Source organism: Neomonachus schauinslandi, chromosome 11 (genome assembly GCF_002201575.2).
Source record: "Neomonachus schauinslandi chromosome 11, ASM220157v2, whole genome shotgun sequence".
NCBI classification, from domain to species: Eukaryota; Metazoa; Chordata; class Mammalia; order Carnivora; family Phocidae; genus Neomonachus; species Neomonachus schauinslandi.
The window spans coordinates 6,790,458-7,019,705 of record NC_058413.1 but is presented as its reverse complement, the minus strand read 5'-3'; the positions used below and the strand labels follow the sequence as shown (position 1 = coordinate 7,019,705).

Below are 229,248 nucleotides of genomic sequence, written 5' to 3'. Positions count from 1 at the left end.
AGAGCGTGAGTTCCAAAGATGGGGGAGCTTGGCCTGAAGAATTCCTCCAGGAGAGCAGCTGTGGGACTGGCTGTCCTCAGTCCTTGCATCCAGGTGGCCTGCTTGTGGGTCCTCAAGAACCCTGATGCGCCTGCTTCCAAGAACCTGGAGTTGGGTGCTGGGGAGGAGGAAGGGGCCTATTGTGGGGGAGGTCATGGCGCTGCTGTGAGTGGGGGCCGCTGCATGTGGGTTTGGGGATCCTTTCCCTGCTTGCCACTCTGGTTCTTGATCCCCCTGGAACAACCTAGGCCTCCTTTCCTACTTAACTCTGCTCTCTGCTTTGTACCCCAGCCCTCCCCCATCCGCCCTGCCCTTTATGCCAAACTGGTTCCTCCTCATTTTTTACATGGTGATTATGAAACTCTTGCTTCCAGCCTTGAGGGTAACTGCTATAAATGCCTTTCTAAATGTCACCGTTTCCTAGCAACTGTGATGGGCTGATAAAGAATTTCCATAAGGGTGTAAATGTTTGCCATTGGCTGAGAGCAGGCAGCTGAAGGCTGAGCCCCTACCTCCTAGCCTCCACCCAATCCAGGGGCGCCTGTGATGGTCAGTGAAAGAGATTTCTACCTGTCTTTATGTGCACTTACTCTCAGGTCAAGTGGGATGGGTTGCAGGTGTGGATGGCTGTGTTGGTGATTTTGGCTAATCAGTTTGCATTCTGGTGCATAAAATTGAGCGTTCACTCTTGAACTCCCACAGGCAGTGGATGATACGGTGAAATCCATTAGGTAGCAAATGGTGATCTGGTGCAAAGTAAAAGTGATGGGGCATAAAGATAGTAAAAAGCGCGTTTGGAAGTCCTCTGAAAAAGGACAATAGCCGGAGAGTGAGTATGGGTGGAGGCTCCTCTGCGGGCCCAGGTTGGACACTGCGGGAGTGGCCGGTGTCACAAAGGGGATTGGACCCTAACGGCCCCCTATTCCGCCCTGTCAGCCGCCCTTGGTTTGTGTCATTGACCATGGACATTAAGGGACTTGTAGGACCTTTTATGCCGAACCTTGCCTCCCTGTGTCGCTAAGTCTCTGGCGGAAATGTTAACCTCTGGTCTCGTGCGGTGCTTTTTATTGTGCGGTGCTGATACTAAATGAAATGCAAAAACAGGCTTACGGATTCTTGTATGTTTTAAGTGTTCATATGTATGTATACAGAACTATACTGATGCAGTCTGGAAGTGTCAAGAGGAAGGTAGCCAAACAACCCAAAATAAAAAGATGTGAAGGTGTATGTCCCCGGGAGTGTGGCCTTTACCTTGCTCTGGTGGGTGTCCCCTCCACTACCTTCTGGCCGCTGGGTAGGACAGTGCCTGCTCTGCTGGGGGCCTCTACCCTCCAGGCCGCCCAGCTCTGTACCTCCTTCCCTCTCTTTTAACTAACTCTTAACTGAGTTCTCATGTATAAAAAGGGGTTTATTGTGGGGTTCACAAATAAAATTGGAAAAAAACAAAATCCTCAGTAATCATCTGTTACTGGCATATTTGCTTCTAGAGGTTTCTTCCTATGCATAGGATATGCATTTTTTTTTTTAACAAAAATGGGATTATACTATAAATTGTTTTGCAACTCCTTTCACTTAATATATAGTGAACCTCTTTTCCTGTCATTTGAAGCATCTTTTGTGGTGGTGAGGTACTCCATTGTGTGGCTATATCAGTTTAAACAATCTCGTTTAGATGACATAAATTATTTTCCAGTTGTTTTTTTTTTCTCTTAGGTAGTAAAGCTGTGATAACCTTCCCTGTAACTCACACTTTCTCTGAAGTCATCTGATATGACTTCTTTGGGATATGTGAATATATGAAATGCCTATGTCAAACTTAGGACTTAAGGTTCATTCATGGTGCTGAATAGCCCTCCTGGGAGGGGTTTTTTAAATTTGTTTTCTCACATTGATGTAAACCTGGCTGTTTTCCCTTTTCCATAGAACGGGTATTGCCATGTTAAAAACCTTAGATCCTTGGGGGGTCCAGGCTACTTTACTGGGGTGTTGCTTTGCTGCTGCTGAGACTGAACATCTGTGTGGATTGGCCATCTGCAGTGGTGTGTGTGCGCGTGTGTGTGTGCGTGCGTGCGCAAGTACACACAAGTTTCGGCTTCCTGATTGTTCGTTTTCCTATTGGTTATTTTGTAAAAGCACTTACATGTTAAGGCTATTAATAACCTATGTTTGATGCAGATATTTTTCCTGGTTTATAGTTTGCCTTTCATTTTGCTTATTGTGTTTCAGACACACAAGTGATACCGGTTTTCTGAGGTCATCACTCTTTACAGTTTCTATACTTGGCGTTGTGCTTAGATCTCTCCCACCCCAGAAGTATATAAATATTCTATATTGTGACACTTATGGTTCATTTTTTACATTTACACATGGGCTGCAGCTGGAGTTCATTGTGTCGCCTGGGGGCCGGGGGCAGGGGCTGATGCGCTCTCAGAGCCGCCGGAGCTTGCTCTCCTCCCAATGCCGGCCTCCCTGGGGCTCCATGATGGAGTGAGTGGCAGAGTCCTGTGGGCCATGAGGGTTGTTGTCACAATGGAGAGGACCGTGGGGACAGGCTGCTATGGTCTCCTCGTGGGGTCCTGGTTGTTGCTCCCCCCTGGCTCCCCATTTCGCCATCCTAATTGTTTGGGACCTATGGCAAACCCCCCCGGTGGGGGGTCAAAAGCAGGTACACAAAGATGGATCTGGGTTCTATTGACTTGGCTACTCAGCAGCTTTACGAACCAGAACAAGTTACTTAAGCCCACCCACCAAGCCTGCTTCCCTCATCTGCGCCATGACGGTAAAGGCGTGGGCGTGTTGGGCACACGTGGGTGGCAGTGCAGCCTTCCTCTCCTTTATTGCCCAGCCTCAGGGCCGACCCCTTGGTCCCGGTTCCCTGTCCCTGCCCTCTAGGCACCGGCCCGCCTTGCTCTGAGCCTCTTAGGGAACACAGTCAGTGTGCATAATCTGGTCTGTTCTGGTTTTGCATTTAATTTTGTTTCCATCCACATCTCCCTGTATCAGCGGAATCCACAAACATATTGGAAGTGGCTTTTTCTCGGGGTGGTTGGTTCTCCCACAAGAATGCCACAGATGGGCTTCTAGAGGTCTGCGAATGCTCAAACTGCTTGCTGAAGAAGTCCATGATCTCAAAAAAGATCAAATGAACAACTGCATTATTTTATCCCACAGTGCTTATGCTGTAGGATGTGTAGTCAAGTCTCTTACGTTGTAAGCAGTGTTTTGACTATTTTAGATGGCGCCTGCTGTGAGCATCTCTATGAATTTGGTGTCCCGTTTGTTCCCCAGAGTGGCGTTGCCTGGTCCGTGAGTGTGTGTGGTTTTACAGCTCTTGTCACAGACTCAGATACTCAGATACTCAGATACTCTCCGGAAAGCTTACATTTCCTCTTGTGAGTATATCCCTTTCCCCACATAGTTGCTAACGTCAGGCTTTTTAAATGGTGGTAAAATACACGTAACATAAAATTTATCTTCTTAATCATTTTTAAGTGCAACGGTTGAGTAGAGTTCAATTTATTGTTGTGCAACCAATCTCTAGAACTTTTTCATCTTGCAAAACTGAAATTTTATACCCAGTAAACTCCCCATTCACTTATCCCTTTAGCCCCTGGCACCCGTCATTCTGTTTTTCTCTCTCTGAGTTTGACTACTCTAGGTACCTCGTGTTAAGTAGAATCATAAAGTATTTGTCTTTTTGTGACTGGCTTATTTTACTTGGCATAATGTCCTCAAGGCTCATCTGTGTTACAGCGTGTGTCAAAATTTTCCTCCTCCTTAAAAGAGTTGAAACAAAGGCGCCTGGCTGGCTCAGTCCGTAGGGCATGCAACTCTTGATCTCGGGGTCGTGAGTTTGAGCCCCAGGTTGGGCGTAGAGATGACTTTAAATAAATAAGCGAGCGGAAGCATATTCCATGGTATGTAACATCTTATTTATCATCTGTCAGTTAACACTTGGGTTCCTCCACCTTTTTGGTTATTGTGAATAATGCTGCTTTGAACATGGGTGTACAAATACCTTTTGAAACCCTGCTTTCATTTCTTTGGGCGATACACGCGGAAGTGGGAATCCTGGATCATACGGTATTTCTATTTTTTATTTTTGAGGAGCCGCACAGTTTTCTGTAGCAGCCGCGCCACTGTACATCCCCAGCAGTTTGCAAGAATTCCGATTTTCCACATTGTCAACAACACTTGTTCCCTGTTGTTGTTTGAAATAGCGGCCATCCTACTGGGTGTGAAGTGGTGTCTGCTTGTGGTTTTGATCTACATTTCCGTAATAATTAGTGATGTGGCGCATCTTTCTATAGGATTGTTGGCCATTTGTATGTCTTGTTTGGAGAAATAATCTTTTCAAGTCCTTTGCCCATTTTTAAAACTGGGTTATTTTTTTATTGTTATTGATTGGTAGTTCTTCAAATATATTTTAGATATTAACCCTTTATCAGATCTGTGATTTACAAATATTTTCTCTCATTGTGTATATTGCCTTCTCAGTCTGTTGATGGTGTCCTTTGATGCCCAGAAGTTTTTAATTCTCATGTAGTCCAGTTTATCTTTTTTTTACTTTTGTTACCTGTGCTTTCCAAGAAATCATTGCCAAGTCCAATGTTATGAACTATTTATTGCTACTTTTAAAAGTACTTCGGTAGTCTTAATCCGTATTTTTGAACTTAATGGTTAGTCTGTTTTACCATTTGATTTACCACCTGCCTTTTCCTCTTTGACCACTTACCATATGAAATTCCATATTGATTTTCATAATGATCGTGAGTTCTTTGTTCACTTCAGAAGGTAAGCTTTTGCCAGTTATGTTTGTCAAACTTACTCTGTTTTGTCCCTTTTATTGTTGGCGCAAAAAGTATCTATCACACAAGGACTGTTAAAACATTCATCTACCAAGTCTAGTGATAACTAATAAGTCTGTTGGTTTTGCTTCTGATTAGTTTTTCTTTAGTATCTAAATATGTATGTACTCTCATGGTTTAATAAGTACTCGTCACCATTTAAGGAGTTATGAATCCAACTTAGGAGTGGATCTAAATTAATTCTACTTATAAAGTTGAAATGTCAAACTTTTATTGAGCAAACACTATCTTTGTTTTGTTCCAGGTCAATATTAGTGCCTTACGATCATCTGCCTAAATCTGTTTCTGGAGTTTTTATCCTCTAGTTTTTGTTGTTTCTAATCAAATACAGCAAATTTTAATGACTGTCACTGTTTATTATGGTTAGTAAATGGAGACTCTGCTACTCTTAAGGCAAGAATATTCTCTCCCTGTTGGAACTCAAGTACACAAAACTGGGTTAATCTTTGGTTCATGATATAACATGGCTCTTTTATTTGCTACATTGATGTTTTTAATAATGTGGTAAGCATTTCTGAATCTTCTGTTCAGAATGAAAACTAGGACTTTAGACAGTAGCTTCCTCTACCTATGAGGTCGTGCCCGCCCCTGCCATCTCCTGCCATCTCCCTGCCTCCCTCTAGGCCAGCGTATCATCATCCTGAATACTGGGTTTATCTTTACTTGCTTTCTTTTCATATAACTCTAAAAAAAAAAAAAAACTACCTCAGTGTGTTTCTTGAGGAAGCTCCAGGTATTCACAGCCCCTCGGGGACAGCACAGCACAGTAGCTCTCCCTCCTGTGCTGTCTGGGTCTGGGACTGCCCATTTAGCACAAAACAAGAATGGACCTAACAGACTTACAGTCTCCTTCTGGTGCTCTTTCCCCTAAGCAGGTCCTAAACTATTCTAGGACACCAGTTGTGACCTGTGCAGAAAGCAGCATTTAACTATATCTTATTTGTTGGTTGGTGTGGTCTGTTGAAATCTCGCCTGGCATCCATCTGTAGGCATTTCTGATCCTAAGTGGAAAAGGATTGCACTCCGGCAGGGCACAGTCCGCTCTCTCTCCTGCCCTTCTGCTCAGCACTGCCTCTCAGAGGCCACCAAATGCCAGGAACACAGTTGGGAACCTGGCTCTGTCTCTTACTCGCCTAATAGGGTCACAGAGAGCTTAACATTGGGAATCCCAAGGCCCAGGATCTGCCCCGGCAGCCTTATTCTTACCCCCTTAGCCTCTGGGGTAATCGGTACACTGTCCCCCTGACTCCTCTGTTATGTAACAGTCATGTGACCAGCAGTCTGTGTGTCAAAGCAAGGCCCTGCCCCTGCCCCATGCTGACCCCAACGGCAAGGCTCTGCTAGTTTTCTTCCGATTTATTTCAAGGCATAAAAAATGTTCAAAGTAATACCTGCGTGTGTTAAAAATTCAAACCCTGTAAAGGGGATAGAGTGACCTCTTTCTCTAACCCCCAGCCTCCCTTCCCACAGGGGCAACCATTGTGGCCAGTTGCTGGTTCTTTCTGGAGAATCCTGTGTACGTATTTCCCTATGGAGGTCCTGCTACACCACACACCCTGTCTTGTCCTTTGGATTGTTCAGTTAACAACAGGACATCAAGGAGCTCACTGCATATCTCTTTTTTGGTCTACCTTGGGCTTTTTCCACATCTGTGTGATAGTCCATGTTAGAATTAACCCATTTCCCTTTGGGGGAACAATTAGATTGTTTCTAGCAAGTTTTACTGTGTATAAGGCTATACTGAATATGGGTCTACATGGTTCTTTGTGTACATGGGCAACCATGCCTCTGGGGAAAGCCTTCTATACAGGAGGATTCTGGGTCACGGTCCATGTGTCTTTCCAAACATGATGGGCGTTGCCCACCTATGTACACGGTGCTTAACACGGTCCTTAAGTTGTTCTGGTTGATGTTTCCCTACACCTTTACCAACACTGTGTTCTTAAATTTGGTTGTCAGTGTGAGAAGTGAAAATAGTATTTCACTATAGTTTTGACTTCTATTTCTGTCGGGCTGTGTGCTTACGGATTTTCAAGAGCTTTATATATTGAAGAAATGAACCCTTTGTCATTTGTGCTGCAAGTACTTTCCTGATTGTCCTTGATCTTGATTTTACGTTTCGTGCTAAAGATTTGCTGTTCAGGGTTTTAGATACACTTAAAGTTATTTATCAGTGTTTTCTTTTATGGCTTCTGGGTTTTAGGACTCAGGTTGCCAAGTACCCTCCTTAAAGACGGGCACACCTCCGCCTTCCCCAGCCCGCCAACAGCTGCGGTTCCCTGCAGCCCTGCCCTGGCCATTTTGGGGTTTATCTTTGCTGATTGGAAGGCAGATCCAGCATCTCCATGTGTCAGTTTGCACTTTTTGATTCTGTGAAGGTGAATCTTGTTGGCTGACGTGTGTGTCTGCTTTGTGCTTCACTTACATTTTCACTTCCCGAGAGCTCTTTACTTGAGGACATTGACCCTTGTATATTACAGAACATTTTTCAAGTTTATAGTGTGCCTTTCTTTTCTCTTTTTCCTTTCTTGAGTGTAGTTGACACACGACGTGACATCGGTTTCAGGTTGTAGTTTGTCTTTTAAATGTACATGTTGGATCTTGCTGATGGTTTTAAGTTTTGTCATCAAATCTGTTGTTATCATCATGGTTTCATACTTTGATGTTAATGCTGTATTTCCCACTGGTTTCTTTGTGCTTTCATTTTTGACATTTGACGTAACTCTTTAATCCATCTAGAAGTTGTTTGGGTGTTTGTACAGTATGAGGTGAGAATCTAAAGATTTCAAGATGGGCTAACCGATTTCCCAGTACCACTTCCTGAATAATGCTTTCTCTACTGATGCGAAATGGCATTTGTTAGTTATGGACTAAATACTTTAATATAATTGAGTCTATTTCTGAACTTTCTGGTCTTCCACCAGTTTCTTTCCTCTGCCAGCCCAATGTTTTCGTATGTTAGCCTTATCCTATCTGATTGTAATATGTGCTGATACCATCCCCTGGCATTCCTTTTGAAGGTATTCTGATTTTTACTGGAATTGCATTACATTCATCAATATATTATGATATCGAGACATCCCATTTAGGAACTGGCCTCCCTGTTCATTCAGGATAGGATGATTTTCATGTCCCTCAGGAATTTGAGACTTGTACAAGTTATGTACATTTATGAAGTTTGCTTCTAGAAATGTTATATTCTGTGTTGTGGTTAGATATATTCTTCTATTAAAATTTCTGATTAAGGTAGCATATGGTAAGACTTGTATATATATGTTATTTTGAAAATAAATATGCTGATTATTAGGGCCGATTGGGAGGCAATAAGACATCTTGGCTAAAAGGGCAGGCTTTTGAGTCAGATGACCATGCTCTCCTGCTGGACCTGCCTCTTACTTATTTTCTGTGTGACCATCTCCCTGCCTGAGTTTCTCCATTTGTAAGAAGGGATAATCCTAGTATCCACTAAGAAGCGGGATGAGGGTTAATGAAATGATGGAGGCATTGTGCTGGGGGCCCTGCTGACATGGAGTGAGCACTGTTCTGTTGGGGTATTAAAGTAAGAGTCATCTAATGGTTCTGTCCTCCATGTGATTTATTCCATTTTTCATGCTTCTTTCCTCCTGTCTTACTGGCATTGGCTGTCATCACTAATGAGCCATGAGCATTGTGGTCTTGTTCCCACCCAACCCTCTGGTGGGATCTGTCAGCAGATGGAGAAGGGTCAGGCTGGGAGGTGCTGGTGAGCCTCCAGCAGCACACGTCAGGCTGCCCATTGATCTTCCGGTGGTCCTCAGTTGGGGTGATCTGCTGGGGAGAGACCTCTTAGATTTTAATATTTGCGTATTTTAACAAATATTTGAAAATTGCTCGTTTTCTATTTATGGTGCTAATGTTTCCTTTTAAAAGGAATTTATTTTTCCTTTTTTTAATTGAAATATCCTACACATACCATAAAATTCAGCTTTCAAAGTGTATAATTCAGTGGTTTTTAGTATATTCAGTGTGTTGGCAATCATCACTATTATCCATTTCCAGAACTTGTTCATCTTCCCAGACAGAAGCATGGTATCCATAAAACAGTAAGTAACTTCTATCCCACCCTCCCACTGGTGCCTGGTAACCTTTATTCTACCATCTGTCTCTATGAATTTGCCTAGTCTAGGTTCCTCATGTAAGTGGACTCATATGACATTTGTCCTTTTGTGTCCATCTTATTCTGGCTAGCGTAATGTTTTCAACGTTCATTCATGTAACAGGACGTCATTCCTTTGTGAGCCTGCATAATATCCCATCGTCTGGCTAGACCACATTTTGTTTATCCGGTCATCAGTTGGACACTTGGGATGTGTCCGATTTTTGGGCTATTATGAATAATGCTGCTATGAACTTTTTATTGAACATGTTTTAAATTGTCTTTGATATGTACCTAGGAGTGGGACCACTTGCTGGGTCTGATGATAACTCTCTAACTTTTTGAAGAACTGCCGAACTGTTCCCAGTGTAGAAGCACTATTTTTCATTCCCGCCAGTAACTTAGGAGGGTTCCAGTTTCTCCACATCTTCAACACTTGTTCTCATCTGGCTTTTTGTGTTTTTTTATAGAAGCTCTCAGCCCAATGTGGGGCTTGAACTCATGACCCGGAGTCACGTGCTGTTCCAACTGAGCTAGCCAGGTGCCTGTCTGGCGTTTTGATTATAGCCATCCTAATGGGGGTGAAGTAGTATCTCATGTCATTTTGAGTTGCATTTGTTGTGAAGCACCTTTTCCTGTGCTTGTTGGCCGAGTGTAGATCTTCTTTGGAGGAGTGTCTGTACTGAGCCTCTGTTCCCTTTTTAACTGGGTGTTTCTCGTCTCATTGAATTTTAAGAGTTCTTTGTATACTCTGGATACTAGACCCCAAGCGGATAGATGATTTGCAGATACGTGTTCCCCTCCTGGGTTGTGTTTTCACTTTCTTGGTAGTGTTCTTTGACATAAATTTATATTTTAAAAGTAACTTGATTTAGGGGCGCCTGGATGGCTCAGATGGTTAAGCGTCTGCCTTCGGCTCAGGTCATGATCCCGGGGTCCTGGGATCGAGCCCCACATCGGGCTCCTGGCTCAGTGGGGAGCCTGCTTCTCCCTCTCCCTCTGCCTCTCTCCCTGCTCATGCTCTTTCTCTGTATCTCTGTGTCTCAAGTGAATGAATAAAGTCTTTAAAAAATAATAATAATAACTTGATTTAAGGAAAAAAAAAAATAGGATTGGCCGTACTCAGATGTGGCAGAAAATGTCCAGGTGTATGAATGATTAAGGTGGTGGGGGCAGAGAACAGAGTGTGACCCGATCCTGCTCTGGTGCGTGCCTTCACGTGCGGTGTCCCCAAGCATCTCCTGGTGCGTGAGCTGGGATCATCTGTCAGTAGATTGCTTAGAAGTTGCTGTTTTGTCATTTAAGTTCCATAGTAGATAACTGGATTTATTCAGCTGTCTTTCCTGCATCTTTTTAAATGAGCATCCAGTTTTTCTCCTTTCATTTTCTCATGATTAATTGCATCATGGATTATTAAGCGCTCCTGTGATTTCTGAGACACACCATTCCCAGACCTGGAGCTTTAGTGTGTCAGCGTGGAAATGAATCGGAAGGTCCACTTCACCTTCAGGGCGCGGTCAGGCGGGTGTTGGTGTCAAGATGTCCGGAAAGGCAGAGACGCCGTCTGAGCCCGTCTGAGCCCCATATCAGGCGCTCTGCTCAGCAGGGAGTCTGCCTCTCCCTCTCTCCGATCCTCCTCCGCTTGTGCTCTCTCTCTGTCTCAAATAAATAAAATCTTTAAAAAATATATCTATTTTATTGGCCTTTTCAAAGAAGCAGCTTTAGATAGAATAAGCAGTTCTACTGCCTTCATGTTGTAATTTGTTAATTCTGCTGCTTTCCTCACATGTTGTTTTGTTTCTCTTTCTGGAGTCCCGCATGGTCATGCTGAACTGGGCAGGCAGCAGGCAACGCGAAGTAACGGAGGCTGTCAGTCCTGCGCCAGCCCCGCGGGGCCACCAAACCCAGGGAGGGCCTTTGAGCTCTCCCTTGAAGGGTACATGAAGCTGTAAAGAAGAGCATTCCCAGCTGAGAGAAGGGCATGAGCAAAGCCTCTGAGCTGTGAGGGGAACTGGCGGGAGCTGGGGGGGAGGGGGTGGGCACGGTGAGGGTTCAGGATGTGCCCCGCAGGGCACTGAAGACTTCCCATCTGTATTTGGGGAAAGAGTTTGCTGTCCTTATTTCCCATATGCTTTGTGGTTTCGGTTCTGGTGTATAATTTGAACATAGTTATTTAAGAGTATGCTTTAAAACTTCCAAGATTTGGAAAGGTTTTTGTTTTTGTTTTAACTATTATAATCTATTTCTGTCTTAATGAATGGCTACCCAAGGAAGTGCCCTGTACAGTTTCTGCCTTTTTGAATCTGTGGCTCACTTTCTTCATTGCTTAAGGTATGACTATTTTTATATATGTTCTGTGGCATTTGAGAAGGTATTCCTTGTCCCGTTCCCTATTTTTGGATTGGTCCCTCTCGATGGTTTTTGGTCCAGTCCAGATCCACTATATCCCTCTGTAATGAGAAGTGTGAAGGTGTTTTCCCCACCACTTCTGGTTCCCCGTCCATTCCCCCCATCCCGCGCCCCCAGACTGCTTACCAGTTTTGTTATGTGTGTTTTGCTGCAGTGTGTGGGGTACATGGAGACTCCGGATGGCACGATCCGCCCCTACAGGGGTGGAGTGCTTGATGCTGGCGGGGGCCCAGGAACCTACTCCCCTACCCCGCCCCCAGCCGGACTGTCTTCTGGTTTGCATTTGAATGAAGTGCCTGTGTGTTGGGGAATTTTCAACAGGTGAATTTTGAAACGATTTTTACATCTAATTTCTGTTTCCTGCTCACATACGTGTTCATCTTACACAGTTGGGACTGGTAGTTATTTTGCTTTTTTCACTCCAGGTTCCGGGGTGGGCACGGTTACCCGTGCTGAAATAACCCACCTGTTGTGATTGAGGCCCCCAGGACATTCCAGGGTGTGAGCCTGCCCCGGGGCCGCTGGGGGCTTCTGTGTGGGCTGGTTCCAGCATTTTGTGATTATAAATTACACGGTCACAGACACCTTTGGGCAAATCCCTTTTATACCTCAAGGCTGCTTTCGGTTTGCACTCCCCACTGGCCAGAGGGAAGGAGCGGCGTTGCTCGCTTCTCTGCTCCCTGCCCTGTGTCCTCCGGGTGGTTCGAGGGGCCTGTGATATACCCCTGTTTTTGCGCCCCCCCCCCCCCCCCCCGGCCCTGCGAACACAGTTTGTTCTGGTTTTGACTGAATGCGTAGTGCTTCCTGGAAGCGATTTTAATTTTCACGGGGACATGTCTCCCGGTGTAGATCACCCTCTGGGTTTCCTTAAGTACACACCTCAAGGGTTTTGTCACTAATGTGTTGAATTAATTCTTTCCTCATCTTACAGAGTGTTTTTTGACTACCCACCCCCCCATTTCTGAGGCCTTTTAAGGCCAGAGCTTTGTTGCTTCGTCAGGTTGGGACTTAGATGGCTGATTCCTCTCCTGCTGCAGTAAGTAAGTGCCTGTCCTTTGTGGTGTGTTTGGGGGGCTGAAGCCTGAAGGGAGCCTACGAGGGGAAGCTAGGAGGCCATGGAGTGGGGGGGCATGAGGGAGATGGGGGGAGGAGGGATGGAAGCCTGGAAGCCCCAGACCTTGAGGGTGTGTGTGTGTGTGTGTGAAATGGGACTGGCTCTGCTTGAGTTCCTCAGGACTAGTAGAGAGGACCCTGTTCTCAGCCTGACCTGATGCACCTGTGTGACCCTGAACTGGTTTCAGTCCTCTCTGAGCCTCCGCTTCTCATCTGGACCCTGCTGAGGAGCGGCTACTGAGCTCCTTGGGGCCGACAGGAGGGTCCAGGGGCCCTCCCCTAGTGAGAGGCCAGGCCAGGACTCCTGGACCAGGACCGCAGAGCTTGTGGGGGTGCTCCCACCGGACCCGCCGTGGGCCCACGGGAGGCAGACCCTGGCCTGGGAGCTGCAGGTGCTGTGGGCAGCAGACTGGGAGGGTGGCCCAGGGCAGGTAAACTGGCCACGGGTCCAGGGCGGGCTTCCTGTTCCTCCTGTCGCTTGGACCCGTCCTCTCGGGAACTCAGACCCCCGTGGGAGGCAGGTGGGGGCGCTGTGCTTCTGACTTCATTTTCGGGCAGTGGCAGTTTCCAGGTAGGACCCCACAGCTGGCAGCAGTGGTGAGACGGAGGATGGGAGGCGAGGCAGCTTGGCCGGTCTGTGTGGCCGCACGCAGCAGGGGCACAGCCTGCTTGGAGGACCATTGGCATTTGAGCTGGGCCAGGGTGCTTCAAGTGTCCCCTAGTTCTTAGATTTCCTGTTCCAATGAAAAACTGGAGATTTTTGTCTTTAATTATAAAAGGAATCTGCATAGACTTAAAAATTCAAGCCATGGAAAAGGTATAAAGTAAAATAAAATCCCTCTCCCATCACCCATCTCAGCCCTACTACACAGAGGTGGCCTCTCAAGTTTCTCAGGATCTTTCTGGAAATTTCTGTATCCGTACAAGGACTTGTCACTGCTGACAGTGTCCTAGAGTAAGCAGGACCATAACTTGTGGTTCCGTTTTCCCTCTGACTTCATGAGCTCCTGCGGTCGGGATGTGCACGCAGCACCACAGGAAGCCGTGGCCACGAAGCCAAGGGGACGCTCGTCCCCCTGGCTCTGCCTTTGAAAGGGCTACCAGGGGAGGGAGGGTAAGCCTGGGAAGGGGGGGGCGCGGAGCCGCCGCAGGTGTTTCTTTTACTGGATGCGGCTTGTGGCCGCATTCAGGTTTTGCTTTTCACCTTTGAGTCTGTGAGAAAACAAGGAGGAAAAAGCAAAAGGCGCTGGTGGTGGCACGCCTAGCATTCCGGGCCAGGGTTCGAGTCCCTGTGGCGTCCCTGCTTCCTTCCTTCCTTCCTTCCGGCTCCCAGCTCCAGGCCCCTCCTCCCCCGCCGTGGTCCGGAGAGAGACGTGTGGGGCTCAGGTGCCGCGGGCCTCCCCAGGAGCACACCCCTCCACGGTCTCCTCCCTCACCCCTCTGGAGGACCTGGGGCTGGGCGGTCAAGGGCTCTCGAGGCTGCAGCCCCTCCCCCCTGCCCTGAGCCATATGCAGAAGATGAATTAGTACCTTTGAGAAGAGCTTGGGGGCTCTGAACCCCAAGGCTGAGGGGCCCACCTGCAATGCCCACATTCCTCAGGGTGTGCTCCCCACCTGGCCGCTTCCGTCTGAGGCTCCCAGGACCAACTCCCCACTGCCCTCCACCTCCGAGGACCAGGAGGATGGCTCTTCCGGGAGGGCTGAGTGGATGAGGTCAGAGGGGCAGAGCTCTGGGCTGGCAGGTTGGGGTGCAGAGTGGCCCTGGGGGAACAGAAGGGAGGGGCCCACAAACTGACCCAGGGGCAGGAAATGGGGCAGGAGGGGCCAGAGTGGGCCCTGAGGGGTCTGAGACTGTCTAGGCACCTGGGACCTGGAGGATGGATCCCAGGAGACCCCCCCCAGGTCAGGACCCAGCTGCGGCAGTGTGCCGTGATCCTAAGCGAGTTCCCTGCAAGCCCCTAGCAGCTGCCACCTCTGTCTCTGGGATTCCTTTGGCCTCTCTCCCAGCTTTGGCCAGCCTCCCCATCCCTCCCCCACATCCCCGGAAAGAGGTCAGAGGATCACAATCCAGTTCACTGGCCATGATACTGATGCTGTCTGCACCTTGGAACAGGGCTGCCTTGGCTCCAGCCTGAGCCCACAGTTCCCAGGGAACCCCTGCCTATCACTGCAATAACCTCTTCCTTCAACAACCCCTGTCTCATCAGGAACACTGGAAGCAGAAGGGAAGGTGTGCAAAGTTGGCCTGGCAGGCGGGGCCTTCTCGTAGCCAGGCGGGGGGCTCCCCTACCTCTCAGAACCCAGTTAGAATCCCAGGTCCTGGGCTCAGCCCAAACTCAGGTCACATGATAGGACAAGTCCTCTCCGGAGAGCTGGGCTCCTATGAGCTGGAGGGGACACCAGACCTGGACAAGCCTGAGGGAAATGCCATGTGCAGGGCAGAGGGAGGGGATCAGGATACACAGAAGGGCAGGAAGCTGGTCAGCTTTGGTTGAGAGAATATCTTTTTTGTTGTTGTTAGAGCACAAGCAGGGGGAGTGGCAGAGGGAGAGGGAGAGGCAGGCTCCCCGCTGAGCAAGGACTCAATCCCAGCACCCTGGGATCATGACCTGAGCCGAAGGCAGGCACTTAACCGACTGAGCCACACAGGTGTCCCAACAGAACATCTTAAGGGACCTTGGGGGTCAGGGGGCGCCTGGCCAGCTCAGTTGGTGGAGTGTGCGACTCTTGATTTCAGGGTTGTGAGTTCGAGCCCCACAGTGAATTTATTTAAAAAAAATTTTTTTTAAGATTTTATTTTTAAGTAATCTCTACACCCAACATGGGGCTGAAACTCACAAACCCTGAGATCAAGAGTCAAACTCTCTACCAACTGAGCCAGGCAGGTGCCCCCCAAAAAAAATCTCAAAAAAATAAGGGACCCAGGGGCGCTCGGGTGGCTCAGTTGTTAGGCGTCTGCCTTCCGCTCAGGTCATGATCCCAAGGTCCTGGGATCGAGCCCCACATCAGGCTCCCTCTCCCACTCCCCCTGCTTGTGTTCCCTCTCTCACTGTGTCTCTCTCTGTCAAATAAATAAAATAAAAATCTTAAAAAAAAAAAAGACTTAAAAAAATAAAGGACGTTGGCTTGGGCCCTCCTAAAGGAGAGTGATGGCCGGTTTGCCATCATCTGCAGTCCCTCAGCCCCTTGGCAAGTTTTGGTGACAGAAAATTGCCCTCTGGATCTGGTGTTCCTGGTGTAGGCAGTGAGAGGAAACAGCAGGAGGCCTGTGGGTGGCCTGTGTGTGTCCTGAGCAGCCAGGCCTGGGCACTAAGGTCACGATGTCCATCAAGGTGTCTGTCTATGTGAAATGCAGCAGCCACATGGGCCAGAAGCAGCTTCAGGACCTATTGTCCTTGGACATGATCAACCCCACTGCTAGGGACTGACAGGTGTATTATGCTCATGCATAAGCAAAGGCAGGAAGCCCAGGAGTGAATGACAGAGAGGAGCCAACATGTGGCAAAGAGCATGGACCTGAGTCTATGCTCTGAGTCTGATCTAGCCTGTTTGAGACTCAGTTTCCCCATCTCTAAAATGGAGTCAAGGGTACCTGCCTTGCAGGGTTGTGGGGAAAATTAGGGACGTTTATGAACTGCCACATGGAAGGTACTCAAAAGTGGCTATGGACACAAAGGACTCGGGGCTCGGGAGAGGCAGGACTGTGAAAACAGGTTGGAGTCAGCTGGGAACAGCTTTGCTTACAAGGCTGAGCAGAGGCAATGGGGAGCTGCAGAAGGATTTTAAGCAGGAGAGACACGTGGTCAGATCCAGGTTTTAGGAGGGTCACCACCTGGGCCAAGGGACGATGGACTGAAGGTCAGAGAGGAAGAAGCCATTGCAGGATGAGGAGGCCTGGACGGGGCAGGGACAGTGGGGACAGAGGAGGGGAGAGTGCCAAGGTGGGGCTTGTGTCCGACTGGTACAGACCACGCGGATGGCTGGGGACAGGTTCAAGCCTCGGTTGTTCCCTTCTTCCATTCTCCGCTGGTTCTTCTCCATCCTCCTGACCCTGCGGATCCCAGACTCCCAGCCCGCCCCCAGCCTCTCCTGCCTCCGTTCCCTGTGTCAGATTTCAGAGTGGGGGCTGAATTTGACCCCAAGGCATTTTGCTTGGCCTTGTGGACTTTTTTTAATGTTTAAAAAAAATTTTATTGTGGGGGCGCCCGGGTGGCTCAGTCGGTTAGGTGTCCAACTCTTGGTTTCTGCCCAGGTCATGATCTCAGGGTCTCCCTCTGCCCCGCCCCCCTGCTCTCTCTCTCAAATAAATCTTGAAAAAAATTATTTTTTTTCACACACACACACACACACACACACACACATACACAATGTAAAACTTGCCATTTAACCATTTTAAGTGTCTAATTCCATGGCATTAATTACATTCACAATGTTGTGCAACCATCACCGCTGTTTCCAGATCCCTTTTATCACCCCACAGCAGAAACCATATCCATTAAGCAGCTGCTCCCATTTCCCCCTCCCCACAGCCCCTGGTAACCTCTAATCTACTTCCTGTTTCTATGACTCTGCCAATTCTAGATATTTCATGTAAGTAGAATCTAAAATAATTGTCCCATGAAACTAAAATAACACTGGGCGCCTGGGTGGCTCAGTCGTTAAGCGTCTGCCTTCCGCTCAGGTCATGATCCCGGAGTCCCGGGATCAAGTCCCACATCGGGCTCCCTGCTCGGCGGGAAGCCTGCTTCTCCCTCTCCCACTCCCCCTGCTTGTGTTCCTGCTCTCGCTATCTCTCTCTGTCAAATAAAAAAAAACAAAAACAAAACAAAAAGAAACTAAAATAACACTGTTAACTATTGGAATTTAAATTTTTTGAAAAAGAAAAACACCCTTATATTTTAATGAAAAAAAAAGTAACATCTTCCTTTCATTAGTAAACATAAACAATAAATAAACTAATTGTCGTTTTGCGTCTGGCTTCCTTCACTCGGCATGTTTCCAAGGTTCATCCATGTTGTAGCATGTGTCAGCCCTTCATTCCCTTTTATGCCCAAATACCGACATTGAAGGCACAGGGTGGGGAGCTGAAGCGCCAGCACCTTCTTGCCTCCAAGGTCCCCCTCAGTACTTGGGTGGCTCATCCCCTTCTGCCTTAGAAGAGGAAGACAAGAAAAAAGGACACCCTCCTTAGAGCTTCACCCAGCCAGAAGGCCACACATCACCTTGCTCCCCATCCTCCCTGTATCAGGCACCAGCCCAAAGGCTGCTATGTTGGGCTGGAGAAAGGGGGTCTGAAGTGGAAGAGATGGGGGGTGGGTCGGGGGCAGGCCATGGCTGATCCTCTGCCCTGAGCCCTTCTACCTGGGGGCGGGGGTAGGACTATCCTTCAGGCCCATCTCTGGGTCAGCTCTGTGGGGCTCAACACTGCCCAGCCGGGCACAAGGCAGAGGCTCAGCCACACTTACAGGAGTGAGATCACAAAGACAAAGTGGCCGAGGAGGGAGAGATTTGAGGCTCACCCCCTCCCAGCACCATACCCACTTCCAGAGCCTTAATTTGCCTCCTGCTTGAGTTGTGTTAGGATATATACTCCCACCAGGCAGAATGGCCACTGGCCTCACCCACAGCCTATGAAACAAGAAGAAACTGGAGGTGATGTTGTGCATCTGGAAGCACCTTACAGAGTAGGGCAGGTTGGGTGAATGGGGGGTCTGCAAAGGGTATGGATGATAATCCAGTTCTCCCTAAGCTTTATCTCCCCACAGCTGAGGACCTGTTTCCTCAAAGAGTCTGCAGACAGTCGGCACCAAATGGCCATGCCACCTCAGACTCCAGGTCAAGAGCGTCCCCTTTCCAGAAGTTTAGAGCCAGAACAAGTTATGTCATCCTGGTACCCCAATGTCCAGCACAGGACCTGGCACTGAGTAGGTGCTCAATAAGTATCTCTGGAATGAATGAAGAAATGAATGTACAAATGAAGAAACCAAGTCTACAGCTGCTGGGGGCTTTAGGTGACCCTCTGAGGATGCTCTCTCTCTCCGTTCTTTAGGCCAGGAAGACTCAGATAAATTTCTGGAACAAAGGAACAGAGTTCTAAGTGATTTTTGTGCACCTTCATTTTATCCTAATAGCCCTTGGAGGTCAGATGTTGTATTATCTCTATTTTGTTGAAACGGAGGTTGGGAGAGGCTGAGCAACACCAGCAGTGTATGGCAAGGCCAAAATCAAACATAGATCCACTGACTCCTAATCCTGTGTTCTCGTTATGCCGCATGTTCTTGAATTAGGAATCACAAGGAGGGCACTTGGGTGGCTCAGTTGGTTAAGTGTCTGCCTTCGGCTTGGGTCATGATCCCAGGGTCCTGGGATCGAACCCTGCATCTGGCTCCCTGCTCAGCGGGGAATCTACTTTTCCCTCTCCCTCTGCTCCTTCCCCTGCTTGTGCTCTCTCTCTCAATAAATAAAATCAAGAAAGAAAGGAGAGAGAGAAAGAAAGATAGAAAGAGAGAGAAAGAAAGAAACCACAAGGAGGGATGAGACAGGCAGGCAATGCCAAGAACACAGGCCTGCTGGGGAATCCAAGCACTTGGGTCTTCTCTGTCCTTCATTTTTTTCTCATCTGGGAAAGCCCTGTAAAGCATCCAATAGTGTTTGCATGGGCACAAGACAGAGGGCTCTACTTCTGGCCACTACTGAGGACCTGAGGCAGATGCCAGCCCTGGGGCATTTCCCCACAGGTCCCGTTTCCACCAGGCAAACCATAGGTTAAGGCGGGTAGAGATGCCAGCCACTCAAGATAAAACATTGTGCATGCTCTGGGGGCTTTGGGGTGCTTCTGGGGGTAGCAGGAGCTCCACAAACTAGCACTCGGCCACAGACTCCACCAGGGTAGGGTGACTAGGCAGCCCCTGGGTCTGTGTCTGAAGCAAAGAACCACCTTCCTCTCAGTCACTGGCTTCCAAGGATGGGCAGAAACTCAACAGGTGAAAGAACATTCCAGATAGGGAGCAGGGCAGAAGCAAAGGCCAGGAGTCTAGACTAGTGGGTTATAAGGTTGGAGAAGGGCAGAAGCAAAGGCCAGGAGTCTAGACTAGTGGGTTATAAGGCTGGACAAGGGCTGGCCTCTGATGTGTCTGCTTCTGTCTGTGAGGCTCAAGTGAGTTGTTTAAAGAATTATGAAAAAACGTTTGGATCACAAGTCTAACTCAACATGGTATATGTTTTATTTATTAACAATAATTTGTTTTCACTTATTCTGTGCCAGACACTGTTCTAAATGCTTTATAAATATATTGACTTACTCAATTCTCATATGAATAGGTTCTATTATTCCTATTCCTGGAGGTAAAGATTATGTGACTTACCCATGGTAACAGATATTGTAAACCGTGGAGCTGGGATCTGAATTCAGTCTGGTTCCAAAGTCTGAACCATTATACCGGGCCAAGATCAAAAGTTTTCAATTATTTAAGTCTATCTTTCCCATACAGGCTTTTCCTGGTTTTGGCTTTATGCAGACACACCCAACACCATGCTAAGTGAGAGTCCTACACATTTCCTGAAATCCTGCAAGACAGTAATTATTATTACCCAGCTTCACATAAGAGCCAAGCCCCAAGGGTAAATTCTGAGTTGGGATTCAGACCTAGATTTTTTTCCTACGATCTAGAAGATCTAAGACATTACTATTTTGCCTTAAGAGTCCTCTTACAGGGCCCCTGGGTGGCTCAGTTGGTTAGGCGACTGCCTTCGGCTCAGGTCATGATCCCGGAGTCCCAGGATCGAGTCCCGCATCAGGCTCCCTGCTCAGCGGGGAGTCTGCTTCTCCCTCTGACCCTCCCCCTTCTCATGTGCTCTCATTCTCTCTCTCAAATAAATAAATAAAATCTTTAAAAAAAAAAAAAAAAGAGTCCTCTTACAATCTAGAACATAACTATCCTGCCTTAGGATCCTCTTTGAGTATTTCTTTCCAACACAACACCCCAAGGGCTGGATGAGGCCTGTAACCACAACAGAAGAGGCGCTGCCAAGGCAGGGTGGCCTGGAGGTCCGAGGCTTTGGGACCCACAGTTTCTGAGCAGTCCCATTCAGTCTACCCCCTACCCCCGGTCTAAGTGAAAAGAAGGTGCGCAACTGAACATGCAGCTCCTTATAATTGAGGCCACTTGGGTCCTCGCAGCCTCCTCCTCCCTGGTTGGGACCTCTACATCCTGGACAAACCTGAAGCCCCATGGTGCTACGGTCCCTCTCTCGCACCTTTTTAAAAAGATTTTAGAGTCGCAGGCTCCTCTGGCTGAGCCAGCCAGGGGCCCCTGTCTTGCGCACTCTTTACCACCTCCTCTGTACCCTAACCCTGTCTGTGCTAAAACAGATGTCCACCTCGAATGAAAAAACCAAAGTTCTAGCGGGGGCCTTGTTGCTCCGAGTTCCCAACAAATAGCTGGGCTTCCGTCTGAGTGTCAGGCTAAGCGGCTCGCATCTTCTGCTGCATCCCACAGGGTGCAGGGAGCCCGCTTTCCAGCTCCACGAAAGTGGTCTCACCTCAGACGCCGCCATCTTGCCTACCGCCCCCGACAGCCCGGGCTCACCCAGGACGGTGCCCGCGCCTGCGCGGACCGCGGAGGGGCGTGGCGAAGAGCGGGGGGGCGAGGCCTCCGCGGAGGGCGGGAGGAGGCGCGGGGCAGTGACGCAATGCGCCCCTAGTGGCGGGTGTATTTGCGCCTCCGCTCTGTAGCTTCCGTTTCCACGGTTACGGCGGCGCGAGGCTGTGTGTCCCAGGTAAGATCCGGGTAGAGCGGAAACATGATAACTGAGAGACGGAGGGCAGCAGGGCTCAGGGGAACGGGAAAGCAGGGCCTGGGCCCGGGCTCGTGGGAGGTCTAACCCTCCCCCCGCCCTCCGCGTGTACCCACAGTGGGCTCTGGTTAGCTCTGCCCCACCATTCCCCTAGGATGCTGTCCCGCCCACAGGTGTTCTCCGGCCCCAAGAACTGCCCTGGACACCCCCCCGCCCCTCCCTGCGTCTCCCAGCTGCTGACTTCACTCTTCTCTGCCCTTAAGTCACTGACTTGCAGCTGTTTGTGCGTGCCCGGGAGCTGCACACACTTGAAGTGACCGGCCTGGAGACAGTTGCTCAGATCAAGGCAAAAGTAATAGTGTATCCCAGAGCTTCCCCAACCCATGTGTCCTTCGCCTGGCTTACTGTGACTTCCTTAGAGAACACTCTTGACTCTCCCTTTCTTCCCTAGGCCCATGTCGCCTCCTTGGAGGGCCACACCACCGAAGATAAAGTAGTGCTTCTGGCAGCTTCTCCCCTGCAGGATGAAGCCACCCTGGGTCAGTGTGGGGTAGAAGCCCTGGCGACCCTGGAAGTGGTTGGCCGCATGCTAGGAGGTGAGTGGGGCTACGGAGGCCAAACTGGTGCCATGGGGCTATTTATGATCCTTAGACTTACTTTGTTTGCCTTTCACAGTGTCTAACGTTTTTTGCTTTAATTTACAATATCTAAAAGTCAGTTGATTTTGTGTGAAAATACAATATCTGGCTTTGCTTCAAAAATTGGGAAGATCGGGCCTGTGTTCCCACATACCAACAGTCCGCCCCAGCTGAGTAGTGTCTGCTCCCTTTAGAAGGCTTTATAGTTTGCTACAGTTTCCACTCCTCCCTCCTCAAAACCAGTGTCAGTTACCATTTGTCATCAGGCTTGTGCTGTTGTTTCTCTTGTAGTAAAGAAAAGTGAACTCTCTTTTTGTACCTATGTCTCTATCAAAAATGGGAAAACGAAAGATGGATCCAGAGCGTTGCATGTTTCAAGAATAGTGGGAATGAGCATCTTTCTTTGTGAAAGTTAAGAATAGCCCTAAGTGTTTTATATGTAACCAGACTTTGTCTGTATCAAAAGAATACAGCTTAAGATGCCATTATGAAACAAACCATAGTGAGAATTTTGACTGGTATACAGAAAATATGCGTGATGAAAAACTTAATGAACTAAAAAAAGGACTAAACTTTCTTCCGCATTTATCATCAAATGCAAATAAAATAACCGATGCTGCTGTGAAATGCAGTTATGTCATAAGTGGAAAAACTGCCCGGGCATCAAAACCTTTCACAGATGGTGAGTTTATAAAAGACTGTCTATTGAGTGTGCAGAAATCATGTGTCCAGAGCAGAAACCAGCATTTGCAAACATAAGTCTAACTGGAAACACTGTTGCTCAGCGAGTAAAAGATATGGCTAAGAACCTACAGTACAAGTTGCGAGAAAAAGTAAAGTCATTTGTGACATTTTCTATTGCAGTGGATTAGAGCACATACATAAATATTCAAGCCAGTTAATTATATTTATCCGGGGTGTTGATGAGAATTTTTACATCACTGAAGAACTTTTGGACATGGTTCCCATGACAGACCCAGCATCTGAAAATGACTTATTTGGGTATGTTGAGAAAAGTCTTGAAAAGTTTAACGTTGGGGCACCTGGGTGGCTCAGTCGTTAGGTGTCTGCCTTCGGCTCAGGTCCTGGGATCGAACCCTGCATCGGGCTCCCTGCTTGGCGGGAAGCCTGCTTCTTCCTCTCCCATTCCCCCTGTTTGTGTTCCCTCTCTTGCTGTCTCTCTCTCTGTCAAATAAAAAAAAAAAGAAAAGTTTAATGTTGACTGGTCCAAACTAGTGCTGCTCCTGCGATGGTCTGTGATAACACTAGGCTTGTTGCAAAACTTAGATCCAAAGTCAAAATGCTTTTCAAGGGTGCAGAACTTAAATCTATTCACTGCATTATTCATCAGGAATTGTTTTGTACTAAAAAGTTAAAACTAGAACATGTCATGGATGTAGTGATTAACACAGTGAACAGTGAATTTTATGTCTAACAGGCCGTTCAGTGCTTTTCTGGAGGAACTGGATGCACAATATGGTAATCTTTACCATAAAAGGTAAGGTGGCTTAGTCGTGGCATGGTACTGAAGAGACTTTTTGAATTAACAAAAGAAATAGATTTGTTCATGTCTTCCAAGGGCAAACCCCTTCCCCAGCTCACCAGTGAAGTTTGGATCAGACACCTGGCCTTTTTGGTTGACATTACAAACCATCTAAACACTTTGAATATTTCTCTGCAAAGACATTCACAAGTGGTGACACAAATGTATGATTCAGTTTGCTCTTTCCTAGCAAAATTGAGTCTTTGGGAAACTCATTTGTCTGTAAATAATCTGGCACCCTTTCCTACACTGAAATCAGTGTCAAGAAATGAAAGTGATGGGGCGCCTGGGTGGCTCAGTTGGTTAAGTGACTGCCTTCAGCTCAGGTCATGATCCTGGAGTCCCAGGATCGAGTCCCGCATCGGGCTCCCTGCTCGGCAGGGAGCCTGCTTCTCCCTCTGACCCTCCCCCCTCTCATGTGCTCTCTGTCTCTCTCATTCTCTCTGTCTCAAATAAATAAATAAAATCTTTAAAAAAAAAAAAAAAAAAAGAAATGAAAGTGATGGCTTAATCTACAATCCCCAAAATTGTGGAGTTGAAGATTGAATTTCAGAAAAGGTTCTTTGATTTCAAACATTATGAAAACGAGCTCATATTGTTTAGCTCACCTTTCTCAGTTAACGTTGACAGTGTTAATGAAGAATTACAAATGGAAGTTACTGAACTGCAGTGTAATATGGTATTAAAAACTAAATACGATGCCATTAGAATACCAGGATTCTACAAATACCTCAGCAAGAGTTACCCCAGATATAGTAACCATTGTGCAAAGATGCTGTCCATGTTTGGAAGCACTTATGTCTGTGAACAGCTGTTTTCTGTTATGAAATTGAGTAAAACTAAATTTCGTTCCCAATTAAAGGATACAAGATTACATTCAGTTCTACACATTGCAACTCGAAATATGAGACCAGACATTGACATGTTGGTGCAGAAAAAAAGGTGTCAGGTTTCTGGTTCCAAGTCAAAGGAATAACAGATTATGAACAAAAATTTTAATAATTAAAGATTTCTATTTTTCAATGTGTATTTTTAAATTTTTCTTTCAAATATCCAGTATCATAAATTTTATAATGTGGGCGCCTGGGTGGCTCAGTTGGTTAAGCAGCTGCCTTCGGCTCAGGTCATGATCCCGGGGTCCTGGGATCGAGCCCCACGTCGGGTTCCCTGCTCAGCGGGAAGCCTGCTTCTCCCTCTCCCACTCCCCCTGCTTATGTTCCCTCTCTCACTGTCTCTCTCTCTCTCTCAAATAAATAAAATCTTAAAAAAAAAAAAAATTTATATGTTACGTGCATGCACTGTGGTTCAATTAAAAAAAAAAGTTTCAGGGGTTTTTTTCTCCCTTGGCATTTGATTTTTCATATACTAGCCTATTGTACTTGCTTCTGTGAGTAAACTTGGCTACCCAACTTTATAGTTTGAGACTTCTGCCTAATGGAGCTGGTTACCATAATTAGTTTTTGTTTTCCTACGTGCCTCAAAGAACTGTCACTTGCTGTCTTGAGCAAAATGCCTGAGCTGTAGAATTTCTGTGGATAATATCTGAGCGAGGTTGTGCTAGTTATCAATTTATTGCTTCTCAGCTCCAAATTCATTCTTCCTTGTCTGCTCTCTAAAAATGGATCTGGGCCCTTTAAATATCTTGCCTTTGACAGTAGGCTCCGTGTGAAGCTTCGTCAGTGGAGGGCACTGGAGACACATCGCAGAAGGAAGGAGTTTTCCTTCCTGGGTTGGTCACGTGGCCTGCCCCTGCAGTGCCCAGCAGGCAGCAGCACCCCGAGCCAGCAGCTCTCCCTGGCTTACCCCGACAGGCCGTCTTATAATGAAATCTTTCTGCTGAGACACTTCCCCATGAACAGTTTTCCCCAGTACCTGAAAGGGGAGATTTCCAGCAAATTCTGCCAGTGTATCACTGCAACAGTTTCTCTGTATTTACTCTGTAAATCTGAACCATGCCCTATCCAACATGGGCTGGTTTTCAGCCCTTCTGTTGGGAGCCTCTTCCTTGGGCATCTACCTCAGCTCCTGAGCTAGTGGCTGCTTCTTATACGTGGTACTTCTTTAGAATTCTTGCTAGACAGTTAATAATTTTTATATTAAATCACTGTTTAAATTCTTGCGTGGTTTCTTCTGATTGGACCCTGACTGATACAGGCCCTATTTCTTATTTCCCCAGGCCCTATTTCTTTCTTCCCCCAAAATAAGCATATTTGGATTCTGAGCAACAAAGAGGACAAATATCCAGATACACAGGCCTTTGCCTTTCCCTGGGTTAGCAAGTCACTTAATGGAAAAGAGAGGTATCTGGGACCCATAGCGCTTAATTAGTCATATAGACTGATATTATGTGTATAATAATGGGTTGTAACTCATCGCTGTTGTACTTCAACTATAACCTAACTTGATAACAGAAAAAAATGACTGGGCCAATTCAACAAATATTTGTCAACAACACATCGGGTGCGAGGTCCTGCTCTGAGAGCAGGCCGTTTCTGTCATTTGTTCATTCCGTGACCTTGAGCTGGTCACCTTGTCCCTCTGAGCTTCACCTTCTTCACTCATGAAATGAGGCTATTACCACATGTATTAGTTATCTGTTGTGGCATTAAAGTCACCTCAAAGTGTAGTGGCTTAAAATAACAAATATTTATTATTTCACTGGTTTCTCTAGGTCAGGAATCTGAGAGAGGCTTACTGGGTGGTTTTAGCTCAGTGTCTCTTACGAGGTTGCAGTCAAATTGCCAGGTGTACCTGCAGGCATCTGAAGGCTTTTGTGGGTCTAGCGGATCCCCATCTCTCATGACTTCTCCAGGAACGCCAGCTACCATGTTGTCAGAAGGCCCCTGGAGAGGCCCATGTGGTTCCAGCCCGTGTCTGCTGAGGCTGAAGTCAACCTGATGTTCATGATGGCCCATTCATAGGGCAGCCAGTTAATAACAGAATCTGACACTGTCCATGTTTCCCTCCCCTGACATTTCCTTTGCTTTTCTCTCATCACACTGGCATCTCTCTTAGCCTCCTTTATGGTTCTTGTTCACCTCCCAAATTCTAAACGTTGAAGCTCCTCAGGGTTCTGCACTTCTCCGTTTATATTTCTTCCGTTGGCGCACAATCCCTTGGTCTTCTGGCTTTAAATTAGTATTAATATGCTGCTAACTCCCAAATTTTTACCTCCAGCCAGACCCCTCTTTCCTAACTCCAAAATGGAGGTGCTGGTCTTTCCTCAAAATCTACTCCTACCGCAGTTGGGGGCAACTCTGTCATTCTGCTGCTCGGGCTGGAAACCTTGGAGCTTTCCTTGGCTTTTTCTTCCCCATAGCCAATAGCCGTTGAAAATTGCCCACTGGGTTTAGAGACTGGAATCCCTGGTGACACTGGGGAGAGACCTTTGATGACATGATTGGGGGCACATCAAATATGACAATCCCCAAAACCATTAGACCATTTATCCAAGAGGCACTGAGTGTGCCACAGCTGTTGGTGAGAGTGTGTTGCTGGGATTGGACAGGTGGGCAGGGTACTCCCTAACCAGCAGCTAGCCTCCCACACCCCACAAAGAGCCCTGAAGGCCTCTGCGCAGTTAAAATCAATAGCCTAAGATGGAAGAACATAGCTCCTGGAATCCCCACCTCAGAGCTCACTGATTTCTGTTTTATATACATTGGTATCACGGGGAGTCTGATTTCTAGGATCAAAGCCACTAAAACAAGAAGTTACCATGGTGTAGCAGGACTGCTGCAGGTGGGCAGTTGGCTGCCTGACCCAAAAGAGGGAAACAGGAAAATTATTTAAAAACAGAGTTTAAGGGGCACCTAGGTGACTCAGTCGATTAAGCGTCCAACTCTTGATTCCGGCTCAGGTCATGATCTCAGGGTCATGAGATCAAGCCCCGTGTCTGGCACCCCGCTGGGTATGGAGCCTGCTTAAGATTCTCTCTTTCCCCCTCCCTCTGCTACACACCCCTGCTCACATGCATGCACGATCGCTCTCAAAACAAAAACAAAACCAGAGTTCAAAAGGCACAGGTGCAGTCAGCCTTAGTATAGGACAGGCCACCTGGTACATTTCACCAGTTAGTAATGAGGTCCAATGCAAAGAGGCCACAAACACCCTAGGGAAGATCTGGCCTGTCTCTTGCCTTTGTCACAGCTTCACTGTGTGACCTCCAGTGACTCACTGGACTTGTCCTCATTCTTTTAGTCTGCAAATTGGAAATACTAACCTCTGCCCTGCCTTTTAATTGGGAAAAAATATGAAAAATAGATTTTCATATAGATTTATTGCAGCATAAATACAGAGGTTATTATAAGATACTGAACAAGATATAGTCTGAGAAAATGGAAATAGCCTAATGTTTATTGATCACCTTTTTAAAAAAGATTTATTTATTTTAGAGAGCATGCAAGCAGAGGGAGAGGGAGAGAGAGAAAAATCTCAAGCAGACAACCCGCTGAGCAGGGAGCCGGATGTGGGGCTCGATCCCAGGACCCTGAGATCATAACTGGAGCTGAAACCTAGAGTCTGCTGCTTAACCGACTGAGCCACCCAGGCACCCCTATTGATCACTTTCTGTGTGCCAGGTGCTGGATGCTGTACTTATGTGCTTTCATCCCCCCACCCCCCAAAAGAAACCCCTTAGTATAGTTATTATTAGATGCAGTTTTAGTGATGATAAAACACAAAGTACGGAGAAATTAACTAGCTTTCCACTGTTAGGAAATGGCAATACTAGGTTTTCTCAAAAGACCCAAAGTAGCCTTCATCTTCAGACCCAGCTGGATCCAGCAAAAAATGATAAAATCAATAGAACTTTATATTCTTTTTTTTTTTTTAAGATTTTATTTATTTATTTATTTGAGAGAGAGAGAATGAGAAAGGGCACATGAGAGGGAGGAGGGTCAGAGGGAGAAACAGACTCACTGCTGAGCAGGGAGCCCGGTGCGGGACTCGATCCTGGGACTCCAGGATCATGACCTGAGCCGAAGGCAGTCGCCTAACCAACTGAGCCACCCAGGCGCCCAGAACTTTATATTCTTATATTAGTTTGCCAGGGCTGTCATAACAAAACACCAGAGACTCAGTGACTTAAATAACAGAAATTTATTTTCTCACAGTTCTAGAGACTGGAAGTCCAAGATCAAGGTTTTGGCTGGTATATACTCGTCTGAGGCCTCTCTCCTTGGCTTGCAGGTGGCTGCCCTCTGGCTGCCTCTATATATGACCATTCCTGGCATCTCTTCCCCTTTCTGTAAGGACACTACTCATGTTAGATTAGGGCCTCATCCTAATGACTTCATTTTAACTTAATCACCCCTTTAAAGACCTTATCTCCAAATACAGTGACATTCTTAGGTATTGAGGATTGAGACTTCAACATATGGCGGGGCAATTCACCCTATAAACAGTGCCCAACTAACAGAAAGCATCCTAGATATTGTATTCCCTTAAACCATGAATTTTTTTTTTTTGTAAGATTTTATTTATTTATTTGACAGAGAGAGCACAAGCAGGGGGAGAGGGAGAAGCAGGCTCCCTGCTGAGCAAGGAGCCTGATGGGGCTTGATCCCAGCATGCTGGGATCATGACCTGAGCCAAAGGCAGACACTTAACCGACTGAGCCACCCAGGTGCCTCTTAAACCCTGAATTCCTTACAGATTTATGTCATAGTTCTTGTTCTTTTGAACAGACAGTACCTTCCTTTCCTTTTCAAATGTATGTCTAATTCTCCCTTCAATTTCATTTTACCTTATTTATTCTGATTCTTTGTTTTCAAAACACGCTTTTGAATTACCTTTCTAATTGTGTATTATCAGCCTTTTCTTTTTTTTTTTTTAGATTTATTTATTTATTTATTTGACAGAGAGAGACATAGTGAGAGAGGGAACACAAGCAGGGGGAGTGGGAGAGGGGGAAGCAGGCTTCCCGCTGAGCAGGGAGCCCGATGCGGGGCTTGATCCCAGGACCCTGGGATCACGACCTGAGCCAAAGGCAGACGCCCAACGACTGAGCCACCCAGGCGCCCCAAAGCCTTTTCAAGTTTGTATAGTTTTGAAACCAAATGTGTCTCTCCCCTGTGGATGCCCAAGTGATTTCTGGAATGGTGGGGAGGGATCTTGAGGGTACCCATTTACTTTATTTTATTTATTTATTTTTTAAAGATTTTATTTATTTGACAGAGAGAGACACAGCAAGAGAGGGAACATAAGCAGGGGGAGTGGGAGAGGGAGAAGCAGGCCTCCCGCGGAGCAGGGAGCCCGATGCGCAGCTCGATCCCAGGACCCTGGGACCATGACCTGAGCCGAAGGCAGATGCTTAACAACTGAGCCACCCAGGCGCCCCAAAAATAAAATCTTAAAAAATAATAATAATAAATAAAACCTGTACAGTTGGGGTGCCCTGCTGGCTCAGTCATTAGAGCATGTGACTCTTGATCTTGGAGTTGTAACTTTGAGCCTCATGCATGGCATAGAGTTTACTTAAAAAATAAAAAAAATTAAAAATTAAAAAAACCCTGAACAGTTGATGTGTTAAGTTAAAAGGTCTGAACAAGGGCGCCTGGGTGGCTCAGTTGGTTAAGCGACTGCCTTCGGCTCAGGTCATGATCCTGGAGTCCTGGGATAGAGTCCCTCATCGGGCTCCCTGCTCGGCGGGGAGTCTGCTTCTCCCTCTGCCCCTCCCCCCTCTCATGTGCTCTCTCTCATTCTCTCTCTCTGAAATAAATAAATAAAATCTTTAAAAAAAAAAAAAAGGTCTGAACAATACCGGGCGCCTGGCTGGCTCAGTCTGTAGAGCATGGGACTCTTGATCTTGGTCGTGAGTTCAAGTCCCCACGTTGGGTGTAGAGTTTACTTAAAAAAAAAAAAGTCCAAACGATACCAAGTATAGGCAAGGATGTGGAGAAATAGGAACTCTCATGCACTGGTTGTGTGACTGTAAAATGACACAATGGAAAACAAGTTTGCAGTTTCTTGTAAACATATACTTACCAAATGACTTTGCATTTGTACTTCTAGGTATTCACCCAAGAGAAATGAGAACATATCCATACAAAGACTTGTAGAAGAATAGGCCCAAACTGGAAACACCCTAAATCTCCATCACAGAGGAATGGATAAACAAATTGTTGTATGGGGCACCTGGGTGGCTCAGTCCATTAAGCGTCTGCCCTCAGCTCAGGTCATGATCCCAGGGTCCTGGGATCAAGCCCCACATCAGGTTTCCTGCTCAGTGGGGAGTCTGCTTCTGCATCTCCTTCTCCCCCTGCCCCTCCCCCTCCTCAAGCTCTCTCTCTCTCAAAAAAAAAAGATTCAAGAAGAATATATTCCACTCTAATCACCTTCTTTTAGGAGGTGAAGCCTGCTTCTCCCTCTGCCTGCCGCTCCCCCTGTTTGTGCTCGCTCTGTCAAATAAATAAATAAAATCTTTAAAAAAATGAAAGAAAAAATGTATTTTGGAAAATAGAGGAATAAGGAATAAATGTTATTACTTTACCTTGAAACCAGTTTAACTTCAAAAGAAAAAAGAATGTGAATCCAAAGAAGCAGGAAAATAGGACCCATTACAAAGAGAAAAACCAATCAGAACTGACCCAGAAATGATATAGATGACCGAATTAGTAGACAAGGGCATTCAACAGTCATCATAGCTGTGTTCCATATGTTTACAAGTCACAAGAAAGATTGAACATGTTAAGTAGAGACATGTGAGGAAAAATAAGACCCAAACCAAACTTCGAAAGTTGAAAACTTCAGTGCCTGAAACGAAACCTATATTAGATTAATTGCATATGAGGCATTGCAAAAGAAAGATTAATATACTTGAAGGCATAGCTATAAAAACTATTCCGAATAAAACTTAAGAGACAAAAAGATAGAAAAAGACCATGAACAGACTATCAGTGAGCTGTAAGCTGTGGGACAACTTCAAGAAGCCAAATATACAACCTAAATGGGGGAGGAGACAGGAAAAAATATTTGAAGAAATAGTGGCCAAAATTTTTCCAAATTTGATGAAAACGAAATCCTCAGATTGAAGAAGCTCAGTGAACCCTAAGCACAAGAAACATTAAGAAAGGGGACATAAATTGACATGCTTAAAAGTGGTGATGATGAGAAAATCTTAGCAGCCAAAGAGAAAAAACACATATTTCATAAAGAGGAATAAAGATCAGGATGACAGCAGATTTCTCGCTGAAGCAATGCAAGACAAAAGACAGTGAAGAAACATCTGTATAGTACTGGTAGGAAAAAAAACAGTCAACCTAGAACGTTATATACAGCAAAAATGTATTTCAAAAACAAAGGCCGAATACCTTTTCAGACATACAAATCCTGAAAGAATTTGTCACCAGCAGACCTACGCTACAGTGAATGTGAAAGGAAGTCCTTCAGATAGAAAGGGAATGATACAAACTGGAAATGTGGATAGACAACAAGGAATAAAGAATACCAGAAATGACAACCACATGGATAAATACAAAAAACTTTTTTTTCTTATTATTTAAATCTCTTTACAAGATAATTGGCTGTTTAAGGCAAAACATTGTGTATTGTGGGGTTTATGACAAATTTATAAGTAAAATATATGAAAACAAGAGAAGGTAGAGCAGGGCAAAATGGAAGCATACTATTGAAAGGTTCTTATATTACACATGTGTGATAGAATGTCTGTGAGGAGTTAAAGATGTACACTATAGGGGCGTCTGGGTGGCTCAGTCGTTAAGCATCTGCCTTCAGCTCAGGTCGTGATCCCAGGGTCCTGGGATCGAGCCCCGCATCGGGCTCCCTGCTCGGCAGGAGGCCTGCTTCTCCCTCTCCCACTCCCCCTACTTGTGTTCCTGCTCTCGCTGTCTCTCTCTCTGTCAAATAAATAAATAAAATCTTTAAAAAATAAATAAATAAATAAATAAAACCTTAAAAAAAAAAATAAATAAATAAAGATGTACACTATAAACCCTAAAACAACCACCAAAATGACACGACAAAGGCTTTAGCTAACAAGCCAAGAAAGGAGACAAAATGGAATCATAAAAACCATCTAAAAGAATATGATAAAGAGGACAAAGGAAACAAAGAACAGAGGGGACAAATAGAAAACAAGCAGGAACATGCTATCAACCAGGTTGATAATCACATGAAAAGAAATGGTGTAAACACTCCAATTGAGTCAGAGCTTGTCAGGCGGATAAAAAAGTCAGTACCCAACCATATGCTGCCTATAAGAAACATACTTTTTTTTTTTTTTCCTCGACAGAGACAGCAAGAGAGGGAACGCAAGCAGGGGGAGTGGGAGAGGGAGAAGCAGGCTTCCCGCGGAGCAGAGAGCCCGATGCGGGGCTCGATCCCAGGACCCCGGGATCATGACCTGCGCTGAAGGCAGACGCTTAACGACTGAGCCACCCAGGCGCCCAAGAAACATACTTTCAAGAAGCAAATAGGTTGGGGCGCCTGGGTGGCTCAGTTGGTTAAGCGACTGCCTTCAGCTCAGGTCATGATCCTGGGGTCCCTGGATCGAGTCCCGCATCGGGCTCCCTGCTCGGCGGGGAGTCTGCTTCTCCCTCTGACCCTCCCCCCTCTCATGTGCTCTCTCATTCTCTCTGTCAAATAAATAAATAAAATCTTTAAAAAAAAAAAAAAGCAAATAGGTCAACGGTAAACGAGTGGGAAAAGATAGACTGTGCTAACAATAATAATAAAGAAAAAAAAGATGCAGCAGTGGCTCTATCAAGACCAGACAAGTTAGATTTCAAAGCAAAGAATATTGCCAGGGATAAAGGGGTCAATTCAGTGGCACCTGGGTGGCTCAGTCGTTAAGCGTCTGCCTTCGGCTCAGGTCATGATCTCAGGGTCCTGGGATCGAGCCCTGCGTCGGGCTCCCTACTCAGCGGGGAGTCTGCTTCTCCCTCTCCCACTCCCCTGCTTGTGTTCCCTCTCTCGCTGTGTCTCTCTCTGTCAAATAAATAAATAAAATCATAGAAGAAAAACCCAAGAATTTCCTGTTTATCATGCACAATATAAACCACTTTATCAAAGTGGTGTGAGAAGGCCAGTCTGGGAGGGAAGGCGCGCCAGAGGGTAGCAGAGCCTCAAGGCAGAGAGCCATGGAGAGCACCGGCTCCAGCCATGCCAGAGCAGAGACCACCTCTGGGTTCTTTCGTTACTTGATACAGTAAATACCTATTTTTACTTAGGTTCTTTTGAGGTGGGGTGGGAGTTTCAGGTGAAACTGAAGGAGGTCGGCTAGAGCTAGACATGGGCCTACCGCACTAGTGCTGACGTGCCTTAGCTGGGCGACTTTGGGCAAGCAATAAAGGGATCGGGGTAAGATTCTTGAGGGGGAATGAAAGACCAGCCATAGACCTGACCTGACGCTGAGGGGCAGGAAATCTGAATTCTAGACCTGCTACTTTGACTTTCTCTGAGGGGCTTGGAGCGCCATCTCCCTTGCCAAGCACTCTGCTGCCTGCCTGGCAGGAGAGGGGCTGAGGGGGTGAAGGGCCTGCCTCACTCCAGGGAGCAGGTGTCACCCTCCCCACAATGCTGGCCTGCACCAGAGGCACCAGCTCCCTCGGGAATGTGTGCTTCTCAAAGGGACTCCCAGGGAGTCCCAGAACTGGGACCCATGACGCCAGACGAACACATCCATTTGCCAGCTGATGAGATGAGACAGACCGAGGAGGCAGATCTACCTCCCCAAGCTTCCACTGAGTTCTAGTGGCTGCCTGCAGGGTTCCCGGCACCATCTCTGGGCAGTACCCCGCTGTGGTCAGGGTTTGTGGTACGGGGACTTCCCAAGTCCTCAAGCATATCCTCAGCTCCAGCATTCTGGAAAGACCCTCTGGGTACAGACTTCCCCTCTTTGCAGCGAAGAGATGCTCCTCCAAGGCCCCCTGTGTGGGGCACAGGGGGCTCACGGTTCACAGCCTGGACCCTTCCTGTTTGTTGGGGCTGGAACTTGGGCCCCAGGTCTGGCCGTGGACCGCCCCCCCCGCCCCCCCCACCAGCTGGCTCTCCACAGGCTCAAGCCAGGACACCAGCCATGCAGCCTCTGCCTGGCTTAGCCCCACACTCCTCTCCTGGGCCTTCAGTCCCACCCTGGTCAGGGTTCTGCATGCAGAAATGTCACCCCACCTCCAGACCGAATCCTCTGCCTGGAATGCCCTGTCCTACTCAGCCGCCACCTCATCCTTCCGGCCCTAAATAAAGCCCCACCCCTGTGCTCATGACTGTGTCCCTGACGCAAGTTCCCAGAGCACTGGGCGGCTCAGCTGCTGCATTTTGCGCGGCCCAAGCTGCATCACAGCTATTTATGGATGTGTTCGACTCTCCCAAAGGAGGCATCTTAACCCAACCCCCGAAAGCAAGTTATAGATATATGCTTAGAAAGGTAGAGAAGCCACCTGGAAAAACAATGCTGCTGCCTTGGAGGTGTGCATGTGTGTGTATTTTCACTTCTTGCTTCATACATTTCATTGTTTATAGAATGTATAAAATATTATAGGGCTGGGGCGCCTGGGTGGCTCAGACGTTAAGCGTCTGCCTTCGGCTCAGGTCATGATCTCAGGGTCCTGAGATCGAGCCCCACATCGGGCTCTCTGCTTGGTCGGAAGCCTGCTTCTCCCTCTCCCACTCCCCCTGCTTGTGTTCCTTCTCTCGCTGTGTCTCTCTCTGTCAAATAAATAAATAAAATCTTAAAAAAAAAATATAGGGCTGTAAATATTACAACCTTTTGTTTTAATTTTTTATAATGAAATCTTTAATAACTTTCTATGTAAATTCTCATATGTTTCTTAAGTTTATTCTTAGGTATTTTATAGTTTGTGTTGCCATGGGAGCAATGAAAAAGAGTAAGGTAGGTCTCATGTACCAAAATAGATCTCCAATCCTATTTTTGAATTAGAAAAAGCAAGCTGCAAAACAATAGCTCCAGTATAATACCTTTTACGGGGAAAAAAAATCCCATAGCTACTAAAATGATAATACATTTCTATATATGTATATACTACATATACACATATATTAAATAGAACATGTGCATATATACACATATTGTCTATGTATATATGTGTGTGGTATGTATACATGCACATTGTTTAACATGTATTATGTATATAGACATAAATTAGAGTATATATGTTCTGCAACTGATATATACATTGATATATATATATCAATATATATATATGGCAGAATAACAGTAGTCAACTTTAGGGCAGGCCTAGGATGGGAGGTGATGCTCCAAGGGACTTTAACAGTACTGTTCAAATTTTACAAGAAAATATCCGTGTACTTAATATTTCTAAATAGATAACAACCATAATAAATCATAGGGTGGAGCCAGGAAGCCTGAGGTAGGAAAGGCGGTGTTTCAGGTGACACATTTTTCCTGCAACAAAGTTTAATTGGCTCTGACCACTGAGTCCAATTGGACATCTTGATGGGACAGTCTCCCAAGTGTCAGAGATTACTTAATGCCTTAAGGAGGGTAGAGCAAGGAGGAAGAGCGAGTTCAAAGAGAATTGGAGACACCTAAGTATTGAGGCATTAAAAAAAGTGTCGCAGTGAGACTGCTGAGCTACATACCCAACTGGTTAATGACCTACAGGGTAATAAAACCACCACCTCGGGCGCCTGGGTGGCTCAGTCGTTAAGCGTCTGCCTTCGGCTCAGGTCATGATCCCAGGGTCCTGGGATCGAGTCCCACGTCGGGCTCCCTGCCCGGCAGGAGGCCTGTTTCTCCCTCTCCCACTCCCCCTGCTTGTGTTCCTGCTCTCTCTGTCTCTGTCAAATAAATAAAATCTTTAAAAAAAAATAAATAAGGGCGCCTGGGTGGCTCAGTTGGTTAAGCGACTGCCTTCGGCTCAGGTCATGATCCTGGAGTCCCGGGATCAAGTCCCGCATCGGGCTTCCTGCTCAGCAGGGAGTCTGCTTTGCCCTCTGACCCTATCCCCTCTCATGTGTTCTCTCTCATTCTCTCTCTCTCAAGTAAATAAATAAAATCTTAAAAAAAATAAATAAATAGGGCGCCTGGGTGGCTCAGATGGTTAAGCGTCTGCCTTCGGCTCAGGTCATGATCCCAGGGTCCTGGGATCGAGTCCCACATCGGGCTCCCGGCTCGGCAGGGTGCCTGCTTCTCCCTCTGACCCTCTCCCCTCTCATGCTGTTTCTCTCTCGCTCGCTCTCTAAAAAATAAAGAAAATCTTAAAAATAAATAAATAAATAAATAAATAATAAAATAAAATAAAATAAAACCACCACCTCCAGAGCCAGCTTTTCTACCTGGCAGAAATTATTTACATCTTATCAATCTACTCGTCATTGAATTGGGACTGGCAGTCATCCTTTTGCCTTATTTCCAATTTTTGAATAAATATTTCTTAACAGAGGAGTGTGTTACTTAACTCCTTCTCTGAATTTTCTCTGCTGATCCCGACCTTTTCCAGTTACCACTCTGAGCTGGGTGGAAAGTGGACTGACCATACTTGGTGGCAGCACTCTGAGCTCTGAGGACACAGTTCCGGGGCCTGGTGCCATCAGCACCCTTGTCTTGAGGCCTGAGCTGGGCCCCAGGAAGCAGGAACGAGTCGGCTCTCTTCCTCAGGTCAGGGAGTCCTGGGGCAGGAGCCTTACACTGTATGTCTGCAGGGAGGCTGCAGGGCTGTGCTGAGATCTAAGGACAAAGGAGTTCGCCGTGATCCGGGAGGGGGGTGACAGGTGAGCCTGGAGCAGGAGGCAGGCAGCCAAGTCCTAAGGGGCCTGCTGTAACCGCAGAGAAGGCTGAGTTTATTCAGGAAGGCCAAGGGTGGGACAGGACCAAAGCCTGGTTTTCAAAAGCTTCCTAAAGGCAGATGATATGGGACTCAGCGGAAGAGGTAGGGGATACCCCAAGGAAAGAACCGGGAGAGCCCCAGGGCCGGGCAGGCGGCCTTGTGGGTGCTGCAGCTGAGCAGCAGGGGAAGGAGAGAAGACAGCCTCGGAAGGCTGAGGCCCTGGTGAGGGAGGAGGGGAGGCAGGGTGGGAAGGGAACATCCGGCTGAGGAAGCAGACACAGAGACACTGCCTCACTGTCTCCTTCCCTGGGGACTCCTCCCTGGGGACCCTTCCCTGGGGGTCCTTTCCAGCACCTGTCAGCCCTGCACCCCAGTCCGGATCCTGTTTCTGCGCCTTTTTTGGATCCGGGGCCACGATACCAGGCCAGGCACTATTAAAGGACCAAGCTAAGCCAATCAGCAGGAAAAGCTGTTCTCCAAGGCAGAGGCCCACACAGACCGCGAGTTCCCTCTCGCGCGGCTCCCCTCTCCCAGCCCTCCCAACGCCACCCGGGCCTCTGGACCACCCATCCCCAAGTGACACACGTAGATGAGGGGACCTCACTGACGAGGGGCAGCTCCCCTGCCCTCAGCCTGTCCGGGCCCAGGCCAGTGACTCCCAGAAGCCCTGAGCGTTTGTTTACTAGAACAGTCACGTGAGGCGCCACGCCCACTGAGTCACGCAGGGAGATCTGGTGGGGCGCCTGGCGGGGCGCCGGGATCAGAGCGGGGTCAACCTGGGGACGGTCTCTCCGGGGCCCAGCCGCCCTAAGTCGGGGTGGGGGGCAGGGCTCCCAGGCCGGCTTCTCCCCTTCCCAGGGTGTCTGCCCTGGCCTTACGGATTGGGACACGCAGGGAGTTCCAGGCAGGGAACGGGGAGTATAGGGCAGAAAGCAGCTCTGGAAGGAGCTACCGGGGGTCATCAGACCAAGCCTCTCATAGCTGGGCTTCTGGACGGATGGGGGCTGGGTCGTCAGGAGTGATAGAGGGAGAAGAGTGTCCCAGGTTGGGAGAGAGGATGGGGGCAGCCAGTGTCCTGGGAGGAGCACTGGAGGAAAGACCCACGATTCTGTGCCCAAGAGGGGAGATGGGGGAACGTGGGTCTTCGGAAGGTAGTCTATACTTTCTTGTCCCCCCATCCACTGCAAAACAGCTTTCAGGCCCTTGCTCTGCCTTAGCTGGAGCTGGCATCTCTCGCATGGTCCCGCGCCCCACTCTGCCCCCTTCCCATACTCACACCGGGCCAGCGGCCTTCCCTGCGCCCAGCTCCATACCGCCTACCATCAAGCTCTTTCTCAGCCCAGCCAGTGCCCTCTCCCGCCCCTTTCTCATTTCTGCGCACGTTCCCTGCCGGTTCCGACCCGGGCGCTCTCACTCCTGCCTGCCTTTGCACCTGCTGCTCCCTGCACCCAGACTCCGACTTCCGGAGCCCCACCCCAACTCCGTACCCCAAGCAGTCCCTTTGGGAAAGCCTTCTCTGGGAGCGTCTACCAGCTCCACTCTCGGCCCCACTTCCTTTCCCGCCTCCCGGAGACCCGAAACCAAAGCGTGTGCGAACACCCCTGGCACAGGGCCTGGCACTTGCGTTGAAAGGGCTTTAGGGGGGCACCTGGGTGGCTCAGTTGGTTAAGCGACTGCCTTCGGCTCAGGTCACGATCCCGGTACTCCGGGATCGAGTCCCACGTCGGGCTCCCTGCTCAGCGGGAAGCCTGCTTCTCCCTCTCCCACTCCCCCTGCTTGTGTTCCCGCTCTCGCTGTGTCTCTCTCTGTCAAATAAATAAATAAAATCTTTAAAAAAAAAAAAAAAAAAAAAAAAGGGCTTTAGGGCTGGGAACCGCACGAGGCCGGGAGCTGAGTGGGGCAGGTCACTCGGCCACTGTGGGAATCGGGTGTCAAGGGACGCTCGGTGTGTGTGGGGGGGCGGGTAGGGGACAGCGTCGGAGGGAAGGAGGGGTGTGGTGCCCGAGGACTCCGCTCCGGCCCACGCTGGGGCTAGGGTGAGGTCCGGAACTGCGAACCTGGCCGGTGCCCGCTCCTGCTCTCCCCCCTCCGCTTCCTTCTTCCCCTCCTCCCCCAGCTGCAGGGGCGCGGGCTGCCGCGGGCGGAGCTCCCTGGGCGGTGAAGCGCGAGCTCCAATTACGCAGGGACTCTCGGGGCCGCGTCAGCTCCGGCCGCCCCCAGCCCGAGCCGAGCCAGGGGGAGATGCGGGCCGGGTCTTGCGGGCCCGGGGGCGGTGGGCAGCCGCGAGGGCCGGAGTGCGGAGACAGCGGCCTGCGGTGGAAGGCTCACCTAGGCCCTCACCACTCCCTGAGAGGGGACCCCATGCAAATGGCCATTCAGCAGCTCCTTGGTTCTTCCCCACTAATAGGGAGCTCACTACCCATTACTACCCTGGAAGTTCTTAACACTCCCTTATTTATTCACTAAACAAATGTTTACCGAGCATCTACTATGTGGCAGAGACTGGGCACTGCTTTAGATAATGACGGATTTGCCATGACGAAACCAAGTCCCAAGCCTCTTGGTTAATGTTCTAGGATTTTGTTGTTGTTGTTGTTGTTGTTGTTTGAGCGTATGCATCACTTTTCTCTGGAAGCCTTCCTACCTCTGCCTGCTGAGTTAAGCCCTAAATCAGAGAGGGTGGAGCCTCTTCTGGTTTGAACTTGACCGAAGTATTTGGAGGTGACTAATACACCAACGCCTAGTGAAAGCTGACTTCAGGACTTTGAAAACCTCCCCAGCTACCACCTCTATTCTCTGGAGGCAAGTAGGAAGCGGGGGCTGGCTCCCCCGAGGCTGGGTGGTCCAGGTGAAATCTGGCTCCTGCCCCTGGCACAGCCCCTAGAGCAGGCGTCAGGGACAGAACACATGTGGTACAAGAAGCCAGGGCTTCAGAAGCTGCCTCTCTCTAAGATTAAGCCCCAGGGTCAAAAGGTCTGGGGTCCCCACCCACAAAGAAGGACATGGGCATATGCTTCAACACAGGTGGTGATTGGAATCTGTGGGGAGGAACAGCTGCATATTCCAGCCTTAAGCCAAGGGCAGATGGCCTGTTACTGCCAGACTTCCTGCAGGGGTTGGGGGAAGGAAACTTCCTCTCCTGGCCTGGGGAGCAGCCCACCCACAGAGGGAAATATCTGTGGCCCTAACCTCCTATGTTCACCCTTGTCCTTCCTTCCAGCTAGAATTCTCCCCTCTCTTCTCAAAGCTGGTTCATTCTCATCCTCCAAATCTTTGCTCAGATGTCACCTTCCTTGTCCACCCTGTCTAAAAGTGGCCCCCTCCTCTGGTTCCCTTTACCCCTCCACCTTACTCTCTTCAGAACACTTATACTGCTGCTATTCACTGGGGTCATCTCCTGACTCCCCCCACTAGAAGGAACATAAGTTCCAAGAAAGCTTGGCCTTGCCTTTTCTTTTGCCTTATTTTCATTAGCTATGACTTGCATAGAGGGCTTTTGTTGAATAAATGAAGTTCTCTCCCAGGATTAAAGAATTGAAAGCTAGAAGTCAAGACAACTAGGTCCTGCTCTGCTACTAATTAAAAAAAAAAAAAAATCTCCTGGGGCGCCTGGGTGGCTCAGTTGGTTAAGTGTCTGCCTTCGGCTCAGGTCATGATCCCGGGGTCCTGGGATCCAGCCCTGCGCATCGGGTTCCTTGCTCAGCGGGGAGCCTGCTTCTCCCTCTGCCCCTCCCCCTGACTTGTGCCCTCTCTCTCTCTCAAATAAATAAAAATAAAATAATAAATTTAAAAAAAAAAAAGGAAAAAGTGTCCCAGTTCCTCAGGGAAAGTAAACTTTTTGTTGGCACTTAATATATAAGAACTTTCTCACATAGGTCTTCATATAGGGATGTATAGTTGTGGATAGCCACTTTCCCAACCGAAGGTGTTGTTCACAGAGCCTTGCAGCATCCACAGGGAGCAGGGTAGTAGGACCTCAGCACGAGCTGCTCTGTAGGGCTCAGGAAGGAGTTCAGGGCTCTGACTAGACCCAGGGCTGCGGCCTGGAAGTAAAGACTTGCCTTCAGAGCAGTGTGGCTTCCAGCTTTTTGGTTTACATGACTCACAATTTTATTATTTACCTATTTCATTTTTTTACTAACAATTTTATTTTTATTTATTTTAAAGATTTTATTTATTTATTTGAGAGAGAGCGAGAGAGCACAAGAGGGGGGAGGGTCAGAGGGAGAAACAGACTCCCCGCTGAGCAGGGAGCCTGATGCGGGACTTGATCCCGAGACTCCGGGATCATGACCTGAGCTGAAGGCAGTCGCTTAACCAACTGAGCCACCCAGGCGCCCCAACAATTTTATTTTTAATTGGATATTTTCAATACCATCTATAGAATATTCTTGTAAAAAAAAAGAAAAAGGAACCCAAATTGGATTCCAGCCTTTAGATCTAATCACCTGTTTACAAGAAATGCAGAGGGAACAGAAGAATATGTTATACCACAGGGATATGATCAGCAAAATCCACTGTGTGGAAAATTCCAAGGGCATACCCAGATTCTTCAGCAGATAACTTATAGGGGGAAAAAGGTGGAGAGTGAAACCTACAGCGTTCAAGAGAGTCTTAAGAGACAGATAATCAGGGGTGCCTGGGTGGCTCAGTCGTTGAGCGTCTGCCTTTGGCTCAGGTCATGATCTCAGGGTCCTGGGATCGAGCCCTGCATCGAGCCCCGCATCAGGCTCCCTGCTCAGCCTGCTTCTCCCTCTCCCACTCCCCCTGCTTGTGTTCCCTCTCTCGCTGTGTCTCTCTCTGTCAAATAAATAAATAAAATCTTAAAAAAAAAAGACATAATCAAAGCAAACGTGGACTGTATAAATCTCGACTAAACAATCCAACTGCAAAAAATTTGACACAAACTGTATATTTGAAGATTAAAGAAGTATTGTTAATTTTTTTAGTGTGAAAATGCTAATGTGGTTATGTTAAATTTATTTAATTTATTTTTTTTTACAGATGGATTTATATGATGTCTGTGATTTGCTTTAGAATAACTCGGCATGGAGGTATTGGGGGATTGGGGAACAAAACTGGTCAGTGGCTAGTAATTGTTGAAGAGTAACAAGGGTAATGTGGGGATTCATTAAACTATTCTTATTACTTGTTTTTATGTTTGAAATTTTCCACAATTGGAGAGCCTGGCTAGCTCAGTTGGTAGAGCATACGACTCTTAATCTTGGGGTCGCAAGTTCAAGCCCCATGTTGAGCATAGAGTTTACTTAAAAAATTAAAAAATAAAATCTTGAAATTTTCCAGAATATGTTGACATAAGGTTAGTCAACTTTCCCCAATTAGCCAACATTTCCCAAGTAAGAACATTACAATAAAATAGCTACCATCCACTATCACCATCATTTCATTAGAAAAAGGATTTTATAACACCGAAAAAGCAGGGAGGGCTTAATCTCTGAACAAAAGGCCAGTCTTAAGACAGATTGTATTTTACTTTCTGGAAAAATCATAGCAGACACTACCAAAGACTGGTACTGGTCTTTGGGCCCCAGCTTCAAACAGTCCTTCCCAAACCTCATGTTTTTTGGAAGTTGGGATCAAAGCTAGTGGACAGGCCATTTGAGGCTGTACCTACTTTGCTTTGTGACTCAGGAAGGCTGTCACTTGTCTCCTTTAGGCCAATTTCTCTCTCAGAAACTCAGTGTTTAACCTCGAAAGGCCCTCAAAGATCTGGTGTAACCTTTTATTTTTATAGATAGGAAGTGACTTTCTGGAGGTAACACAGTGGGACTCAACAGCAGAACCTAGAGTAGAACCCAGACTTGTGATTCCTAGTCCAGGGTTTGCTCGCTCCACCCAATGTTCTACCTACTCTTAATCGGCCCGTTTTATACTTTTTATACCTTCGTTTCAGTTGGTACCTGGAAAGATAGCTGCATGGACTTGCTGCCAGACCACCAGGCTTTAAATCTTGACCTTGCCGCTTGCTGGCTGTGTGACCTTGGGGCCTCAGTTTCCTTATCTGTAAAATGGGTAGGTGCTATAATAATGATACCCACCTTCTAAGGTTGTTGTGAAGGTTGACCTAATGCATGTGCGGTGCCTGCCACATAGAAAGTGCTGGGTGTGGGGCAGTTGCCTGTGTTTTTACCTCCTACGAGGATGATGAGTTCCACAGATTTATTGTGGGAAGCAGGCAGGCCTTTAACTTAGGATCATGGAATGTCAGAGCTGGAAAAGGCCTCTCGAGATCATCTACAGAAGAATCCTTTTACACAAAGAGAAAATGAGTCCCTGGGGGGGCTATGTGAACTGCTGATGGTTCCAGAAGGCAGTTGGCGACAGAAGTAGACTCCTGAGGGGCCCCTGTCTGTGGGGCCCCCGAATCTACCTCATAGGGTCATTCCGTACTCAGCTGATGTCAATACCGGTCGATTAAAGACACAGGCAACTGTATCGAGCTTTACAGTTTACAGTGAGCATTTGCAAACTTGGTCCAGTGGGAGCCTTACTCCAGCCCTAGAAGTAGTGAGTCCTGGAATGAATACCCCTTTTTGTGAGGAGAAACCAAGGCCCCCAGAGGGGGATTAGTAACCAAGGCCACAAGTAGAGGTTCAGAAATTCCCTTACTCTGGAAGATGAGGGAGTTCCTGTTCAAAGGAAGGTCAGGCGAGCCTGGGCGGCTCAGTCGTTGAGCATCTGCCTTTGGCTCCGGTCATGATCCCAGGGTCCTGGGATCGAGCCCCGCATCGAGCCCCGCATCGTGCTCCCTGCTCAGCCTGCTTCTCCCTCTCCCACTCCCCCTGCTTGTGTTCCCTCTCTCACCGTGTCTCTCTCTGCCAAATAAATAAAGAAGGTTAAGTCAGTGTAAAATGGCTGACATCCCCTCTGCCCTTGGAAAAGTACTTCAGCTACAAAGAAGTCAACTACTAACTCCAAGGAGGGTAGAAAGGAAATCGGTTGCTATGGCAACATCGTTGGCAGCCTATTTTCCTCTTCCTCAGGTTCAAAATAACAGCTTCCAGCAGGTTCCGGGTGTAGGAGGGGTGGGGGTGGGGTCTAACTCCAGCCCAGCAACTGCCCTTGGCCAATCTCCTGCCAGATTCGGTGGCAAGAGGAGGGTGGCAGCCAATGAAGAGGCCTGGAGCTTGTGTCATCCTCCTGGAGCCAGGTTGGAATAACCAGAAGCAGGCGCACAAGACCGTTTCCATGGTGACCTCCCTTAGCAAACTGACTGTTTATGAGCACTGGAAAATTCCATCGGGCTAAGGCCTGATTTTGTTACCTTCTCTGCCTCCTTCCTGTTCCAAGGCAGGGATGAAGTCACTGCGGATGTTTAACTCTTTCCTGAGATGTGCCTGGCTCCAGCCAGACCTGAGGGCCTGGGAGGTGGACTGCGTGCCCTGCACTGTGCTTAGTGCTGCAGGGAAGGGAAGTTGCTGGTCGCTAGTGACAGCCACCATTCGTAGGGCACATCATTTGAGCCAGGCACTCTACTAAGCTGCTGACAACCTCACAACCGTGACAACGGGGTACTACACAGATCATTCCTGTTTCACTGAGGGAAAACTTGATTCCGAGAGGTTAAGTAACTTGCCAATGTCACAGAGCGCAGGTAGTGCATGGAGGAACAAGACTCGGACCAAGTGTGTGGGACTCTTGGGGCCACTATCTTCATGACTCCTCTGTATAGTGCTTGCAGTGGGGCAGGACCCGATGGGGTGCAGGACGGGAGGGAGATATCCATGGTCTTCAGGGGAGCTTAAACAAGGAGGGTGACATTTAGGTTGTGTGAAAGAACAGGGAGGAAACACCAGCTGGTTCTAGGACACTCCAGTTGCCAGGCTGGAGCTGAGGGCTGGTGGTTGACACCAGACAGGCCCCAGGGAAGGCTTTGGGCCCTGGGCCCAGGCCTCTCAGCCTCTAGAAAGTGGCCATGCTGGCATTCTGGCTGGGGGCGGGGAGGGAGTCCAGCCTACACACATTCAGGCCTGACTCCTGCTGGGGCAGTGCTGGCTTGGGCTGGGGGCGGATCTGGGGACCCAGCCGCTGGAAAATGGAGTCCCCTGGACCAGCCCAGGCCAGAGGCCACACAGGATCAGCTGCGTGGATGCTGCAAAACCTGCATGCGGAGCTGCTTTTGGCTGAGACAGGGCTATAGGTAGCCTGGGACTCTGTTTTCAAGGACATAAAGTGACAATGATAAACAGTACACCGTAGCTTACCATAACAACAGATGAGTCACTGGGGGAAGGGTGTGATCACAGGAGTGCTGAGGTCACTGGACCACGATGGCTGCAGGACAGACTGACCATTCAGCAGGGAAGGCGTCCTGTGGGAGGAAAGGGGCTCCGCCTGGCTCCTAAAGCAGGGGTGGGGTGGGGGGCTCCGAGTGGCAGGGAGAACGGGCATGTCCTTGGGGGAGAGGTAGCAGATGTCCATGAACTAGGGAGCTGGCAGTAAATAGGGCTGGGAGAGGGGACACAGAAGGGACACGACTGATTGAGCTTTATGGCCCAGGTTCAGGGTGGGGCAGTAGGTGATAAAGATCTGGGAGAATGAGGAAGGGTGACCCTTGGTAACCTCTCTGTACCCTCTGTCTACACCTTGGGCCTCAGCTGGTCTTTGCTTGAGCAGAACAGTCATGGAAATTTCCACCTAGGTTCTATTCCCAAAGCTGTTAGCTCCACCTTCTTCCCAGGTCCTGCTGTGTCCACAGTTCTTCTGCTTGCGTAGGCTGTGGCTACAGAGGCCTGGGGCAGCCCTAGAGACTTGGTGACAGTCAGAGAAGACCCATGTGCCGTGAACTTGTCTGAGCTTCAGGCACAGGGCATCACGCTGCTACGGATCACCAGGCTGTCCCCACACTGATGGGCCCGGAGGCCCCAGGATTCCTGTTCCTGGGAAGGCAAAGGAGGGGAGTGACAGCGTCCACCATTACTGCAGTATTCTTGAGCCAGGGCAGCTCCACGTGGGTGTCTCTCCCCCAGAACACATGGTAGCAGGGCTGGCATAAGCCCTGAGTATTGGGGGTACCCCACTTCTGCTCCCGAGAAATTATCTGGATGCTCTATTTTCTTGGGGGGGTAGAATTTTATATATTTATTTCTAGAAGCTCCTAAGTGGAAGAGTGACTTCTGTGGAGAGGGTGGGGCTGGGAAGACACTGGAAGTTCTCTCTTCTCCCTCTCCTCCCCGCACTTTCCCCACACTGGGCTCCCAGCTCCGCCCCAGCTCCCCGCTCCAGTGAGGTTCTTCCTGAATAGCAACAGCTGGGTGCAGGGGCCAGACAGAATGGAGCCAAATGATGTATCCGTGGTGTCCGCACCCTTCTCCACAGCTGGGGAGGGACTCTCCCTCAGGGAGGTTGGCCCAGACCTGCCTCTCCCATGTTTGTGTGTGAGTGAGCCTGAGGCTCCTCGGGCCCCACTCTCAGGCTCTAGAAGTGGCCCCTCATCCTCCCTGCCAGCCCGGCTGTGAACCCCAGAGTACCCCTGACCTTCAGAGGAACAAGGGGAACATGTTAACACCCATCAGTATCCAGGAAAACACAGGCCGTGTTGTGACAGAGTCACTATGGGGTGGTGATATGAGATGATTTGGATATGCGGGTCAGAGAGGCCCTTCCTGAGGAGTGGTGTCTAGGCAGGGTGATGAGAATGAGTGTTATCTGAAGAGTCGGGGAGGTACCTTCCAAACGGATGTGTCATCAAGAGTTAAAGAACATGAGTCTGGAAAGGGCCAGGGGAGCTGAGGGCGCAGAGAGGAGGACACCAGTGTGGGGAGCCCAGAGAGCCTGCGGCAGACTTCCCTGTCTTCTTTGTCTTGTCCCATGGCCACCACCCACCCCCATCCAGGCCTCCATGGCCTCGGACTTGGGCTCTGACAATGGTCTCCTGGGCCCTCCCGAGTCTGCCATCTCTCCCAGCTCAGCCACCTTGTAAACAGCAGCCCCACAATACTTCCCACGGCCGGGGCCTCTCCCAGTTCAGAGAGGCCCAAAGAGCAGAGTCCAAACTCCTCCTCCAGGTAACTGAAGCCGTGCCAGCGCTTACCCCAGTCTCCTCTTCGTGCCTCCCCTGCTTTCTAGTGAGTTCCCACCACCTAATGAGCTTTAGGGTCTACTCCACCTCCATCACTGGATGGCTCTCCTGTTGCATTAGCCCTGGAGAAGGACCTGTAAGGCCCGGGGCTTCTGTTTTTACCTGCCTGTGTTGAAAAATACACCTTGGGAGAAGGCTATTTCTTTTTTTTTTTTTTTTTTAAGATTTTATTTATTTATTTGAGAGAGAGAATGAGAGAGAGAGAGAGCATGAGAGGGGGGAGGGTCAGAGGGAGAAGCAGACTCCCTGCCAAGCAGGGAGCCCGATGCGGGACTCGATCCTGTGACTCCAGGATCATGACCTGAGCCAAAGGCAGTCGCTTAACCAACTGAGCCACCCAGGCGCCCGAGAAGGCTATTTCTGAAGGTCCACTGGGCAGGCCCTGGAGGCGGAGTAAGCAGAGGCCCCCTGCACAGGTGAGGCTTGACTGGGGCCTCCCGTGGCGGGTCACACAGGGGAATGACAATGAGGCCCGAGCCTTCAGCCGCTGCTCCCCTCGCTCTGGAGGCTGAGTGTTCAGCTGGAGCTCCGGGGAGAGAGACACTGAAGGTGGCCTTCGGGTTTCTTCATGGCTCAGTCTGTCTGGAAGTTCTCCGGAGAGGGAAGTGGGACCCGGTTTCTTACTGCTCCCCACAATTGCACTGCATCCCAATGGGCAGTCTCATCTCTGTCAAAAGCAGATGCCTTTTGTCCCTATCACAGCACGTCAAGTTGTCTAATCACTTCCTGCTTCCTTCCTAACACCCTTCCCTTCGGGACTCAAGCAGCACAACAAACTACTGAAAACCTCACAGGATGACGGAGCTTATTTTTCACAAGTGACTCTGGTCAGGACATTCCAGGTCGGGGACGCCTTTGTCTTTCACAGCCCCTCCCGTGCTCAGTGATGAGTCAGTCAGTCACACTGCCCTTGCTGAGCCCGGGCCACACATGCTCCTTCCCTATTCTGCTTGGGGTTTTAACTCCCAAAGAGGTGCTTTTGCAATGTAATCATTTAGTTGTTACTCAACAGACACACACAGAACTTCTATTGTGTGCCAGGCCCTAGTGGTGGTGAGAGAAACATCCTAGGCCTCAGTTTGCTCATCGGTCTCAGGGATAACAGCAACACCTCCCTCACAGGGAACCGGGGTGAGAACTGAAAGGAGATCATGCACCGAAAGTGCGCAGCACAGTGCTCAAGAAAAGTCACAGAACATCAAGCCGTGTGCTGTATTTACCATCCTGCAGACACATCGGGGACAACAGAAGGGCCCAGGAAAGCACAGCAGACTGTTCTTGGCTGGGGAGAGGAGGTCCATAGAAAGTCTCCACTCAAGACTAACTGGGACCAAAAAAAAAAAAAGACTAACTGGGCCAAAAGGAGTGGCCAGAGGGAGGAGGACAGTGTGGGGAAAGAAGGTCTAGAAAAGCTGGGGTGAAGCCTGTGAGGGGCCTCGCAGAGCTCTTAAGCTGGGGAGATGAAGCTGAAGCAGCTCCCCTAGAAAGCCATGTTCTGCCCTTTCTTTTCATACTGTCCTCCAACAGCTCGTGGTGCTACAGCTGGGCCTCCATTGCCAGGCCTTCCAGAAAGATCCACAAACAGACTGCAGGGTCCAGCGCCAAGGACATTATGTGGTGAATAAACTAAAGAAGGGAACTAGCAGCAGGGAGCTCATGGGCTGGGGGTCGGGGAACGGTTCTTCCAGGATACCTTCTCCTTTGTTCCCCCCAGAAAGAGCATTCTATCTCACACAGAATCTTCTACATCGTCGAGGAGGGTACAGTGGGAAGATGGATGCTTCTCTCAGGAAGACAGCAGGAGAATGTTTCCCTTACTTTTCTGCCTCGGCATGTTCAGTGCCTGAGAGGGAGAAGCCCTAGGCTTCCTCTTCTGACAGCCTTCTGGGGAAGGCCAATGATACGGCTGCCTGTAGTTTTGCTTACTTGTTTTTGCTGGAATTGCCCTCAGCTCTCTGCAAGGTTATAATAGCGTGTCTGGTGGGTGTCAGGGGTTGATGTCAGACCTTCTCCACCATACGTTTTTAGCTGTTCAAAATCCCCTAGAAAACAATGATCTCTCTTCCCTGTGATGGAGCTCTGAGCTGTGTCACCTCTGTGGGATTTTCCGGCTGCTGGAGCTGGCCGCTCCAAGACAGGGAGCCAAACGTTTGCACCATTATTGTTCCAGGGATCAGCTCTGGGGAGGTGAGCAGGCAACAGGAGGGGGCTGGGAACTGCAAATTCCTAGAGTCCTTAGAAAAGAAAAAGCTGTTTTTTTTGGACTCCCTTGCCTTTTCTTTTTGATCTGCATTTCCAGAACAGTCTTGGGTAATGCAGTATTAGATAAAAATCACAGAATTAGATAAAATCAAACAAAAGAGGTGTAGCTGGAGTCTCACCCAGACTGAACTCTGGACTCCAGACCCAGAAATGAAGGCCACCGATGGCTCCTCTTGAGTAAACCTGACTGGCCTTGCTTAAAAGGGGAGGAAGTGGAGTGGATTCTGGCATTCTCTGGAGGTTTCCAGCCTGACGTTTGTCTGGAGCAATAGGCCCAGAGGCCTAACCTTAAATTGTTACTGCTTTAGTCCTTTTTATTGCCCCACCTCCTTGAAGCCACAGCCAGGAGGCCTCGAATTTTTCCTGGTCCCGTCCCATCTTTGTTTACTGCCTTTTATGGAATTAGCGTCATCACTCCTTTCATCTAATCTCCTCGTTTTACACAGAAGGAAACTGCCAATGAGAAGTGATTTGGGTTAGTGCCCGAGGTCACACGGGTGTTTGTCAGTGGAGTGACTGCCACAAACAGACCAAAGGCCACCTATTTTTAGCCAAGGCTTTTATGGGGGGAAGGGGCATGAAACCACTCGCTAAAATGGAGTTGCTCTCTTATATTTGAGTCATTAGGTCCAGATGAAGGCTAGGCTTCAGATGGAGGTGATGCAGGATATGGCAGCATCAGTGGAGAGAGCCGTGGCCATCAGACATTCTGATTAAAAGGAACAGGGATGCAGCCAGAGAAGAGGTGCCTTGAAAAAACACAGTTTTATGTTAAAGGGATCCTCAAGGAGTTGAGAAAAGGGCACATAATCAAATGTATTATTAATATCTTCACCAAGGAACATGGTGATTTGGGGCCAACTTGTTTAAGTAAACGTTTCCAGAAAAGAAGGGACTCACTATATAAAAAGGAGGAAGGAATGAGGATATTTTGGAGACAGCAAAGCTCTCTTTGGGGCGCCTGGGTGGCTCAGTCGTTAAGCGTCTGCCTTCGGCTCAGGTCATGATCCCAGGGTCCTGGGATCGAGCCCCGCATCGGGCTCCCTGCTCGGCGGGAAGCCTGTTTCTCCCTCTTCCACTCCCCCTGCTTGTGTTCCCTCTCTCGCTGTGTCTCTCTCTGTCAAATAAATAAATAAAATCTTTAAAAAAAAAAAAAAAAAAAAAAAAAAAAAAAGCTCTCTTTGTCAAACAAAAGCTAGGAGAGGCGAAGTCAGTAAATGTTTGGGCCTACACAGTAAAAACAGGGGTTAGCATCCATAATCTCCTCCAAAATACCATTCACTTACTAACCGGTAAAAAAAACTTTCTCTCTGGCCTTGCTTGGCAAGTCCTCTCTTTCTGCACAACAGATTCCTGAGTGCTGACCTTCACTCAAATCTCTATTTCTTTCCCCAAACCCATGGAGAATTAACCAAATAACACACAGCCATTTTAATAGTATGAGGAAACTGCTATAATCTGTAAAGAGAACGGAAACGACTAGGTTTGCAACACTGAGTTGCATAAAGCACTTCGAAGCTCTTCATCTCAGGAGCTCTAGAGTGGGAGAGAGAGCACGGATGGCACAGGACGTCCTGAGTCCTTCCCCAGCCCCGGAGAAAACCGCAGTAGAGGCTGAGGCTGACAGACGCCCCGGAGAGGGCATGGCGGGGCGCGGCGGAGGGGAGGAGGAGGGGAGGGGGAAGGGAAGCAGCTCGAGGTCAACTTCTGGGATTCAAGAATAGGTTCTGGTACTAATTAGCTGTGTCTGATTTTAGGCAGATCATAAACTCCCCAGGCTCCCAGCTCCCCGTTTGTAAAATGAGGTGACCCAACTCAGTTTTCCTCCTTCCAGCGCTAAAATCCCACTAAAAAATTTCCAATCCAGAGCAAACATCAAGCCTGTGTCTGAAGGGAACCATCTGCATCTCAGTAATATTCCGCCCTTAAAGGCAAAGTGGGGGAAGAACATGAAACTCCAACAGCTTTGGCAGAGTCATGCGGGCGAGCGAAGGTGGGGAGGTCAGTACCTGCTCCCGGACGCCAAAGGGGTTTTGAAAACAGAGAATGTCAAGTTTCTACAATTCCCATGTCACTAGTCAGATGCCACACTATCGTGTCATTGAACACCGTCTTTCCCTCTCCGAATTCACTGCCTAGAGACCTGCCACTTTGTAGATTCCACAATAAAGCCCCTGGAGTGAGAGAGGACGGGTGTCAGCACCCAGTCGTGGGTTCCAGGCTTTAAACCACGGTGTCCCGCAGCTCCTCACTGTCTCTGCTTTAGTTTCTTTTCCAAAAAGTGAGGCAGCTGCTAGGTCAGTCTCGGAGACCCTCTTCCACCTCGCGCATCCTAGACTAGTAAGACCTGGTGGCATGCAAACACCCCAAATGTGTTACAATAAAGAAACAGCATTTGATAATTACAAGGGTATCCTGTGCAAACTTTCAATTCACGGATGACTTTGATACAACATGGAGGAATGACAAAGCACAGGAAAGGGGAAGAAAAGGCAGACCTGGGCTGTAAATGGGAGAGAAGGCGGGGGTGAGGGCAGCACCCCGAGCGTGGTGAAAGGGCGGAGGGGCGGCCGCATAGCCCCGGGGCCCAAACCCAGCTGCCCCTTCCTCCGCCACGCCATTCTCTGGCACAGGCCCAGGGTCTGGGGGCGGGGCGCGCATGCGCACTGGCGCGCTGCGCCAACCGCCTCCGCTCCCGGAGGCGGCTAGGACCGGCTGGATCCGGTTAGAGCCAGCGGTGCCCGGCCGCGAGCCGGCGCCTCACAAAGGGAGGCGGCGGCTCACGGCCCGCGTATCCCTACGCCGGGCGGGTGTGGGATACGCTCTTGTGCCGCACCCTTCCCCCAGCCTTTGTCCCCGTCCTGCACCTTCGGGCTTTTCGGGCCTCCGGACAAGCCGCTCCCCGCAGTCTTCTCGGCCCCAGCAGCCCGAGGGTTCTGGACGCGGAGCGGAGCTTGGCCGGGTGGAGCCGGCATGGACGCGTCCCCTCCCCCATCCCACCTCGCCCGGTTCTCCGCGCAGTCGCCTTAGGCGCGTGGAAACCCCTGTTCGGGAAGCCCCCGGCGCCATTGTTCCCAAATTCTCCTGCTTCGCCCGGGAGTCAGATTCCCCCTTTGCCGCCCCGGGAACGAGGTTTTTGTCAGAATTCTTGTCACGCAGTGCTTAGTCAGCTTTCCCTTTAGTTGGGAAACTCCAGGGGGTGCTTTGGAGGCAAAACTGCTCAAACTACAGAAAGGAAAGGCTTTGGATTTGGAGAAGAGCTTTTGTTTCCCTTGCAACTCTAGTTTAAAAAACTTTGGGAGTGGAGCCAAGCCAGCCTGTAAGCACGAACTTAGAAAAGCAAACCCATAAGCAGAGTTTTCACGAATATTTGAAAAAAACGTCCCCAGACTGGCTGCCCAAGGTCGTTGTGTCTTTAGAGGCAAAACCTTTGGCGTTTGGGGATCGAAGAGGACACTTAAACTTGGTTTTCACAGCAGATTTGGATTTTGAGAGCTTTAACGGGAAGCTTGGAAGGTTAGAAACGGCTCACGTTTGGACAGAACAAAAAGTAGGCATGATATTAAAAAAGCAACCAAAAACGTGGGGGTCTAGCTAGTATTTCGTAATTGCAAAGACGGGAACGTTAAGCATGTCAAGTAACTAACACAAGTCCCCCCGGATGCGTCGTCAGATCTTAGCAAGCCCCCCCAGTTGGCTCGCCAGCTCTGATGCAGGAGACCGCTGTACATTGTGGCTACTTGAGACATTTTCTAGAAGTGGATTTCCACATTTAGTAGATTCTTAAGCAGATAACCCGGAACGTTCGTGCTTCTCCAATCACAGGATAACCGGAACATGTCCAGTATAACCTAAGCACCAACTCGCACGACCTGAGGCGGTTTGGGGGGACAAACTGACACTTTGCCTAAGATGGCTGCGGTCTGTTTACCAGGCTGATGCTCGGTTATGTAATAGAAATGAAGGCCGTCAGCAAACCCATTTTAACCTTCCTTCAAAAAGCACTAAATAGTACCTACTGTACTCCCGAGAAGACATGAAAGGTATTTAAAAAGCTACTAAAAAATTCCCAAGTAATGGCTCTGAGTTCAGGGGAGTAGTTTGCTCTACTTAAATGTGATTTTGTTTTTGCCTAAATCTTCAGCTCAAATCTACTTGCTAGTAAGTTTTGGATATTTCTGGGTACACAGTCGATAATTAAGTTGCCTGCACTGTCACGAAAAATCTAGAAAGTCTTGGCAAGCTTGGTTCTATTTTTAACCCGTCCGAGGAACTATTTTTGCTTCCCTCACAAAGGCGGCGGAGGGTTATTGAGGCCGCGGTGTGCTTTGGCTTTCGGCTATAAATACGCCTCTCCGGGGGCTCTTCGGCAGGCTTTCAGGCAGCGAGCACAGAGACGGCTGGGGAGGCAGGAGGCACTGCTTGAGGAGACGCAGATAAGTTTTTCTCTTAAAAAAAAGCTAGGAATGAATACAATTCTTTAGGAAGTGTAAATAGTGCTAAAACTTAACGAATTGCATAGCATTAAATTCTTACAGTAACCTTAAAAAGAACTTAAAGGGAAAATAATGAAGACCTTAAAGAGTAGGTTAAGAAAGAAAAAGCTCTTTCTAGAACCAGACGGAGGCTAGGAGGTGAAACTTCTTAATGGAGTGGAGAGAACCTAATTTTTAAAGAAATTGCTTAAAAGGACGGCAAAGTCCGGGATTCAAAAAATCCGTAAATCGAAGGGCAGCCATTTAGGTTGACGTTAAAATGTAAATGACCTAAATAGAGCTTAAGTGTCGTTTTTTTTTTTAAAAAAGGCAAGTTGTAGGTGACTTTTGTCTTTTAAAAAGATAAACTTTAAGGTGATTTAAGAGCCCTTCAAATTAATGGCGCAGTGATGATTGCATCATTTACAACCTAGATCTTAAAGTAGGACTTCCTAAAAGCTGACAAATACTAGGAGTGGTAGGATGAAAATTTGGAGAGATTAGAAAGTTGAAGTGGAGAACTCAGAAGAAAGAAGTACAGGAAGGTGAAGACTTAAAGACAGAAGTACAGGAAGGTGAAGAAAAGATTTAGAGAAGATAGGAAAATTGGAAGAAAAATTACACGCCTTTTAGAAGACAAAAATACTATAAACCCTTGAAGGCAGGAAGCAGAAGAAAAAATAGAGAAACTAGAAAAACAAGGCAACTAAGGTCTCATATACAAGTTGAGGAGAAAGCCAGAAGTTGGAAACGAGGTGGAAAATACGGGCAGGGCAAGTATTTCAGGTAGAAAATGGAAAACAAGCTAGGACAACTATTGAATACAAGCGCACAAGATAGACATCAAAAAAGAAGATAGAAAAGTCTAAGCCAAAAAATTGGATAAAGTACAAGAAAAGAAAAGCTAAGGAGGAAACTAATTTTTAAATTCTTAGTGGAATTTCTCCTAAAAGCCCATGAATTTAAATTCTGGTGGTACAGAAGCTAGATTTGAGAAGATGAGGGTGTTAAAACTACTGTAGACCGGGACCAACTTAGAAGAATTAACCCGGAGCTAGAAGGGAAAGTTAAAAATCAGTTGTACAGCTTTTGCTACTAAAAGGACTGAAGTTATTTAAGAACCCAGGTAGAATATTTCTGGAGAGTTAAAAATGAGAGTTTAAATACAGTAGCTTTTAGTGTCTTGGAGAATTTAAAGAACTTTTCATAACAAGTAATTCAAGATCAAGAATTAACTACCAACCTAATATTTTCACATTGGACTTTGAGCTAAGATTTTTTAAATCCTGACGACTAGCGTTAATTGGCAGCTGACCCAGGTACTACGCAGAAGTGGATTCAGTGAATCTAGGAAGACAGGAGCAGCAGACAGGATTCCAGGAGCCAGTGTCGGTGAAGCTAGGACTGAGGAGCGAGCTGCAGCAGTTCGTGGTGAAGATAGGAAGGAGAGCGAAGTCCGGGAGCCAGTGCGGTTTGGTGAAGGAAGGAAGCTAGGAAGAAAGAAGGAGCCCTAACGATTTGGAGGTGAAGCTAGGAGAGAGGATTCCAGGAAGGAGGAGCCAGTGCGATGTGGTGATGAAGCTAGCGAGCGGCTTGGCTTGGCGACCACGCGGAGGCGGCGAGCAGGCGGTGTGGAGGATAGATAGAGGATCCTAGAGCAGCATCCCAGTGTGCGAGGCCGCAGGGAGAGCGAGTGGTGTGGGAAAAACCCGCGAGGTCGGCGAGGTCGGCTAACGTGCTTTTTGTAACTGGAGTATGGTAACGTTTTACTTGCTTTTCTAATGGTAACGGGGGCGTTGAGTACTTAAGCGCTAAGGGATTTGTGGGGTGTAGGCCGATTTCCGGGTGTTGTAGGTTTCTCTTTTTCAGGCTTGTTTTCTCATCTTGTCTGAAGCTTTTGAGGGCAGACTTCCAAGGCCCGGAGGAATGGTAGATGGCAAGTTTTTTTGTTTTTAACCAATTTGAGGGAAACCAAATGAATTTGTTAGAACAGCCTTGAGCCAAGTTTTATAAGTTTTTATTTTTAGTTCGGGATAATGAAGCCTTTCAGTTTTGTGAATAGATGACCTATTTTTCTTCCCTTACCCCCTATTAAAGTTTATACTGAATGTGGAGTTGGGTGTGTAACGGGGGGGGGGGCGGTTTGGGATGGGGGGCAAAATATGTTTTAAGTTTTTTTCCCCTTAGGTCTGTCTAGAGTCCCAAAGGCAAATGACTCAAGGTAACAGGAAAAAAAGAAAATCCAGTATCAGGATAATCAGAGCACCACAGGTTTACAGTTTCTAGAAATAGAGCACGAGCAGCTCTCACTTTTCAGTTCTGTGGCGGAGCTGTCCATTGGAGAAATGGCTGGTAGTTCTCTTTTTTTCCACCCCTTTATCAAATTCTTAATACATAATCCTTTAAATTCATTATATTTACTTACTATTTTGGGGTGGCCTTAACCAGGGAAGAGGGTGGGGGAGAAAATTTTCTTTCTAAGATTTTCCACAGATGCTATAGTACTATTGACAAACTGGGTTAGAGAAGGATTGTACTGCTACGCTGTTGGCACGAACACCTTCAGGGATTGGAGCTGCTTTTTTCCTTGGAAGAGTATTCCCAGTTGAAGCTGAAATGGTACAGCACAGTGCAGCTTTGGTTCATGTTCAATCTTCTCAGGAGCACTTCAGAAGAGCTTGACTAGGCCAAATGTTGAAGTTACGTTTACGTTTTCAAGTAATGTGACCTTTAACTTTTATTAAAGGGGAGGGGCAAATTTTGGCAGTTGGCCTTAGCGTGTTAATGGTTGGGATTGGGAGGGCTGGGGTTAGGTAATTGTTTAGTTTATGATTTCAGATAACTCATGCCAGAGAACTTAAATACTTAGGATGGAAAAACTAAAGAAATCTCAACTTCCAAGTTGGCAAGTAACTCCTAATCCTCTAGTTTTTGTTTTCCCCCAATTTTTGAATTGGGCAGCTGGGGAAGTTCATGAAGATCCACTGGATTCAGTGTGTAGGGCCTGGGGAAGGAAAGTATAGGACTGGGGGTTGGTCTAGCCCGTTGGCTGACTTAGATAATAATACCTTGGGAATTTTTTTTTTTAAATGGCTAAAGTTGTTTGGATATGGTAGTGTGTGGTTCTCTTTTGGAATTTTTTTCAGGTGGTTTAATGTAACTTAATACTACTTTAGGAGCTTCAGAGCAAAGGAAGTGGCTTAATGATCCTGAAGGGATTTCTTCTGATGGTAGCTTTTATATTATCAAGTAAGATTCTATTTTCAGTTGTGTATAAGCAAGTTTTTTTTTAGTGTAGGAGAAGTATTTTGCCTTTGTATGACTGCAAACAAGATGTTAAGGTATGCTTCAAAATTACTGTAAACTGTGTATTTTAATCATTTCTGATAAAGAGGGTGGGGTTTTGTGGATGAGGGAGGGGAAACCTTTTTTTTTCTGTAGCCTTTTTTCAGATAACAACTTCTGAGTCATAACCAGCCTGGCAATATGATGGCCTAGATGGAGAGGGAACAGCTCCTTGGTGAATGATAAGTAAAGGCAGAAAAGATTATATTTCATACCTCCATGGGGGAAAAAGCATAACCCTGAGATCGTTACTACTGATGAACGTGTTGTCTGCATATGCAAAAAAAAAAAAAAAAAAATTAAGCAAATGAAACTACCAATTTAAAGTTAATGGAAAAAAAAGAAAAATAAAGATAATGGAATCTACCATTTTAAAAGTTATGGCCTATCAAGCTATACCCACCAAAAAAAGAATTGATGAGAAATAATATAATGAATTGAGCAATACAACGAAGATCAAATGTCCATCTCAAAATACTGCTTTTACAAAAGCAGAATAAAAAATGAAATGAAAATGATAATACCAACATTAATCCTGGAGTAAAAGAAGCTGAAATAATTCAGAGTGGGATCAAGTGGATTAAGAGGAGGCTGTGCTGTTTGCCAATCTTTCGTTTGCCTCAGACAGGTTTCTCTTCGTTATCAGAAGAGTTGCTTCATTTCATCTGGGAGCAGAAAACAGCAGGCAGCTGTTAACAGATAAGTTGAACTTGAATATGCAGTATTGCATGTTAGGGCTAAGTGCTGATTTTTAATAAAAGCTGTGGAGGTCTTAAGTATTGAACGTGGCTGTTTTTCCTGATCCCTTTCTTAAGGGATTCTAGGATTGTGAGGGATTTTCCTATCTAGCCTTTAAAATTACACAGGACTTGTACCTGTGGCTTGCATGATGGGATAGCATACCTCACTCAGGCCAAGTAATCTTTAAAAGCCTTGAAAGGTAGTACCTTAATCATAAGACAGTATTTATAAAACTAAGAATTGGTTGAGCATTGACTCTCTTAAATCCTCCAAAAGGATAGCCTATTGTGCTGTTAACAAAAATCTGATGTTAATCTTGATAAAACTTAAATGTGTTGTGATGTATACGTTGTGCAGAAAACATTAAATCATGCAAAATAAAACATTTTAATATAGAGAATGTATGCATTTAGAAAGTGGTCTCCTCATTTAAATAAAGTATTGTTTGTTTGTAGTTAGTGTTGGGCAATCTTGGGGGGATTCTTCTCTAATCTTTCAGAAACTTTGTCTGCGAACACTCTTTAACGGACAAGATCAGGAATTGAGCGGAAGAACGAATTTAACTTTTAAGGCAGGAAAAATACTTTATCCTTCGTAAAGTGATGAGCATTTAATAATTCCAGGCACATGGCAATAGAGGCCCTCTAAATAAGGAATAAATACCTCTTAGACAGGTGGGAGATTATGATCAGAATAACAGGTAACTGCACCTACACTATTCCCAGAAAGTTAGGGGTCTATAAATTGACAGTGGTAGAGTAATAAAATACTGTCCACATTTCCAGAGTTTGCATGTTAACTTTAAATGTTAATAGTCCTCTCCTCTGGTGTTAGCCAGTGTTTACACAACTGGCCTTTCCTATAGGTACTTGGTGGGGGGCATGTGGGTTTTTAAAGAATTTTCCTTTGCAGAGGCTTCATTTCACATCTTTCATGAAGCTGTTCAGGATTTTGACTTGCATATAAGTGCGTGGCTCTGTCTTCTGTTCTAGTGAGTGTGTGAGACCTTGCAGTGTATCAGCATAAACACTAAAGTAAAGTTTTCCCCCTGATTTTGGAGGGAAGGGAGGAGGGGGTGGGGCTTACTTGTTTTAGCTTTTTTTTTACAGACCACACAGAGAATGCAGTTGTCTTGACCTCAGGTCTGTCTGTTCTGTTGGCAAGTAATGCAGTACTGTTCTGATCTGCTGCTATTAGAATGCATTGTGAAACGACTGGAGTATGATTAAAAGTTGTGTTCCCCCAATGCTTGGAGTAGTGATTGTTGAAGGAAAATCCAGCTGAGTGATAAAGGCTGAGTGTTGAGGAAATTTCTGCAGCTTTAAGCATTCGTGTTTGTGATTGAAGCCAAGTACCTTTTGCTGTGCTTCTTTAGGTAAAATGCTTTTTGTTCACTTCTCGTAGGGGGGTGGGGGGGGCACTGAAGCCTTTAGTCTTTTCCAGATGCAACCTTAAAATCAGTGACAAGAAATAAATTCCAAACAAGCAACAGTCTTCAAGAAATTGGCAAGTGGAAATGTTTACCAGTTCAGTGGTCTTAGTGCATTGTCTTTGTGTGGGTTTCTCTCTCCCCTCCCTTGGTCTTAATTCTCATATGCAGGAACATTCAAAACAGCAGACGTATGCGAAGGGCCAGAGAAGCCAGACCAGTAAGGAAAAAAATAGCTTATTTACTTTATAAACATTCCATTTTAAATGTGGGGATTGGGAACCACTAGTTCTTTCAGATGGTATTCTTCAGACTATAGAAGGAGCTTCCAGTTGAATTCACCAGTGGACAAAATGAGGACAACAGGTGAACAAGCTTTTTTATATATTTACATACCAAGTCAGATCCATTATGAATAATCTAGTGTTAAATAGACTTTTCAGCTTTATGCTGGAATAAATAGCATGTGAGCAAGCTGTTTGTTGGCCTGGGGGTGGAGGGGTGAGGTGGGCGCTAAGCCTTTTTTTAAGATTTTTCAGGTACCTCTCCCTAAAGGCACCGAAGGCTTAAAGTAGGACAACCACGGAGCCTTCCTGTGGCAAGAGAGACAACAAAGCGCTATTATACTAAGGTCAATAAAATGGTGTCGGCCTCATAACCCCATCTTCTGCTAGAAATGAGGACTTGGCCTCAACACCCTTGGCACTGAGGCTCTCTTCGGGGAATGGAGCATCTAAAGGAGTGTTTTTGAGTACCTTCATATATCCCTGGGCTTGTCCTGTCCTGACATTTAATTACGCTGCTTTTATAGCAGCTCTTCTTTAAAAAGCCCAAACCTCAAGTGATGGTTGAAGGGGAGGGAAATGGGGAAAGCGGGCAACCACTTTTCCCTAGCTTTTCCAGAAACCTGTTAAAAAGCAAGGTCTCCCCACAAGTGACTTCTCTGCCACATCGCCACTGCCTGCCTTTGGCCTAGCGCAGACCCTTCACCCCTCACCTCGATGCTGCCAGTAGCTTGGATCCTTGAGGGCATGATCCGTAATCGGTTTCAAGGTAACTGGTGCTGAGGTCTTCTGGTGGGTTGCAGTACTAGAAAAGGCCATTAATTTGCCTGCAAATGGTTAATGTTATTAAAACCACAACTAAAAGCTCTGCGATGTTTAAATATGTAACACCCTTATCCCATGATTAAAACACTTAAGCCAGTGAATGGAGAAATAACGTTTGAGGCTGTAATGTTGGGTGGGAAAATACACCTTACAAACTGAAGAAGATAGGAAATTTTAGTCTCGAGGACTGTTGGGGTGGGATTGCAAAAATTCTCTGCTAAGACTTTTTCAGGTGAACATAACAGACTTGGCCAAGCTAGCATCTTAGCTGAAGCAGATTCTCCAGTGTTCTTCAGTAGGGTTGTAAAGGTTTTTCTTTTCCTGAGAAAACAAAACTTTTGTTTTCTCAGGTTTTGCTTTTTGGCCTTTTGCTAGCTTAAAAAAAAAAAAAGCAAAAGATGCTGGTGGTTGGCACTCCTGGTTTCCAGGACAGGGTTCAAATCCCTGCGGCGTCTTTGCTTGACTGTAAACTGTCTTCAGCCTCTTTCCATTTTCTTCTCTTTAGGAGCTAGGCTTTGGGGTCTGGGGGAGGTGGAAAAGAAATTTGTTGAATTTGTCATCAACCTAAATCCATATTTATGTGGGAACCTAATCTCTAATTTTCAGGTAGTCCCCATGCATCTAATGTTTAGAGAAGCCTTACTGTAGAAAACTTAAAATTTCATATTAATAAAAATAAAATTGAAAAGCTCTTCATTGGTGTGATTCTTTTGTGTATAAACCAAACTTTTGTCCATGAGCAGTTAATGGAAGATGGGGTGTTTTGTTGGGGGGTTTCTCCACCTTGATGCTGGTTACCATGGTAACAGCAAGATCTTCAGTTAGTGGGAGGGACTTGGAAAGTGGTGCAGGATCAGCAACCTAAAGGACCCAGTAACTTGCCCTAACCTGGGTATACCAGGTTTCCCTAACCAGGGTATAAACAGCTGGGGGACAGAGGAGGAGAAGACCATTGCTTCTGTGAAAAAGCTCTTGCAGGCCTAGGGGCACTTTGTGCTAATAAAGCAAGCTCTGTGTGGTGGTCTCTGTGAAGTCTTAGGTTAGTCCTGATTATCACCTCTTTAATCCATTCCCAGTCCCCAAAACAAGCTGGTCCTGTGGTACCCTGTTCTGTGGAATGGTCTGGATAGCACGTGATCTTCCCTCATTTGCAACTAAAATGTTGAAATCTGCATTTGTACGCACACAGCGCACACATTGGCCCCAGATGAAATACTCTCCGGTCCTACCCTGGCTGCTAAGTCCCTGAGGTGCCCCTGCTTCTACTCCCAACTGACCCTATTGCCTGAAGGGGTGGGAGAGGCTCATTCCACCCAGGTAGATCTAGGAGGGGCCCAGGTTCTAAAGAAGATGCACCCAGCAGAGGCCTCTCATCCTGGGTCACCCGATGGCCACACTTCGCCCAGTGCAGGGGCCTCAGTGAACAGAACTCCATTACTGTACTCAAAACTCCGAGGAATGTGTTACTGGAGAAGCAGGCTTTCGGTCACTTTGCCAAGGCAGCAGGGCTGGGATTTGATCCCTGGTCAGTCTCCCAACACTTCAACTCTGTTGCTGTTTCTTCAGCGCATGAACATCTGACATGAAACCATAGTTCAGATAGGTCAGCAGCAGGCAGCCCCCAACCTACGCGGCATTGTGCAGGCAGAGTGACTTTCTTCCTTGTGATCTAATACAGGCAGGGCATAGGGAGAGGCTGAGCCATGGTCCCCTGAGCCTGATTAAGTGCCTATTCTGAATTGCTGTCTTAATGTCTTTTGGACAAAGGTCTGGTGTTTTTCCAGAGTTGAAAGTCTCCCTGGAAGCACAAGACTTCATTGGAGAGCAAAGTAGTAAAGAGAGGAAGGCCTCGCATGTATTTGCTAGGGCTTTCAGCGTTCCTGGTGCTGAGCAGGTTTTATTTTTATTTATTTATTTAAAATATTTATTTGAGAGAGAGCAAGAGAGGGGACACAAGCAGGGGGAGCGGGAGCGGGAGAGGGAGAAGCAGGCTTCCCGCCGAGCAGGGAGCCCGAAGTGGGACACGATCCCAGGACCCTGGGATCATGACCTAAGCCCAAGGCAGACGCCCAAGGACTGAGCCACCCAGGTGCCCCGAGCAGGTTTTAAATTAGCCAGGATTGGAAATGCAAAGACCAGACACAGTCAGCGGCAGGAAGGTAGAAAAGCAGCCTGGAAGCCACTTCTTACCCTCTGAGCACAAAAGGGGAATACAGAGGAGGCCAACATGAAGTTCCCCCAAAGATTATGTCCAAGTTGAGGGGCTAGGGAATGCAGAGGAGGCCAACATAAAATTCCCCCCAAAGATTATGTCCAAGTTGAGGGGCTGGGTCATGATAACAGACAAACCACAGGCAATATTTATATACCCCTCCAACTGTACAAAGGGCTCTCATACCAGTGGTTTTGGATTTCATCCTGATAATCCTAGTAGTGGCTAAAACACACCTGAATTCAAGTGGTAGCCCCCAGTTCTCAGCCTCACAAGCTTCCCCTCAGGCCTCCCAGGCCCTGTGCTAGTTGGTAGGACCCAGGCAGCAGATTTCGGACTTCAGTATAGCGGTGACAGGACAGCGAGAGCACTTGATGGGGTAGGCCCGAGGTGGGGGGCGGGGACAGGGTGTGCCGACCAAGGTGTGGGAGTGTCTCTCTGGGTTGTCGATTCAGAAGCCCAGAAAGTCTAGGAGATGTGGGTCAAATCCTGACTCCTGGCTCTGGCAGGTTGGCAAACTTGGGGTGTCACCTGCCCTCCCCAGGCCTTTGTTTTCCCACCAGTTAAATGGGGTTAATGCCATCTGCTTGCCTGCTGTGATAAGGAAGACACAGTAATGGAACTGGAAATGAGTGGGCTTTTGCTGCCATCTAGTGAATGAATGCAGCATTGCAGGCACTGTCCTTGGAATAGTTTGTGACACCCTTGAATATTTGTTCAACAAACATTTTTATTGCTGAGTAGTATTCCATTGTATGGGTATTTGAGTTATTACCACTTTTTTGAAAGTAGGAATAAAGCTATAAGCATTTGTGTACAAGTCTGTGTGGACATATGCTTTCCTTTTTCTTGGTATGTTGTATGATAGGTGTATGCAGTTGTTTTTTTTTTTTAAGATTTTATTTATTTGAGAGAGAGAGGGAGAGAGAGAAGGAGTGCGGGGAGGGGCAGAGGGAGAGGGAGAAGCAGACTCCCTGCTCAGCAGGGAGCCCCACACAGGGCTCGATCCCAGGACCCTGAGATCATGACCTGAGCTGAAGGCAGACGCTTAACTGACTGAGCCACCCAGGCGCCCCTCAATTGTACTTTTATTTTATTTTATTTATTTATTTTTAAAGATTTTATTTATTTATTTGAGAGAGAGAGAATGAGAGACGGAGAGCATGAGAAGGAGGAAGGTCAGAGGGAGAAGCAGACTCCCCGCCGAGCAGGGAGCCCAACGCGGGACCCGATCCCGGGACTCCAGGATCATGACCCGAGCCGAAGGCAGTCGCTCAACCAACTGAGCCACCCAGGCGCCCTCAATTGTACTTTTAAATTGCATTTTTCTATGGGGTGCCTGGGTGGCACAGTCGGTTAAGTGACCGACTCTTGATTTCGGCTCAGCTCATGATCTCAGGGTTGTGCGATGGAGCCCCAGGTTGTGCTCCATGCTGGGTGTGGAGTCTGCTTAAGATTCTCTCTCTCCCTCTCCCTCTGCCTGTCCCCCTGCCTTGTGCTCACGGGCACTAGCTCTCTCTCTCTCTAAATTGCATTTTTCTTTTTTCCTTTTTTTAAAGATTTTATTCATTTGAGAGAGATTGAGTACAAGCCAGGGAGAGAGGCAGAGGGAGAGGGAAAAGCAGACCCCTGCTGCAAAGAGAGCCCAACTTGGGACTCGATCCCAGAACCCTGGGATCATGACCTGAGCCAAAGGCAGATGCCCAACCGACTGAGTGCCCCTAAATTGCATTTTTAAAAAAGATTTTATTTATTTATTTGACAGAGAGAGAGATAGCGAGAGCAGGAACACAAGCAGGGGGAGTGGGAGAGGGAGAAGCAGGCTTCCCGCCGAGCAGGGAGCCCGATGCGGGGCTCGATCCCAGGACCCTGGGATCATGACCTGAGCCGAAGGCAGACGCTTAATGACTGAGCCACCCAGGCGCCCTAAATTGCATTTTTCTAATGACATCTTTTCATGTGCTTACTTGCCATTTATATATCTTTTTTGGTTAAGTGTTTATTCCGGGTTTTTTTGCCAATGTAGTTATTGGGATGTTTATCTTTTTTATTGTTGAGTTGTAAGAGCTTTTACATATACTAGATATGAGTCCTTTGTCCATGTATGTTTTGAATATATTTCTCCCACTATGTGCTTTGCCTTTTCATTTTTTCTAACAGTCTTCAAAGAGTAGAAGTCTTAAATCTTACTTAAACCATTTATATACACAATAACATGAAGGAATTTCTTTTTTTTTTTTTAGATTTTATTTATTTATTTGAGAGAGAGAGAATGAGAGACAGAGAGCATGAGAGGGGGGAGGGTCAGAGGGAGAAGCAGACTCCCTGCCGAGCAGGGAGCCCGATGCAGGACTCGATCCCGGGACTCCAGGATCATGACCTGAGCCGAAGGCAGACGCTCAACCAACTGAGCCACCCAGGCACCCCGAAAAGCCAGTTTTTAAAAAGTACATACAGTCTGGGGGCACCTGGATAGCTCAGTCGGTTGGGTGTCCGACTCTTGATTTTGTCTTGGGTCTTGAGGTGGTGGGATCGAGCCCGGCGTCAGGGTCCGCACACTCGGGATGAAGTCTGCTTGGGATTCTCTCTCTCTCCCTCTGCTCCTCCCCACACTTGTGCTCTCTAAACAAACAAACAAACAAATAAATAAAATCTAAAAAATAAAAAGTACATGCAGTCTGGCTCCATTTATTTAAAATTCTCAAAAAAATGAAAACTAACCTGAAATAACAGCAGATTAGAAGTTGCCAAGGGGCACAAGGAAACCTTTTTTTAAAGATTTTATTTATTTATTTGACAGAGAGAGACACAGCGAGAGCAGGAACACAAGTAGGGGGAGTGGGAGAGGGAGAAGCAGACTCCTCACTGGGACTCGATCCCAGGACCCTGGGATCATGATCTGAGCCGAAGGCAGACGCTTAACGACTGAGCCACCCAGGCGCCCCACAAGGAAAGCTTTTGGGTGACGTTGGCTTGATTTCGGTGTTGGTTTCATAGATGTGCACTGATGTCAAAACTCATCGAATTAGACACTTCAGATACTTTGTTGTACACCAGTAAAGCTGTCAAAGAAAGGATATGCACATACAAGGAAAAACACCTTTTGAACACCTTGCTGTGTTCTGCCCAAACACTAAGAAGATGGTGAAGATGCACAGGAAAATAATGGACCCTCTTCAGCAGCTCCAAGTCTTGACGCAGAGTGATTTAACGAAACGATGATCGTACACCTCCATACAGCAGTGTGGAACTCCAGCTCCAGTCCCAATTCCTGCACCCACTGGCTGCGTGCACCTGGGAAAGTTATTTACCCCCTTTAAGCCTTGTTTTATTCTCCTGTCAAATGGCTATAATAATATCTTAGCCAGGATGCTGTCACAACGATCAGGCTAGGTATATCACATATCCAGCGCACACCGGGCGGGGGAGGGGCACAGATGCAGTGCCCTCATCCCCAAGGGTTCAGGGAGGGCTGGAGAGAGGCAGGGGCATGTGGGCGGAGCCGCAGAGAATGAATAGGAGTTTGTAGGATGGACAAGAGAAGAGTGACCTTCATCTGGAGAGAAGAGCGTGGGCAGCTCAAAGGTAGGAAAATGCAGGGCACTGGAACCCAGGGTGGCTGGGGGCGGGGGGGAGGCTGGAAGCAGGGGAGAAGCTGGAGTGGCTGGCGGTTAAGGCCCTGGAACCCCAGAGAAGTTCGGGTTTTGCCCTGGAGAGCAGATGATGGAACACGACTCTGGCCGCGATGTCAGTGAGGAAAGACTGGAGGTCTGGGGACCAGGGCGTTGAGGGAGTGAGACACTTAGGCTGGGACTGAGGGAGACAGTGGCTTTGAGGAAGGCCCCTGGTTTCTGGCTTCAGGCGTGTAGGGCACAGAGGTGCCGGCCGTGAGAGGGACAGAGCCGGGCAGGCGGGGAGGTTCTGGGGCAGGTGAAGACAAGGAGGCGAGTGCGGCTGGACGGTTGCGTCTGAGAGGCCCAGGGGGTGTCCGAGTGATGAGAGGGGAGGGGCGGGAGCTCAGAAATAGGCCTTGGGGGGAAGGGCCAGCTACCAGGGACCAACCCGACGGTGACGTCAGAGGGGGTGGGACACTTGAGGACCACGGGCCGGAGGGCCCGGCAGAGCTTTTTGGCTTCTCTGTGCAGTTCAGTAGGCTCTGCGTCCTCTTCCTCCTGCCTCTTGAAGGCAGCTTCGTGCATTTATTTATTTATTCACTCATTCAGCCAATACTGACCGAGCGCGAGCGAGGCACCGTCCTGGGCCTGGAGATCCTGAGATGAACCAGCCGTCAAGGTCTGTGCCCCCGTGGAGCCGGCACCCTGAGGGACGACCAGATGACAGAGACTGTTCCATGGTCACCGGCCCCCGGGCTCGGAATGGAGCCTTGGGAGGTGGGCACAGGCAGGACCGTCGGACCTCACTCTCTCCCACCGCCGGAAGCTTTGACAGGTGCTGTGTCCCCCTTGGAGAGTCTCAAACCCACATTTCAGCTCCGGGCTGGACACCTCCTCGTGGGTGCCCTCCTCCCCGCGCCAGGTGCCCCCCGCCTGCTCCATTTCTCCCCCTGGCATCTCATCACGGCTCCTGCGGGCCCATCCCGCCTCCTCTCTCTCACTCGCCTCCCCCGTCAGTCTCCTGCCCTGCTCACCGTGGGCGCTGCCACCAGGCTGCCCTCCCTGTCATCTTCCCTAGGCTATGGCTGCCAGGGTGTCTTCCAGACCCACCGGACTACCGAGACCCTCCTCTGCTCCCTGCTCGTCCACTGTCACTGACCCCGGCAGGGTTCCCATCCAGATTCTTCTGTGCCCTCCTCACCTGCCTCCATCCAGCCTCTGACACCCACATCCCTGCTTGACCCACAGCTCCTTCCTTCCCCCTAAAAGAACCGCTTTCTCCCCACACACAGCCCCTCACTGTCCCATCTCTGGCCTTCCCTCATGCCTTCCCCCCTTTCTGGAATATTCTCTGCCCTGCTCATCTCCGTGTATAAATCCCACTCCTTCCAGGTCTAGCTCAGAGCTCCCGCAGTGATGAAGCCTTACCGGACTGCCCTCTGCCCTCGCTAAAGCTGCCCTCGTCTCTCATCCTCCTGCGTGTTCCCTGAGCCTCCCGGAGGCCTGTGTTCCGGTTTCCCATCCAAGCCCTGCCTTAGCACTGGTCACCCCACCAGACAGTCACATCCCGCACTAGCCGGCTCCTTCGCTCGTAACAGTAACACACAGATTACCATTAGTCAGTAGCTGAGATCTGCAGCCAGGTACCCCGGCATACACCCATACACACTCTCTGGGGCCCAGGCCGGTGACAGAGCAGACATGGGCCCATGCCATCTGCCCTGACTTGCACTTAGGAATGCTGGGTGCCCAGGAGTCAGGACAAGGGCCTCGTGGGCTGGAAGGAGGGTAGGCTTCCTGGAGGAGAAAGCATCTGAGTTAGGTCTTCGTGAAATGTTGGGGCTCACACACGCAGGGACAGATCACCCCAAGGGAGGGGCACAGCATAAGCCCAGAAGGCGATCGTCTGTGGGGTCACACCCTCAACTCCAGATGGTCCTCTGTCCTGAGCTGCTCAACGCCCCCACTGAGGTGTAGATCCCTCCAGCTCCCCGCCCTGCCTCCTTTCCCCAGCCTCCCCTACCTTCACCTTCTCTTGATTCCTTTGTCTCTCTTTCCACGGCTTTGAAACTCGCACTGTTTCTAATCTTTTGATATCCCCTTGCATGTGGAAGCAGGGCACTGAAAAACACAGCTACCTGAGGGCTCTGTACCCTCGGCCCGAGCACAAGAACCTCAGCACGTCCCTGTCTGCTACTGCTGAAGACCCAGGGCCACCTTGTTTTCCCATGTCCCGATGTGAGTGCTAATCATTGTCCTTTCTGCCTGACCCACTCTGGTCCCTTTCTCTGCTCACCATGGCTTTCTTGAATCCTGTTCCTTCCTTCTGGGCTCAAGGCCCTTCCCGGTAAGGCACATCTGAAAATTCTTCCAGCGAGAGTTTCTGAGGGGTCGATACTCGGAGCCTATGTGAGAAACACCTGTTTTGCCTCTGTTTTCATTCCTGTCTCTCCAACCCCCACGCAGCGTCTGCACTGCCAACGCTCCCCGCACTGGACCTCCACAATCCTTCCTGACTGTGCTCTAGAAGATTCTGTTATTCCTTCTAGTCTTTTCCCGGGCTGCAGCCTGATGGATGTTTCTTTTCTTTTTTTTTAAATTTTTATTTATTTGACAGAGAGACAGCGAGAGAAGGAACACAAGCAGGGGGAGAGGGAGAGGGAGAAGCAGGCTTCCCGCGGAGCAGGGAGCCCGATGCGGGGCTCGATCCCAGGACCCTGGGACCATGACCTGAGCCGAAGGCAGACGCTTAACGACTGAGCCACCCAGGCGCCCCTATCAAACCCATTTTTAAAAAAAAGATTTTATTTACTTATTTGACACAGAGAGAGAGAGCACAAGTAGGCAGAGTGGCAGGCAGAGGGAGAGGGAGAAGCAGGCTTCCCGCCGAGCAGGGAGCCCGATGCGGGGCTCGATCCCAGGACCCTGGGATCATGACCTGAGCCGAAGGCAGACGCTTAACGACTGAGCCACCCAGGTGCCCCTGAATTTATTTTTAAAAAAGATTTTATTTATTTATTTGAGAAAGCATGAAGAGGGGAAGGGACAGAGGGAGAAGCAGACTCTCCCCTGAGCAGGGAGCCCATGCGGGACTCTATCCCAGGACCCCGTGATCATGACCTGAGCCGAAGGCAGATGCTTAACTGACTGAGCCACCCAGGTGTCCTCTTACATGTGAATTTAAAAACCAGCTTGTCAATTTATACAAAGAAGCTGGCTGGAATTCTTTTTTTTTTTTTTTTGGCTGGAATTCTGATAAGGATTGTGTTGATCTGTAAATCCATTTGGGGGAGTATTGACATCTTAATATTAGGTTTTCGATCCATCAGTGTGGGACGTTCCCATTGACTTAGATATTCTTCAGTGTCACTCAACAATGTTTTGGTAGTTTTCAGAGTATAAATTTTGTGCTTCTTTTGTCAAATCTATCCTCAAATATTATTTATTTATTTGACAGAGAGAACAGGAGAGCATAAGCAGGGGGTGCAGCAGAGGGAGAGGGAGAAGCAGGCCCTCCACTGAGCAGGGAGCTGGACGTGGGGCTCGATCCCCGGACCCTGGGATCATGACCTGAGCCGAAGGCAGACGCTTAACCGACTGAGCCACCCAGGTGCCCCTCAAATATTTTATTCTTTTGATGCTATTGTAAATGGAATTGTTTTCTTGATTTCCTTTTCAGATTGTTTATTGTTAGTTTATGGAAATACGATTTTAAAAATATTTATCTTGTATCTTGCAAGCTTGGTAGATGCCTTTATTAATTCTAATAGCTTTTGTGTGAATTCCTTAGGTTTTCTATATATAAGATCACGTCTTCTGCAAATAGAGTTTTACTTCGTCCTTTCCAATATAGATGCTTTTTATTTCTTCTTGCTAATTTCCCTGATCTGAACCTCCAGGACAATGTTGAATGAAGGTAGTGAAGTGGGCATCCTTGTCTTGTTCCTGACCTTACAAAGAAAGTATTCAATCTTTCACCATTAAGTGTAATATTAGCTGTGGGTTTTTCATAGATGCCCTCATCAGGGGAAGTTGCATTCTATTCCTGTGTGTTGAGAGTTTTTATTATAAAAGTGTATTGGATTTTGTCAAATGCTTTTTTTGCATTTATTGAGACAATCATGTGTTTGTTATTTTATTAATATAATGTATTACATTAATACAATGTATTAATATTATATATTACATTAATTATCAGATATTAAACCAACTTTGCATTCTTAGGATAAATCCTACTTGGTTATGGTATATAATTCTTTTTATATGTTGCTAGATTTGGCTTACTGATTTGGGGATTTTTGCATCCATATTCATAAGAGGTTTTAGTTTATAGTTTTCTTGTGAAAGTTTATATTTTTTTAAAGATTTTATTTATTTATTTAAGATTTTATTTATTTATTTGAGAGAGAGAGAATGAAGGATAGAGAGCACGAGAGGGAAGAGGGTCAGAGGGAGAAGCAGACTCCCCGCTGAGCAGGGAGCCCGATGCGGGACTCGATCCCGGGACTCCAGGATCATGACCTGAGCCGAAGGCAGTCACTTAACCAACTGAGCCACCCAGGTGCCCCAAGATTTTATTTATTTATTTGACAGAGAGACACGGCGATAGAGGGAACACAAGCAGGGGAGTGGGAGAGGGAAAAGCAGGCTTCCCGCGGAGCAGGGAGCCCGATGTGGGGCTCGATCCCAGGACCCCGGGATCACGACCTGAGCCGAAGGCAGATGCTTAACGACTGAGCCACCCAGGCGCCCCTCTTAGTCTCTGTTTCATTTATTTCTACTCTCATCTTTATCATTTCCTTCATTCCACATACTTCAGGTTTAGTTTTCTCTTCTTTTTTCCAGTATTTTATTTTATTTTATTTTATTTTTTTTTTTAAAGATTTTATTTATTTATTTGCGAGAGAGAGAATGAGAGACAGAGAGCATGATAGGGAGGAGGGTCAGAGGGAGAAGCAGACTCCCTGCCGAGCAGGGAGCCCGATGCGGGACTCGATCCTGGGACTCCAGGATCATGACCTGAGCCGAAGGCAGTCGCTTAACCAACTGAGCCACCCAGGCGCCCTTTTCCAGTATTTTAAAGTGAAAGTTTAGGTTATTGATTTGAGCTCCTTCTTTTTTTTTTTTTAAAGATTTATTTATTTATTTGAGAGAGCGAGAATGAGAGAGAGCACATGAGAGGGGGGAGGGTCAGAGGGAGAAGCAGGCTCCTCGCTGAGCAGGGAGCCCGATGCGGGACTCGATCCCGGGACTCCAGGATCATGACCTGAGCTGAAGGCAGTCGCTTAACCAACTGAGCCACCCAGGCGCACCTTCTTCTTTTTAATATAGGCATTTACAGCAACAAATTTCCCTCTAGGCACTGCTTTGGCTGCATCCCATAAGCTTTGGTATGCTGTGTCTTCATTTTCATTCATCTCAAAATATTTTCTTATTTCCTTTTTGATTTTTTCCTTGACTTTGAAATATGGTTATTTAAGAGTGTGTTGTTTTTAATGTCCACAAATTCGTTTCCCAAGTTTCTCACTATAATTGATTTCTAATTTCATTCAACTGTGTTCAGAGAACACACTTTCTATTATTTCTATACTTTTAAATTTATTGAGGCTTATTTTTTGGCTTGGCATGTGGTTCATCCTGAACACCATTCCATGTGTATTTGAGAAGAATTATATTCTGCTCTTTGGTCTCTTTCCCTTTCAAGGACTCTTGTAATTATACTGGGCCCACCTGGATAATCTAGGATAATCTATTTTAAGCTTAGCTGATTAGTAAACTTAATTCTATCTCTAACCTTAGTTCCCCCTTTTTCATGTAATATTCACAGGTTTTGTGGATTAGGATATGGACATTTGGGGGTGGGGTGAGGTCATTATTCTGTTTACCACAACAGGGAAGAACCATGAGAAGCTTCTTTTTTGGGTATCATGTTTGCCAAAAGAAAAACACCTCCCTCCCCACATAACCATTTTGGGGGAAGGCTATAATGTGGAGGCAAAGTAACTTTTTTAAAAAAAGATTTTATTTATTTATTTGACAGAGAGAGCACAAGCAGGCGGAGCAGCAGAGGGAGAGGGAGAAGCAGGCTCCCTGCTGAGCAAGGGAACAGATGCGGGCCTCGATCCCAGGACCCCAGGATCATGACCTGAGCCGAAGGCAGACACTCAACTGACTAAACCACCCAGGCGCCCCGAGGCAAAGTAACTTTTGCCTTAAAGTTATTCTCATAGTTTTGCAGACATTGAAGTGTCTTCTTTAATTCTCAATATTTGAATTATTTTAATTGTAGATTTTACTTATTTATTTGAGAGAGAGAGAGAGTGAGCACGAGCATGGGGGAGCAGCAGGAGAGGGAGAAGCAGATTCCCCACTGAGCAGGGAGCCCAATGTGGGGCTTGATTCAGGGCTCGATCCCAGGACACCAGGATCATGACCTGAGCTGAAGGCAGATGCTTAACCAACTGAGCCACCCAGGTGCCCCAATTCTCAATATTTTAGACTTAGGACAAAGCTCAATTCAAATACTTTCTAAAATGAAATGTGGTTAACTATCACATAAGACCCACCATTGTTTAACAGAAGCTTTTCTGTTTCATGACTTAAATATCATAAAATAAGTAGAAAGATCACAAATGACAGGTTCTCCATATGGTAAGCTGTCAAGAAATAAAGCATGAGGGCGCCTGGATGGCTCAGTCAGTTGAGCGTCTGACTCTTGGTCTCAGCTCAGGTCTTGATCTCAGGGTTGTGAGTTTGAACCCTGCATTGGGCTCCATGCTGGGCATGGGACCTACTTTAAAAAAAAAAAAAAAAAAAAACGAAAGAAATAAAGCTTGGACCATTAGCAAGTAGCTCTTGAAACCTCCCAGTGGGTTGAACAACAAATACTTTCTCCTGAAGTCTTTGGGTCCCTCTTAGCTAAGCTTAAATTTTCTATTTTATTGAAGGGAAAGATACCACCTGCAGGTAAAAGACAGAGGAAGGACTTTCCAAAGCACGTACATAATTCATACATTCATTATGTATATACGTGTGTGTGAAGTATATGTGTATGCATACATATATATATAATTTCCTATTTATAAAAGTAATTCACACTGATAAAAACTTCAAACATTACATCACAGAAATACTATGTTGAGGGGCGCCTGGGTGGCTCAGTCGGTTAAGCATCTAACTTCAGCTCAGGTCATGATCTCAGGGCCCTGGGATCAAGCCCCACGACTGGCTCTCTGCTCAGTGGGGAGTCTGCTTCTCCCTCTCCCTCTGCTGTTCCCCCTGCTTGTGCTCTCTCTCTCTGTCAAATAAATAAAAAAAATCTTTTAAAAATACTATGTTGAGTTGCATGAAATTTCCAGTACTTCACTGTTTTTTGACCTACAAACACAGCAATTTCATACTGTTCAACCTAATAATATAGCAAGGAGAATTCCCTGTAATCTGCATGCCCTAAAGGGAACCAGTGGCATTTGGTGTGTGTATTTCTCCAGGCTGGTGAGTATGTCTGTGCATGTTCGTGGTCAGTGGAGTTATTACCACAATGATGTAGCACGGATTTTGCAACCCGCTTTCTTTTTTTTTTTTTTTTAAAGATTTTATTTATTTATTTGAGAGAGAGAATGAGAGAGAGAGAGAGCACATGAGAGGGGGGAGGGTCAGAGGGAGAAGCAGGATCCCTGCCGAGCAGGGAGCCCGATGCGGGACTCCAACCAGGGACTCCAGGATCATGACCTGAGCCGAAGGCAGTCGCTTAACCAACTGAGCCACCCCAGGCGCCCTGCAACCCGCTTTCTAAACACTTTGTAGAGCAAAGCAAATCCTCGGACTGCTTGTGCTGCTTCCCCTCTCTGGGGCCTCCATTTCCTTATTTGTGAACATGGAACTAATGGTTCTGTGCCAGTTATTTATTGCCTCTCAGCTCCGAATTCATTATATTTGCTCTGTGAAAAATGCATCTGCGCCCTTTAAATATTTTCCTTTGCCAAGTGGAACAATGCTAAACTTTGCCAGTAGAGGGCGCTGACAGCCATTTCTTGAGGCAGAAGTTTTGCTTCCCGGGTGTGATGCGCTTCTCTCATCTGGCTTCTGCCGCAGGCCCAGCTTCTCCAGCTCAGCTCGTGCCCCAGGTACAGGCTCCTTCACAGGTAGCCAGCAGCACCCACCATCAGCTGCTTCCCCTTAGCACCCCACGCCCACCCTGGGAGCAGTGGAGTGCCTCTTCCCCAGGCCCCTAAAGCATGGCTTTCCAGCAAGTTCCATGGGGCCTGCGCGGGACTTCAGCAACCTCTCTACCATCCAAGGAGCTACAGCTGTTCCGTCTCCAGCCAGGTCTGGAGCTCACACCAGGGGCTGGATGGGGGCCCTTCTCGCTGGGGGAGGAAGTGATCTATCTCAGCCCTGGGGATGAGGGCTGCTCCTTATATCTACTTTGCCGATATTCTTTAGAGTCATCTTTACTTCTGGGGTGCTCCGGTGGCTAAGTCAGTTAAGTGTCTGCCTGTGGCTTAGGTCATGATCTCAGGGTCCTGGGATCGAGCCCCGCATAGGGCTCCCTGCTCAGCGGGGAGCCTGCTTCTCCCTCTGCCTGCCGCTCCCCTGCTTGTGCTCTCTCTCTGTCAAATAAATAAATACAAATCTTAAAAAAAAAAAAAAAGTCCTCTTTACTTCTTACTAGCTAATGCCTTGTTACTCCAGTCCCCTGTTACGGTTAATAATTCTTTATGTTAGACTTTTCCCGTTCAAATTACTTTGTGGTTTCTCTCAGACTGAAACAGATCCCACATATCCTTATGAGGATGGGAAGGAGGGGGAGCGCTTAGCTCAGTGCCTGACAGGCAGGGAGGACTCAGAAAACAGCAGTGACGTCATTGTCATCATCCCTGTCCTTGTCACCATCCTGTCTCCACGCCAATACCTATAGAACAGCCTCTTCCTTATTAGCCGTTGCCGTGGTTTTGTGGTATGCATGGAGTTTTGAATCCCTCCACTCCTGCGGGCCATGTGGATTACAACTCATTTCGGAGATCACAGGCAGCCCTTGAGCCACATCTACTGAACACCAGCTACACGCTCTGCACTGAAGCAGTTACCTATAGTAACTCACAAATCCTCACAACGTGCCTATTGTATTAGTTTCCACAAATTCAGTGGCTTAAAATTACACTCCTTTGTTATCGTACACTTCCGGATGTCAGAAATCTAAGATGAAGGTGTTGGCAAAGCCATGTCCCTTCTTTTTTTTTTTTTTTTTTTAAGATTTTGTTTATTTATTTGACAGAGAGAGACACAGCGAGAGAGGGAACACAAGCAGGGGGAGCGGGAGAGGGAGGAGCAGGCTTCCCGCGGAGCAGGGAGCCTGATGCGGGGCTCGATCCCAGGACCCCGGGACCACGACCTGAGCTGAAGGCAGACGCTCAACCATGTGGGCCACCCAGGCGCCCAAGATCCTTGACTTGATCACAACAGTGAAGTCCCTTTTACCATGTAAGGTAACATATTCCACAGGGTCCCAGGATTAAGAGGTGGACATGTGTACAGACTTTATTCAGCCTACCTCACCCATGGAATAAATACTATTATTCTACCTGTTTTGCAGATGAAAAAAAACGAGGTACGAGGAGAGTAAGTAACTTGCCCACGGTCACACAACTCATAAGGAGCAGAGCTGGGATACAGGCAGTCTGGCTCCAAAAGCCACATTCTCTCAACTACACAACTTTGTATAAATCATTGCATACTAGAATGAGGGTTTGTGTAGCATACATTTCTAAAAGCAGAATTACTGGGGTGAAGTTTACCAGGTATTGCCAAGTTGTCCTTCACTACAGCTGTGTCGGTTAATTCCCACCAGCAGCACCTAAAATCCAGAAGTTCTCTTCACCCCAACTCCAGATGCTTTGAGGGCAGAATATTACTTGAATATATAAAACCAAAGGATTTCTACAGCTCCTTATCAACTTGTTAACTGAGAAATGTTTCTCTTTCATGAAAGGAGAGGAACAATACTCTCCTATTCATAAAAAAAAAAGAGAGAGAAAAAAAAAGTACAGTGAGAATAAAGAACCCTCAGTTTCCTGTGAAAAAAATAAAAATATTTGGTTACCTTAATGTATTGCAGGACTGAAAACACTGTCCTAACCTTGACTGTGACCCCAGCTTTATCTCCTTCTACTCTGCCTTGTCAGAGGCACCATGTTTGAGGGTTTGGTTTTCCTGCCTTGGTGGGTTGCTTCGTCTCCAGTGACATCTTCTGAAGATCCCTGGTTAATAAATTACTTCCATCACTTTCCAATTTCCCCCTCTTTATTTTGTATCCACACCACAAGGCTAGTCTACAACTTCCTTTTCGACGTCTTCCATTTCCCTTGGCAGGGTGCTACTTACTTGGGGCCAAGTACTTCTGTTAACCACAGGGGCTAATGCTTCGTTACTCTGAGAGTCGTCCGTTTACAGGCGAGGAACACGTGTGAAGTGACTTCCCAAGATCCCACAGACGTGGGATTCAACCCGAGGCATCTGCCTCCAGGTTCTGCCTGCTTGACATCTCACTGTACCTCCTCGGGAGCAGCTGGGCCCCTGGTGCCCCACAGAACGCATGCGTGCCGGCCACACCACGTCTCCAGGTCATGGCGGGGCTTGGAGGGCTGCTTGGATTTGTCCCGGCTGGGGAAGCAGGCAGCCAGCAGCACAGGGCCCAGGCTGCCTCTTCCTATGTGTGAGCATTCAGAGCTTTGGGTTCCTCATCTGTAAGATGGGAAGAACACCAGTCCTCCCTCTTAGAGCAGCGATGGGGAAATGGTATTACCCCCATTTTGCAGTTGATGACACGGAGGCTCACGATGTGAGGGCAAGGTGGGCACAAGGAGAGAACTGGGGAAAGGGACGCTGTCCCCTTCCTAAGACGGTAGCCTCTCTGTGTTGAGTCCCACTGTAGAAGCAGGGTTAGTTAACAGAGAATCTGTAGGGAAAGCTCCCTTTCCTTGTTCTTCATTTGTAGCTCTGCTTTCCAGTGTGGCCTGTGCTGGACTTGGCCCCTACCTCCCTGCTGTCCCTCTGTGCGCTGGGGACTCCCAGATCTCCCTCCCCCTCAGCCCAGTGGCCTTTCCTTTCTGCACCTGTTTCCTCTCCAGGCAAGGCCCCCATGCACTGCACAGACCAAACACTTGGTAGGTGCTAAGAGAACATGCCACCAACTAAATGCCACCACATGAAACCTATGTTCTTAAACCGTCCCCTTCCACCGTGACTCCAAAGTGTCATCGCCATCATTTCAAACTCACAAACACACAGCTCAGGCTCTGGCTTACCTCCCTGGTATGATAAAATTCTAGGCTCTGTATTCTGGCATTCAAGACCAATACTTGCTCCCCACACCCCCACCGTGACTGTAAGCTTCCCGCCCCACAATATTGCAAATTCCATATTCGCGGTGTTGTCACTGTCTTCGTATAGAAGCTACACAGGAAAATCTCTAGCGGTTACTTCTATTCTGCTCTGAGCAGTCAACACCCTGTGCAACCCTCCGTGTGACCGTCCCTCACAGGTACTTGGACAAGGAGATGGAGACAATGAGTCTGTGCTGAGGGGCTGTTCTCTGTCAGGTGAAGTGCAGGGTACTGTTCGTTCCAATTTACAGATGAGGGAAGCAAGGCTTCCAGAGGATAAGGTAAGTTCCCACAGCCAGGGAGAGGGTGTGAGCAGGAATCTGAACCCAGCTCTGCTGACGTTGGCATCCCCGCTCTCGAATCTGCTCCCAACTAACATTTCATAATCAGTTCTAAGATCTCACCCACACTCCATACGTGTGGCTGCACGACTGTCCCCAACCCTGGGTCCCCTGAGACCCTACCTGAAGGGGGGTCATTGCCAGCCCAGTCTCTCCTGGACACTGGGCTCTGTCCAGCTAAGGGACTGGGTTCCCTCTAGTGTGACTGGCAGTTGAGCTGCTGACACCACTTTGCCACAGAAAACCCCTACCTGCACGGGAAATGGGGAGCCTGGAAAAGATGCCGGCCTTGTAGACCACACAGCCAGGTCTGTGGGCCCAGGTGAGCAGGGGCCTGTCCTGGCCCTCTGGCCTCTTCTGGACGTTCTGTGCTCTTCCTCCTTCCTCCTCCACTCTTCTCTTTTCCTGGAGTTACTGCTTCTTCCCTCCCTGCCACAGGGTTCCTGGACGCCCCTGGACCTTTGCTTACCCTCTGCCCCTCCCCCACCTTGCTTCTCAGGCCCTCTGTCTCCTTGAGCTTCTTCCCTGGTCACTCAGTCATTCCACCAACACTGACGCCTCACTGGATCCTGGAGCCGCCCACTGGCTGCTGGGAGAGAACATATGGCTTGGGGACAATCGTCCTCCCTAAGCCTCTGTCTACCCCACTTCTTACTTCACCCCTTCACGTCTGTCTATGACTTCCTCTTCCGTCTCCCTGGCTCTCTTCCTCCAAGCCTCGGTTTCTCCATCCCCTGTCCCTTCTCAAGTTCTCATCCCCGTAATAACGCTGGGAGGTGGACTCTACCATCACCCACATTTTAGATATAAGGACACAGAGGCTCAGAGAGTTTGCGTGACCTACCAGGGCCACACCCCCGGTAACTCGTGGCGCCCGGCCAGCAAGTGCTGGGCCCTGCTGCCTCGAGGCGATCTCCGCGCCGCCGGCCCCGCCCACCGATCCCGCCCCATGCCCCGCCCCTCCCCTACCCCGCCCACCGAACCAGGCCCCGCCCTCGCCCCGCCCCGCCCGGCTCGGAGGCCCGAGGACCCGGAGCCGAGGCGCCCTAGCCTGCGGCGGCGGCGGCGGAAACGATGTGGTTCTTTGCCCGGGACCCGGTCCGGGACTTCCCGTTCGAGCTCAGCCCGGACTCCCCCGAGGGCGGCCCGCCCGGGCCCTGGGTCCTGCACCGCGGCCGCAAGAAGGTGAGCGCGGCCCGGCTCCGCAGGCCGCGGCCAACCTCGGCCTCGCCTAGTCAGCGCCGCCGGCCCCGCCGCGTCGCGCCCGGCCTGACGTGGCTGCGGAGCCTCCGGGGCAACGGGCCGGGGGAGGGGGCCGGGCAGGGTCCACGTGGCGGGCGGAAGGACCGAGGGACGACAGGCGGACGGAACAGGGATCACGTGGGCCCGGCTCAGTGTCCGAGGGCTGACCTGGGGAGAGACCGGCGGTGGCCCTTTCCTCCCCGCACTTACCAGCTCTGCGGGCCATCTCGGAGCTGGAGTGGTCGCCTGGGCCCCGGCACAGACCCCTCAGGTCCCTCTGCCCTCCCCCCAGGCCACAGGCAGCCCGGTGTCCATCTTCGTGTATGATGTGAAGCCCGGTGCCGACGAGCAGACCCAGGTGGCCAAAGCTGCCTTCAAGCGCCTCAAAACTCTCCGGCACCCCAACATTCTGGCCTACATCGACGGGCTGGAGGTACCTGCTGCCCGGGCTGCCCCATCTCTGCCCCTCGCTTTCTCCCAGTCTCCCAGTCGTGTCTTCTGTCTTCCTGCCCCTCAGCTCCCACCCCTTCTGCCTCAGCACCCCCAGATTGGATTCTCCCTCCTCCACCTGTCTCCCTGTGCCTCTCATCGCCCCTTCCTCTCCCGCCATGTCCCCTTCTTCAGACAGACAAATGCCTCCATGTAGTGACAGAGGCAGTGACCCCACTGAAAATGTACCTCAAGGAGCGAGCCGAGGCCGGTGGCCTGAAGGAGCTGGAGCTCTCCTGGGGGCTACACCAGATTGTGGTGAGGTGGGGGGCACTGGTGATGAGCGCAGGGTGGGGGACTTGAGTTGCTGGAGTGTGACGGCTCCTTCTGCCCCCAGAAAGCCCTCAGCTTCCTGGTCAATGACTGCAGCCTCATCCACAACAACGTCTGCATGGCCGCCGTGTTCGTGGACCGCGCTGGCGAGTGGAAGCTGGGCGGCCTGGACTACATGTATTCGTCTCAGGGCAATGGCGGGGGCCCCCCCCGGAAGGGGGTCCCCGAACTTGAGCAGTACGACCCCCCGGAGTTGGCTGATGGCAGTGGCAGAGCCGTCAGGGAGAAATGGTGGGTGACTGGGGGCGGCATGCCCCACCCTGCCCTATTCTGGAAGCTCCTGCGGCCTCGGGACCCCTCAGCTAGCTGGCACTCCCCCTGTCCCCTGCTGCCCAGCTGGGGAGGGAACCAGGGCCCTCCGGGAGGTAGGGCAGGATAAACACAGGCTTCGAGTGTGTTTTGGTGGTTCTGAGTTTGAAAGATGTGTGACCTGGGGTGGATGTTCTTGCTTCCCTGAGCCTCACTTTCTTTATCTGTCCAATGGGACTAATGAACCCTGCGTCTCAGGGCTGATGGGAGGATCAGCTGAGGGACACAGCTCAGCGTCTGCCGTGTAGTTAGTGTCTGGTGACCAAGGCAGGTTGGAGGCCTATGCTAGCAGGTGGCAAGACCTGGAGCAGCTCTGGTCACTGCTCTGCCTCAGGTCAGCTGACATGTGGCGCTTGGGCTGCCTCATCTGGGAAGTCTTCAATGGGCCCCTACCTCGGGCGGCTGCCCTGCGCAACCCTGGGAAGGTGAGTGTCTGACCCAACCCCAGCTCCTCTCTGCCAGCCAGCCAGCCCTGCCCTGACACTCACCCTTTTCCCATAGATCCCCAAATCGCTGGTGCCCCATTACTGCGAGCTAGTCGGAGCCAGCCCCAAGGTGCGTCCCAATCCAGCCCGCTTCCTACAGAACTGCCGGGCGCCCGGTGGCTTCATGAACAACCGCTTTGTGGAGACCAACCTCTTTTTGGAAGAGATTCAGGTGAGTCTGCCGGCCCACCCTGGGCTCTGGTTCTGTGTTCTTCACCCTGGCCCTCCCTCCCCACTTTGTGGCCTCGCTCATAATTAGACCCTGGGAGACAAGCACGGACTATGGAGCCAGGCTCTCTGGGCCTGAACCCTGGCTCCAGCTCTTACTGTGTGACTTGTCTGACACTCGTTACTAATACTAGTACCTACTTCAGAGGAGCCCGGTGAGGAGTGAGTGAGTTTGAAGTGCACAGCATAGCATCTAGCACGTAGTAGGTACTTAGTGACTGCTCCTGGCACTTCACTGATTGCACCGTACATACTGGCCCTGACCCTGATGTCCGCCGTGCGCAGTGTCGCGATGTGCTGTGGGCCGCAGGGTGGGGACGGAGAGTCAGACCCAGGTCCTTGCCCTCGAGGATCGAGCAGGGAGTAAATGGACCAGGTACCCACCCTCGGGGACTCTCGCTGGCAGAGAGGGACAGAAAATACATAAAAGAAAATTTGTAGTCCCCGGGGCAGCGATAAGCACCAGGAAGGAAAATAGTGGGTCAAGGGTGCTCAGGGAAGGGCTCTCTCAGAGCTGACATTTGAGCTGAAGAGTGGGAAGGTGGGAGCCATGGGGATGGTAATTGGGGAAGAATGTTCCAGGAAGGGGGAAGAGCAAATGGAAAGATGTGAGGAAGGGATCCTTGGCTCAGTCTCCCTCAACTTCGGTTTCCGTATCTGTATGATGGGGATAATAATAGTCTCTGCTGGCCCATAGGTTGTTGTAGGGAATGAAGGAGGAAGGCTCAGCCCTGGATACCTGCTCTGACCTGGCCGTGTGTGGGGCACACAGAAAGGTGACTGAGAGTCTGGAGTTGGGGAGGAGTGACAGACACTGGCACGGACCTTGATGGAGCAGGGTCTGTGGACTCTGCATCTCGAGGCAGAAGTGCTGGAAACTCTGCGCCCCGTGCCTCCTGGGCATTGTGGGGGTCAGCAGGAGCTTTGTGACATGGAGGTCTCCTCACGTGGCTGACTCTGCCAGGCTGCCTTGCTTAAAATGTGTTCCATAAGAGATGGCTGTCTCCCAAGGAGAACGTGGGAGGGCAGCGCCTCGGGGCCCCTCTTCCCGTCATTGGGCAGACCAGTGGAGAGAGCCCAGCTAGGCAACCTGCGGTGTGGTTGGGTCTTCCTCTGGGCCTCGGCGCCCCATGAGCCCTGCCGTCAGAGCACGAAGCCCGCCTCCCACGCTCGACTGAGCTGCTCAGGTGCCAACCAGGTCCTCCTCATCCCCAGCCAGAGGTCAGCTCTTCTGGGCCAGGCAGCAGCTTGGGGAACGAGGGTACCGTAGTGAGCACAGGAACTTTGGAAGCATACAGGACTAGGTCATAATCCCTGCCCAGTGACTCCTGGCTGGTGACCTTGAGCCTCAGCCTCCTTGCCTGTACATGAGGGGCTGAGCACCTCTCTGCGGCACCGTGGAGGTACCAGACCACTGAGCCACACTTTCGCCTGACTGCTTTTTAGCTGTGTGACTTTGGACCGATTCCTTGCCCTCTCTGTGCCTCAGCTTCCTTGGTGGACTAAATGTGGATTACGTTGGCACCTGTCTCATAAAGTTGTGGGGGGATTATTTAACCTGCATAAAGGTTTTAGTATAGAACTCTGGCTGGCCTGCAGTCTGTCCTCAGGAAGTGTGAGCTGTGAGGGTGATGGCCTCCGAGGGAGGTTGGGGGGATCATTGAGCTGACAGCCTGGCCTGTCTGGGGTCAGCCGACCTGATCCCTGCCTTGCCCACAGCTTGCCACGAATGCCAACCCAGCCAGGGCCCCGGGGGGTGGACCGAGCCCCCTCCGCTCTCTGAGCCTTAGTTGCTCGTCTGTGTGCCGGGGTTAATGGTCCACACACCTTGGGTGATTGTGGGGAGTAGAGGCAAGGCTGACAAAGAGCCTGGTGCCCCAAGCGGCCGCTTTCCCAGCCTCAGGTCGGTGCCGTCCCGGGAATGACGATCACTGACTGACGCGGCGCCCACCGAGGGTCGGGCCCCGAGCCGGCAGCCTTCCTGGGCACAACAGCTCTGTGAAGTGGTATAGTTATTATCCCGTTTCACAAACGGAGGAACTTGCCCAAGGCCACATGGCTACTAAAAGGGGGAGTCGGGATTTGAACCCAGGCCCGTCGGGCTCCAGAGCCCATAAGCTTCAGTTCTCTTTCAGGAGGTGGGGCGGGGGGTGAGCCCCTATCCTTGCCCGTAGCTGAGGAATGGCGTGACTAGGCTGATCTCCTACCTGTGTCCTGTCCTTGTTCCGCCAGATCAAAGAGCCGGCTGAGAAGCAAAAGTTCTTCCAAGAGCTGAGCAAGAGCCTAGACTCTTTCCCGGAGGATTTCTGCCGGCACAAGGTGCTGCCCCAGCTGCTGACCGCCTTTGAGTTTGGCAGTGCGGGAGCTGTCGTCCTCACCCCCCTCTTCAAGGTGGGTGAGGGATGTGGGACCCGGACACCAGCTGGGTGGGTCTGACTGGCAAAGGAGAAGGCTCTGGGGGAGGGACAGCCTGGTTAGGCAGACCCACGCGCGCACGCGCACGCACGCTTGAGCTTGCTGCTGATATCCCGCTGGTTCAGCTCTCCAGGCCACCTGATCAGCTGTCAGGGAGGCTGTGGGGACTTCTTGTCTTTGGGGAGAGGAAACCCTGTGCCTCTAAAATTCTTTTTCCAACGACCCCTTACTTCAGAGCCTATAGACCTTCTTCCATTTCCCCAAAATAGCAACCTTGGTCTGACTTGTGCACCCCGGTTTCCAAGGCCCAGGAGATCACCTGCTCACCACCCCACTTTTCATCCCCCATCCTGACGACTTGGCACTCTATTCTTTTGACTTCTAGGGGCTGGATCCTCTCCACCTTCCTCAGACCCCAGCCCACCCTTACTTGGGCACCTGCCGTTCCCCACTCTGTCCACCCTGGGAGAACACTTTTCCCTGAAGGGGGAAGACAGCAAGCAAATCCTGTATGGCTGGGAATCTCCAGAAATTACAGAATTATAGTTAGAATTCTGTGTGCATGTCTGTCCGTGTAATGTATTGGTGCCTGATTAGACGGAGGGGTGTAGACCTTTCATCAGCGTCCTAAGAGGCTGCCTTGACCCAGAAAGGTTAAGGGCAGGGCTGCCTGAGATGGAGTACGGGCAGAGGGGCTGCTGGAGAAGTGCCTGACTCCCTCCACCATCACCCCATCCCCACCCTGGGAAATCAGCAGGGAGCCCAAGGAAAGTAAATGAGCCCAGTAAAGTCACCCCACTTCTGTGGAGGTAGCTGAACCCCCTGTTCCTGCTCTTTCCTGAAGGTGGGCAAGTTTCTCAATGCTGAGGAATATCAGCAGAAGATCATCCCTGTTGTGGTCAAGATGTTCTCATCCACTGACCGGGCCATGCGCATCCGCCTCCTGCAGCAGGTAGGGGCTGTGGTTAGACCCTGTGCCCTCTACCCCACCCAGACCCTGCCTTGGCTGCTGGGGAGACCCCTGCCTCACCTCCAGCCCCAGGCAGGTGGCCGGAGCCCCTGCCCTGGCACCCCGGAATTTTTCCCCAAACACACACAGGTGAGGGACTGGTAAGGTTAGGCTCTTAGGAAATCGAGACCATCACAGGGCTCATTGGTAGCTTTGGGAAGGCACCGCCTGCCCAGACTGCAGCAGGCCTTCCCCCTGCAACCCAATCTCTTGGCTTGGTCACTTGAGTCATTTAATGAGTGGGGATAGTGTCTCTCCTGCCAATGCCAGGGCAGTTGGGAGCATCAGACATGATCTATAGGGTTGAGGGTGGGGGCCTCTTATGAGCCAGGAAGTCCTAGAGACTCCCAGGTATCATTCCCTCTCCAACTGCCAAACATGCGAGCCCTCTCCATGCCACTTTCTGGGTGGGGGTGATAACCCCTTTTACAGAAGAGGCAGTGGAGGCTCTAAGAAGGGGTGTGGTGCAGGACCAGAGGCCAGACCCTCCAGCTCCCAGTCCTTGGTTCTTTCCAGCACCTTCCTGGCCTCTCCCCATCACTCCGCAACGTCCTAAGACTAGAGAAAGGCCAGATGCGAGGTGGAGGGCTCAGGAGACTCACTTGGTTGTCCAGTGCCTGTGTAGGGGGAATAACCAAGCCACGAAATGGGCTGGTGGCCGTGGTCAGGCAAGGAGGGGCTGACTATGTTCTCACACCTACTGGGCCACAGATGGAACAGTTTATCCAGTACCTGGATGAGCCAACAGTCAACATGCAGATCTTTCCCCATGTTGTACACGGCTTCCTGGACACCAACCCTGCCATCCGAGAGCAGACAGTCAAGGTAGGTGTGCTCTGGTTTTCCAAGGCTTGGTGGGGGGCTCACACGAGGACACAGAGGCCTTGGTTTGGGTCTGTGTGTCTGAGCAGGTTAAGGGAGGGGCAGGCACCATCCTGCATGTAGGTCCAGGCTCCGGGTGCAGCTCAGCAGCTGGTGGGGGAGCAGGATGGGCATGGCCTGTATCCTCCACGCAGCAGACACTGGCTGAGGATCTCTCAGTGCCCAGCCCTGTGGCCCATGCTGGGATGCAGGGTGTCTCATGGAGCTGCTTTCTGAGGTGACGGAGAGTGGGCTTGCCAGACAGGAAACAGAATTAGAAAAGATATGTTAGGGGGCACCTGTGTGGCTCAGTAGGTTGACTGTCTGACTCCTTATCTCGGCTCAGGCCATGATCTCAGAGTCCTGAGATTAAGCCCCACGTGGGGCTCTGCGCTCAGCGTGGAGTCTGCTTCTCCCTCTCCCTCTGCTCCTCCCCCTGCTCACATGCACGTGTGACCGCTCTCTTTCTAAAATAAATAAAATCTTAAAAAAAAGATATGTTAGAAAGTCACAAAGTCACAGAGTGGGGGGTGCCTGGGTGGCTCGGTCCTTAAGCGTCTGCCTTCCCCTCAGGTCATGATCTCAGGGTCCTGGGATCGAGCCCCGCATCGGGCTCCCTGCTCCGCGGGAGGCCTGCTTCTCCCTCTCCCGCTCCCCCTGCTTGTGTTCCCTCTCTGGCTGTCTCTCTCCTTCTGTCAAATAAATAAAATCTTTTTTAAAAAAAGAAAGCTCTTCCCTTAAAAAAAAAAAAAAGTCACAGAGTGTGAAGAGAAGGGTTTGCCGTTTTAAAAACAGCAATCAGGGAAGACTTTGCTAAAGGAGGTGTCACTTAAGGAAAGGAGGCAAGGGATTGGGCTACGGGGAGATGGGGAGGAAATTGTTCCCTGCAGAAGGAATATTTGCAGTGATCTTGAGGCCAGCACGTACCTGGAGTGGAGAAGTAGCTGCAAGAAGTTTAGCGTGGCTGAAGGGACATGGTGCAGAGAGGTGGAGTCTGAGAGGTCATGGGGGCCCAGATCTGAATGGTAGGGGCAGGTAGATAGATGGGGCCAGGTTCCAAAGGTGGGGCAGAGGGTATGTGCCGATGGGTGGTTGTGGAGCCAAGTATGGGTCTGAGGTTTCTGGCCTGGGCAACTGGAAAATTAAGTTGCCATTTACTGAGAAGACTGGGAGAGGCAGTTTTGCAGGAAGAGGTCGGTCTGCTCTTGGCCACGTCTGTTAGGCAGGTGCAGGTGTCTGTTTGGCCACTGGTTATATGTGTGTGTAGTTTAAGGAGGAAGCCTGGGCCGGAGGTGCTCACCTGGGCATTGTCCACTAATAAGGGCATTCAAAGCCACAAACGGGGTGAAGTGTACAAGAGAAGGGGCCCGGGGAGCAGCTCTGGGGGTCCAAACGGTAAGATCTCGGCCCCAGGAGACTGAGGAGGAGCAGCCTCCGAGGTCAGAGGAGAACCAGGAGAGGGCGGGGTCCTGGAGGACCAGAGATGGAAGTCTCGAAGAGAAAGGAGAACTTGGGGGTGTCACAGCTGCTGAGGGATCAAATTTGGTTTGGATGGAGAATTGGCCAATGGATTTAGCAACACGGAGGTCCCTGGTGACCTCCACTCGAGCCAGTTGGTAGAGTGTGGTGGGAGGTGTTTCTGTGGAAGTCTGAGTCGGGTGCACGCAAGAGAGGGCAGAAGGAGAAAGATGGGAGACAGGAGTGTGAAGAAACTTCAGAGGTTTTGGGGTCAAGGGGACAGAGAAGTGTCCCCTTCCTCAGCGTTCTGGGTATGGGTCAGGATCAGGTTGGGAGGTCGCTCTGGGAGAGCCTGGCGGGTCCCGTCAGAGCCCAGTGTTACTTGGCCTCCACACCCTCCCAGGAGGCCACTCCTCCATGTGGCCCTTTGCTGGCCGTGGCCCCCAGTTTCCACCCTCCCCCACCCCGCAGTCCATGCTGCTCCTGGCCCCGAAGCTGAACGAGGCCAACCTCAACGTGGAGCTGATGAAGCACTTCGCGCGGCTGCAGGCCAAGGATGAGCAGGGCCCCATTCGCTGCAACACTACGGTCTGCCTGGGCAAGATCGGCTCCTACCTCAGTGCCAGTGTGAGTGCCCGGCCCAATGCTGGGCCCTCTGTCCTGCCTCCGGACTGCAGCGTCCTCCAGGGCCAGCCTCCTTGTGCAGTCAGCCTCCCAGCCCCAACGTCTGACGGGCCGATGGTGGTGGATCTGGGAACCGAACCCAGGCCTGCTTGGCCCCGGGGCCCGTGTGCGTTCCCTCGGCCAGGGTTTGTAAATGCAGATGCCTGCAGTGCCCAGATGGTTAGCAGGAATGAATGAATGAATGAATGAATGAATGAATGAATGAATGAATGAATGAAAGGTGTCAGCAGCACGGGTGGGGAGAGAGGCACAGACCCCAGCCCCCGCTGTCCTGAGGCGGCAGGAACCCACTGCTCTGGGAGGAGAAGCCAAGCTCGAGTTTTAAGCAAAAAGTCTCCCCATTTGTTAGTGATTAGCTCACATTTTTCCGACGTGGGGTTGGGGGGCCCATGGACGGCTCCGCTCTGGGAAGCAGGTCTGGCGTTCTGGGTCCCAGGACTGACCTTGCTTGCACTCAGGAGCCCTCTCCCCCGCCCCTCCCCAGACCAGGCACAGGGTCCTCACCTCCGCCTTCAGCCGGGCCACTAAAGACCCATTTGCACCGTCCCGGGTGGCGGGTGTCCTGGGCTTCGCTGCCACCCACAACCTCTACTCGATGAACGACTGTGCCCACAAGATCCTGCCTGTGCTCTGTGGCCTCACCGTGGACCCCGAGAAGTCTGTGCGAGACCAGGTGAGGCACAGCCGGGCCCGGGCTCTGGAGCTGGGGCTCGGGGCGGTGGCTGGGCCCTGGCTGGCCTGGCGGGCTCACGGGGACCCTGGCCCAGCTCTGCCCCTTTACTACCCCACAGGCCTTCAAGGCCATTCGAAGCTTCCTGTCCAAACTGGAGTCTGTGTCAGAGGACCCCACCCAGCTGGCTGAAGTGGGTGAGTGGCTCACACTCATGGTCCCTCTCCCTCCCACCACATCTTTGACTGTCACCTGTCACGGCACCCCTCCCCCCTCCCTGGAGGATCTGAAAGCTAGAAGAACCGCAGGGAGCAGACCTGACACCATTGCTCCCCATCGCCCCCAGCTCGCCGGCGGGGGAGCAAGGGCCTGGAGAAGGGGGGCCACTACCAGTTGCTCTGTGGTAGTTCCTGCCTTCCTGTCGCCTTCCCCATGAGAGCCTGGGGTGACTCTGTCCCTGTTGCTGTCTTCTGTCACTGCCCAGAGAAGGATGTCCACGCAGCCTCCAGCCCTGGGATGGGAGGAGGTGCAGCCAGCTGGGCAGGCTGGGCTGTGACAGGAGTCTCCTCGCTCACCTCCAAGCTGATCCGTGCACACCCAGCAGCCGCGCCGGCTGAGACCAACGTCCCCCAGAGACCCACGCCCGAGGGTGAGTGTCCCAGAGTGGCCGCGTCGGTGACCGAGAGGGCTTGGGGGTGGTGGCACCCAGGAGCTGTTCCTGTCTGGCTTCCCCTGGGGTGGCTGTAGGGGATGTGGCGGGGGGCAGGGCAGGGTCTAGTCCCCTCACGGGCTTCTCCCTACACCTTCCCCCCTCCCCCAGCGACCTCTCCCTGTTTGGAGACCTTCCTGGGTCCCACTGTACGGGGGCTCAGTAAGCCTCTGCTCCTCAGGACTCCCTGCCCCGGCCCCCACCCCTGTCCCTGCCACACCCGCAAGCCCAGGCCACTGGGAGACGCAGGAGGAGGGCACAGACACAGCGGAGGACAGCAGTGCGGCCGACAGATGGGACGATGAAGACTGGGGCAGCCTGGAGGTGAGTGGGGCTCAGGGGGTCTCCGTAGGCAACTCCAGCTCAAAGGTCATAGGCTGCCTTCAAGGAGCTCAGGTAGCCCTGGCTGGAGTCACATCTGTCCTCATCTGCACAGCACCCCTGGTGAGCAGGTGTCATGGAGTGGCCCTTGTGGGGAAGAGCTGCCCGCTGACACCCACTAAACTCCTGGGGCTCCTGGGGAGCAGGGCTGGAAGTGGAAGTCCAGGTGGGCCCTTTTGGGGACAGCCCATTGGTCTTCCTCATTCTCCTCTGCTCCCCATCCTTCCCCCACTAGCTCCAGTGGTCAGCAAGGAGAGGCCATTTCCAGGCCTACCGGGGGGGGTGGGGGAGCTGAGGATGGAGTGGGGCCACCCTGAAGGGAATGGGGGCAGACCTCGGGCCCAGTATCCCCATCTGCTGACAGCAGTCTCTGGCCTGGGGCTGTGGGGAGGGGTGTGGACGAGCTAGATCTTATTCCCCAGCCTCAGAGGAGTGATGGCAGGTCCACTCCAGAGATGGGAAACAAGGCTTGAGGAGCAAAGGAGATGGAATGCAAAAGGAGAAAGGGTGGAGCCTGTGGCTGGGAAGGGGTGGGCAGGCTTGCTTGCCCTTTGGGTGGGGGCTGGAGTGTCTGTGGCCGCCCTCTCCTTCCCACCCTGCAGCAGGAGGCCGAATCTGTGTTGGCGCAGCAGGAAGACTGGAGTCCTGGGGGCCAGGCTAGCCGTGCTGGGCAGGTAAGCAGGGTGGGACACGGGTGTTTCTATGGGGGGTGGGGCCAGTTCCCCACCCTTACTCCATCTGGCACTGCCTCCCCACCTTCTGCAGACCAGCAACCTGGCCACCAAATCCCCGGAGTCAGACGGGAGCAGCTGGGAAGCTGAGGGCTCATGGGAGCAGGGCTGGCAGGAGCCAAGTCCCCCAGAGCCGCCCCCTGAGGGCACACGGCTGGCCAGCGAGTATAACTGGGGTGGCCCGGAGCCTGGTGACAAAGGTGATCCCTTTGCTGCCCTGTCTGCACGACGGGAGGCTGGCGCCCAGGTACGTGGCACCCGTCCGGGCAAGGGTACAGACTGGGCTGGACTTCAGCTGGAAGTCCGTCCCCACTCCAGCCACACTTCCCTTTCAGCTGAGACGGGATTCATGGGGCGATGACAACTGGGAGGGTCTGGAGACGGAGAGCCGTAAGTGCTTCCCCTCGGAGGGCCAACCGGCTAGGGCTGTTGACCCTGGGGCAGGTGCGGGCCGGGCAGCCGAGCCCCCTGTGCTTCTGAAGCCCTCAGCCCACCTCCTCCTCCTCCTGCTCCCAGGGCAAGGGAAGGCCGAGCTGGCCCGGAAGAAGCGCGAGGAGCGTCGGCGGGAGATGGAGGCCAAACGCGCCGAGAAGAAGGCGGCCAAGGGCCCCATGAAGCTGGGAACCCGCAAGCTGGACTGAACTGCCGGACTGGGCGCTCGTAGCCGCGGAGAGCGGGCCCCGCGGATGTATTTATTGTACAAACCATGCCAGCCCGGCCAGTCCGGCCAGGCACATCTCACGTGTACATAATCAGAGCCACAATAAATTCTATTTCACACCCCTGTGCTGGGCTCAGTGCAGCCCCTCCCGGGAGGCTTGGGTCTGGCGCTGCCCTGTGGAGTCCACGCCCGCCACAGACATGAACATCAACTTGCTTCGAAAGCCGAGAGTAAAGAGGCACGATCTGATTTATCAGTTTCCAGGAAATGCCCCCTGGGAGGAAGGCCACCAGTGCCCGAGACCCGATCTCCGCCTGTGAACTGGGCAGCGCTGCTACGGCCGCCCTCGAAACTCGAAACTCTCTGAGGGCCCTGGAGAGTCCCCGGGTCCGAGCCCTGAGTCGGGGCAGGTGATGGGGGCTGAGCTCGCCCGGGGGGTCAGGCGGAAAGCCCTGGCGGATGGCTGAGGTCCGGGCCCCCGCGTCAGCGGCGGCGCTGGGGCACGCAGGCCCCGTGCGGGCGGCTGCGAGCGAAGCCAGCTTTGCAGACGCAGCGGAAGGAGCCGCTCGTGTTCACGCAGCGCTCGCTCTTGCACAGCAGCCCGCGCTGGTTCAGCTCTCGGCACTCGTCGATGTCTGGAGGTGGGGGCCACAGGTGCGGGCTTCGCCAGGGCGCCACAGCACGCAGCCCCCGTAGCGTGTGCACCCCCCCCCGCCCCCGCGGCCCGTGCGGTCCCCCCCCACCCCGCCCCCGGCTCACCCACGCAGCGTGCCCGAGACGCGTCGAGCTGGAAGCCGCCCGGACACTCGCACACGGCGCCGCCGGGCCGGGGCACGCAGCGGCCGCTCACGCAGCGGCACTCGTCCGAATCCTCCTCTGAGCTGTCCTCCTCTGCGCGGGCGGGGAGAATGCGGACCTCAGCCGCCACCTCCACCCCCTGCGGCCGGCCGGCGGATGGCCAGGGACCCCCGCTGCCGTGTCCTCCCGCTACACTCACCTCGAGGGGGCTTCCCCAACAGCAGGGGGCTCGCGTCCCAGAAGGAATTGCTTTCACTCTGCGACGTCGGGCACTGGGACCCTGGGAGGGACGGGGGCGGTGAGCGACGTGGATGCACCCAGGCTCCCGCCCCAACCGCCCGTGGGCCCCCGGCGGCTTGGCTCACCGGCGCTGCGCGGTGGGCAGGGGCGGCACTGGGCTCCCCAACCGCGGCCCTGGCGACAGCAGCAGTCGTCGAAGGTGAGGGTTGGCCCGGTCAGGGGGCCCGCGCACATGCCATCTTCTCCACGCTGGGCCCAGCACACGTCCCGCCGCTCCGGGGCACGCTCTGCGGAGCGAGACCAGGCCATCAGCGAGCGGCCCGAAGGGGGCAGGGGACAATCGGCCCCCGGTTCCCACCCACCCTCGCGGGGGGGAGGGGCCGCGACCCCGGGGCTCCACACAGCGGACCGCGCCCTGGAATCGGCCCAGCACAACTCTCGCCCTCACCGGCTGGGCTCTCCGGGAGCTGGCAATCGCGGCCGGAGGGCCCGGGCACCCAGGGCGGGCGGCACTCGCAGCGGTAGGAGCCCGGCAGGTTGACGCAGCGACCAGGGCGGCAGGCTGCCGGGTCCTGGCACTCGTCTACGTCTACGGGTAGCGAGGGCATGTGTGGGGGTGGCGGTCACAGCTCGGCCCGGTCCCCTCTTCCCCCCCCCCCCCCGTTTCCCCAGCCAGCAGGCCCGGGCCTCACCCATCTCCTCCGGGCTCAGACACTGGCGCTGGGCCGGGCTGTACTCGGCCGGGGGCGTGCAGGCGCAGCGGTAGCCGCCGCGCGTGTTCTCGCACACTCCGTTCCGGCAGTTGGACTCGTCCAGGCACTCGTCCACGTCTGCGGGGAGGAAAAGCACGAGTGGAGGGAACCGGCCCGAAGGCGGGTGGTTGTGCGTGTCTCCCGGCCGCTGTCCCACGGCCACTGGGACCTTCTGCGCTCACCCACGCACTCCAGTAGGTTCCCGTCGTAGTAGAAGCCTTGCTTGCAGTAGCACTCGTAGCCCGGCTGCGTATTCACGCACTTGCCCTCCTTGCAGATCTCCGCCCCGAACAAGATGCACTCGTCGATGTCTGCGGAGTGACAAGCCGTGGGCGCCCGGTGGCCTTTACCTGCAGGACGCTCAGGCGCGCAGCCAGGGAAGTGTGGGCGGGGCTTACCGCGGGAGCAGAGCAAACTCAGTGGGAGAAGGCTTTTCCGGGCGCTGACGTAAGCGTGATAGGGGCGGGGCAGACGCTGAAGGTGTGGGCGGGGCTTACCCCAGGGCTCGCTACCGACCTAGCGAGCACGGGCGGGATCGGGGCGGTCCAAACCTCGGTGGGCGGAGCGGGGCGTGCCCGGTGGGCGGAGCCGTGTTGGGGCTTACCACGGTGGGCTGGGATGCCGTAGTTGACAATGTTGTTGTCTTGGGTGTAGCCCTTTCCGTCTGGGCAGAGACTGTGGAACTCAGCTGCGGGGAGAGAGCGGCCGTGGGGAAGAAAGGAGGCAGGACTGAGCGCGTGCGCACTAGCCGTTGGGCTCAGGTCGGGAGCTCTCCGCCTCATTTCCCACCGACCCGGGAGGGGCCCTTTCCCCCAGTACGTTTCCAAAATGAAGAAACTGAGGGGCGCCTGGGTGGCTCAGTCCTTAAGCATCTGCCTTCAGCTCAGGTCATGATCCCAAGATCCTGGGATTGAGCCCCACATCGGGCTCCCTGCTCCACGGGGAAGCCTGCTTCTCCCTCTCCCACTCCCCCTGCTTGTGATCCCTCTCTCGCTGTGTCTCTCTCTGTCAAATAAATAAATAAAATCTTAAAAAAAAAGAAAAACAAAATTAAAAAGCAAAATGAAGAAACAGACTCCTGACCTGAGCTGTAGACTGGGCAGGGATAGATCTCGCAGTGGTCTCCCCAGCCAGCCCCCAGGGAGCAGCAGCACTCTTGCTGGGTGACGTTGGTGGCCAGTACACTGTCGCAGAACACCGTGTCGTCGAAGTTAAGGTAGCACTCCTTCTTGTGGTGGGGCTGCTCCACCTCTGAGGGGAGTGGAGGGCAGCTCAGGGTCCTGCACGCTCCCCACCAACCTGGCTCCCCTCAGCCTGCGGGTCAGAGCCAAGCCCCACCCTCAACGTGGCCTTCAGGGCCCTCCTGCAAGGTCCAGCCCCACCGGACTCTCAGGCAAAACGGATCTCTCTCCCAGTTCCCCAGATTCCAGAGGGTGGGACCCGCATCCATCTCTGAACCCCCGCTGCAGCTCAGGGAAGTCCTCGTCCGAGGAGGAGCTAGAGGGCACTCACCCTCACAGCCGTGCTGGTCCTGGGTGGGCGTGAAGCCCTCATCGCAGACGCAAGCGTAGGAGCCCTGCAGGTTCTCACAGGCCCCGTGGGGAAGGCACAGGCCAGGGTCCTGGCTGCATTCGTCTATGTCTGTGGCCACCGAGGGAAGCAGAAGAGTTGCTCCAAGGAAACCAGCCCCTCCTTCCCTGCGGGTGTGCCTCCAGGGACTCACACAAGTTCAGAACCCAAACATCCATTTTGATCTCAAAGTACACGCAACAGGAAGTCCACTCGGGTCTGTCCGTGCACGTGGGTAGAGGTGTGCACATTCACTCTCTTCCTAAGCCCCGCCACAGCTATCACTGGCGACACAGGGAGTCCCGACTCTCGGCCCCGCATCTGAGGACTTTCGGTTTGGCCTCCTGACATCTTTCAGTTTCATCCTTTACTCTAAACACCGGCACCCCCAACTCTATGTTCAGGGCCCTCTCCCCTAAAAACACAACTAACTCCTCCCAGATCTCTGTGCTTTGTACACCCTGTTCTTTGGGCCTGGAATACCACGCGTGCTTCTCTCTGCACGGGGACCTTATTTATGTGTTAGGGGACCATCTTTATGCTCCAAGTTCCAATTCAGTTGTCGCCTCTCCATTGCCAATTAGTCACTCATCCAGACCTCTTTTGGCACCGTGAACGGTAAGAATCAATTCACGTCAGCCTCCCCTAGTGGGGGCCCTGGGTCGTTGCTCCGTACCTGGCACATAGTATAGAAGCTGGTAAATAGGAGGTTCTCAGTAAACTCCTGCTGGCTACCGCGCGTAAGCGTGAGCTGGCACATACTTGCATTATTACTGTTGCTATTTTAGGTGAAGGAGTTGAAGGGGGAGTGAATGTGTGGATGGACGGATGGATGCAAAGACAGATCTACAGCGTGTCTACATTACTGCCATTCCCTGCCAGCCCTCCTCAGGAACTCTCAGCCAATGCCCCCATACCTTGGCACTTCCTGCCGCCTACCAGCCGATGCCCCTGGGGACAGAGACATTGGTAGGAGCCATTGGTGTTGATGCAGTCACCCCCAATGCAGGCTGCGGGGAAGTCACACTCATCAATGTCTGCAGGGGAGCAAAGAGTGGGGACTCTCAGGGGCTGAACTGGCTTCCCCCAGAGTCCTGGCTCAGGCCCAGTACCGCAGGCCCAATCTGGGATCTGGAAGGGGGCTGGACAGGGGGTAGCCCCCTGTAGATCTGAAAGTCCTCCAGATCCTGGATGCTGAATGGGATGCTGGCACCCGCCAGCCTGAGCACCCTGGGCCACAGCCACTCCCTCTGGCCTGGTGTGGAGCCGGGGCGGTGGAAGTCCTGGGGTAGGGAGAACAGGTGAACTCCCAGCTCTCTGCCCCGCTTACCCTCGCATCGGCTCCGGTCTCTTGACAGATGGTGGCCAGAGAGGCACTGACACTGGAAGGAGCCCGGCGTGTTGGTGCAAATGCCATTGTCACACACATCGCCAGCCTCACACTCATCCACATCTGAGGGGCACGAGGGGCGTCAGAGGGCCGGCGTGGGATGGCCTCAGGCCTCGGCCACCCTTTCCCACTCGCGCCTACGGCTTGGGGCACCAGAGCCGAGACCAGTGGAGCTTAAGGGAAGCACAGGCCCCCCACCCTCCTCCGCGGGGCACACCGTGCCCTGGGGAGCAGGCCAGGCGCTGCCAGGGACCCTGGGCCACATCTGATTCCAAAGAGCTCAAGCCCCCCCAGCCTCATCCCTCCTCACCAAACGAGGGCACCCTCCCCATCCCCCCTTCGTATCCTGCCCTGGTCTCCCTTGTCCCAGCTGCCCTCATCCCTCCCCCACCTGCCATGGCTCCCTTTCTTCCCACGTAAATAAGCTCCTCTCTGTCTTTGTCCCGCTCGCAGAATAATGTCTTCTGCTTGTGCAGTAAAGGAACTCGGCCTTCCCCTGAGAGCGTGCTTCTCCGCAGTCCTTTCTGGCAGAAGCTGGTTCTTGGCCACGCGTCAGACCCTTCCAGGCCACGCTGTGCCTCTGAGGTGCGCCAGCCCACATGCCAGCCTCCACCTTCTCCCCTGCTGTCAGCACTCACCTCCCTAGTCTCCCTTCCTCTGCCTTGCTCCCCGCACTAGGACTTTTCAGCATCCATTTGGTCAGCCAGGCGCAGCCTCTGACCTTACACCCTTGATCAGTTTCTGTGACCTTCACTTCAGTGGCAGCCACTCACTGTCAGGACGAGGGGCTGGGATCTGCCCCACTTTGGGCATCTCAGATGCTGCTTCCTTCCCACTACCTCTGCTCTCAAGTCCCCTATCCCATCTTCTCTTCAGGGGCTCCCGAACACCTCTCCCTCCTCCGCACTGGTCTGGGAGGCCATGCCTGCCTCTGGGCCTCCAGATCCTGGATGCTGAATGGGATGCTGGCACCCGCCAGCCTGAGCACCCTGGGCCACAGCCACTCCCTCTGGCCTCAGGCCCCATGCGATCCTCAGCGTGGCTGGCGCCACCCTGCCCCTCCTCCCCCGGCTGGACTTCTGGAAAGCCCCTGGGCAGCTCCCATGCCCTTGGGCAGTCCCAACCCTCTACTGGTCATTGCAAGTCCCCTACTGGACTCAGGCCCTTCACTGCTCATTGAGAAAATTAAGGGTAATCTTTAACCTCCTGAAAATCATTACATCCGTTAGGGCGAGAGATGTCCCTTCTGTCCATGGCTCCTTCCCCAGCTGCCCTTGTCATCCCCTCGCCCACTTTCCTGGCACCTCTTCAGCCTACAACCCTAAACCCCATTCTGGTAGCCCCATGTCTCACTCTTCCTCACCTGCTGCCCGCATCTCCTGGCCCCTCATGCCACAGAAGCCATCCTACCAAGGTCACCAGGGACTTTCTCATCTCACCACTCAGTTCTTTCTTTTGAAGAACCTCTCGGTTACATTTGGCTCATCCTCTTCTGCCCTGGAAGCCTCTCCCTGGTTTCTCAGCTGGGACTCCCTGGGCCTTCTTCCATCCCTCCTCCCCCATCTCCCTCTCCTATTCCCCTACGTTCCGCTGATGTGGCATTGCCCACAAGGCTCTGCTGAGGCTCCCCTCACTGGACCCCCCCTCCTTGGCTGAGCAGGCGCACCCCAAGGCTCCACAGCCCCCCGCAGTCTACAGTTCCGGGGGGGGGTGGTGTCTGGCCCAAGACTTCCAATCTGTATGGCCCACCCTCTGCTGGCATCTTCAGCCCAGAGGCCCAGGCCCATAGGGACACCCACTCAACTTGTCCAGCATGAAACTTGGTGTCTTCCTTCTCCAATCTGCACCCCCCCCCCCCGGAGACCCTATCTCAGGGAAGAGCACCACCCACAGAGTCACCCAAGCCAGAAACCTGGAGGGTCCCTCGCTCCCCGCTCTCTCACCTGGACATCCAGTTAATAAGCCCAGGTAATGTGCTTTAACATTTCTCTAATATCACATCATCCCATGGCCGTCCTGAGGTCACGACTCCCATCATGGCCACCATCTGTGCCCTGAGTCTCCAGCAGACCTCCGGCTACTCTCCACACTCAGCAGCGGGAAACTTTCCAAAGCAAATGGTGAATCTTGTCACCTTTCCCCTTAAAATGCTTCAGGTGCCTCATAACACCGTCAGGATGAAGCTCGACCTCCTGGGCAGGGCTCAGGGGGCCTCTCAGGAGGTGGGCCCTGCCCCTCACCAGCCAGCCTCAGCCCCCACCCTCTGCTTACATCTTACAATTTTCAGCACAGCCTGAGCTGTTTTCACCTCTGAGTCCGCTGATGCTTTCTTTGCTTGGCTAATTCCTGCTGGTCCTTTAAGACAATTCAGGCCTCCCCTCCTCCCAGCCCTGCACCCACATTCCAGCCAGGCCCACAGCCCTGCGCTCTCCAGTCTGTGTGTAAAGTTCCTCAGTTTCTCTGAATCCCAGCCCCAGCCCGCCTCTTGGTGCATAAGCAGAACAGTAGGACTACCAGCGCCCCTGCCCGTTCTTCTAGGTCTTTGTTTCCCCTTTAAATTTAAGTAACGTGCTTTGCAAAAGCAGTTTCAAGCCTTGCCTCCCTAAGACCCTTCCTACATAGAAGTCCTGGTGGCCCTTTCCTCGGCCAGGTTCGCTGAGAAAATGAGTGAATGGGTCAGTGACCTAGAGGGTGAAGTAGCTATCTCCTGCCCACCGTGGGACAGACGGCGTGACTCGGTCCCCAGCTCCCACGCGTGAGTGGGTGCGGGAGCGTTGGGGGGAGGGCTGGGGCTCACCCTGGCAGCTGCGGCCATCCGGCGCAGGCGCGTAGCCCTGGGCGCACGTGCAGCGGAAGGAGCCTGGGAGGTTCTCGCACCAGCCCGGCGAGCAGGGGCTGCCCTCGGCACACTCGTTCACGTCTGCGGCGGCGAAGACTCGCCTCGGTAGCCGCCCCACTGGACCCGGCACTGTGCCGAGGTGGGGGTCTTCTCCGCCCAGGATGGGGGAGGCCCCACCTGCCAGGCGCCTCTCACCGCCATCAGCCCCGCCCCTGCCCTAACCGGACCCCGAAACTGCCGGGTCGCGGGGAGAACTCCCGCACGGGCCCCGCCCATTTGCCGTCGAACACCCCCCCCCACCACCACCACCACCAATCCGGGACTCAGGGCCCGCTCTCACCGCGGCAGGCCCCGCCTCCCTGGCTGCGGTAGCCGGGCTGACAGGCAATGCACTTGAAGCTCCCGGGTTTGTTCTCGCATTTGCCATCTGGGCAGGAGCTAGGGTCCCGGCACTCGTCGATGTCTGCGCGGGTGGGGGGAGAGGGAGGGAGATCCATTTGGGGACAAGGTGGCGGGCCAGGCGCTCAGTGCCCTCCGCAGGGCCTCCTTCCCTTGCAGATCGACAAGGCGAACCCGGCCCCCTGGGCTCCCGCAGCCCAACCTCTGAAAGGCCCAGAGTCCGGGGCCCCTGCCCCCAGCCCAGGTCGAGAACGGCTGAGGACCCCCTGTCGGCCTGGATGGGGTCTCCCCCACCTTCGCACACGGGCGGTCGTGAGGCTTTGAGCCGGTAGCCGGGGTAGCAGTTGCACTTGTAGTGGCCCGGGAAGTTGAGGCAGAAGCCGCCGTCGCCGCACAGGTGGGGCTTGGCGCACTCGTTCAGGTCTGAGCGGGAGGAAGGGAGCGCGAGGGGGGCGCCGGGGGCGGCGGAGGCGGTTACGCGGCGATCCCGAGGGAAGACCCCCAGCCCAGCCCCCCGCGCCGGGCAGGCCGCGCTCACCCACGCACGAGCGCCCCCCCGCGCCGACGTGCAGGCGGTAGCCGCGGTGGCAGTGGCAGTTGTACGAGCCGCCCGTGTTCATGCAGACGCCCCTGCCCGCGCCGCATGGCTCCGCCTCGCACTCGTTCACGTCTGAGAAGGGCGCGCGGGGGCGGGAGGGGGGGAGACGTCAAGGGGCGTTGGGACCCAAGGCCGCCCCCGGGCCACCCACCCGGCCGCCCGCGCTCACCCACGCAGTAGCGGTGCTGCGGGTGCGACCGGTAGCCCGGATTGCAATGGCAGGAGTAGTCCGAGGGGCCCGGGACGCACTCTCCGTGGCCACAGATGTTCTGGTTCAGACGACACTCGTCTGTCTCTGGGGGGTGGGGAGGTGGTCGAGCAGGGGCCTCAGCAGGGAGCACTCACTTTCTGCCACGTTCCCCGGGCGGGCCTCGATGCCCCATTTTTAATGACCCAGATACCTGAGCCTGGTCACACCATGGGGTCCCTGTACACTCATACTCCGATCCTAGGATGTCCTACACCTCAATCCCAGATAACCCCAACGTCGCGACCCCAGATAGCGACCTCAGGTCCCATCCCTATGCTCAACTCAATCCCTGATAATTCTATTCCTACTCACTATGCTCTGTCTCCAGTCACCCCAAACTCCATCACCTCCCCTCAGGGCCCCTCAGTCATCCCAATACCCCCTACCCAATGGGCTCTGAGACACCCCCCTCCAATCACCTCAGTATTTAAAACCCTGCAGCCTTAGTCACTCCCCTCCCCTATCCTCTAGCCCAGTGACCCCAACATCCTCGCCTCAGGGACCCGGGTCCCCCATTCCAGAAGGCTGATTTCCTCCCCCTCCCAAGGCAGGCAGGAGCTCATTTATTTCCTGGGCATCTGCCTGCCCCCTGGTTGTGTATAAGTGGTCAGATCCAGAAACCCCCTTTACTCTCTTTGTCACCAGTCCTGAACTCCCACCTCCCACCGCTCCCTCCTTCAGGCCCCCCCCCTTCCCCCACCTGCAGCCCAGGATTGATCCGGAGCTCTGCCCCACCCTAAACACACAGGGCAGGCTGCTCTTTTCGCCGAGAGTACCTCTCCCTAGACCTCCTTAACTAACAACCCCTCCTCTGAGAAGCCTCCCCAGGTGCCTCTTCCCCCACACTCCCACAGCCCCCAGGGCTGTCCCCGTTGTTCTAGCCTGGACAGGCCTCCAGGATAGCCACCTTCCCCCTGGGCCCTCAGCCCCAGGGCACATCTAGCCTCCTAGATTTCAATCAGGCTGGTGGCTCCCTTGTAGTCCACACAGACACGGACTAGAATCTGGCTCCGATGTGTGACGGCGGTGGGGGGGGCAAGCTACTGAACGATGAAGCTAAGTGTACCCACTTTCACAGTATGAAAAGGTTAAATGATACTTAGTACATAAAACCCTTCAGTCAGTGCCTGGCACAAGGCAGTTGCTCAGCCGTAGCTAGCAATTATCATGATGGCCCAAACCCTGCAGACACTTCCCACAGCCTTTGGGATCAAACCCAAGCCTCCTAACAAGGCTCTGTGCGTCGGCCCTCCCTGGGTTCAAAAACACTGGTCTGTGTGTGGTTTTCCCTCCTCCACCAGTGTTTCATGTGCCCTTTGCCTGAGCTTCACTTGGAATGTCCCTTTTCCCAACCTGCACTCCCCTTCCTCCTGCACTTCTTGTTCATTTCTAACACTCTCTAAAGCCCGGCCCAGAAAGCCTTCTCTCGTTGCCCCCCTACATATTATCACAACCCCCCAGACTTCTTTCCTTCTCTGATTTATTTTTGCATGGCATTTATGAGACATACTAGGTTTTTAGTCACTGATCTATCTGTTGTCTGTTTACTCTGCAAGAACAGAGAAGTTCTGGCTTTTGTTTACCACTTATCCCCAGCACCTAAACGGTGCCTGGCACATAGTAGGTGCTTAATAAATATTTGTTGAATGAATGAATGAATGAATAAGTGCCTTCAGACTGGGTGGGGCACCACAATACCCAGATCACTTGAGGGCAGAATGGGGTCTCTGCTGCACATGATGGCTTCCCCAGAGCCCAGCCCAGGACCTGGCACCCAGTAAGCCCCAAATAAGTGCTAGTGCTCAGGAATGATTGCAGGGGGGTGGGTAAGGGAGGAGTAAAATTAAGCCAGGGACGTGGCTTCTCTGGGTCATGGCCTAGGCGGGCAGGTCTTACCTGTGACCTGAGTAGGAGCGATCTCCACCGCACTGCGGGATGGGGGCAGATCCGGCAGGAACCAGCGCACAGTGGGTGGCGAGGGCCGGGAGATCAACTCTGTAGGCAGATACCCGACAGGGGGTGTGGGGGATGGGAGAGCCACCCCTCTCCAGGCAGGCCCAGCTTCACTATCCCCTGATGGTGTGGCTGTCCACCACCCCACCCCCAGTGACAGCCCTTGAGGACTGGTCCCTGCAGTGCCCAGCTCACCCGGGTAGGGCCTGGCGGGAGACGTGGTGGCGATCGGGTGGCTCTGCTGAGCTGACTGCTCCTCGATCACTGGCTGTGAGTGACAGCAGCATGAGCCCACTGTCGCCTTCGCTTCCCTGCTCCTCCCACCTGGGCTCTCATACTCACTGAGTCCGTGCTCACCCCTAAAAGGGAAGAAGATGGGGCATTAGTGCAGGGCTGGGAGAAGGGAGTTAAGACTGGGATGGGCAGTTGGTATTTGTGGTCAGGGTCTCTGAGAGTTCAACAATCATGTCTTGGGTCAAGGGTCAAGAGTTAGATCCTGGGGTCAGGGGAACAGGTATAGGGCACAATGGTTGGTCAAGGTCCTTGGGTTATAGAGCAAGGCTTAGGAGGTTATAGCTAGGGTCAAAATCCTTGGATCAGGAGTCAGAAGGTCAGATCTAAGGACAGCATTTGGGCTGGATCAATGACCTAGTCTGGAAATCAAAGGGGTTCCAGGGTCAGAGGAAAAGATCTGGAGGGCAACAGATGGTCAGATCCTGTTGATCAGGGGACAAATCCTGGGGTTACAACCTTGGTTAGGGATGAGAGGGCCAGCTCTGGGGGTCCGTGGTTAGGTCAAGGATTGGGAGTTAGGGGTTAGACTCTGAGGTCATATCTGTGGATCAGGAGTCAAGGGGCCAGGTGTAGGCGTTCCGCATTTGTCAGGGAATGGAAAGGGTCAGGCCAGACCTCGCTCTTCCTCGGTGTCCTCAGGTGGCGGCGCCCGGCTGGGGCTCTCCGGGGGCTGCTGGGGCTTGGGTGGCCCGTCCGGGTGCAGGAAAAGGGAAAAGTCACTTTCGCCCTGAATGGTGAGTGTCTGGTGGGAAGTGAGGATGTGGTACCCCTTCCCAGCTGGACAGATCTCCTTGAAGGCAGCTGCGGCCAGAGCAAGGGGCAGAGAAGTGAGTGTTTCCGGGACAGGCACATAGACGGCCCCTCAGCCCCACGCACCCCAGGCTCACCAGTGCCATCGGCGGGACAGCGCTGGCACCTGGCGCCCCAGGCCTTGCCCACACTGCAGCAGCAGAGCTGGCGGCTGAGGCGCGTGGTCAGTGGGTGCTGGCACTGGTGTTCAGGGCTCACCAGGCGGAAACACAGGCTCTTCTCCTCTGGCTTGTCCGCTGCGGGGGGCCGGGGCCGGGCATGGACATCTGGGCTTGAACACTGCCCATGTCCGTCTTCCCAGCTGCTCCAGGCCTCGCCTCTCTGGCTCAGACAACTCTTGATCCTCATGTGGCCTCTGACCTCACACAACCCTGAGTTCATGTGATTCCTGAACCTGTGTTTCTCTGGCCTCATGTGACCCCTGAAATCTCTGTGACCACTGGCCCCGCTGACCCCTGATTCTGGATGTTCTAGACTTTGTTCCTCCTACCCATCAAGCCCATGATCTCATACGACCCTCACTCTATATAGTCCCTGACCCCGTGTGACCTCCAACCAGATCCCATGTGACTCCTGACCCCCCTGATCCCTGATCCTATCCGCTCTGGGCCTTACTCCTCCTGCAGTCAACCCTTGACCCCACTCTGACTTCTGTGACCTCTGATCCTTGCTCCTTGGAGCCTTACCTCTCCTGACCATGCCTTGTGACCTCCCAGGGACCTGAGCCCCCCATTCTCACCAATGCACTGCGTTCGGGAGGGGCCCAAGCTATGGCCAGGTGGGCAGACGCAGCGATAGGAGCCCGGGTTGTTGAGGCAATCCCCATGGCGACACACGCCCGGCATCGCGCACTCGTTGATGTCTGCAGTAAGCGGGAGTGTGATCCCTGTAGTGTGCGGCCACAGGGTGACAGCCAGCTGCTCCAAGAACCTCAGGGTCCTGCCCCAGCCCCGCCTCCTCCCTCACCCACCTTGGGGCCTCCCCCAGTGGCAACGGGCTTGTCCCTCCAGCCCACAGAATCTCCTGGCTGGCCATACCCTGGCAGTGGGTGCTGTTGAGTCTCTTGTAGCCCTGGGGGCAGTCAGCGCCCACCTCCCCACGGACAGGTCCTGGTTTCTGCACCCCTGTGTCTGCAGAGAGAGGAGAGCGTGGCAGGGGAGGACACTGGGGGGTCCTGCAGAGAGGGAAAGGAGGGCGCTGCGGAGGAGCAGAGCGGGAGGCTGAGGGGAATTTGGTGGGCAGGGAGAGGCTCAGGCTGCACCGATTGCGCCCTCCCCCTGCAGGGGAGGAAGAGGTGGGCGTGGGTCCACCGTGCGGTGGCGGGCCTCCCTGAGCCCCGGCACTCACACTGCAGCTGGGGGCACTTATGGCACTTGCTCTGGCCCCAGGCGGTGCCGATGCTCCCGCAGCAGTCCTCCTGCTTGGTGAGGCCCGGGAGGGGATTGCTGCCGCACTAGGCAAAGTTGGGACAGGGGTCACAGGGCGCCCAGCCCCACCCGGCCTCCCTCCTCGGGGCCTTCACCTCCCCCTGTCAGCCCAGGGACCCCCGTTTGGGGCAATCCGCGTTGAGTGGGAACAGGGCAGCCCTGAGACCCAAGGGCCGGTCCAGCTGGACTGTGGATTCACTCACGGGCTGCTTGGGCAGTGTATCCTGGAAGCAGCGGCCCAGGGGCTTCTGGGTGGGTGGCCGGGGGTGCTGGGGCTTGGGGTGCGGCAGCAGGTGCTGCGAGGGGGCGGGGCCCTCGGCATTCGGCCCCTCGATGCGGTGCACTTGGACAGAGGCCTCGGGCGGATGGTGGACGCGCACGTTCACCACGGGGGGCGGGGCCTGCACTGGGGGGCGGGGCACGGTGGCTTCAGGGCTGCCCGGGACCAGAGGTTGTCGTGCGGGGTGGGCGGGGCTCCTCGAGGTCCCGCCACCCTAGTGTCCGCCCACTTCGGCCTCCCCGAGTCCCGCCCGGTGGTCCGGTACCTTCCGCTGAGATCTGTCCCGGCCCGAGGGGCACCAGGAAGGCTGCATGCTGGGCAGGGGGCCCCTCCCCAGGCCCGGGCGGATCCGCGATCACCTGGACCGCGTAGATGGCGTGCTTGCTGGCCACAGACTCGCTCTCTGGAGCCAGGGGCGGCAGCGCGCCTGTGGACAGGGCCCCGGCCCGGCCCAGCCCAGGGCCTGAGCCGCCGGCGCCCCCACCAGCTCCTCCAGCGGGCACCTGGCAGAAGCGACCGGTGAAGTCCGGGGGACACAGGCACTGGTTTCGGGAGGAGCACTGGCCACCGTTCATGCAGGGCAGAGGGCACACCACTGAGGAGGGGAGGTGGATCAGGGACCAGGCCCAGTCCCTCACCCACATCCTGTCTCTTTCCCCTCCTCCTTACTTCCTTGCTACCCACGGACTCTGTCCTCCCTGGGAAGCTGGGTTTTGGAACCCCCAGAAACTGCTCTCTAGGTCCCCCAACATCCTTCTACCCATGTTGGCTTCTGGGGTCTTAAGTCCTGGTTAAATCCTAGCTAGGAGGCCATGTGCCAGCTGTGTGGTCCTGAGCACCTTCTCGCCCTCCCTGTGCCTCAGTGTTCTCATCTGTAGGGATGTTTGTTGTGTCTATTAAATGAGGTAATGCCTGTTCAGATAGTTAGCACAGTGCCTGGCCCAGGAGGGTGTTTAATAAGTAGTATCAGATGATGATGATGATGATGATGATGATGATGGTGGTGGTGGTGGTGGTGGTGGCCGAACAGCCGTTTTCTCCTCTGGCTTTCCCCTCCAAACTTTCCTGGGAATGTGATCTTTATCTGGCACTTCCTCTCTTCTAAATTCTCCCCCATTCAAACCTCAGCCCTCTCTGAGCTCCCCCGCCCCCCTTTGTCTTGCCATCCCAGGGCCCACACCTCACACTATCAGCGATGCCCACATCTCTAGCTTCTACCTCTCTGGGACCTCTCTTGGGCACATCGACCCTGGGGAGATCCGCATCCTGCTTCCCCCACTCCCACTCCCACCTTGGACTACCACTGGGAAATCCCTGACTGCCTAGGTCATTCTACTGAGCCTCAGAGACTCCATCTCTCCTGCTCCCACTCTACCCAGTTCCGGCCTCTGTACAGCCTCATGAATCCATCTCCCCTCCTCCCCATGCCCTCTGCCCCTCCTGTGCCTTGAGCCTTGCCACCCATTCTCCTTGCTGGCTTCCTGCCTCTCTCCTGCCTGTCCACAGCCCAGTACCCCCAGAGAAATCCGCCTCAGGCAAATCCCTGGCATGTCACACCCCTGCTCACTGCTTGCTTCCTTGCCCAAACATTTAAGGCTCTCCATGGCCCAGAATGAACCTTCTATAAGCCGATCCCCCTCTGCTCTTTCCACACGCATGCCACACCCTAGGACTCCTCTCCCTCCTCCTACAAATGTATCACATCTCCTGCCTCCATGGTTTTATTCATGCCATTTCCTTCCCTTCAGGGCCCTGTCCCCCCACCTCTACATATTCAAATATTATCCTTCCAGCCTCAGCTTCTCCTCCAGGAAGGGAGCCTTTCCTCACCACCGCCCCCCCCCACCTCTGTTCCCTCTCCCGAGTTATCACCCTCTGCCCAGCTCTGCCTGGCACTTGACTTGGTTATATTTATGTCTGTCTCCCACACTGTAACAGGGTGCTGTGGAGGGGCTGGGTCTGCCTCAGCTCTGGGTCCCAGAGGAGGTTCAGGGGGGATAAATGAAGGAGTGACTGAGAGGCTGGGACCTATGTCTTTCTGTAACACGCAGTCACATCCCACATCCAGCCTTGGGGCCCTGAGCTCACACACCAGACCCAGCCCCTCTCCTGCCTGCCCCATGGCTGCCCTCACTTCCCAGAATGGAAAGGTGGGGGTGATGCTCTTCTGGACACCTGCAGGGCCTCAGAGGGACAACCCACACCCATGGCCATCAGAGCCTGGCTAAGAGCGTCCCAGCCGAGTTCATCCTGCCAGGACTCTCAGGGCAGGAGGGGTGTGTCCTGGGCTGGGGGAGGCAGGATCCTCTCCTTCCTGCCTCCCAGTGAGTCACCCATAGTGGTGAGGGTGACCTCTCAATGACACCCGCCCACTGTGGCCTGGGCACCAAGCCTGGGGGATGTGGGCAGCACGGATGGAGACAGCAGCCTGGGCAGGATGGCCGGGGGTCTGGGAGGCTGGGCCCACATACACTCACATGCACGGTCATCTTGTCTCTCTCTCTTTCTCTCTCGCTCTCTCTCTCTCACACACACGCACACACACAAACACACATTCATTCTGGCACCAACACAAGCTCACAGAAACACTCCCATAGTGACTGGAGACATGCACCCAAGACAACACAAAGAAACATGTAATTAATCACAGAGTGTCACTCTAAAGCCTATGCATGCACACAAGCGCGCGCGCGCACACACACACACACACACACACACACACACACACCTCAGGAGAACTGTGAACCATATTAGTGGGGTTCCTTGGGTCTGTGAGTCGGTATGTGAGTATAGCAATGTGTAAGAGGGGCCGTTTTGCTGGTGCCATCCTGGGCCCAGCCTAATTACCCTCTCCAGGAGGGTAATTACTGCTGGGACACCTCCCCCAGCCTGGCCCACAGGGCCCTGGTGGGAGGTGAGCCGAGCCCCAGGCCTGGCCCTTTGAAGAGAGATGCTGGGGAAGGCGTAGACTCCAAGTGGAGCTGGGGAGTCATGAGGGCTTGTTGGGGAGGGGAGACTCTGAGGCAGAGCTCTTGAGAGCTTATGGGGAAGGCACAGATGGGACAGCAGGCAAAAGAGGGACTGAGGACCCAAACCAGCCCCCACCTCCAGGCCTGCACTCCACTCTTTAGGCCTCAGCACCTCTTCCCTCCGAGACCTTGCCAATATCTAACCTCTTGACCCCCAGCCCTGGCCTTGGTTCCTCCCAGAGCATGCAGGTGTCTACCCCTGGCAGGCCCTGCTGTAGACATTTTGAAAGGACTTTTCCTGTTTCTTCCAGCAAATCCGTTTCTTAGGGGAATATTTACCCCTTCTCTGCGACCTCCTGGCCCCAGCTCACATCCCTCAAAAGCCCCTGTGCGCTGACCCTGACTCCCTCTCAGAACCCAGCGCCTTCCCAGAGGCCTGTGTCATCCGGGAGCCCAGCATGACCCCACACCTCAGGCCTTAACGCTAACCCCAAGCGGTGAAGTCCTGGTCCATGCAGCCCCTCGGACTCTGGCCCCAGGACTCCAGCCTCCCAAGCGCCTCGTTGTCCCTGGGGCTCCAGGCCCCCAGAGCTCCGCTTTCTGCACCCCCGGCCCCCCAGTGTCATATACCCTGCTCCGCCCCGGCTCCCGCATTTGTGGGGGCGCCGGCCTTCCCGCTCCCCCGGCCCGTGCCCCCTGGCCCTCACCCACGCGGAAGCCGGAGCCCGTGAGCGTGTCGGTGCTGTGGCCATTCTCTCCGATGAGCGTCATGTTGGAGCCCTGCTGACAACTGTCCCGACACTGGCCCTTGAGACAGGTCCGCTTGCAGATCACCGGCGCAAAGACCACCTTGAAGCGCTCGCGGGCCAGCGCCCCGCCCCCGCCGGCGCCCCGCTCGCCCGCCGGCCCCCCCTCGGCCCCGCCGCCCGGGCCCAGCAGCAGCAGCAGCGCCAGCAGCCCCGCCGCCCCCGCCCCGCGCATCTCAGGGGCCAGGCCGCCAGCAGCCCCGCGGGGCCCGGGCATCCGGGGCCGCAGGACCCGGGGGGGCGCGCCCGGGCCGGGGCTATGGTCGCGGCGCCCGGGGGGTGGGGTAGCAAGCCGGGAGCCCCGGGAGAGGGGAGAGAGGGCAGCGAGGGAGAGGAACAGAGGAAGCGCGCAGGGAGGGGACGGCAGGCGCGGGCGGGGGCCCCGGTGCGAGGCAAAGAGATGGAGGCTGGACCGCGAGGAGCCCAGAAACTTCCACAGCCCCGGGAAGGAGCCCCGCCACGAGCCTGGGCCGGGGAGGGGGGGGGCTGCGAAGGCCCCAAACTAGGCGGCCGCGCGGAGGCCGAGCGAGTTGAGGCGGAGAGGAGGAGCGAGGGGAGAGGAAGGCCGGGCGGCCGGCCCGCTCCGCGCCTCCCCCGGCCGGGCTGGGCTCCCGCGGCCGCCGGGAAGCAGGGAGCGCGCGGGGCGGACGCAGGGAGAAGTGAGCAGTTGTTTTCCCTGGCTGCGGCGCGGCGGCGGCGGCGAGGGGGGCTGGGACGCTGGCCCCGGGCCAGGGAGACAGTTTTTTTTCTGTTTCAAGCGTCGCCGCGGCCGCCCGGAGTAGCGAGGGCGTGCGGGCGGGCGGAGGCCGGGGGGCGGTCTCCGCCCCAGATGCCCGCCCCGCCGGAACCCGCCGCCGCCGCCGCGCTGGGCGCTTTCCAGAGGGCCCTCACCTGGGACGCCGGCCGGCCCGCCGGATTCCTCCGGGCGGGGCGGCGAGGCCGCGTGGGAGCGGGAAACCGAGGCTGGGGGAGGAACCGGGCCCTGGCCGGGTCACGCGGCCGCCAGGCGGCCAGGTGGGGCTGGAACCCCTGCCTCTCAGCCCTTTCCCAGCCTCCCTTGCGCAGGCGGGGGGCTCACCACCCCAGAGTCACTTCTCATTAGTGCCGGTCCACTCCCCTCTGAGGAGAGGCTCAGGGAGAGGGCACCCTTTGGCCAGGGGCTCCGTGAGGGGTCCAGAAGAGAGCAGAAAGAACAAAGCTGGAGACCCAGCTTCCCTGCCAACCGCCACCCCCTCCACCCCACCCCCACCCCCCCGACTCTAAATGGCTTCCTGGTGCCCACCCTGCCCCCACCCCCTTCGCCTTGTCTGGCCGGGCTGGCGGGGCTGGCTCTGGGCCTCAGACACTCTGGAATCGCCAAGGTCTGAGCTCAGGGCCTGGCCCCCTTCCCAGGCTAACAGCCGGGAGGAGGGGGGTGCTGCTTGAGGGCCCAGGGGGCTGGGGAGGGGCACAGCAGGGCCCCAGGGCAGGGGTTGGCAGGGGCTGGGGAGGGGCCTTGAGCTTGGTAAGGCTGGAGAGGGGCCAGGCCTGTCCACTGGTCTGGAAGGGAGGCCTTGGAGGGCTGCAGTGTCCTGGGGCCCCAGCCCTAGCAACAGGGCATGGCCAGGAGACCCCAGGACTCAGTGTCTGACTCAGAGAACTCCGCAGGGGGTGGGTGTGACCAGGGTATCCAGAGCAGAACACTGCCAAGTCAGGGTGGCACCAGACCCTCTCCTGCTGGGCACTAGGGGTGGCAGTCTGACCGAGGGGAGGGGGTTCGGGGCGTTGCCTTTAGGAACACCTGTCCAGGGAACTCATGGTTTTTACTTTGAGGATGGATTTATTCGGGTAGCTTTGGAGGGGCTGAGGGAGACCCGTAAGTGGAGGCCCTGCCTGAATTGTTCATACAGCCTGGTGTTGCAGGGATGGGGTGAGTCCACGTCCTCAGGGGATCCCTACTGCTGGAATCCCCAAGTGGGTGTGAGGGGCAGCCCCGCCCTCCCTCCGGGTGCAGGTCGCAGGTCGTACACTGAGGTAGGGAATAATACTGAGTGCTTACCGCCCACCAGGTGCAGGGCTGAGCGTTTTAGAGTCATTTTTTCCTCACACTCATTTGACCCTGACCCTCCTCTGACCCCAGAGCAGGCTGTGGCTCGCCTGGGAACACAGCACAAACGGACCAGGGATCGAGTCTTAATCTCTCCAAGCCTGTTTTCTCACCTGTGAAATGGGGATCTAGTCATTCAACAGCCTGAGCACCTACAACCTACCAAGCTCTTGCTAAGAGACGGGACCAGTCCCTGCCTTGCTGGAACCTCTGTACAGGCAGAGCCCGGACATGTGACACAAATCAATTCACACATGACGGTGGCTACAATAGAGGCGGGTGCTGTGCCAGAGAAGAACAAGAACTGGGAGCAAGAGCCTGCAGGCACCTTCAGGTCCAGGAAAGCCCTCTGGCAAAGGGACTTGCAAGCGGGAGGCTGGGAGAGGAACAGGAGTTCCTGCAGGGGGGAAGCCTGCAGGGGGCCTGAGGGACTGGGGCCCAGGGGTCAAGAGACAGTTTACAGAGGGGATGCAGGCTGAGGGAGGGGAGGGGAGAGAGATTCAGTTCTAGGAACTAAAAGAAGGCAAGCAAAGCAACAGGGCGCGAAGGGGGAGAGAGAGTATGGAGGTGGGAGGCCACCGTGAGGAATTTGGGTTTTCTTTTCATTGCAGTGGGACTGTATCAGGGCAAGAGGGGGTGCTGTGGCCAGCGTCCCGGAAGAGATGATGTATTTGGGAGGTGGAATCTAGACGTTGGGTGAGTGGCAGTGACCGGAGAGGCGGGTGGCATGAATGGCTCCAGGGGTCTGGCTCAAGCCTGTGGGTGGGTGAGGAAGGTAGCAGAGGAGAGGGAGACACGGGGAAGAGTCTGGAGTTCTGTTTGGGGCTTGCTGAGTTTGAGATGCTTGTATCCTCCAAATAGAGACATCTCAACCCGGAGGGCTAGAGCTCAGACAGCATGTCTGGCCTGCAGACAAAGACTTGGGGTCCCCAGCGTACAGAGGCATCCGTGGCCGTGGGAAAGGATGGGCTTAGCCTGGGAGAGAAGGGGGCCCTGGGTGAACCAGGGAGGTCCCCACTCCCAGATCAGGGAGAGAAGGCAGAGTCAGAAGCGGCTCAGAAGGAGCAGCTGGAGAGAGCACAGAGGAAAACCAGGGACATGATGGGGAAGAGTGAGAGGAGTGTTTTGGGAGGAGAGCAGGACGACAGTGATTCCCGCGGCTGAAAGCAGGATGGGGTGGTGATTTGGGGCAGTGAATGCAAGCACCCAACCCGGGGCCCTGCACATACTAAGTGCTCAGTAAATGTTATCTGTTGTCATTACCAAACTCCTTAAGCCCAGCGGGGAGCCAGCAGGGAACGGAGGGCACCCTCACGTGGGTGATTGAGGGGGCTAGACGGGAGGGGCTATTTACAGTGGGCCAGGAGACCACCAGGGCCAACAGACCTGGCCACTGAAGGGACTGGGAGGGGGGATCCATTGACCCACTAAGCTCAGCCCGGACCACAGTAGCTGGAGCCGTGGCCTGCAGCAGAGACCCTCGGCACCAGTCCACCTGCGGCCTGCAGGGTAGGGGCTGGGGAAATAAATCTTACCCTAGTCTCCTCTTGTCCAGCCAGGCCTCCCAGGGGCTGAACCCCAAAGGAAGCCTGTGGACAGGGGCCCCTGGGGGGCTTTAGCCCACGAGGTCAGCCATGGAGCAGGGAGGACAAGGAGGCAGAGTGGACTAGCGGGGCAGACTGTGACAGTCCAACTCCCAGGGTATCCTTGGCCTGCCCACTGTCTATCCTCATCTCCTGTGTCACCACACCCAGCCATCCCACCCCCTAGAATCTACCAGTATGCTTCCATGCCTCCTAGATGGAGTTCTTCTGCAAGTCCAAGGAGACCATGCCCTTTTCCATCATTCTAGATCATTTCCACCGCCTAAGAGGTCTCCTCACAGCCACTGTGCCTGCTCTGGTCCCTCCTCTCCTTGGTGCTAGAGTCACCTTTTAAAACCTGATTCCAGGGCGCCTGGGTGGGTCAGTTGGTTAAGCGACTGCCTTCGGCTCAGGTCATGATCCTGGAGTTCCGGAATCGAGTCCCACATCGGGCTCCCTGCTCAGCAGGGAGTCTGCCTCTCTCTCTCTAACCCTCCCCCCTCTCATGCTCTCTATCTCATTCTCTCTCTCAAATAAATAAATAAAATCTTAAAAAAAAAAAAAAACCTGATTCCAGGGGTGCCTGGGTGGCTTAGTCGATGGGCGTCTGCCTTTGGCTCGGGTCATGATCCCAGGGTCCTGGGATCGAGCCCCGCATCGGGCTCCCTGCTCGGCGGGAAGCCTGCTTCTCCCTCTCCCACTCCCCCTGCTTGTGTTCCTGCTCTCGCTAACTCTCTCTCTCTCTCTGTCAAATAAAAAAATAAAATCTTAAAAAAAACCCAAAAAACCTGATTCCAGGGCGCCTGGGTGGCTCAGATGGTGAAGCGGCTGCCTTTGGCTCAGGTCATGATCCCGGGGTCCTGGGATTGAGTCCCGCATCGGGCTCCCTACTTAACGGGGAGTCTGCTTCTCCCTCTGCCTTTCATGAATAAATAAATAAATAAAATCTTAAAAAAAAAACCACACCAAAAACTCCTGATTCCAACCATGCTACTCCCCTGCTTAAAAAACCTCCAGTGGGGGGCGCCTGGGTGGCTCAGTCGGTTAAACGTCTGTCTTCGGCTCAGGACATGATCTCAAAGTCCTGGGATGGAGTCGTTCCCCGCTCCCCCTGCTCCCCCCGCCCCCCCCACTCAGCGGGGAGTCTGCTTCTCCCTCTGCCTCTCACCCTGCTTGTGCTCCAACTCTCTCTCAAATAAATAAATAAAAATCTTAAAAAAACCACAAACCTTCCAGTGGCTTCTCTTTTCTCCCCTCTTGCCTCTGAGGGGTTGGGAGGTGGGGTGTGGGGGGGGTGTGATCCTTCTTGTCTAGGGTTCCTGCCTCTATGTCTTTCTCTAAAACAGCCACCCCTGGCCCTTTGGGTCCCATCACCTGTTTGTTTCCTACTGGTATTCATCACAGCCTGAAACATTCCTCTTAATAGGTATGTTTACTTACTTATTGTCTGTCTCTCCACCCTCCCAGGAAGGCACACCTTTGTTTCCAGATCCCAACACAGGGCCTGGCACACAGAGGGTGCTGAAGTTTGTTGATTGCCTAACGGAGTGAGACCACGGGAGTGCCCACCATTTATCGTGCACCGTGCACTTTGCACTGTTACGGTATATCATCCTTCCAGGGACCCTGCAAAGCAGGGGGACTGAGGCTTTGAAAGATGAAACAATTAGACTCAGGTCATCAGGTGACCTGATCCAGAACCGACACAGTGCTCCTGGAAGGGAGGAAAGGGAAGGGTCCCACAAATGTCCTAAAGATAAACGGGTGGGGCCCTGCGGGCAACGAGGAGCTCCACTGGAGTAGGACAAAGAGGAAGCAGGGGAGCCAGACCCCCAAAATGTTCCGATTGCTTAAATGTTAGGGAAGGCTAATTTGTGCGGAGGGGGTTCTTGAGGCCCAGAGAAGGCAAGGGACTTGGCCGAGGTTACACCACGGTCAACGGCAGAGCCAGGACTCAAACCCAGGGCTCCTGATGCCTCCTTAGGGAAACTGGCTGGACAGGGCAGCAGCAGACTGCAGAAGGAAGTTCTAGTTCAGGAGGTGGCATAGAACAGCAGTCTTAGATTTTCCTGGCTGCATCCTGTACTTACTGTGGGAACTGGGAAAATTCTTCAACTTCTCTGTGTCTCGATTTCCTCCTTGTTAAACAGGGAATCAAATGAGCTGCATTTTAGGAACCCCTTAGTAGATGCTGGCCACAGAATAAGGACGCAGTACGTGTTAGCTCCTATCCTGTGATCTGGGTCTGGGAACCATGATGCGCTGGCTGGTGGGAGCTAGGCTGCCTGGGGGGAGGTGGGCCACAACCACTGAAAGAGGGGCTCTGTGCCACCTTCACAGTTCTGAATGTTTTTGCGAAGCTTCTGAGCTCTGAAGAAAGACCTGGCTCTGTGGGGTAGGGGGGTGGGGCAACTAATCAGTTCTGAAGATGAGGGTGGGAAGTTTCAGAGGCCTGGAGGGGACAGTTCTGCCCTGAAGCACCTCTCTCCGAAGACACTCTACTGCGAGTGGCTCTCCCTGAGTCCCTCCGCCGTGCCACTGAGAGATGAAGGGCACTGAGAGATGGGACTGGAAAATGAAATGAGCCTTTCTTCATGCTGGATCAATCAGACAGCATCTTCGGCCCTGCTACCCTTCTCCACCTTTCAGACTCTGAGAATCAGGCTCTAGAGGTGGCTGCCTGGATGGAGTCCCAGCCCTGCCACATCCCAGCTGAGTGATCGTGGAGAAATCTCTGATCCTGCCCAAGCCTCGGCTTCCTCATCTGTAAATTGGGGATGATGAGAAGACCTAATTCCCAGCGTTGTCCTGAGCATTAAGTGAGATAATTCATGCAAAGCCCTTAGCACAGGGCCCGCCCCAAAGAAAACAGATGCGAAAAGTTGAATAGTATTATTTTTGTCACTGTATCATCTAGATTTCATAGAAATGTCAAGCCAACTCACATTGCAGTGAAAAACAAGAAGAAAAGCTGACCCCTTTCGGGTGCCTGTTAGTGTTAAAATACAATAACATAAGTTACGGTTTTCAGGGTCACAGCTGTTCAGCATAGGCCACTTGGTACCATGTGAACCTGACCTCCAAAGCAGGCGGTCAAGAGGTGGCTATAATTGAGTTGTGTGAGTGTATATGCCACCAGGGTGTTTGCTACCCCTGAGGAATGGGCCCAACTGCCACCCCACCACCAGTGCGACAGGTAGGGACAGATGGTGGACTGGCTCACATAAAGGTATGATAGATTCTTTGGTGAGGGAATAATCTGAAAGAGCCCAAGCCCACTGTTTCCCAGACAACTGGTCTGCCCACCATGACTGCTGTGAATTGGCTTTACCACCAGTTTTTCTAGGATTTTCTATGTACCCCTGTCAAGGACTGGGAGGGGGCTGAGATTGTCCCCTACTTGCAAACTAACAAGTGAGCCCACCATTGTTTTGTGCATGCTGGCAGAAGACACGAGATTCTTGGGTCAGAGACAAAGGACTTCATTACTCATGGCATAGTAAACAGTGTGCTCATCAGCCTATTGACATCAGTCCCCTTGTCCCTAAGTCCCATGGAGGTGGCACCAATGGGCCAGACAGATGTCTGCACACAACACATCACAGTATGGAGAGGACTCTAAACTTAGAGAACCCAAATCTTTTCTAGTAGCCAGCGAGCACGTCTGCCCTTTGCTCTGGAGGAGACATTGTCTCCACCTCCCATGGCTGCTCACTATACCAACATCCCTGAGAAGAGTCCAGGCCAAGGGAGGCGGTGCCTCTCTTGCAAAATGTGCAAAAACTTAAGAGCCTCCTGGAGAATTGTTTTGCAAGAATAACTAGCTCTCATTTCGGAACTGTCTTTGATTTTGGCAGATTTTCCCATGACTGCACCACTCTATTGGCAAACCTGATCAACAGAGTCTGGGACCAAATCTGTTCAATTTGTCACACACAGCATTACCTAAGGCTGCTCTTAATAGGACTTCAAGCCCAGAATGATGCCAATTTATAGTACTTACCTCAAGTAGGCCCCTCAGGAGGTCCTAGCTGACCAAATTCATAAAGCATCAGATCTCCCTGAAAAAAGCAAGGTTGCTTGCTCCTTAGCTCTTTGTATCAACCCAGTTGATATGGGCAGTTGGGCCCATTCCTTCACTTGGCCGGAAGTGTTAATCCTGGTAGAGCAGCATATATTAACAATTGTGCAGACTCTGCCCTGGCCTGCAAGGAAGAAGTCCAGGGAAATTCTATCATCCATAGCAACATTATTAGTGAATGAAAGCTCTCCTAAAAACCTTCCAGGCCAAAGTGGTGCCATTGATTACTTCAACTAAAGTTGGGGATACATTTCAAGTCATCCTGTTTTCAAGAAAGAGGCAAGTTACTGTTTGACTTCTGCACAAGTTGGATAGTCTCAAGGGTGCACATGGTGCTTCTGGGAAGAAACCCGGCGCCCCCCCCCCCCCCAGGGGAACAGACCTCTATCAGTTGGGGAGCACAGGTTGATAATGCCTCCAATGTGGCCTCTCCACACGCTAGTAGCCTTCGAGTTCCCAGTCCAAGCCAAATAATTGAGTCTAGTTCTTGTGTTTGGAGGGACTGACCAAGGGCACACCCTGTCCTGTTTGTCCATGCCACCAGCCAGATGGCATTCATCTGTCCCAGGGAATTGTGAGTGGTGATGGCTACAGGACTGGGGATGAGGAAGACGCCTGGGGGTGCTGGTGTTGGCGGGTGTTTTGTGTGGGAAATACTGGAGCTGACGCCGCCCTCTGCTGCTTCCAGGCTTTCAGTAAAGTTAAGCAGAGTGGCAATCAAATCAAGGTCAGAGCTGTCTCGTCGAGGACAGCAGGCCCAGCAGTCAGCTAAATTTAAGGCACTTGTGACAGTTTGGGTGAGTTGGACCAGGATGTTTACGTTAGTAAGGGAGGTTCCAGGTGGCTTGGAAAGGCAAAGATCATTAATGTCTCTCCTTCCTCCATGTCTCCTGTATCTGAGGTCCTCCTTTCCCAGCTGCCAGGTGGTTGTTTTTCTTCCATTATTACAAAATCAATCTGTTCTCTTCCAGTAACTAGAACATCACCTTTTCCCAGTCATTCCCTTCTTATACCTTTCATCTGGAAGGGTCTGGTGCAAGAAGGACAAGGACATTTTTATAAAACCTACAGGGACTCATTATGCCCCCCAGTCTACGTGTGGGTCACTGATGGGGACTCAGAGAGGTGTACACACTGAGCCCTCTGGTTATTCTCACGATCCTGGACCATGTCAGTCCAACAAGAGCACCTAGGTGGTTGAGCCACAATTGTAGGCCCCCCCTTTTTTAAATTTATTTATTTGAAAGAGAGAGAGAGAGCATGAGAGGGGGGAGGGTCAGAGGGAGAAGCAGGCTTCCCGCCCAGCAGGGAGCACGATGTGGGGCTCGATCCCAGGACCCTGGGATCATGACCTGAGCCGAAGGCATACGCTTAACGACTGAGCCACCCAGGTGCCCCGGGAATTTTTTTTTTTAAAGATTTTATTTATTTATTGGACAGAGAGAGACACAGTGAGAGCAGGAACACAAGCAGGGGGAGTGGGAGAGGGAGAAGCAGGCTTCCCGCGGAGCAGGGAGCCCGATGCGGGACTCGATCCCAAGACCCTGGGACCATGACCTGACCTGAAGGCAGATGCTTAACGACTGAGCCACCCAGGTGCCCCAGGAATTTTTTTTTTTAAAGATTTTATTTATGGGGCGCCTGGGTGGCTCAGTCGTTGGGCGTCTGCCTTCGGCTCGGGTCATGATCCCAGGGTCCTGGGATCAAGCCCCGCATCCGGCTCCCTGCTCAGCAGGAAGTCTGCTTCTCCCTCTCCCACTCCCCCTGCTCGTGTTCCCTCTCTCGCTGTGTCTCTCTCTGTCAAATAAATAAATAAATCTTAAAAAAATTAAAGATTTTATTTATTTATTTGAGAGAGAGCACATGAGAGGGGGGAGGGTCAGAGGGAGAAGCAGACTCCCCGCTGAGCAGGGAGCCCGATGCAGGACTCAATCCAGGGACTCCAGGATCATGACCTGAGCCGAAGGCAGTCGCTTAACCAACTGAACCACCCAGGTGCCCCACCCCAGGGAATTTTTAAAATTGGTCTATCTAAACTCCACCCCTCTCATCCTGATCATGACAAAGGACCTGGCCAAGGGGAGATGGCTCTCTCCTGGCGACAGCCACATTCAGTGATTGAACTGCTGAACTGAGGTGTGTGGACCAGGATGCAGGGTCAGAAATCTTTTTGAGTTTTTTTTTTTTTTTAAGTAAACTCTACCCTCAACGTGGGACTTGAACTCACGACCAGGAGATCAAGACTCGCGAGCTTTTTGAGTTTATATTTGAGGAGGCTACTTCAATACTCAACAGTACCACATGCCTGTGGATGATAGAGAGCTTGAAAGAGCCACCAAAAACCTAGACTCTCAGCCCATTGTTGAGTAGCTTTTGGGATGAAAGTTGCACTGTTGCTAGATCATCCAGAAAGTAAAAAACACAGATGAGTCTCAAGAACCACAATAATGTGGCCCAAGTTGGCTGATTGGACTGGAGCAGCACCACTGTAACCTAAAAAAGTGTGAGGCCACCGATAGCCCCAAGAAGGAGTAAGAGGTTCTGTGTATTCAACCCCTCAGGAGTGAACAGGGGCAACACTGCGTACACTGTGGCCTCTCTAGTCCCAGGACAAACAGATGAACGTCGGCAGGAATCACACGTCTGGCCTCTGCACCAGAAGCACAGAGTCTGGGGCACCTGGGTGGCTCAGCCGTTACGCGTCTGCCTTCAGCTCAGGTCATGATCCCGGGGTCCTGGGATCGAGCCCCGCATCGGGATCCCTGCTAAGTGGGGAGCCTGCTTCTCCCTGTCCCACTCCCCCTGCTTGTGTTCCCTCTCTCGCTGTGTCTCTGTCAAATAAATAAAATCTTAAAAAAAAAAAAGCACAGAGTCCTGGGCGCCTGGGTGGCTCAGTTGGTTAAGCGACTGCCTTCGGCTCAGGTCATGATCCTGGAGTCCCGGGATCGAGTCCCGCATCGGGCTCCCTGCTCGGCAGGGAGTCTGCTTCTCCCTCTGACCCTCCCCCCTCTCATGTGCTCTCTCTCTCTCTCTCAAATAAATAAATAAAATCTTTAAAAAAAAAAAAAAAAAGCACAGAGTCCTTTACTTTGTTCCCCCTCTATGATGGTGGACATGTTGCCATGTCTTGTATGAGGAAGGATCCAGGCAGAAATGGAGACAATCTGGGCAATGCAAGATTAATCAACAGCTTGATTCCTGTCAGTTTCATTAGAGAATAAAACCCATTAGCGTGGGCATCTACCTAAGTGACCTAGTTTGGTCAGCTGTGATTTGTTTTCAGTTAGCTGAAAACGTTACCATCCAAAACCCTCTATTGGGTGGCAGGTTACTATCACTGACATTATCTACCTCGCATTTGGGGACTCCTTAACCTAGCAACTCCAGCCACATTGCTTTCCAGTTGGAGCTGCGAGGTTCATACCCTTTGGCTAAGCTGGGCTTGAGTAGGTCAGTCTAGATAAAGGTTTGTCAATTTTGTTGATCTTTTCAATGAACTAATTTGTAAGGTAGTTGATTTTCTCTGATCTTTATTATAGCTTTCCTTTTGCTTGCTTTGGGTTTAGTTTGTTCTTTTTCTATTTTCTTAAGGTGGAAATTAATTTATTGATTTTAGGTCTTTTTTTTCTTATTAAATGTAAGATTTTACAACTATAAATTTCCCTCTAAGCACTGTTTTGGTTGCATCTCATAAGTTTTGGTATGTTGTGTTTTTGTTTTCATAAATCTTAAAGAAGCTTCTAATTTCCCATGTGATTTCTTCTATGGTCCATTAGTTATTTAAGAGTGTGTTGTTTAATTTCCATGTATTTGTGAATTCCCAAATTTCCTTCTATTATTGCTAATTTCCTTGCATTGTGGTCTGAGAACATACTCTGTACGATTTCAACCCTTTTAAGTTTACTGAGACTTGTTTTATGGTTTAACATATGGTCTATTCTGGAGAATGTTCCATGTATACTTGAGAAGAATATGCATTCTGCTATTGTTGGGTGGAGTGTTCTATAGATGTCTGTCAGGACTTGGGCTGGAGTTGTGCAGCTGTGACTTTTCTTTTAAAGGAGACTACCTTGACGGGCGCCTGGGTGGCTCAGTCAGTTAAGCGTACAACTCTAGATCTCAGCTCAGGTCTGGATCTCAGGGTCATGAGTTCAAGCCCTGCATTGGGGCTTGAACTGGGTGTGGAGCCTACTTAAAAAAAAAAAAAAAGCACAATAAAGGAGTCTACCTTGGTAGAGGCTATTTCTATCTCACTGTGATAATAACATCTTGTTTTTGCCTAGTTTTAATGTAAGGGCTAGGAGCGTTTTCTACGACAGTGGAGCTGATCACAAGAATTTAACTAGATCTTGGGCGCCTGGGTGGCTCAGTTGGTTAAGCGACTGCCTTTGGCTCAGGTCATGATCCTGGAGTCCCGGGATCGAGTCCCGCATCGGGCTCCCTGCTCGGCAGGGAGTCTGCTTCTCCCTCTGACCCTCCTCCCTCTCATGCTCTCTGTATCTCATTCTCTCTGTCTCAAATAAATAAATAAAATCTTTAAAAAAAAAAAAAGAATTTAACTAGATCTCTTTGTGTCACCTTTAGCAGCGTTGTAAACCCAAACTAAGACAATAAGGACCCTAAGAGTAATCGATGACTCATCGTGGTTTTCTATGGGAGTTGGTCTGTCTCAAGAGAGTCTCCCTGAGTGGGATAAAGCTCCCTTATAGCAGCCAGGACTCACTGGAAGGAAAAAAACAAAAAAACAAAACTGAGACCTTTTACTGTCATCTTGGAGTGGGTATAAGATTGGCGTGACAGACAGTAGGAAGGACTGAGCTGTAAGATGGCTCAGCTGTTGTTATTCTCCCTTAACAAGCAGCACATGTCTTTCCCCTCACCTCCCAAGTGAGCCAGCAAAATTCTAATGATTCATCTGGTTTTTGTCCGTAGTGGTAGTAAATTTCCCTCATGTTTAGTGTGTGTGTGTGTGTGTGTGTGTGTGCTATCTGAAAGGGGATAGAAACTTCTGTACGCCCCGGATGAGTCTTAGTACTGATTGTTACAATGGGGCAGACCTGAGGCTGGCCCCTCCCCTCCCCTGTCCCACCCAGAGGAGAGTTAGCAACAACCTGGACGATGTTTGGCAGCTGACTTTGAATCTACGTCCGGGTTCTCTGCCGGCAACTCCCTCCCCAATTCGTTCTCATGAACAGGAAATAAAGTTGAAGCCCATTTATTGCTTGGTTGATTATACAATCTGGTCCAAGTGTGTGCTGCTGATTCCCTTGGCCTTCCCTCCAAACCTGTTAGTAAATGCATGAGGGCCTTATACTTCCTCATACCAAAAACCGTGTTTCTGTCAGTATCTCATCCTCAGTGCCCAAACAATCAAGAACTGTGAAAGAGTTTCTCCCTATTTTCAAATAAACACCCTATTTCAAATCACTCATTTCAGCCTATTTTCAAATAAACAAGTTATGGTGACACAATTTCATGGATACCGGTAGAAGACGTGAGACTTCTGAGGCAGAGATTAAGGACTTTATTATTCACAGCACCCAAGTGTTATGAACATGAGCATATTTGTCACTTCCCCTTACCCTCAAGTCTCGCCAAAGCAAGGCAGGTGGACTCATATGGATACCTACACACAGGCTGAGTTGTGTCATAGTGAGAGGAACTCTGAGCTTGGACTGTCCAAGGCTGTTCACTATACAAACATCCTGCAACAAGACAGTCCAGAACCAAGGTAGTGTCCCTGCTTGCTGCAACTGCATTCATGTGAGAGACTAGGAGTCAACGGCCTCCTACCACCTCTTTCCTCACATCTCACTAAATCCCCACGGCAACCCCGCCAAGTAGGTATAACTGACCTGGTTTCACAGAGAAGGACTCGAAGTCCAGAGAAGTGAAGTGAATTACCCCTGGTGACATAGCCAGTAAGCAGCAGATCCGGGATCAAACCCAGGCCAACCTGATTTCAGGCCTGTGCCTTGTCCAAGGGAGGGGCTCGGAGGGGAGAAAGGTGATGGGAATTCCCTTGAGTAGTGGGAGGGGATTTTAGGGAGGGTGGGAAGGGTGGAGGGGGGCCAGGAGCCAGATTTGTAGGACCTTGGAGACCATAGTAAGGACTTTGGATTTTTGTCTAAGTGTGATGGGGAGATGCCAGAGACTTTTGAGCAAAAGAGAGATATGACCTGATTTATGTTTTAAAGATTTATTATTTATTTGAGAGAGAGAGAGAGCACAGCAGGGAGGGGCAGAGGGAGAGGGAGCTGAGCGCAGAGCCCCATGTGAGGCTCAATCCCACCACTCCAAGATCACGACCTGAGCCAAAACCAAGAGTCCGATGCTCAAACAACTGCGCCACCCAGGCACCCTCTGATTGATTGACTGATTGATTTAAAAAATATTTTATTTATTTTGTCAGAGAGAGAGAACACAAGCAGGGGGAGCAGCAGGCAGAGGGAGAAGCAGGCTACCCACCAAGCAAGGAGCCTGATGTGGGACTTGATCCCAGGACCCTAGGATCATGACATGAGCCGAAGGCAGACACTTAACCAACAGCCACCCAGGTGTCTCCTGATTTATGTTTTAAAAGAATTATTGTTTCCTGTTCTGTAAAATGGGGATAACAATAGTACCTTCCCGATAAGGCTGTCATGAGGAGTAAATGACAGGGATTAAACAGGAGGGCGAGTGCCAGGGTCTTAGTTGGTGCCAGGAAGAATAAGCTGTTGGCTGAGTGGATACTGGCCATGATGATGACACAGAAGGGTGCACTGAGGAATTTAGGTTGGGGCTGGGAGCTGAAGACAGTATGGACCTAGAGGTGTACATGCTGGCTAGAGTCCAAGAGTTCCTCTACTTAGCTTGGCAGAACTAACCTGGGGTCAGGCCCTGAGTCAGGAACACTGCTGCCCAAGAGCCTGCCGGTAGATGGAGAGAGTGAAGAGGGGCACAGGACTCTCCAAGTAAGCAGGCAGCAGTAAGGGTCAGAAAACGGCTGTTCCAGGGAGTCTATGAAGAAGGAAGATGGGGCCAGGAGGAGGGCATTCAATCTTCAGGTAAGAATACAGAAGCACGTGCTGTCTAGTTAAAGAAGGAGGTTGCCAATGAGATTAGGAGGGTCTAAATCCTAGCTCCTTCTCCCCTGCCCTGGTGTACCGCCTTAAGGCACTTCAGGCTGCACATCTGGGCACCACTGTCTGCCCCATCTGGCTTCTCCAAATCTAATAAGGGAAAGAAAAAGAACACAGAAGAGGGGGAAGAATCAAGGCCAGTGTTCAGGGAGCACTAGTAATTTTAACAGAGACCCACATAAAAAAAGCATAACGGTCATAAGCATATCTATGAGGTCCTTCAGCCCCACCATCCAGCAGGAACCCCTCCGCAACTGCTGGACCTTCAAAAAAAAAAAAAAAAAAAAAGTGAGGGGCGTACTTCGCATCAGTCCCAGTCCTTGGGGTTAAGGGGATCGGCAGACTGGGCCTCCGAACATGCAGAAGGGGATGAGGGTGTCTTGAAATAGGCTGAAAGGTATAGAAAGGGAGAACGACCCCCGCCTGGCCTGCCTTGCCGGCGGAAGTGAGAAGCACTGAGGACCGAATAGGCTGTACGAGCGCTCAAGGGACCACTTGTTATCAAGGGTGTTGATTACGCCACTGCCCCGCCTGCCCCGGGTCCGACCTGTGCGGAAAGGGAAATCCAAGGGGAGACGGAGGCCAGCTGAGATTTCTCATGCCAAGCGGTCTTCTCCATCTGCGGCGGGCGGGAAGGGCGACCCCGCGTAGCCACTTTGTCCTGCGACCCGAGCGGCGTTACCCCGGAGACTCCCCTCCTGCGGCCGGCCAGCCCAAAGATCGTCTACCGGGTTCGGGCTGAGGGGCTCGCCCACAGGCCAGGGTCTCCTGCAGCAGACACGCCCCACTATGGGCAACTTGACGTCTGAGAGGCGCCATTTCCGCCCTCATCCTAGGCCTAAATAGAGGGGGCGGAGCCGAGCGGAAAGCGCTCTGCTTGTACGTCACGTCCGGTGAGCCTAGTGGCGACAACGGCAACATGGCTCTGAACGGTGCTGGTGAGGCTTTGGGCTGTTGGGGGCCTGTGGTTGCGGGGTGCAAGAGGTATCCCACTTGGGCAAGACCCCTCTGTCTCTTGTGCCTCTCTTTCCCCAGAAGCCGACGATTTCTCCTGGGAGCCCCCAACGGAAGCGGAAACGAAGGTTCTGCAAGCGCGAAGGGAGAGACAGGATCGCATCTCCCGGCTCATGGGCGACTACCTGCTGCGTGGTTACCGCATGCTGGGCGAGACGTGCGCGGACTGTGGGGTGAGGAGAGACTCGGGACGTGGGATCCGGAATGGGGCCGCGGACCAGGCCGCACGGCCCTTTCCCAACTCTCCCCTCTGGACCCCATCGCCCTGCGTCTCATCCGTGCCCCCGTGCACTCTGCTTCTAGACGATCCTCCTCCAAGACAAACAGCGGAAAATCTACTGCGTGGCTTGTCAGGAGCTCGACTCAGACGTGGATAAAGATAATCCGGGTGAGAGGCCGAGTGTGCTTGGTGGAGAAGCTGCGTGGTGAGAGAGGCCCGGGAACAGTAGGTTTGGGAGGTGACAGTGGTCTCTGGGTGAGGTGGAGGTAAGATACTTTCCCTTTTCGCCTCTAGAGAGGACCATTCACTCAGTAGGAGCACTAAATACTTGTGTGCCAGACACTATAAAGAGTCTGAGCTCAATCGGGCATAGTCCTGATGGGAGAGATGAAGCAAGGGCATAAATAACTCTGGCACAAAGAAGAAAATGGATGAGTTACCTTATAGAGGGGCAGGAAAAACATCTCAAGCATAGAAAGAGCAGAACAGTAAAGAATAAGGAGGTGGCCCAGGGCTGATGGGGGACAGGCTTCCTGACCATTCCACCCACTTTCTCCTCTTTTAGCTCTGAATGCCCAGGCTGCCCTCTCCCAAGCTCGGGAACACCAGCTTGCCTCTGCCTCGGAGCTCCCCTTGGGCTCTCGGCCAGCCCCTCAGCCCCCAGTACCCCGTCCAGAGCACTGTGAGGGAGCTGCAGCAGGGCTCAAGGCAGCCCAGGGGCCACCCCCTCCTGCTGTGCCTCCAAATGCAGATGTCCTGGCCTGCACACAGGAGGCCCTCCTGCAGAAGCTGACCTGGGCCTCAGCTGAGCTGGGCTCTAGCGCCTCCTTGGAGACTAGCATCCAGCTGTGTAGCCTAATCCGGGCTTGTGCCGAGGCTCTGCGCAGCCTTCGGCAGCTGCAACACTGAGAGGCCCCTCCTGAGAAAAACCCTGTCCAGAAAAACAGCTGTCCTCTTGTGTGGTTTGTTCTTTTCTTGGTTTTGAGTGTGCATGCCAGCTCCAGCTCCACTCGCCTTTTTCCTGCCTTTGCCTCTTACCCTACCAGTCTGCTCTCCTTGATGCCCTGAGAGATTAGTTGGGCTTGTTTGTGCTTGGTTTCCCCCACTCCGAATGAGGAAGGAGGGAGAGGACTATGAGACGCTTTTTTTCTGAGGAGGAGGTCATAGCCTCCCTCAAAAGCAGGAACAAGAGGGGTGGACCTCTGCAGCATCCCTGCAGCCTCCTCAGCCATCCAGTGCTCAGTTCCCACCCTTGAGTGTGATTTTTGGGTTCTAGTCCCCTTTGGTTCCTTTCTCCTTCCCCTGAGCATTCTGTTAACCATCATCCTGACCCACCTCATGCCCAGCCCAGGTACTCAGACACTGAGACACTGACAGGGCGTCAGGTTGCCCGTTAGGGACCAAGTATGGACTTATCCAAGTCTCCTGATCCCCCACCCCCGGGTTTAGATCCTTTCCTTCGGGAGTTAAAATTGAGCAGATTAATTAAACACATTGTTGTGGGGGGGGAGCAAAAAAGAACCTTAAAGGAACCGCGTTCGCCGCTTTTGGTCTCTTCGCCCGCCCCCTTTCCTGGCTCCCTTCCTGTGGATGCCCCATTCCTTTTCTCTGCTTTTCACGATGTGGCCCCACCACCGTAGCCCTTTTAAGAGAGGCCCCGCCCATGCGAAGGGGGTGGGGCAGGGGCGGAGTCGGAGGAGTCGGGGAAGGAACAAAGCGCGGCCTGCGGGCGGCAGCTGGGCTCGGCCGGCGGGGCCGCGCGGTGCGGGGCCTGCGGGCTGCGGCCCGGGCGGAGCGTTGAAGGGAAGGAGGCAGCATCGCCGTCCGCGCCGGCCGGGCCATGAATGGGCTGCCCTCGGCCGAGGCGCCGGGCGGCGCTGGCTGCGCCCTAGCCGGGCTCCCTCCGTTACCGCGCGGCCTCAGCGGTCTCCTCAACGCAAGCGGGGGTTCGTGGCGGGAGCTGGAGCGCGTTTACAGCCAGCGCAGCCGCATCCACGACGAGCTGAGCCGCGCGGCCCGCATCCCAGATGGGCCCCGCTACGCTGCGGGCGCCACCAACGCGGGACCCGCCGCCGGTCCCCTCGGCCCGCGTCGCCCTGTCAATCTCGACTCAGCACTAGCAGCCCTGCGCAAGGAGATGGTGAGTGGCTGGGCCCGGGGCCAGCTGGGCGGGGGGCTGCCGCCGAGCGTGAGGGTCCCGGGGCGGAGCACAGCCACAGGCACAGAACCGGGAACTCATGGCTTATGTCTCAGAAGAACTGCAGAAGCCGGTTGGGTCAGAGGGGATAGAGTAACTGATTATAATTACCGTTTATGGCAATAGTTACCATGTATTTTCAATGCTCTTTTCGTGTTATTTCATTCCATCCTCCTAGGTAAATGTTACCCCATTTTACAGGTGAGGGTCAGTGACTTGCCTAAAGAGTCACAGCTTGCAGGTGGCATCTGCTGTCCACAAAACTTTGTGCTTAGAAAGGTGCAGGAAGATTGGCTAGGGCTGAGGGTGGCCTGGACCCCAACCCCAGCCCACCCTCAGTCTTTTGCAGGTGGGGCTGCGGCAGCTGGACATGTCCCTGCTGTGCCAGCTGTGGGGCCTCTACGAGTCAATCCAAGACTATAAGCACCTGTGCCAAGACTTGAGCCTGTGCCAGGACCTGTCATCCTCCCTGCACTCAGACAGCTCTTATCCACCTGATGCTGGCCTGTCTGATGACGATGAGCCTCCTGATGCCAGCCTGCCCCCGGACCCACCACCCCTCACTGTGCCCCAGACACACAATGCCCGGGACCAGTGGCTGCAGGACGCCTTTCACATCAGCCTCTGAAGAGCTGGGGTGGGGGGAACATGCACCCATGCAAAAGGCTCAGAAACTCACCCCTTACTAGGTACTCAGACTTATAGTGCCTGCTTCCCCCTGTCCCACCTCACTTCACAAGAAGGCAAGCCTTGGGCCCCTCAGAGGCAAAGTTGCCAACCCCCTCTCTCGTGACTGGTTAGCTAGCACTGGGGCAGGCATCTGGGCTACAGCCTTTGCCCCTGGCACTGGACCTCCTCTGCTCCCACATGTGTGCACCCCAGCTTGGCCAACCTTCAGTCTGGTGGTGGGGCCCAAAGCATCTGGCACTCCCCTCGACGTCTCTGGGATTGGGATGAGTGCCTGGTTCCCATCTCCTTTTCACCTTTTGCTGCTATTGGCAGCTGCTGGCTCAGGGGCATCCCACCTCTGCTCTCTGGGTTCCACTGCTCTAGACCAGGGCATCCCCATTCTTGCACCCGCCCACGGCCGGGAGGGCCAAGGCTCCGTGCTGGATATTTAAGTTTAGGGGCCAGACTCTTGGGCACATAGGTAAATAAATACTCTCTCTGCGTTCTTGTGTTTTGAATGCCTGGCTCTGGGGCGGGGAGATAGTGGTGTTTCTGGAAAGTGCGGTCCCGCGCTCCGCCGGCAGGTGGCGCCCAAGACCCCGGAGTGGAAGAAAGGCTTTCCGGCGAGGGAGTGCGAATCCTCCCTCCACCGACCGGGCTGGGGAACATGCGGAGCTGGACGAGCTAGTCCCGCGGTCTGCGACGGCGGGCGAGTAACTTCCCCTCTGGCCGGAGATCTGGGAGCCCAACCCTCCCCGCCCCCCCATCCCCAACTCGCTTTGGTCCTCCGGGAAGGAAGGAGAAGGAGCCGCCTATCTTGAGAAAAACTTTCCACCCCAAGTGGGGGCGGAGTTGGGGCGGCACAGGAAATGGGTGGGCCTGAGCCAGCGGGCCTAGAGGCCCCTCGGCGGGAGAGGGGAAGGCGCCTCCAGGAAGGGCCCGGGAGCTAGTGAGTGCTCTTTGGGTGGGAGGAAACAGCTGCAGAGGCAGAAGGGGGTGAAGTTCCGTTGGCCCACACCTCCCTAGAGGCCACATAAGCCCTGGGCGAGAGGGCGGGGGGGAAAGGGGCAGGACCCTGCGCTCCAGGGCATGAGATCCAGCTTCGGTGAGGAATGATTGGGTGCCAGGCACTCCCATTTTGCACTTACTCTCATACAGGCCGCCTGGCTCCCCCACAGCACTTGGAGCCTTTAGGCCTGTATGTAAGGGGATTTCTCTTACAGAGGAAACCGAGGACCACACCACTGGGCCTGGGAGCCAAACCCGCGTGTCAGGCTCGCCGGAAGAAGCCTGCACATTTGGGGATGCTTGGTGTTCAGACCTCCAGGCACACACATAAAACCCCCACAACTCCCTGAGACAAAGAGGAGAGGACCTCGAAGTTACACACTTAGGCGTACAGGCTGCTCACCCCCACGCCCTGTGCACAGTCACTTGCCTCTGGAGACAACAGCGGGCACTCTTGGCAGATCAGATACCCTGTTCAAACCGAGAATCTATTAAGCACCAGGTTGCAGTCCATTCACAAATCTTGTTGAGTGCTGGCAGGGAGGGAAAGAAGCTGATGTGCTGCCCCGGGGCAGTTCTCTAACTCTGGGCCTGATACCTGCAGGTGCTCATTACCATGCCAGGCCCGCGGGTAGGCGATAAGGGCTCTAATCTAGGTGTGAACAAGGCGGCTAACGCCTGGGGCAGGCTTCTTAGGGGAGGGAGAGTAAACACGTGTGTGATGAGCGTGGGCGCGCACGCGCGCACACACACGCACGCTTTCCAGCCTGCCATAACGGATTCCGTTCAATGAGACCTCAGGAAATCAGCCAGTCTCCGTACTGAATGCTTCCCAAGATTTCATACTCTTAGTGACTGTGTAAGAGTCAGAACTATAATTATCCCTATTTAACAGAGGTAGAAACTGAGGCTCAGAGTGTTAGTACTTTGCCCAAGGTCACACACTTGTTGGAAATCAAGCTGCTTGTGGGATGTTGGGACTATCTTCCCACTTGACAGCTAAGGAGTCAGGTGCCGTGCTGCCCACAGGTAGGGCCACCCAAGTGACCCCTGACTGCTCCTTCCTACTTAGGTTGAGACCTGGGTGACAGCAGGAGTCTGCCACCCCAGTGTTGGCAGTTGGCTCTGGCCCAGATTCGCAGTGTGGCCCTGAGCAAGTCTGTTCTTTCTGGGGCTCTGTTTCCCCCATCTGTGAAATGGGGCCATCAGTACGTACTTCCCACGGCTGCGGGCAGGAAGGGTGGCGGCCCGGGCAGTGCTCGCCGGGGCCGCACCAAGTTGCTGGTAGTTCTCTCCCCGGCCCGCGCGTCCACACCGCCTCCGCGCGCTACGAGCAGGCGCTGCGGTCCAGGCCTTCCCCTTGGTACGTTCCCCCCCGGCACCCCCCCCAACCGCGGTGGCGGTGCGAGGCCCCGGAAGCCGGGCCGCCCCGCCCCCCGCTCCCGCCCCGGCCCCGGCCTCCGCCCCCCGCCGGAGCCCCGCCCGCCTTCCGACGGGGGTGCGGCTCCAGGAAACGGCGCGCTCGCGGCTCAGCGCTCCCGCGACCCGACGCGCCCCGGACGACCCGGCGGACTCAGCGGGACCACCCGGCGGGCCCCAGCGGGGGCAGCGGGGTGATCGGCCCCGGGTCCGAGCCTCGGACATCTCCGACGGACGGGGCGGGCAGCGCGGAGAGCAGCCCGGGAGGCCATGGGGACCCAGGCCCGGCCAGCGGTCGCGGGCCAGCGGGAGTCCCAAGTCTGAAAAGCCGGCGGCGGGGGTTGGCGGGGGCCATGACCTCGGTGTGGAAGCGCCTGCAGCGCGTGGGCAAGCGGGCCGCCAAGTTCCAGTTTGTGGCCTGTTACCACGAGCTGGTGGTGGAGTGCACCAAGAAATGGTGAGTGGCAGGGAGGCCCGGGGGCCTCCGCAGACTCGCCGGGACCCCATGAGGCCGCTGGAGCTCGAGAGAGCCCTGCCCCCAGCCCGGTGGCCCCTTGCCCCCACCTTGGGCCCTGGTGTCCCAGACACAGAGACTGAAAAATGCCTTTGCAGCTTGTGGGACCCCTGGAGTTGGGGATGTGGGTCGCTTTTGGGGAGTGGAGGTCAGAACTTGCAGGCCTGAGCATCTGTCCGTGCCCACACCTTCCTCATGGGGCTCAGCCCTGGGGGAAGGGAGGCCTCCTGTTTTTGTGACCAGAGGGATGGTTCAGGGTAACATCAGAAAAGGGAGCAAATTCTGAGGACTGCGGGTGGCCTGGTTGTGGCAGAAACCCCCATGGACTGCTCAGAACAAGGATGTTGCCCCCTCCTCCCCTGCCCACTTGTTGGGCCAGAGGAACCCACACACACACTTCAGCCACAGTGGGTGCTGGGAGGCTGGATGTCTCCACAATGTCCTTAAAAGGGGAAACTGAGCACCGGGAGGAATGAGGAGGGAGGCAGGGACTGGGTTTAAAGGGGCCTGAGGGCCTAGAAGGCTGTGAATCTGGGAGGAGAGGGCTTGGGGAGGGCGAGGTGGCCTGGTCGGGGGAGATACGTGAGAGAGAGTGCAGGACCTGGCCCCGACTGCCTCAGGGCCCCGGGGGCATCTTGTTCACATGCTCCTACCCGCAGCTGCTGGGACCCCTGCGTCACACCCTAAATATACGTGTTCGCTGGTGTCAGCTTCCCTTGGCTGGATTAGGGCACAGCTGTGGGGGCCTCACCCTCCAGGCGGGGCTAAATTTAGGCTCCCAAGAGGAAGAGCTGCGAGGGCAGGAAGGGATCATGGGGTCCAAAGGGAGGGGAGTGAGCAGGAGGCTAGGGTCCCCTGGGCAGCAGCCATATCCCCGGTTTTGACTGCGCCAGCCAGAGGGCCGTTCACTGCATCTGGTGAGGCCCAGGGAAGACCAGGGGCTGGCTAAGGTAACACAGCACAGGGCTAGGACTTGAACTCTGGCCTCTGGCTTCGGCCTTCTGCCCCAGCATCCTGGGTGAGGCCAGGGGGACGCTGGGCACGGTCCCAGAGAGCAGGCCTGGGGTGCGGGCAGTGTCAGTGCTTCTGAGTCACGGGGGTGGGCAGGGCCTCCTGGGCTTCTTAGCCGGGAGCCCAGGCTAGGAAGCTGCCCCTGCCCAGGTCTTGGCTCCCCAGGAGGGAGTGCCCAGCCTGAGTCAGGCTGCCTAGCCAGGCCCCGCCCTCTCTAGGCACCCCTTGTCTGCTTCCCCTTTCTGGGAAGGCCCCATGGCTACCCTGGCTCAGCCATCGCAGGCAGTCTGGGGTTGGGAAGGGGAGCTTGGCTGCAGGCCGGACGGCTCTGGGCTGACCTTTGTGACCTTGCCTGGCTCCCAACCTCTCTGGGCCTCAGCATCCTCAGGGGTTTCCTGGAGAGCCATTTATCCTGGCTCAGCCTGCAGGGGGGCAGTGAGGTGGGTGGACCTAAGTGTCCTGGCATGGGGCTAGGTACAGGCAAGAAAGCCTCTTGTACTGTCCTCGGCCTCATGGTCCCCTCAACCATCCCTACCCTCCTGGGCAGCAGTTGGACCCTCTAATCCAAGAGGGCCTTCTCCCTCTCAGGCCCAGCCACGTGTCAGTTCTGTGGGGCTGGGCCCTGCCCAGGCAACTCTTCGCTCTTGTGTTATCTGTCTCTTCACAAGTCTGCCTCTCCTCTGAGTCTGCCCTGGTGTATGCAGTTCAGCCTGGAGGTCACCCTCTGGAAGTCTTCCTTGATGCCCCTTGTGGGAGTCAGGGGCCCTGCAAAGCTAGAGTCCAGGGCTCGGGGTTTGAGAGGTGGGGAGCATGGCTGATTCTCAGGGCCCCTGGGCCCTGGGTGGGTGTCTAATGACAAGCTGACCCTCTGCCTCTCTGACCACCTCCCGCCCTCTGCCCCTTACTCTGACCCCGAGCCTCCCCCCAACCTCTTTGCACTTGCCATTCCTTCTTCCTTGAGCCCTCCTTCTCCAGACCCTTGCACAGCCTCTACTCAGACACCCCAACCTCAAGGAGACCCCAGTGGCTCTCTCCCATCTCCCTGAAGTCAGCTTGTTAATTTATTTTCCTTCTTGACTGGCACTCTTCCCCAACCTCTGTTGTCCTCAGCCCCTGAAGGGTCTCGCTTCTCCTTTGCTCTGCTCTGCCTTCTAAACTGGTCTGGGTTTACAGTACGCACTCCCCAAATATTTGTGAGTGAACAGCTTTGTTTTACTTCGAGTCTGTCTCTCTCGGTGTCTCTGAGTCTGTGTCTCTTGCAGGGTCCTTGCTGGGTTTATGTGTATCTTTCTGTCTCTGTGTGTGCCTGTCTGTCTGTCTGTACGCCTCTGTCTCTCTCACTGTCTGTCTTCATAATCCCTGCCCCACATGGGGCCTTTGCCCTTCTGCCCGGGGCCCCACCCTGCCTGAGCAGCCTCACCCTGCTCTGGGTGGCTCCAGATAAGGAGCTGTCCAGGCCCTCTCCTGAGGGAGGGGGATGTGGGCAGAAGGAAGACCCTGGAGGAGATGGAGAGGCTGGGTGGGTGGGCCTGACTGAGTAGACCCCCCTCTCCCCACCCCCAGGCAACCGGATAAGCTGGTGGTGGTATGGACCCGGCGGAACCGACGCATCTGCTCCAAGGTGGGGGAGGTTGTCAACTGGGGGGGTCCAGGTTGGGGGTGAGGCCAGCAGAGGGTGCAGGGAAAGTGGGTGAGTGAGGACTGATGGGGGAGTGGAGTCAGGTTCAGGTTTGGATCCGAATCCACAGAAGGGAGAGAAAGATGAGGTTGAGTGTAGAGCCAAGGGCAGGGGGCGAGGGGAGAGTTGTGAGTCAGGGGAGGCCTCAGACCGCTCACTGCAGGCCCACAGCTGGCAGCCAGGCATCCAGAACCCTTACCGGGGCACCGTGGTGTGGATGGTGCCGGAGAACGTGGACATCTCTGTGACCCTCTACAGGGTGAGTCCCTAGCCCTTCTGCATAGGTGGGAATGGGGGGGGGGGCAATGACAGCCCAGGCAGCCATGGGGGATCCCCAGTGGGTTGCCCATCCAAATAGGAAAGAACAGAGGGGTGAGACCAAGAACCAAGACGGGGGTGGGGGTAGCCCAGGTGGTCTCCTTGGAGGGGGCAGCATGCATACATAGCTTCCACGTGCAGTAGGAGAGACTCCCTGCAGGGCCCTCACCCCAGAGCCCCAGTACTCACCAGTGTCCTTTTCCCAGGACCCTCACGTGGACCAGTACGAGGCCAAAGAATGGACATTTGTTATTGAGAATGTGAGTGGCCCGGCAGGCTGGGGCTGGGCTCCTGGGGACTCTGGGGCAGCACTGATGCCCCTGCCCCCGGCCCCTCTCCCTGGCCCACAGGAGTCCAAGGGGCAGCGGAAGGTGCTGGCCACCGCCGAGGTGGACCTGGCCCACCACGCGGGGCCCGTGCCGGCCCCAGTTGCCCTGCGGCTGCGGCTGAAGCCCAAGTCGGTGAAGGTGGTGCAAGCCGAGCTGAGCCTCACGCTCTCCGGGGTTCTGCTGCGGGAGGGCCGCGCCACGTGAGTGCCCACCCTCCTTCCTTGGCCTTGGTCTGCAACCTCTGACCCCAGCCCTCACCCCTGACCTCTGACCTCCCCAGGGACGATGACATGCAGAGTCTCGCGAGCCTCATGAGCGTGAAGCCGAGTGATGTGGGCAACCTGGACGACTTTGCTGAGAGTGACGAGGAGGAGGCTAATGGCCCGGGGACCCCGGAGGCACGGGCTCGTGTCCCCCAGCCAGGTGGGCTCACAGCCTGCCAGGGATGAGATCACCAAGACCTAGGGAGGGTGGGGGATAAGCTGGGAGGGAGCCCCTCGCCCTGCAGGGAGGAGGGGGGAGTGGGTAGGCCTGCGTGCGCATGCCCAGTTTGGGGGCTCGCTCCGGCCCAGGTCGTTCCAACCTGCCCAGCAGCTCTGACTGTCCAAACTTGGCTCCTGGTCCCATGGTGGCCTGGGTCCTTAGCGGAGTCCCTCAGGCCCTCTCCTCAGCCTCAAGTGGGTGCCTGCCCAGGTCGGTACCTGCCCTGAGCTGGCTGGGCCAAAAGCACAGCGGGGAGATGCAGTCCAGTCTCACCAGTCCTCACCACCCACCCTGGTGCTCAGCCACTAGCTTCCTCATCCCTCCCTTTGGCTTGTTAAGGCTTTGTTTCTGTCTGTCCTTGTGGTTCTCTCTCTCTTTCTCTGTGTCGGAGGGCCTGTCTCTTCTCGCAGGCCGGGGCGGTGCCCTGAGGCTGGGGCGTTTCCCAGGTAGGCCTAAGACTCTGGTTGGGGGGAAGGGGTCAGACCTGCAGGGCCCTCCCCTGGGCTGACCTGCCCCCCATCCCCACCCCAGACCCATCTCGGGAGCTGAAGACACTTCGTGAGGAGGAGGAGGAGGGCCGGGTACAACCCCGGCAGGCAGGTGAGGCCCAGGCTGGGTTTGGGGCTGGGGAGCGAACGGACCTCCAGTTTCAGGGCCCAGGCCTCAGCGCCCCACCCTTCCTTCCTCCCCAGCTGCCAGCCCTTCTAGTGCGGAGGATACCAGCCCAGCCCCTGTGAGTGCCCCTGCGCCCCCAGCCAGGGCCTCCCGGGGCCAGGGGTCAGAACCAGCTACTGTAGCAGGGGGCCAGGTGGGGCTCAAGTCCCCCAGGCCCCCGGGAACCCCACCAGAGAAGAGGTGAGCTTTGGAATGAGCCCCACCTCCATCCCCTGCCCCACTGTTACAAAGCTGCATTCCCCTGCCAACCTGCCTTTCCAGTGCCCTAGCAATCTGAAGGGTGGGGATGGGGCTGACAGTGGGGAGCCACATGGGTTCCCCAATGCTTTCTCCTGCTCTCTCCTCAGGTCCTCAAGGCAGCCAGGCCAGGATGTGGCCCCCACCCCAGCGCCTCGGCTCCGGAAAGGCTCTGATACCCCTTGGCCCCCAGGCGCCCAAGGGGAAGATGAGGCTCCCAAAGCCTCAGGGGCTCCCCTAGCAGGAGTGGGTTCTTCTGGGGAGACCGAGGCCCAGGAAAGCCCTCAGGAAGGGACAGAGGCTCAGGGAGCCAGGCTGGGCCGAGGCACTGAGGATGGAGACTCCAGTGACTCTTTGGTAGGGCAGAAACCCAAGGTGGAGGAGGGGAGCCCTGGGGACAGGCCAGGGGCTAGAGGGGTGGACACTGAGCATGAGTCAGGAGTCAGAGAGGTGAACACTAAGAGGTCAGACATCAGAGCGGGGAAGGCTGAAGAGAGTTCAGAAGTGAGTCAAGTGGATGCTGAGCAGAGGTCAAAGGTGGGACATGTGGACACTAAGGGACAAGAGGCTATAGGGGTGATGGCTGAGGCAAGATTCAAGGAGACTCCCGAGGCTCCTCCAAGGGGCTCTCAGGGGAGGACAGGGGTCAGGACCAGGGATGAGGCTCCCGCGATCCTGAGCACACCCCCAGCAGAGCCTGCAGGGCACACCAGGCATCTTGGTGACCTTAAGGGGGCCAGGGCTGCCGCAGGCCAGGAGAGAGAGGGTGCAGCGCTGAGAGACAGAGCCCCTGGTGTTGGGGGGACAGGCCCGGAGCTGGGTCCCTCTGTTGGAACAGCAAGCGTCAGGCCCCAGGTGAGCAGGCACCAGGGGGCCCCACCAGCAGCTGACCAGGGGGTAACGTCTAGGGATCTGGGGTTCTGGGAGGCAGAGGCTGGGGATTTGAGGGTCCTGGGAACAGAGTCAGAGGTACTGGGGATTCAGGAGACAGAAATGGGGGGATCAGGGTTCCCAGAGATAAAGACAGGGACAACAGAAGCTGAGGTATTAGCGGCCCAGGAGACAGAGACCATGGGATCAGGGGTCCTGGACTCAGAGGCTGCTGGAATGGCAGAGTCTGAGGAACTGGGGACCCAGAAAACAGAGGCTGGGGATTCAGGATTTCTGGGGACAAAGACTAGGATGACAGAGACTGAGATATTGGGGACCCAGGAGATAGCTGGTGGTTCAGGGGTACTGAGGATAGAGCCTGAGACAGCAGAATCTGAAATATGGGGGGCCCAGGAGACAGAGATGGGAGGTACCAGGATGCCAGAGATAGAGGCTGGGAGGGCAGAGGCTGAGATATTGGGGACCCAAGAGACAAAAGTGGGGGGTTCAGGGATAAAATCTGAGATAGCAGGGACCCAGGAAACAGAGGTAGGCAGTTCAGGGGTCCCAGGATTCAAGACTGAGACAGCAGCAGCTGAGATACTGGGGACCCAGGAGCTAGCAGCTGGGGGTTCAGGGGTCCCAAGGATAGAGAATGACATAGCAGGAGCCCAGGAGACAGAGGTGGCGGTTTTAGGGCCAGAGGTTGGAATGGCAGAAGCTGAAGGCCTGGGGACTAAACAGACAGAAACTACAGTGTTAGAGGCTGAGAAGGTGAAGGCTAAGACTTTGGGGGTCCAGGAGGCAGAGACTGGGCTCGGGGGGACCCTCAAATACGAGGTTTTACAGGACTCCGTCACTAAGCATGGAGTTTTAGGGCCCCAGGGAGTAGAGGCAGAGGCAGAGACTACAGTTTTGAGGGTCCAGGAGGAGGAAGCTGGGGTTTTGGGGGTTTCAGAGGCCAAGACTGGGGCTTGGGGGGCCCCAGAAGCAGAGATGGAGGGTTTAGGGCCTCCAGAGAACAAATCCAGTGTTTTGGAGGCCCAGGAAGCAGAAGCTGGGGTCTCAGGGACTGAGAAGGGAAAAGAAGCTGAGGGAAACCTCCCAGAGGCCAGCCTGACTGAGGCGCAGGTAGCCAGCGGGGCAGGGGCCGGGGTGCTCAAGCCCTCGGGGGCCTCTTCCCCAGAGGAGCCTGAAGAGGACGGGAGGCTGCCAGGCAGCCAGGTAGGGATGGGGGCCGCCGAGGGCCCAGTCTGCTGCTTCCCACTAACCTGGGGCTGAGCTAACGGCGGCTCTGCATGGACCCACCTGGTCGACTGGGGTGTGGTGGGACAGGGGCTCAGCTTCAAGGAGCCCCACTCACCCTCTCCTCTCTCAGGATGCTCTGGCTCCCCCATCTTGTCTTCCCTGGGCTGCATGGAGCCGGACACCCCTAAGCTGATTTTCTGGGCTGACCTTGAGGTGTGGCTGCTGGTGACCTCTGATCTTGCCTGGGGGCCACTGACCTTTTAGGTGACCTTGGTAGATAACCACAGGGCAGGAAGCCCTTTTGCCTGGTCCCAAGGCTCTGGCCAATGGTGTCTGGTGACCCCTGCAAACCCAGAGCTGGGGCTATCTTCTGCCCTAGGGGCAGAGGGTACTGTCCTATGTTCACATTCCCTGAGCGCATCCTCGTGTCCCTAGGCACCGCCTGCCCCCGTCAGCTCCAGTCAATCCCTGCTGGAGTGGTGCCAGGAAGTCACCGCTGGCTACCGTGGCGTCCGAGTCACCAACTTCACTACATCGTGGCGCAACGGCTTGGCCTTCTGTGCCATCCTGCACCGATTCTACCCAGACAAGATGTGAGCTGTCAGGGGTGGGGGGGATGAATGAGGGAGCCTCCCAGGAGGGCAGTGTGAGGCCAGCCTTGACCAATCCCCTCTCTCGCTCGGCAGTGACTATGCCTCCCTGGATCCACTCAACATCAAACAGAACAACAAGCAGGTGAGATGGGGAGGGAGCAATGCCTGGAGGGAAAGGTTCTAGAGCCAGGCGGTAGGACCAAGGTTTCGGGCCGGTCTGTCTTTAGGCGAGGAATCTATGGGCTGCAGGGCCCCAGCCCTGGACTTCGGAAGTTCTGCCATTTTTTACTCTCTTGGGCTTTAAATTGTTCGTTTCCCGTAGTTTAGCTTAGTTTTGTTTTAAAGCATATTTCCACCAGATGGTTTTTCCGAAACCTCTTTGGTGTGCAGTTGCTGGGTGACGCGGGGGCGGGCCCTGCTGCTAGATCTCCCCCAATAGAAGGGGGAAGGCGTTGCGAGGCCAACCCCAGCGTGCGGCTCGCCGGGACTCCTCGGGCGGCCCAGGGAGGGGCCGCAGCGTCGCTGGGTAACGCCCGCCGCCGCCGCCGCTGATCCCCAGGCCACCGTTCCTAGGCCTTCGATGGCTTCGCGGCCCTGGGCGTGTCGCGGCTGCTGGAGCCGGCGGACATGGTGCTGCTGTCGGTGCCCGACAAGCTCATCGTCATGACGTACCTGTGCCAGATCCGCGCTTTCTGCACGGGGCAGGAGTTGCAGCTGGTGCAGCTGGAGGGCGGCGGCGGCGCTGGCACGTACTGTGTGGCCAGCGCCCGGCCGAGCGCGCCCGACGGCCTGGACGCCGGGGGCCTGGCGCAGCGGCTGCGCGAGCACCGGGCCGAGGCGCCGGAGGAGCCCAAGGGGCCCAAGGAGCCCGAGAACCGCGCGGACGGGGCGGCTCCCGAGGCGGCCTCCAAGGACCACGGTGCCGAGGCCGCCCCGGAGGCGCGCGCGGCGGAGGCCCCTGCCGACGGCCCCGGAGCCCGGGCGTCCGTGCCCCCGGCCGAAGGGCTGGTGAACGGGGCTGGGGCGCCGGGCGCGGGGGGCGGCGTGAGGCTGCGGCGGCCGTCGGTCAACGGGGAGGCCGGGCCGGTGCCCCCGCCCCGCGCGCACGGCTCCTTCTCCCACGTGCGCGACGCCGACCTGCTAAAGAAGAGGCGCTCGCGGCTGCGGAACAGCAACTCCTTCTCGGTGGACGACGCGGACTCGGGAGCGGCCGGAGCGGCCAGAGCTTCCGGAGCCGCGACTGCAGTGAGTGCCCTCCTCTGGCGCGGGGATCCGGGGGAGCGGGGCAGAGAAGCACGGGCCCGGGAGTGGGGGGGGGGGCAAGGGCAGAGCTGGCCCAGGGCGGCCGCTTCAGGACAGCGGGACTCAGCTGGACCCGGCGAGGCGCTTTCTCAGCGGAGGGACCGCGGTGCCGCGGAAGAGCCCGCTGGCGAGGTAGTGAGCTCCTGCTCTGGGGACTCGTGGAAGCCGAGGCCCCCCAGGCTCGGAGCGGCGGGGCGGCCGGGGCAGGGTCTCCACCTCTGTTGCCAGCCTTGGGATATATGCTAATGGTTTTTAATGCTTGACACCCAAGTAGTAGAATCATGGGCTGGAGTAGGAAGTTCCTAGAAGGCTCCATGTTTTCAGCACTCAGCGCACTGCTCTTTATGGACTGTAAAGTGGGTTGGGGCGTTTCTTTCCCTTCAGGGGTGGTGGACCCAGGAGCCACCATTGCCCTGTAAGCGGGGACAGAGCTTCTGTGCTCGATGGGACCATCCAGGGCCTCCCAACCCCAAGTATCTCTGACTTGAATCTTTAACTCCAGGTCCTGGAGACCCATTTTTCTCTGATAACGGGAGGATGGAGACCGTAGACCCTGCCGGGTGCTGATGTCCCCCACCCCAGCCCCTGCAGGTCTCAGGTTAGGGGCTCTCAGGGTGTCACATGGTCACTGCACTGAAGGGGAGATGGTCCCGAAGAAGGCAGAGATCTGCTCAAGGACTCAGAGCCGCTGAAGTGGCTTTCCTAGCTGGGGTTCCTTCTGCCCACTGCACCCGTCCTGCCTGTGACAGCAGGGACAGCTCTGTCAGGCCACCCAAGCCTTCAGCTGCCTGGGGATGACCCCTGAGTTCTAAAGAAAGGAGGGCACAAACTGGGACAGTCTTTCTGGAAGAAGCAGCCATGTGAGCGGGGCTGCTAAGGTGGGCAAGCTTTCCCAGATGAAAACTGAGAGGGGGTGGTTCTCAAGTGGGGGGACCTGCTGCAGAAAAAGTGTGTTAGCAGGAAAGCTCAGGTTTCATTTAGGGATCTGCCTGCCACTCATCTCCCAGAAGGCCCACAGGTGGTGATGAGGCTGGCTTGCAGAGCAGGAGCCTTGAATACAGAGTCAGAGGCATGGCATTGTGTATGAGAGACAGGGAGAGCACCGGAGGCACCCATAGGAGACGTTTGGCAGGGGTCAGACACAGCCACCATGGCCGGTCTGTTGGCCTCTGGCCACAGCCTCCTTGATGTGTGTCAGTGGCTCTTTAAATCTTAAAGGGGAGGCTCCATCCTATACCTTTCTCTGCCCGAGTCCCAGCATCTGGTCCTTCCAAGCCAGGCCCCTCTCCAGCCCTTGTCCCACAGGAGATATTTGACCCATAGGCCTGGAAGGGAGTCCTCCTTTTTTCCCCCCTAAAGATTTATTTATTTATTTATTAGAGAGAGAGTGAGAGAAGTGGGGTGGGGGGGTGCAAAGGGAGAGAGAGAGAATCTCATGCAGACTCTGTGCTGAGCGCCAAGCCCGATGCAGGGCTCGATCCCACGACCCTGAGATCATGACCTGAGCGGAAACCAAGAGTCAGACGCTCGACCAACTGAGCCACCCAGGCGCCCCAGGACTCCTCCTTATTGGCCATTCCCATCCTCCATGCCCCGTGCATGAGGTGGGAGGAGGTCAGGTCGGTCCCTGCCCTTGGGAGCTCCCAAAGTCCTGGATGGGATGAAGTGAGGCACCTTGAAGCTGGGGTGGGGCTGAAGCAGAAGAATGAGGAGAGCAGGGTGCTTCTGCCCAGTAAGACTTCCTGGCGGAGGGGCCATACATGAGGGTGTAGAAAGGGGAATTGGGGTCAGACTTGAGGAAGTATTGGAATTCCCATCAGGGCTGGTATGAGTAAGCTCAGTTGTTGCTGAGGTTGGGGTTTCTCCTTCACTCTCCTACCTCTGCCTGCTCTGTGGGTGGTGTGCCCACTTCTCTGTGCCTGGCCTGCCCCCATGACCCCTCATCAGCTCCTGACTCTGCACAATGCCCCTTCCAGGGAGGAACGATTACCCCATTTTGCAGGTGGGAACATTGAGGCTCAGGGAGATGAAGAAAGAGGCAGAGGAAGTTGAGGTTCACCTGTGAATCCAGAATTCTTTTTTTTTTTTTTTTTTAAAGATTTTATTTATTTATTTGACAGCGAGAGAGGGAATACAAGCAGGGGGAATGGGAGAGGGAGAAGCAGGCTTCCTGCGGAGCAGGGAGCCCGATGCGGGGCTCGATCCCAGGACCCCGGGATCATGACCTGAGCTGAAGGCAGACGCTTAACAACTGAGCCACCAGGCGCCCCGTGAATCCAGAATTCTTAAATGGCACTTTCTATTAGGCCCTGCAGTATTGACTGGCTGTGTGACCCCAGGGAAGCCATTTAACCTCTCTGTGCTCTTTCCCTGAGGATGAGAAACAAATGCATGAAAGTTCCTCACAGAGTGGCCTTGAGACACCACTTCAGGGTGCTGTCAAAAAAGGGGAACTGTTTTCTCCCCCAGATGCCTTTCTGGAGCTCTGCAACCCCCAGGTTACACAGGGCTGGACTTTCTCCCACATACAAAGACACAACCAGAGGCCCAGAGGGTATGACTGGCCCAGAGGCAAAGAGCAAATTGGTGGCCAAGCTTGGGAACAAATCTTCGGATTGGATAGCCCTGGGTCCTAAGCCCGGCTCTGTATGAGCCTCATCTCTGACTTCCAGTTTCCTCATCTGTGAAATGGGGTGGTAATCACCCTTGACTCACAAGGTTGTTGGGGGAACTAAAGGAGTCAATACATGCGCAGCACCCAACGCATAAATATTTAGTCAGTGACCTTTCGTAGGTGGGCCCTGAGTGCCTCCTCTGGGCCCCACTCTGTCTGCAGGGGCTACCTCTGGGCAGGGGAGACATGGGTAACCAGCAGCCATGAGGGGGTGGGCGCTGTGATGGGGAAGGCCTGGGAAGCCATGGCGGGAGCGCTGTCCAGCCTGGGGATCAGTGAGGCTTCAGGAGGTGTGACGGTCAGGAAGGGGGACAGAAAGCCGTGTGGGAGCCCGAAGGGGCCTCGAGGAGGTGGAGCTGAGCTGGGTCCTGAAGGTTGCTGATGGTAGGCAGCCTCAGATAGAGGCCAGCCCAGGCTGAGGAAGCTATTTGGGGAAGCGAAAAGTTCGTGCCTATGGCTGGGGGGTGGTGTCCGGGGCGGTTTGGGGTAGCAGGAGTTGAGGTTGGAGCTGCCACCAGGCCTTGACAACAAGGCTGGGGCCTGACAGGGGCCGGGGGAGAGTGACACCAGCAGGTGAAGGTTTTAGGAAGACCCCTCAGTTGTGACTTGAGGGTAGAGTCCGCAGGCAGGGTGTGGGTAGTGGCCGGTGAGGAGGCTGCCATCGACCCGGGCCACAGAGGATGGCACCTGAGTGGGTTATGTCCAGCGATGCCTCTCAGAGACATGCAGGGTGGAGTGGACAGTGGGGTGGTTCAACCCGTTCTCCCCACCCTGTGACCCAGAAGGGTTGGCCAGAGCAGGAGCCCCATCAAAGGGGCTGGGCTGTCTGTGGACCTGAGCCCCCAGAGCTGCCTCTCCCAGCAGGTGGCCAGGGGAGGGGCACATTAAGGAGCAGCCCTGCCTTTCCAGGCTAAAATGGGTAGGTCCAGCCAACCTGACCTTTTCTGAGTGTTCTGTGGAGAGCACAGCAGGCTCCAGGCATGGGCACTGATAAGGTGGGAGGGTGCCCCCTTTTGGCCACGATATGGAGGTGCCAGCTCATGATGGCCTAGGTCTGGAGATGAGATGCATCAGGTCAGCTCAGTGTCACGGTGTCACTGTGTGGCCCCTGGCCATGATGGAGATGCAAGCACTAGGTGATGGGAGTCAGAGGTGGCCTGAGGGAGCTCCATGGAGGAGGGGGCGAAGGGGGAAAGGAGAGGCCCCAGCCAGGCCCTTCTCAGCCTTTCAGTCCTGACTCTCACAAAAGCCCCTGAAGCCAGGGTCATCAGCCCAGCCCAGGGAACGAGGACTGTGAGGCTCCAAGCGTGGGAGTGGACTGGCCCAGAACCACAGGGCCAGGGAGGGTGAAGGCCGTGACCTTTGCTTGAGGAGGCACTTTCCCTAGAGGGGGTGGGGGTGGAATTCTGTGTAGCCGGACTGGAGAAGCAGCTGGGTGGCAGGGCCTGAGGTTGAGGGCCCGTCCTGCCCTATGTGTGCAAGAGGCTCTGGCTGGCCCCGGGGCGGGGCTGTTGGGAAACCCCTACAAGACCTCACTGGCCTCTTTCTCCACAGGAAGGCCTGAGCCCTGACCCCGGCCCTGCCCCTGGTCCACCCACAACCACAGCCCCACAGCAGCCCCCTGGTGAGTAGTTTTGCAGGACTAGCGACCCAGCTCAGCTCAGGCTGCTCACAGATCCTGAGCTGGGGAACCCCTGGGGGGCTGGTGTCAGTTGGAGGTGGTTTAGCTTGGTCTCTGTCTGCAGGTGGGAGTCCCCCATCAGAGGAGCCACCCCCAAGTCCAGGGGAAGAGGCTGGGCTGGTAAGGAGGTCTGCGGTGGGTGGAGCTGGTGGGTGGCACTTCCTAGGCAGAGCCTGGGCTGAGCCCACCCTGTCCTTTGCCCCCCTTCTTTGCAGCAAAGATTCCAGGACACAAGTCAGTATGTGTGTGCAGAGCTGCAGGCCCTGGAACAGGAGCAGAGACAGATAGATGGGCGGGCAGCCGAGGTGGAGACACAGCTGAGGAGCCTTATGGAGTCAGGTGGGGCAGGCATCTGGAGTCCACTCCCCAACACATGCGACCAGATCTGCCTAGCCCTGCAGCCCTTCCTGATCTGGGGAGGAGGTGGGAGGAGGCAAGGCTGGGGTCACTGTCCCCATTTGCAGCTGGGCAAGGGAAGCAGCTTGCTGCAGGCACACGGCTCTGGCTTCTGGGATGCCACAAGGAAGCAAGCCCCTTCCCCACTCCCCAGCCACCCTACTCCTGCCACCTGGTTTGGGGGCAGGCCTGGTGACTGTCCTGGCCTGGTTCAAGGTGCCGACAAGCTGCAGGAGGAGGTGCTGATCCAGGAATGGTTCACATTGGTCAACAAGAAGAATGCTCTCATCCGAAGGCAGGACCAGCTGCAGCTCCTGTGAGTGCAGGCCGCCCCCGCCCAGTGCCGGCAGGCCCCGCCCAGTGCCGGCCGGCCCCGCCCAGTGCAGGCGCCAACCCCAGCCAATCCAGGGCCCGCAGGACAGGGAATCTTGGCTGCTTCGATTACCGATTACCGTTACACCGCTTTCTTCTTTCTGCAAAGATCTTTTTGAAAAATTGTTCAGTCATCTTATTTTTTCCCCTCAAAAGTCCTGTATAAGTTGTACACCTTTTAAATTGGTACTATTTTTATGAATCAGAAAACCAAGTCCCAGAGAAAAACGTGGTACAGGCAGGTCAGGGCTGAGTGCCCCAGTTTGACCCTGTTTATTTACAATAAGGAAAACCGAGGCCCAGGGAGATCTGAGCTGGTTTCCCAAATGGGGTCAAACGCGACTCTGGGCCGTGATTGTTTTTCTCGTCCTGCACGATGAAGGCAGTTTTGCTTCCCTTTTGCATTTTGGATCATTTTTCAGAATAATTCTAGTCTAATACTTGCTGTTTATGAATAATGTTCATCCAAATAATCCTGCAAGGTTGTTTCTTAACTGGAAAAAAAAAAAAGCAGTGGAGATGGGAGGAGACAATATAAACATCCAGCACTTGGAGAACAGTTGGAAGGAAGATGATTTGGCGCAGGGACAGGGGTATAGCGCTGCCCTCAGCCCAGCCCTCCCTGCCAACGGGTAATGAGGTGGGATGGGGGGGTGCAGAGAGCGGTCAGAGCCCTGGGACCCCTCCCCCTCCCGTTCCCCTGTCCCTGACCCACCTCCACCCCCTCCCCCACCCCAGCATCGAGGAGCAGGACCTGGAGCGGAGGTTCGAGCTGCTGAGCCGGGAGCTACGGGCCATGCTAGCTATCGAAGGTGGGAGATGGGACCTGGGAGATGGGGCGGGAGGGGCTGAGAGCCAGGACAGAGCAGGGGCCGGCGCCTCCTGACCCTCAGCCTCCTCCGCCCTCAGACTGGCTGAAAACGGCAGCGCAGCAGCACCGAGAGCAGCTTCTGCTCGAGGAGCTGGTGTCGCTGGTGAACCAGCGCGACGAGCTGGTCCGGGATCTGGACCACAAGGAGCGGATGTGAGTGGAGTAGGGTCCATGCTGGGGCGGGGCGCGGGGGGGAGGCAGGCCAGGCCAGGGGCCCCGACTCTGACTTGAAGCCGTGTCCTCGCAGCGCCCTGGAGGAGGACGAGCGCCTGGAACGCGGCCTGGAGCAGCGGCGCCGCAAGCTGAGCCGGCAGCTGAGCCGGCGCGAGCGCTGTTCGCTGAGCTGAGGCCCCGCCCGCTCGCCGCGCAGGCTTTGTCGCCGCCGCGCGGGGTCGCCGCCCGGGGCTGGCGCTCCGGAGGACCCGGGCCGCACGGCCGCAGCGCGCCGCTTGTGGGGGCCGCCGCCGTCCCCGCAGCGGGCGGAGGAGGGCGGCCCCTGGGGCCCGACCGACGGGAGCGGCTGGACGGCCGTGCCGTCCGGACCGTATTTATTTGTCCTTGTGAGTGCGTGTGCGTGTGTTCGCGGGGCCGGGGGAGGGGGGGGTCCCAGGAGCGCCCCGCAGAACAACCCCTCCCCGACGGCAGGGCCCGGGCCGGCCGCCTGGGAGAGCAGGGATGGCCGCTGAACCGCTGCGCCCCCGCCCTCCCCCCTTTCCTGATCTTCTCGAGCAATAAAGTTGGACAAGGCTACAGCAGCGCCGGCCGTTCTCAGGACTGGGGTTTTCAATAGACGGAAGGGGGTGGGGCTGAGGCCGATAAGGTTGTCTGCGAGCCCAAGTGGGGCCCAGACGGGCTTTGAGGTTCCCAGAGACAGCGGGGGCCCTGCTCGGCCTTCACCTTCAAAGGATGGTGGGGTTTAAGGATGATGGGGTTTAGGTCGTTGATCGCTTTAGAGGTCCCATGTTGAAAGAAGAGACGAAAACAGGCGGGGTTATTGCTCCCCCTCTTTTAAAATACACTATAGCCTGAGGTCCTTACAGTCACCCCCTCCCCTCCCCTCTCTGGAGGCTTCCTCGTCGTCGTCAGTCTTGTCCACCTGAAAGGAGCTCAACTCCCTCACCTGGCCCCTGTCAGCAAGTCGGGGCCTGTTCTGGGGCTGCAGCCGAGGGTGGCAGGGTGCTTAGAGCCAGTTCATCCTGGCCCAGGATGCCACCTTGGCCTTCAGCGGTCAACGGGCCACTGGACCCAAAGAATGTCACCAGGGCACGGACCTGTGGCAGCTCTGAGAAGGTCTCCACAGCCAGCAGCGTGGCCAGGAGCCCGAGGAGCAAGTAACCTGGTGAGGAGAGATTGCTAGGGCAGCTCTTGGGGGGCCAGGGATGCTCCCTGCCCCCCTCCCAGGCAGGTGACCCGCCATCCCTGGCACCGGGTGCCACTCAATCCTCTTAACACTGCCATCAGGGTTCTTCCAACCACAACCCGCACACCACACTCTAGGGCCCTGGCCCTGCACCTGTGTGCTCAGCCTCCCCAGCCGTCGATGGGAGTCCTGGTCCCCGCCCCCCCTTCCCCGGTCTCCTCTCCCTCCCACTCCGTGGCAGCTGGACTCACCGAGAAGCGCCAGCTGGCCAAGCTGGTAGAGCACGGGGTGCAGGCCACGGCCGCCGCCCGGCAGCAGGTGCCCCAGGCCCAGGGTGCTGAGCGAGTTGAAGCAGAAGTAGACGGCCTCCAGCAGGCTGCAGTCACCCCGCAGACCCCGCAGCACCAGTGCGGGCAGCTGCACGAGGGTCGCAGCCGCTAGCAGGCCCCATCCAGCTGCCACTGGCTGGGGACCCAGGCACCTGGGCGGCTGAGCAGGGGCAGCAGGCGGCGGCGCCATGCGGCCAGGAGCGCGAGGGAGGCCGGCAGCCGCAGGGCTGCGTAGAGCACGCAGAAAGCCTTTCCAGATGCCGATAGTGGGGCCATGTAGCCGTAACCTGGAAAGGAGAGAGGCGCTGGGCAGTGAACACTTGATTGGGATGCCAGGTGGGGCCCCCCTTCCCCCAACAAAGCCTCTGGCAGAAGGCTGCCCTCTGGTGGCCGAGATGGTGGGAACTGTTTGGGGCCCAGGCTCCGGCTGGCTGGCTTTGCTCCTCATTCGCTGGGCAGGCGAACCTCTCTGGTCACTCTTCTCAGTTGGTTACGTGTCCCGACTCTTGATTTCAGCTCAGGTCATGATCTCAGGGTCATGAGATCGAGCCCCACATGGGGCTCTGTGCGGAGCCTGGAGCCTGCTTAAAATTCTCTCTCCCTCTCCCTCTGGGCACCGCCCCCCCCCCCACTTCCCCCAGTCTCAAATAAACAAACAAACAAACCTCTCTGGCCACTCTTTTCTGGAAAATGTAAGGATTAGAAGAGGCAGTCACCTTAGGCCTCTTGTAGCTGGGATAGTTCTGAGAACTACTGTCCTGCCCCAGGGGAAGGTTGGTTTTCTCAGATTCTTCAGCTCTGCCCTTGACCAATACAATACTTCCGAATCCTCTAGGAAGAAAGATACCGGCTCTTTGACTTCCCGAAGGTGTACTGAGACATCCCGTGTGCTAGGCCCTGCACTGGCATCTGGGTCTGCCCAGCCCCTGCCATGTGGTGGCGGAGACAGGCAGGAAAATTTAGGGAGAGGTGGGAGAGCAGGGTGTGCTGGGGGAACAGGACTGGCTAGTCCAGAGGTTGTATACTCAAATGCCTGGAGAAGCCAGATGGGAGACAAGAGGGAGTGGTGGGGACTGGGCTGGCCTGGAGAAGACATGCTCTGCCCAGAAGAACAGGCCTATTCCAGACAATACAGAATCCCTTGCCAGATTCTAGCCCAAAGCAAATAGGTTTCCTGATTGTTCAACAGAAGTGGGCAATATAGACTTTAATTCAAAAAACATTTAGACACTTTGCAGGATGAAAAGCCTCCAGAGCTGTGGGTCCCATTCCTTTATTTCTCTGGGCCTTTGCACATGTTCTTCCCCCTGCCAGGAATTCCTTCATCCCTCATCTCCATGCCCTCTCGCCATGGTTAGCATCTCATCAGGACTTCCTCCCCTGGACACTGTCTCCTGAGTTGGTGGTCTTAATCTGTACTCCTGGGTTCACTCCATTTTCCTCCATCCAAGAATTCACCCCACAACACCTGTCCCCCGACCTTGCCTCAGGCCCTGGGGTCTGGGCATCTCTCCTGGGTCTTAGGGGGTGTCAGGGGGTGTGGCTGAGGAGGACACACCCCACCTGGCAGCTGAAGTTGAGGCACCAGTTGGGGTGTTGGTGTAGGAAGCCCCAGCTGTGATGTCAGGCCTCATCAGGCCTGGGCTCTGTCTGGCATGTGGGGACTGGGAGAAGGGCTACACCCCAGGGCCCCTAGGAGTCCCCTCCTGCCTGGCCGCCTGGCGGCCTTACCCGTGGTGGTGAGGATGCTGGCAGTGAAGAGCAGGGCCGAGGGCAGATCCCAGTTCCTGGCCTCTGAGCCATTGCCCAGGCTGGAGACCCCGTGTACCTGGGCTGCCAGAGCGGTGCCCAGCTGCTCCTCCAGGGCCCCGGGGGGCAGGCAAGCCCCTACTCCGCCTGGAAAGTGGCCAGCTCGGCCCTGAGCTTGGCCTGGAGCTCGAGTGCTGGAGGCCCCTCCAGGGCCTGAAGCACAGTAGCCCGAATCCCCAGGGCCAGCAGGTGGGCCACAACCAGTAGTGGGAACGGGGCGCAGGGCCTCAGAGCCCCCATGGCGAGCCGCCTGGGGTTGGAGGTGCTGTGGGAGCCGAGTGCTGACTGCTCTGGGGAGGGGCTGGGCAGGGTGTGGCTGGGAGGAGGTGTTGCGTGGGCAGCTGGGACGCATCGAGGCAGAGTGTGAATGAGCTTGGAGGGGCCTGGGGTCCCTCCTCCCAGCTTCTGGGGCCAATTCCCTGCAGCTGGGGGGATGCGGGTGGGTGCCGCCGGGTGAGGCCTGAGGAAATAGCGACTGGCTCAAAATCACGCTGCGGTGGCTTATTCAAGGAGGCGCTCGGTCACGCACACTCCATTCACCCGCTCAGCAAGTGCTTTGATCCTGAGGACACTAGAGAAGAGGACACAGGTCCCTTCCCTCCTGGTGTCACCATAAGATACCCGTTAGTGGGCGCCTGGGTGGCTCAGTTGGTTAGGCGACTGCCTTCGGCTCAGGTCATGATCCTGGAGTCCCGGGATCAAGTCCCGCATCAGGCTCCTTGCTCGGCAGGGAGTCTGCTTCTCCCTCTGACCCTCCCCCCTCTCATGTACTCGCTCTCTCTCATTCTCTCTCTCTCAAATAAATAAATAAAATCTTAAAAAAAAAAAAAAGATACCCATTAGCAAGGAAACATGCCAAGTTCACATGGTCACATGTGTCCTGAAGTTTTGCGGGGGGGGGGGGGTTCTCCAGGAGGCTCCTGGAGGAGTGAAGGGTGACATTGCAGCTGGGGAACAGGAGAGGCCAGGCAAGGGGTGAGAGAGCTCGGGGTGTGAGAGGAACGGGGGGCTGGCCGTGGGGGGACAATGGGGGTAAAGACACAGGGCCCTGAGGACAAGAGTAGTCCAAGGAGACTTTTGGGGGGCTACTGCAGGCCTCCTGGAAGGAGGAGGGGAGAGGAGTGACAGGATTTGGGATGGGTCAGTTAGGGGCAGGGAGGGTGGTGAGTGGAGAGGAGCCAAGGATGCCCAGCGGACCCTGGGCAGATGGTGTTCTCACACCTCCGTTCTGAGTCCTCCCCGAGAACTCTCTGTGCTGGGCCCTCCTAACACTGGGGACCAGGTGGGCCTGGCTGCTGGGGAGTGCGCGGGGGTGGGGGAGCCTAGGCTACTGCTCCCCGCAACCGCGGAGGGGCCCTGCCCTGGGGCATGGTGTGGGGGTGGCTGCCCACAGAACCTCGTGGCAGTTAAGAGGTGGGCAGGGCCCTGTGCCAGGGCGGGTCACTCCTCCTGGCGCCAGACCACGGACTAGAGACAAACCCAGGACAAACCCCCAAGATGCTGCCCAGAGGACTCTAGCCTCCCGAGCTCAGCGAGCTGCCTGTGATGGGGGCCGCATGGCCAGGGAAGGTGTCCCAGAGGAGGTGATGTTGCAGCTGGGCCCTGAGGATAAGTGGGGACTGCCCAGCAGCAGGAAGAATCAGGGCAAAAAGTCCCTTGAAATGGCAGGAAAGGCCTGGCAAGGGTGGGGAAAGGGTGGGTGCAGAGGACGTCGAGGGCCTGGACCGCCTGACTGATGCCAATGGACTGGACCCCAGCCGAGGCCCAGGCCGCCTGCCCATTGTACTGGGGGCTTGAAGTCACCAGGTTTGCGTGATGGGTTGGATCCCCCGGTTACCTCCAAAAAGGTGACAAGCTATGCTTGGGGAGACAGCTTGGGGAGTTTATTTGGCTTCATTGGATCCCGAGGCTGAAGCCCCAACCCTGGCCGGGGCAGCAGGAAGGCACCAGAGAGTTCTGGCCCCAGATGACCCCCAGGGTGGGGGTGGGGGGGTCCAGGCACTAAGCCCTGGGGCAGGGGCCACAGTAGCAGGGCTTGGTCCAAAGTGCTGGTGACAGCTGAGGCTGGCCCCTCTCCCCTGCACTTCCCCTCCTTCCTGCACCACCCCTGGGGGCAATTCCCTGAGACAGGCTCTGGTCCTCCCAACCAGCTGGGTACAGTGTTGGGCCCCAATGGGGCAGGTAAGTCGGGGGACCCACAGGTTGCAGGTGTGTGGGGGCTGTAGGCCCCCCATCCAGTGTGAAGGCTTCCTGTGCAGTGTAGTGTTCCTGACCCCCAAAGGGGGTGGGGTCCCTGGGGGAAACCGGGCAGCTCCAGGCTTGCCCGGCTCCTGTTCCAGTGTATACTGTGGGTCCTCTGGGGCAGCTGGAGCACGGGGGAGCGGCCCGGCCCACTCAGGGCCCTGCCTCTGGCGCCCACGGGGCCTGGGCACCTATGTCTTTGGTCTGTGCCCTGCAGTCCTGAGGGCCCCCCCGGAAGGGGTTGGTGGGTGGAGAGTCCCAGAAGGGGTCCGAGTCTGGGAACAAGGTCCAGGGTGCCCGGCGGGGCGCCGGCTGTGGCGAGGACAAAGGCGAAGGCCGTGGCCCAGCTGATACGAAGCTCCACGGGTCGATGCGGCTGCGAAGGGGTGAGGGCCGGGGTCGGCTGATGAGGCCTAGGGGCGGTGAGCGTGGGGTGCCTGGGGTGCCAGGAGCGGAGCGTGATATCCCGGGTGGGGGTGAGACAGTGCTTCCTAGGAAGTGGGGGGAGGGGGCACGGGGGTCAGGCAGCCACCAAATCCTGGGTGTCCGCAGGAGGCACTGCCCGGCTCTGTGCCTTGGTTTTCCCACCTGCACGGGGAGCTGCTCGACTCAGAACGTCCATGGCCCTTTCTGCTCTGTGGAGCATCTGTTTACACAGTGCTAAGAGCAAGCCTGGGCCTGGATCCCAGCTCTGCCATTTACTGGTGGGAGCCTTGAGCCCCTTGATCTCTCTGTGCCTTAAGCTTCCTCATCTAGAACCTGGGTGTAACAGGAGTACCTTGCTCACAGGGTCGCCAGGGTGGTTAAATGAGACAAATCTCTCTCTATGGCAGTAGGAACAGTACCTGGCGCAAGTTAGCAACCAGTAGGCGTTAGCTAGCTATCGTTACCTCACCTCACGATGATTATTCCTATTATTTCACAACCCGCCTGGCCGGGCCCCACCCCATCCCCCACCACTGGGTGGCTGAACTTAGAACTCAGGTCCTTACAGGCGTTCCCCCGCCTACTGCCCTGCAGGCCCCCTGCAGCCCCTCCTCCCCTCCGTCCCCCCCCCCCCCCCCGCAGCAGGCCGGCTTCGGGCCACTCACCACGCCTCTCCTCCTTGCGCCGGGGGCTCTTGGCGGACAGCTGGCCCACGGGGACCCCCAGCTCCAGCAGCAGGGGCGCAGGGGTGGGCGGGCCGGGGGCGTCCGGGCTCAGCGGGGAGGCGCGGCCGTCGGGCGTCTTGGGGGAGAAGCGGATGAGCTGGGAGGGGGGCGGCTCGGCGGGGGACGTGGCGGGCAGCGCGCGGGGCGTTGGCGGCGGGGTCCCCCCGCGCTCGCGGCCCGGGCCCCCCGGCGGCGGCTGCAGGTCGCGGCCCAGGCCCAGGGAGGCGAGCAGGGCGGTGCCGCGCAGCAGCGCGCGCTGGATCAGCTTGGGCGTCCCGGAGCCGCCGCCGCGCTCCGCCGGGCCTGGGCGCCGAGGCTCCTCGGGCTCCGGGCTCGGCCGCGGGGGGTTACCTGGCAGCGGGGGGCGGGCACACGTTAGGCCGTCTTCGGGCGGGGGCCACGGGGACCCCTCAGTGGCCCTGGAACAAGGACGGAGGTCTGCTCCCCACCAACGGCTTCCCTGACTCCATTACTCCCCCGCCCAGTCCCTCCCTAGGCACCGGGCCTCCCCCCATCTCTCACACACACACACACACACTCTCTCTCTCTCTCTCTGGCCTTTCAGAAGGCGCGGGTATGCGGGGGGTCAGCAGAGGCTGAGGAGTCAACAGGAGCAAAGCCTGGGAGCCGGGAGATGGGGGCGGGGGTGAGCCCGCCAGGAGGCAAGCTGAGGCCAGATCCCAGCTGACTTCAGCGGCCTTAATGGCCAGCCAGGGGCATCTGCAGGGCTCCAAGGACAGGGCTGGGACTTGTGCCCTGTGCCCACCTCCTTCTTGGCGGGCCAGCCCCGGTCCTTCTGCCCCAACTCCATCAGTAGCTTGTACAGGGCACACAGGTCAATTCCAATGTATACAACAGCCCCGAGAGGCACGGGTCACTGTCCCTATTCTAGAAATGAGGGAACAGAAACTCAGAGCGGTCAGCTGTTTGTGCCAGGCCTGAGCTCGGTGATTTAGGGGCATTATGTTATCCGATCCTCATGCCCCAGGGGTTCCAGGCTCAGAGACGTTAAGGTTGTGTCTAAGGCTGCACAGCCAGTGAGGGCTGGAGATGGCCTCACTCCAGGTGGAGGCAGTGAAGCCTTTGCTCTCTGCCACTTCCCAACCAGATCCTGCTCTGGACTTCAGGACATCAGTGTCCTGCCTATGGGCCTAAGCTTGGCCTGACTCCATTCTAGACCACCAGTGGTGAGTCTGGGGAACCGGACATTGAGAAGGTGGTGGTGGTAGGGTCCTATGGTCCTGTGATGGCCTCCTCAAAGCCCAATTTTGTCAAGTCCTCTTTGGCTCGAGAACTTGCCATGGCTCTCCATTACCACTAACATAAAGTCCAAGCTCCTGGCTGGGCTTTCAAAGCCTTCCCTCACTCCACCCACCTTGGGCCAGGCCTGGAGTGGGACATGGGGCTGGGTGTCCAGAGGAAGAAATTCGATGCTGGGGAAATTGAGCTTTTACTACCAGGACTCAGTTCAGGGTCCCTTTTCTCAGCTACAACCCTTACCCAGTCTCTCTGACCTATCCCCCCCTACCCAGGCCCCTGCCTTCTAAAATGCAAATAGGCTAAATTCCCCCTCATTTCCAGGCCCTTCCTGAACTGGCTCCTGCCTGCTTTTCCAGCTTCACGCACTCATTCACTCAACCGACATCTGCTGGAACTGGGCTGGGCCTCACAGACCCAGGGGACGAAGGCCTGGCCCCCACCTGCTGCCTGGGGCCTGCAACTCCCTGGCTCTCAACTCCCCTCCGAGTTCCAGCCAGGCTTCCTCTCCCTTGGGTGTGGGAAGCCCAGTGCCTACACACACACTATTCCCTCCGCCCAGCACACCTTTCCCACCTTGGCTTTCTGTGATCCCTTATTCACCATTTAAGACCTATGTGAAGGGGGCGCCTGGGTGGCTCAGACATTAAGCGTCTGCCTTCAGCTCAGGTCATGATTTCAGGGTCCTGGGATTGAGCCCAGTATCGGGCTTCCTGCTCAGCGGGAAGCCTGCTTCTCCCTCTCCCACTCCCCCTGCTTGTGTTCCCTCTCTCGCTGTGTCTCTCTGTCAAATAAATAAATTAAAATCTTAAAAAAAAAAAAAAAAGACCTATGTGAAGGGGCACCTCTTCTGTGAAGCTGTGATACTGTTAATTACAATAAAAAATATCCATCAAGTCTTCATCTCATTCTTGACACAGAACTCTTCAAACTCTCAGATCTTCCTAAGTGATTGATTGACGTAAGTAAAAGGGGCATCTTCTGCTCTTCCTAACCAGCCCCTTTTAATCACTTTTAAGTTCAGATTAATGAGGTCACTTTTGGAAAGCCCATAAGGATCAGGGTCCGGTTGCTGGGGGCATGAACCATGTGACTAGAAAGCTGGAGATTGAGGTCTATCACCAACAGCCAATGGTTGAATCAACTGATCCCATCCACATAATGAAGGTTCCATCAAAACCCTAGCCAAAGGGTTCAGAGAGCAGCCAGGTGGGTCAGCATGTGGAGGTGCTAGGAGAGTGGTGCCCCAGAGGATACTGAAGCCCCACGCCCCCTCCCGCATCCTTGCCCTCTGCATCTCTTTCCTCTGGCTGTTCTTGATTTGCATCCTTTATAAGTAACTGGTAATCTAGTAAGTAAGCTGTTTTCCTGAGTTCTGAGCCACTCTAGCAAATGATCAAAACTGAGGAGGTCACGGGATCCTCCGATTTAGAGCTGGGTGGTCAGAAGCACAGGGGACAACCGGGTCTTGTGACTGGAGTCTGAGGTGGGGGGGGCGGTCTTATGGGGACTGAGCCCTTAACCTGAGGGGTCTGATGCTAACCCCAGCCAGCCTGTGTCAGAACTGAACGTGAACCGTACATTTGGTGTCCAGAGTGGAGTCGGTAGCGCTTTCCTCTTTTAGAAGGTTCCAGAAGCCTCCTCACTGGATCAGTCATGGCTCACGTCAGGCCTGATTTGGCCCCTCCCTGCCATCCGCTGCACTAGTTCGTTCATGAGCTGCCCCATCCACCAAACTAGGCCCGCCCCCAGGGCAGGGCAGGGCTGATGTCTAACAGGTCCATGCCTGGCTCATAAAATGCATCGATACACGCTGGATGGAAGAGTCCATTCTTAAAATCCTTGCAACAGCCACACAAGGTGAGCGTTACTATACCACTTTGCAGGTGAAGAAACAGACCGTTTATAATGAGAACAGGGCACAAACGTGTTTCAAACCGGCAGGAGAAATGAGATAGAGTTAAGGGGAGATGGAAGTCAGTACACAAAATGAAAGTGTAAAGACGTTCCTGCAGTCAATGGCCTGAGAAACAGAGGTTTCCAAGAGATAAGTGCCTTGCTCAAGGTAACTCAGTAAGGAGTTCCCTGAACTTGCCTCTAAGCTTCCTAGCACGAGGGGCTGGCATCCCTGTGCTTTAGGATAAAGCAGTACAGCCATCCTGGACCCACAGACGAAGGTGAAATTGCTTCCGTGGGGCCTCACAGCAAGGACGTGCCATGTGGTCGTTAGTAGCTGCAGGGCAACATGCTTCATGTTGAACCTGAACCAGAACCTCTGGGGCATGAGGATCAGAAGGGCTCTTCCTTCAGAGTAGGCTGACTGCATCCACCAGCAGGCAACTCACTGCAACCGGTTCCCCAGTAGTATGGCGTATGCCTGGGGCAATCTCACAGGGTCTTCTTTGATTCTCAGCCAGCCTTTTGACTCTGTGGGTGGCTGAGAGGTCAAGGTCATGTACTCTCCTGGGCCCAAAATGGCCACTGGAGTGTGGGCTTCTGCTCGGGGAACCAGGTGCTCGGCCAGCAACTGGGCTGGGGTAGGTGAGATCCTTCCAGATAAGGGGCAAGCTTGAGAAGGATTGCGTACAGGCCCCTGTGTCCCACTCCTGCTTGCTGGGGAAGGTCAGGGCCAGAGGGTTCTGCGGAACATGGTAGGGGCTGCCTCAACTTACACACCTGGGTTGACGGGACTTTAAGTTCTCTATTGGCCCTTCTAGCTTGGTACATTCTAGAGCAGGTGAATCCAAGATTCCCCCTTGGCCTTCCAATTCTCAATTCAGTCCCTGCAGCCCAGCCAGCTTGGGGCAGTGTGATTTCTGGAGTGGCGAATGGTGTGGCAGATGAGGGTCAGCGGTCCCGCCTCTGGAGTCAGACCTGGGTTCAAATCTCTTGTTCTGCTGTGTGCCCTACATCAAACCACATAACCCCTCTGCGCCTCTACAAGATGGTGCTAATAATAATACCCACTTCACAGCATTGCTTGGCACATAGGAGGGACCCAGTAAATATTACCCATTGTTACTGCTATGAAAATATAACTCGATAATGATAGAGGTGATACGCTGGGTGGGGTGACAGGGGCGCTGATGGGACCCAGAGGCAAGGAAGGATGCAGCTTTCTACCCCTTGCCAATCCTGAGCTGAGCTCTTATCCCTCTGACACAGGAGCCCTGCTCTCTGCTCAACCCCTTAGCTTCCCAAGCAGTGTCTATGTGCCCAACCCTTGCTTCAAGTGAAAGCTTCTAAGCCTCTCTGAGTTCAAATCCTCAGGTGAAGGCTCTAGGTAGGTTACTTTCCCTCTCAGAGCCTCAATTTTCTCATCTCTGAAGTGGCAATAATAATAGCATGTCCCTCACTGGGTTGTTGTTCAGATGGCATGCCTGGAGCCTAGTAACTACAGCTATCCTCCTGGAGGACAGAAAAGCTCAGAACTGCTCCGGATGCAGTGAAAGCAGGTCCTGGATCCCCCTCTGCTCAGCTTTCTTATCCTCTTCTCCACCTAGAGGATCCCCAGAAGGGACTCTGAGAAGCACAGTGTGGCAGCCACCTGCCTGGCTCCACTATGCGTGGGCAGTTTCCCTCCCCTCTCTGGACTCAGCTTCCCTTGGGTCCCAGATGGGGAGTATCATTCCCTGTCTTCCTTCCCTCCCTACAGCCTGCCGAGGCAAAACAGCTGCCACAGGGCCAGGACAGAGCCCTCTTGCAGGCCACGCCTGGACAAGAGGACTGCACTCTGGGCCTCCTGAAGCCTGGGCTCAGCTGTGGACCTACAGGTCAGATGTGGGTTCTAGGAACGGCCTACCCCACAGTTAACTTCTTGTAGCTCTCCCCATTGTACCCACAGGAGTGCAGCAAGAGTCTGCAGGGGGTAGACAAGGCCACTCACCATTGAGCATTGGGGGTGTGGAAGGAGATCCCAAGGAGGATGAGTCATCTGAATCCAGGTACCACGTGGCTTCGTCCAAGCGGGACCTTCTCCTGGGGAGGGGAGGGGAGTTGGGCTTCATGAATCTCGGGACCACTGGGAGGCAGATGATGGCGGGGTGGGGGCACTCAGGCACTCACCTCCCATTCTGGGCTTCCCCAGGCTTGGGGGAACTGGGACCCCAGGCCCAGCATGCTCGCCGCTCTCCATTGCTTGAGTCCTCCAGACGTCGGGGTGACTGGCGGCCCCATGTCTGGCCTGGTTCTGCAGGCTCCACTGTAGGAGGAAAACCGGGGACTCTGAGCTGAGGTCAAGAGCCCCATCATGAGAGTCAGACACCAGGGACAACTTCTTAGGGGATGGGGGATCGGGCTGGAACCCATACTGTTCCGAGGGTGGGCTTTGGGGCACAGAGAATCTTAACAGAACGGAGATGGGGAAGGTGGGTTTGGGTCCTGGGGCTAGCAGTGGGGCGGGGCATCTCACCCAGTCTTTCAGCTGCCATTGTGCTCAGTAGCACCCAGTGGCAAGCTTGCCTGTGTCTGAATTCTGGCCCTGCCCCTCGTCAGCTGTGTGACATTTGGCAAGTTACTTTTTTCACTTTTCTCATCTATAAAACTTAGATAAAACGAATGCTGCCAAGAGAACTCAGAGGTACCACAGACATGGGAGGGAGCCCGGGTGCTGGGAGTTAGAGGAGGAGACAGTGGGTGGCATCCACCCCCTAAGGTAAAGTTTGACAGAAGTTGGATAACGGGTGTGTGTGTGGGGGGGGTTGCATGAGGAGGTTTCTTACACTGGATCGCCCGGAACCGGGGGAAGGTGGGCGAATCCCCAGCTCCGACCTCGAAGACGTTTCTCCTCCGGTCCAGGCCAGGTGAGGCCTGCACAGTGATGCGGTGTTTGAAGTCTGGGGTGGGGGGAAAGCAGGGTGTAGGTTTGTGGTGAAGAAGAGCCACGTCTAACCCTCAGGGCCGTGAGCCGGCTCCCAGGCCACGAAGGCAGTGCAGGGACCGGGCCTGGCACGGTGGCTGCGTGACTGGGGCTGGCATCACTGCCTTCCTGGGCCCCATCAGGCTCTCGGTAAGGAAAGAGGACGGCCTGGACGCCACCTTCTGAAGAAGCTGTGCGGAGACGGGGATTCCCGGTAGGACCCGCTGGGTCCCCAAGGTCTTACCAGAACTTTCATGAGCCCCGCCCCTCCCCGGGCGCCATGCAAATATTTCCGCCAGAACCCGCCCACACACGAAAACAGCGCTCCGGGCCCCACCCCTTCCAGCCTTCAGCTCACAGGCCCACCCACCAACATCCCCGACCAATCCCAGTGTGGCCGGCACAGGCCTGACCCCACCCCTCCGCTCACGCAGCCAACGGCTGGGCGGTGCGCTGGGCCCCGCCCCTTACCGAGGGGCATGCTGATGCGCTCGCCGCCGTCCCGCGCGCGGAGCTTGCTGCGCTTGAACGTGCCGCGGCGGCGGCGGACGTGCGGCCGCTCGCGGTCCACCTGCTGCAGTAGCAGCGTTAGCTCGCGCTCGAACACCTCCAGCTCCCACTGAGCCAGAAGGTGCTCGCGCCGCCGCAGCTGCTCCGCCTGTGACCGCTGCTCACGCGCCGCGCGGGTCAGCTCCTCCTCGCGGCTCAGAAGTTCCTGTGCCCGGGACAGTGAAGGCAGTGGGATCAGTCCGGTACGGACCCTAGCGTCGGCCCCCGCTCTCTGCCCCAAGGAGATGGGGAGGCACTTCCCGGTGGCTCTTTCCAATCCCGTGACCCCCACCTTTTCCTTGGCCCGCAGCTCGTCGAAGAGGCCTTGGATCTCGCGCTTCCAGCCTTCCTGCATGGAATGGAAGGAGTCCCGCGGCATTTCCCGCAGGACTTGCGCCTCTAGCGCCTCCAGCTGCTGCAGGATGGAGGCAAAGTCGGGCCTGCGGTGGGGGTCCTGCGCCCAGCAGTCTGGGGACACGGAGTGGAGGGGGAACAGAATGAGAAGGGGTCTGTGGGTGGATGTGTCTTGTGCCAAGGAGCCCTGTCCCTCACCCTCCAGCCCCTTTCCCTTACCTGCCATGAGCTGTGCGAAGGGCTCAGGGCAGGTGGATGGGATGGGCAGCGTGAGCTTGTTCACAGCTACTCCATAGGCTACAGCAAGGCAGTCGATACCACGGTAGGGCACCTCCCCAGTCAGCAACTCCCACAGCAGCACCCCAAAACTGTAGGCAAGACAAAGGGTCTGTGTCCCCTCCTCTACTTACTCGTTGTCATCATTTTACCCCAGAGCAACTAGGAACCAAATGATTTGGGTCCTTCCCTCTGGGCTCTGCCTCTCTGCCCAGCCCTAGATTTGGGTAGCCACCGCTGCCCTCTTCAGCCCACAGATGGCCTTGTCCAGTCTCCACCCAGGCCTCACCTCCAGACATCGCTGCCCTTAGAGAAGGTGGAGGCCTTGATAACCTCAGGAGCCATCCAGGCGTAGGTGCCTGCAGCACTCATTTGTGTGGTTTTGTGCCACTCGCGGGCCAGGCCGAAGTCAGTGATCTTCAAGGTCTTGTGGTCCATGTCATCGCCTTCAATGGGCTGCAGCAGCAGAACTGGGGAGGAGGGGGGCAGGATTGTGGGTGCTCCACGCTCAGGTCGTGGGGACAAAGGAGGCTCTAGGAGCAAACCGTCATCTGACAGACATGCTGGCTAGGTCCTGGGAGTACAGAGGTGGCCTTGCTCTGGAGAGTTGGGGTAGATTCAGACAAAAATAGCAATGCTGGGAAATGTTTATGGAGGGGCTCCTTGAGGCCGGGCATTTATGCTCAGCTCTAGCACTCCCAAAACAATCTCTGAGGTACACATCATCATCCCAATTTTACAGAAAAGGAAACTGGGCAGAGAAATGACTTGCCGAGATCATATGCAAATAAAGAACAGTTTCAACCTGGTCTGTGTGGTTCTAAAGCCAGTGTTCTAACTTTCCCCTAATGCCGCATTGAATAGAAACCCCATGTCTTGTCCTGTTGCTGAGGCAGGAGTGTGAGAATTAGGACCTCCCTTGGGATGCAGAGCAGGAGGGAACCCCTTGGTGAGAAAGGAAACCCAGCAGGCCCTGGTGCCCATACCCCCTCTTGGCTATACAGCCACTCCTAGGGGAGAGACTCCGACCAAAGATGTCTACTGCTGCAGCTGGATGTGAAGAACAAAGGGGTCCAAGAAGTGAAGGTTCTTGGCCAGAAAGGAGGAGCTTGGGACAAATGTGGGAGTGGATGGTCAGATCTGGCAGGGGCTTGTGGTGTTGACCCCGGTGGGGCCACCATACTCTGTACAGAGAGGAGAAGCAGCAACTTAACAAATCTCATCAGGACAAACATGGCTCAAATGAAAGAAGGTTTTGAGCAACAGAAAGATGATAATGTCATAGAATCATCAAGGGTTTGAAAGGGCCTCTCCCTTTCCTAGTAATTGTAGAGAAGCGACATCCAAGCCAACTACCTTTCTGAACATATGTCATTTCAGGGCACACACACCTGTCAGCTCTCCTGTCCAGGGTGACGGCACCATTCTGGGGGCAGCTTAGGGTCCTGGGGGTGGGGCAGAGGGGATGGGCGCCTAACCCCGCCTGGCGAAAGGGAGGAGTTCTCAGAGGAGGTGGCAGAACCAGGGTATTCACTTTTCCAGGCATAAAGCCATAACCCCCCTGATCCCACTGCTGGCCAAGCTCTCTGGGCCTTGTGGGGGCCTCTGGCACTGCTGTCCACCCTCTCCCTTCTTATTTTGATTCTGGGGCCTCTGCCTGTGTGTGCTGTTTCCTTAGGGCCTCCCCATCCTCAGCCTTTTCAGTGTCAGTGGTCCTCAGAGCCTGGCCTCTCCTCAACCTCTGCCCACTGCCCCCAGGCTGTCTTGGCCTCTCCTAAGTGCCCGCTGCCCCCTCCCCATTGGCCTCTCCCACATTTGGAGCTCTAGGCCAGAAGCCAGTTCAGCTGCCCATCAGTGCCCTATCTGACGTCCAAATGCCCTCAACAACCACCTTCATCATCCCACCGTGCCCGGCAAATCTGCCTGCCACTTCTCCTAATTCAGAGAATGGTCCTGCCATCCACCTTCTTGTCTTCTGGAGCCAGATTGGGGCTGAATCCTGAACAGTTAATAAAACTAAGGATGACAACAAAACCCACCTCAGATGATTGTCATAAGTATTTAACAAGATCACACTTTTTTTTAAACCTTTTTTTTTTTTTTTTTTAAGTAGGCTCCATGCCCAGCGTGGAGCCCAACCTGGGCCTTGAACTCACAACCCTGAGATCAAGACCTGAGCTGAGATCAAGAGTCAGATGCTCAACTGACTGAGCCACCCAGACGCCCCCAACGAGATCACACTTTTTAAATCCTTCACACAGTGTGGGACATCTTTAGGACACTGTGTCAGCTGTCCTAAAGATTAGTCCTCTACGATCTCGTGTTGACTCTCCAAGCTGTCCTGTCACAAGATATTCCCTGCTTTGCAATAGCCTCTGGCCTGGCTGCTGGAGGCTCAGAACTGGACCATTCAGTAAACGCTACACAGGCTCATTTCAAAGCAGAACCGCAACAGGGTGGGGGCAGGTGGCTGGGGTGGGACCAGGCAAAGGGGTCTGTGTGTTGAGGCTGGAGAGGGACTCCAGTCTCCTCTGGTGACAGGAGCCACCCATTCTCTTAAAGACCAACTGGCCACTTGTACCTCACAGACCAGTGAAGCACTTTCTGCACCAGCATCTCTGGCCGGGAGGCCAGCCTTCCCTTTTCCGGCAGGTAATCTGAGGCTCAGAGACAGGCAGCCTCTCATCCAAAGTCTTGGGACTTCTTTGTCCTGGTGGCCTGTCACCTCCCACCCCCAACTTGGCTTGACACCTTTGAAGCCTCACCCTCACCTCCACATCCCCTGCTTTTTTCCAAGTGCCTTACATTTGTCCCAACCCAAGTTGCTCCTCTGGCATCTGATATAGACCTTGGGGAAGGGGTGGTCAGGAGCCACCTGGAGGAGAGGGGACTGGAGATCCCATGCTCTCAGTCCCCACTGCAGGCTTCCTGGCCTCTGAAAGGGCCCTGGCCCCCAGCCCCCTCCCCAGGCCGGCCTCTGTGGGGCTAGGGAGTGGCCTAGGCAGCTCACACCTCTTCCGCTTCCCTCCCATGGTCCCTACTTCTCCTTTCTGGGAGGCCTGGGCCAGGTCTCCAACTGGGGGGGGGCAGTCCTTTGGGGGAGAATTGGGGGAGGTCAGACCCAGGCTGGGCTGGCTGGTCAGTCCTGTGACTCGTGGGCCCAGAGAATTCCCCCTCCGCTCCCCGCCAGGCTTCCTCACAAGGCCCCCATTGTCCAGGAAAATCACGCCATTGTTTCCTGCCTGTGCCCCCCCCAACCCAGGGACTCCCCCCACCATCCCGCAGACAGCACCCCAGGCCTAGGACTGGGGTCTTCGAGGTGGGAGGCCAGGCTCAGAGAGGCTGAGGGCACCTTGCCTGCCCTTCACCACCACCCAGACTCTGGGAGAGAAACAGGGGAGGGGGGGGGGGGGGGGGGGGGGGAACCCTGGCCCCCTTCCCCCCCCACAGCCCCCCCCCCCTGCTCTTTCCTCCCCTGCAGGCAGCTGGGCTGGGGAGGGAGCCGAGGCTGGAGCAGGGGCAGGAAGCCGGCTCAGGGGCAGCAGGAAACGCAGGAAGCAGTGGGGAGGGTGGGGAGCAGGGGCCTGGGCTATTGTTCCATTTACTCTGGAAAGAAAACTGGAGGAAAAACAGAAGAAGGGAGTCCCCTCCCCCAAGGCCTTCGGGGAATCTCCCTTGGGTTGGAGCAGGGAGTGGGGGTCCCTGGAGGGCTAGGGCCAGGGAGGGAGGCTGAGCAGTGGAAAGTGCCCCACTAGATGAAAGGAGTAGGTGGGGTGGTGGCAGGCTTCCCCTGACCCCTCCAGGCCTGGCAAGGACTCGGATATTACTGGGTCCTGGCGTTCTGCTCCCCACAAGCCACTTGTATATGGTCAGCCCAGGCCAGGAGACCCAAAATATCCATGCTCACTCCCCCACAAGAGCTGCCCATGTCTCTCCAATAACCCATCAGCCCCGACCCTGTGTCCCCACTACTGGGGGGCAGGGTATGTGGTGCTGGGTCCTGCATCTTTGCCTTTGCTCTGGCCAGGCCCTGACCGAACATCCAACTGGGTGCCTCTCTGAACCTGTCTGCTTTTGGCCTGGTGTGAAGCTTGTCTGCTCCAGGAAGCCCTCTGAACCTATCACTTGCTTGTCTTGGGTCCCTGCTGGGCAGTGTGTTGGGCCTAAAATGGCTGGAGATGGATTACCTTACTGCTTAAGTCTCCCTTAGCCCCACCACGCCCACCCCACGCGCTAATTCCAGGCAAGGCCCTATCGGTGATCCAGCCCTCAAATGTTCACCCGCACAGCTGCAGACCCACTGTGTGCCAGGCAGCAGACGCCAGGCTCGCCCAGGCCCTTACGCCATTTCACCTTCCTGGTCACTCCCTTTTTACAGAGTCCAGAATTGAGGCTCTGAGTTGAAATAACCAGCTAAAGGTCCTGCAGTCAGGGGTATGGGCGGGGCCAGAATTCCAGCCCTGTCCCCAGCCTGGACCACCAGGGGTAGGGGAGAGGGTGGGGGGGCTTTTCTCTCTCAGATCTCTGTTCTGGAGGAGCTTCCTACCCCAAGAGCAGAGCATCAACAGCACGAGGGTGAACTTTAGGGGAGAGGAAGATGAGTGCCAGCATCCAGAGCTCTACTTCCTTGAAGTAGTGCCCACGGTTAGGCAGGATGCTTATGGCTCAACCGGGAGATCCCAATTTTCTAACCTGGTGGCTGGGAGCTGGGGTCAAGGACTCCCTCCGAGGCTGGGGCGTGAAGGACTGTTTGGTGCCTGGGTCTCCTGCTCTGGGGCCAGTATGGGCCCATAGCACCCCAAGTCAACTGGGACTCCCCTAGGGCAGGAGCTCCTGCCTCTAGTAGATCCCCAGGTGGCTCAGCTGAGAGTTGGCAGGTGTGTGCTTGGGCCATGCCGCCCTCCAACCATGCTCCCCAAAACTCACTGTTGTTGGACTTGAGGTCTCGGTGGATGACGGGCACCAGGGCCTCACAGTGCAGGTAATGCATCCCGCGGGCAATTTGCACAGCCCAGTTGACCAGCACGTGGGGGGGCACACGCCGCCCAGCCAGGGCACGGCTGAGGGGCCCACCGGCCGCGTACTCCATCACCAAGCACAGGTTGGGCTCCTCCAGGCACACGGCTTTGAGGGCAATGATGTTGGGGTGTGCCAGCATGGCGAAAAGCCGGGCCTCTTGGCGCACGCTCTCAGCTGTCACACTGATGTCCTCATCAGGGTCCTGGCGAGCTGCCTTCACAGCCACCAGCTCACCTCGCCAGCTGCCGCGATAGACCTTGCCGAAGCCACCGATGCCGATCACCTCCTCCAGCCGCAGCTCTTGGAAGCTAGCCACCTCGCAGGGGGGCGGGCCACCGCCCCGAGACACATAGTTGGATGGAAAGATGCCCACCTGGCCGCCCACCTGGCCCGCCCACCAGCCCTCATCGCCTGAGATAGCTGCATCCCGGGACAGCACCTCCACACGGTCGCCCTTCCTCAGGGCCAGTTCGTCCTGCCCATTGGGCTCGTAGTCAAACAGGGCTGTCCACACCGGGTTGGCATAAGCCGCTGTCTTCGGGGACCCCTCTGGCCAGCCTCCGCCGCTGCCCCCACCGCCCCCACCGCCACTGCCATTCCATGACCCCAGCGGGCTCTTGAGAAAGAGGTTCTTCAAGGGCTCCATGGCTGGGAGCCGATATTGGGGCAAGCGGGGTACCTTCCCTGGGTGCCCCTGGTCCCCACCCCTGCTGGCTGCCGAGGTTCTAGTCCCGGAACCTGGGCATCCGGGCCCTGGCCCTCAGCTCCAGACCCAAACCTCTCTGGGGAGCCAGGAGTATTGACTCCCGGCCCCCCGCATCTCGGGCTTCTAGAGGGCCACCCAGGGCAGTGTGGTCAGGCTCTGGGGGTGGGACCCCGGGGCCTCCGGCGTCTCACCATGGCCAGCTTGGAGGGGCCCGAACGTCCCTCAGTCCCGGAGCAGTCCTGGGAGGTTGGCTCCGGCACTCGCCAAGTGCAAGGTGGGGCCAAAATGGGCAGCGCCTGGACTCCGTTGGGTCTTTTTGCGCAGGGGGTGGCTGGAGTGTCCCTAGCTGGGCCGAGCTGCCGCTTCCCAGCCCGGCTCCCTCTGCCCGACGGCTCCAACCCCGTTCCCTTCTTCCTCCTCCCTTTGTACTTTGGCCCCGGGGGCGGGAGGCAGAGGTGGAGGGTGGAGTTTCACTTTTTTCCGCTCTTCTCCCTCCTGCAGGAAACAGCATCAGATGACGCGGTCGGGTAGCGCTGCTCCCCTCCCAGAGGCTGCCGGCACTGGTCCCGGGAGTTCCCGGGTAGGCGGGCAATGAAGGGCAGGAGGGGATGGGTAGCCCCGAACGCCCATCACAGAAGGTTCAGGGTCGAGGTTGGTCTTTGCTAAGGACAGGCCATCCCCTCCGCATCCGCATCAGCCAAACAGGGTAAAGAACCCGGCTTGGGAGTGGGGCAAACCTGAGTCTAGTCTTGGCTCCGAAGTTGCAGGACAGTGTGACTCCTCTTCGCTTCCTTCCTTTCATACCTGACAAAGGGCCCAGAAGCTCGACTTTGCTGAGTTTGGGTTGGGAGTGGGCAAGATTGGATGACGGAACTGGCTGCATCTCAAGCTATTGGAACGGTTTGTCTAAGCCTGTCCTCTTCCCCTCACCTGGGAAACAACCCACTTCATGCCCCTTACCAAGTGGGCGGAAACCTGAGACTGTCGTCCTGAACTTCGCCCAGCGGTTGGATTCAGAATAGCTAAATCGCCCTCACAACCGCTGGATTGACCCCCCCCAATTGCCTTGAATCTGTCACTTTAAGAAAAACGACGTTATCCTATTTCTGTTACTCATGCCTGTTCCGGAGGGTTGCTCTCTACACGCTAAGTCTGAGCTGTGACCCGGAAGTAGAGGCAGCTTGGGGCGAGAGTGCGGGTTTGAGGTCCGGCACTAAAACGGGGCGGGCCGAAAGGGGCGTGCTTTGGTGGCAAACTGTCGCTGTAGCCCTGGGAAGTCCACGCCTCCACCCTTTTCCCCGCCTCCTGTAACTCACTGGGAGAGTATTGTGCCAATTAATTCCGCCATTACCCAGTGGCCACTCAACTATCCCTTCGGTTCCGCCCAGTGGTGTCAACTGGGTTGACAACGCCTAAGTGTGCGCATGCGTTCCAGCGCTACCGCTTTTGGACCTTTCTTCTTTTAGACCGGGACTCTGCGCACGCCCAAAGGGCTCCCCCGCGTCTTAGCGCTCTACCACCTTCCTGCGCGTGCGTCGGGTTTTCTGCCTTCAACTTTTCCTTTTCCGGGTCCCAACTAGGCCTGTCGGGCGCATGCGCCACTGCTGGCTGGCGGCTCGCTGCTCCTTCCGGCCTCCCCCTGGGGCCGGGTCCCGCAGTAGCCGGGCGAGCGCTGAGACCGAAGCGAGTGACCTGTAACCCCGGAAGTGGACCTCAGGGTCCCGGGGCTCTCCCCGGGCCGGAGCCGAGGGAGCCGTCGCCTGCACCCTCGGAACACCCACCCCACGCCCATCTCTGGATGCCGCCGACGGGTGTCCGGCCCGTGCCCCGCGCTTGTCTACCGGCTCGGCCCCTCGGAGCAGTTCTGGGCCGGGGGTGGGGGCCTGGACCCCGCCCCTGATGAGGCTCCACCCCCGCGTCCAGGCCTCGCACCGCTGACTGCCCGGGTCGGCCCCGCCCCCTGCCCGCCCCCTCGCCCGGCAGACCCCTCTCCCCGGCTGGGGGAGGCCATGGCGTGAGCGCGAGGCCGGGCCCCGGGGCCCTCGGGCGCCAGGCGGGGCATGGACCAGCGGCCGCCCCCATGAGGGTCCCGGGAGGGGGGCGCGCGCAGCAGCGGCGGGGCCATGGGGTCGCAGGTATTGCAGATCCTGCGCCAAGGGGTGTGGGCCTCGCTCACTGGCGGTTGGTTCTTCGACCCGCACCAGAGCACCTTCTCCAACTGCTTCCACCTTTACGTCTGGATCTTTCTGCTCACCTTTCCTTTTTTGCTGTACATGGTGAGATGCTGCCGCCACTTGTAACTCCCGTCGGGGAAAGGGAGGGCAGATGTCACGGAGGGGTGCCAACCTGGCAGGGATTCGGCGCTGTGGGGGTGGAGAGAGGACTCACTGCAGAGTGTGGGGTATATGGAGGAGTGGCCAAATTATTCCTTAATTGGGTTGGGTGACCTTGAGCCTCTCAATTGATTTCTCTGCAGTGAGAGGATAGAACTCCTTGACAGGGTTCTTGTACCAGTTGTAAGGGATGGGTGAGGAGGTCTTGTGAATTTGTGAAAGCTGGCTGTGACTGTGGTGGTAGGTCTACCCCGTGGGGAGAGGGGACAGGGCTGCGTGAGGAGGAACCTGACTTGCTGCTGCCTCCAGGTCCTGCCCCCCAGCGTGATGGTGGCCGGTGTGTACTGCTTCGTGGTGGCTGTCATCTTCACTACCATCAAGACTGTGAACTATCGGCTACATGCTATGTTCGATCAGGGCGAGATTGTGGAGAAGCGCAACTCGACCATGGGGGAGCCAGAGGAGGAGCCTGCGCAGGGGGACAGCAGTCTGCCCAGGTGAGTGGGGGAGGGGCTGTGTTGGGAATTAAGGGGTCTTAGTGCCTGGGCTTAAGCCTCGGAGCCTTAGGGACATTGACTTCAGGAGCAGGTGAGCACCTGTTCTGTGGTCAGCCCCAGACTTGTGAGAGGACCCTTGAGAAGAGAGGAGTGCTGGGGATAGCGGAGGAAATATAATCTCAAGGGAGGGGGAGGTTAGCTGAAAGTTGATGCTTTTCTTCACTGCTAGGGACCCTGGTGTGGAGATGACAGTGTTTCGGAAAGTGAGTTCCACACCTCCGGTACGCTGTAGCTCCCAGCATTCTGTGTTTGGCTTCAACCAGGTCTCGGTGAGTGGTCCCTACCCTCGGCCTGTCCCACTCCTCTCCTGGGAGCCTGTCCCCACTGGGGTATGTCCCGAGCCTACTTCTTACTCTGTTCCTTCCATTTCTCTCTTTGTCTGCTCAGGAGCTGCTGCCCCGGATGGAGGACTCTGGGCCCCTCAGAGGTAGGTGGCTGCTGGCTGTGTGGAATGAGAGGGCACCCCGATGTCTTGAAATCCTGCTGACACCTGTGGGGCCATGGTTGCAGACATCAAGGAGCTGGTGCGTGAGCAGGGCAGCAACAATGTGATCGTGACCTCAGCGGATCGAGAGATGCTGAAGCTAAGCTCACAGGAGAAACTGAGTGAGTGGGCATGATCTGGCAGGGGCTTGTGGGGAGGATTGGCTATCTTGTCTTCGAGTCACCCCAACTTTTGCTTCCCCAGAGCTCTCTTTGTCCTTCAGGATGGGGCCTTCTCGTTGTCCTGCCCCAGCTGGGCTCTGGGGAAGTGGTGGCCACAGGATCCCCTTAGTGGCTGGTTCCTTTTGCAGCATGCCTTTTCCTCATCTTGTCTTCCTTTTTTCTGATAGTTGGAGACCTTCCCCAGACACCCCCAGGGGCTGCCCCAGACCCCTCTCTCCCCAGCACAGACTCTTCAGAACGTTCTCCCTTGGCTGGGGATGGAGCCCCCTGGAGTGGGAGCAGTGTGGCCGACACTCCCATGAGCCCCCTTCTGAAGGGGAGCCTCAGCCAGGAGCTGAGCAAGAGCTTCCTGACCCTGACCCGGCCTGAGCGGGCCCTTGTGAGGACCAGCAGTCGACGGGAACAACACCGGGGAGCAGGCGGCTACCAGCCCCTGGACCGGCGGGGCTCCGGTGAGCCCACGCCCCAGAAAGCGGGCTCCTCGGATTCCTGCTTCAGTGGCACTGACAGGGAGACGTTGAGCAGCTTCAAGAGCGAGAAGACCAACTCAACCCATCTGGACAGCCCCCCCGGTGGGCAAGCCCCCGAGGGCAGCGACACAGACCCCCCGTCTGAGGCTGAGCTGCCCGCATCACCAGATGCCGGAGTCCCCTCTGATGACACGCTGCGTTCCTTTGACACAGTCATAGGAGCAGGGACGCCACCGGGCCCAGCTGAGCCACTCCTGGTTGTGCGGCCCAAGGACTTGGCCTTGCTACGGCCCGCCAAGCGGCGGCCCCCCATGCGAAGACACTCCCCGCCTGGCCGTGCCCCTCGGCGGCCCCTGCTTGAAGGTGGGGGCTTCTTTGAGGACGAAGACACCAGCGAGGGCAGCGAGCTGAGCCCAGCCTCCAGCCTCCGCTCTCAGCGCCGCTACAGTACTGACAGCTCTTCTTCCACTTCCTGCTATTCCCCCGAGAGCCCCCGTGGTGCAGCAGGGGGACCCCGGAAGCGACGGGCCCCCCATGGGGCTGAGGAGGGGGCTGCTGTGCCCCCCAAGCGGCCCTACGGGACCCAGCGGACGCCTAGTACCGCCAGCGCCAAAACGCATGCCCGCGTGCTGAGCATGGATGGGGCCGGGGGTGATGTCCTAAGGGCCCCCCTGGCTGGCTCCAAGGCTGAGCTGGAGGCCCAGGCGGGGGTGGAGCTGGCTTCTGGTGAGCCTGCTCTGCTGCCCGCTGAGGCCCACAGGGGACCTGCTGCCAACCAGCCCGGCTGGCGGGGGGAGCTGCAAGAGGAAGGTGCTGTGGGGGGAGGTGAGTGCCCGCTCTGCTGGGGGCGTGGGGGCGGTGAACTAGGTAGAGGCTTGGGTTTGGACCAAGGCCAGGCTGGAGTGGAGCTGGTCAGAGTTGGCTCGGCCTCTGTCTCAGGCAGCAGGTGGATGTGGACTGAGTGGTTGAGTGATGTCTGCTGAACCCCTCAGATGAGCAGGGCTGGGAGATCTCAGACACCTGGCTCCAGGTCCTGCAGTTAGCACAGAGCCCCGTGCATCGGGGACTCTGAGCGTCCACATTCATTCTCCTGGGCCACCAGCGGGGCAGGGCAAGAGTGTGTCCTTATTTCCAAATGTGGAAACTGAGGCACAAGCGGTTAGGTGACCTGGCTAGGCCCCGGAGGCAGGACATGGTTGGATTAGGCCTGACCTGATCAGGAGCAGCTGCCAGCGCCCCCCCCCGCCCCCGTGTCCGAGGCTGTGTTCGAGCCTCTGTGGCTTATGCACGGGGCCTCTCCCTGGGCAGCAGCTGACGAGACTGGCAAGCGGGACCGCACGAGCAGTGTGCGGCGGACTCAGGCCATCCGCAGGCGCCACAATGCGGGCAGCAACCCCACCCCTCCAGCCTCTGTCATGGGCTCGCCGCCCAGGTGAGCCCCTGCCGGTCGGTCGGAGGGGTGGCGGGGGCCGGTGGCTCTGAGTGGCGCTGACCCGCGGGCTGGCCCCTCCTCAGCAGCCTGCAGGAGGCTCAGCGCAGCCGGGCTGCCTCTCACTCCCGGGCGCTGACGCTGCCCTCCGCCCTGCACTTCGCTTCCTCCCTGCTGCTCACGCGCGCCGGCGCCACCGTGCACGAGGCCTGCACCTTTGACGACACGTCCGAGGGTGCCGTGCACTACTTCTACGACGAGAGCGGTGAGCCCCTCCCCGAGTTCCAGGGGCCCGGCACCCCCTCTCCCCCCTGCCGAGGGTTGTCGTCGTCCCAGTGGCAGTGCTCGCGCTGTTGGCCACGGGCCACCCGCTCAGCCCGTGGTGACTGCTTTCCCTGTGCTGCCCGCCATCAAACCTGCAGTCTCTCTGGGACGTGGGTGGCCTCATTATCTGCTCTGCCTGTGAGGAAGCTGAGGCACGGCCTGAAGTCACAGCTGAGCAAGTGGCAGAACAGGGACCCGAACCCAGGGCGGGCTGACCTGCAGGCCCTCTCCTCCCCAGCTCGGAGTTCCTAGGGGCTGGGCTGCCATCCAGGGGAACTCCTCACTGGGTGGTCCATGTGGGTGAGGCCTCCGCGCCCCTGTCCCTGACGTGCTGCCTTGTGTCCCGTACCCCTGGCCCAGGTGTGCGGCGTTCCTACACCTTTGGCCTAGCTGGAGGCGGCTACGAGAACCCTGTGGGGCAGCAGGGGGAGCAGGCAGCCAATGGAGCTTGGTGAGTCTCCAAGCTGGGGCTCTCCTGGCCAGCAGCCTGGCAGGTTGCCGTTTCTGGGGATTTTTTCATTTTCTTTGCTGTGCCGGGGCAGGGACAGCTCAGAACCTTCAGGAGAAGAGAGGGGGAAGCAGCAAAGGGCAGGCGTACGGGGATCCTTTGACCCTGTAGGAACGTGACGTTTCTGGGCAGGAGGCTTCCAGGAAGCCCAGGGCCTGGGAGGCAGGCACTTCTGCCACTGGCTTCCTCTGGATCCTCTCTGATCCTCTTGGGTATCTGAGCAGCCCCCTGAGAACCCCAGTTATGGCCTGACTTTGGCCTTAGTCCCGCCACTGTCCTGGGGCTCTCCAGTGGCTCCGATCTTCATGGCTGCTGTTCCTACAGGGATCGCCACTCGCATTCCTCCAGCTTCCACTCGGCCGATGTCCCTGAGGCAGCGGGTGGCCTGAACCTGCTGCAGCCGAGGCCCGTGGTTCTGCAGGGCATGCAGGTGCGCCGTGTGCCCCTGGAGATCCCGGAGGTGAGGAGCCAGTGGTCAGGGAAGGACCTGTAGGAGGGGCCGCAGCGGCAGGGGGCACAGGGCAGGTCGCGGAGCCCAGGTGCCGAGAGGGACAGGCCGCTCAAGTGAGGGCTCTGGGGGCCCGCGTTTGTGTCCTGACCTTTGATGGCTGGCTCTGGGTCTCTGTGGCTCAGGGAGTCGTTCGTTCATTTATTCAACAAGTGTGTATGGAGTATCTTTTTTATTCTGGAGAGGCCCACAGGGAGCGGGGAGGGCGGGTCTCTGCGGTGAAACCCGCAGAAGAGGTCAGCTTACCCGGCCGTGGCCTGGCGCTCCGTGTGCTGGGCCTGGGCGCGTGGCATGGCTCCCGGCACTCTGTCCCTGCTCGTTAGCATAACCTCCCGTTTCACTGTGAAAGCGTCCCGCTTTGGATAATAATTTATGCGGTCAGTCTAGGAACAACAGAAGCGTTAAGGACGTGCAAGACGCAGACTCTAGAATTTAAAGAATTATGGTAAAAGAAAAGGGGCACCCACACACCTAACGCTCAGGGTCAGAGAACACATGCAGGGCCCAGAAGCCCCACGTGCCCCTTTCTGATGCACTTACTCTCCTTAGTTGTCACACAGGAGGGGCACCATGGTCCTGACACAGCCGATGGCCACATCCACAGAGGCAGGGGCCGTGTATCTTTGGCTCTGTATGGTATCCCCAAGGCCTGGCACAGGGCCAGGCCCATAGCTTGCCCCCTAAGTATTTGCTGAATGAAGGGCACAAGAAAGTCCAAGAGATTGAGTAGCTTGCCTAGGGCCTCACAACACGGCCATTGGCACCCAGGCCTGTCGTCAGGGCTGGTGCTCTATGTGTTCAGCGTGGGGTGGTCAGAGTGACCCATGATGGCTCTGTCCAGGAGGACGGTACCATTTGTACTGGGTCCCAAAGGACAGGGTGGACTTCACTGAGCCCAGGAAGAGGCAGGAGAGGCTGCCTCAGTGGGGAGGACAGACATGGGCGCTGGCGACTCTGGCCCTCGGCAGCCCCAGCAGTCCCCAGCAGCCATTGAGCCATGTCCCGGGGACCTGGAGAGAGGAGCGCGCCTTTGTGATGGAGCAGCAGGACAGGCCACAGGGCCACTAGGTGGCGGGGACTTTCTTTCTGTGCTGGAGGAGATGGCTGACAAGCCAGTGTGCACCGGGAAGGGGAGTGGTGGCAGTGGCCCGTGTTGGGGGGCGAGGGGCTGATGGCTGCGGCTGTGGGGACCGCAGTTTGACCTGCTGGACCAGGACTCCCTGCACGAATCCCAGGAGCAGACGCTGATGGAGGAGGCGCCGCCGCGGGCCCAGCACAGCTACAAGTACTGGCTCCTTCCTGGCCGCTGGACATCCGTGCGCTATGAGCGGCTGGCCCTCCTGGCCCTGCTGGACCGGTGAGTGCCTGGCCCCGGGCCTTCCGGACCCTCTAAACGTGTGGAGCCCATCACGGCATCAGAGAACCTAATGGCGGGGGCCACTGAAGGCGCCTCAGGGGCTGAGGTCTGACTAGGTGGGGTTTGACTAGGTCCTTCTGGGGTATAAAGAGGTGGCCGAGTGGATGGTGCTCTAGTTACTCCCTGTCCAAAAGCCCTGCTCCCAGCTGTTCCCATCCAGTCTGTTGCTTTTGTTTGCTTCAGTGTTAAGAGTTGATGAAATTGAGAGCTGTCACCTAAAAAAGCTCATAAACGCTTTATCTGAGTCTTCCCATTTCTTAGGGGTAATTGAGGACCAGGAAGCCAGAGAGGGAAGTCAGATGACTTTTGTTATCTGCGTGGATGGCTTGGGCCTAGAACCTGTGGCCCGGCTTCCCACACTCTGGATTTCCTCCTGGCACTGCAGTGGGCGTGTGTCGGGCCCCGCCTGTGTGCATGGCACGGCCTGTTTGATTGGGCATGCGCGAGCCACAGACAGGCAAGCCCCTCAGTGGTGGCCCTTGGAGCCTCAGGGTCTGGAAGGGGCGAAGATCGGGATGCAGGGCAGCAATGGGGTAGCTTCCGGGAGCAGGGGCCACCCGGCCCCGTCCTTGAAAGGGATAGGTTCGCATATCTAGAGGAGGAGGGGGGTGGTCTGGGCACAGGCTCAGAAGTGGGCCTTTGTGGCTGGGTCTTGCCCTCCTCCCCACTCCACCTGCCTTCGTCCCACTAGCCGGGAAGGAGATGGGTGTGCCCTGACCCTGCTGTCTCTCCAGGACTCGGGGGCTGGTGGAGAACATACTCGGCATTGGCCTGAGCAGCCTCGTCGCCTTCCTGGGCTACCTGTTGCTGCTCAAGGGCTTCTTCACGGATATTTGGGTCTTCCAGTTCTGCTTGGTCATCGCCTCCTGCCAGTATTCCCTGCTGAAGGTCAGGCCTTGCTCCTTGCGTTTCCTTCCCTCGCCCACCTCTTTCCAGATATCTCCGTGCCCGCAACCTGTTTTGAGGGGTGTGAGCTCGAAAGCAGAGAAGGTGCTTAAGATCCCCTGTAGTCAGCCTCCCATCTTACCCATGAGAGAACCGAGGCTCAGAATGGTGTAGGGTCCTGCCCTGGCCACCCCTGACAGTCCGGTGGTGGAACTGAGCAGGTCCTGGGGTCTCTGACCCTCCCTTGGGCTCTGGCTCTCATTGCCAACGTAGCTGCTGTCTCTTCCAGAGCGTCCAGCCTGATGCGGCATCTCCCATGCACGTGAGTACCAATGCCTTTCCCCACGAGGCTCGGGCGTGGGCCGTGGGTAGGGGCTGAGACAGGTGTGGAGGAGTCTGGGAGAGGCAGGGCTCCCTTACCACCCCTGTGGCCTCAGATCCTCAGTCCTGCTGCCCTCACCCTGCCAGGCTTTCTATCTTGGATCCAGGGCCATGGGCAGGGCACAGGAGCATGCATGAGCCTGTGTGTGTGTGCGTGGACGTGCGTGCGGGGTGGTCAGCTGGGGAGACCTGGACCCTCACTGTCCTGCTTCCCAGGGCCACAACTGGGTGATCGCATATAGCCGGCCTGTCTACTTCTGTATCTGCTGTCTGCTCATCTGGCTGCTGGACGCCCTGGGCTCAGCTCAGCCCTTCCCCCCCGTCTCCCTGTACGGCCTCACGCTCTTCTCCGCCTCCTTCTTCTTCTGTGCCCGTGACGTGGCCACCGGTGAGATCGGGCAGCGTTGAGGTGGCCCGGGGGAGTGAGGGCCCAAGGGTGACGGGCCAAGGGGTGGCCTGCAGGCTGACCGACCGGACCTTTGCTTTCCCTCCCTGACAGTGTTTACCTTGTGCTTCCCGTTCGTCTTCCTCCTGGGCCTCCTGCCCCAGGTCAACACTTGCCTCATGTACCTGCTGGAGCAGATAGATATGCACGGCTTCGGGGGCACAGGTATGGGGCCCATAGGTGGCTTGGGGGTCGGGAGGCAGCGTGGGGCCCAGAAGGGGCTGTGGCTTAGTTATGTGGCTCCAGCCTTTTGCTGATCTTTCTCCTCTGTTTATACTGTGGATCTCAAGAGCCCATCTCTTCCCTCCTCTTCCCCCCAAGCAAGTGGTTTAAACCCAAGAATGCCAGAAGCTCTGAGGACCTCTCAGGGCTCAGGGAGCAGACAGCAGTGGGCTGGGGATGGGTCCCAGGGAGGTTAGCCTGTGGGAATTGAGGGGCAGCGGGGTGGGGGTGAGGTGGGATGCCAGCAGGTAGGAGTTGGTCTTTACCTGCTCTTTCTCCCCCCTCACAGCTGCCACCAGCCCGCTCACGGCAGTCTTCAGCCTGTCCCGCAGCCTGCTTGCTGCTGCCCTGCTCTATGGTTTCTGCCTTGGGGCCATCAAGGTAGGGATGACCTGTGGGGTGGGGGGCATGCTGAGGCCCAGGGGGGTCATTGGGACAGGACTGTGAATTGGGATCAGCAGTGGCTTCTCCCATGGGGGGACCCCCCCAGCGCCCCCCACGCTTACCCTTGCCTCCCTTGACCAGCATGGGTTCTCTCCCCAGACTCCTTGGCCGGAGCAGCACGTCCCTGTCCTCTTCTCGGTCTTCTGTGGCCTCCTGGTGGCACTGTCCTACCACCTGAGCCGTCAGAGCAGTGACCCCACTGTGCTCTGGTGGGTGCCCGCATGTGCCTGTCCGTGCGCATGTGTGTGTTTGTGTGAGTGTGCATGGCAAGAGTTGGCGGTGGGGATCTGTGCACGTGCCTGTCACCAGCTGACCCTGGAGCCCGCGGGAGGAGGGGCGGCTTCCGCAGACCCGAGCCCCTGCCTTTTCTCACTCACCCCAGGTCCCTGATCAGGAGCAAGCTCTTCCCTGAGCTGGAGGAGCGGAGCTTGGAGACGGCTCGGGCTGAGCCCCCAGACCCACTGCCAGACAAGATGCGCCAGTCGGTGGTGAGAGGCTGGAGCGTGGGGTTCTAGTCTCGGGGCGGAGGGCTGCCAGGGTGCAGTCGGCCCCGGGCTGGCGGGCACCCACACTCGTGTGTCCCGGCCTTGCAGCGTGAGGTCCTGCACTCTGACCTGGTGATGTGTGTGGTGATTGCCGTGCTCACCTTCGCCGTCAGCGCCAGCACCGTCTTCATCGCCCTGAAGGTTCGTGTGGCCTGGGCCACCCCTGCCCCCTCGCTCTTTGCAGGAGCCTGCTTAGCTTGAGGGCCCCTGGCTGCCATGGCCTCATGTCCTTCTCCGCCCAGGCCCGTGCCCCGGCCCCGTGGGCTCCGTGGCCCACTCGCCTGGGCTGAGCCTCCGGCCTCCCCCTCTTGCAGTCGGTGCTGGGCTTCGTGCTGTACGCGCTGGCCGGGGCCGTGGGCTTCTTCACGCACTACCTGCTGCCGCAGCTCCGCAAACAGCTGCCCTGGTTCTGCCTGTCGCAGCCTGTGCTGAAGCCGTCTGAGTACAGCCAGTATGAAGTGCGCGGTGAGTGCCTGCCCCGGGGCGCTGGGGTCCCTCCGCCCCTCCTGCCCCTGTTGGGGGGCGGGGTACATGCAGCCTGGTGAGAGCTCAGAGTGCCAGCAGGGGGCAGCCTCTGCCCATGCCCCCGGTCCCCGCAGCAGCCCCGCCTGCCCTCCTGTCCTGCCTGCTGCGCCCCGGCCAGGCCCCTGCTTGCCTCTCACGCTGGCTGCCCGCCCTGCTCTTTCTCTGCTCCTCTTGCTTTCTGTGGGGAGATGGAGGATGTAGAATTCCAAGGCCCTAAAGGGTTCTGTCGTCTGGAAGGATTGACTGGTTGCCCATAGACTAGGTCTGCCAGGCCGATTTTCATTTGGGCTGTGTGATAAAGCGCCTCTAAGCCTCGGGTTCGTCACCTGGATCTGTTACACGAAGTTCCACATGCCCTGTTCTGCGTAAGCGATGAAAGATTTTGCTCACTGGGCCGGCGTTCCCACGTGGCTACAGTCAGCTCAAGCCGGGGGGCCAGTGACCCGTGATGAAGGGGCTGTAGCTCGAGGTCACCGTGTGTGTGGGCCTCACCCAGCCTGCCTTGGCTCCAGCGGGCATCGGGGATGTCCTCATTAGGTTTGTTTTTCCACACAGCAGAATGGGCAAGGCGTGTGCCCTGAGACCCTGAATGTCCTGCTCGGGCCTCCTCGCACTCATTTGAGCTGCCACAAAGTCTCTGGGGACCCGCAGAGCCGCGGTTTGCCTTCCCTCCAGGCCCCCTCCAGGCGTGCACCTGACCTGGCCCAGCAGTGGGAGGGGAGCGCGGAGGGTCAGCAGTCCTGCCTCCCGTTGCAGGCGCTGCGCAGGTGATGTGGTTTGAGAAGCTGTATGCCAGCCTTCAGTGCATCGAGAAGTACCTCATCTACCCTGCCGTGGTGCTCAATGCCCTCACGGTGGACGCCCATGCCGTCGTCAGCCACCCGGATAAGTTCTGCCTCTAGTGAGGACCGCCCCCCCGCCCCCCACCATCCCCGTCTGCATTCCCACGGGACACGTGGGACACCGAAGCCCACAGAGGGAATGACGCCTGCCTCAGTTGCCCCAGCAAGCATGCAAAAGCAGTTCTCGAGCTCCTGACGCTCTCTGTTGAGACAGTTGCCTCTTTGAAAACAGATGTGTCTCCCAGATGTGTCTCTAAAGGGGGACCCCTTTAGAGAGCAGAGACTGAGCGTCCCTCGCCCACAAGAGCAGGGCCCAGCTCGGCGGAGCCCAGGCCAAGGCCGGGGAGGGATAGGCCCCGACCCCCTCTGCACCCCCGCGAGTCCCACCTGCCACCTAATGCCTGTTCCTCATCCACAGCTGCCGGGCGCTGCTGATGACGGTGGCTGGGCTGAAGCTGTTGCGCTCAGCCTTCTGCTGCCCACCCCAGCAGTACCTGACCTTGGCCTTCACTGTCCTGCTCTTCCACTTCGACTACCCACGCCTCTCCCAGGGCTTTTTGCTCGACTACTTCCTCATGTCCCTGTTCTGCAGCAAGGTGAGTTGGCGGCCATGTTGCCGGCTCTAGGCTGTGCGGCGGGAGTAGAACCTGTCTGCGTTGGCAGCGGGGAGAACTCCCCCAGGGGCCTGCAGCCCTGTAGTTGCTGCCCCACATCGGCCCCGCCGTGGGCCTTTGCAGCGCATGCCCCAGGGGCACAGAGGAAGCTGTGGTTCAAAGCACCAAAGTGACATGCCTCGGGTCCCTCAGAGAATTGGTGACCAGCCAGGACTTGAATCCAGGTCTGTCTGACTTCGCTGCCTGTTCTCGGAGTCATGGCCCTTCACCACCTTCCTCGTGAGCAGTTACTAGGTAGTCAAGACTTGGCCTTGCCCTCTGGAAACCAGCCTCTGTGCTCTGCCCCTTGGCCGGCCACAGCCCTGGGGAGCAGTTAAGAGCTGAGTTTCAAAAGCCTCTGGGGCCTGGATAGATCTAGACTGCTCTGCCACACTGTGGGACCCCCTGGTGTGGGGTTCAGTGGGGGAATCACTGAACAAAGAGCCATTCCCTGACACTGTACCGGAGGCCTGTGGTGGTGTCTGCCATGAGACCCCAGCATGGCCCTGAGCCATTTTCTCTTTTACATGGGCATTCTAGTCTGGCTTCTGGTCTGGTCCAGGATGGTAGAGATCCAAACTGTGCCCCCCTCGGAGGGCGGGGCCCGACTCAACTTTCAATATCATGGTCGAGGCCCAGCCTCATCACTGACTTATGGCTTGAGCAAGTCGTCATCCTACCCTGCTTTTTCTGAACTTTCTCATCTGCAAAATGGGGCAAGAACAGGAAGCTCCCAGGGTGGTCCCGCCAATAGTCGGCTAACGTTCCCTTAGAGGGTCTGCTAACAATAACAGGTGCTTTGAGCCAGGTCCAGAGAGAAAGGGCTGGGAGTGATGTTGAGCTTGACTCCCACACGGGCAGCCACTGGGGTAGCCCTGAGGCTCTGTATGGGTCCTTGGCTGACCCCACCTCTGTGAGTGACCTGCGTATCTTTTCCTTTTCCCTCTCCGACCCTGCCAGCTGTGGGATCTGCTGTACAAGCTGCGTTTTGTGCTGACCTACATCGCACCCTGGCAGATCACCTGGGGCTCTGCTTTCCACGCTTTCGCCCAGCCCTTTGCCGTGCCTCGTACCCAGCCTGCTGCCCGCGGCCTGGGCGGGGGGGGGGGGGGCGGCGTGTGGGGAGGACGGTGGCCTGGATGGGGGCACGCGGGGCAGGTTGATGAGAGTTAAAGGGTGGTGAGGGAGGCTAGGGAGGGTCCTGTGTGCCCGCCACCTCCTTGACTCGTGCCCAGACTCGGCCATGCTGTTCGTTCAAGCTCTGCTCTCGGCACTTTTCTCCACGCCACTCAACCCCCTGCTGGGCAGCGCCGTCTTCATCATGTCCTACGCGCGGCCCCTCAAGTTCTGGGAGCGCGACTACAAGTGAGTCTCGAGGGAGCAGGCGGGTCACCCAGAGGGGCCTCGGAAGGTAGGGGAGCTTGGAGCCCCGGCGGGGCGCAGAGAGAGGCCGCAGCAGGGATGCAAGTGCTTGGGCATGGCGGGCTTCAGGTGGCTGATCTGATGAGTGCAAAACCTGAGTCCGTCCAAGCCTCAGGCTCATCCCCTGTTCTTCCTGGCTGTGTGGTCCTGGGGGAGTCCCCTCACGTCCCGGAGCCTCGGCCTCCTGTGAAATGGGACTCTCATGGCATCTGCCCAGAGAACAGGGGTGTGGGCTCCGAGGCCGCAGTGGTGGGCTGGCGGGGATCCTCTTTGGAACCTGTCGGCCGACTATGTTTGTCATTCTGTCTGAACAGCACTAAACGTGTGGATCATTCCAACACCCGCCTGGTCACACAGCTGGATCGGAACCCCGGTGTGTACTCGGCCACCTGGGGGCCTTTAGGGCAGCGCCTCCCTGGGGAGGGGGCCTCGCTCGTCATTTTGTCCATTTGTCTGTCTGTCCTGGGTCTCAGGCGCTGACGACAACAACCTCAACTCCATCTTCTACGAGCACTTGACACGCTCGCTGCAGCACACGCTGTGTGGGGACCTGGTGCTGGGCCGCTGGGGCAACTATGGCCCCGGCGACTGCTTTGTCCTGGCCTCCGACTACCTCAACGCCCTGGTGCACCTCATCGAAGTCGGCAATGGCCTCGTCACCTTCCAGCTGCGTGGCCTTGAGTTCCGGGGTGAGCCTCGGGGCCTGGGCCTGACGTTTCATAGCGTGTGAGGGCTGGGTTCTAGTCCAGCCCTGCCCTGGTTTGCGCGGTGACCTTGAACAAGGCACTCTTCCTCCCTAGGCCTGGGTTTCCCAGTATGAGTGGTGAGGTGGCAGGGTCTCCTTCGGCCAAGCCGTGTCCCTGTCCTGACTCTGGGTCCACAGGGACCGAACAGGCTGTTCTGGCAGAAGCGTGGGCCTGGAGCTCTGGGTTCTCCCATCAGCTGCCCCTGACCTGCTCTCGGTCTTGGGCTTGGCTCAGGTTGGGTGCCACATAAAGTCCCTGGTGGGTGAGCTAGTAGCTCTTTGACCTCAGGAAGACGCACATGCTGGATGTCAGCCTCGGAAGAGGCCTCTGAGGGTACAGAGGGGCTCGAGGCACAGCTCACGAGTACTGTGAACCTGAGCAGGTCACTTCTATGAGTTTCAGTCTTTGCCGTGGCCTTTGGGACTCTGGAGGAGGAAGGGTCGTGCATTTAGTAACGGTTGCTCCCGGCATCCCCAGGCAGGGAACGGTGAAGACCTGGGCACTTGCTAGGGGGAAGGCGGGCAGGGAGGTCCCGGTGGCCCCCTGACTGGGCGCCGCGCACCTGCAGGTACATACTGCCAGCAGCGCGAGGTCGAGGCCATCACGGAGGGCGTGGAGGAGGATGAGGGCTGTTGCTGCTGTGAGCCCGGCCACCTGCCGCGGGTCCTGTCCTTCAATGCCGCCTTCGGGCAGCGCTGGCTGGCCTGGGAGGTGACGGCCAGCAAGTATGTGCTGGAGGGCTACAGCATCAGCGACAATAACGCGGCCTCCATGCTGCAGGTCTTTGATCTCCGCAAGATCCTCATCACTTACTACGTCAAGGTACGGCAGGCGGGTGGCTGGGCAGCAGGGGTCCCTGTTAACGATCGCTCACTGACCGGGAGCATCCTGAGTGTCATCTTCTGGTTGGTGGGAACCGGTTTGCCCAAGGGAAGCAGAGGCCTTCGAGAGTTTAAGCATTCTCCAAGATGCCACCCACCGCGGGACAGCAGGCCTCAGGGGCCCTGGCAGCTTGTGTGTGGCTGCAACAGTGGGGCGTGGGGGGGCGGGGCTCGCTGTCACCCTCCTCTGGAAGATGCACCTTGGACAGTGAGTACGGGGGGCAGGTGGGCAGCGTGGGCAGGGATCCCCTCGCTGGGCTGCTGGTCCTGGGAAGGACAGCTGCTGAGGCCAGCCTTCTAGACCCCCGGGAGCCCGCCCCCCTCGCATCAGCACAGAGGGACGATGATGCCAACAGTGGTAAGTGATAACCATAGGCGTGGCTGCCCAGCAGTGGTGACTACCAGGGGGCAGGCTCTGTGCCAGGCACCACTCCTGAGCTGGGTGAAGCCCATCACACCCTTCGAGAGAGATCCCGATGTCTCAGCTGTGGAAGTTGGCTGACGAAACGAAGTGATTAGCCTGAGGCCCCAGGATCAGGAGAAAGTGGCGGAGCCAAGCTCAGACCCAGGCCCGGGCCTGGTGCTCCAAGCCCCAGGCCTGGTGCTCCAAGCCCCTGCGGGCGGTGTTGAGGGCTGTGAGGCACAGTGTGGGGTCCAGTGGGAGCCCTGGACTGGGTTCTGGGAAGCCTCCTTTGGGATGTCACCTCCTTTGCTGTGCCTCAGTTTATCCCCTTGAGGAGGAGGGGTCACTGTAGTTCTGCGAGCGGACAGGAGTGATGGCCCCCAGAGGAAAGGCACCATGGCAGTGAGGTGAGGGCGGCTCCTGCCCACGTTCCCTCTGCCCTCAGCAGCTGCCCCGGGGCTCCCTGTGCGGGGCTGGGGTGGGGGGAGGCGTGCTGGGGCCCAGGGAAGCCTGCTCACCTGAGGTTCTCTCTAGGGCAGTCCTCTGCACCTCCTAGCTGTCCTCTTGTCTCCGTGGACATCCCATCTGTGGCACACACCAGAGAAGCTGTAATTCCTCTGTTGTTTTTCCCATCCACGCAGCCACCCCTAGCGAAGGGTGTGCGAGCCTCACGCCCCTCACCTTCACCAAGAAAGACGCTGTGGTCCAGACAGGGATATTCCTAGTCTCAGGTCATCTGGGGTCACAGTTCTGTCCACCTTCTTCCCCCACTGTCAGAGAAGTGCCCTTACGCAGGTCACCCTGCTGCTTCCCGCAAGCCCAGCTCAAGGCCAACGCGGCCTTCTCGTGGCCGTGCACCAGGCACCCAGCCAGGCCCGGGCTGGCAGGCCGAGATGAGCCCCGCCCCTGCCCAGTTTGCCACCCCGTGGGGGAGCTCACCGGCCACAGCCACAGCTGCCTCACAGGCTGGGCCTGGTCAGAGCAGGGTAGGGGTGTCCGGAGGACCTGGGGAATGCTCTGCCATGTGAGTTGGGGCTGCCGGGGCAGTGCCTGGTGGGGGGTGGCAACTGTTGAGGGCAGCCTCTCGGGCGTGCGTATCCCACCAGAGCTACCCTGCTGGACGTTCCTACTCCTGCTGCCTGGGGGCCCTCTGTTCGTGGCCAGCTGTAGTACCCGCCCCAGCCCTGGACTTCCCACCCTGTCCCCGGGCACGGGGCCAGCCCCATCGGCTCCATCCCAGGGTGGCACATGGAATCCCAATAACCTTCCTGGTTGCCAACTGCCAGCCTCACACTGCCCATTCGTCCTGCCCGTCTGCCTTCCAGAAGCTCTTCTCTGTTGGCTCAAACCCCTGTTCAGCAACAAGCATCCCCTGAAAGGATACAGGAGCCTCTGACTTTGGACACAGGTTACGTGCCATTGCCTTTTTTCTGAGAGGAATGCCCTGTGGCTATCAGACCTCAGCTGCCTGAAGGGACCCAGGACCCACAGGCACTTAGGCCCCACTGGCCTGTAGGCAGCCCCACTACCTCAGCCTGACCTTCCAAGGCCTCTGAGATCTGGATCCCACAGCGGAATGGTGTGGAAGGTCCTGGGGGCTCCAATCCTAGCTCAGTCTGCCCTGCTGTGTAACCTCAGGCAAGTCTGCTGTCTTTCTGAACCTCAGTCTCTTACAAATGGGGGATCTTCTGAAGCAAGCAGGCAAGCACTTGCCACAGTGCAGAACCTTCCAGGGGATGCTTAGTAAGGGGGGGCTGCTTCCTGGCAGCTTTCTCTCTTCTCCTCCCTGGCCTCGGAGAGGGGACCAGACTAGCCTGTGTAGCTTCAGGGAACTCAGAGGAGACACGAGGTGGGTGTTCTAGGTCGCATCCTGGTGCTTTCTCTTCCGTGGCTAGGGCATGACCCCAGTCACTGGCCCCAGCTCTGATGCCTGCCCTCTCCTCCCAGAGCATCATCTACTACGTGAGCCGCTCACCAAAGCTGGAGGCGTGGCTCAATCATGAGGGCATCGCAGCAGCCCTGCGGCCCGTGAGGGCGCCGGGCTACGCTGACTCGGACCCCACCTTCTCACTGAGTGTGGATGAGGACTATGACCTTCGCCTCTCCGGCCTCTCACTGCCTTCCTTCTGTGCGGTGCACCTTGAGTGGATCCAGTACTGTGCCTCCCGGCGCAGCCAGGTCCGGTCCCCACTACCCTGGGGCTGCCCCCCCGCCCCACTCCCAAGTTCTCCCTTCCCTGTACGGGTCCTCTTGCTCTCAGCCTCCCTTGGTCTGGGCCCTAGCCCCCACCGCAAGTTCCCTGTCCTGGATCTGAGTGGGGCTCTGGGGACGGGGTCCTTGTGCTGCAGCCTGTGGACCAAGATTGGAACTCGCCGCTGGTCACGCTGTGTTTTGGCCTGTGTGTGCTGGGCCGACGGGCCCTGGGGACAGCCTCGCATAGCATGTCTGCCAGGTGAGCGCCACAGGTCCAGCCGGGTCTCCTGTGTTTTCCTCTACCCTCTCCGCAAAGAGCTCTGGGCCAGCAGCCCCCAGGAACCACATCAGCCCTTCCTTAAGGGCGGCTCCTCCCTGTGGGCAAGGCGCCTCCCAGTTCTAGACCTTGTGCGTTCCTCACCACCCCGTGAGGGACCTAGACAGAGACCAACCTTGTCAGGATGGGGAAGCGGAGGCCCAGCATGAAGAATGGTCTCAGCTCAGACCCCTGTGTGGAACGCCAGAGCTCTGAAACCTTCACGCTCCCCTGTTCCTTCTCTTCCTCAGCCTGGAGCCCTTCCTCTACGGCCTGCACGCCCTGTTCAAGGGGGACTTCCGCATCACCTCCCCGCGTGATGAGTGGGTCTTTGCTGACATGGACCTGCTTCATCGTGTGGTGGCGCCCGGGGTTCGCATGGCCCTCAAGCTTCACCAGGTGGGGAGAGGTGTGCCCAGGTAGGGTGGGCATGTGGGGGATGAAGCCCCTCCACAGGGCAGGGGCCACTGACCCAGCCTCCATCCTGTTGGCCGCGCAGGACCACTTCACATCCCCAGATGAGTACGAGGAGCCGGCCGCTCTGTATGATGCCATCGCCGCCAACGAAGAGCGCCTGGTCATCTCACATGAGGGTGACCCGGCCTGGCGCAGCGCCATCCTCAGCAACACACCCTCACTGCTGGCTCTGCGCCACGTCCTGGATGACGCCTCCGACGAGTACAAGATCATCATGCTCAACCGGCGCCACCTCAGCTTCCGAGTCATCAAGGTGCGGAGGGGGGGCCCCTCCCCCCCCCCCCCGCTGGCCCCCCGGCCTCCCCGCCGGCCCCCTGGCCCGGCCCCCTGACCCTTGTGCGTGGCCGCCCGCAGGTGAACCGCGAGTGCGTCCGTGGCCTGTGGGCCGGGCAGCAGCAGGAGCTGGTGTTTCTGCGCAACCGCAACCCTGAACGTGGCAGTATCCAGAATGCCAAGCAGGCGCTCCGCAACATGATCAATTCTTCCTGTGACCAGCCACTGGGCTACCCCATCTACGTGTCGCCCCTTACCACCTCGCTGGCCGGCAGCCACCCCCAGCTGCGGGCACTGTGGGGCGGCCCCGTCAGCCTGAGTGCCATTGCCCGCTGGCTTCTGCACAGCTGGGAGAGGTGAGCCCTGCACACTGCCCTGAGCCCGTGGGGCTGAGGTCCTGGAGTGGGAAGCAGAGGCTCAGCGAGGTGAAGCAACTTCCTCCTAGGGCTCAGAGTGAGGAAGTGCTGGAGCCAGGCCTGGGCCCTCAGAGCCGACACCATCCCAGAGCTGACCCGCCTTCACGCTGCGCTCCCACAGTTGAAGGTGGCCTTTCGCCTTCAGAGCCGTCGATAATGCCTCTCTTAGAAGACCCTGCAAAGTAGATGGCAAAATCTCTTAGAGATGGGATCCTGGGGCTCAGCGATGTTAGCTGGCTTGTCCTAGAGCTGGGGACTTGCGCCTCTGCAGTCTCGGGCCCTCCCCCTGCCAACCTGTCCCCCCACCCGCCGCCCCCATCCCAGGCTTCATAAGGGCTGTGGTGCCGGCTGCAACAGCGGTGGGAACGTGGACGACTCGGACTGTGGCGGAGGCGGCGGCTTGACCTCCCTCAGCAATAACCCCCCCCTGGCACACCCCACACCTGAGAACACAGCAGGTGAGCTGGCAAGGCCGGCCTGAGCCAGTGGGCGAGAGCAGCCTAGCCGAGATCTTGACCCTCTTATCTGTCTCCCACAGGCAGTGGCGACCAACCCCTCCCTCCCGGCCCAGGCTGGGGCCCTCGGCCTTCCCTGAGCGGCTCTGGTGATGGGCGCCCTCCTCCTCTGCTGCAGTGGCCGCCCCCTCGGCTCCCTGGAGCAGCCCCTGCTTCCCCCGCCCCCACTGAGGGTCCCCGGCCCTCAAGGCCCCCTGGCCCTGGTCTCCTCAGTTCTGAGGGTCCCAGTGGGAAGTGGAGCCTGGGGGGTCGGAAGGGGCTAGGGGGCCCTGAGGCAGAGCCAGCCTCAGGGAGCCCCAAAGGAGGCACTCCCAAATCTCAGGTAAGGGTCCTGTGGAAGGCTTGCGTCCTGAGCTACTCAGGTCTGCTTTTCCACCAACCTCTCTCCCCTCTCCTAGGCGCCCCTAGACCTCAGCCTCAGCCCGGATATCAGCACCAACGCCTCCTCGCCCCTCAGAGCGGCCCAGGACATTCCTTGCTTGGACAGCAGTGCTCCTGAGAATGGCACACCCACTGGGACCCTGGGTGACTGGCCTGCCCCTGCTGAGGAGCGTGAGAGCCCGGCCGCCCAGCCCCTGCTGGAGCATCAGTACTGAGCGGCCTGGTACCCTCTGGATCCCAGCCCCAGGATTCAGCAACTTGGATCCCTGGTCTCTGGCGCCTTTGCTGGACCACAGAACTGAGTGGCTTTGGCTTCCACATCTGAATCCTCACCTCTGGCTGCCTTAGCTAGAGTATCAGAACTAAGTGGGCCAGATCTCTGACCTTGATCCCTGATCTCTCATCCCTAGTCCAGGGCCTGGGCTCCCCAAACTGAGGCAGGCAGCTTCCCAGCCAGGCCCTAAAAGCCAAACCCATGGGCTGGTCCCGCTTCGAGCCCGAGGCCAGGACTGACTTGACTTGGCCCCTGGGCCTGCACTGCCTGCAGGGGCAGCCCCCTGGCCTGGACCTGGGGCTGAAATGTGGGAAGGGTGGTTTCTTTTTTTCTTTCTTTCTTTTTTTTTTTTTTCGTGCTTCGGAGACACCAGAATTAATAACACTATTTTTGATTTTGGTTGGTGTTTTCTTTTTCTGACTGGGAATGTTTGGGTGGAGGGTAGAGGAGGGTGGCCAGGTCAGGGTAGATGAGCACAGAGAGGGGGATAAAGAATGTGGGGCTGGGTTATGATGGAGATAGTGGTAAGACCCAAGTGGGGTTCAGGTAGGCCTAGGTCCCCTTCCTCACAAGTCTATTCCTTTTTTTTTTTAATTTTTTTAAAAAGATTTTATTTACTTATTTGAGAGAGAGAGAGAATGAGAGACAGAGAGCATGAGAGGAAGGAGGGTCAGAGGGAGAAGCAGACTCCCTGCCGAGCAGGGAGCCTGATGCGGGACTCGATCCCGGGACTCCAGGATCATGATCTGAGCCGAAGGCAGTCGCTTAACCAACTGAGCTGCCCAGGCGCCCACAGGTCTAGTCCTTTTTAAACCTTGATCTGAAGTTCATTTTGTCCAGTTTCTCACCTCTATATTTTCAAAGACTTCCAGCTCATGAGGCTAGTGCCTAAAATTATCAGCCTTGACCTTGGCGAAAGCCTTTCTCTGAGCCTCAAGTTCTCCAGCTTATAAAGAGGAGAGGACACCTAAGGTGTTTTAAGAATGACAGCGTGTGGAGAGCAGGGTCTAGTGCTTAGTAAGTGCTCATAGTCACTGTTTCTGGGCACCTGCTGTGTTCTGGTGCGAGCCGAGGGGAGGGGGCTGCTAAACACTAGGAGTCCTGCTGTAACCCTCCCAGTTGGTCTGGAAGGCAGGTACACTTTTCTGCGTTTCTCAGCTGAGGCTGGAGGCGCAACAGCGCGCGGGACTGGGCCTGGCTCTGTTTGGGTGCTCGGACTGCGCGCCAGCCTTACCAACGCCTGGCCTCCAGTCCCCGCCCTCGGGGCTTCCCGCCGCGGACTGCTCCCAGGCCGGCCCCGCCTCCTCCGCGGCGGCCCCGCCCCCCGGCCCGGCCCCGCCCCTAGGCGGAGCCAGCGCCCGAGCGGTAGCGGGAGAGGCAGCGGGACCCCAGCGCGGGAGGCGGCCACCAGGCGGGAGCCCCAGAGGTACCGGCGGGAGCGGGGGAGTGGAAGCACCGCGGTCGGGCCTGACAGGGGTAAAGGTGGCTTGGCGTGGGCCCGGGTGGTGTGTATGTGGAAGGAGGGTCCTTGCCGCGTTCGCCGCCTGCACCCCCCCTAACCTCTGTCCGGGCTCCAGTCCCGAGTCAGCACGTCCAGTCCCCTGCATCCGGCCGGCGGCCCCCACTCTCCTCTGCGTGATGGCCCGGCCCTGCCCGGCCAGTGTGAGGGCGATTGGATGCGGCAGCCCCCGACTCCTCTGGGCGGCGCTGGCGACTGCCCCTGCTGCCGGCTGTGTGCGGGGCTCCCCCTGTCCTGGGGCTCCCCTGATCTCAGGGCGGCCTCCTCCCCAGCCTTTGCACAGCGCCACCCCTCACCCCCCCCCAGTCTTGGGTCTGGCCTGGGAGGAAACATCTGTCGCGCCCCCTGGCAGCAGAAATGGGGTCATGACCTCCAGATGTGCTGGGAAGCGTCCAGCAGCTCCTCCTGGGGCAGCCAGGCCTTCCGGATCTGTGGGGGCGGGGCCGGCCCTCTCCCCCCAGTGACACAGGCTGCGAGGAATGTCCCGGCCTCAATGGACCCTGTGTGAAGCCGCCGGGTGGGGGGCAGAGCCCAAGAACACCCCCCAAGGCAGGGCCAGAGCCCAGCACTGGGCCAGAACAAGAGGCAGCCCATGGGCTGTGCACACACACGTACACAGAGCTCAGCCCACACGGAACAGGGGCCTCCACAGCTCCCCTCTCTCATGTCCCCTCCCACCCCAACACACACATCACAGCCCAGACCCAAGAGCTTGGCACATAGAGCAAGGGCCTGCCTGCCTCACCACCACATACTTAACACATGGCCAGCTTCACACTCTTGAACCTCCTTTCAGTCTCCCAGTGGTGTTGGCAAAGGGCAGAAGGTTTAACCCCATTTTAGAGATGAGAGAACAGAGGTTAGACATTGTCCTAGGAGAAACTATGGGAGGAGGCACCCCAAGCTTGGAGGCCTACCCTTGTGTGGTCCTGGAGCTTTAGATGAGGGCTGCACGGAGCCCCTGCCCCCACCTTGTCCTAGCCCAGCCACACACAGTGTCACTGGAGGATGCGCGAAGACCTGCCAGCAATTGTCTGTGTTCCCAGTGGAGGGTCCCACATCCCTGCCCTGCCTGCCCACACCAACCTGGGTTCACCTGCGGTGGCTTCCCCTCCCCACTTTCTCACATCACCCTTTGCATCTGCCCTTGGTCTTGACGCATTTCCTCATTTAGCAGGTCACTGGCGCCTTGGGTGTCTCAGTCTGACATCCTGTGAGACTTTGAGCCTCAGCCCAACCCCCACTCACCTCACACCTACCCCCACAGGGACAGGAGTGGGCAGGTACTGCACTGTTTAGGCCTGGGAGATTGACAGACCCAGGTTCAAATCCTAGCTGTAATGTGGAATTACTTCAGGCAAGAGCCTCCCCTTATCTGGACCTCAATTTAACCATTTGTCACATGGGCCTCAGACTTCCCCGTCAGTATCAGTGAGCCCAGGTAGGCAGAGGTCCCATGGTCCCTGTTCCTGTAAAGGAGCTTCATCCGTGTGACTCCTTCCCCTGCCCCCGGGCATGGCCGCAGTCACCTGCAGAGAGTGGGCCTGGCTGGGCCTGTCCTTCAGGCCAGGGTGATGGGTCCCATGACTGCACTGGTGTGATCCCAGAACCTTCCTCAGGATATAGGGCTGAGCAGGGGGCTGGGTTCAGAGTTGGGGCCACTTCCTGTACCGAAGGAAGTCCTCTTGTCGTTTCTATTGCCCTGCCAGTGCCCCCTGGGAACCCCTGTGTCCTTGAGGTATTGAGGCCATGAGGGCCAGGGCATTGAGACTCGGCTTCTGGGTGCTCAGCTCCTCAGGGACCCTGGAGGAAGTGGGAGGGGCAGGGAGGAAGGTCTCTGGGGACAGGACGTCCTCCCTTTGTCAAGTGGGCCGGACCCAGACACCAGTGGCCCCATGGGTTTCCCGTCCGTGCGGGGACAAATCATCTATCTGACTGGGCCAGGACTTGGTGGGGACCCTCATTCTGGGCCCAGGCCAAAGCCAAGGTGTGTGAGTGGGAACTGAGGGACCCTGGCAGCCCGGGGGCTGCCCAGGTTCCAAGACCCCCGGGGCCAAGGCCGGGACAGCCCAGGCCCTGGCCCTGCCCAGCGCTTAGCTGGAGGAGGGGGCTGGAAACCTCAGCCTGAGGCAGACAAGGAAGTGGCCAGGAAAGCGGAAGCGGCTTTGATGGTTGCGGAGGGGGCCGGAAGCCAACAGCGTGGTGGAGGACCAGGCTGGGGGCCTGGGTTCCTGTTTTCTCCCCAGGCCCCTCTGAGCAGCCCCCTCCTCCCTCAGGGCAGGAACTGGCCTGCCGCCTGGGCACCAACCACCCGTGCCCGCCAATGCGACCCGGCCCCCGGAGAGCCAGGCCCACAGCACGCCCATGTGGGCCGGCGGCGTGGGGAGCCCTCGGCGGGGCGCGGGCCCTGCGCCCACCGACGACCTCTTCGCCCGCAAACTGCGCCAGCCTGCCCGGCCGCCGCTGACACCGCACACCTTCGAGCCGAGGCCGGCCCGGGGCCCGCTCCTGCGCAGTGGCAGCGACGCGGGCGAGGCCCGGCCCCCCACGCCAGCCAGCCCTCGTGCCCGTGCCCACAGCCACGAGGAGGCCAGCCGCCCTGCCGCGGGCCCCACCCGGCTCTTCACTGACCCGCTGGCCCTGCTGGGGCTGCCGGCCGAGGAGCCAGAGCCCGCCTTCCCGCCAGTGCCTGAGCCCCACTGGTTTGCCCACTATGACGTGCAGAGTCTGCTCTTTGACTGGGCTGCCAAGCCTCGGGGGACAGGGGGCCACGCAGAGGCCGGCTCTGGGACTCCGGCCTCTGCTGAGGACCCATCTGCCAGCTCGGACCTGCTGCTCGAGGCGCCTGGCTTTGTGAGTGAGCTCGGGGGTGAGGGCGAGCTGGGCCTGGGTGGACCCGTGTCCCCACCCGTGCCCCCTGCACTGCCCAACGCCGCCGTGTCCGTGCTGGAGGAGCCGCAGAACCGGACTTCAGCCTACAGCCTGGAGCATGCAGACCTGGGCGCTGGTTACTACCGCAAGTACTTCTATGGCAAAGGTAAGGGGGGGGGCGCTGCCTGGCTGGGCGGCAGCCCCTGTCACCTGAGGGGCACACAGGAGGGCTCATGAGTTGTCCTTTCCCTGTTAAGTTCCTGGCCATATGAAGGATCATGCTCTGCCTCTGGGGCCAAGACTGCCCTGCGGAGCCTAGCTTTAACCACCTTCCCAAGGCCTTCGGCCTCCGTCTGATTCATCCTCCTACCCCTCCGGGCTGGGGAGAGATTTCCTACCAACATTTCTGCGAGGTGAAAACTGAGGTCTGAAAACCTCTGCACCCTTGTGGGAACCTTGTTCTCGTCAGTGGCCGGGAGGGAGGGCCGCCTACATCCTGCCGCAGAACATGGGCGTGGAGTGCGGGGGGCCTTGAAGGATCTAGGCCTGGAAGCAGGCAGGGGCAAGATGTGCTGTGTGCGGGGCCGCCGAGGGGGCGGGGCACAGGGCCAAGCATCAGGGAGCCCGCACCGAAAGGGATTTGGCCCGGTAGGATGTGGGCGGGGCAGCGGAGGGAGTGGGCCTTAGTCTAGGGTATGCACTAGGTGATGAGATGGGAGCGTGGGCGGGGCTTAGCGATGGGCCTGGTCGAGCCCGGGTGGGACTCCCAGGGGGGCGGGAACCCGGTCATTCACGGCCCGGGGGGCGGGGGGGCCCTCCCCTCCAGAACATCAGAACTTCTTCGGACTGGACGAGGTGCTGGGTCCGGTGGCAGTGAGCCTGCGGCGGGAAGAGAAGGAAGGCAGCGGAGGGGGCACTCTGCACACCTACCGCATCATCGTGCGGACCACACAGGTGGGCCGGGGTCATGCGATTAGACCGCGGATTGCCTCCTCGAAAACCTGTATGGATTCTGAGCGTCCCTACATCCCCTCCTCAGCTCCGGACCCTCCGCGGCACCATCTCGGAGGATGCGCTGCCGCCGGGGCCCCCGCGGGGCCTGTCCCCTAGGAAGCTTCTGGAATACGTGGCTCCGCGGCTGAGCCCGACCTGCCTGCGCCTGGGCTCGGCTTCACCGAAGGTGCCACGCACGCTGCTCACGCTGGACGAACAAGTGGTGAGTGGCCCACCCCCGCACCCCCCTGCCCCCAGCCCAATAGCTACACCTGATCGGAACCCAGTCTGTCCAGCTCCCAGCCGCGTAGCCCTGACCCTGATCCGGAGCTAGACGGTGACCCAGGAGAGCTGGCTTTTCAGAGAGGGCAGCAGAGGTCATCCAGAACCTTGCCTCTCCAAGTAAAATTTGTAGACCAGCAGCAGCCACATTATCTGGGAGCTTGTTAGAAATGCAGATTTTTGGGCCCTGACCCCCATCTATTGAATCAGAGGCTGTACTTTAAGATCTCTAGTTAATTCCTATGTACATCTCAGCTGAGAAGCACTGGTCTGACCACCCGCTCCCTTTCCTGCACGCCCCTCTCATCCCCTGTCCACTTGCCCTGCAAGGTGCTGCTTAGTCTCCTCTCAGTGTGGGGTGCTTACGCCTTGGGGCTGCCTATTCCACCGTGGGACAGTGGAAGTCCTTCCCTAGCCTGTGCTGAAAGCTGCCTACTGGCTCTGATTCTCCTCCTCTGTGTCATTCAGTCTGTCAGCCATTCAACAAACTTTTCCTCACACCTTGGTGCCAGGCCCCAGACTGGATGCTGGGGACATGGCCAGACCAGGTGCTGTCCTTGAGGAGCTCACAGCCCACGGGGGTGGGGTGGGTGGGGAGAGCCCCACAGAGAATTGTGGGTGATCGTGGAGCAGTGAAAGGGGAATGTTAAAGGCTCCATGGGGCACCAAGGTTAGTCCTGCCTTGGCTAGGGGCTTAGCATCATGGTAGAAATGTAAGAATTTGAGTCAGAAAGAGCAGGCATTTTCTGGGCAGAAGGAATGACTTGTGTGAAAGCTTAGAGACTGAGAGCAGGTCACATTGGGGTCCTGTAGGCAGTTCTGTGTGACTGGAGTCATGCTTGGGGGGGAAGGGGCGGGGAAGGCTTGCATTTGGTGGTGGAGGCACTGGGGAGCCATGGAAGATATGAGAGGTAGAGCAGCCCTCTGGTTGCAGTATGGGAGCAGGGAGGCCAGGCCAATGGCTGTTGCAGTCATCCAGGCCAGACTGGCGGTGATGGCAGAGGTGAAGGGGAGGGGACAGTCCAGGGGTAGAGGGTGGGATGGAAGCATGCAGGGAGGAGATGAGGTGAGGGATGGACATCTGGGCAGCTGGAGAAGTGTGTCTGGAGCTCAGAAGAAAGGTCTGGGCTGGAGGTAGAGACTGGAGCGTGTTCCCATGGAGATGGCTATTGCAGTCACTGAGGGCGAAGACCATGGTGGAGAAGAGGCCCAGGCCGGAGACAGTGGGGTCGCTAGGGTCTCAGGCAAAGTGCAGTTGCAGTTGTTCCAAGTGCCCACTACGGTGGGAGTGTGCCAGGAGGAAGCCATGTCCGTGGGCTGTCAAGGGGGAGCTGGGGTGGAGGGGGGGCTGCAGGGTTTTGGAGGGACGAACTTAAAGTGGGGCCTGTGGGTGTAGACAAGTTTCCTAAGAAGGAAGGAGGCCCGAGCTGGAAGGGCCAGAGCACCTTGAGCTCTTCATGATTAACCCCCGACGGAAAGGAGCCAAAGGAGCCAGGAGCAGGGTGAGCGAAGGTGGTGCAGGGCTCAAGGCCTCCAGAGGCTGGGCTGGGCTGGGCTGGGCTGGGCTGGGCTGGGGGTGCTAGCATTCGAGGGAGGGGAGGACAGGCTAGCCTTGAGATAAGGAGGATGACAGTGTGAACACTTACTGGGATCAAGCACACCCTGCCTGGGGTCCTTTCCACGAATTACCTCCTCTCTGGTCACATGAGAACCAACTCGCCTCCTGGTCCCTTCCCACCTGTGACTTCTCTACCCTCCCGAGCACTGGCAGCAAGACCTCCCGAACCCTCTTATATGTGGAGACGCGGAGGAGGCTTAGGGAGGGTGGTGCTAAGGGCCACATGTAGAGACAGCCCAGCCCCCAGGTCATTCCCCAAGACCCGGTGGCCGCGAGGCCCGAGAGACTGAGGCCTGGGCCTTCTCTGCCCGCGCCTCCCCCTGCAGCTGAGCTTCCAGCGGAAGGTGGGCATCCTGTACTGCCGCGCGGGCCAGGGCTCGGAGGAGGAGATGTACAATAACCAGGAGGCGGGACCGGCCTTCATGCAGTTCCTCAACCTGCTGGGCGACGTGGTGCGGCTCAAAGGCTTTGAGAGCTACCGGGCCCAGCTGGACACCAAAAGTGAGGCCCGGGGGCTGGGGTGTGGGGGCAGACAGCCTTGGTAAGAACCAGCTGCCATGTCACTTCTCCGCCCTGTATTGTCCTGGGCCTGGGCTCGGGGTTGCAGAGTCCTCTGGGTAGGCTGAGGACGCGGGTCAGGGGCTGCAGAAGCCAAGCAAGCTGTAGGCTGGAAGGAGGGACTAGGATTGTCCCCCAAGGCCCCGATGCCCTACTGCCTGAGCTGGAGCCCAGGGCGTTTGCGGGCACCACTCCCCACACCACACCCATAGTCCACCAGCCCAGCTTTGTGGGGAGCACCCCTGCCTCCCTGGTTGGAAGCGCCCCAGGGCCCCTTATGGAGCACCAATCTTGCCTCCCACACTCAGCTGCTCCCCACATGCTGGTGCCGGGGCCAACATCTGTCCTCTCCCGGGACCTCCACCCCCGCCTCCCTCATAGCAGGCCATTCCTCATTTTGGTCTTCATTCCATCTCAGCACCCGCACACCGACCTGAGGCTGGAGGCTGGAGCCTGTGGTGGGGAGGGGAAGGGAGCAGCCAAGGCTAAGGCCCTTAGAATTCATGGCCCAGTGGCGGGAAGGGGTTGTCCACCTGTTGGTTGGGAGCACGGGAGCTCCAGACTGCAGGTAGGGATGGCAAATTCCAGCAGATTCCCCTTCTCCTGTGTCCCCAACTCCCTGGCCACAGCGGATTCCACAGGCACGCACTCCCTCTACACCACGTACCAGGACCACGAGATCATGTTCCACGTGTCCACGATGCTGCCTTACACCCCCAATAACCAGCAGCAGGTGTGCGGGGGCTCGGATGGGGCTGGGGGATGGCCAAGGGCTTCTGGGGAACCCTGCGGGGCTGTTGTGTGGGCGGTGGGCATTTGAGCCTTGGCCTGAGTTCTCTTGAGCCTTAACAACCCTCCCCAAAGACAAACACCCCGACCTTCACCAGGGGCAGGTGGGGGAGCCACTGACGCCCAGGCTCTGCCCTGACTGAATGAGGAGGGGCTTGGGGGACAGACAGATCCAGCTTACATCCCGTCATCTAACTCCCAGCTCCTGCGGAAACGCCACATCGGCAACGACATCGTGAGCATCGTGTTCCAGGAACCCGGCAGCAAGCCCTTCTGCCCCACCACCATCCGCTCGCACTTCCAGCACATATTCCTAGTGGTGCGGGCTCAAGCGCCCTGCACGCCGCACACCTCGTACCGGTGGGTGCCTGGGCGGTTCCAGTTCCGCCGTTGTCAGGGGCCCTCCCGGCTGCCCCTAACTCCCGCCTCCCTCCCCTCAGGGTGGCCGTGAGCCGCACCCAGGACACCCCGGCCTTTGGGCCAGCTCTGCCCCAGGGCGGAGGCCCGTTCACGGCCAACGCCGACTTCCGCGCCTTCCTGCTGGCCAAGGCGCTCAACGGCGAGCAGGCAGCGGGCCACGCACGCCAGTTCCACGCCATGGCCACGCGCACGCGCCAGCAGTACCTGCAGGACCTGGCCACCAACGAGGTGACCACCACGTCGCTGGACTCGGCTTCGCGCTTCGGCCTGCCCTCCCTGAGCGGGAGGCGGCGAGCGCCCCCTCGGGGCCCGGGCGCCGAGCTGCAGGCGGCGGGAGCGCTGGTGTGGGGCGTGCGCGCGGCGCCGGGGGCGCGGGGCGCGGCAGGGGCCGGGGCCGAGGCCGGCGGTCCCGACGACGCCGAGGTGCCCTGCCTGCTGGGCATCTCTGCTGAGGCGCTGGTGCTGGTGGCGCCGCGCGACGGCCGCGTGGTCTTCAACTGCGCCTGTCGCGACGTGCTGGCCTGGACCTTCTCCGAGCAGCGGCTCGACATGTACCACGGCCGCGGGGAGGCAATCACGCTGCGGTTCGACGGGCCCCCCGGCCAAGCCGTAGGCGAGGTCGTGGCGCGCCTGCAGGTGAGGCCCGGGAGTCAGGGCGGCCACTCGCCGCCGGGTCCCTCGGCGCCTCGGGGGCCGAGCGGGCGGTGCAACGCCTCGCTCCCGCCGCCTCTCCCGCGAAAGGGGACAGCGGGGCGCTTGGCAAAGCTGGAACTGGGGCGGGGGGTGGGGGAGGAGGTCCTCGGGCAGGTGACTCTGGTCTCTGAGCCCCAGGCCCTCGTCTGCCGGGTGGGTGTGGGGCGGTCCGTGCGGCCTGGGACCCGGGCCGGGGGTGGGGGTGGCGCGGCCCCCGCTCACTCCCCGCCCCGCCCCAGCTGGTGAGCCGCGGCTGCGAGACGCGTGAGCTGGCGCTGCCCCGCGACGGCCAAGGCCGCCTGGGCTTCGAGGTGGACGCCGAGGGCTTCGTCACGCACGTGGAGCGCTTCACGTTCGCCGAGACGGCGGGGCTGCGGCCCGGGGCGCGCCTGCTGCGCGTGTGCGGCCAGACGCTGCCCACGCTGGGCTCCGAGGCCGCCGCCCAGCTGCTGCGCTCGGCGCCCAAGGTCTGCGTCACCGTCCTGCCCCCCGACGAGAGCGGCCGGCCCCGCAGGTCAGGGCCGGGACGCGGGGAGGTGGGAGGACCTGGCCGCTGGCCACCGCGGAGCCTGTGCCTCCCGGGTCACCATTAGCGTTCTCCCGGGAATACCTACCGTGAGGAAGGCTCTCCTGCTCAAGAGAATGCCATGTCTCGTAATCTCTGAGTCACGTATGCAGAGTGAGGCCAATTAAGCAGGCTGGCTTCACTGCGCAGGATCTAACAGCCAGCCCCATCTTTTTTAGTTTTAAAAATTATTTATTTATTTAGAGAGAGTGCGAGAGCACGAGCCGGGGGGGGGGGGGGGGGGAGGGTGGGCAGAGGAGAGAGATAATCTCAAGCTGACTCCCCGCTGAGCGCAGAGCCCACGCCAGCTGGGTCTCACAGCCCCCAGATCGAGGGCTGAGCCGAAACCAAGATTCAGATGCTCCACAGACTCAGCCGTCCAGGCGCCCCTATAGCCCCATCTTTTTTTTTTTTTTTTTCCTTTAAGGATCATCCACAGGTTACTTGCTGCGTTAAGCCAGGATATGCGAACTTTTTCTGTAAAGGGTCAGATAATAAATATTTAGGTTTTCTGGGCCCTCTGGTCTCTGCCACAGGTACACAGCTCGGCTGTAGCACAAAAGCATCCGTAGACGATGGGTAAATGCATGAGTTTTCTTTATTCCACTAAAACTTTATTTGTGAACACTGAAATTCGAATTTTCTTGATTTTCGCGTGTCATGAAATATTCTTTTGATTTCCTTCAACTATTGAACAACGTAAAAACCACTCTTGGCTCAGAGGAGTACATAAGTGGTCACACCTGCTAAAACAGAAAGGCACGGGCTGGATTTGGTTCTTGGGCAGTAGGTTTTAGATCTCGGTGCTAAGTGATTTACTTGTGTTAGTATTTGAAGCCTCACAGCAAGCTAGGAACCAGTATCGTTATCCCCATTTCACAGCTGGAGAAATCGGTGTCCGAGGGAGTTGCCCGGGATACACAGGGGCAGCGCTGGGGCTGGGAAAATGGCCAGTAGTCAGGCAAACATTTTTCACTGTTAGGGAGTTTGGAGAGCTCTCCTCCCGGAAGGCAGCCTGGCGCACGGCTGGGAGGAGGGCCGGAGATGCAGGACACGGGGGCCGGGGGGTTCCTGCCTGACACTGCCCCCTCCTCCCGCAGGAGCTTTTCGGAGCTGTACACGCTATCTCTGCAGGAGCCCAGCCGGCGGGGGGCCCCGGAGCCGGTGCCGGATGAGGCCCCGGGGGTCCTGACCCTGCTGCCCATCACGAGGCAGCTGCTGCAAGTGTGCCTGCACGACAGTGGCAGTCCCACAGGGCCTGGGGATCTGGCTGAGGAGAGGACTGAGTTCCTGCACAGCCAGAACTCACCGTCGCCCCGCAGGTGCCCCCCGCTCGGCCTTCCCTCTTCTGTAGCACAGGGAGGCCGGACAGGCAAGGTCCGTGAAAACAGGGGCCATGGGGTGCAGCTTCTCTCGCTGAGCTGTCCCTGATCTCCCCAGCTCCCTGTCAGACGAGGCTCCAGTCCTGCCCAACACCACCCCGGACCTCCTCCTGGCTGCCACGGCCAAGCCGGCAGCACCCAGCACTGGCAGAGAGACACCCCCCACCCAGGTGAGCAGAAACAAGACTCTGGAGCCCAAAGAACAGGGGTGGGCACAGTGGTGATGGTGGACGTCACTGTATCCATACCCATTAATACCCCCCAGGACGGGCCAGGCAGCCCCAGTGGTTGTGAGAACAGGGACGACCCGGCCCCAGAGCTGAGGGCCTCCTTCCTGCCACGAACCTTGTCTCTGCGGAACTCCATCAGCAAAAGTGAGTCTAGAGCAAGGTGTGGGGTGGGGGGGTGGGGGGCTCGGAGGGGTTGGCTTGGGCTTCCCTGGCTGAGCCCACGTCCTTGTGCCCCTAGTCATGTCTGAGGCAGGCAGTGAGACCCTGGAAGACGAGTGGCAGTCTATCTCGGAGATCGCCTCCACTTGCAACACCATCCTGGAGTCACTGTCCCGGGAGGGTGAGGCCACTGGGGCGCTGGGCGTCGGACCCAGGATAGGGTGGGGCTCTTTCTCCTTTTACTTCCCTGCCCAAATGATCTTTGTGTCCCCACAGGACAGCCCATCCCGGAGAATGGAGACGCCAAGGGAACTCCAAAGGCTGACGCTGAGTAAGCCTCCCTGTGCCGATCTAGCTCCTCCCTGCGCGCGCGTGGTCGCCGCCCGTGTCCGGACCCGAGAGCCGAGCGTTGTCCCGGGCAGGGCCCTGCTTTCCCCGACACGGAAGTCTGTGAACACAGGGGCTGGGCCCGTCTCATTTAAGTGGGTCTGGGAGCCAGCCGGCCGTGCTGCGGCCTACCTGGTCCCGCGACCTGACCCCTCTGTCCTCAGGCCAGAACCGGGGAGCCTGTCCGAGAAGGTCTCTCACCTGGAGTCCATGCTCAGGAAGCTGCAGGAGGACCTGCAGAAGGTGACAGGGTGGGCTGGGGGTCGGCAGGGAGTTACAGGGCTGCCCCGGGAAGGAGCCAGCCCCGTGACACCTGCCGTCCCCCGCCCCAGGAGAAGGCCGACAGGGCAGCCCTGGAGGAGGAGGTGCGGAGCCTGCGGCACAACAACCGGAGGCTGCAGGCCGAATCGGAGAGCGCAGCCACCCGCCTGCTCCTGGCCTCCAAGCAGCTGGGCTCCCCCACCAGCGAGCTGGCCTGAGCCGTCTGGTCCAGCCTCAGCTGCGGACCTGCTCGCCACTGCTCAGGCCCTTCGGGGCGCCTGGGTCACAGCAGGGCCCGGGGCCCACCTCAGGAACCCTCCCTGCGCTCCGAGGCGCGTCTTAGCACTGCCCCCCCCCCCCCCCCCCCCCCTTTGGTGGTGAAGTCGCCCTCACCCCGTGCCTGTTTGTAAATATTCTGTGGAGAAAAGGGGACTTCAGGGAGTAAAGAAGCCACTACTGTTTGTGTCTGTGCGGGTGTTCGTGATACGACAGGGGAGGGGTCTTGCCCCCAGAGGCTCCAGCCAAGTTCCCAGGACCGCTTAGGACAGGCCTTTGGAACATTGGCTCAGGGTTAGGTTGGCGCTCACTGAGGGGTTTTCTGAAGCTGGGTCATCCCTTGGTTTCTCTCTCACATTTATTTGGTCTGTTGGGAAGCAGATGGTCACGCCCCGCACCTACTCTGCTTTGTTATGGGAGCCAGCCTTGCCCCGGAACCAAAACCTGAGGAACGGAGATGAGGGGCAGAGGGACAGAGGTGGACCTGAAGGGCAGGGGAGGGATGGAGTTTAGGCATCAACGAGAGCCTGACTATGCCCGGATATAAAGGCCCTCTCACTTTCCAGGCGCTGCCCGCCAGTGCCGGCCGCATCTCCTCTCTGTAGGCCGGCGCTCCCTTGACCCCAAGAGATGACTGTACGACACTGGGAAAGCCAAGGGAGAGGCGTGGCCTGGGCGGGAGAACTAGGGCTCACTCGTTCCCCTTGGGTCCTCAGGCTGGGCACACTGCGCTCAGCTAAGCCGACCGCTTCCTCCGGTTAGGAGCCTTCTCACCCCTTCTCACCCCTCCGGGTCCCTCCTGGGGCGCCCCCTAGCCACGCCCCCGGTGCTGGGGTTCCATCAAGCCCCGCTTCTCCGGGTGCTATCCCGCAGGTTCGGAGGGGTCCTGACCTGGCGACTACGCTTGGGGGGTGGGCCGGGGCAGCCTCTAGCCGGAAGCGCAGCTTGGCCTGGTCCCTGAATGGCCCACCTGCTTCGGGCCCCACCCCTGACTCCGCCCCCTGGGCAAGAGGCTGGAGCGCAAGCTCGGCTCTGCAGACGCCTTCGGGTACCCAGACATTCCGCGGCCCGCTGGCGTCCTCCTTGCAGGCACAGTCCATCGGAGTCTGCAGCCAGGGCCTGCTGGTCCCAGGGAACGCGCTCCAAACAAGCCCCACTGACAACCACACAGGCCTCTGCCTTTACCCCGCCGCAGCAGTGCGAAGCCCAGAACTTAGACGCCGTCGGTCTCAGGACGGGGGTTTCCCCGCAGCGCATTACCTGCCCCGCCCCTCGCAGATTGCTATCTCTGCGCATGCGCACTTGGGAAGGCAGGGTCCTGCGGGCCAAGGCCTTTCACGAACACTGCATTACTGCGCCTGCGTCAGGCCAAGCCGGAAGTACGTCCAGCTCCCCCTCTTCGGGCTGTGGCCTAGCTTTTGTTTAGGCCTCCCTGGGCTGCAGATTTATTTCGTCGGTCCCCGCAGAACAGGATGGCCCAGGATAGGCCTTTACCTGGAATCTCCCCTTCCCCAACAGATGCAGACTTTCCCTTGCCCATCCAAGAGATGAAATTCAAACCTCTTAGTCCAGTGTCCTTGATCTTTTATAGCTTGGCCCCATCAAACTTTTCCAACATTGTCTCTTTTACCCTCCTCACTTTCAAACGCTGGTAGCCGCTCTGTAAAGACTCACCCTGCTCTGTTGATCTAAGACCTAAAGCTGATAGGGCCTCTGTGACGCCCTTCCTGAAACTACTCCATCCCCGCAGCCAATGGGCCCTACTGGCCTCTCACTACGCTGGGACACCACCCACGTTAGCTGCCTGCTTTCATGCCCCCGCATTTCATTCCCAGGGCATCCTCAAACTGCAAGCTTCTAGACGGCAACGCAAATATTCATCCAGCTCTGTATCACTTATGTCCAGCCTGACGTGACCAGCAAAGAGTGTGCTGTTTGCTGAAAGAAGGGAAATCTCCGGCCAGCTTGGCAATGAATTTATTAGTTCAGAGTAGAAAGAGCAAGAGTCCAACTGCTTCGATTCTTCAGTAAAAACTGAGCCTCTTGATTGGAGAGCTGCCAGCCTGCCCTCCCCCCTACTCTCCAAACAACTAGCCCTACTATTAAGGCACTTGAGAAAAGGGGGAACAGAGGCGTCTCAGACCGAACCTCCCTAGATCCTGGGAAGGGCCAGGGCTGAGCAAGGGAAGAGCTGGCAGAGACCTCTGCAAGGCCTGGCCAGGCCCTCAAATGCTGGTGTTAGTTCAAGGACAATGCCAGCGCCACAGAGGGGCTGGTAAGGAGCATTATTTTGGCACAAGGTGGGAATAATCCAGGATGTGAGGAAGACACTTGGTGATAAGGCTTTGTGGCCTCAAAGGCCATAGCTCCAGCCTGTCCCTCTCTCTAGGAGAGTATTAGAAGCTGGAGGGTAGGGATGGGAGCCCCCAGAATTCCCTATAAAGAGAAGGGAGCTGAACATCAGGATAGGGGAAGAGTTTGAGTCCTCCCTGCTCCCCACTTTCCAGAGAAGTTAATGCTTCTGCTTAAGCACCTCCAAAAAGAGAGAGAGATAGACACTACCAATAAAAGAATAAAATGCACCCCCCCTGGAAGACATTACCCAAAGAAGTTGGGGGCAGTTGGAGCACACCCCGCCCCCCCCAGAATCCGTAAGTGCTTGCTTTGGGAGGGCTTCAATCCCCTGCAACCCAGTGCTCCGGGCGGGGTAAGTGTCACCCACTTAGGAGCTGATCTGACTCAGAAGGGCTGAGAAGTCCATATCTGCAATGGAGGAGAAGTCTTCATCCCCTGAGAGGAGGCCGTTGGGGAGCCCAGAGGCCCCTAGGGGAGCAGGAGCTGGGTCAGGGGGCCTCTGGGACCCTGTCACCAGGCGCGTTATTGCCTCAGGGTACTCCATGAGCATGGGCTCGGCTGTGTGGGGGGCCACAGATACACCCTGGTTCAGGAGCTGCTGAAACTCAGAGTTGTCGACGGATGCCAGGTCTGTGAACACGGCGGGGTCAGCGCTGTTGCCCAGCAGGGCCCCCAGGTCTTCGTCGGCATCAAACTGCAGCTGCAGCAGGGCCTCTGAGAGTGTCCCTTCCCCGGCCTGGGTGGTCTTGGGGGCTGGGGGGACCACAGCCTGAGCAAGGCCTGGGGCTAAGATTGGGGCAGGGGCTGGGGCAGGGGCTGGGGCCAAGGCAGAGGTCTGGTTTGGGATCTGCCCCGAAGAAAAGACCATGGGGGAGAACTCCTCAAAGTTGATGGTGCTGAGGGATGGCGTAAAGGGATAGGACTGGGGAGCTGGGGAGAGAGAGACAGAGAGTCAGGGGTCAGAGAGAGCTTCAGAGACCCACCCTGTCTGTGCCCCAGCCCCTGTCGGTAGGGCTTAGGATCAGCCCCTCCCTAGGAGGTCCCTGCCAACACCCTCACTCCCTCCTTTTACTCCACCTGACCTACGCAGTTCTCTCCTCACCTCCTCCAGCCCCCAAAGCTCTCCCAGCTTCTTAGAGGAAGGGATGCTGTTTACTTTACAGCTGAAAACTAAGTCCCGAGAGACCACGAGGTCAAGGAGCATCCAGTGTTGTGGCCTGAACCAAGGCACTTCGTTACTCTTTTTTGAGCTACAGACCAGCACATACGTTCTGCTACATTAGAGGAAATTTTGATTCCCTAATTCAACTGAAAGCTGAAGGCAAAGACTGCATTTTTAAACTGTTTCCCAAGGCATCCAACATGGGATTTAGCTGACACAGTGGTTCTCAGCCCGCAGTGCTCATTGGCTAGTGCATTAGCTGGCTGGGCCACACTTCCGAAGCCTCCATTGCACAGGTCAGTAACGGGACCCAGGAGTGCACATCTTCACCACTCCCTAATGGCTCGGATGTAGGTAACTAGGCCTGCAGCCCTGAGAAACATGAGCCCAACAGAGAGCAGGCTTCAGCTGACTGCTTGTTCCCCCAACCCAGGTGTCTAAACCACAGGCCAAACAGATTTGAGCCTGTAGTTCCAGTGGGGCAACAGGAAATCCTTACCTGGCTTGGGGACAGAAGTTGCGCTTCGGCAAGGCACGGCAATGCGCCGGGGTGGAGGCCGGGGGTCGGCGGGTCCTGTGGGGCAAGGCTGGGTCAGTCCCTAGCTCCCAGTTCCTAGCTCCCTCCCCCATCCACCACCTTCTCTCTAATGCTCTCCACTACCCCTCTCACCATTGAAAGGACTCTTTTTCATGATGCTCTTGAAGGTCTCATATGTCCTTTTGCGTTTCTCCTCAATCCGGTGACGATCATCTAGAAAAGAAATGGGGGGAAGTGGGCCTTGCTCTTTTCAGCTGGATCCCCAGAGCTTTCAAAGGACGCTCAGGAGGAAGATGATGAGAAAAGCTGTCCGTAAGATCCTTTCTCCAAACCCTCCCTGCCAATGAGAAGAGCCGCACGACACTGTGAGACACAATTCTGAGAATCCCACAGCTTTCTGAGAAGGCCTCTGTTAGCTGAATGCAACCTCCAAAGTCCACATGGACGCCTCCAACTAAAGAGGCCAAGCTCTGGGGCGACAGGAGCCCTTGTGGGACCCTGTCTCCAGCTTATTTGCATCGCCCACATCCTAGCTCACCCCCAGCCTGGATTCAGGCCTGGCCAAGATCTTTGCGCTCTGGGGCAGCTGAGGCACGACAGGCTTGCTGAAGACCAACAGAGACCCGCACTCTTATCTCGGATGGTTGGCTAGTTCAGCCCGGAGCCTCCAGGACTGCCTAAGTACTGTGGCATGTGGACAACTCCGAAGTCCTCAGTCCAAAGCCAACCTCATCATCTCACCTCCAAAATCTGCTTCCTCCTCCTCCAGTGTCCCCTCACCACCCATCTGCCCTGCCACTAAAACTAGAAAGCTTGAAATCATCCTCAGCATCTTCCTTTGTCTCACTCCCCACCATCCACTAACTTGACACACATTTACCAAGCACCCACCACATGCAGGCTCCATTCTGGCCACTAGGGATATGGCTGTGAGTAAGCAGACAAGACTCCTGCTCCCCCAAAAGTTGACACCCTAGTGACCGGGGGCAGAGACACAACCACATACAAGTGATAGGAGCTCTGAGGAAGAGACACAGGGTGATGTAACAGAACTGGAAGTGAGGTTGGAGAGTTGAGGTGGCCACGGAAGCAGTGGTGTGAGCCCATCGTGTGAGGATGTGGGGCCAAGCATTCCAAGCCGAGGCAACAGCTGGAGAGCAGGTCCTGGGGAGGACCCAGGGAGGCCAGCGGTGGAGGGGACCTTGGCCATTTGCTCCACAAGGTTCACAGCACATCTCCTGGACCACTGCAGCATCTTCCCTGCAATGGCCTCCCTGCCTTCAGTCTCTCCTCTCCAATCCTCTACACACTCCTGCCAGAGTGAGGTTCCAGATCCACTGGTGCCCCTTCCTTGCTTGAACCTTCGGTGGCTCCCCACTGCCTTTAGGACAAAATCCTGGATGAATGCCTGAGTCTGACACTCAAGGCTCGCTGCTCGCTGGCAGCTCCCGCGAGGTTGCCCCCAAACACAGCGGGCGCCCTCCAACACCCCTGCACCTTCAGGTGCCTGTCCGCCTGCCTACAGAATGCACTTCTGGGTCTTTCTCCACCTTAAATGCTCGCGCTCCACGTGGCCATCTCCAGCTCTTTGCACACGCCTCCCTCCATCTCACACGTCATTCTGTCACTTAAGAATCTGTTCTGCGTGTTTGTCTTTCTCACGTGACTGAGCTTCTGGAGCACAGGGAACACAGCTCCGTCAGCTCTGTATTCACACTCCCCGGCACAGGCCCAGACACCAAGTGGGCTCTCGGTAATTATTTGTGGAAAGAACCGATGGCTGTTTCAGGGGTTGCTTTCCAAACTCTATTAGACTGTTCCGAGGGCCGAAAACACCCTCAGGCCAGATGATGGGCTTTGGATTGAAGCTCATTCTGACTGTTCCTAATGTGGTCAGGTGCCCAAAAGCCTGGACCAAATCATGACGATGTGGTTGTGACAAGAGACACACAGCATGCCAACAGGACCCTAGAGCCACACGGCCTGGGTTTAAATACTAACTCTGCGACTATCAGTGTGACCTCGGGCAAGTTAGACACCATCTTCTAAAATCAGGTAAATCACGGATATGCTCAGAATAGGACCAAACACGTAGTAAGGGCTCAGTGCCTTGGGTGCCCTTACTATGAACTGAGGCAAGCAAGAGAATCTGACTACGGCATAAATCCCTGCCCTGACTCCAGTGTGTGACCCTCACCCACAGCCGCGTCTAGCCCCGGCCTCACTTTCACTGGCGGGAGTCCGCCAGCCCTGCCGCTTCCCTCCCCAGCTGTGTACCTGTGTCTGGCAAGTACTGGAATTCCATGGGCTCGCTGAGCTCCCGATCTGAAGGCCGCCGCAGCTGCATGGAGACACGCACGGGGGCCTGCAGGCTGGGGTCCGCGTAGGGAGGTGTCCGGAACACAATGGCCACTTGTCGGTGGACATCAGCTTGAGAAAAGGAGCCTCGGGCCTCCCAGCCTGGTCCCGTGAAATATACTTCAATGTCCTCTGCAGGAGATGGGGCAGATGTGTGGGTCACTGTGTTCAACAAACACAGCTCACCGCCCCCCACAATTGCTGAGACTTGTTTCCTGAGATACATCACTCTGCTGCCCCCGAGGTGTTGGGGGGAGTGTTTAAAGCCAGTCTCCTGACACTCACCCTCTGCTCAGCCTTGCCCCTCACCTCCTGTTCCAGAGTCCAGCCCTCTTCCTGGTGTATACCTTTCTGCACCTTGTCACACAGCAGGAAGATCTCATCTCCCCCGAGGCAGCTCCCAGAGTTTCGGTTCACTCGGCAGATCTTGAGCTCGGCGGTGTTGGGGGCACCTAAGGGTGTGGGAATAAGGAAGGAAGCCCAGAACCATCAGAGGTCTCCAGTGCTGGCCTGCAGGAGATGCAACATCCCTGTCCATCCCAGAGTCAAGACTGTCCAGAGTTTGCTGACCACACCTCTGCAGCCAAGGTTCGACCAATCCCGTGGCTCCTCACCCCCAACTTATTTAGCAACTGTACGTACTAGCACCTACTATGTACCCAGCACCATTCTAGGCACGGAGAACACGACAAAACCCAAACATCTCTGACCTCACGGAGGTTACAGTCCAGGGGAACCAATCTGGTCACACCTCCTCTCTTTCCACTGCACCCAAGCAACCTTCAAGGCCCAGTATGCTTGGCAATAAACCCTTCCCTCCTGACCTCAACTTCATCCTGGTTTCCTATCCTTAGGGCTCCAGAGCCCTTTTATTTTCATTCATCCTGGCTGGTTACATAATTAAAGACTGCAATTGATCAACATTGGCCCAATTCATCTGTGAACTTCCCGTGAGCTTTCATCATTGAATTACTACTCTGTACCATCATCTTGTTCCTGGGAGTTCATTTCCTGGAGTTGTTAGTACAGTTCTGGGCACACCATCCTCTCATCACATATTCAGAGTGCCTGTCTTCCATCGGACTCCCTGCCAGCCTGGAAACTATGCCTCAAGGGCAGCTCAGGGTCTTCTCTGCCTTGTCCGCCCAGCCAACACAGAGCTGGACATAGAAGAGATGACAAATACACTAGATGCCTGAATGAAGCCAGAGCTCCTCTCGCAGGCCATTCCCAGCCAACCCCCTTCCTCCTCCCAGGCTCGTCCCTCTCCCCTTCCCATGGCTCCTTGGCCACTTACGGTTGTCAAAGATGGGATGAGAGAGGACAGGTGACAAGCGGAGGGGCCTGCCTGCTGGGTCCCGCACTGTCACCTGGAAGCAGAGCCGCACCGCATTCAGGTCGTAGTCCCCACGCTGTTCTTCTACGGGAACTGTCACAAAAACAGATGGTCAGGGGATCAGGAGGCGTGGTGGGGGAGTGGGGGGGGGTGGGGAGTTCTGGGCCAGGGGGATTGCTTGAGTGTGTGTCAAACAATAGGAGTCCTAAAGGAGGAGGGAGAGAATGTTCTAAACCCATCACTGACCTGGGTGACCCACCTGTGACCCTGGATGTCACGTCCCCTCACTGGCTCCCAGTTTCCCCAATGGTAAAATGGGAGAGTGTACCGAATGGGCAGCAAAATTCCATCTGTACTATCAGTCTTGGCCAATGAGGGAGAGATGCAAGGAAGGTGGCTTCGAAAGGGTGACAGAGGGTGGGGGTCCTTCAGGCAGGTCCCAGCCTTTGTTCCCTCACCCCTCACCTTGGAAGGGATTGTTGTTGGTCTGGATGCGTTGACTGATGGCCTGCTCCAGGTCCCGCTTCTTTACACACTGGATCCCCAGGTTCTGGAAGCTGAGTACCCCCCGCCAGGAATGAGTCCCCTTGTCTCTGCCCAGTCTGCCCTTCCTTCCCCTACGCATTCACCAGATCACCACTGTGCTTCACCCCCTCGAATGGCTTCCTACGATGCTGCAAAGAAACCCACTCCTTACCTTAGCTGACAAGCACCTGTGCCCTATGGCCTGGCCCGAGCCACGGTCCCTGCTGGCCCCCTACCCCCAGCCGCAGGAGCTCCTTTTCTGTTCTCCAAACACTCAACTCACCCCCCACTTCCAGGCCTTTGCATTTGTTCACTCTCCTTGGAATGCCTTTTCCATGCTTCTCCGCTCTTTCTCACTCTTCAAGCCTTAACTGGGAGGCCTTTCCTGACATTCCCGGCTCCCCGGCCTCCCCTCCACCAGTCAGCTATTCTTCCAACCTAAAACTGTTTTTATTTTCATCAGTGAAGTTACTTTGGGGGTTCAGAGGTGATCAGGGGTCCATCCCTATCCCATGGAGCTCATGATCTGCTTGACAGTGGAGATGCACAAACAGATAAGTTCAAGGCAAAGAGAATCTGCTTGCAGAGCTAGGAGTGAGGAATTCTGCCCGGTGTCCAGCTACATAACTGCCCTGCCTCCTGTCCCCCGACCTCACGCCCCATACCCTGCTGGTCAGGAGCTCACCTGTGGATGCAGCGGTCCGGGCAGAGCTCAGCCTCATAGAAGCCATCCCGGCAGTCTTTTCCCACAAGCTCATGGGGGTGAGGCCGGTGAGGGGGGTCCTTGGTGACCAGGGAGATGCGAACTGTCCCTGGCCCGGTGTAGCCATTGATCTGTTCAAAGTACAGAGAACATCTAGAGACTCGGGAATTCCAGTCCCAATTCCCAGACGCTGATTGCACCCAGGGCCTGGAGGTGAGCCTGCTGGGGTTCCACAGTTCCTTCCCGCAAACCCACTCTGTGCGCCCCCACCCCACCACTAACAGCCATGCTGACCTTGATGGTGGGGTGGGTCTTGGTGGTATCGGTGCTCCTCTCGCCCGGGATACTGCCGGCGGAGCGCCCCTCGCACTTGTAGCGGAAGCGCATGCCTCGCTGCTTGGGCTGCTCGATGATCTCCACATAGGGACCGGAGGCCTGGGCGGGCTCTACAGGCGAGACACGGACCAGCCCCAATCAGGCGGCTGCCCTCCTTGCCCCGAGCCCCCGGGGAGCTCCTCCTCGCTCACTGAGAAAGGGTGGTCCACTTACCAGACGGGAAGATGAGGGGAAACAGGTCTGAAAGGAGAGGGAGACAAGGGTCAGCACAAGTCCACTTCCCATCCTTACCTGCTGCCCCGCGGAGAGGAGATGGAGCCAGGCTCCCTCCCTCCCAAGGGCACTGAATCAGGGCCTGCTCCCTGGAAAGCCTGCGGTGAAACTAAGGAGAAGGGGCAAAGTAGGCAGAAACACCTGTTTCCTGCAGGAAAACTGGGTCAGCGTCCTCTCCCTACTGAGGGAAACGCAGTCAGGGCCCGTTCTACTTCCATAAGGAAAACTAAAGGAGGGCACCCCCCACACCTCACCCTGAGAGAAAACGGAGTCAGATACATTCTCCCCTAACAAGGAAACTAAGTCAGAACTGCCCCCATGGCCCCGGGCTGAAACCGAGTCAAAGCTCACCGCGCCCCCTCCCCGGAGGATACTGAGTCAAGACCCCGCCACCCAAAGGGGAAACTGAGTCAGACCCTTCCAAGCCCGCCCCGCCCCGCGCCACCATCCGGCCGGCCGCTCCCTGCGCAGCGCCCATCGGCGCAGGAAGGGGCGGAAGACGGCGCGGGGGCTCCCGTCGCCGTCCCCGCGGCCCCGACGCGGCCACCCCGCGGGGTCAGAGGGCGCCCTCACCGTCCATGGCCGGGGTCCCGGGGGCGGGGCCGGGGTCGCAGCTGGGCCCGCAGCGCGCGCTACAGCCAAGCCATTCGCCAGAGGCGGAAATGCGCCGCGCGCGCCCGCCGCCGCGTCACTGCCGGGAATCCGGCCGCGCCTGCGCGCTGCGCCGCCGCCGCTGCTACCGCCGCCGCCGCCGCGGCCGCCGTCACCAGCGCGGGGCCAGGTGCGCGCTCCGCCGAGGACAGGAGGCTGCGCGCGCCGCCGCTGCCGGAGGCTGGGGACAAGTGCGCGCCGCTCGGGGGACTAAGAAGCTGCTCGTCCCGACGCCGCTCTGGGGGCTGGCGGGGCTGCTGGGCTCCCTCCCTTGGTCTGGGCCCCGCCTGGAGGGCGGGCCCGGAGATTACTCACAATGTTTTTAGGGGATTTCGGGGGCCCCCTCCCGCTGATCGGAGGAGTGTGGTGATGTCACCAGGCCCGGTCTGGAGCGCAGCCAGGGCTGCTGGCTGCGGCCACCTGCCCTGCGCAGGGAAAGGCCCGGGCCTGCTTCGCCCGCAAAGGCCAGGTGGCTGAACACACGGTTTCCTAATCGCCGAAGGTGCTTCATGGTAGTTGTCGCGGCAGAAGCACTTTTTAATTTGCCATCCACTGCAATCTAACGCAGCCGGGGCAAAAGGGAAGCACATCACACGACCGGACTTTTCCACCTGGCAGTGCTTGGACCATGGGCTTCTCAGAGCGGGCTGCACGCAAGGGGCGACCGAGGCCGCGCCGAGTCGGCTCCCGCTAGCTAGGGGGCCGGAGGGCTCGTAGGTTTAAGATGCATATGCGTTTACGGTTCATCCATACTGCGGTCCTGGGGGGACGATGGATGGACAGGGGTAAATCTCCAGAGCCTCCTCTCTGCCGCCAGATGTCTGTGTCTTAGAAGGTCCCGGACCCTTGGGGCCGCTTGAACCGGCAGGGTCATTTCCCCCTCTCCCCCGCCCATCTCCCCAGGGCCTACTGTTAGGGTCCAACCGTTGGCCAGAGCATTTCCACTAATTACCCATCAAGTGACCTCTCGGCGGGGGGCGGGGGTATCGTCCCCAAGGCCAAGCCCATATGCGTATGCGGGGTGAGGGAGGAGGCTGGAGTACCCCCCACTCCAGGCTTTTTGCTCATCCCCGAAGGAAGATGGCCCGCGGCAGGCAGCAGATTCTTCCCCAAATGGAGAAAGACCGACTTCGTTCTAAATTAGGGAATCATGTGGGAATTGGAAAAGATTGGAAATTCTGACTTGCTTTCCCAGGCCCTGAAAAAACAGGAAGAGAAAAGTGAAAACAGTTAACCACCCCTCCCACTCATTTCAGTTTCTCCTTTGGCTGGCCCGGATTTGAAGAGTCAGCTCACTTTTTTTTTTTTTTTTTTTTTTTTTTTTGAGGAGGCCGACTTCAGGTCGACAGAATGGATTAATTACAATCTTTGGTTAATGACACAATTATTGATCCTTGCATGATCCTCTTTTAAAAATTCACCTATATTTATAACTTAACACGTGGAATTGCATTGTGCCCATTGCAAAACCTAAGGCGCTAGGTAGAATACCACCAGGACTGTGTCCCCCCACCTGCTCCTCACCTGTTCATCCCCTCCTTACACTGGTGTCCCATGCACTATCACCCAGTAGTCTGTGTTATTGCCTTGGCATGTTTTAAAAGAAAAAAAAAGGGCGCCTGGGTGGCTCAGTTGGTTAAGCGACTGCCTTCGGCTCAGGTCATGATCCTGGAGTCCCGGGATCAAGTCCCGCATCGGGCTCCCTGCTCAGCGGGGAGTCTGCTTCTCCCTCTCACCCTCCCCCCCTCATGCTCTCTTTCTCTATCTCATTCTCTCTCAAATAAATTAAAAAAAACTTAAAAAAAAAGATACACAATATTAAAAAAATAATAATAAATAAATAAAGAAAAGAAAAAAAAAAGTACATATACAGGCCTACACAATATGGTGTTTGGTTTTGATGAGTTCTGAACTTCTATGAAGAGAGTATCATATTACTTTTCCTTGGTTATTTGCTTTTATTACTCAACATATTATTAAGATCTGTTCCACTTTTTACTACTGTATACTATTTTGTTGTGTGAATATACCATGGTTTGTTTATTTATTCATCCTGAGAATGGCCACGTGGGTTTCTGTGGCGTTTGTTGTGTTTTTTTTTTTTGCTATTATAAACAGTGTTATTAAGAACATTCCTGTGTATGTATCCTGTTGTACATGTATCCAGGGTTTTTTTGGGTATATACCCAAAAGTGATTTATTAGGGTATAGAATTTCCCTTTATCAGTTTTCTAAATAAGGCCTTAGTTCTCTAGTATTCTCCAAAATTGATAAATAGGCATTTTTAAATTTTTTTTAAAGATTTTATTTATTTGACACAGAGAGAGCGAGCACCAGCAGGGGGAGGAACAGAGGGAGAGGGACAAGCAGACTCTGCGCTCAGTGCTGAGCCTGATATAGGGCTCAATCCCAGGACCCTGAGATCATGATCTGAGCCAAGATCAAGAGTCAGAGGCTTAACCGACTGAGCCACCCAGGCGCCCTGGGATCAATAGGCATTTTAAAAAAATCTTAATGAATGCATAGATTTAAACATATTTGATGTGCTTTGATCTATTAATATTTGATCTATTCTTATTCTTTTTTTTAAAGATTTTATTTATTTGACAGAGAGAGACATAGCCAGAGCAGGAAGACAAGCAGGGGGAGTGGGAGAGGGAGAAGCAGGCTTCCCACTGAGCAGGGAACCCGACGCAGGGCTTGATCCCAGGACCCTGGGACCATGACCTGAGTGGAAGGTAGATGCTTAACGACTGAGCCACCCAGGCACCCCTGATCTATTGTTATTCTTAAAGTTCAATTTGTTTCATCTCTGACCAGTGGAAATCTTTTCAACTCTGTTCTTCAGGCCTTTTGACATAATTACACAATTCTGGTGTCCAAGATCTGGAATTGGAAAGCTTTCTGAGGAGCCTGGTTCTTCTTAGTGGGAAATGGTATTTAGAGACCCCAGTCTTAGTGCTAGTATCAATAAGTATTGATACTGGGTGAATCATTGTACATCTTTTCAATAAACAGGCTATATATATAAAATGAAATGCATCAGGAGTTCGCATTGATATCTCCTTTTCTTTTTTAAGATTTTTTATTTATTCATTTGAGAGAGAGACAGAGATAGAGAGAGAGCACAAGCAGGGGGGAGAGCCAGAGGGAGAAGCAGACTCCCTGCTGAGTGGGTAGCCCAACGTGGGGCTCGATCCCAGGACCTAGAGATCACAACCTGAGCTGAAGGCAGATGCTTAACCATCTGAGCCATCCAAGCACCCTGTGATATCTCCTTTTCAAATTTAGGACCACAGGATTTTAACTTAACCTCAACCGTCTTATGTATTTCTCCTGTGTTTTTTTAAAAAAAAAACTCAATTCTCTTTTTGCAGACATAGAACAATGCATTCTTAAGTTCATATGCAGTCTCAAGGGACCCTGAATAGCCAAAACAATCTGGAAAAAGAAGAACAAAGTTGGAGGACTAATATTTCTTGATTTCAAAACTTACTACAAAAGAATACTAATCAAACTAATGTGGTACAGATATATAGATCAATGAAATAGAATAGATAGCCCAGAAAAATAAACTCTCATATATATGTTTGAATGATTTTTATTTTATTTTATTTTATTTATTTATTTATTTTTTAAAGATTTTATTTGACAGAGAGAGACACAGCGAGAGAGGGAACACAAGCGGGGGGAGTGGGAGAGGGAGAAGCAGGCTTCCCAGCGGAGCAGGGAGCCCGATGCGGGGCTCGATCCCAGGACCCTGGGATCATGACCTGAGCCGAAGGCAGACGCTTAACGACTGAGCCACCCAGGCACCCCTGTTTGAATGATTTTTAAAGATTTTTTTTATCATTATTAATCAGAGAGAAAGAGAGAGAGTGCACAAGCAGGGGGAGCGGCAGGCAGAGGGAGAAGCAGGCTCCCCACTGAGCAAGGAACCCGATGCAGGACTCCATCCTAGGACCCTGGGATCATGACCTGAGCTGAAGGCAAATGCTTAACTGACTGAGCCAACCAGGCGTCCCTATATGGTTGAATGATTTTTTTTTTTAGATTTTTATTTATTTATTTAACAGAGAGAGAGAGAGAGAGCACAAGCAGGCAGAGCGGCAGACAGACGGAGAGGGAGAAACAGGCTCTCCGCCGAGCAGGGAGCCCGATGCGGGGCTCGATCCCAGACCCTGGGATCAAGACCTGAGCCAAAGGCAGCCACTTAACCGACTGAGCCACCCAGGTGCCCCTTGAATGATTTTTGATAAGAGTGCTAAGACCATTCAATAAGGAAAGAACAGTCTTTTCACAAATGGTGCTGGGAAAACTGGATATCCACCTTCAATAGAATAAAGTTGGACCCTTACCTTACATCATATACAAAAATTAACTCAAAATAAATTGAAGACTTAAAAAGCTAAAACCATAAACTCTTTTTCTTTTTCTTTTTAGAGGGGGAGAGAGAGAGAGTGAGCGAGTGAGTGCACGGTGTGGGGGGAGGGGCAAAGGGAGAGGGAGAGAGAGAATCCTAAGCAGGGTCCATACCCAGCGTGGAGCCCAAAGCCAGGCTCAGTCTCACAACCCTGAGATCATGACCTGAGTCAAAATCAAGAGTCGGACACTTAATCAATTGAGCCACCCAGGTGCCCCAAACTATAAAACTCTTAGAAGAAAGCAGAGGGGAAAATCTTCATGACATTGGATTTGGCAGTGATTTCTTGGATATGACACAACAACACAAGCAACAAAAGAAAAGAGATTTTTAAAAATAGATAAATTCGACTTCGTCAAAACTGAAAACTTTTTTGCATCAAAAGACACTATCAACAAAGTGAAAAAGCAGCCCACAGCAGGGGAAGAAATGTTTACAAGGCATGATCAGATAAACATTCATATCCAGGATATATAAATAACTCCTAAAACTCAACAGCAACCACCAAAAAACTCAATTCACAAATAGGCAATGAATAGGTATTTCTCTAAAGAAGATATAAAATAGCCAATAAGCACATGAAAAGATGCTCAGCATAACAGCCATCAGAGAAATGCAAATAAAAACCACAATGAGATACCATTTCACACCCATTAGGATGGCTGTTATCAGAAAAACAAAATAACAAGCATTGTCGAGGATGTGGAGAAATTGGAACTCTTGTACATATCTGATGAGAATGTAAAATGGTGCAGTTGCTGTGGAAAACAGTATGGCGGTTCCTAAAAAAATTAAAAAATTAAACAGAATACCATATGATCCAACAATTCCATTGCTGGGTATGTATACAAAACAATTAAAAGCAGGAACTCAAACAGGTATTTATATACCAGTGTTCATAACAGCATTACTCACAATAGCCAAAACATAGAAACAACCTAAATGTCCATGGACAGATGAGTGGATAAATAAAATGCCGTATAGACATACAATGGCCTAGGAATGACATTCTGATACATGCTACGATATGAATGAACCTTGAAGACATTACACTACATGATACACGGCAGACACGAAAGGAAAAATACTGTATGGTTCTACTTATATGAGGTACCTAGAATTGTCAAATTCATAGAGACTGAAAGTAGAATGGTGGTTACCCGGCGCTGGGGAGGACGGGGGGAATGAGGAGTTAGTGTTTAGTGGGTAGAGAGTTTATGTTGGGGATGATGAAAAGATTCAGGAGATGGATAGCAGTGATGGTTGCACAACAATGTAAGTGTACTTAAGCACACGGAACTGTACACTTAAAATGGTTAAAATGGTAAATTTTATATGCTGCATATTTTTTTTTAAGATTTTATTTATTTATTTGACAGAGAGAGAGAGTACAAGCAGGCAGAGAGGCAGGCAGAGGGAAAGGGAGAAGCAGGCTCTCCGCTGAGCAGGGAGCCCGATGCAGGGTTCGATCCCAGGACCCTGGGATCATGACCTGAGCCGAAGGCAGACGCTTAACGACTGAGCCACCCAGGCGCCCTATATGCTGCATATTTTACCACAACAACAACAACAAATCTCTGTTCTCAAGACGCCAACCAAATACTCATTTGATGTGTTTCACGCTATACACAAAACACTCTCAGAATAACACCACCAACTGCTACCAATAATGTGGTTGTTGAAAATAGAATATGTTTTTGCAGTACTTGTATATACCTGGGGGTACATATCCATTATCAGGGTAAGGTAGCTCATTGCTAGTTCTAGTTTACTAAGAAAGTGTATGGTAAATGGGCATTGACTGCTTTTCCCACATCTACAGAGAAGATCATATGATTTTTGTCCTTTATCTGTTAATGTAGAGTATGATGTAGATTTCCTAATAGTAAACCATCCTGTATTCTTGAGATAAAACTAACTTGGTCACGGTGTGTTATAATGTTGACTTTGATTCACCGATATCGGAGGGAGGGATTTTGCAACTATACTTCCATCTCCTTATAAATGTTAGAATCAGCTTGTTAATTTCCATAAAGCAGCGCTGAATCTATGGATCAATTTGGGGAGCACTGACATCTTAATATCAAGTCTCTCAGTCCATGAGCATGGTTTGATCTACACTTGTTTGGGTTTTCTTTTCTTTTTAAGATTTTATTTATTTGACAGAGAGAGAGAGAGAAAGAGCACAAGCAGGGGTTGTGGCAGACAGAGGGAGAGGGAGAAGCAGGCTCCTCACTGAGCAGGGAGCTCAACGCTGGGCTCGATCCCAAGACCCTGGGACCATGACCTAAGCTGAAGGCAGACGCCTAACCGACTGAGCCACCCAGGCACCCCTAGGTTTTCTTTAAATTTTTATGTAATGTCTTGTAGTTCTCAGTGTACAAGTCTTGCACATCTTTTATCAAATTTATCTCTAAGTATTCAATATTTTATGGTATTTTAATGTTTTTAAAATTTAAATTTTGATTGTTGCCAGTATATAGAAATATTATTTATTTATTTATTTAAAAATTTATTTATTTATTTGAGAGAGAGAGAGCACTCATGCATGCATGTGGGGGGTGGTGCAGACGGAGAGAGAGTCTTAAGCAGACTCCACGCTGAGCAGGGAACCTGACATGGGGCTCAATCTCATGACCCTGAGACCAACCTGACCTGAAACCAAGAGTCAGATGCTCAATTGACTGTACCACCCAGGTGCCCCAAAATATAATTTATTTTTGAATATTGTGTCCCACAACCTTAACTCACATTTTGTTCTTATAGCTTTATTGTTGTTGTTGTTGTAAATTCCTTAGGATTTTCTACATAGATGATCATGTTGTCTGCAAATAAAGTCAGTTTTGCTTTTTCCTTTCTAATCCAGATTACTTTAAATCCCTTCCTTCCTTCCTTCTTTCCTTCCTCCCTTTCTTGCTTTCTTGTTCTAGCTAGAACCTCCAGTACAAGTCTGAATAAAAGTGGTGACAGTGGACATCTTTGCCTTTTCCCAGGTCTTAAGGGGAAAGCATTCTCTTTCATCATTAAGTAAAATATTTGCTGCAGGTTTTTTATAGATGCCTTTAATCAGGTTGAGGAAATTCCTTTCTATTACTACTTTGCTGAGAGATTTTATCATGATTATTGGATTTTGTAAAATACTTTCTCTACGTCTATTGAGATGATCATATTGAATATACATATTTAACTTCATAAAGTGTTAATGTAAAACAATATCTTAGCGGCCTCATTCACTTCCCTACAGTAAAAAGACCTTAAAAAACTCTCTGGTTTTTATCTTTTTTTTTTTTTAAGATTTTATTTATTTATTTGAGAGGGAGACAGAGAGAGCACAAGCAGGGGGAGGGGCAGAGGCAGAGAGAGAAGCGACTCCCCGCTGAGCAGGGAGCCTGATGCTTGACTAGATCCCAGGACCCTGGGATCATGACCCGAGCCGAAGGCAGACACCCAACCGACTGAGCCACCCAGGCGCCCCTCTTTGGTTTTTATCTTACCCCTCATGATCTATATAGAATTGTAGCTGAATATCTTAGTTTCACTTTTTGTTTTAATTACATCAGTTAGACACTATTATTATTGCTCTAAGCAGCTGTGTTTATATGGATTTAGCTGCATGTTGGCACTTTTCTAGTTGATCATTCCTTCTCACAATTCAAACCATCCTTCCAGGATAATTTTCTTTCCTCTTGAAACACATCCTTTAAAAGGTCCTTGAACATATTTTCTGCTATTAAACTCTTAATTTTTTATTATCTGCAATGGGTTCATTCTACCCTCATTCTTGAATGATAATTTTGATAAGCACACAATTCTAACTTGGTTATTTTCTCTCAATGCTTTACAGATTGTCTTGTGACTTCCTTTGTTGTGTTGAGAAGGTTGCTGTTATTCTAACTCTTATTTCTTTATTAGAAACCTGTCCTTTCTTTTTTGGCTGATTTTAAGATCTCCTCTTTGTCTTTGATATTTTATAGTTCCAGTACAATCTGTCTAGGCATAGATTTCTTTCTACTTAACTTCCTTGGGATAAATTATGTTTTACAGATCTGTGGGTTGATGTTTTTCATCAGTTGTGAAAACTTTGTATCCATTATCTCTAAATATATTGCCTTTCCTCTATGCTCTCCATAAGTTCTTTCTGGGACTTATTAGTAAAATAACTAGATAGGCCTCAGGGAAAAAATATTTGCAACACATATATCCAAGAAGGTCCTTATATCCAGAATACATAAAGAACTCTGGAAAATCAATAATAAAACGAGAAGCAATAAAAATTGCCAAAAGAGTTGAACAGAAACTTCACGAAAGAAGATACACCAAAAAATGGTCAATAAACACACAAAAGAATATTCATCAAGAGTCATCAAAGAATTGCAAGTTAAAACTAGAATAAGATACTTCACATATACTAGAATAAAAAAGACTAAAACATCAAATGAGGAAGAGGATGTGAAGCAACTTGAACTCTTGCTGATGAGACTATAAAGTGGTACAACCACTTTGGGGAACTGTTTGGCACTTGTAAAGTTAAATATACATTCACCCGGTGACCAGTAATTTCACTTTTACGTATTTTCCAAAAATGAATTTTAAAAAACGTTTTCACAAAATGCACAAGGGTGTTTATAGCTTTTTCATAATATGAAAAAACTGTAAACTAGTCAAATGTCCATCAGTATAATCCATTTGTGAATGGATAAACAAATTGTGGAATAGTTGCACAATGGACTACAGTAATCGCACCTTGCACCTTCTGCCATGGAAAAGCAGCACAGTATCTGCTAGGCAGTTTTTAGATTTAGACAACAGCATGTACTACACTTGGGAATTCTGTTCTGATCCATTCATTGAGTGGCTTGAAGGTTGCCAGGTTTAAGTAGAGCCCAGAGCACAAGAGAACTCTATGGTTGTGTAGGTTAAGGTACAAGGGTCTCTGCCTATCATGATCTATGAACTGTCAGCCCCACCAAATTTCAAAGTGATATATTCAAGATTGAGTCTGTGCAGATCCAAAGGGCAGATGTAAGTTTCATGACCATAAGACCTGATCTCCATCTGTATCTGTTATATCAATATATCTCTCTCAGTAGATTCTCTACTACCAACTAACAGAGAGTAAAAACTCAGGCTTGGTTCATTGATGGGTCAGTATGATAAGTTGGAGTGAACCAGAAATGGTCTGCTGCTGTTCTACAGACCTACGCAGGGCGAAAAATAGTGGTTAGGGGTAAGCTTCCCAGTGGGCAAAGCTTCAAGCATTAGACTTGGTCATCAACTTGGTGTAGAGTGAGAAATTAATGGCCCGGAATAGGGATATGTATGGATTCCGAGAGAGTGATTAATTGGTTGGTATGGGGCAGGGAAGTAGCAAGGTTGAGAGATCAGAGAAAAGGAGATGTAGGGAAAGAGGCATGTGAGTGGACCTATTAGGGTGGAAACAGTGTATGGATCTTCATGTCTGGTGCTACTGCCCACCAGACGCATCCATCACAGAGAGAAACTAAACAATATGGTGGTCAAGATGATTTGTCTCATAGATGTAAGCCAGTTTTCATTTTAGGCTACTCTAGTGTTTGTACAATGGGTTCATGAGTAAAGTACTACAGTGGCAGGGATGCAGGTTACCTATGGCCCAATGATGTAGGCTCCCTTTCACCACAGCTGGTGGCAAGTGAATTACATTGGCACCTTCTGCTATGGAGTGGCTGTGATTTTGTTCATACTGGGATTGGCATGCATTCTGGGTATAGATTTGCCTTCTGTACCTACAGTGCCTTGGCCAGTACCACCAACTGAGGGCTTAAAGAGCATTTGCTCTACCAACCCGTGACCCACTTTATAGAGAATGAGATGTAACAATGGTCACATTACCATATTACAGAATCTGCTCATGCTACCATATACTGCGTCGCCCAGGAGATATTGACCTGAGAGATTGCTAGAATGACCTCTAAAAGGTAGGTAATGTACCAGCTTGGGAATGATACTGCCTTCAAGATGTAGTATATGGCCAGCATATGGCCTTAACTTCAAAGGGGATATGCTTTTAACAAGGACACAAAGTTCCACCAAACCCAAAGCTATGGCTACCACTTAGTCATGTTGGGCTCCTGGTGCCAGTAAGCCAGCAGCTAAAGAAAGGATTTCCTATACTGGCAGAAGTAACTAAATCTGATTATTATGAGGAGGTAGCATTCTTCTTTATAAGGGGGGGGGCAGTGAAAACATATCTGAAACTCAAGAGATTCACTGACATGCCTCTTGGTGTTTCCATGCCTATTGATAAGTATGTATGGGTAATTGCAGCAACCACAGAGTGACAAAGATGAGGTTTGGGTTAACCATTGAGCTAGCAACGATTTTATGGGTTGGAAGGTTCAGTATTGTTACGATATCAATTCTCCCCAAATTTATTTATAGAATCAGTGCAATCTCAATCAAAACACTGGCAAAATCTAGTATAGAAATTGACAAATTGATTTTAAAATTTATATGGAAATGCAAAGGACTTATAATAGCTAAGACATCTTTGAAAAAGAACAAAGTTGGAAGAATTACATTACTTGATTTCAAATTTATTTTAAAACTGTATATTGGGCTTTGATTAAAGAGAGTTTATTGAAGTATTTTTTTTTAAGATTTTATTTATTTATTTGAGACAGAGAGAATGAGAGACAGAGAGCATGAGAGGGAGGAGGGTCAGAGGGAGAAGCAGACTCCCTGCCGAGCAGGGAGCCCGATGTGGGACTCGATCCCGGGACTCCAGGATCATGACCTGAGCCGAAGGCAGTCGCCTAACCAACTGAGCCACCCAGGCGCCCCGGGAGTTTATTGAAGTAAAAAAAAGCTGTAGTAAACAAGAAAGTGGGATATTAGTGTAAAGATAGACCTACAGATAAATGGAACAAATTAGAGAGAACAGAAAGGGACTTACTCATACACATAGAGGATCAATTAATTTTCAACAGGGAGACCAAAGTAATTCAATGGGGAAAGGTTATATTTTTCAAGATGTGGTGCTGGCATAATGGGGCAGGGGTGGGGTGGGAAGGAGACTTAATCCTTACCTCACATCATATACCGTAAGTGGTTTCTTGTCTCTGTTGATATGTACTGCTGGTAGTATACTTTCATGTGTTTGGTGGTGGTGGTTTGAGAAATCAAACAACAGTCCTGTAGGCTTAGATTGAGAAAGCTTCCCTCCATGGAGGGTTTGCTTTTGCTTTTGTTTCTGCTATTAGCTTCAGTGGAGGTGGAGAGCAATAGGACCGTTGAGTCCATTTTAGGCCTAATTCAGCCTCTCTTGTGGGTTTAGCTCTAATGGGGAGTGTCAAAAGCAGCATTTTATCCTTGTTCTTGTTATGAGAATTTGAGAGTGTTGGCCTAATGGTAATTGTGTTTGCTAAATATGTGAAGTATTTAAAAACTGCAATTTTATTGTCTTATAAAATTACTGTTTCTACAAATGACTAACATACAAAGTTTAATACAAAGATGAACACAAATATGAACACAGAGTTTAATAAAACAATGTAAATATTGTCTATAAAACCATATAAATAGTTTTCTTGTTGGAGCTGGTTGGTGGTGTTGTTGTTGGTGTGTGTGTGTGTGTTTTAAGTAGGCTTCACGCCCAGCATGGAGCCCAACACAGGGCTTGAACTCAGAACCCTGAGGTCAAGACCTGAGCTGAAATTAAGGGTCAGACACTTAAACGAGGAGCCCCCCCCCTGGTGCCCCGTTGTTTTTTAAGTAGGCTCTACACCCAACATGGAGCTTGAACTCATGACCCTGAGATCAGGAGTCGTATGCTCTACCAGCTGAGCCAGCTAGGCACCCATGGAGCTGGTTATTCTAATAAAGAAGAGCAGAACTAGTCCTTAAACCTCCCAGTTTATTTATTTATTTTTAAAGTTTTATTTATTTATTTGAGAGAGAGCAGGGGGAGGGGCAGAAGAAGAGAGAATCTTAAGCAGACTCCTTGCTGAGTAAGGAGCCCCACCTGGGGCTCGATGAGGGTGGGAGTTCCATCTCACAACCCTGAGATCATGATCTGAGCTGAAACCAAGAGTCAGATGCTCAACCGACTGTACCACCCAGGTGCCCCTATTTATTTGCCTTTTTTTTTTAATTATTTTTTTTTAAAGATTTTATTTATTTATTCGTGAGAGACAGAGAGAGAGAGAGAGAGGCAGAGGGAGAAGCAGGCTCCCAAGGAGCAGGGAGCCCGATGTGGGACTCGATCCCAGGACCCCGGGACCATGACCTGAGCCGAAGGCAGACGCTTAACCATCTGAGCCACCCAGGCGCCCCTATTTATTTGCTTTTTAAAAGATTTTATTTTGGGGGCACCTGAGTGGCTCAGTCATTAAGCATCTGCCTTCGGCTCAGGTCATGATCCCAGGGTCCCGGGATAGAGCCCTGCATCAGGCTCCCTCCTCGGCGGGGAGCCTGCTTCTCCCTCTCTCTCTGCCTGCCGCTCCCCCTGCTTGTGCTCTCTCTCTCTGTGTCAAATAAATAAATAACATCTTAAAAAATATTTTAAAGTAATCTCTACACCCAACGTGGGACTTGAACTCACAACCCCAAGATCGAGTCACATGCTCTACCGACTGAGCCAGCCAGGGGCCCCAAACCTCCCAGTTTAAATAAGGAACTTAGAAACAAGTTATCTGTCAGTTTTTCTGACACATATGGAAATATCTGCACCGGTTATGGATTTAATATCTGTTTCTGTAACTCTCCTAAAAATGACATCTTCCCTATCTCTTGGTATTGTCCTCCCAGTGGTAATTTGGGAATGTATGAATCCAAATTGTATCAAACTAGAAAAGTACACCTGGATATGTAAAGAAATCACTGCCTTGCATCTTTCTGGCCGCCAGCCAGTTGATTTACTTTACATGTGACTTGTCTTAGTTCACTGGGCCCTGGGAACCAGCTCCCCTGGCCCATTTCCAGCATTGTAACAATAGCTAACATTGAACATTGATTGTGTGCCAGATTTTGAGCTAAATGCTGTACAGGGGTGATCATTTGAATCTAATGCTCACAGCCAGTCTTTGAGCTAGGTGTTGTACCATTCACCTCCACATTACAGGTGAAGTAGCAGGTTCAAAGACACTGGGTAACATGCTTAAGGTCAGACAGCTTCTGGAGAAGCCAAGATTTAAACCCAGTCTGTCTGACCTGAGAGCTGACATTTTGTCGCAATTACCTACGACAATATGACCAGAGAGCCAAGTCCCAGATGCGGTGGCTGGAAGGACCCTTGGGGCCCTTCAGATCTGCTTTGAAGCAAGTTCTCTTCCCTAGTGTCCTTCCATGTCTACCTTTGGCTCCAATGCGGTCACCTCAAGCAACAGGATGCTCGAAGCAACTCTGGATTTTCAAGGTCCTTTCCGATGTAAGGTCAGAATTTGCCTCCCTTTGGCTTCCATTAGATGGTCAGCCTTTTGCCCTATGAGGCCTTAGAGAAGACATCAGGCTAGTCTTGACCCTAGGGAATCCCCTCAGATCTTGACTCATTCATTTACCAGATATTTACTGTGTACCCACAGTGTGCCTGGGACAGAGCAGTGAACAAGACAAAGTTGTGTGGCGCGCACACACACACACACACACACACATCCTTCTAGTCTCTCTGGATTATTCCAGCTTTCCAGATCCAAGGTCCTTTGAAAATGTGGCCCAGATGAGGTAGCTGTACAAAGAACAAGGTCATGGGGCTGGCTGTGATGACCCCATGCAAGATGTTCTGGCTTGGTTCCGGAGTTTGGAGGGGCCCTAGATCCAGGGTAATCCCAAAGTTTTACTCTGTCCCAATCCTGGCAATAAAGGAAAGAAAATTCTGTCTCCCCATCTCCATACACCAAACAAGCAGGCAGCAGGACAGGCCCAATTCACTGGCCTCCCTACCCTCTCCCAAACTCCAGAGTCCCCACTCCTGCCCCTGCCAACTAGCTCTTGCACCTGTCCCCAGCTCCTCCCCTAGCCAGAGCGCATGGGAACTCCCAACTAATCTCACATTCTGCGCTTCTGCAGCCCAAAGCTTCCTTGCCTGTTCTCACCGCTTCCCACTCCCTGTCTCAGCCCCCTTTCCCCTCCCCCAGTCTTCTGGCCTCTTCCACCTCCCAAATCTCTCTCCAGTTCAGCCGTGGCCCAACATCAAGTGTTGGCACTGTTCCCTCAGACTTATACCCTTCCTGTTCACCTCCCTTGTGCTACTCCAGTGGATATTTGGAATAGGAGGACATCTGAGATAGAATCCAGGTCAAATACACACACACATTTCCTTTTATCCCGTGACTCTCCCTCGTCACTGACTCAGGACACAGTGGAACAAAAGAAGTCATGATTCTGGTTTCAGTGTCCTAACAATAGATGTGGGAGAATGAATGCCCACCGAGGAGAATCATGAGAGGATGAGGAGCAGAGAAGACAGGAACAGCAGAGGTTTCAGAAAGGATCCAAGAAGTTGGGGTGTCCCTCTGTATCCCACCCCCCCCCACCAGCCCCCACCCTGCCTGAGGTACAGAAATAAAAACAGGACCCAGAGAGATTGGGTTGCTGACAGCCCCATGCCTGTGTCATGATTCTGGGCTGGAGCCAGGGTCAAGGATGTCCTCAAGGATGATGGTCAGTGGAAGCCTGGAAGATGATCCAAGGGACCTCACAGAGTCCCTGGGCATCGAGAGGAATGGGGCATAGAACTCCTGCCACCAAGAGTTGTATGGTTTTGGCGTCAAGAGTTGGTAGACTTGGAGTGGCCCTGACCTCAGGGCAGGGAGGGCAAAGATGCAGAAGGGACCAAGTGGGCTTCCCATAGGTGCCAGCAGGGGCTGGATGCCCTCCCCCAATAATAGTATTACCTAGCCTCTGTGGAGTGTTCACAACATGACACGTCATGTGAATGGAGCTCGTTTACATCTCAAAACAACCTTGTGAGATACTATTATTCCCATTTTACAGATGAGCAAATTGAGGCACAGAGAGGTGAAGACACCCACTCGACACAATACAAAAGTGGCAGGGCAGGTATTTTCACTTAAAAAAAATCAATTTTATTAAGATATATTTGCATACACTAAATACATGTATTTTGAGTGTGCAGTTCCATGAGTTTTGACAAACATACACATCTATGTATCCATCACCACAATCAAGATACAGAACACTTCCACTTTTCCAAAATGCTCCCTTATGCCTCTTCCCAGTCAATTTCTACACCCATCCCATGCCCCAGGCCTAAGTGATCTGCTTTCTGATACTATTAATTCAATTAGTCTTTCTTAAAACTTCATAAAACGGAGTCACACAACATGATGAGTACTCTTTTGTATTTGGCTTCATGTGTCCTCTATTGTAAAGTTTTCATCCAATTTTTTGTTCCTTATTTGTTTTGAGTTTTTAGGGTTCTTTATATGTTTGGATACAAGCCTTGAATTTGCAATGCAAGTACTGCAAATACTTTCTCCCAGGCTGCGGTTTGCCTTTTCATTTGCTAATGATGTCTAAGAGTGGATTTTTATTTATTTATCATTTTTTTCTTTTATGGTTCGTGCTTGTTATGTCTTATCAAAGACCCCTAAGGTCACAAAAATTTTCTCCTGCATTATCTTCTAGAAGTTTTATAGTTATAGTTTATACTTTAATATTTTTAGTTTTGCATTTAGGTATATGATCTTTTTTTTTTTAGATTTTATTTATTTGTCAGAGAGAGAGAGCACAAGCAGGGGGAGTGGCAGGCAGAGGGACAGGGAGAAGCAGACTCCCCACTGAGCAGGGAGTCCCATGCGGGACTCGATGCCAGGACCCCAGGATCAGGACCCAAGCTGAAGGCAGACGCCCAACCGACCGAGCCACCCAGGCGTCCCTATATGAATATGATCTATTTTGAATTAGTTTTTGTATAGGTTAAGAATTAAGGATCAAAGCTCCTTCCCCCTGCCAAACGGATGTCCAGCTGGTCCAGCTTCATTTGTTAAAAAGCCTGTCTTTTCCTCATTGAATTATCCGGACTCCTTTGTCTCAAATCAACTGACTGTATATGTGTGGATCTATTTCTGGACTCTCTTCTGTTCCATAAATCTGTTTTGATATATGGAATCTGTTTCTATTCTTATGCTAATATTACACTGTGTTATAAGTCCTCTGATACCATTTTTTTTTTAAGATCTATTTATTTATTTGACAGAGAGAGATAGCGAGAGCAGGAACACAAGCAGGGGGAGTGGGAGAGGGGGAAACAGGCTTCCCATGGAGCAGGGAGCCCGATGCGGGGCTCGATCCCAGGACCCTGGGATCATGTCCTGAGCCAAAGGCAGACGCCTAACGATTGAGCCACTCAGGCGCCCCTGATCCCATTCTTCTTTTTCAAAATTTACATTGGCTAGTCTAGGTCCTTTGAATTTCTGTATTCATTTTAGAATCAGCTTCTCAATTTCTACCCATAAAGCCTGCTGAGATTTTGATTGATTGAGATTCTTTTGTGAATCTATAAAATTGAATCTCATTCTCCAAATGAAAAGGCTTAGAAACAATATACGTTTTTTAAAAATATGTATTTGTTTGTTTGTTTGACAGAGAGAGAGTGCCCATGCAGGGGGAGTGGCAGGCAGAGAGAGAGGGAGAAGCAGAGAGGGAGAAGCAGGCTCCCTGCTGAGCCCAAAGCAGGGCTCGATCACAGGACCCTGTGATGATGACCTGAGCCAAAGGCAGACGCTTAACCGACTGAGCCACCCAGGCATCCCAACAATATACGTTTTAATCAAATTTCTGGAATACATAATTATGAACTGTAGCCATGGGGCAACCAAACAGTGTAATCTGAACAATTATTAAACTTAAATCCTTATTAAAAAATTAGTGTTGGTGAGGATGTGGAGAAATGGGAACTTTTTTGCTTCGCTGGTGGGGATGTAAAATGGTACGGGAACTATGGAAAACAGTTCGGTAATTCCTCAGAAAGTTAAATACAGAACTAGCATATGATCCAGCAATTCCACTCCTAGGTATATATCCAAAAAAATGGAAAGAAGGGACCCAAACAGATAGGTGTACACCAGTGTTTATAACAGCATTATTCACAGTAGCCAAAAGGCAGAAACAACCCAAATATTCATCAACAGATGCATGGGTAAACAAAATGTGGTCTATACATATAATGGAATTTTAGTCAGCCATAAAAAGGAAGGATGTTTTGACACATGCTACGGCATGGATGAACCTTGAAGACATGATGCTACATGATGTAAGCCGGACACAAAAGGATGAATATTGTATTATTCCACTTATATGAAGTACCTAGAATAGGGAAATTCTTAGAGACAGAAAGTAGAGAAGAATAGAGGTTACCAGGGGTGGGAAAGGGAAATGGAGAATTATTGTTTGTGGTACAGAGATTATGTTGGGGATGATGAAAAAGATGGATAGTAGTGATGGTTACACAACATTGTGAATGCATTTAAGGCCACTCAATTGTACACTTATAAATGGTTACAATGATAAATATCATGCTATGTATATTTTACCAAAATAAAAAAGTAAACCCTTATTAATAAATTAATGGCATATATTCAGTTACGTTTAAAAATGGAATAGTGTAAGCATGGGCCAGAACTGGGTTCCTGATTTTAATCTTTTTAAAATGTGCCCCATCGGGGCACTTGGGTGGCTCAGTCGTTAAGTGTCTGCCTTGGGCTCAGGTCATGATCCCAGGGTCCTGGGACTGAGCCCCACATCGGGCTCCCTGCTCCACGGAGAGCCTGCTTCTCCCTCTTCCTCTGCCTGCTGCTCTCCCTGCTTGTGCTGTGTGTGTGTGTCAAATAAATTAATAAATAAATAAAAATCTTAAAAAAAAAGTTTAAAAAATGTGCCCCCTTATCTTAGTTTGTACCGGGGCTCACGAGGGCAACAATGTGTCTCTTGAAATCACCTGTGAGTCCATCTCTCAATCAGTCAACAGATATTTATTTAGCATCTAGTATTGGTCAAGCACTGTTCTAAATGCTGGGATGGTGGTGTGGGAAGAATAGCCACGAACAAAACAAAGTCCTTGCACTCAGGGAGCTTACGTTCTACTTGGAAGATACAGGTAATAGATCAAGTTCAGAGGCAATGTATCAAGTAGAGATAAGTGTAATGAAGAAAAGGGATTATTTGACAATATTTTGTTAAGAAATTTTGTATCTATGTTCATGTCGGATCCTGGTCCACATGTTCTCTCCTTGTGATAGCTATGGTTTTGGTGTCAGGGAAATGCTGGCCTTATAAAATGAGCTGGAAAGTGTCTCCTCTTCTGCTTCTGAAAGAATTTGTGTAGAATTGGTATTATCTCTTCCTCAGCTTTGATAGAATTCACCAACTGGACCTGGCATTCCCTTTGTGGGAAGGTTTTAATTTATGGATTCAATTTCTTTAATAGACATAGGACTATTCTGTATTTTTTATTTCTTCTTGAATCGGTTCCGGTAATTTGTGTCTTTTAATTTGTCCATTTCACATAGATCACTGAATATATTACATAAAGTGTTCAAAATATTTACTTGCTATCCTTTTTAATCTTTTTTTTTTTTAAAGATTCTATTTACTTATTTGTCAGAAAGAGAGAGAGAGCACAACCAGGGAGAGCAGCAGGCAGAGGGAGAAGCAGGCTCTCCTCTGAGCAGGGAGCTTGATGCCGGACTCGATCCCAGGACCCTGGGATCATGACTTGAGCTGAAGGCAGACGCTCAACCAACTGAGCCACCCAGGCGTCCCCCTTTCTTTTATCTTTAAAAAAGATTTAAATAATAATAAAAAATCTTATGTATTTATCCACATAGTTATCATTTCTGGTGTATTTCATTCCTTTTTGTAGACCCACATTTCCATCTGATGTCATTTTCCTTCCACCTGAAGGACTTCTTAACATTTTTTTGCCTAACATTTCTTATGGTGTGAATTTTATGTCTTAAAAAGTCTTTGTCAACATCTTTGAACATCTTTTGCTGGGTACAGAATTCTACTATGCTGACAGCTTTTCTGTTTCAACACTTTAAAGATGTTGCTTCACTGTTTTCTTGCTTGCATTGTTACCAGCGAGAAATCTGTTGCCATCCTTATCTTTATTTCTCTATACATAATGAATCTACTTTTTTTTCCTGACTGCTTCCAAGCTTTTCCTTTAATCGCTGGTTTTGAACAATTTGATTATGATGTGGCTTCAT

General features: G+C 54.4%; 10 protein-coding genes and 1 long non-coding RNA gene across 25 annotated transcripts; 7 read left to right on the top strand and 4 right to left on the bottom strand.

Annotated features, from left to right (window-relative positions):
* Nucleotides 1-54,048: 54,048 nt before the first annotated feature.
* LOC123326224 lies at nucleotides 54,049-58,263 on the top strand. The gene is made up of 2 exons (XR_006540946.1): nucleotides 54,049-54,694; nucleotides 54,725-58,263. It is a non-coding gene; the product is annotated as an uncharacterized LOC123326224 (long non-coding RNA).
* Nucleotides 58,264-79,307: 21,044 nt separating this feature from the next.
* Nucleotides 79,308-91,163, top strand: SCYL1 (SCY1 like pseudokinase 1). Of its 3 annotated transcripts, none has more exons than XM_021685544.2 (18): nucleotides 79,308-79,509; nucleotides 79,859-79,999; nucleotides 80,191-80,313; nucleotides 80,393-80,619; nucleotides 81,032-81,122; nucleotides 81,199-81,354; nucleotides 83,643-83,801; nucleotides 84,670-84,777; nucleotides 85,546-85,659; nucleotides 87,625-87,780; nucleotides 88,322-88,510; nucleotides 88,629-88,704; nucleotides 88,992-89,156; nucleotides 89,398-89,540; nucleotides 90,200-90,271; nucleotides 90,363-90,575; nucleotides 90,664-90,718; nucleotides 90,845-91,163. In XM_021685544.2, the coding sequence occupies exons 1-18, from the start codon at nucleotides 79,399-79,401 to the stop codon at nucleotides 90,967-90,969; spliced, it is 2,424 nt and encodes an 807-aa protein (XP_021541219.1). In that variant the 5' UTR covers nucleotides 79,308-79,398; the 3' UTR covers nucleotides 90,970-91,163. The 3 variants fall into 3 exon arrangements, with proteins under 3 accessions (XP_021541219.1, XP_044775626.1, XP_044775624.1); XM_044919691.1 differs by having other exon boundaries at nucleotides 79,355-79,509; nucleotides 89,449-89,540; nucleotides 90,200-90,280; XM_044919689.1 differs by having other exon boundaries at nucleotides 79,355-79,509; nucleotides 90,200-90,280.
* On the bottom strand, nucleotides 90,988-108,634 carry LTBP3 (latent transforming growth factor beta binding protein 3). 2 transcript variants are annotated; one of them, XM_021685540.2, is made up of 28 exons: nucleotides 108,265-108,634; nucleotides 104,854-105,183; nucleotides 104,512-104,714; nucleotides 104,229-104,334; nucleotides 103,919-104,011; nucleotides 103,621-103,743; nucleotides 102,959-103,117; nucleotides 102,687-102,872; nucleotides 102,120-102,136; nucleotides 101,973-102,045; nucleotides 101,721-101,819; nucleotides 99,744-99,869; nucleotides 99,515-99,646; nucleotides 99,271-99,399; nucleotides 98,918-99,040; nucleotides 98,536-98,658; nucleotides 95,679-95,801; nucleotides 95,266-95,385; nucleotides 94,292-94,420; nucleotides 93,863-94,030; nucleotides 93,384-93,467; nucleotides 92,962-93,090; nucleotides 92,720-92,857; nucleotides 92,476-92,616; nucleotides 92,153-92,314; nucleotides 91,987-92,067; nucleotides 91,749-91,880; nucleotides 90,988-91,624 (listed from the first exon to the last, which is right to left on the bottom strand). In XM_021685540.2, the coding sequence occupies exons 1-28, from the start codon at nucleotides 108,578-108,580 to the stop codon at nucleotides 91,473-91,475; spliced, it is 3,897 nt and encodes a 1,298-aa protein (XP_021541215.1). In that variant the 5' UTR covers nucleotides 108,581-108,634; the 3' UTR covers nucleotides 90,988-91,472. The 2 variants fall into 2 exon arrangements, with proteins under 2 accessions (XP_021541215.1, XP_021541216.1); XM_021685541.2 differs by lacking the exon at nucleotides 92,476-92,616.
* A 15,500-nt stretch (nucleotides 108,635-124,134) lies between these two features.
* ZNRD2 (zinc ribbon domain containing 2) lies at nucleotides 124,135-125,481 on the top strand. The gene is made up of 4 exons (XM_021685037.2): nucleotides 124,135-124,175; nucleotides 124,273-124,424; nucleotides 124,555-124,639; nucleotides 125,037-125,481. Exons 1-4 carry the CDS (start codon nucleotides 124,157-124,159, stop codon nucleotides 125,378-125,380), a joined length of 600 nt encoding a protein of 199 aa, XP_021540712.1. The 5' UTR covers nucleotides 124,135-124,156; the 3' UTR covers nucleotides 125,381-125,481.
* An 817-nt stretch (nucleotides 125,482-126,298) lies between these two features.
* Nucleotides 126,299-127,842, top strand: FAM89B (family with sequence similarity 89 member B). 2 transcript variants are annotated; one of them, XM_044919694.1, is made up of 2 exons: nucleotides 126,299-126,611; nucleotides 127,057-127,842. In XM_044919694.1, exons 1-2 carry the CDS (start codon nucleotides 126,312-126,314, stop codon nucleotides 127,294-127,296), a joined length of 540 nt encoding a protein of 179 aa, XP_044775629.1. In that variant the 5' UTR covers nucleotides 126,299-126,311; the 3' UTR covers nucleotides 127,297-127,842. The 2 variants fall into 2 exon arrangements, with proteins under 2 accessions (XP_044775629.1, XP_021540713.1); XM_021685038.2 differs by having other exon boundaries at nucleotides 127,018-127,842.
* A 1,941-nt stretch (nucleotides 127,843-129,783) lies between these two features.
* Nucleotides 129,784-145,757, top strand: EHBP1L1 (EH domain binding protein 1 like 1). 5 transcript variants are annotated; one of them, XM_021685548.1, is made up of 20 exons: nucleotides 129,784-130,221; nucleotides 132,853-132,910; nucleotides 133,131-133,226; nucleotides 133,492-133,545; nucleotides 133,636-133,814; nucleotides 133,895-134,037; nucleotides 134,629-134,697; nucleotides 134,790-134,952; nucleotides 135,120-135,366; nucleotides 137,563-137,720; nucleotides 137,814-137,862; nucleotides 138,294-138,965; nucleotides 143,251-143,320; nucleotides 143,442-143,497; nucleotides 143,593-143,716; nucleotides 143,990-144,089; nucleotides 144,628-144,777; nucleotides 144,884-144,957; nucleotides 145,055-145,169; nucleotides 145,264-145,757. In XM_021685548.1, exons 1-20 carry the CDS (start codon nucleotides 130,118-130,120, stop codon nucleotides 145,361-145,363), a joined length of 2,781 nt encoding a protein of 926 aa, XP_021541223.1. In that variant the 5' UTR covers nucleotides 129,784-130,117; the 3' UTR covers nucleotides 145,364-145,757. The 5 variants fall into 5 exon arrangements, with proteins under 5 accessions (XP_021541223.1, XP_021541220.1, XP_021541221.1 ...); XM_021685545.1 differs by having other exon boundaries at nucleotides 135,120-137,103; XM_021685546.1 differs by lacking the exon at nucleotides 133,131-133,226 and having other exon boundaries at nucleotides 135,120-137,103.
* A 308-nt stretch (nucleotides 145,758-146,065) lies between these two features.
* KCNK7 (potassium two pore domain channel subfamily K member 7) lies at nucleotides 146,066-148,812 on the bottom strand. Its single transcript, XM_021685039.2, is given in 5 exon segments — nucleotides 146,066-146,352; nucleotides 146,628-146,825; nucleotides 146,828-146,992; nucleotides 148,437-148,595; nucleotides 148,598-148,812. Coding segments are annotated over 5 exon segments (885 nt in total). The 5' UTR covers nucleotides 148,755-148,812; the 3' UTR covers nucleotides 146,066-146,146.
* Nucleotides 148,813-150,347: 1,535 nt separating this feature from the next.
* On the bottom strand, nucleotides 150,348-165,340 carry MAP3K11 (mitogen-activated protein kinase kinase kinase 11). 3 transcript variants are annotated; one of them, XM_021685040.1, is made up of 10 exons: nucleotides 164,127-165,340; nucleotides 159,490-159,670; nucleotides 159,144-159,292; nucleotides 158,863-159,038; nucleotides 158,493-158,736; nucleotides 157,885-157,998; nucleotides 157,229-157,364; nucleotides 157,050-157,141; nucleotides 151,847-151,982; nucleotides 150,348-151,246 (listed from the first exon to the last, which is right to left on the bottom strand). In XM_021685040.1, exons 1-10 carry the CDS (start codon nucleotides 164,863-164,865, stop codon nucleotides 150,370-150,372), a joined length of 2,844 nt encoding a protein of 947 aa, XP_021540715.1. In that variant the 5' UTR covers nucleotides 164,866-165,340; the 3' UTR covers nucleotides 150,348-150,369. The 3 variants fall into 3 exon arrangements, with proteins under 3 accessions (XP_021540715.1, XP_021540716.1, XP_044775189.1); XM_021685041.1 differs by having other exon boundaries at nucleotides 150,382-151,246; nucleotides 151,847-152,257; XM_044919254.1 differs by lacking the exon at nucleotides 151,847-151,982 and having other exon boundaries at nucleotides 150,382-151,246.
* Nucleotides 165,341-166,459: 1,119 nt separating this feature from the next.
* Nucleotides 166,460-186,769, top strand: PCNX3 (pecanex 3). 5 transcript variants are annotated; one of them, XM_021685551.2, is made up of 35 exons: nucleotides 166,462-167,201; nucleotides 167,568-167,755; nucleotides 167,985-168,084; nucleotides 168,203-168,242; nucleotides 168,326-168,421; nucleotides 168,649-169,776; nucleotides 170,263-170,383; nucleotides 170,467-170,645; nucleotides 171,065-171,155; nucleotides 171,537-171,672; nucleotides 172,917-173,077; nucleotides 173,872-174,025; nucleotides 174,312-174,344; nucleotides 174,620-174,791; nucleotides 174,903-175,013; nucleotides 175,360-175,451; nucleotides 175,614-175,723; nucleotides 175,897-176,002; nucleotides 176,108-176,200; nucleotides 176,374-176,524; nucleotides 177,341-177,485; nucleotides 177,845-178,022; nucleotides 179,040-179,148; nucleotides 179,315-179,444; nucleotides 179,816-179,874; nucleotides 179,975-180,190; nucleotides 180,816-181,069; nucleotides 183,479-183,709; nucleotides 183,880-183,983; nucleotides 184,292-184,439; nucleotides 184,540-184,770; nucleotides 184,872-185,146; nucleotides 185,531-185,664; nucleotides 185,745-186,043; nucleotides 186,120-186,769. In XM_021685551.2, the coding sequence occupies exons 1-35, from the start codon at nucleotides 167,049-167,051 to the stop codon at nucleotides 186,315-186,317; spliced, it is 6,126 nt and encodes a 2,041-aa protein (XP_021541226.1). In that variant the 5' UTR covers nucleotides 166,462-167,048; the 3' UTR covers nucleotides 186,318-186,769. The 5 variants fall into 5 exon arrangements, with proteins under 5 accessions (XP_021541227.1, XP_021541226.1, XP_021541225.1 ...); XM_021685550.2 differs by having other exon boundaries at nucleotides 170,260-170,383; nucleotides 170,470-170,645; XM_044919324.1 differs by having other exon boundaries at nucleotides 170,260-170,383; nucleotides 172,956-173,077.
* A 958-nt stretch (nucleotides 186,770-187,727) lies between these two features.
* Nucleotides 187,728-199,463, top strand: SIPA1 (signal-induced proliferation-associated 1). The gene is made up of 16 exons (XM_021685042.2): nucleotides 187,728-187,802; nucleotides 190,172-190,932; nucleotides 191,593-191,720; nucleotides 191,806-191,982; nucleotides 193,986-194,160; nucleotides 194,847-194,950; nucleotides 195,209-195,366; nucleotides 195,447-196,062; nucleotides 196,359-196,633; nucleotides 197,785-198,006; nucleotides 198,125-198,236; nucleotides 198,332-198,440; nucleotides 198,535-198,636; nucleotides 198,732-198,786; nucleotides 199,007-199,085; nucleotides 199,175-199,463. Exons 2-16 carry the CDS (start codon nucleotides 190,260-190,262, stop codon nucleotides 199,319-199,321), a joined length of 3,132 nt encoding a protein of 1,043 aa, XP_021540717.1. The 5' UTR covers nucleotides 187,728-187,802; nucleotides 190,172-190,259; the 3' UTR covers nucleotides 199,322-199,463.
* A 1,877-nt stretch (nucleotides 199,464-201,340) lies between these two features.
* Nucleotides 201,341-209,641, bottom strand: RELA (RELA proto-oncogene, NF-kB subunit). The gene is made up of 11 exons (XM_021685043.1): nucleotides 209,539-209,641; nucleotides 208,906-208,932; nucleotides 208,651-208,802; nucleotides 208,339-208,487; nucleotides 207,594-207,685; nucleotides 207,090-207,221; nucleotides 206,140-206,244; nucleotides 205,712-205,924; nucleotides 203,567-203,647; nucleotides 203,396-203,470; nucleotides 201,341-202,664 (listed from the first exon to the last, which is right to left on the bottom strand). The coding sequence occupies exons 1-11, from the start codon at nucleotides 209,543-209,545 to the stop codon at nucleotides 202,102-202,104; spliced, it is 1,596 nt and encodes a 531-aa protein (XP_021540718.1). The 5' UTR covers nucleotides 209,546-209,641; the 3' UTR covers nucleotides 201,341-202,101.
* Between the last annotated feature and the right edge of the window lie 19,607 nt (nucleotides 209,642-229,248).

Coding starts and splice junctions, on each gene's coding strand:
- RELA (XM_021685043.1), bottom strand. Junction 208,803..208,905: donor TCCCCTCATCTTCCCGTCTG/GTAAGTGGACCA, acceptor TCTCGCCTGTAG/AGCCCGCCCAGGCCTCCGGT. Junction 202,665..203,395: donor AACTTCTGTCCCCAAGCCAG/GTAAGGATTTCC, acceptor CTCTCTCCCCAG/CTCCCCAGTCCTATCCCTTT.
- SCYL1 (XM_044919689.1), top strand. CDS start 79,399: ATGTGGTTCTTTGCCCGGGACCCGGTCCGGGACTTCCCGTTCGAGCTC. Junction 81,123..81,198: donor CCCTGCGCAACCCTGGGAAG/GTGAGTGTCTGA, acceptor CTTTTCCCATAG/ATCCCCAAATCGCTGGTGCC. Junction 87,781..88,321: donor GCTCCTACCTCAGTGCCAGT/GTGAGTGCCCGG, acceptor GCCCCTCCCCAG/ACCAGGCACAGGGTCCTCAC.
- EHBP1L1 (XM_021685545.1), top strand. CDS start 130,118: ATGACCTCGGTGTGGAAGCGCCTGCAGCGCGTGGGCAAGCGGGCCGCC. Junction 133,227..133,491: donor TCTCTGTGACCCTCTACAGG/GTGAGTCCCTAG, acceptor TCCTTTTCCCAG/GACCCTCACGTGGACCAGTA. Junction 145,170..145,263: donor CTGGACCACAAGGAGCGGAT/GTGAGTGGAGTA, acceptor GTGTCCTCGCAG/CGCCCTGGAGGAGGACGAGC.
- PCNX3 (XM_021685549.2), top strand. CDS start 167,049: ATGGGGTCGCAGGTATTGCAGATCCTGCGCCAAGGGGTGTGGGCCTCG. Junction 168,243..168,325: donor GGACTCTGGGCCCCTCAGAG/GTAGGTGGCTGC, acceptor CCATGGTTGCAG/ACATCAAGGAGCTGGTGCGT. Junction 174,026..174,311: donor GCCAGTATTCCCTGCTGAAG/GTCAGGCCTTGC, acceptor TGTCTCTTCCAG/AGCGTCCAGCCTGATGCGGC.
- LTBP3 (XM_021685540.2), bottom strand. CDS start 108,580: ATGCCCGGGCCCCGCGGGGCTGCTGGCGGCCTGGCCCCTGAGATGCGC. Junction 99,041..99,270: donor ACGACCGCCCGTGTGCGAAG/GTGGGGGAGACC, acceptor CCACCCGCGCAG/ACATCGACGAGTGCCGGGAC. Junction 95,802..98,535: donor GGATGGCCGCAGCTGCCAGG/GTGAGCCCCAGC, acceptor CGTGCCCCTCAG/ATGTGGATGAGTGTGAGGCT.
- SIPA1 (XM_021685042.2), top strand. CDS start 190,260: ATGTGGGCCGGCGGCGTGGGGAGCCCTCGGCGGGGCGCGGGCCCTGCG. Junction 191,721..191,805: donor TCATCGTGCGGACCACACAG/GTGGGCCGGGGT, acceptor TCCCCTCCTCAG/CTCCGGACCCTCCGCGGCAC. Junction 194,951..195,208: donor CCCCCAATAACCAGCAGCAG/GTGTGCGGGGGC, acceptor TCTAACTCCCAG/CTCCTGCGGAAACGCCACAT.
- ZNRD2 (XM_021685037.2), top strand. Junction 124,425..124,554: donor AGACGTGCGCGGACTGTGGG/GTGAGGAGAGAC, acceptor CTCTGCTTCTAG/ACGATCCTCCTCCAAGACAA. Junction 124,640..125,036: donor CGTGGATAAAGATAATCCGG/GTGAGAGGCCGA, acceptor CTCCTCTTTTAG/CTCTGAATGCCCAGGCTGCC.
- FAM89B (XM_021685038.2), top strand. CDS start 126,312: ATGAATGGGCTGCCCTCGGCCGAGGCGCCGGGCGGCGCTGGCTGCGCC. Junction 126,612..127,017: donor CAGCCCTGCGCAAGGAGATG/GTGAGTGGCTGG, acceptor AGTCTTTTGCAG/GTGGGGCTGCGGCAGCTGGA.
- MAP3K11 (XM_021685040.1), bottom strand. CDS start 164,865: ATGGAGCCCTTGAAGAACCTCTTTCTCAAGAGCCCGCTGGGGTCATGG. Junction 159,671..164,126: donor AGACCTCAAGTCCAACAACA/GTGAGTTTTGGG, acceptor CCTCCTCCCCAG/TTCTGCTGCTGCAGCCCATT. Junction 157,142..157,228: donor GGGGAAGCCCAGAATGGGAG/GTGAGTGCCTGA, acceptor TCCCCTCCCCAG/GAGAAGGTCCCGCTTGGACG.